The 260,659-nt window shown below is 37.2% G+C and overlaps 6 protein-coding genes and 1 long non-coding RNA gene across 17 annotated transcripts; 2 read left to right on the top strand and 5 right to left on the bottom strand.

Annotated features, from left to right (window-relative positions):
- The first annotated feature begins 29,397 nt into the window (after positions 1-29,397).
- On the top strand, positions 29,398-73,147 carry LOC132124986 (dual specificity protein phosphatase 8-like). Of its 3 annotated transcripts, none has more exons than XM_059536175.1 (7): positions 29,398-29,636; positions 41,564-41,920; positions 50,605-50,743; positions 68,868-69,034; positions 69,150-69,309; positions 69,561-69,684; positions 69,955-73,147. In XM_059536175.1, the coding sequence occupies exons 2-7, from the start codon at positions 41,690-41,692 to the stop codon at positions 71,006-71,008; spliced, it is 1,875 nt and encodes a 624-aa protein (XP_059392158.1). In that variant the 5' UTR covers positions 29,398-29,636; positions 41,564-41,689; the 3' UTR covers positions 71,009-73,147. The 3 variants fall into 3 exon arrangements, with proteins under 3 accessions (XP_059392158.1, XP_059392159.1, XP_059392160.1); XM_059536176.1 differs by lacking the exon at positions 29,398-29,636 and adding an exon at positions 37,073-37,224; XM_059536177.1 differs by lacking the exons at positions 29,398-29,636; positions 41,564-41,920; positions 50,605-50,743 and adding an exon at positions 64,721-65,181.
- Positions 52,524-117,933, top strand: LOC132124987 (MOB kinase activator 2-like). 4 transcript variants are annotated; one of them, XM_059536182.1, is made up of 6 exons: positions 52,524-52,528; positions 77,836-77,873; positions 110,314-110,477; positions 111,294-111,387; positions 114,953-115,077; positions 116,354-117,933. In XM_059536182.1, exons 2-6 carry the CDS (start codon positions 77,857-77,859, stop codon positions 116,623-116,625), a joined length of 672 nt encoding a protein of 223 aa, XP_059392165.1. In that variant the 5' UTR covers positions 52,524-52,528; positions 77,836-77,856; the 3' UTR covers positions 116,626-117,933. The 4 variants fall into 4 exon arrangements, with proteins under 4 accessions (XP_059392165.1, XP_059392162.1, XP_059392164.1 ...); XM_059536179.1 differs by lacking the exons at positions 52,524-52,528; positions 77,836-77,873 and adding an exon at positions 90,455-90,611; XM_059536181.1 differs by lacking the exons at positions 52,524-52,528; positions 77,836-77,873 and adding an exon at positions 95,750-96,112.
- On the bottom strand, positions 112,996-114,965 carry LOC132124988 (uncharacterized). Its single transcript, XR_009426825.1, has 3 exons — positions 114,617-114,965; positions 113,385-113,477; positions 112,996-113,297 (listed from the first exon to the last, which is right to left on the bottom strand). It is a non-coding gene; the product is annotated as an uncharacterized LOC132124988 (long non-coding RNA).
- Positions 117,934-119,572: 1,639 nt separating the features above from the next.
- LOC132124604 (ATP-sensitive inward rectifier potassium channel 11-like) lies at positions 119,573-122,215 on the bottom strand. The gene is made up of 2 exons (XM_059535694.1): positions 120,264-122,215; positions 119,573-120,233 (listed from the first exon to the last, which is right to left on the bottom strand). The coding sequence occupies exon 1, from the start codon at positions 122,093-122,095 to the stop codon at positions 120,956-120,958; it is 1,140 nt and encodes a 379-aa protein (XP_059391677.1). The 5' UTR covers positions 122,096-122,215; the 3' UTR covers positions 119,573-120,233; positions 120,264-120,955.
- A 1,149-nt stretch (positions 122,216-123,364) lies between these two features.
- LOC132124603 (ATP-binding cassette sub-family C member 8-like) lies at positions 123,365-215,478 on the bottom strand. 4 transcript variants are annotated; one of them, XM_059535690.1, is made up of 40 exons: positions 214,955-215,478; positions 210,965-211,127; positions 208,342-208,483; positions 206,504-206,625; positions 205,776-205,942; positions 202,433-202,675; positions 200,199-200,381; positions 198,307-198,471; positions 194,432-194,587; positions 191,890-192,024; positions 191,528-191,690; positions 183,379-183,419; positions 183,150-183,295; positions 181,395-181,503; positions 178,414-178,530; positions 178,240-178,312; positions 177,227-177,332; positions 172,796-172,828; positions 161,086-161,118; positions 160,118-160,216; positions 158,381-158,465; positions 157,870-157,950; positions 157,661-157,798; positions 143,024-143,149; positions 142,262-142,358; positions 139,396-139,643; positions 136,984-137,150; positions 136,003-136,072; positions 135,722-135,879; positions 133,507-133,599; positions 133,278-133,380; positions 133,030-133,143; positions 132,828-132,948; positions 132,504-132,634; positions 127,340-127,418; positions 127,138-127,246; positions 126,726-126,829; positions 125,052-125,185; positions 123,787-123,849; positions 123,365-123,623 (listed from the first exon to the last, which is right to left on the bottom strand). In XM_059535690.1, exons 1-40 carry the CDS (start codon positions 214,976-214,978, stop codon positions 123,486-123,488), a joined length of 4,779 nt encoding a protein of 1,592 aa, XP_059391673.1. In that variant the 5' UTR covers positions 214,979-215,478; the 3' UTR covers positions 123,365-123,485. The 4 variants fall into 4 exon arrangements, with proteins under 4 accessions (XP_059391673.1, XP_059391675.1, XP_059391674.1 ...); XM_059535692.1 differs by lacking the exon at positions 214,955-215,478 and adding an exon at positions 211,240-211,540; XM_059535691.1 differs by lacking the exon at positions 172,796-172,828.
- An 18,280-nt stretch (positions 215,479-233,758) lies between these two features.
- Positions 233,759-256,360, bottom strand: LOC132125134 (harmonin-like). 2 transcript variants are annotated; one of them, XM_059536374.1, is made up of 21 exons: positions 256,239-256,360; positions 251,117-251,184; positions 249,818-249,961; positions 249,239-249,377; positions 248,658-248,766; positions 248,413-248,437; positions 248,260-248,317; positions 248,065-248,168; positions 247,722-247,806; positions 247,493-247,552; positions 247,340-247,396; positions 246,800-246,942; positions 246,225-246,290; positions 245,046-245,194; positions 244,750-244,781; positions 238,752-238,793; positions 238,559-238,612; positions 238,371-238,470; positions 236,745-236,854; positions 235,823-235,878; positions 233,759-233,842 (listed from the first exon to the last, which is right to left on the bottom strand). In XM_059536374.1, the coding sequence occupies exons 1-21, from the start codon at positions 256,272-256,274 to the stop codon at positions 233,830-233,832; spliced, it is 1,650 nt and encodes a 549-aa protein (XP_059392357.1). In that variant the 5' UTR covers positions 256,275-256,360; the 3' UTR covers positions 233,759-233,829. The 2 variants fall into 2 exon arrangements, with proteins under 2 accessions (XP_059392357.1, XP_059392358.1); XM_059536375.1 differs by lacking the exon at positions 233,759-233,842 and adding an exon at positions 235,111-235,630.
- On the bottom strand, positions 239,127-244,742 carry LOC132125136 (harmonin-like). Of its 2 annotated transcripts, XM_059536377.1 has the most exons (4): positions 244,477-244,742; positions 244,151-244,315; positions 243,271-243,387; positions 239,127-243,176 (listed from the first exon to the last, which is right to left on the bottom strand). In XM_059536377.1, the coding sequence occupies exons 2-4, from the start codon at positions 244,283-244,285 to the stop codon at positions 242,268-242,270; spliced, it is 1,161 nt and encodes a 386-aa protein (XP_059392360.1). In that variant the 5' UTR covers positions 244,286-244,315; positions 244,477-244,742; the 3' UTR covers positions 239,127-242,267. The 2 variants fall into 2 exon arrangements, with proteins under 2 accessions (XP_059392360.1, XP_059392359.1); XM_059536376.1 differs by having other exon boundaries at positions 244,151-244,742.
- Positions 256,361-260,659: the final 4,299 nt, after the last annotated feature.

The following is a 260,659-nucleotide window of genomic DNA, read 5'->3' as shown; positions in this document are numbered from 1 at the left end:
TCTCCGCATTCAATCCCTGAAAGAAAGAACCGAGGTGCATAATTAATAGAGATGAAAACTCAAGACATGATAGTCTTTGTCTTAAAAAACAACTTAAACCTGGACTTTAATTCATTAACTGTTGACTTCAGACTTAAATCACACTTAAATCCAAACGTAATGACCAACGACAGGAGTAAGGTCATAAACAGTGTAAGCATAAATCAGTCACAACAGGTAGTTTTTTGCCTCTTACTCTGATTTCGCATGGCATGTAAACGCAACAATCTGGTTTGAGAAATTAATTTTGGGCGTCATGATGTAACCTTTTCATTTAAACGCATTTTAAGCATTGTGGCATAAAAACAAATTTAACTGTTCAGGGACATTAAGCAGTGGGGCAGAATTCAGTTTGGCAAATGTGCGCGTTAAGACTTTAAGACTTTCTCATACACTTAGAATACACATAGTTATGTGTCAAAATGCCTGTCTCCTCATCAACACAGTTATTTGTGTCTTAAATTAATGTTAATAGTTAAAGATAAAGCATATGCACTAGTTGGCTATTATGAGATTCTGGCATTATATGATGAGTTTTTAAAGGTATATATTTCACCCCAAAATTGAAATAGCTTCAATTTGTTCTGAAATTGAATTTATAGAGTGAAGACTATTCAGTCTATTTGTAGTCTATTTATTTTATACAATATAATATTTCTTATTCAGTGCTTAAAGTCTTTGTATGTCAATTGCTTTGGAATTATTGGAATTGGTAACAAGAATTATGAAAATGCATTGCATCAAAATTTTGATTGGATAAAAATCCTATTTTAAGCTATATATATCATTATTGTAGTAGCACCCTGTAGTAGTAAATCATACCCCCGGGCCCAGTGAGGTCTTAATCCTCTAAGTGCCAAAGTCACAAAATTGCGACAAGACGTTATACTTAATAAAATAGACTGTAGGTGTAATATCTCATTTGTATTCCCTTCCACTAGATGGCAGACATGTAGTACTTTGATTCTAGACCAACATTACGTCATGTTCCTATTCAAACTGTTTGAGGAAATAGCAGATCAAAGTGAGCTCTCATGTCATTGATGCGGAAGCAGTTCATTTCATAGCGTGCGAGTAAATGGTGAGATTTCTGAGAAATAAATCGCCAAATGGCTAATACAAATTTATACCGTGATGATTTGTTGCAAATGTTGTTCAAGACATCAAGAAAAATTTATGCCAGACCCCACTGGGAGTTGGCTAATACAAATTTGAGGGAAAACGTGAGGATTTACTCAGCCCAATGTTGTTTCAAACCTTTATTGTCTATATTGCGTTTGAAGAACATATTTTGAATAATGCTGATAATCAAATTGTTTTAGTCTGTAAATATATGATGATTGATATATTCACCATATGTGTCTGCATGTATAATTCAGTTTAGATAGTTTGCAAGAATGTTTAGTGTCCGTGGTATGAAAACGATCACTGTGAGACGCTGGTGGAGTGAATGAATCCTGAGGGCGCGAGCGGAGTCTGTGTTGCCAGAGAGGCATTGTTGGAATTGTCTTTTTTTTATTTTATTTTATTTTTCTGTTTTATTTTGGTTTATTAGCAATATTTGGCAACACTGCATCACCGGCACTTAAACTGACAGTTATCAAAAAAAACCCATGGACATGTTATTGCTAACAGGATAGCATATTCGGTAAGGGAAACGCAAAACATATTATGATATTGTATTACCATTTATGTGAGCCATTTGAGACAGAAAACATAACACTAAAGTAAAGAATGTATGTGTGTGTGTACAGTAAGTAATTCAAATATGTGCTCAAAAATGTTCTATTGATTCAGTTTACTTAAACGTGTCCTAGAACCTTGGGAGGCTTGAGGTAGAAATCGGGGAGCAGTAAGTTAATTTTAAGTTCAGTAAGATCTTGTTGTAAATTGACATTTTGCAAGCTTAATTTAACATCACAACTGACAAATGTATGGAATACTCTGAGTCAGATATGCAAATGATTATACAACCCGAATTCCGGAAAAGTTGGGACGTTTTTTAAATTTTAATAAAATGAAAACTAAAAGACTTTCAAATCACATGAGCCAATATTTTATTCACAATAGAACATAGATAACATAGCAAATGTTTAAACTGAGAAAGTTTAAAATTATATGCACAAAATGAGCTCATTTCAATCTTGATTTCTGCTACAGGTCTCAAAATAGTTGGGACGGGGCATGTTTACCATGGTTTAGCATCTCCTTGAACTGAACGCTGATAACATGCTGGAAGGTCTCCCTCCTCTTTAGCCCGGAAGACACGGCGTCCGTGATTTCCAACAAGAATGTCAAATTTGGACTCGTCTGACCATAAAACACTATTCCACTTTGAAATAGTCCATTTTAAATGAGCCTTGGCCCACAGGACACGACGGCGCTTCTGGACCATGTTCACATATGGCTTCCTTTTTGCATGATAGAGCTTTAGTTGGCATCTGCTGATGGCACGGCGGATTGTGTTTACCGACAGTGGTTTCTGAAAGTATTCCTGGGCCCATTTAGTAATGTCATTGACACAATCATGCCGATGAGTGATGCAGTGTCGTCTGAGAGCCCGAAGACCACGGGCATCCAATAAAGGTCTCCGGCCTTGTCCCTTACGCACAGAGATTTCTCCAGTTTCTCTAAATCTTTTGATGATGTTATGCACTGTAGATGATGAGATTTGCAAAGCCTTTGCAATTTGACGTTGAGGAACATTGTTTTTAAAGTTTTCCACAATTTTTTTTACGCAGTCTTTCACAGATTGGAGAGCCTCTGCCCATCTTTACTTCTGAGAGACTCTGCTTCTCTAAGACAAAGCTTTTATAGCTAATCATGTTACAGACCTGATATCAATTAACTTAATTAATCACAAGATGTTCTCCCAGCTGAATCTTTTCAAAACTGCTTGCTTTTTTAGCCATTTGTTGCCCCCGTGCCAACTTTTTTGAGACCTGTAGCAGGCATTAAATTTTAAATGAGCTAATTAAGTGGATAAAAGTGTAAAATTTCTCAGTTTAAACATTTGCTACGTTATCTATGTTCTATTGTGAATAAAATATTGGCTCATGTGATTTGAAATTCCTTTAGTTTTCATTTTATTAAAATTTAAAAAACGTCCCAACTTTTCCGGAATCCGGGTTGTATTTTAAAAGTCACTACAGGGAAATAACCTGATTTATTAATAAAGTCATGTAAACGCAGCTTACTTGTGTTGCCAGGTTACTGATAAGCATGTAAACGTGCTCACTTTTTGCTGCGGCTTTTCATTCATAAAATAATTTTCACCGCAAACAGCCATTAATGGGACAATATCACTTTATGGTGTCTTTTTGTGTACTGTACATAGATAACTAATTTGCCATGATAACAAATGATTAGGAAAGGATGTGTTATATTGGGATAAGTTTTTATATTCATAACAAAATCATTACTTGGCTCTTTAGATTTGTGTGTGTGCGTGTGTGTGTGTGTAAGAGGATGCATGTTATTTTTCTATGTCCAATGCACTGCTCATTAAATCTGAGATTAGAATATAGTAAAATCATAAAATAAAATAATTTTGTTCTCCTATCAATATTTAGTTAGATTTGAATTTACTTAATTTAATTGTATTGATTATTTGGTAATAAAAACTATATTTTTATTTCATAAAAAATAAAAGTTACTCCATGTCCCTTGAATGGTTGTCCACCCTGTCTTATTGTCACAAGTCAGTCAGGCTCATCACAGCGCACTCCCTCACCTGAATATTAATCACCAGCACCTGTTCACGATTCAATCACCAATTTCCCCAGCACTATATAAGCACACACCTCGGTTCATCTCATCGTCCGGTCTCGTGACTAATTAGTGGATAATTTCTCTGCAAAGTTACTAGTATTGACTCCTGTTAAAACTTACCTCTTGTGCTTACCTTCTCTCCACGCAATCATCCATCTCCTTCCCGTGGCTCCAGTTATTCTTCTGTGCTACATTGATCGATACACCTGCTACTCTCCATCTGTCAATTCTTACCAGTTTTTAATAAATTAAAGTTTTCCACTAATCCTCTGTCGCCAGTCCGTTTGTCACAGAAGATCGGACCCGAAGGCCGAGTATGAGCAAACCAGACCCATTCCAGGAATTGGTGGATTCGTTGCCATGGTTACTGACACCTCACGCCACTTCCCCAGCTTCTTCCACAACATCCCGCATCTTCTTCTCCGGCAAACATCATCTACTCTAGCCCGGTAGTCAGACCAGTGGATACTCTGGTTCGGCGGAGGACTGCAACGGGTTTCCAGTGTTCACTAGCCATTGACCTCAATTATACCCCAATGTGAGCAATCAAAAATCGCCTTTATCATTTCATCTCTCACAGGTCCCGCTCTGCGTTGGGCCAAGACAATATGGACACAAGCTGGTCCGGCTACCGGATCTCTAGAGAACTTCATCGCTCACTTCCGGGAAGTTTTTGGCACTACAGAAGGCATTTCATCAGTTGGTGAGCAATTATATAATCTAAAACAAGGCAAGATGACTATACATCAGTATTCCTTGCAAGTCAGAACCCTAGCAGCGGCCAGTGGCTGGAATGAGGCATCCCTCCTCACAGCTTTCAGTCAAGGTCTGGAACCCAAACTTCGCTTCCACCTGGCCGCTTACGATGATTCATGTGGTCTGGAAAGATTCATTCAGCTCGCTATCAGATGTTCCAATTGTCTTCAATCCTGCCTCCAAAAAATGCTCACCAGCTCAGCCACCCACACGGTATGGTAGGACCGAACCCCAGAATCATCCAGAATCTGACCCTGAACCAATGCAAACCGATAGCCATCGTCTTACACCGACTGAACGGCAGAGGCGGCTGACCCAGGGACTATGTCTTTACTGCGGCTCAGGGAACCATCACATCCTGGCTTGCCCCCTTCACCCACCACGGCCAGCGGTGAGTTACATCAAACCATCTCCTATTAAGATGAACCCACTCACCACCACTGTATAACTTAGTGCTGACAGCATCACTCTTCCAGTTACCACCCTCCTCGACTCTGGGTCAGCCGGGATCTTCATCTCATAATCTTTGCCGCCAGCTCAGGTTACCTCCCACCTCAACCGAAACCACCTATCAAGTGATCACCATAACCGGAAAACTCCTTAACCACCGGCATATTCAGTACAGCATCCGGGAGTAATAGTAATAATAATAACTTTATTTTGTATAGCGCTTTTTCAAAGTTAATTCTCAGAGCGTTTTACATAAGCAAAATTAAGATAGATAAAATTGGCATGATAAACACAATGCAAATAAAGTATTACAAACAATTTTACAAACCTAAAAACAATTTAAAAATAAATCCAAGACATAGTAAACCCATAAGATACATCACATAAACAACCACAAAAATCACCTATCACCCAAATGCTTCCTTAAAATAATACGTTTTAAGTAAAGATTTAAACATTTTCAAGGATGATGCATTTCTAATTTCGGAAGGCAGAGAATTCCATAACTTTGGGGCAACCCTATCACCCATTGTTTTTAGGTGCGTTATCAGAACAACTAAAAGACCAGCGTCGGCCGAGCGAAGATTACATGTCGGAATGTAGGGTATTAAAAGCTCAGAAAGATATTGAGGAGCAAGTCCATTTAATGCCTAGGAGGTCAACATATCTTAAAATCAACATGAAATTTGAAAGGTAGCCAATTCAAGGTCTCTAAAATAGGTTTTATATGATCTCTATGTCTTGTTCTAGTCAGAATACTTGCAGCAGAGTTTTGTACCCACTGAAGTTTGTTCAAAATAAATTTTGATGCTCCTGCTAACAAGGCATTGCAATAATACATTTTAGAGAAAACCAGAGTATTGATACATTTTTCAGCTACAGGAAAAGGCAGCATGGAGGGTAATCTGGTTATATTTCTGAGATGAAAAAAAGAAACTTTAACCGTATTACATACATGAAGATCAAATGTTAAATTAGAATCGAAAATTACACCCAGGTTTTTTAATTTAGATTGGACCTGTATAACAGAGACATCCACATGCAAGGCTACAAGTTTCACTCTGCGTAACTGGTGAGGCGAACCAATAAGCAACACTTCTGTCTTATCACTATTTAGACATAGAAAATTAACAGACATCCAATTTTTGATATCTGTGATACAGTTAGAAAGATGTGAAGCAGCCACATTTACATCAGATGTTGAGTGAATGTATATCTGGGTGTCATCAGCATAAAAATGAAAATCAAGACTAAGAGACCTCAAGAGTTGGCCAAGAGGAAAAATATAAAGACTAAAAAGTAAAGGACCTAAAATTGAACCGTTAGGTACACCATATTTTACAACGCCAACCTCAGATCTGCAGCCACCCAGCACAATTAATTGTTTGTGATCTGAGAGGTAAGACTTAAACCAACTCGGAGCAGAGTCAGATACACCAAAGACAGACTTTAGGGGGGAAAGTAAGGTACAATGATCATTAGTGTCAAAAACGGCACTGAGATAAAGCAAAATCAGTATTAATCAGCATCCAGAAGCAGAAGCCATCAATAAGTCATTTGTGACTTTAACTAATGCTGTCTCAGTGCTATGCATTTTACGGGAGCCAGATTGAAGAGGTTCAAATAGGTTATTTACAGACAGATGAGAGAGCAATTGTGATGCAACAATACATTCTAAGATTTTAACAATAAAACGGAGATTAGAGATGGGACTAAATGAGAAGGAGACGAATGGAAGACTGCGTTTGTTACCCCTACTGACCACTATGAGTATAGGGTGATGCCATATGGCCTAGTCAATGCCCCCTCAGTCTTCCAGGACTTTATGCATGAAGTACTCTGGGAGTACCTCAACCGCTTTGTTATAGTTTACATCGATGATATCCGGGTATGGAAATCTTTGTTCTCACTCCTAGGTGTGACTGTAAGCCTCTCCTCAGGTTATCATCCACAATCAAACGGTCAAACAGAACAAGAGATACAGGAAGTAGGTCGCTTCCTCCGGACCTTCTGCCATGGTCACCAGGACTCCTGGAACCAGTTCCTGGGCTGGGCCGAGTATGCCCAGAATTCCCTAAGCCAACCATCCACAGGGCTTACACCATTCCAGTGTGTACTCCGTTACCAGCCGCCTCTCTTCCCTTGGTCAGGAGACCCCTCCGATATTCCTGCAGTTGACTACTGGTTCTGGTAGAGCGAGAGAGTCTGGGACGAGGCGCACTATCACCTCCAACAGGCAGTGCGCAGACAGAAGATGGCAGCTGACCTTTGTCGAACACCTACTCCCATCTACCAACCGAGACAGAAGGTCTGGCTGTCCACCCGTGACATCCAGCGGGTGGACTGCCCTGTAAGAAACTGAGTCCCAGATTCGTCAGCCCCTTTACCATCCAGGAACAAATAAACTCACTTACAGACTCCAACTCCCTTCTCAGTACAAAATTCACCCAACCTTCCAATGCTCACTCCTAAAACCTTTTCACCCTCCTGTCTCTACAGAGCCTGGCCGGACAGAAGAACCCCCTCTCCCATTACTATTAGAAGAACAAGCCGTCTACAAAGTGAAGGAGATCCTGGATTCCCGGGGGCATGGTAGCAGATTGGTGTACCTCGTCGACTGGGAGGGTTACGGCCAAGAAGAGCGCTCCTGGGTCCCTAGAGACGACATCCTAGACCATATACTCCTAGAATTCCATACCTCTCACCCAGATTGTCCTGCTCCCTGAGGCAGATGAAGACCACCATGTCGTCGGGGTAGTCGGCCCTCAGGAGCGGACCCTGGAGGAGGGGGTACTGTAACAAGTCAGTCAGGCTCATCACAGTGCACTCCCTCGTCTGAATATTAATCACCAGCACCTTTTCACAATTCAATCACCAATTTCCACAGCACTATATTAGCACACATCTCGGTTCATCTCATCGTCCGTCTAATTAGTGGATCATTCCTCTGCAAAGTTACTAGTATTGACTCCTGTCAAAACTTACCCCTTGTGCTTACCTTCTCTCCAAGCCATCCTCCATCTCATTCCCATGGCTCCAGTTATTCTTCTGTGCTACATTGCTCGATACCTCCACTACTCACCATCGCCGAGGTGTGTGCTCCCAACCGGCTAGTCTGGTCACTCCATCCAGCAAGAATAATTCTAGTTTGCAAGTTCTCTCATCCACCTGCTACTCTCCCTCTGTCAGTTAGTGTTGGGCGATATGGTCAGATAGATGATACACGATATTATCATGCATGGGTGGAGCAAGAGAGAGACTCTTTGTTCTTGCATAACATAACTATTTGGTGTTTTAAACCGCGCAGGTGCGCGAGAGAGCCTATGGAATCACCAATAATCGAAAAAATATACTTTCAAACATACTGATAAATAACGTTAAATATAAAAATACTTTATTTAAAACAGCTGGTTCATATATAGTCGGACGTAACTGTCATATCGCGCGTCCTGTGACAAATCTGCCGCATCTGCGCACGGAAGTTATCAGTCTAAATGTTCTGCAAAATCAGTCAACAGTGAAAATCAATAGTAGATTTCATTTAAAGTCCAACAGTTGAACACTAATATTGGGCATAAACGAACACCTTAAATATAAAGTATTCAAAACAGGTAAGTTTATATATTTGGAGTAAAGTTGAATTGAACTGCTGCATCAGTCATACAACACTCCGGACCGCGCACCTCTTGATGAGACCGAAGCACCGCCAAAGAAACAAGAATGAGATTCATTCTAACACAACTGTGGCATTAAACTCAGTTAGTGAGGGGTCGGTTAAAATATTGCACATATTCAGGCCGTTTAGATTACTTGTTAAAATGCAATGAAATACCTTATATCTGCAGAAGATGTACATCTGTTTGTGGATGGAGACTTTGTAACGGCCAAAACTATGTATTTTGCATGCATCACATTAAAGTGCAGAGTGCATAAAAATAATAACAAGGCGGCAGAGCAAACTTATCATCCATAGTGGTTGTCACGTAATCCTTCTACGTCATCATCACATAGTGTGCGTTATAAATTATGTGATCAGTCATTAAGAGAAGGACAACGTGAGAACCAATATGGATGATAAGTTCGCTCTGCTGCCTTGTTATTATTTTGTCTTTACTTTATTTGTAATGCCAAGAAAGAGTTAATCTCTCATGTATGAGAAGAGCGCGTTGTCGTGTACATGCCATTAAAACTTCAGTGACAGGCTCTAATCCTCCTGGGCTCGCTCACGCGGTGTGTGTGTGTGTGTATGTGTGTGTGTGTGTGTGTGAAATGCGGTGCTGAAGTGAAATATCTGGTCAGTTTGATAGCCGAATTATAATAAGCTGCCTAATAAAGATAATAGTTATTATTATTATTACAATCTGATACATTAATAGGAAAATGACCCTAATATCGTCTTGATTATCGACAGAGAAATCTGCTTATGTCGATATCTCTGACTATCGTCGATACACGATACTATCGTCTATCTGCACAACCCTTCTGTCAATTCTTACTGGTTTCAAAAAATTCCAGTTTTCCACTAATCCTCTGTCGCCAGTCCGTTTGTTACACTTATTGGGGAATAAGTAATTAATAATTCATAAATAAGTAAAATAAATGTACCTTTAAGAAAGTTTATGAATGTAATTATATTACTTATCATTATTATCATATAATTTTTTCCAAAGTTGAATAAATGTTTCATTGTCATATTTTGTCATGCTTTGTGTTTTCTGCTTTATGTGTCCACCCCGTCATGTGCTGGTCCACCCTCTTATCTTGATATTTTAAAATAATATTTAAATAATAATGCAATATATATATATATATATATAAAATTCAGTGTGTTCAATAGCTAAGTGTGGGGGCAATAACATGCAAACAAATATCTGCATCCAAATATCACAGTTTTCTCCAAAAAATAAAATAAATGCATGTGCGTGTTGTATGAGTTTCTTTAAAAAAACTAATTTTATATAAAATCTTAAGAAAGAGACATGATACCTTTCAGAACATATAATTTGCATCTTAATATTGCAATGAAAACTTATTTAACAGGTCTTAGGGTTTATACTTTGAGTAATGGGATATATATATATATATATATATATATATATATATATATATATATATATATAATTATCTGGTTATGTTGTCAAGTTTATTAAGTTCTTATTATATTAACCATAAGCCGCTGTCATTTAGTGGCAAGAATGAGATCCAATACATGTTTTACCACTAGATGGAGACATTGACTTCTCTGTCTTTGTTTCTTTAAACCACTCATGTAAACAAGAACATGAAAAAAAGACAGATTACAAGCTGTTTTATCACAATTATAGAGAAGTTGACATGACAGTGTCAAAAGGGTGTTCAAGGGAAGTATTATACACAATGAACACCAAAACTCATTTCATAAAAAACATATGGAAATTGAGTTCTTCCTTCTCAGCTTAAAAGCACAAACCCTTACACACTCATCTGCGAATATCACAAGTAAAACATCAAATGAATAATGACGTCAACAAACCAACTTCCTTGTCACTAACAAAGAGACTGTTAAATTACTACTGAGAAGGAAGCTTTCCAAAAACTACCCACTATAGCAATCAAATATTTACTATACTGTTAAATATAAAACCGTGATGATCTATTACCATGAACCAGCTTTCCTTTAAATCAAAATGGCAAAGCAAGTCCACACAAAGAAGTAGAGCGAAACTCATTTTAAAATAAAATACGAGTTAAAGGATATTCTTAATATATAATATATACCTAGCTAGGCTTTTGTCACTTAAGGGTCAGGAAGAGCTGCACCCAAAGCACAAAGTTGCCATTTCCCATCATGCCCCTCCACTCCTCACTATTCACAAAGCAATTTCTATATATTGTCCTTCCTGACCTCCACTCAAGGTCACAGACTGCCACTTTATAATGGTGCTAATGTGTGTGTGTGTGTGTGTGTGTGTGTGTATCAGGCATAACATTATGACCACTGACAGGTTTAGTGAATAACACTGATTATCTCTTTATCACGGTATATTAGGCACCAAGCAAACCCCCCTCCAATCCCCCCATCCCCCAGTTGATGAAAAATTAGCAAGCAATAAGAAAAATGTACATAATAAAAATAAATGAATGAATAAATAGAATAAAATTAAATTTGGCTAGTAAATGCCAGCGTCGCTGGTATCAGTTTCTGGGGTATATGCTATAAAAACAGTTGGATTAAGAACATCAACTGTTACACATAAACAGGCTTGCAAACGCTGAATTTGTTTTTCCAAATGAAATTTGCATCGCTTGCCTTATCAGGGCCCATGGAAAAAAATTAGTAAGAGAAAATATTTGACTATACTTATACAGTATTTAATCATTTTATTGCTTTATTGCCAAAGTAAGAGTCAAGATTTGAACCCGTCTGGACAACACAGAGGCAAAACCTTCCTTATATTTGGTCAAGTCACATTTATTTGCATGCTGCTTTTACATTATTTGTACTTTGGTATAGATTTACCTTACTTGTCCACATACTATACTCATATCACATACTCATAGCCTATACTTGCTCTGCATTCATACAATTAATAACAGTTGAAAAGCTATAAAATAGCTACACATAATAAATGCACTGCTGGAATACAATCTGGTTTACCAGAAGTTTATACAGTGCCTTGCAAAGGTATTCTTCAGGTGCTTTTCTGCAAATTCCAAGTGTGTTTTCATGTGTCTTCACTGAAGAGAGGATTGAGTCTGGCCACAATGCCTTAAAGACTGGATCGGTGGAGTGTTGCAGTGATGTTTGTCCTTCTGTAGGTTTCTATTATTTGGATAGATGATGATGGAGCTCAACTAGAGTGACTAAATTTCAACTTTCCCAGATAAGGGTATGAATACTTATGCAATGGAAGTTTTTATCTTTAATACATTTGCTAAGATGTAAAAAAAAAAATATTATATATATATATATATATATATATATATATATGTTATTTGTCATTATGGTGTATGGAGTGTAGATCAATGTGGGAAAAAATGTAAAACATTTTAAAATAAGGTAGCAACATAACAAAACATGAAAAAAATGTATGTTTGATTGCTTTCGCAAGGCACTGTACAAACTGGAATATGATATGCTTTATGGTATAATATTGACATAATATGAATGAAACACGCATTACGTATGTTCTGTGAAAGTTAACTTATAAGCACAAGCTTTCTAGGTTTGTAAAGTTTTCATAAATTAACCATGCAAAATAGTACACATCTTTATTATCAAACCAAATGCACAATAAAGCAAATAACCCTGTATCATATTAAAATGATTTCGTGAGAAGCAAAGGGAAGTTGGCGACTTTATAGATGCAAATTGTTAAAGAGAAAACACCTGACAACATGGGCAAGAAATAAACCACTAACCTTAATAGTTGCTTTACAATTTTAGTCATTATGTTGTCATGCAAGTAACTCGTACACTTGGCATCATTTTTCATTATATTATTTGTTGTTGTTATTGTTGTTGTATTTATTTACTTATTTATTTATTTATTTAATTCTATATTTTACACACTATTTCTATTACAACATTACATATAGTATATAATTGTATATTTTTATCACATTATATTTAATTAAATTATTGCACAGTACTGTCACGTCTATATACTTGTCAGGGATCAATCAGGTTCATTCACACCCACTGCACAAAGATCAAAATCACCTGAGTATTAACCACTTGCACGTGTCGTTCAATCACACCACTGAGCACTACAAAAGAGCACACTTCGCATCCAGTCTCCGTCGAACCTTGAACTAGGAACCGACCTGCTTACATTCTCTCTGTGATTTCCAGATTCATATACTCTGCTGTTCCAGTGTTACTCTACGGAATTCCAGCATAAGAACTTACCTACTGCTTCTCTGGCCAAGACCCAGCAATTCCTCCTGAATACTCTTCGATTCTCCTGTGATCCTTTCCTGTGTATCCCGGTTTGCATATCCTTTCTACATCCAAGCATTCCTCTGCAAGATATCATCATCGCACTTATTACTGCATCTGTCTGTTTCATCTGACGATCTCCTGCCATTCTACTATTAAAGCTTTCTGAATCCTACTTACCTTGTTGTCCTCGTATATATCCTGACAGAAGGTTCGACCCAAAACCGCCATGGATTCAGAAAATCCCGCTCCAAAGAGAAATCCAGCCGAACTTCCTCTGCCTGTGTTTGACGAGAGCGGAGCAGCAGCCAGTCTCGCTTCCGCATCAACAGTTTCATCTCCGTTGTGTGCGGCAAGCCCCATGGTCAAACCAGCGCCCTTCTCAGGCAAGGAGGAGGATTGCAACGGATTTCTCCTTCAATGTTCCCTAGCGCTAGAGGTACAGCCATATCATTTCCCTACTGAACGTTCAAAAATCTCCTTTGTTATTTCATTACTCACTGGCAGAGCACTGCAGTGGGCCGAAACCATCTGGAATCAGGCTGGTCCAGTCACCAATACCCTCCAGACTTTCATATCCCATTTCAAAGAGGTGTTTGGCTGTCCTCTAAGCGATTCATCCACCTGTGAACAACTCTATCATCTACGACAAGGTACAAGTTCAATCACTGAATATTCCTTGAAATTTAGAACCTTGGCTGCGGCAAGCGGATGGAATGAGAAAGCACTCATCACTACCTACCGGCAAGGTTTAAATCCCGCTCTTCGATTGCAACTTGCAGTATATGATGATATTGTTGGTTTAGAGAAATTCATCCAGTTATCCATCCGAGTGGCCCGACGTGTTCAGAACTGTTATCCTGAGAATTGACAACCAATACATCCTGTTTCTGTTCAATCATTGGAAAATCCTGTGGCAAACGATACAGAACCCATGCAGATTGACAATACCCGGTTGACTGTTTCCGAAAGAGCCTGACGGATGTCGAATCATCTCTGCCTGTATTTTGGAGACAACACCCATTATATCAACGTCTGTCCTGTCCGACCACCGCGTCTCCTGATGAGTTTGTTGTCCACCAATACTCTAAGTGTTGCTCCATTATCTGCTACAGTGTCATTGATTACTGCTGACGCTAGTATTTCAGTCACAGCCCTCATTGACTCCGGGTCAGCGGGTAATTTCATCTCGAGCGACCTCTGCAGGCAACTTCAACTCCCGAAGATCCACTCTCCAACCCCGTTCACCGCAAAATCAGTGACTGGAAAAGCCCTGAATCCCGGGTATGTGAAATATCAAGTCAAACCCATCACATTACGAGTCGGGTGTTTACACGAAGAATCATTCACTCCTCTGATATTTGAAAACTCCACAGCAGCAATAATTCTGGGCAGACCCTGGCTCATACACCACAATCCTGTAGTTTGTTGGAGGAAGGGAGAAATTCTGCAATGGGGATCAACATGTTTCCCTAATTGTTTTCCTGAACTTCCCAAGCCGGTTTCTCTCTCTCCAGCAAATATTCCCATCGCTGTGACATCCATTGAAAGCCCTCGGGAAAAACAGTCTATAGACATTCCTTTCTGTTACTCCACGTTCGCCGATGTCTTCAGTACCGAAAAAGCTCCCATCTTCCCCCACATCGACCCTGGGATTGTGCGATTGACTTGGAACCAGGTGAATTGGTACCCCGAGGTCACATTTACTCCCTTTCCATCCCTGAACAGCAAGCCATGGAAGAGTACATACAAGAAGCCTTAAAACAGGGATACATTCGCCCATCCACCTCTCCAGCAGCCTCCAGTTTCTTCTTTGTCGCCAAGAAAGACGGAGGATTAAGACCCTGTATCGATTACCGAGCCCTGAACAAAATAACCGTCAAGTTCCAATATCCCCTTCCTCTGGTTCCCACCTCTCTTGAACAACTGAGAGGCGCACACATCTTTACCAAGTTAGATCTCAAAAGTGCGTATAACCTTATTCGAATCCGCGAAGGGGACGAATGGAAAACTGCATTCATTACCCCATCTGGCCACTATGAGTACCTCGTTATGCCATATGGATTGGTCAACGCCCCTTCCGTGTTTCAAGATTTCATGAATGAGGTACTCCGTGACTTCCTGAACAAATTCGTGATTGTCTACATTGACGACATACTCATCTTTTCTCCCAACGAAACTGTCCATCGACACCATGTCTCAAAAGTTCTCCAACGTTTACGAGATCATTCCCTTTTTCTCAAGGCAGAAAAGTGTACATTCCACCAAGAGGCTGTTCCGTTCCTCGGTTATGTCGTCAGCAAACATGGAGTGAAGATGGATGACGGGAAAGTCACAGCAGTCACCTCATGGCCAACACCTCAATCCATAAAAGAACTCCAACGATTCCTGGGCTTTGCAAATTTTTATCGACGTTTTATCAATAACTACAGTACCAGAACCTCTTCACTTACCTCTCTCTTAAAGGGAAAACCCAAGTCCTTAACCTGGACTCCAGAGGCGAACACAGCATTCAACATCTTGAAACAGGAATTCACCTCTGCACCCCTTCTGCGTCATCCTGATCCAAACCTCGCCTTCATTGTAGAAGTTGATGCCTCCACGACCGGAGTCGGTGCCATCCTATCTTAACAGCAGGTAGATACCAGCAAACCTCTCCCTTGTGCATTTTTCTCCAAGAAGTTGTCTCCAGCAGAACAAAACTATGATGTGGGAAACCGTGAGCTTCTCGCCATCAAGCTGGCTCTGGAGGAGTGGAGACATTGGCTCGAGGGTGCTCAACATCCATTCACAGTCCTTACTGACCATAAAAATCTGCAGTACCTAAAAGAAGCCAAGAGGCTGAACCCGAGACAAGCTCGTTGGGCACTTTTCTTCACCCGTTTCCATTTCCACATTACTTACCGCCCAGGATCCAAGAACATCCGCGCTGACGCCCTTTCCAGACTCCATGCTCCCCCAGATCTCATTGAAGAACCTGAATCGATCCTACCAACATCTGTATTCATCAGTCCAATCCTTTGGGATCTTGACAACCAGATCCAAAGAGGTACACGACGAGAACCACCTCCACCTGAGTGTCCAGCCAACCTTACCTATGTCCCACATGAGTTTCGTCTACCTCTTATTGAATCTGCACATTCCTCCGTGGGTACAGGACATCCCGGAGCCACTCAAACGTTTCATATCCTTCAACCACGGTACTGGTGGCGAGAGATGAGAGGAGATGTGAAACGCTTCATCCAAGGATGTCAAATCTGTGCTAAATCCAAGGTTCCACGCCACTTACCATCCGGGAAACTCTTACCACTCCCTGTCCCTCAGAGACCCTGGTCTCATCTGGGGGTGGATTTCATCACCGATCTACTATCATCTGGAGGTAACACGTGCATCATTATCATCGTGGACAGCTTCTCTAAGGCTTGTAAATTGATTCCATTACCAGGACTCCCCACGGCCTTCGAAACGCCAGAACCACCAAGAGACATGGAGCCAGTTCCTCGCATGGGCCGAATACGCCCAGAATTCTTGAAGTCAGAGCACTACTGGACTAACACCTTTTCAATGTTTCCTGGGTTTCCAGCCACCTTTGTTTCCATGGTCCGGTGAACCGTCCGAAGTTCTCTCAGTTAATTACTGGTTCCGAGAAAGTGAAAGGGTTTGGAACGAAGCACATTGTCATCTCCAACGGGCGGTCAACAGACATAAGATGTTCGCAGACGCCTGAAGAGGTGAAACACCTACATACGAGTCTGGTCAACTTGTCTGGCTTTCCACAAGGGACATTCGTCTACGCCAACCATGTCGAAAGTTAAGCCCACGATATATCGGACCTTTCAAAATTGTCCACCAAGTCAATCCAGTCACATACAAGCTTAAACTCCCTCCTCAATTCAAGATTCACCCCGTGTTCCATGTGTCATTGTTAAAACCTCACTATCCTGCTGTTCTCCCTCCTTCCACAGAACCTGATCCTGACATGCCCCCCATTGAGGAAGATCCCATCTACACTGTTCGTGACATCCTGGACTCCCGACGTCGGGGTGGTCGCCTAGAATACCTGGTCGACTGGGAAGGATATGGACCAGAGGAAAGATCTTGGATTCCACGAGACGATATCCTTGACCCAACACTTCTCACTGAGTTCCACCAGCAGCATCCACAGCGACCGGCTCCACGACCTCGAGGTAGACCACCACGACGTCGGGGTCCCCGTTCCGCTGGCGCGGACCCTGGAGGAGGGGGTAATGTCAGGGATCAATCAGGTTCATTCACACCCACTGCACAAAGATCAAAATCACCTGAGTATTAACCACTTGCACCTGTCGTTCAATCACACCACTGAGCACTACAAAAGAGCACACTTCGCATCCAGTCTCCGTCGAACCTTGAACTAGGAACTGACCTGCTTACATTCTCTCTGTGATTTCCAGATTCATATACTCTGCTGTTCCAGTGTTACTCTACGGAATTCCAGCATAAGAACTTACCTACTGCTTCTCTGCCCAAGACCCAGCAATTCCTCCTGAATACTCTTCGATTCTCCTGTGATCCTTTCCTGTGTATCCCGGTTTGCATATCCTTTCTACATCCAAGCATTCCTCTGCAAGATATCATCATCGCACTTATTACTGCATCTGTCTGTTTCATCTGACGATCTCCTGCCATTCTACTATTAAAGCTTTCTGAATCCTACTTACCTTGTTGTCCTCGTATATATCCTGACAATACTATTAAAACTCTAATATACATTTGTATTATATATTTGTTACATTATTACTATAGAGCATTGCATTAGCAAGTGCAAGGTTGTGGGTTCGATTCCCAGGCAACACATGTTAGGAGAAAACTGTTAGCCTGAATACAATGTAAGTTGCTTTGGGTAAAAGCGTCTGCTAAATGCATAAATTAAATTTATTTTATTTTATATTATTATTATTACATTATATATATATAGTATATTAATATATATTATTATTATTATGTTATACTTATTGATATTTATTAAACATTGTTCACATCTTGTCTTTAAAATATTGAAACTTTTGAAATTGAATTTTTTATTTATAATACATTATTATTATTATTATTATTTTCAGATTAAATGTATTTATCATGTATTTTGTTATATGTATATTCATATATTTATATATATATATATATATATATATATATATATATATATATATATATATATATATAGTATTTTTATTTAATTTTATAATTATTATAATTATATTATTAAACAAATTGTTCACAACTTGTCTCAACACTCTTGAAACAGTCTTTTAATGTTTTTTACAGAAAAAAGAAATAAACAAACAAAGAAAAAAAAAGAAAGAATTTTGTGGTAATCAACACTATGCCAAAAGTGCTTTCATGTGAGATTTAAAAAGATCCAAAAATAAAAAAATAATAAAAAAAAATAGTCAAACGATAGCTTTATGCGAGGAACAAATACAAATTGAAGACAATCGCTCATTATCTGTTTAGTGAATGAAAAAAAAAACTTGTTCTGACTAATCAAACGTAAGAGATACTGAATTATTGTTACTTAAAATGACAATTTAGCTACAATCAGAGCCAATTCATAATGAGAAACTATCTAAACTATCCGGCCCACTCAAAGCTGCTGCTGCATTTCTGGTGTGATTGGTAAATATATTCCTGACCTTCTAGGACACTGTTGTTGTGCTGAACTCATTGGCCAAAACAGCAGGCCTGAAAGCAGTACAACTTCCTGTGTGTCGGGAGAACGGGGCGGCCGAAGCGATCGAGTGGTGAGAATAACAGGAAAAGAATGAAGTAAACGCCTTAAGACTGGGCTTTCCAGCACCGCGACCCCAGACGTCTGGCCTGAGACTCAGGTTCACACTTTGATACGATCACAAGGCCAATTTCTGTTCTTTTCAAGACCTTATTGTTTAACTCTCAGGACAGAGGTGGACCATAACCCTTAAAATATGATCAGTAACCGGCTACATTATTTGTTATTATTGGCTATGAGCTGGCAATTATGTTGCAGCAGTCATAATAAACATTGTATGGCCTACAATTGTAATTTATCAGAAACTGGAAAACTGTCAAGTCAGTTGATACAGTGATTCAGAGAGCTCAGATCATCTGCTCTCAGCCTCTATAAACAACATGCAACAAGCACATTTGCATTTGTTCCAAGTAATTCCACCTACTTTCCATTCAGATCTGGCAAAATCATACAACGGATCATAGTCTAAGAAAAACTTTGGGAACCCTTGTGAAAAAGATGCACACTTCAGCAAAAGAGCACTTAATATGGAAATAAAATACTTTGAATGAATCTACTTAAGTGTGAACTGAATGCAATGCTTTCGGTAATGCATTTATTTAAATTTATATTCAATGCAAATAGATGAACCTAAGAGTAGGTTTTTTGACTTGCTTAAGTAGGACTTAAGTACATCTTTATGTCATTTCATAATTATTCTATTGTCTTTGAAATACGATTAAAGTTTACTGCCTGATGTATGGAAGCCTGTTTCTGACAATGAATAAAAAAATAAATCTTAAAATTCTGATGTTTTTTTTTCAGTATTGTGAAATATAAACTCACAACTGTGAGTTATAAAGACCAGTTCTGATAAAAAAAGAGAACATTTTCTTGCAACTGCAAGTATATATCTCACAATTCTGACTTGTTTCTGACAACTACAAGTTCCTCGGACTTGCGAGAGAAAAAAAAAACCCTGATGCCTTGTTTTATTTTTTATTCAGTGGCAGAAACGAGCTTCCATACGAATGTACTGACTTACATTCGAGGTAAACTGAAATATACCCATAAAGTCATTTCTATTGAAACTCGTCTGTCACGTCAATGATGAAGTTGCAATTTAGTGCATTTAAAATATATTATCTTTAAATGTAATATCAAATAGCAGTTAAAATGAATAGCAAGATCTTTACATGTGCTCTAGTAGTCAACACATCAAAATAAATGTATAATTGACAAAATATCATGAAAACTTAATGGTGTAAGTGTACTTAAATACAAATTTGAAATTAATTAAAAAAATGCATGTTTTAAAAGTGTACTTAAGTGTGTTAAGAAACATGAAAGTGAACTCTCTTTAAGTACACTTAAGTTTAATTTAGTAAGTAGTTTTTATTTTTAAATGTGAAGTAAACTACAAGTGCCCATTTAATACAATTAAGGATTATTTTTCACAGAGTAGTAGTTTTCACCAACAAACTGTCATTTACTTGTCCATGTGAGAAATACGAGGGAAACATGAGAGGATTATGTTATCAAATGCATCACTTTTTTAAGGCTTAATCTTTTTAATACATTTGTTTAAGTCATTTTGTTTAAGACTTGGAATGTTTTTCTTAACTTGCTAAACTCGACTCGATGCAAATTTGAGTCTGTTCATCAAACAAAGCTTATCGTATGGCTTTAGAAAGCTAGAAAAAAAAAAGAAAAAAACTGCACGACATATGGACCAACATTATGATGCTCCTGAGGTTGCTTCTGTGTCCTTTTTCAAGCTCTCTCGCCAGAAAGAAATAGCTTGGAGTGACAAAAATGTGATATGCAAAGCAATATACAAAACTGTATCTTTATATGTGCTTATGTGTTTGAAGAATATGCGTTGTATTTATTCTGTTCATAATTTGCTTGCATTGGCACTAATAAAAGCTTTTTGTCAATAAAGTAAAAAGAGAGAGAGAAAAAGTACTTTAGCTATTCAGACACTTAAAGCACAGTTAAAAAGTATAAATATGTGATTCATTATACTGTACAAATATATATAAACACAAAATCTGTCACTTGAGTGGTTCTTTTTTTTACTAAATTGCACACTTTATGTATTAATATGTACATACAAGATGCTTCTTTTAGGGGGAATAAGTAAACCGTGTCTCTGACAGCTTTTGCAATCTTGCTTTTTATGAAACTGACATGATCCACTAACAGCTGATAAGTGTCCAAAAACGATTCATTTCGAACACTAAATTTGCTTGTCCTTTAAAAACCTTTCGGTGACTTTTCAACTTTATAATTTATGAAATGCAATGCTATTTATACTTTTTATCGCCTGTTTCGGACCACTCTACCAAACAAATCAATCAGATTAATATATAGGCTAAATGAAATGAATTTTTCAATAACATCCAAAATATCAAACCTTTATTTATATTGCCTTGGAATAAGCAACTCTTGGAGCTGACACCAAACAAACTAATTCTGTCTGACTTCAGTATAAAGGTAGCCTTATCATAACCACTGACCAAAACAAACTTCTTCAGCTGTTGATGTGCAGTGTCATTTCTACATTCTAGTGTTTTGTTGTCTCAACCTATACAAAAATGAATCCTGGTTTGTTGTAGGAGCCTAAAAGCGCAGTAACTATGTTTAACCACAGTTTTACTAACCATGGTAAGTGTGGATAAACTAATTTGGTTACCATGGACGGAAGACGGATGGAAATATAACCGGTTAGTTAGAGGAAAAAGGAAAAATTTCAATATTTTTTAATTGAACACAACCCATGACTTTTAAACAACATCATATAAGTAACTTTAGCTAATATGTTAATATGTTAACAGTTAACAGCCGCAAGCGCTCGCGTGAACTTGTGTTTAGCTCAACGAGCAGACGGTATACTAATATATATTTAGGCTATGCAAAAAAAAAACCTTCTCTTACCTGAAGCATGACAAATATCAGAAGCGCCGTGCCTTTCCAAACGGTTTTGACAGAGACACGTCCCATCTTGACTCACGGACCGTGTATTCCCGAGATGCCGGTCTTCAGACCATCTTCAGGATGAGTTTTCTCGACTTCTGTGTAAACTCTTGAACTTGACCGAGCAGTGATGCGAGAGGTGTGAACTCTCTCTCTCGCGGGAGGTGGAGCTGACGGACTGCTGACTGCAGAGTAGTATTAGCAGTGTTAATGTTCCCCGTCTGCTGAACGGAAGCTCGTCGCTTTAAACATTGCCAGAAATAATGACTGCATACCGCCCCCAGGAAGTTATAATGTCCACTATTTTAAACAGGCCAGAGCCCAAACTTATGGGAGTGTGGGAAACAGTTGGGATAGTATCCAGTGAGACACTGCGAGATGTACAGTCAGTAGCCTACTTTAAAAAGTTTAACTTGCTTGTATTATTAGTGCAGTAATAGCCTAACAGAAATTATTTACACTGATGTTTGGACGATATGCTTTAAAATACAGGGCTTACAAAACTTTTCTGTAACTGATGTTTAATATTTGAGGGGACTGAAACTTCCTTTTATTTGCCCCGTTCTTCACTTCTGCTTTCCTCACAGCAGGCAATTCTGATGAAGATTTGCATAACTCCCACACAAAACACGCACAGCTATATATATATATATATAGACCTATGTCCAAACATGACATTAAATATAGGCTATATAAGATCCTTCAGAAATCAATTAATATGCTGATTTAATATCAGAATGTTGGAAAAATTGGTTGTCCAAAAATTGGTTGTATCATTTATTGGAAATTGTGGTAAGCTACTTTTTTTATCAGGTTTAAGTATTTATTGATATATATATATATATATATATATATATATAGTTTATAAGTTTATCATATTCTAGCTGAATAAAAGTGTTAAATTCTTTCTAAATAAATAAATAAAACTGACCCCAAAATATTGTTCCAAAAGAGTTCTATTTTGAATTTTTTTTAATCTTTTTAAACTTATTATACATCAAACAATTAAAAAAGGAAAAAAACACACAAAGTATCATTGGCTCTGAAATGACTGGAGCAATGATCTCGAAAGTCTCGAGAATGAATTACATTTTAAAGTATATTAACGGAGAAAACCATTATTTTAAACTGTAAGATCATTTGACAATATTACAGTTTTTTTTAACTGTATTTTTGATCAAATAAATGCAGTCTTGGTAACCAGAAAAGACTTCTTTAAAAACTGTACAAAATGTGACTGATCCCGAACTTTGTAATATGATATTCATTACTAAATGCATATTAAAAACAAACACTTTGACCTATGTTTTTCATAATATATTACAGGTAATTATAATAGGCTACATATAATTTCATATAATAAGTCTAAAATGAATATAAATGAAAACAAGTTACATGTCATAAATAAAAATATAATATACTCTATATATTGTTTTCCCCTTTAATTCCTTATAATGAAATTGTTATATCCTGATCCAATTATTAATATATTAATTGAGAATATGTACAATGTTATGTGGTGGTAAAATATTTACTATATTAGGCATATATTAAACTCCTCGGCCCAACCCTATACGCTCATTTCATTGTTATTCACCATTGTAATCTTTCTCTTCCTGTTGATTCCTAGAGCCCCATTCTGAACGTTTACTTAAATCTGAGATGAAAATAGTACTAATGATACTTGCGCAATGCCCAAGAGAGGAATTACCATGTTTGCACGCAATTATTTAGAAGTTCTGAAGCTTTTCTTGGTGATTCAGTGTTTACTATGATGATTGTATGATATGGCTTTCGGAGTCCTCTGTGGAGGGCTGTGGGGAGATGCCTACAGACCCTGTCACTGTCCCGTGTCTCCTGGGTCTGGGTGGTTCCTCTCAAGGAGGTCATTATCAGCTTCAATTAAAACCAGTCCCACTGCTCTCTTTTCTGAGTTGGCTTCACGTAAACAAAGAAACCTACAGCACAAACATACAGATCATATCATAAACTCAGCCTCTCTTGATTCAGTTTTTCTTGACAGAACGAGAAATGTGAAATTCTTATTTTAAATACAAACCAAGCTGTTTTCTTTTGAGCGGCATAGAAACCAGCTCGAAACCTTCATGAAATCTGCATGGCAATGTGAAATGATCAAAATACTTGGGCAGTGTAGTAACTGATTACATGTAATCTGGATTATATAATCAGATTACATAAATAGCAAAGTATTGTCATTAGATTAAATTAAATGTAAAAAATACTTGTAATCAAATTAGTTGCGTTTACTGACAATTGTGACAGCATTTGACCAATGGATTTATAGAAAACATTTTCATTTTAAGAAGTGCTCAAATTTAATGAGTTGGGTCAAAAATTGATCTAAAAGTTATAGAAAAGTAGTCTGATTATATTATCTAAAATGTGTAATGGAATGGATTACGTTACTAACTACAATTTTTGTCATGTAATTTGGAATCAGTAACAAATTACAATTTGCTAGTAATATACCCATCACTGCAGGTCAAACTAGACACCGTATTGAGTTTAAAGGGATAGTTCACCCAAAATGAAAATTTGATGTTTATCTGCTTACCCCCAGGGCATCCAACATGTAGGTGACTTTGTTTCTTCAGTAGAACACAAACAAGATATTTAACTGAAACCGTTGCAATCTGTCAGTCCTATAACGGAAGTGGATGGGAATCACGGCTAAAACATACAAAAAATACAAATAAAAAATACACAAACAAAACCAAACTAAACCCTGCAGCTCGTGACGATACACTCATGTGTAAAAACAAAGTGATTGGTCTGTGCAAGAAACTGACCAGTATTTATATGTTTTTTTTTAACTCTGATTCACGCAATGACTGTTCGAACTCTCCTGAATGCGTTCTCAAGCACCAGATGCGTCAGGTGTCTTCTTCTTCTTGCTTTATGGGGGATCGCAGACTTAGAAGTGCATTACTGCCACCTATCTCTCAAATGGACCATTGACACTCCTAATTGAGATTGTAGATAGAGTGTCAATGGTCCATTTGAGACTTGGGTGGCTGTAATGCACTTCAAAGTCTGCGATCCAACTTAAAGCAAGAAGAAGAAGAAGCCTGCTTGAGGACGTGCTCAGGAGAGTTATAACAGTTCGGACATTGCAGAGGTAAAAAACCATATAAATACTGGTCAGTTTCTTGCACAGACCGATCATTTTGTATCTGTACACATGAGTGTATCGTCACGAGCTGCAGGGTTTAGTTTGGTTTTGTTTGTGTATTTTTTATTTGTATTTTTTGTATGTTTAAGTAGTGATTCCCATTCACTTCCATTATAGGACTGACAGATTGCAACGGTTGCAGTTAAATATCTTGTTTGTGTTCTACTGAAGAAACAAAGTCACCTTCATCTTGGATTCCCTGAGGGTGAGCAGATAAACATAAAATTTAAATTTTTGGGTGAACTATCCCTTTAACGAGGATGAAATGGCACATACTGTATAAAGGTGCTACATCACTTAATTTTCACAACTTTTTTTGTTTTTGTGTTTATGTTTGATCAGCTGACCCTTGTTAAACAACAGTGCAGTCCATCAAACACACTGTACTAAATATGGCACCACCCTGACTAAGGTCTACAGACAATGGGTGCTTCTCAAACTGAAGGACACATCCTTGTAGGACTATCTTGGACTATCTGCTACGTCATCAACCCTAGCGAAGGACATCTACGTCTGAAGGATACTTTGTAGGGAGTCTTCATTTTGTGGCCTTCATTCGTCCTGTTTTGAAACATGCATCAGGTGTATCCTTCGTGTCCTTCAATTACCCACAATTCACAAAATAATATATATATATATATTGCCAATGAACTCATCAAGTTTTGTTATGCTATGAAAGACAAAAAATATTTTTGTTATGAAATTGTGCTTTTTCTTTTCTTCTGTTGTAAATTAATGCTGAACTGTGTGTAATGATGTTTATCATTACCGTTACTGCATTAATAGAAAATTTTCAATATAAAGTATGTCAAAGTATAATTTTAATAGTATTTTCGTGCTGTGACCTAAAGATCCCTTTATAATAAGTGATGCTGTCAATGCTGGATACAGCCTGATGCAACAAATTCCCGACAGTAAACTAACGCTCAGCTTTATTTCTGATGTACACCTTATTCCTAATCAGTGTCTTCCCTATACACAAAGTATGCAAGTTGCATAGGGCCCCCAAACCACCAGGGGGCCCCTTTTCTCTCAAAGATGATTCAATGACTATGCGATTAATGACTGTGTGATTAATACAATTTTAGATTTATTTTTGATCTTGGCTTCAAACAATAAAGAAAACAATAGAAAACAATAAAGAATGCCGCATGCTTTTTTTTTTTTTTTCCTTAAAGCAGTGCGCTGTCACTTTTCCTACGTAACATCCAAATCAGTTAAATCTTGTAATGTTACATATTGTACAGTCTCCTGCCGGATATGTGCGTAATACTAAAAAAGAAAGAGAAAAAGCATACTGAGTTGTGAAAGAGAGACTGTTCTCCAGGTAGCTTTTTGTGTGTGCGATTTGAGATGGCGCGAAAACAAGTATACACTACTTTTGGCTTTAGGTGTGCACTTAAATAGACAAATATACAAAAATACATCAAAAGGGGTGATTTTTTTACTTAAATGCAGCTTGCTATTTCACAAGTGAACATAAACAGTTAGTAATGAACATAAACAGAAAAATACTGGATCTGTGCATTCAGTCTTAAAGTGACAGCAGCCTAATAAACCTACATTTAAAATGATAGTTAACCCAAAAATGAAAATTCTGCCATCATTTACTCTCAACCTGTTTGAAGTTATTTCTTCTGTTCAACATAAAAGAAGATATTTTGAAAATGTTGGTCACCAAACAGATGACGGTAGCCATTGACTTCCATAGTACTTTCTTCTATACAATGGAATTCAGTGGCTACTGTGAATTGTGTGGTTACCCAAAAAAGCAAAAGAAGAAACTTTATAAAATTTCTTTATAGTAAGTCATTCTTTTTAGTGCACTAAATTGTTCATTTCTCCCTTTTTTCTGTTATATTTATCCTAACGTTTGAAATGTTCTTCTTCTTCTTCTTTTAAATTGTATTACCGACTGTTTCAACTCACTGTTGTTTGTCAACAGGATCTGGCTCAATTGGTTTTTTTTTTATGAACGTACCCAGAGGGGCCCCCAGAAGTATGGGACTAGCACAAAATAAAGACATAGTATAAATGTGACCATACACTGTGCGTGGACAGTGTCTTTCGTTTATAAATGCAACAACACTTTCTGTGTGAGCGGCTCCAAAGTTAAACAATCACCACTAATAATAATCCATTAACCACAAGAATGGATTCAGTGTGGTCCATTTTCAAGAGAAAGAGAATAACCTGGCCTTTGTAAAGAGAACAACATACTTGCTTTATTCCCTTTGTTTTAAGCGTTATTTCAATCTTTAACGGCCATCTATATTGGTAGATATGTGCAAACAATATTCCAAAACGGGGACGTGTAGATATGTTTTGATTGAATTCTTTAAATGCTTCAGCTTCGGTGTAGGAATGCGAGAAGGATCAGTTCCTGAAGGCCGCTGAATATCGGCCTTTCTTTAGATCATTAACTATATATTTACTTAGTTTTCTCTGCCTAAATACCACTGTCAGTGTCCTTGTGAGAAAAGTCAGGTTATAGAGAGCGTTTACACATTTTTGACAAATGCCAACTGCCCGACTGATTCCCACACAACTTTCCACCATTTTTAATAAGAGTCAGTCATATATTCTACTTGGTTTATTCATTATTGCTTGGTTAATTCATTATAGCCTACAGTATTACTTTCCCGAGCATACAATGCTTCTCTCTTACAACTGTGAAACACAGTAACCTTGACCTGCAGGGGACAGTGTATTTTGCATGATATGCAACTTTATGCAATACAATACTTGCTTCCATTTTGATCTACAGTAGTTCTATTTATAATGTACACTACACGTCATGTACACTGCTGTTAAAAAGTGTTCGATTGGTGGAATTTTTTACCGTTTATGTCTCTTCTGCTCACCAAGGTTGCATTTGTTTGATCCAAAATACAGCAAAAACAGTAATATAGGGAAATATTCTTTCAATTTAAAATATCAGTTTTCATTAGAAAAACTGGACACAACTGTCTCCAACACTGATGATAATCAGAAATGTTTATTGAGCACCAAATCAGCATATTAGAATGATTTCTGAAGATCATGTGACACTGAAGACTGGAGTAATGATGCTGAAAATATAGCTTTGAGTCACAGAAAAAAAGAAAAAAAAAGAAAAACCTTTTCAAAATATATTCAAATTGAAGACACTTGTTTTATATTGTAAAAAAAAAATAAGAAAATTGAAAGATTTTAAACTATTTTAATATTTATTGTGCAGACATATGATTGATATATTACTATGCACCATTTCCAATCAAGCTGTTAGTAAAATTATGTAAATCAAAAAATGTGAAAGTAACACTTTAAAGTGTGCTTAGGAAACACAAAAACATCCATGAAATGAGCTATGAGTCATTTCATTTTATGGAAATAAATAAAGTCAAATATATTTTCCTTTCTAAAGACTGCTCAGAAATCAACATTTTATATTTCTCTTTAGGTTTATACATCATTGCATTCATGGTGAAAACATTTACAGGGTCTGTAACAGAAACTATCTTTAATTAAATATTCAGCAGAAAGTGAATGAGATGCACCGCTGGATGGCAGAGCTTCACTGTCACTGCTCTGTCTCCGCCAGCAGAGAACGCTCGTGTTTATATGACAGCGAATACAATTTGAACAACACGATAAACATGTCTATAAAATGCTTGCCAATTTGACTATTGAATCTGACTAATAAAAAAAATAAAAAAAATCTTAATTTGTTCATCATATATACTATTAAAAGAAAAAGAAAAACATCATGCTGCGTCCCTACGCCCTTAAAGTATGTACTGTTTTGGTGAAAAAAGTACACACTTTTGAGTGTGTACTAGAAGAGTAGGCAAGCGTTGGGACATAATAGCGTCTTTAACGCTCGCATAATTACACGCATCCTGTCACTGCAAACCTGTCAATCATCTTCTCACAGTTAACATCCTTCACACTTCATTTCATTTAACTACCTACCGACCTGGAGAGAAATGAAGTAACGTTAGCACATTGATCTTACATTCTTGGGTTTTTGTACAGAGAACTCTGCTCATATTTTATTGTTATTTTTGCATAATTATGCATTTCATTGTGTTATGGCCAAACGGATGTTTTCACATTGTTGTTGAAGATGAAATATCCTAACAAAGATAACATTAACTATTTTATTAGCAGGTTAAATGTTGATTATAAGTAACTCAAACCCATTTATCCAAACCTCTCTACTCAACAGTCGCTCGCGCGCATCCGCCATGTTTGTAGTTTTTTAACGCTTTTTTAATTCGTGTTTGTAGTTCTGACCGTTGTGCGCAATATTGAGTGTGCACGGATCCACACTTCAAAAATCGACCTGAAATAGTAGACCATCCGGGGACGTCTGGCATACTCTTTTCAACATACTATGCATCGGGACACTATTATTCTAATCTCACATACTATTTAGGATGGATAGTATGAACACTGGGACTCAAGGTCAGTGTCCCTTTAATCTGCGGTTTAGCGCGCTGACGTCAGAGGACCCACGCGCTCCTATTGGCTGATGGTGACGTCAGCTGCATTTTTCCCCTCCAGAAGCATGACCTCATCCTTAGTTCATTTATAGTGCCTAAGTAAGTGCACCTTCTTTTTTCCCGACTGCCCAGTATCTACTGTCGCGCATCTGGCCGTTCGCTGGCGGGACTGAGGAGGTTTTGGTGGTTCTGTTCGCACGTGACCGCAGACTCAGGATTAGCACACACTAGTGACAATGGCTTCCCGTCGGAGCGCAGCTGAGACAGAGACACTCGGGACCGGGGCAAACGGAGGTGAGCGCGGCGCTGAAAGGGGCGGACTGATATTTGAGAACGTGCTTAAGGCTTCATTTGACGAGAGGCGAAGAGCGCCTGTGGTTTTGGGATGGACGCAGTGTTACTGAAGAGTGTCTCGTCTGTCTGTGTGAGTGAGCGCAACATCTTTACACTGACTGACTGGGGAATAGTGGATCATCAATCGCTTGTGATTTATTGTGTGCTCGTGCGTTATAATTACAGGGTCACTGTAACACCATTCAGTGTGTCTCTTCTGATGTGAGGCTTGTGCTGTATGTCTTCTGTACACTGCAGCATGAGTCTGTGGGCTTTGTTATTATAGTCCAGCATTAGGTTTATATAGTGAATGTGATGAACATGATGTCCCTGTAATAATGTCTTATTTATTCATTTTATTACATGAAACAACAAAAACATCAATAACCCTTATATTGATAACAATATATTGTCATTCATTACTCTCTCTCTCTTTATTTATTTATGCACGTGATATTGTTTATTTTGATCTTTAGTTATATGTTGATCAATAATATGTAGCTATTATTGGTATAAGTAATAATATAACCTTTTGATATTAATATGAATAATGAAATAACAATAGTAAACATACTTTTACATTTGTATTAATAGCAAGAAAATCGATATTGACATTATAATCTAGAAAATATACAATAACGTATATACCACATGTTATTATATATTTTGATCACTAATTATTGACAGTAGAAATAATATGTTATTGTAATTATTGTTATTAGTACTAATGTATCTTCAAATGATTATAATCAATATTAACATTTATTAACAATATTTAGTTTAAAATATATTGTAGTGTATAAAGTAATTTTTTATTTATCTTCTAATAAGTAATTTAAAATATAAAAAAATTTTCTTGTCTGATTCCGATACCGATTTTTTACAAGCAAACTGGCCAATTCCGATGCCAATTTCCGATTTTTTTTTTTCTTTTAAGCAACAAACAAGAAAGAAGGAAAGTGTGCATAAACAAGATATTTGGTATTTAATAGGCCAAACTTGCTTTTGGCTATTGAAAACAATAACTGTAACCATCTGAAATTAACAGCAGTAACTGCACAGTAAGTAGCCTACAGTACATTCAATACAAACATAGATGGTACAGACATCAGCATTTTGCTTTTGTTTTTGAATTGGGTTGAAACTACATAGAACTGGCCTTAAATTAAAAGATTAACTGTAACCATGTGAAATTAAAGGCAATAACTGCATAGTTCTACAATCAAAACGACACAATCAACACACATTCTATAAGATGTTTCTTAATCAGCATTCAGTATTTTAGTTTTTAAATTTGGTTTTAAATAAAAAAATAAAAGGTCTTTACCAGTGAGATTAAATAAAAGTAGTGTTGTCAAAAGACCCGGTACTTCGGTACCAAGTCGGTACTAAAAAAATGAAAACTTCACGGTACCAGGTTTCTTTAAGTACCGGTGGTACCGAGGTCCCGTTCAAACCCGGTTCTTGATGCATACATCGCTATGATTTCCGTGAAGCAGAAAACGCGGACGGAATCTCAAAATCCAGTCATGAAAATGAAACTTAGATTTTAAAACGGACAGTCAGTCAAGTTAGCATGAATTAATCAAATCAAATCTCCATATGGACGAGTATCTGTAAATGTTAAGCCGCAAAAGTTGGTTGAAATATGAATCCTGCATGTTCTGTGCGTCTCTGTGTGAATGAATGAATGGTTTGTTTATTACATAGACTGAAGTGCGTGCCGCTTGCAGTAATTTCTGCATCTGCCTTCTCAGTGAAGACATAAATACATCAGCAAAATCATCAGTTCTGTTCTGGGTCACTTCACAAGCATTTTACCGTTTCATTTGAGTAAAACCAGTGTCAATTTAAAGGTATTCACGGCAACCCGTCAAAACAACCCTCTACATTTCGAGTAAGTCACTCGCATATGTGACTAAATTTTACTCTGGGCGACTAAATGATGTCTGTTGTTAGCCACAGGCTAATAAATTCTTATTTTTTTACTCGCCAGTGAGTGTGTTCAAGGCTATTATAAGATTAGCACATTTTCACTCGCTGAACACTGACTTAGCGCTTCAGAGTTCTCTCTTCATCAGGTGAACTGTATTATTTCATCTCACTGGACGCACAGCACACCTGTTTATGCCGAACGGTAAACTCTGTGTGAGGGCGCACAACTCGCCGTCGCTTTACTGATACCGCTGTTTCTCACACATACACAGAGAGAGAGAGAGAGAGAGAGAGTCTTACCACGCTGAATCGACGCGCTACATGTTAACAATATTCTTTGTTGTCTTCTCCTTTCAAAATAATGGAGTTCATTTAGAATTATTCAGCTTTTTAGAACAAGCTGAAGATAAGCCGGTTTCTCCGGTAGTGGGCGGGTCTAATGCACAAATGGCAATTTCATTGGCTGGCGCCGATCTATTACCGTCTCTGTTTTGATTTCAGCAAATCAGTTCGACCGAACGCAGACAACGTAATTAATATTCATGAACCCAGCAGCTCATCAATCCATAGTGCATTGTATATTGTTAGTATGGTAGTACATTTAGTTGTAGTATTATCTTTTAATAATAATTAATATGATCTATTACTATGTTTATTTTTTTACAGAAATCCTCAATGACCAAAAATATCTTAAACATCACCACCAGTTTTAAGTTCAGTTAAAATGACAAATATGCATTCATTAAAAGTTCATTTTTTCATAAAGGCATTGTGCTAGAAATATTACTATTATTTAGTCAAATGTATGTGATACTGCTACTACTGTTGAAAAAATTAATAAAACTTTATTTTTTAAAGAAATAAATCACACAATATTTCTTCCATGTTTTAAATTTAATAGCAAATCCCCTTTATTTACCAAAAAATAAATTGTGTTTAAATTTCATAAATTAAAAGACAAATGAAACTTTGGTGAAACTTGTTTACTGTTTTTCATTATTATATTATTTGTAGAAAAACTTTATACAATTGTAAATAAGTATAAAAAATGGCATTGGTTTTATTTTTAGTGATAAAAAGTTTTTTTTTAATTAGCATATTTTTGTGTTTTGCTTTGGTACCGAAATTGGTACAGAGTACCGTGGATTTTCACTGGTATCAGTACCGAATACTGAAATTTTGGTACCGTGACAACACTTAATAAAAGTATGCTATATAAATACATTTTCCAAAATGTTAAAATCAAATAATGTTGGTACGAATAAAACAAAGATGCAAAGTGTTTCATTCATCCAATTAAAAAAAAAAAATTAGGCTAATGATTCACATCTATATTTTTTTACTTGAGCCAATGAAAAATAAATAACTTATTGTCTCAAGTAAAAAAATATAGATGTGAATCATTACCCTAAAAATGTTTTAATTGGATGAATGAAACACTTTTTTTTCAGTGGGCTACAGCAGGTGATTTTTAAATCAATTTAAGTCTATGTAATTTTAAGGTAAAATAAAAATAATCATCCTAATGCAGAACTGATGTTTATTTCTGGCTTTTTTTAAACGTGTATGCGTTTCTAAGTTCTAATAAAAAAATAAATAAAAAAAAACCTTTCAGTTTTGTCACAGTTTAGTCCGTTTCATTTCTCATCCAACACGTGAGAAGTTGAGCTGAACATCTCTTCACGGTCTACTCGAGTTCAGGGCGCGGACCGGTACAGTATACGCTCGCGCAGCTTCAGTGCGCAGGAAAGGCTCTTATTTCTGCGCCAGTATACCAACGGCTGATCGCTTCCTGCTATCTGTGCCCCAGACATGAAACTCTGCATTTCCAGTACTGATCGGCTGCCTGTGTCCTGTGCACAGATTTCAAAATACTCTTCCACACAAATGACATAGCGAACGATTACAATGTAATCTGTGCACGCAAGCGCACTTCCGAAAAAATCAGCCGAAAAAGACCAAAAACCGGCCGATTGCCGATCGCGTATTTTAAGCAAAAACCGTCCGGTTCCGATTTATGGCCGGTCAACCGGTGCATCCCTACTTACAGTAGTAGTAGTGCATCATTCTTACAGTAGTAGTGTGCATTAGTGCATCATTCTTACAGTAGTAGTGTGCATCACTCTTACAGTAGTTGTGCATCACTCTTACAGTAGTAGTGTGCATTAGTGCATCACTCTTACAGTAGTAGTGTGCATTAGTGCATCATTCTTACAGTAGTAGTGTGCATCACTCTTACAGTAGTTGTGCATCACTCTTACAGTAGTAGTGTGCATCACTCTTACAGTAGTTGTGCATCACTCTTACAGTAGTAGTGTGCATTAGTGCATCACTCTTACAGTAGTAGTAGTGCATCACTCTTACAGTAGTAGTAGAGCATCACTCTTACAGTAGTAGTATGCATAACTCTTATAGTAGTAGTAGTAGTGCATCACTCTTACAGTAGTAGTGTGCATCACTCTTACAGTAGTAGTGTGCATAACTCTTATAGTAGTAGTAGTAGTGTATCACTCTTACAGTAGTAGTGTGCATTAGTGCATCACTCTTACAGTAGTAGTAGTGTGCATTAGTGCATCACTCTTACAGTAGTAGTGCATCACTCTTACAGTAGTAGTGCATCACTCTTACAGTAGTTGTGCATCACTCTTACAGTAGTAGTGCATCACTCTTACAGTAGTTGTGCATCACTCTTACAGTAGTAGTGCATCACTCTTACAGTAGTAGTGTGTATCACTCTTACAGTAGTAGTGCATCACTCTTACAGTAGTAGTGCATCACTCTTACAGTAGTAGTGCATCACTCTTACAGTAGTTGTGCATCACTCTTACATTAGTAGTGTGCATCACTCTTACAGTAGTTGTGCATCACTCTTACATTAGTAGTGTGCATCACTCTTACATTAGTAGTGTGCCTTAGCGCATCACTCTTACAGAAGTAGTGCATCACTCTTACAGTAGTAGTGTGTCTTAGCGCATCACTCTTACAGAAGTAGTGCATCACTCTTACAGTAGTAGTGTGTATCACTCTTACAGTAGTAGTGTGTATCACTCTTACAGTAGTAGTGTGCATCACTCTTACAGTAGTAGTGTGTATCACTCTTACAGTAGTAGTGTGCATCACTCTTACAGTAGTAGTTGGTTATAGATTGTCTCAGAGAGAAAACTTGGTATATATTGATATATACTGATTTGGAATGTGATCTATTTTTGTGATTTAAAACTAAACTAAACCTTCTTCCGCCATAATGTAAAACACACATCAGCCCATGTTTAACAAATCCAGATCATCACAACAGATGATATCACTGCGACAATGATTAACAAATGCATGCAGGCTCTGACAGAACAATGCTCTGCATCAGCTTGCGTATGGCACAGAGTCCAAATAAGTGATGTCATCCATACAGTTAATGAATAACCCGGATTAAGATATTTTGCTTTCCTTTTTCCTCCATTCAGCAATGTTTGTCGGCAGCTGTTCAGGTGCAGTCTGTCATTTTAAAACAATCGCTGTCACTTTAAACAGAGACATGCTTTGCTTTCTTTGGCTGTCAAGCACAAAGGATTTTAGACCCATTCTCAACAAGAATGATAACTGTAACAATAACTATATTAGTGTCAAGTCAACACACCAATGGGCGTTAACGTTCTGTTTAATGTAAGTAAACGCTGCAGTTTTGTTGTCTGCCAATTGAAATGCTCCTAGCGGGGTGTTTACATGACACCGTTTTCAACAGAAAATGGGAAACTTTTTATGTGTTTTGGGAGATCATTTGCATGAACACAGCATTTTCGGGGCCTAAAATTTCAAACTTTTGAAAACGGTGCGTATGTGTAGGCGTGAAGTGTTTCTTTACAAAGTGACGTTGCCAACTACTGAACAAATCTGTTAAATCTGTTAAGGACTAAATTTGCCGTCGTTTGCCGCTACCTACTGGTTTGGTTTCATATTTAAAACTATATTTGCATTTTTCCCAACATTTCTTATTTGTATGTTTAAAAAAAAAAATATATATATATATATATATATATATATAAAACATCTTTGCTTAAATTCGTTGTGCATTCGAAATTTTCAATGCAAATGCATTTATGGCACCTCAGCTTCATCAAATAAGTAAATGCATCTAATGTCACTTCGGATGCAGCAGTTTCTTATGATTCTAGCTAAATTAACTGAAACAATGTAAGAATTAGATGTTAAAGATGGCGCATTTAATAAGTTGAGTGGAAAACTGACAATTTAAGAAATAGTGGGAAATTACATCTGTTTTGTAATATGCATAGACTGTATAAAAACATGGACGTAGTGTCCGTGACGTCACCTGCAGAGTCCTGAAGAGCATTTTTGAAGCTCAAAGTGGGCGAAGCTGACCGTCACCATCTTGGCAGCGCGTTACCGCGAGTCACTCCCGGATAATCGGAAAAAAGGGAAAGAGGCGGGAGCTGGTTGCTTAAGCCACGCCCACCTCGCGAGATGACCGTGTCAGCAGCAGCAATCCACCTGTCACTCAAGTGGCCACGCCCTTAATTATGGAGAAATTTAAGGCTTAAATCTAATGTAAATGGATGAATTATAAAAAAAAATCACCCACCTCACAGTTGTCATGAAGGGAAAAATTAGCTAAATAGACCAAAATAAATTTTTTGAACCAGACTGTAAACATGTTTAGGCTTCTGAGGGATCCAGATTGACGGGAATTGTAATGTTTTATATTAGGTAATTGTCATTTCTTGCAATAAATGTTAACTCAAATATAGATAGATAGATAGATAGATAGATAGATAGATAGATAGATAGATAGATAGATAGATAGATAGATAGTATGATTAGTATATATCAGTTTTTATAAATTTCAGTTAACGTTTATTGCAAGTCATAAAAATGGGATTTAATGGTTTTAGTTACAGTTTTAGTTAACGATAATGACCCGGTTTACAATTTCAAAAAAAAAAAAAATTTTTACAGTGTCAGCCAAAAAAACCCTCTTTCAAATAGATGTCTTTAGTGTAATTTCAAATCCCTGGAAATCAATAGAACAGATGTTTGGGGTGTTTCTCACTTTGGGGATGTGAGGCGACCTTTCTTCTCCTCTCCTCATGCCCAGTCAACTTTTCCTCCTTTTCCATTTTACATATAGTTGCCATGGCAACACTCCGATCGTCTCCACATCAGCACTTTACACCACTGTTTATGCCGGTGTTTTCGAGGAAATACAGTTTCCATATAGATGCATGGATGCAATGCTGATGCAACCGAAATAAAACATGCCACACCTCGTCGTCTCAGAAAATGCACGAAAGGTGTGAATACTAAATAATAATGCATAATAATGCTGGTCACGAGAGAACGCACACCTTCTCTTGATGTCAAACTGCAGTGCACACCCCCCCCTCCCCACAACTAGAGATGTCAAGCAGAAGGAACACCATTAGACTCATGCAGCGTCAGCCTCGTTATGCTCTGACGTGCCTCCACTTCACCATTTCATCCTGCGGCCCACGGGGGGGCTTTTGTCGTGTTATCGACTGGCCGATTGTAGGAGAGGGGTTTCTTTTCTCCAAGGTGTGGCTGAACATCCTTCCCATGGAGCGAATAGAGAGCGCAAAGGATGGTAAGGAGTTCGGGGTCTCTGGTGGCTTGTTGGAATCCTGCATGTGTTTGCGTTCTGGTGGGATGCAGGTAATGGTTTCTTATGGTGACTGAGAATGCGATCAAAACAAAGGCTTCCATGTTGGGATGCTGCTGGTCGCTTGAGGCTGGTCCTCTGGCAGCGTCGCTCGTACCGCGCTGGGTTTGTTTATGGACATGACATAAAAACGAGCTGATTCATTATTGAACTGAGGAATGATTATTTGACTTGCAGTTGTTTGGAGAGCAACGACTATGAGTCTCCCGTGTAATGGAGATTGCTGGTGTGCATTTGTTTATGTTCTCAAACGTGCTGCTGAAATGCTTGTTTTTCTTGTTTTATGTTGCATAAGTGCTTGATGGAGAATTAGTGTGTATTTATGTATGTGTAGATGTGTGTTTGATGTGTGCTGATTTCTGCATGGCGCTGCAGATATCTCAGCGTTGCAGCATCACCCCCCCTCAATGCAGCAGCAGAGGGAATGAGAGATAGATGCAAAGAGAAAGTGTGAAAGTTTGAAACAGTCAAGGTTATTATTCTAAACAAAAACTATTGCAAAGGCGAAAGGGCAAACATTTCCGTTATGTCAAATAAAAACAAACACGTTTGCAAGCAAGCCCATTTATTTTTCTTTTCTTTTTTTTTTTCATTTGTTTGATAATTGTTTTATTTATTTTTTAAGCAAAAATAAATAGAAGCAAAGACTAAAACTATAAATGTTTGCAAAAAAACAAACAAATAAAAACTTTAATATAAAAATGTTGTCATTTTCTGTTGTTTTTTTTTGTTTTTTTTTGCTTAAACTACGATGGAAACACATTTACTGAATAAATTCCATGATGCGCCCTGAAAAAGTAATGTGACTTTGCACTATGAGATGAGATAAACTGACTAACCAGCGGACCGATCTCGTTCACAGCATCTATATTTTTTTTGTACGGTGTCGTCAAAGTATTTCTGTATAATTACTGTCTTACATTACTGCATCCACTTCTAAAAGCAATGACCGTATTAATTGTGTTACGACTGCTCTCTGAAGCGCAAGTAATTTATTACAAATGAAAATGATTATATTCAGTGGCTTCTCCTAGTTTTCTTAGAGATATTTAGTGCCAGTTTGTCAGGAATTTACGTTTTTGTTCTCTTTGAGTCGTTGGATGGAAATTGTGCTTTATTCGCAAATGTTTTATGCGATATTTAAGTTTTGCACATACGTTAAATTCACATCTTAGGATGGAAACATAGCTAAGGAAACAAAATATCTTCAAAATATCTTATTTTGTTTTCCAAAGAAGAAAGCCATACAAAAATGTAAATAATGGTAAATAAATAACAGAATCTGAATTTGTGAGTAAACGTTTCATTATAGGTAAAGTGTTCTATTTACCTGTAGTTTACTCAGTTTTTCTGCAAGAAAGTTATGTTTGAAAGCTTTCTCTTTATAAGATTGTATGAATATTTGATCCCTCTGCAGTGCAATGGAATATTTCCCTCATGCTCGATTGGCTCTTGGTTTAGTCTTTTGCTCTTCATAATGTAATGGAGTGAGGGGTGTAGAGATTCATTGAAGTGTTCAGAAGGTCACTGCATACTCAAAACATCGCCCCACTCATCCAGTCATAAACAATCGCTCGTCCTCCTTCACACATGCCTTCCTCCAACACAGATGCACGTACACTGAATATATAAAGCTGCGTTCAGTCTGCCAAGTGGAATATTTAGACTAAATGTGCTTCTGCAGTAATGAGATTATTGAAAAGACTATATGTGATCCTTGCAGCCTAGGCTATAAATGGCACATTCTTTCCAGTCTTGTTACATAATCTGTATGGCTTCAGTTTCCTAACGTCACATCCTGTCTGGCTGTAATATAAAACAGGGTCAGTATATGGATCGCATGTTTCTGATGTAGATTTGCTGAGCTTTGCCATTCATAAAATAGATAACCATTAAATAAATATGAGCCTAGACTGAAAAATGTTGGTGTAGAGACTATTTTCACTCAGAAATTGCTTGTAAATTTGACAAACCTTGAAATGGCAAGAAACGTTGAATTAAACGTGAAATTTTGAAACTAAAACTGACATCGTTTTTTCTTGTAAAATATAGTCTTAAAATCTTTGTTTTACCGTGTACAGGTTTATTATGGCATCAATAGTTTGTTGGTTATTTACAGTACAGTACATTACAATATTTTGCTACATGAAACTATGATAACTCGTCAATTTATTAATGACCACTTAATTATTTTGCTAAGAATGTGATGGAAATGTTACATTTTAAATATCCATTTAGTAATAGCTATTTTTATTTTGTGCCAAAGTCTGATATTTCTTAAATATATTTTATTAAATTGTTCTAGATTTGAATTATATCCTGAAAATTATATATTGAAATCTTTAAGAATTTTTTAACAGAATCAACCCTGACTCTTTTTATTGGTTGAAAAATCAAGTTTTTAACTTTAAGTAACTGTTATTTATTATTTATTATTTTCATGAAAACACACACACACACACACACACACTATTAAACATTAAACACCAAGTAGCCAACTTTATCTAATTATTAGTTCTTCTGTATTAATTATCATATCAGTTTTAAGTAAATCTATCTTCGTATATTAGCATTTGGCGTCTATATTTGAAATTGACCGTTAGTTTATTTGTTTGAACAGGTAAGAGTAGCTGTCATGATCACTGGCGATATGTAAGAGGAGGCACTCAATGAATTTATTGAAGGTTTTGGTGTGACAGCAGATGCTGCTTGGGCTGCATACTCCCTAACGCCGGTTTCATTCGTGTCTTTAAGGCCATAAACACACGCAAATGCAAATTTAAATATTGGCCAGTGAATTGCAAGTGCTTTGTGCCCTGTACAATACTTAACGTGTATTCTTGCATTACTGTGGTGGTAAGAAAAAGCTTAATACTCAAGGAAACGATAAAGTTAGCTTTAAATGTTTGTGCCATGAATTTAGATTTGTTATTATTCCGACTGCTAGCTATACACACGTCATTTAATTAAATGAACTTGCTAAGCAAGCTTCTCATCCCACTGTTAATCAGCAATGACAGTAGATGGTCTGAAAGATATAAAATTGACTTTACATTAAAAGAAGGCGTTTACATTAGTTTACAATAATGAATGTTATCAGCGTAGTGCAAACTTTATGAATTGAGGTCTGACAGACTTCAGAATATAACAGGGACACACGGTCAGTGGCAAATTTTACTGTCCTCAAGAAATGCAAAGAAAATAATTTAAAAGAGCAGAGGTTAAAGAACAGTACATGTATTTGTAAACATGTTCAGAAAAAATTTGGTAGCACCTTATAATACAGTCCTATTTTTTAATATTAGTTAACAAGAGCTAAGAATGACACATACTTAAGCATTTATTAATGTTGATAATATTAATATTAATTTCAACACTTATTTATACAAAATTAAAAAGAATTTTAGCATTTTCATATTATTTAATGGACCTGAGCTAACATGAACTAACATTACGATTAATAAACACAAAATAATTGATAGTTAATATTAGTTAATACATTAACTAATAGATCATTACTGTAAAGTGTTATCAACTTTAATACCATTTACAAGAAAAGTTAAAATTTAATGACTCTAAAATGTCATGTTGTGTAACCATAAGGTAAAATGTAACAACCAATTTTTTTCTTACAACATTATCAATCTATTATTTTCAAAAAATTTAAATTACTTCTACAATCATGTATTAATTAATCAATATCATTACATTTTTGGGGAGTCACACCACATGATATTTTACAACCAACTAACCTTCACTAAACATAAAAAAGGTGAAATTAACTGATATTTTAAGAAAATTATTGACTTTCACACTGACATAATTTACTATTTTATTTAAAAAGAAAATTTTGGTTGTACCACATGACATTGATTGGGCGACCAAAATATTTTCAAATATTAATTAGCAAAGTAATTTCATTAAAATATATTTGCATAGTCAAATTAGTCATTTACCCAACAATAAATGATATCGGGTTTTCATAGCTAGAAGAATTTCATTTCATGTAGTTCTGTAGAGTGTTTCGAATCCAAAGAGGTTTAAGATAGTTTTTAGTTTTTTACATAAACTCATCAGTCTTTGCTCTGACTATTACGGTTTGCACATATGCCAAAAATAAAATAAGCAGGAAGATACTTAGTTTTTCCTTACAAGAAACAATGAATAAGGAACTACATCACAAAAATGTCCGTTTATGACTGTTTATGAAGTGCTGTCTAAAAATAAAAAATTTAAACATCTGTTGACTTTTGTTTTCCCCCAGACACCATGTGCACCTTGATGTCTCTTTGTGACCCGCGTCAGTGATTTTATCATCACTGATCCACCACCTCTGCATTGGTTGTCATTGTGCGCAACCCTCGTCCAGAGAGGAGTTCTGGGTACCTCCATGGCGGGGGAAAAGGGGCGTCGCAGTACCATGGATATCAAGCGCCTAGCGGGCCTTCTGCAGCGTGGAGCCGGACGATTGCTGGTGATCGACAGTCGGACTTTCTCGGAGTACAACGCCTCGCATGTGCATGGCGCTGTCAATATCTGCTGCTCCAAACTGGTCAAGAGGAGGCTTCAGCAGGACAAGGTGTCAGTTACCGAGCTCCTCCAGCCCAACGGGAAGGTCAAGGTATCAATTGTGTGTTTGAGAGAGTGTGTGGCTAGTTCATGTAATCGAGAAATTGGGGAACTATCGGTCGCGTTAGAAAGGAGGTTGATGTCTGAACGCGGACAGCTGTGAGCCTTTAAAGGGTTCTGTTTACAATGCTAATAGTTTTGTGTGGACTTCACCACCATGTCTGTGCAAAGTATTATAGTGAACTTGTGAACACCCATTAAAGAGACCCTGTTTTGGCTCCAATGTGCAACATACAGTCAAATTCATGTGCACGTATAGTATTTGACACTTCCGCATCTAAAATGAGTTTTTAATTATGTGTAGTAGTCAGTCTGATGTTTGAGAAAGTCAGATTAGGTCAATGGTCTCTTGCTAGCAGCTAGCATTTCTAAATTTGGAGGACCACTATAGATTTATTGGTTATCAGAGGCTAAGAAATTGGAGACTTGAGTTTTCCATGACTTCTACATCGAATACGACATCATTTTTCCAACCCGCCTGGCATGCCAAGTCTTTATATTTTTAGGCACTCTGTGAAACTGACAGAACTCTTAGGGGGAAATCCAACCACCGACAGATGTCATGTAAAAGTCCCTGCCACAGCTGATGAGGTCATTGTCAAAAACTGATCTGCCTTTATTGCGCACCTCGCTTTCTGACAAAAAAACAAATTGCACCACATTGTAGTATGATTTTTTCATTCACCACTAATGAAAACTGAAAGCCAACAATGCAAAGAAATGGTCTCATACCAACCATGAGACAATGCCCTGTTTTTGAGGCTATAGATATGGGTTATCTTTTGTGATTGCATTGAATGACCAACCTGTCATGCATGCAGTTCACCAGTCCGGTTCTGTATTTGTATTTATTTTTTAACTGCAGCTGTGAGTTAGTGTCATTCTTGTGATTTTTATAATTAAAATAGATTGGCTAGCAATTTGTAAGATGTTATCTGTTGTTGAGTTTGCAAGTAATGGACTTAAATTTAAATGTAAATTTGAAATTAAATTTATGCATTTAGCAGATGCTTTTATCCAAAGCGACTTACATTGCATTCAAGCTAACCATTTTCTCCTAACATGGGTTCCCTGGGATTCGAACCCCCAACCTTGCGCTTGCTAAGCAATGCTGTACAACTTGAGCTACAGGAACATGTTATTAAACTAATTAAACTATTCTTGATATTTTGGGTAGGGGTGCTCCGATCACGATCGTCCGATCGTTATGCGCATCTCGTCAGTTCTCTAATCAGCGGTAAATTCCATCAGGTGCGTGATTTCACATAGAGCAGCTGTTACTACACAGAGCCATTGTTAACTGAGAAGCTGCGCAAATCCACGTTCATTTTCAGCGTTTATTTGCGCATCTTCTCGGTTAACAACGGCTCTATGTGAAATCACGCACCTGATGGAATTTACCGCTGATTAGAGAACCGGCTTTACTGACGAGATGCGCATAACGATCGGCCGATCGTGATCGGAGCAGCCCTTATTTTGGGTTAATACACTGTTTCAAATTGATGTTTATATTTCATTTATATATATATATATATATATATATATATATATATATATATATATGTATACTGTATGTATATATATATATATATGTATACTGTATGTATATATTATTTTTATTATTACTATTCTTTTATATATATATATATATATATATATATATATATATATATATATATATATATATATATATATATATATAAACAGTAATATGGTGCTTGTCCTAAGAATGTCAGCCCTGGGCCTTTATGTGCTATTTGTTTCCCAAAAAAAAGGGCACTTGATTCGGATCTGCTAGCTAAAACCAGATCCATCTGAATTTAACAGAGTGGCAGTGTTTTCTTGGGTCACTCTTTCGCTGCATTCCCTATTTCATGCCATAGCTGAGCCTAGAGGCTGTGTGGCTTTTATTATCTCCCTCAGTAAAGAGGATAATGCTCGTGATTAATGCAAGTCCTGGATAAAGCTGGAGCTATCTGGGTGTAAGTGGGGGGAGGTGGGATGGGGCGAATTCTGGAAACTCTTTGTTATTGGATGAGCATGACATCATAATCTTTAGTGTGGCCACTGGCAGAGCGCTAGCAGAGCACGTGCAAATCATCTATGCGACTAGTGCAAGATCCAGACAAAACCCTACCCCTTTCACCCCCCACTGCTTGGGACAGCTGCCATTGCCAGAAGTTGTAGCATCAATGTGTTAGCTGAAAGTAACGACATCACCGCAACCAAAGGCCACCAGTGTGGTCCATTGTGAGTGTGAATAAAGGGAGGAAGTGAAAGAGGGTATTAATGGATGAGCAGCACACATCCACACTGAGATAATGCCGAGGTCCCCCATGGCTCTGTGTTCGGCCCATTTCAGATTACATCAGCGGAAGGCACCATATGCACCGATTGCCTGGCCTGCATTGTAAATGGGTCAGTGTTAAGTGCAGTAGATAGAGTGCAATGGTACAGGAGCAGGACTTCCTCTGCAGCCACGAACAGTCTTATGGTAATCTGTGCTGCTGAATGTTCCATTGAGCTGGTACTGACAGATGGCTATGAGATCGCCCAGAGCGAAGACAGCCGAATAGGCAGATCTTAAGGATGTACGGACTGAACAAAGACAGGAAGCTTATTCTCCAGACCGTTATCTCGTGCTCTTTGTAGAACATCACCTTTTATTTACAAATTTTAAATTTTGCATGTAGAAATGAATAGGGTTGTATATTTTCGCAAGAAAACATCAGTGGTCCTTGTGCGTGCAAAACCCCTTGACATAATAATAGGGTGATGCAATGTGGTTGCTAGTGTTGTCTGTGGGAGTTGCTAGTTTGTGGGTAGTGACTAAATCAAATGAGCCTACGCTTAAGTCTCTGATATTTTGATGCCATTTTTTGGCATGGTTTCCTTTTTCAATATAAGTCTTTGGGATTTTTATAGTCAAACGCTTTCCTGTTTTATTTACATTTATTTACAATTGCTGCAGGCAGCATCATGGAAAAAAAGCAAAATTATAGGAATCCAAAAAATGGTTATATATTGCATTACGATATGATTATATATTGCATGATCTGATTTCAGTGATATTATTGAATAAGAAGATGAATTAGAATTTGATAATGATGCTAACGTTGCAACATTGATATTGATAATAATAAATAATATTTAATGTTTTGAAAAAAAAAAGTTTTATCTACTAACCCTAAGTTGAGCAGCAACAGACTAAAAAGCTGTAAGTAGCTTCCCATCCTGTAGCTTTCTACATGTTTTGATGTGAAAAATGACTCCTACGTTGTTGACTATGTCCTGATGTGTCTACTGAACGTGTGAAGGGACAGAGGACATACTTGTCAACAAGTTAAATTAGCTATAACAAACGAGGCAGACGAGAAGTGAATGGCACTGGTCAAATGGTCTCAGGATATATTTGGCCACACAGGCCCGACAGGTGACATATAGAAACCGAACGTGCCATTTTTTAATCCTGCTGATGTCACAGCATGTAAACGATCTGAATGTTTCGGGTGACCTTGGGACCATCGTGTGGCTCTTGGAAAATGTAGCTATTTGACACGCTCGTCTTTGCGGGTGACAACTAACTATTACTGAACCTCTCTATGGTTTGGTTTAGTAATAAGCGTTTACCTAATTACAACCCCATAGCATTTGCTGACAGGATTTTTGAGGTGTCTCTGGCTGTGTTCAGAATAGCATATTACCGTACTATTTTTAATATTTCTTCAGTATGCAATATATACTGTATGCTATTCACATTGTGTTAACAATGTTATAGTTGCATTTTATTTAAACTGTGTTTGTTCCAATAGATATACTCTTTGTGTGAAAAGTTGTGTAAAAATAATAAATACATTTACATTTATGCATTTAGCAGATGCTTTTATCCAAAGCGACTTACGGTGCATTCAGGCCAACATCTTTACGTAACATGTGTTCCCTGGGAATCGAACCCACAACCTTGCGCTACTAACACAATGGATACTAACACAATGCATACATTCTACCACTTGAGCCACAGAAACAAATACATATGAAATAATTAACAAATATTATACTGTATACAGGCCGTTATATATTTCTTGCCTGAAATAATTATTACATAAAACCAATATACAGTACATTGTGTATTGTTTAAAAAAAATATATAAAATACATATTATACATTATAAATTACAAAATATATATTATTGTCTAAAATAATTGTTAAATATATTACGTTATTTGTATTGTTTAAAAATAACTCAAATAAATGTTATACAATACATATCTGTCTAAAATATTTAAACAAAATGGTAGATATTATACTTCTTACAGTATACTATATATTTATTGTCTAAAATTAATAAACAAAATAATCAATATTATACATTGTACAGTACATGTACATTTTTTTAAAAAATAACTGAAATATTTTACATACAGTACATCACATATTTATTGTCTAAAATAATAAAATAAAATAATATATGTCATACATTGGATAAGCCATTATATATTTTATATATTCACCACACTGCAGTGGATATCCCACAATGCAGTGCCTTTAAGATGACCTTCCATTTGTAGTGTAATTAATAAACTGTAAAATCTTTAACACTAAATTAAAAAAGAAAGAAAGAAAGGGGAAAGCATTTTTTAATTTCAAAGAAAACTGTATGCCACAGTTGGCCAGGACTTCTTGTTAAAAACCAGCTGACAGCTCAGTACTAGGTGTGTGTTTGCCCTACAGGTGACCCAGGCTTCAGCAGGCCTTCACGAGAGCCCATAATCCTCAGGTGATGATGTCACCGTCTAGATTTAGCCTTCATCCCATTAAGGCGGAACACCTTGTACAGAAGGGGCGGGGCCTGTGAGAGACGGACATGGCCTAGTTTCTCACCATCCCCTGTCAATCAGCAGCCTCAGTTTAATACCTTATCTAACAGCTAAGCTTAACTTGCGTAATCGCTCAAGGTACATGACGAGCGATAGGTGTAAACCTTCTCCAGGCCCTTTAAAACCAGGACTGAGGTGCTATTATTTAACTTTCACAGTCAGTGGAGTTGGGCTGGCAGGAAAACACGGTAATCTTCCACCGCCGCCGACTTTCGGCAGGTGACATCACCTTTTAGGCGCAATGCCAAGCTGGTGTAACACACACAGACTTTCGGTTTCTCACACGTATATCTTCTCACCTTCTTTCTTACTTGTAGATCCACCCTGCATTTGCAAGGCTGCGCGGTGCTGTTTCTAAAAGATATGATCAATATAATATGTTGTGAAGACTTTACTTGGATGAAAGGAAATATGATAACATCAAACTGGAGATACAATTGACTGAAGTCCATTGAAACCAGGTCAGTGCTGTTTAGAGTAAAGGCCAGGTTAAGTAAGATCTGACCTTCTATCTAAAGATTAATGTGTAATGGTTAGCTGATGTTTTTTAGTAGCTAAAGGCCCCTTCACACCAATGGTGATAACTATGATTACAAGTTTAACTATACAGTTTTAATAATCATTTTAATTCTGTGCGGATAGGGATGTTCACACCGCACAACTGTGATGATAACAACACACATCAGTTCAGAAAAGGAGGAATATCATCATATTCACCCAATAATTTAAATACTGTATATTATTATCCCACCCTGAATCAGTATTATTGAAGTGTAACTGATTCATTTTAAAGATCCCATTAGTTATTCAATCACAAATCCGATGATGCGCTGACATTTCTGCAAAATATTCTTTTGAAAACAGAAAAAAGTATGTGTAGCTCTTATTTTTTAACACACAGCAATGAATATTGCACAATGCAATGCACTCGAGTTGACCTTTCAGTTACAGTGGAATGTAGTTAATGCTTTAAAATCTTTTTCTTAGTTTTTTTCTTTTTACTTAGTTTAATAAAAGGAAAAAGGGCTTTTTCATTTTACCGGCCATCAATAAATGTACATTTAAAATAAGTTTCTGAGCCAAAAAACAAAACAAAAAGGAGGGCCATTGTTTTACATTTACATTTAGACTGTGTCCGTGTCAGTTTTGTGCACATAATGTGGATAAACTATGATAAGTGAACACGTGCTTCAAATGCGTGGATGCAAGATGTAAAATTTGTTCACCTGAAAAAAATTTTTCTACATGTTTTCTAGTAGTAAGTTTTCTACATTTTTCACGACTGATTCAATCACCTGAGAATACAACACACTGAATAGCATGAAGCATTCAATTACCCAAATTCAGTTACCAAAACAATATTTTTGATTTAAAATTTTAAATTTCTGATAAATAAAAACTTTCAAATCACTACTGGAGCATCACTATTCTCTTCTTTTCTCATAAATTCGCTAATGAAAACTTGAACGGATTTTTACTTAAAAGCAACCTAAATTGCCATTTGTGAATCTTGAAAACTTAATTTACTCTCCATTTCAATTGGACAGTCTTCACCATTTTTTTTTTCTTTTGTTTTCCGCAGAGGAAAACAAGTCAAACTTGGCTTATTTTGTTGCTTTTTTTTTAATACTGTAGTCATTGATAATTGCGGTGTTGCTACACTCCCATGCTCTATTATTAATCACCAATATTGTGTGTTTTCTCTCCCTGCATGACTGTCCTCTTCTCATCCCTTTTTTTCTGTCCCTCCATCTTTCTTCATCCTCTGTTACTGGCCTGGTTTCTCCTCCCCTCCTCTCCTCTCAGTGTGTTTTCTCCAGTAGTGCTCCAGTATTGTAGTGAGTCATTCTGCAGCGGCTCTGGCTGATGGTCATGTGATTAAAAACTGCCTGACAACATTGAGACAGCGGGGCTCGCGTGCAGCACGCACACACACACACACACACACGCACAGCTTCACACTCCTGCTGCATGGCAAACGCACACACACACACACACACAGCTTCACACTCCTGCTGCATGGCAAACGCACACACACACACACACACACACACATATTCAGATTCAGGTCTTACGCACTGATGCACGCGCTAAAGCCTCGCAAACACCACTTTATGTGCAAAAGACGCGTTTCTGCAAAAGATTGGCATTTGGAGCAGGAATATAAGATCCCACTTTGCTCTTGATTCTTGCATGTTTGTCAGAGAGCATTACGTAAATAAAAAAGCATATTAAAAAGGTAATGCATTTCTCAAAATACAGTATAATAATCATTATCAGAACTGTTAGTGATTGATAAAACCGGACAAATTGATTAATCGGTCAGTAATCACTCATGCGTGGCCAAAATGTTGTCTCCCTCTCCGTGTCACAATCTGTCTTATCTTTAAATGTAATATTTTAATAAATTATTATTTACATAAGCATATTAATGTTCAATTAATATTTATTATATTATTAAAATATACAGTATAGTCAATTCAACAGTTCAATAACCTTATCAATATACTATGTAAATATGTATTATTAAAATATGAATTATGTAAACATTTGAATATTCATCCCATGTAATACAGTATATTATAATAATATATTTTCACAGTTCTTAGCAATGAAGCAGTAAATAACTGCAAGTATTACACCTATTGAATATGAAGTATTGTATCTAGAAAATACTTTGTGTGTATATTTTGTAGTGCTGTCGAAGATTAAATAATCACATCCAAAATAAAAGTTTTAGTTTACATAATACATGTATGTGTACTGTGTTTATATTTTGAAAATATTTCATGTATTACATTGAAATATTTATTAGGGGTGTAAAGATACACATATTCGTATTGAACCGTTCAGTACAAGGGCTTTCGTTTCGGTACGCATTACAAACCGAACGATTCGATTCGTTGGACCAAATCTATTACATTTGGAAAATAAAACATCTTAAAGTGTGTGTAATATAATGTTCTCAGTGCAACAAGGCAGCCCAAACGACATATAAACTTATTTTATTACGCCTAATATTACTATTATTATGAAGTCACTTTTATTATTAAATAAAAAAAATTACAATTAATTTGGCCTGCAATAATTACCAAATAACTGACTTGCTGCAAAGATTAGACTATATATTTACTTATATATTTACTATTTTTATTATTTACTAATAAAAGGTATTTTAAATCTGGTCTAGTATACAATGAATTATAGGTCTATGATTAAAATATTAACACTTCAGCCATCAATAAAAATCAATTAAATAAGAAGCTTTTATTTCAAACACCACATTTTTTTCCCCGAACTATGTAATATTAGAAATATTAAGAGAATAAATTAAAACAGTTAGCTAAATACGGTTATCAGGATATGTTGAAGTAGATTCGTCTCCGTCATTACTCCATCATTGTGTTTTTACTTTCACTTTCTGCTTACTGAATTGACTCCGATTAAGACGTTCACCGACATTACTCTTGTGCAAAGTTTGCACGTTGCTCGTGTGTGATATCCATTGGCTTGCCTTCATCGTTTAAAACAGAAATATTTCCAACATTGCGACGTAACCAATTAGCCCCGTACCGAACATACTGAACTGAACCGAACCGTGACACCACTGTGTCGTATCGAACCCAACCTTGAATTTTGTGAACTGTTGCATCCCTAATATTTATATTAGTGTATTTTATATTTTATATATATATATTTATATATATATATAAAATATTTAATATATTTGCACTCAGCTTGCTGTGCCTGTATCTGTGACGTCCTGCTGATGGGTTCCTGTGTGTTTGTGCTCTGAAGGTGGACCTGGGCCGCAGGCAGGAGGTGGTGGTGTACGACCAGGGCACGAAAGATGCCGGGCAGCTTCCCAAAGACAGCTTCGTCCACATCCTCCTGAGCAAGCTGGACGGCCCCTTCCACAGGGTGTCTCTGCTGACAGGTACAGCTGGAGAGAGACTGGGACGTACGTGTTGATGCTGGTTTACACCAGCAGAGGGCGATTCTTACACCACCGTTTCCCAAACACTTCTACTGTCATTCCCTCACATTCACTTTACACATATGTCTCTCGCTCTCTGATGTCCCTCATTGCTCTGTCTTGTCTGACTGTTTTCTTTTCTGTGTAAATGAATCGGAGGCCTTGATGATTTGTGTTGTTTGCTGACAGACATTTTTGTTATGTCATCATTGGAGGAATGCACACACTGGACTGCTTCACTACTTGTTTTTGCACCATGTAGTTGTCTATTTAACGCTCCTCAAGGTTTGCGAATTGATTTTTCTTTGTGTCGCTCTTTGCTGTAGACACCAACAAAATACACCGAAACTTAGCTAAATCTCTGTTACCAAAGCGTGTGTGTGTGTGTGTGTGTGTGTGTGTGTGTGTGTGTGTGTTTTATAAAAATTTTATATATATTCTTTTATATTGGCCATAAAATTATTAGAAATAATTAATATGATTATTAATAATAATGCTTTTTAATAGGTTGTTAAAGTTAACTTTAAATAAAATCATTATTTGTGATGTAACATTAAAAAATAATAACAATAAAAAAAAAGAAGAGTCATTTTTTAACTCTATAAATGTGACTTTTTATTTTTTGTTTTACACTTTTATTATTGCATATTGGTCATTACATTAGTATAATATTAATAAAAAATAAGTGTTGTTAATGCATATTGTCTTTTACTAATGCTTTTATTAATGCATATTGGTCATTACATAAGTAGTAATTATTATTAATAATGTTAATAAAATAAATGTTGTTATAGTTTTTTTTAACTCTTTTTATGTGACTTTAATCAAAATGTAGAAAACTGAAACAAAATTGCATGTACATGTCTTCATTTTTCTTTTTAATATATTGTATATTATGTTTGAGTATGGACTAAATTATACAATAGATTATTTAATATACTATTTCAACAAAATTACTTAGCAAGGAGATAGTGCAGTAAATATTTTAAATGGTAAATATTTTCTAATATATTGTTGTCTAATAATAATAATGAACCAATTTTAAACATTATATTATGTATATATTGTAACCAACATTAATATTCACATATTCTCGCTCGCTCTGTATGTTAATAAAATATAGTATCATTTAACTATAACAATGTAGCATTATAATGTAATATATTTACATTTATGCATTTAGCAGACGCTTTTATCCAAAGTGACTTACAGTGCATTCACGCTACATTTTTTTTTTATTTAACGTGTTCCCTGGGAATCGAACCCACAACCTTTTGCACTTCTATGCGAAGCTTTACCCCTGAGCCACAGCTGTTCATTGTCTATTGTTTCTAGATAATATAACAAATTTTATATGTATTTAATATATATTATACTCAAAAAGATAATGATCAAAAATCCATCAACCTCCGTAATTGATACTGTAAATATTATAAATGAAATATAAATAAATAAAAATAAAATAATATATAAATAAAATAAAAATTAATTAAAATGCCCAGCCTTCCTACACAACTTCTTAGGAAAAGCATTAAAGATGTGTGCAGGCTGCAATGCACTGGTCCAACAGGAATCTCCTGCTGTCAATCAAATGATGGCATGTTACACAAAAGAGATGTTATTTAACCTGCATATAGAGATCAAACCCTTTAAAAAACACTTAGACTTTTTTTACATTCCAAAAATACCAACTTTTTGTCACTCCCTATAATAATGACTTCTGTCAATAGCAATCGTCACAGCAGAGTACTGCTCTCAAAGTGATGAGTCTGTAGAAATCCTCACAGTAGCTTTCAGAATTTTTCCTCTAACTTCTTACTAAGCTGCTTGATCCAAATATGTCAGTGAAAAGAAGCTTAAATTTATTTCAGTCAGGATTTGGGGAAAGTTCAGCACTTTTGCGAATCTTTGATTATGTGGCTGCTTGCGCTGAAGCGGCTGTCACCTTTAAAGCTTAAGACCTCCTTGAGGCTCATTTAGTGTTTTTCAGTAGGCTTAAATTAGAAGTGTCACTCGTTACATGGAAAGTTAACACTGAAGCTGAGACAGCACCTTTGATATAGAAAAAAACACATCTGTCATCTAAAAATAGACTGTTGTATATTAATATAAGACTCATTAAAGTATGGAATGTAATTATTAGTGGTGTTTGCTAAGATTTATCTGTTGCTCAATTGCTGCATGGATACTGCTGTTGGGTCCATGAAATATGAACTATTTTTCAATATCCATTCTTGTATTATCATTCTCAGACTCTGAAAATAGATATTTGTGTAAATAAGGCCAGAAAAGAAGACGTCATGATTTTATTAAGACCATATTCAGACAGTATTGATGACAAAAGGCTGTAGAGGAGATGATGTAATGTACTTGCAGGGATAAAAGCGTTTGCGTGTCTGCTGTTGCTCTCAAATAGAACTACAGTAATATCACTACAAATGATCTCTTCCAGTTATTCGAGTTGAGTATTTTCATTACGTGCACTTTTAGATGTGTGTATTTCATGTGAGCAAATGTTTTTTATAAAATGTGGATTGCATATATTTTATAGAAACACATTAGATTAACTCTTTCCCTGCCAAGAACTTTCCAGCTTTCTATATTTTCACTGTTATATGGTAGGAGGCGCTATTACGCCTCTTCTGAATGAGTGCTGAATCTCTGGATCAAAACATGGCGAAGAAGCAGAAACAAGAGATTACTTATGTAAGCAGATGAATGTGTAAAATAATGCATTATTAAATAAGAACTAATGTTACCACGTTAAAAGAAGACTCGGAAAGTACAGTAATTTATGACTGTAAAGTTTTGAGGATTTAGATGGACTCAGTCTAATACAGATCCAGACATAGACGTTGCCAAAAACTTGATTTTCAAAAACTTTTTTATGAAATGTACCCACTTTCAATATATTCAGTATATATATATTTGATTTATTATTCTTTTTTTAAGGATCTGTTCTTTTATTACATATTCAGATGTTCAAACAATATAACATTTCTGGGAGGCAATTAAAATTTTGTGAAAATGACAGAAAATGCTGGCGGTGACTGCCAAATTATATAAAAAAAAACAACAACAACAAAAGCTGGCAAAAGAGTTTATTTAACATTTTCTCCATATTTGTGTGTCATTTTTGTGGCATAACCATGGGTTTATTGTAGTGTAGTAACCATGTAGTAGTAACCAGGTTTTTGCCATTGATTACCATTTGAATACATTTTTACAAGTACTACAATAATTTTACCACAAGTACCATGGTTAAACTATGGTTAGTGCAGCAAATGGGTAAGTTGAGGCTACCTTGATGTCACTATAGTATCTGTGTTTTTTAAAAAAAACCATGGTTAATTTTCTTAGTGTTTTTGTAACTTTTTAGTTTATTTTTTGTGCTGTTAGCTTAGCAACACGCTAATGTCTAGTTCTACTGGAATCAACTGTGAACATTAGTCAAGTTTCTTGCGAACTTAAAAAATCTTTGGAGTGTATCCCATAAGTGGAGAAATATGATGAATGTCGAACTAGTAGGCTTACGTAAGTCGCAGAAATTCCAATAAGACTGTTTAGAAATGAGGTCGTATTGCAAAACATCTGACCTGAATCAGATTTAGGACCACGTGTAGAAGTGGCCCAAGTCAAAATTCAACATTTCAGATTCCATGTAATTTGTGCTGTTCACATTTTAATGAAAAAAAAACATAAGAAAATAAATAAATGATTTGGGCAACTTTTTTCTGCAGTCTGACTGTAACCTTAGTGTAAGTGTTCAAACAAATGCACAGTTTTTCAAAGTATACTCCATTTGATAGCGTGCACAAACACATCCACTCGACACATGCACACTTGAACGTTTCACCCTTGTCCAGTGCTATTTCTCTCCAGAAGTTATTTGTGAAAAAATGGTCTTGGCTTTAAACTTAAGTTGCAAACATCTCTAAACCCCCTCACACAAATGCTATACTCAAGCATCTATTTTTGTAGCGTCTGTAGTAGTTGCTGTTTTGTCTGTAGAAGTTTATTTTTTTCACTGCAATACAACGGTGGAGCAAGTGTCGCTACCTTGTGGACAAAAAATAAGTTGAGTAAAAAAAAATCACATACATTTATATGCGCACTATGCTGTTCACACACACTGAACACATACATTACAGTGACTAGTAATGAAGAGAGCAGAAGCAGTACACAAGGGTTTGAATCATTATGTAACAGCGTTTTTGGTTTAGCATTAGATAAGATATGGTGTTATGATCGGAATTGTGATGATTGTAAGTGCTAGTCTCTAAATGAACAGGACGTTTATGACCACTTCCTGTCTAAAAAACAGTCACTGTTTCCTCAGTATAAATGCTATCTGGATAAAAGAGTGCCGTTTATGCACAAACCAACTTTGAAAGTCCCTCAAAGCGATGCAGACTGATGTAACGGAGAGCAAGTGATGGTTTCATTGTTTGATAACCTTATTTGAGGATTTCATGAAATGTCAACACTTTACGTAAAAAGAGCTTTTTTTTTTAATGCGTGGTTCTCAAAGAAGTTTGTCTACACTCTTAAAATCAAATGTTCCAAAAGGTTTGTTTCGCAATGATGCCATAGAATCACTTTGAGCCTTTTTAAGAACCCTCCAGTGATCAGTTCTTAAAAGAACCTTTTTTTGTGTGTGTGTGTGTGTGTGTGTAAAAATTAAAAATCTAAAAAATCTTTTTCCACCATAAAGAATGAAATGCAAATGTTGCTGTGAGCATGTAGGAAATATAATATTTAAAACATGAAATAGACTCCATATATAGAATACATGAAATAACTCCTTAGCAGATCTATACAGGTGGAGCTGGGGAAGGAGGAGATTTCTGAAGCGTGCTGCAACTGCTACAGCAAGCACTAGCCAAGTATTTGGAAGTTAAGCAGCAAGCTCATTGGCTGTTGATACGATAAGAAACCAGTCAAGAAATTGATGATGTAATTATTTTAGATTGATTTAGAACCTATCGGCCTGCGCCATCTAGAGTTTCATGACAGAACTTTGTATTTACCTGTTTCCTCTGAGAATAAGATGCTTGGCACTGCATTTCTAATGTTTGGATCTTTAAAAAGGCTATGAAAATTTTTGGAGGTGCAGGGATATTGTGTCACGCTTTCCTTCCAAATTCAGATCCGGTAGAATCTAATCAGTTACATTACACACCTTTTACATTTTAGCAACTGTTGTGAAATCTTGGTCAGTAAATGGTTAGACAATATCTAAAATGGTACAATACCATAATTTGAAATGGTTTATGTTGTGTGCAAATTTGTCAGTTAGCCAGCATACTTGGCCATGTTTATGTAGTGATGAAAATGGATGATGACGTTGTTTGCTTTCAGCTCATTGAGAAGTATGTGGTGGCACAAATCACAAGTGTATCCATGAACTTTACACCAAACTTCTTCATCTGCTTCTTTTCCTGCAGGGTTTAGCTGAAACTACCACACCTGAACCAACTCTTTGGGTTGGCCCCGTTGACTGTCAGCAAGTTCGTCTTTGTTGCCTGTTGAGCTGGCATGCTGTTTCCTGTTAATGTCAGGCGATCACAGGATCTGAAATGTTTTGCAAGCTGTTGTTGAATTTGATTGTCCATCTCGCTCCACAGGCATCTCGTTCATGCCGTTCTTCTTATTGGAATGGCACACACACATTTACACACACCGCCTGAAGCATTCACACCTCACCCACAGGGAAAAGCTTCAGAACGAATGTGTGCGTCCTGCAGATGTGCAATCACTCTTAATCTCGCTAGACTGTTGCCATCTGCCTTTGTTTTTTTTATGTTTTTTTATGCATGGTAGGACATCAAGTCCACTTGGTCACCTATATGCGTTCACGTGTGTCAATTTCTCAAGGTATTATATGGGTCAATGATATAATTCCTGTTTTGTCCTATATATTAATTTAATCAAAAATACAATAATTTTTTGAGGAGATTCCAGGGTGATATACTGTCCGGATATCATAATGAAGAAAAAAATCCTAATTAAATAAATACATTTATTGAAAGAAAATTTTTATTAGTTTTTACTTGCTGGTTACACCACATGATTTTTTATTTCTTTTCTTTTTTTCATTACAAAATATATTGATCAATTAATTGAATCATTTATTTAAAAACTGTAAAAACTTTTTAAAACCATATGAAACCAACAAAAATGCAAAAAACTCGTAGATGCTTTGAAAAAGGATGAATGGAATGGAAAATGTCCTCTGTACCACCAATAGTTAACGCAGCAAAAGTGGGAGGAATTCGGCAGAAATGGCTGTTCCTTTCCCTTTTGTATTTAGCTGCTTTTGGAGCTGAATTAAGCTTTGTCTCGCTCCCGGCTTCTATTATGCAACTGGGCGTTTCTTGCTGAAATGTTTGTGTGTGTTCGCCAAAATGAGGTAATGAACAGGTGGTGACGCATTCGCTCTAAAACAATATCAATATATCCTTTCACTGTAAGCCTGCCCTCAACATTACGTTCTCTCTCAGACTCCAGACTCGCCACGGTCAGCCAAAGCTCCAATTTTACCGCCGTTTCTACGCCCAGTTGAGGTAAAGGACAGGAGGGCATTCATGATTTAAACCAGCACAGGAAAAAGTCTGACAGACTTCTCTATGAAAAATGTTTCCTATTATATTTTCTCGACTTTAACTGGTGTAAGCCCTGATTATAACAAAAAACTCAATCATCTTTTTAGCCTCAACGTTCAGCAACATTCCAAGATGCATTTTTAATCATAAATGTACACTGTTCCAACTATGAAGTTAATTGTGTCAGTGAAATCACTAACAAAAATGGCATCACATAAGATGAGAAATGTTGGAACTTAGGCTAATTCTTGCAAACCATGGGAACGGATTTGGAGAGATTTTAGCAGAACCCTTGGTGGTGGCCTGTTTTTGATTTGGGCCAATATAAAAACACCTAGCAACCATAGAGAGCACCCTAGCAACCACATTGCATTTCCCTTGATATGACCCAAAACACCTTTGCATTGTGGTATTGAGTTTTGCATGGACAAGCACCACATTTTCTTTAGATTCTAGTTTATTTAGGAGACACTTTTATCCAAAGTGTCCTATAAGTGAGGAACAGTACAACAAACTGAGCAAAGCAACGTAATGTGAACAATAGATTCTCTCTTAAACCTTTTGTCAAACACAAAAAAATGATATTATGAGGAATGTTGATAACCAAACAGCTTCTGGTCCCCTCTGACTTTTTTTTTTTCTTACTGTGGAAGTCATTGGCTACCGTCAACTCTTTGGTTACCAGCAATCTTTAAAATATGTATGAGTCACTTTAGATGGTTAACATCTAAAACTTCATGCAGCAGTTTGACTTCCTGTGTCTATGTAACCCATTTCCATTATTGTCCCAGAGCAGCATGGGGATCAATGTTTCTATTGAAAAAGAGCCACTGTTGCCATTAGGATGAGGTAAGCTCTCGAGGGACGTTCTTGGTGCTCTGTTATTTTCAACAAACACACACACACACTCAACTCTTTCTCTGGCCATATAGCTTTCTGATTAGACCATGGCTCTATTTTTAGTTCAGGCTCCTGTGGTCATCACATCTGGCGCCAGTCGCCTACTTGAACAGCACACATATACACGCTACAGATTCGCAAAGGTCGAAAAGATGACCTTTCAGTCTCCACCCTGTACCCTCGACATACACATACACCACTTTGCGGTATGAAGAAATGAGTAGCATTTGTCCTACATATGGCCCGCTGTAAACTTGGCTATAGTTTCTCTGTGCTTTCATAGACCTCAAATTATATGCGTTATATCAATTCTGAGAAACAAGCTGAAGAAACGAAGGAATGCCCGCTGGCCGACCAGTGCCAAATACTTTCAGAATGACATGATCTACCTCTCCTCTACCTCTTTTTTCACCCTTTCTTTTCCTTGAATCTACCTACCATTCAAATTCCCTTTAAAAAAATAAAAGCATTAAGTGCACTTAAATAAATTGAGGAATACATTTCCAAACTACTGTACATTATATATACTGTATATATATCCACTCATATTCAGTAAAAAAAAAAAACTCTGAAAGATTTATGCAAAAATGTTCCATTTATGAAAATTAGCTGGGAGGTGAATTGCTCTGATGGTAGGAAAATTCATTATTCTAGAATTCACATAAGATGTATGTGGTTACATTTGGTGATTTCTTTCAGGTAATGTTCCAGTTCTAAATTAACATGTTAAATTGACAGCCCTTGTTCTATTCTCTTCCAAAAGTTACAAAGGTTTTGGTGGCTCTTCAAGAATGCAATGAATTCCAGGAAAAGTTTGCAGAACACAGGACATACACATACACAAACAAGTGACGCAACCCAGCGCTCATTTCCTGATAGAGGCCCACAATCCTTCCATTCCACTTTCGGCTAAATTTGGATTTCCAGTGGAGCTTGAAGCCCCTGCGTAAAGAATGTGGGCTTTGTCATAATTCTGCTGTCTTATTGCAAGCATTAATACTCCCTCTCATTTATCTCTCTCTCTCTCAGGCTCTCTCCATTTCTCTTTCCATCTCCCCTCTTTCCTTCCCACATGAAGCACATCCTCCCAGTTGTGTAACCCTCTCTGGAGAGCTCTCTCCTGGTTTACATGTGGCCAGATGACATCATAGTTCTCCATAGGGGGTTTAGATTGCTTTCTTTTGCTGTCTTTTAAGGGGGAAGGGTTGGGGAACAGAGACCTTCGTCCATATTAATAGATCAACCCTATTTCTCAATCAGTCCTACTTGTTGTGTAAGGAAAGAATGGACAACATGGGAATAGATGATGCATGAAATGTGGTCAAATATAAATATAATACAGAAGTGTTGTTTAATGCATGTTTCCCCATATATCAGGTCCATTGGTTCAAATTAAAAATTTGAAGCAAATAGTTTTTGCAGGTCTCGGTTCAAATTCAACTAATCAATTTTATTCACAAAACATATGCTCAAATCATCAACAGCACAATGTGAAACTACATGGCTGCTCTAAATGAAATTTGCAGCTATGGTAGTGATATTTATTGAATATTTCATAACTGACTCTAACTGCAGTTTTATTACAGAGTTCTCCATTTAATTCTCTTTTCCTCCTACATTTGAACCTCTGCCATTGCGCCATTAATGTTAAGCTTAGGAAAAAGGAAGGAGTGCAACAGTTGGTCAATAATCTTCTCAGGATGCCTTGTCTTTGTCTTTTTCACAGCTCGCAGTGACAAGTGTACAAGTTTCTTGCTTAATCCCACAAATGTCATCATTCACTTGTATGAATCACATAAGATTGTTTTATGCTTTTGGCTATGAACAAGTCCTTGCAAAACATCTAAAAATTCTAATCTGATGAAACTGGCCTCCAGAAGTGTTAAAACCGGTTAGAACTGGGTCCTACTTCGGCTGTCGGTAACATAGCTGAAACATAGCAGACCTTGATTAATGAACTTGACCTTTGACCTGTACACTGGGTTTCAGCCCAGTACTGAGTGACGGCATCCTGTTGAGCCATTACATTTAGAAGCCTCGAGTCTTTTCCGAACTATGCAAGATCTAGATCATAGTCTTTTTGGCATTAATGGTGTTTAACAGGATTGGCAGTGTTAAATGAAAACTAATATAAGAGTCAAGCAAAGCTGTTTTATCACCTCATATCTCGACATGTTATAGGAGATTTGGAAGTATTGATAGAAACATTGAGTCACAGCAATATCCCCGACCAAAAGCCATATCCTCTTGTAAGAGGATTTGCAACTTTACAGTAAAACTAGTGGTGTGAAGAAGTTGGAAGAGGAAAAAGTGATTTACAGTACACTTAATTCAGAAACAAGCAATCTGGGAACTGTCTTTCTCAAGGACACAGTTCCTTTGTTGGGTTCAAATCCGCAAATGGTTTTGATCACTATTCCATTCCCTAAATTCTTAATAAAAAATGTTCTTTATTGGCATCGTTGGTTCAATGAAGAACATTTAATATCCCTGGAACCTTTCCTTTCTACAAAAGGTTCTGTACTGTGAAAGGTTCTTTAGAAAAAAAGAACAAAAGAGCTGTTTACTAAAAGGTTCGCTGGGGAACCATAATTAAAAAAAAAAATTTTCTATGGCATCATTGTGAAAAACCCCTTTTGGAACCTTTATTTTTAAGAGTGTAAATTAGCCAGATTAGTGGTATTCAAATGTGTCACCATCACGTGTGTGGAAAGTCCTACATCTGAAAATGTTGTGGGCTGCTGTCTAACAGCTGGGATGTGTCTGAGATGAAACTTAAAATAGCAAGTTTGCAGCGGCCATGTGCATCTCATTAAACCACGTCAACAGGTGGTTGCAACAGAGGATGATGATAATTTAATGATATAAAAAATAGAGCGGTACACCTGGGGCTGAATGATTTGGGCAAGAAAACTGAAATGTGAATAAAAATCTAAAATCTTAAGGTGTTTAAAAATATAATAAACAAAAAAATCCAAGTTTGCTGTGCTTACAACAATGCTATTTACTACTGTTTAGTAAGCTTTATATTTACTTATTATTTTAATATCACACAAATGTTAAACCAGCTAATATTGGAAAATTGCAGGGAGCCCTTAAAGCTTCTCATTACAACATTGGTTCCCAACCTTTTTCAACTCGCGGCCCACACAACCAAACATATATGTTTGCGCGGCCTACTGCAAAAAAATAAAATAAATAACTGACCCCGCTATTGTACGGTTAATAACTTAGTACTCAGAAGCTAGATTTTTAACTGTATTTATGGAATGAACTAGGGCTGTGCGATATGGACAAAAAAAAACAAAAAAACATATCGCGATTTCTTTGATCAATTTTGATATTTTGATTTTAATCACAATTTTGACGCACACATATATGCTTTACAATCATAAATGCATTCAGGATGAATTTGAAACATATTTCCAAAAGAAAACCAATTAGAGCTTTATCAAAAAGTTGTAATGTCTCTAGAACAGACATAAGTCAAAATAATCACTATAGTAAGTCATTACTATTACTATAAGTGTAACAACATTTATAGACTTATGTCTAAATAAAATATAAATATATACAGTATGTGTGTGCGGTGCAGAAGCAGCAGAGAGAGTGCATTAATGTAACGCGAAAGCACATTAAAATAATGCACGAGAGCGAATCTCTCCGCTCGCACGCAGATTTCCTTTTGCTCTGTCACAAAACCAGAAGAGGTTGCTCAGATACACGCTGCTCTCACCCGGAGAGAGTGTGCGCACTTAAAACGTTTCTCATCGCACTTAAACTGCGTCCTGTGCACTCACAACTCTCTCTATGCTCATGTGCTAGATATTAATTTTCGCACGTTTTTATTTCTAGCCATTTACCGCGTGCAGTGTGAATGCTCTGATCCGTTAACATGGGCTCGGAAAAAAGGCGCATCGCAGACAGTGTGTGAACCTGGAGTTAGGCATATGCCCAGTCTGTTCTGTTCTCGCGCTAGGCGCTGCATTCTGATTGGATCAGATAGCATAATGCGGGAGGTCAGGGCCACGGAAAATCTTGCTATAAAGCGAATTAGAAATCGCGCAGGCTCAAATCGTTATTTTATGACGATTTCTATTAATCGCACAGCCCTAGAATGAACTGGCAATGAACAGAAAATAACTCGGACTGGCACCGCTCAGCAAAACGGGAAAACTTGATCCAGACAGAGCTCGGCAGCGGGTAGACATGTTGACAGCATTTATGCATGTTTGAATTTGTTGTTCTGTAGCATATGCAGCAAAAATATCTAAGATAAAATGGCGGTTTATTCTTAAACCAATCAGCAAGCTCGAATAGTGGAAGCATAGTTACAGTTTAATATTTATTTTTTGTTATTTAATTATATATATGAAATATATTATTATTTATTTTATTAGTAATTGGCGGCCCACCTACAATACCATCGCAACCCACTAGGGGGCCGTGGCCCACAGGTTGAAAACCACTGCATTACAACAATAGAAGATGATTGGCACATGTTGCATTCCCAAACTCAGAGCAGATGCAGAGAGAGTGCGATTTTATAATCACACTAAGTCATATTGCAGTTTTTGTTTTATTATGATTAATTGTTCAGCCCAGGGGTAAAGACACATTTATTGCAGTATGGCATGTATCTGCTGTTTTGTTGGCGGTAAAACAATATAGCTACACATGCATAGCGTGTAATGTCTACACACACGTGTTGTGTTTCTTTCTTTCCATGACTTCATCATGACTTCACTTATGGCTTGTATACATAAGACATCTAGAAGCTTAATCATGCAGTGAGAATTCTAGCTCCCTCGCCCCATATCGTAGGTGTAAATGAGAGATGCCCCATTGGGATCCATTTATGTGATATGTATGTCAAACTCCAGTGAAATTTCACACTGTTTTATCACAGACAGGGGGATTTGGACACACTTAGACTGATGCACACATGTGAGTGTTGAGTGATTGGAGCTGGCGTTGCGCTCAACTGGAGGCTACCTCACACCTCAGGCATGACAGCTGGGGCCCCGTAAGCATGACATCATGGACTGATGTATACACGTATCGCATGTCACTGGTGCTCTGACAACAACCGCTATCAGCGCTAACCCCCTCCAACTCCACACATGCACAAAAATTCCTCTTCCATGCACACACCATCCTCTGTTAGACCCCAAAAGTGCTGTATAAAAACATTTAATATATTGGGGCAGCACTTCATATTCTGCACATATAGGGTTTTGGAGTTGTTGCCAAACTGCATGAATGATGTGGTTCCTCTACTTTACCTGATAGATGATCCTGCAGTGTAATGTGTTGTAATCCGATACAGCTTCTCTCTACTGCACCTTTACAAACATCATACTCCGCCATTAAGATGTTTACTCTTGATGTATGCAGTAAACTTTCACAAAGTAATGAATGATACAACGAGAACTAACCAGCATCGACCAGCCTGGACTTGGTCTTTTTTAGCAAGAATGCTTTATGCGCTTATAACAGTCACTGTAACTACTTCATGCAGTGCTCTCTCTGTTACTAGCAATTTTAGCATGTTTAGGCTGGTGTGCTCTTACAGCACATGGATAGATATATTAGACTTTTAGTTTATTGAACTAAACTAGATTTACACATTTCTCAGATGTGTTTGTCATGCATTTAATATTTTCATTTATTGGGAATAGAACCCATGACCTTAGTTTTGCTAGTGCAACGTTATATGGCTGGTACTAACAAGGCATTTTAGGTCATTTGCACATGGTATTGATGCGTATTTGTCGATCAGATTCACAAGTGAATGACATTAAATAGAGGTTGACAATAAATAGAGGTTTAAACAGGGTCAGAAATGCTTTCAGCTTGTCCACTTTTGATCACTTTCAGAGGTAGTCAAAAGCGCATTCGACCAGATTGCGTTCATAGTATAAACGCTTTTGGTCAAATGCATTCAAACATGCACGAAAGGCCGCCTCTTTTCTGCCTACTGACCTAATTCTTAAACATAACAGGATTTGTTGTTGAACCGCGCTAGCCAGGTGGGAATTAAACTTTCCTGGCTGAAAACTAAGTTTGGTTTGAATGTAAAAAAAAAATTTTTTTAAAGCAACATTTTTGTTGATTGATTTTAAAATTTGCAATTTAAAATGTACTGCGCTTTGTTGCAAATTGAACGCATTTAGAAGAAGTGTTAAAAGAGAAGAACAAACGCATCTGTGTACATATTTTATCTGTGTACTTGCAGTCTAAAACCGTGGAGGGTGTTAAAATATTTTCATTTTCAAAAAACATTGAGTGGGCCCCTAAGGTATCTGCATATTTGCTCGTTGAGTAAGGAATGTGGTTGCATGTCTTACTCATAAGCCAGATTCAGCTAACACACGAGAGAGAGAGAGAGAGGAAAGACAGGGGGAGACAGAGTGAAAGTAAGCGAGAAAGGAGAGAGACAGGGCAGACTATGCTCACGGCAAATGAGCTAATTCACTCTAAGGTCACACAGAGAGAGAGAGGCGGGGAAAACTTGAACGGAGGCTGTACAACAATAGCGAGCTCCACTTTCAGTTGTTGCCACACAGAATGAGATCGAGGAAGGATCCGTGGCGCTCCTGAGGAAAGACCACACATTTCTTCTGCCCTGGTTTCTGTGAGGTGGGACGCAGTTGTTGCTGCTTTCCTGTGGAGTTTCCCTCCTAAGTGATTTTTTTAGGATCTTATCTTTTCTTGGTACCCAGTACCTTTCACAAGTATAGTTCTTGGACTGTGGTTTGGACTGGTTGGTGCAGATGCCCTTGAACGTGGTCATATCCCCTCCGGAGAACTGCTTCTGGCCAGGGATCGAACGAACAGACATGAGGCTCAAAATCAGAGTCCGCAAGATGAGGAAGGAACGCAAGCTAAGAGGTGTGTAGCATCTGTTGTCACCTGGACCATTGGTGCTTTCCCATCTGTACCTGTCAAGCACATGTTGGTTTGAGTTGATGCAATATTTTTCATCATCTTTCTTTTCTGTAGTCCCTAATATTTGTCTGTTAGAATTATTTTTTTTAGTGTCTTTCTATTACCTAAATTTATGTTAAAGAGTTTAATGTTAACCTAGTATTTCTCCTGTAATTGTCTCCTAGAATAGTAGAAAATTCAGTGGACGTGCATTGGATTTATTTGATTTGAGTTTATTTTTTAATGCAGTTGCTTTGTGTGTGTTAATGGTTCACAACGTTATGCACACATGCAAGTGCATATTTGAGTTGCGTGTGCATTCTACTGATGTCACCAAATGCAAGTTAAACAGTTGGACTTTGCCAAGCAATTTACTTTTATTGCAGTGACGTCTATGTTTTCGTAATGGCTTTAGGGCAGAAATGCAATAATTGTAATGGCGCCAACAGTTAATGATTCGATGGTACAAGGTCCTGGGGTTTAACACTTCTAATCTTTCAAGCATGACACAAAGCGCAGGGAGTGATGAGGTAGCCACCAACCCCCTGCTGTTTTTTGTGTTCCTCATTGTGCAGCATGCATGTGTGCAATGATGTCATTGGGCCTTTATTCAGATGCTAATAAGTATGTGTGTGCGCACAGAGATGGGGACAGATGGGGGCTGCTCCTCAATGGCGTCATGTCTTCTGCATCTGGAGACTCGTATGTGTGTGCGTGCGTGTTGATGTGCATTAGTTTCATTCAGGGGCCCATCAATGCTGCTGGATGTAGAGCCTTGAATGGAAGCCTGTGTGAGAGTAGCTATAGAGCTCAGCTGAAAAGATGAAAACTGAGGGGCTCCTAAGGATGGAGGTCAGGTGCTGCAGGACAATGAACTGATATCAAAGGGTGGAGTTAATGAACTGTGCACTTATTAAACACAAATGCGGCTCGACAGTTCATGGCCATATCTGAAAAATGTAACCTTATTACCTTGCCTGCTTGGTTGCACAGTAGGGGAACATGGTATTGCAGCTGCAGTCGAATTTAGGTATCGCACAAGTCTGTGGTGACCTGAGCATTGTAGACTCTGTATAACTGTATATCTGTAGATCTGTATAACATTGTAGACTCTGGTTATTGCACTTTTGAGTAGAACTGAGGTCTGAGGCATGTCAGAGAAAGTTGGATGGTAAATGGAGGTTATGTAAGTTTTGTAGAGAGAGAGAGAGAGAAAAAAGCATAGAGGAAGTATGCGAGTGGCACATTGCCTTTTCGTCCAGCGTGAGATTGACCCTGGCATACTTCTCTTGCTGAAAACACACATGCACTCATATGCCTAGTGGTTTTGAGAAATATCACCACTGCCTTTTTACGTAACTGGAGTCTATAAAAGTGACTAATGTTGCCTAAGTCAGTCGTGTGTGTCTGTGCATTGTGCATGTGTATTAATTCGATTCTTAGAGTCCTACATACTCGCAACACCTAGTGAGAACATACGTTTCTTTTAAATGTGCATTTGAAACACTTCTTTAACTTGAATGCTTAAGGTGCAAATAATTGTTCATATTTCTGTGGAAGAAGTAAAAGTAAGCGTTTGTTGATTCAACATTAGCAAGATGTTTAGACAGATACGGAAGCTTATGGTTTCCTTGTAATCCTAACTGTCACCACCACCGCCCAGTTAGAAATGATAGCTGATGACCTCACTCAAGTATTTCCTCTCTTGCCTTTTCAACAATGTGTTGCTGTACGTGTTCCTGTTTGTGTTGCTGTGGTCCAGTAACACATTTTTTCCCCAAGGAAGCTATATAAAGCACCCCTGTAGATCTTTGAAGCAGGACACTATTCCAGATCCTTGAGGGAGTGAAATATCACTTCCAAAGGAGATCTTGTCCACTTGCCTTTTGAGCTGTGGTCTTGCTTTCATAGATCCCAGATGCCCTTTGAAATCCTTGACCTTTGAGTTCAAGGAAGAGGGATGGTCAGTCAGCACTGCTTCCCTGTTTTCGCAAAAGTAATGCATTTGAGAGATGTGGGAAAGGAAGCTGGTTCTAACCAGCCTTAACCAGGCAACATTTGTAGTCTTGCTTGGGCATTGCTGACAGTATTGACATAATGACCAACCCTTTTTTAGGCAGTTATGTCACTGGGCCGGTGAGGGGAGATATAGTTGGGGGATGGGGAACAGGCATCCAGGATTTGATGTTTTATCAATGTGTTTGAATGTATTTGTGTGTGTAGTTTGGGGGGAAGGGTATAATTGAACCAGTATGGGGGTTGTAGAACATTTGGTCGGCAGTCATTCATCTACCACTGGTTTCGAGAGCGTATGGAGGAAGCACCAGGGGCCCGTTGGTTCTGCTTGAGTGACATGCAAATCACCTCAGTTTTCAGTGCTGAGAGATGATGTCATCGTATTGTCATTAATAGCAGGAAACAGACAGGTTGTCATTCAAGCTCTTAAAGAGGCAGGCACCCCAAAACAAACAATAGTTGTTTAGATGGTTATTTGCACATAGACAAGAGGGACAGGTGTTCCTTGTTGTCAGTTAGGGCAAAAGCAGCTGGCTTTTAAAGTTCACGGTTAATTGATTTATGATTTGGCACCCATGTTTAGACTCTGAATGATGTCCTGCAATAACATTAAGCATGGCTGACGATTCTCTTTGTTGTAATCCCTCTTATCACCTCACTCTTTATTTGCCATGACTCATTTTATTGACTTGTTCATTTTAACTCCTGCTTCCCACCCAGATCTTTTTAACACAAGTCACTTTTGTTTGGACTATTGCACTGTTTCTTGGCCGGGATGAAATTATTTCATGGCTCCCTGGTTGACTGCTGTGTGTCCACGCTCCCAGGGTTACCATGTCCCAGATTCTCATGGAGCTCATCTGCGATTAAGGTCTAAACCCATCTGCCGGGGCTCACGCTTTCTGGCAGCATTGCACAGCTCAATGAAGACTTTACTTTCTTCCCCTGTAATTCCATTCCTCTTTTCCATCTTTCCCTGTTACACAAATGCAATCTAGTTCAGCTGTTTATAGATGCACATGAGTCCATTTGCAGATTTTTACCTTGCATCTGTACATTTGTACATTGCTGTCCAGACACCCAACACCCTTGAGCTATGAATCAAGGACTTGGTTTGCACCTGTGACCACCCTCATTCTCTGAGTCTGACGCAATTGTTCGATTGAGGATATTAGGTCATCCAGGAAAAGGAGCTCCTGCAGACAAATGCCAAAACTGGAGCCACCCACCTCTTAAAGAAACAGAATCCTTCTTTAGGCCAACTGGCCTTTGCTTACTTGACTGCTGTGTTTGTACATGCACTGACCTAGTTTGGCATAATCCTGTTCATAACATCTGAATACTCTCTTGCTTAGGTTTTGACAAATGATGTGTGACATCAGCATGTCTTTTGTTAGTATGAAAGGTTTTGACTTGAAATATGCCTCTTATTATTATAGGTTGCCCTGTAAGTTCTTTGTCCTGCATGAGAGATTTTGAGTTGCATCATTTACAATAACGACTTATGTTACAACAATGACAATGTTGACAGTAGCCAAATCCAGCATTCTTGTTGGTCTTGTCTTTCTTCTATCACATAGGTAGGGGGTTATTTTGTTTCCTAAAATGTTCTCTCTTTTTCTCTGTTTCTTTAGGTGGTTTTGCAGCATTCTCATCTTGTTTCCCAGGCCTGTGTGAAGGCAAGCCAGTGGCCACTCTGCCTATGAGTTTGTCTCAGCCATGTCTGCCTGTGGCAAACGTTGGTCCCACACGAATCCTGCCCCATCTCTACCTGGGCTCCCAAAAAGATGTGCTCAACAAGGTACAGCTGACTGTAATTGAGGTCTTGGAATGTTGGAAACTTTTCATTTGTTAAAACTTCCAAAAGTGGAGTAGTCACATTGCATAATTCATACCTTGGTTCTTTGCACTATCAGGATCTGATGGCTCAAAATGGCATCACATATGTGTTAAATGCAAGCAACACCTGCCCAAAGCCAGAGTTCATCTCCGAAAGCCATTTCATGCGCATTCCCGTCAATGACAACTACTGTGAAAAACTCCTGCCATGGCTAGACAAAACCAACGAGTTTATTGGTAAGAACCAGCTTGTGACAATAGGAAAAGTTTTAGTTTCCTTGGCTGATTTGATTTTCTTTAATTGAACTTCACATATTAGCATGTAAAGTGAGTAGCACCCCCTCTGATGGTATCAGGAAGAACAAATTTGATCCTCAAAGCATATTTGCAGAAATCATATACTTTTTTTTTCTTGCTTGTCACTAAAGAGGTATTTGGTTGTCTTGCATGTTTTGTGTTTGCTCACGTTTTCCCCTTCTCCCTTTCAGACAAAGCCAAGGTTTCCAACTGTCGAGTCATTGTGCATTGTTTAGCTGGCATCTCCAGGTCCGCTACCATCGCCATCGCTTATATTATGAAGACAATGGGCTTGTCATCAGATGACGCTTACAGGTAAACTCACTCAGACACCCTGCGGCTTGAATTGCAGTCTCAGAAAGACATTTTCTGCTATCTGTAATTTTATATCCATTTCCTGCAACATGTAAAATGGATCACATAGAAACACTTGTAAACAATACCCATCATGGCCTTTCTAAACACATTTTTTGTTCAAGGCCTTTTCAAGCTCACATGATGCGTCTTTGTGTTGAAGATGTTTTCCTTTCCATATGTGCGGATTTGTCCTTAGGGTAATCGTTCTTGCTCATCTTGTGTTTCCAGGTTTGTGAAGGACCGCAGACCTTCAATATCACCCAACTTCAACTTCCTGGGACAGCTGCTGGAGTTTGAGAAAGGACTGAGATTGCTAAAGGCTCTGTCCTCAGGTCAGGAGAAGATGGAGCAGTTGAAGGAATTGTCAGATCCTAGAGGAGAATTTTCCAGTAATCCTGAAAAGGGTCGTCTGGAGGCTGAGAAGGACAGCACAGAATTGGACACCAAGCTTCCTTCTCCAACCTCCCTCCAGCAGGGCTTTAATGGCTTGAATCTGTCAGCAGAGCGTATCCTAGACACCAACCGGCTCAAACGCTCTTTCTCACTTGACATCAAATCGGTCTACGAGCCCAACCACTGTCCTCGCCTCACACCTGCGCATACCGAAGATGTTCCCAAACTCTGCAAGCTGGATAGCCCAGAGGCCGGAGAAGCCAATGGTGTATGCCAGTACTCCCCTGTCAGCCCCAGTTTAGCCGAATCTCCAAGCCTCTTTCCAGAGAGCAGCTCCCGACCTCGTTCGCGGAGGAAAAGCAAGCACAATGGTTGTAGCACTGGAAGTTCTCCTGTGCACTCGCACTTCGGACACTCACTCGCCGCACTCAAAGGTCCCAGTCTTGACGACAATCTAAAACCCTCACTGCTGCTCAGCCTTCCCACTGTGGGCACCGGGCCCATGTGGACCAAGCATAGAGACACCGTACAGGCCACGACCCCTGTTACGCCAACAGGCGAAGCCCCTTGGTTCTACAGCTCGGAGTCAATAAACAGTAACGGAGGTGGAGGAGGGGCAGTACACTTTCCTGCACTGGGATGCAGCAGCCTTCCCGGCCCATGCGAGGCTGTGCGTCTGCGGGAGAAGGTGGGGGAGCCACGGGACTCGAGGGGCAGCTGGCACGAGGATGCTTCCACTTCCAGTGCAGCCGATAAACAGTTTAAGCGGCGCAGCTGTCAGATGGAGTTTGAAGAAGGCATATCAGAGACACGCTCAAGGGAGGAACTTGGAAAGATCAGCAAACAGTCCAGCTTCTCTGGAAGCATGGAAATAATTGAAGTATCCTGACATCAACTTCACAGCCCCTGGAGACTTTAACGCACAGATGGACGGACACCACTTATGAGTAAGGATGACTAAGAGTGAGCCTGGCAAGGCTGAGGAACATTCATAATAGTTCATAGATTTCTCAGTAATGATTAGTTCTCAGAAATTGAACTTTATTTTGGTCTTTTTAAGCCGGTGGAACCGGACGCAGATTGACTTTGCTTTGTATTTCTACTGTTTTTAAGCCATAGCCATCCCCAGATGATAATGAGCTGAGACTGCAGTGGCAGAATCCCTCATTTCCTCATTCTAGAAACAAACCACCCTATTCCTCATAAAAGCTTTACCAGCCTTTTGGTGTATTGAGTATCAAGCATGGCTGTTATGCTCACACTTGTTTCATTTATAATGCTGCCCTGGACTCAGTTAAGATACACCACACAGCACAAGGAGTCAGCACAGACTAAGCCTTGGTGGTACATGCTTTTACTGGCTGAATGAAGGCCTCTTTGTGCAGTGCTCTTGTCCACCCTGCTCCTGTATCCCAGCATTCATGGAATCCTGGAGGAGGAACCAGGCATGTCATGAAGGAAACGCATTGTGGGCGTTTTCCCATAATGATCTCTGTCGTTCTTTTGTTACCCAGATTTCAGGGTCTAGTCCTTCCCATCCTGTGCCCAAGTGGTGATGCGCGAACTGTTGTGCAACCCACGTTCCTCTCACTAAGCATGCGTCAAGGCTGCTGTTTTCCCTACAAACAAATAGTATATAAACTGTACACAGTGATTTCAATGGACTTTTTTTCTTTTCTTTTCTTTTCTTTTCTTTTCTTACAGTTTTAATTTATTCTACTGGTTCATTCTGGTAATGAGAAATAATATAAAGATTGTGGAGTTTTTATTTTTCCTCTTTTTCAGTGTTGATCTCTCTTTTTCTGTGACATTTACAAAAATACACTCGCAAAACTGATACGCAACTACAAGCAATATGTGTTTTTACTTTGTTTTTCTTTATAAGGGAGTGCAGTTATTACCAGGAATTATCTGATGTCTAAATGCACTTTCTGTTGCTTTAAGAGGGAAGTTTTACAACGTTCTCATTAAAAGGGTACCACAGCGCTTTACAAAAAAAATCATGTGTAACCATTGATGTCCTGCAGTGTGTCACAAACTAAAGCATTTGGTATGGCTTTCGTTTGTCTCTCCAACCTGCTGGCTTGAATTATTGAAGACTTTAATCCAGCATGAATATTCTAGAGAAATCTAGAAAAATATGTAGAAAAAACTCATTTTGATTTTCAAGAATTAGATTTTCGTATTTAACAAGCACACAAGACGAAATGAAGGGAAAAATGACAGGGACTCTAAAGGGGTTTGTCTGTGTCCCCCATTTGTTCTGCATATTTATGACATTATTTATTGTTTGTTTGGGTCTGATTGCGGGAGGATTTGTGGATTGATGTTGTGAATGACTGACAGAAGGACCCTTGGCAGATGCTCATATAAACTGGCGTCTTGGAGAGGAGATAAACCTCTAACCTTTTCATCAGTAAAAAAGGATACACAACTACATGCATTTGAACCTGGCCGATGGTCTGCTGATCAACAAGTTTTTATTGGATCATAAACTTTATACGAAAGACCAATAACTGATAAGAACAGAATCTGCACTACGGTGACAATACATTCTGCTTGCTTTCTTCTCAGGGGAGCTTTTAATGAGTCAATTACATGTCTGAGCTTTCTCTATTCATCCCTTTTCTTCATCTCTCTTTAGCACCAATTTCTCTTCTACACTTTCTCTCCTTCACTCCCTTTTTCCCTTCATCCTCTCTGTTTCTCTCAGAATCTCTAGAACGCTCCAAAGGTTAAATATAACACAGAAAGTGTGTGTGTGTGTGTGTGTGTGTGTGTTTGTGTGTGTGCAAATGTGAATGGGATTGCCCTCTCCAATGGGAAATAGTTCAGCAATTTATTTATGTCTGTATTTTTCAGTTAGCTTTTCTGTATGGCAAATCTTGTATTTGTGCTGCTGTAAGTTTTTTTTCTTTTTTTTTCTTGTGTGAGACATTACCTATATGTCCTCTTCCTTTCCTGTACTATAATTTTAAAGACATTGTTATCATTATTTAAAACATGTAATAAAAAGATGCAGGCTGTCCTTTTTTTGCTGAAATTGTCAAATAGTTGGCAACTTATTATTATTACTACTATTATTATATTTTGTGTGGATGGCATCGTATCAACAAAACTAATTGATATAGAGTTTTTTTAAAGAGAAAATCTTGACACCTTAGGCTGCTTGACGCAAAATACCTCAGGTTCTTTCGAAAGGCTTGTTCCTCCCCATGTACCCTTTTTGTGTCTATGAAAAAAAATACAAACATTACAAAATATGAAAGTTTTGTGATTTTTTTTCTTTAGATTTCTTTGTAGTTGCATAGTTGTGCAAGGGATAAAAAAAAGTGTTTATGAATTAATTACATTTTATTTATTTTTGCATATTGTAAATAATTCTCTAACATTCAATTAGTTGTTTCTGCCACAGGATGACATTTTTTCTTGATATTCTGAGTTTATATCTCACAATTTTGCCTTTTTTCTGAATTCTGGAAGAAGAAAATAATATTTGCCATATAAACTAAAGGCTGCGAGACAAAAAGTCGTAATTACCCATTTTATTTATTTATTTTTTATCCCGTGGCAGGAACAATCTTCAATCAATTTCAAATGAGGTAAATTACATGAAGGGCATTGCCACTTATAAGCTTTTGATGAAGCTATATGCAAATGATAAAAATATAAAGATTTATTGAATCAGAGAAGAAATTATGAAAAACGAGTTCATCAGAATGTTATGTAAGTATGTGGATATATACACTACATGCATGCACGCACGCACGACCGACACACACACACACACACACACACACACACACACACACACACACACACACACACACAGTGTTCCTGTAGCTCAAGTGGTAGAGCATTGCGTTAGCAAGCAAGCGCAAGGTTGGGGGTTAGATTTCCAGGGAACACATGATAGGTAAAAACTGATAGCCTGAATGCACTGTAAGTCGCTTTGGATAAAAGCGTCTGCTAAATGCATACATTTTAAATATATATATATATATATATATATATATATATATATATATATAATGGCTCACAAATATGGTCCAATAAGGTTAGGGATGCAGGGGAGAACAGTAAATGCAAACAAACCATATAACTGTGTTGTTAATGTAATGGTTCACCCAAAAAAGAAAATTTGCTTCTGGACAAAATAGTGACGTAATACTCCAAATCAGTTTTACATCTTGGGACGGCTCGAGGGTGGGTACATTTCCAGCTAATTTCATTTTTTGCGTGAATTATTCCATTAAATTACAGTAAAAACGTCTGCACAAGTTTAGCCGATTGAAAGAAAGCAGTTGAGAAGAACTGATCGGAGACACACAGTGGGATGTGCATACCTGACCTTTGTTTCAGTTCTGCATGTACTGCACATGCTTTGGAGCTCTCTTGTGTTGTAACTCCTCACCATTGTTCCCCTCAATAAAGACCTGTCTTTATCGTCTGCCCCTGTGAAAGAAGAGAAGGTGGTGTAAAAACCTGAGTGAACACAGCACGCTAACAAACCCAGCAGCCCACGTACAACACACACAGAGCTGCGGGGTCAAGGTGAAAGCCAGGGTAAGAAAGGCCCTCCGTATGACTAAATCCATTGGGAATAGGAGGAAAAATTCCCCACTTCCCACTGGAGAATACCATTCAGTTCTCACTCGGCCTGGGGATTTTTCTTCCATTCCTTGTCTTGTTTCTGAACGTGAGTGCAGAGAATGAGAAGCTGTGTGGGCATCTGCGGCTTTCGGTCTGTGTAATATGTGCAGACGAATGAAGGCATATGAAATGAGATGTGGGTGATTCAGAGGTTTGTTGAGTGTTTGGACGACGTGTTCTGGAGGGATAATGATTACAGAAGCCCAGCTGACGATGAGCGCATGATGACATGCAGTCGACACAAAAGACTCTCCTGTCTTCCTCCTCACATCACCATCAAACCAGATTTCATTCTCAGTGCCAAATGGGTTCAGAGAGAAACTATTAACTAATGTTTGATAAGAGTTCAGTACTTCAAGTACATTCAAATATTAAATACATAGAATTATAACTTCGAAAAATAGTTTGTGTGTGTGTCTATACAAGTTATACAAGGTAATTGATTCCACAGTAAAACCTATTAACTGGCAATAATACATTTTCCTATTATATAAAGGAAGATCTAACCTTAAATGTCATGTAATTTTACAGTAAAATACAGTTTTTGGATGAAAAAAAAACATCTTATAATTTACAGTAATTTTAAATCTTGTAATTTACACATTTTATTTCTAGAATTCCCTGTGTGGCACTTCACATTTGATTTATTGTTTATATATATGTTTCTTATTAGCTTTTTTGTTATATAAATTAAAATATATAAACCCTGATATTAATAACTATTCAAACGTTTCGGATTCAAAATAGGAAACATCCTTGTTGTTTTCAAAAATTATTAGTAACTTTGAAGTAAACAGTGTACTAAATTATGTGCGCATTTATATGTTTTTTCTTTTTTCGTTATTACATTTTATTTTTTCTAAATGTCTTATTTTATTAGAAATAATAATTAACATTTTGATGTCTTACGAGTTATTATAGTCTAGCCCGAAATATTAGTAAAATAATGGTTTTTTAATTTTATTATTATTTTGTACTAAATATTCTTTCTATTCTTCTTGCTATATTTATTGCTAATTTCACTCATCACGCTCTTATCCACCCAGTCAGATCAGATGTGGAAAATATCTATTTCCTTTCATTTGTTTTAGTTTATGTGCAGCAAGAAGATTAGAAATAAATAAAAACCTGCTTCAAATTTTACTGGTTTCTTTTCAGAGAATAATAATGCATTATGTTATAATTTAATAAACCATATTTAACTCTGCCTAATTAACACAGTGGAGGTTTTTGTCTGAGTGCAAGAAATGTGTGTTATTATAAGCTATTAGACATGAGAGTGACAAGTTCCCGAGGAGCTGATTGTTCCCAGATGCAGCCGTGTTGTGTGCCAGACTGCGCTCCCATCCCTGAGTTTATTAATGGCAACTTATAAAACTGTTACATCACAGCAACAATTCTCTTCAATGGCGTTTGCTGGGGTCGGTAGGTAACTTTCCGTGGGATTTCTTGCCCCATTGCCTGTGTCCTCAAACGACCGTAAATCAAAAGCATGTGAAAATGTTTCTACACTATAAAAGAAAAACCACAGAGACTTGCCATAATACATTTTATAAACCTTTGGTGCCACAAAATTATGTATTCATGCACTTTATAGCATTTTTATGCTATGTTAGTGTGGCTGCCTTCCAATGTCGAGTCAATTAAACAAAGGTTTTGCCATAACCTGAAAACAGCCATTACAATTTATAACAGACCTCTTTACAAAGCTGGAGTGTAATTATTTTAATAACTGTCCCTTGAGTGCAATGTAGCAGCTTTCAAGTGCTAATGATAATTGCTAATGCAATTAGAATTGGAAGTATGTCTTGCACATTTTACAAATACTGTTCTCTTTGGTGACCTGTAAAAAATTTTTTTAATAATAATAAGAATGAATAATATATATATATATATATATATATGTTGGGGGGTGGGGGGGGGGGCAGCTAATTTGTGGCAAAATATATATATATATATATATATATATATATATATATATATATATATATATATATATATATATATATATATATATACATATAATTTAGTGATTTGAAAACAGAAATTTCAAACCTGGTTAAATTAAATTAAATAAAAATTTATTTTAAATTAATTAATTAATAAAATTAACATGATTAAATAAAATCGATATGTGTTGTTGAGGCACGTGGAAGTAAATGGTTGCCGTATAATTACATTTACAGCGCCATCTTTTGGTAGGATGAGAGGGTTGTTCTTTAACCCTTGACATGAAGACAACTTTTTATAGTGAAGTTCAAAATAAAATATATGTATGAAATCAATAATAAGCAAAGAAAAAACGTTATAGAATATGTATCATTTTGCCTAAATAAGTGAACAGACCTGAATAGCAAGAATGAATCCTGAAACTTATGCTAGAAATAATAATAATAAAATCAAGACAAACGGTTAAAGAGTCCAAAAAGAAAACACATTATTATTATTTCATAATAATAATCATAACAATATATCGTCTAAATTAAATTAAATTGCTTTAAACTACATTAAATAATACATTAAAATAAAAAAGAATAGGAATAAATGTTTATTAAATGTGGATGTGTCTCTCGCAGGATATTTGTGTTTATTTCTCAGCAGCTGAGGCACGGAAGCGACGGTCAAGGGGGGAACCAGTGGATATGTCTCAAAGCCCAGTACGCTGCCTAACTAGACCGTGTGTGAAAGCATTTTGTGGTTTATTCCGCTCTTCAGTGCTGATAGTCGTCTCGCTGGGCTTTGAAACACAGTCCGTGTTGACTTCCGGATTGCTGAAGTCAAGCAGCAGCGGGACTGTCCTGAAGCATTAGACACTGAGTGTAGTCTGCTTCATGCCTGCCTTTCAGACATCAAGACACGAGCACCGGAGCACCGGAGCACCGGCATTCCACCACACGAGCCGCACAGGTCACCCCACCAGCCCTCACAACACCGGTTCAAACCGAGGCTCTTTAGAAACCAGTCAAAGTCAATTAGGAGCAGCTCCGTGTCCAAAACTGTTATAGCTACATTAGGCTCCACTCCAGAAAGACCAAATCCAGCCCAGGATATCATTTAAAACAGTCTGGACCCGCTGCGAGCAGCATGGAGTGGTTGATGGGGTGAGTCCAGCTATTACTTTACTTACTGTATGAATTATCACGTGCACTCTTAGAAATAAAGGTCCTTAATTGGCATCAGTGGTTCCGTTTAGAACCTTGAACATCCATGGAACCTTTCAAATGCAGAAAATCCTATTTTAATAAAAAAAAGGGCCTTTAGATTTTTAAATCCTTCAGAATGGTTGTTTGAGGAACTGTTCACTGAAAGGTTCTTTTGGGAACCAGAGGGGCTTCTTCTATGGCATCGCTTCAAAAACACACTTTTGGTTGTGTAAGTGTTCACGTTTTTAAGTTTTATGCCACGTTAAAGAAATTCAAGGTGTTTTTCTTAGAAGTGAATGAGCTTTGAAATGTCCAGTAGTGAATGAATGGGCTCACTGACTGTTGAACTGTACTGGAAAGGCTCGGTCATTCTGAAGGATTTAATGCTGGATGTTGTCTGACATCGTCTATGACTTTAAACCGAACATGGCACCTTGTTCTGCTCGTTTGGTTTCCTCCATGACATCCTGAGAAGCTACACCCTGACCTGCCGGGTTATTTTATGCCAAGAATCGATCACAAGCCTTAAATATTTGTCACCGATCAATTTCAGAATAATCCATGTACTTTTTGACATCTAGTTAGTTTTTTCAGATTTTCTCAGGTATTGGCAAATGGTTGGCTGGATATCTATCAGGAGGTTAGTTTTACATTAACTTGACTGCATGAGATCTACTTATTTTTTCACTTTGAGTTACATCTTACCTTAAATTGGAGTGTATGGAGTACTTTATGATTGGTATTGTAGTTGTGGTATTGTATCAATCAATAAATAAACTGCATCATGGTTTCAAACCTGTATTTCATTTTATACATCAGTAATTTTATACATTGTTTGATACCTTTCTTTTATAGCATGTCTTGTCATGTTTTAGTCCAGTTGACACATTTTCCTTCAAGCAAGTCTGTTTGTTCTCAATATCCCTGATGATAGATGTTTAATCTGACGGTTATGATTTGCAGAACAGTAGAGACGCTGTTATTTTTAAACTGTTGACTGACTGTGGTTCAAGATTAGATTTGGTTGCTTTCATCTCAGTCTGCTCAGAGCCTCACTATTATTGATTTGGTTAATATTGCAATTAAATGGCACTTATTTGTGTCTGCCGAGTAATTATACAGCGGACATTGCAACGAGCAAGCTTCCATTGCATTGGTTGACGCTGCATTAGGTCACTGCTCATTTGCATAAAGTCAAACTATCTGTTGCTCACATTAGATCAAATCAGGAACTCTCATTGCAAAGAATGACTTGCTGTCACTTCAAATAGATGTCACCCATCAGCGCCTTCTGTTGTCATGCAGACTTTTCTGACTTACTGCAGATTCCCATATGCAGAAGTAAAAGCTATAATTTACTTATATGACTTTGCACATGTAAGATGCCACAGAACGTAATTTTAAGAGCATTTCTCTGCTGTCAGTGAGAGCCGAAGTCACATGTGGTTTAAGCCTTATAGACAATGTCAGGCATTCCTATGGGTTAATGCCTTCATGCAGCTAGTTTAACAGGTCCAAAGACATTGACCATACGTTCACATTCCTATCTTATTACATAAGCATCCTCTGTTAAGCTGCTGCTGCTGTTTTTGTCTGCTCTAACCACATAAAGCATCATGCTGGCTGTTGCAGGCCAAATCCTTTCCTGTTTTGATGTCTTACATAGGTGGCACTTTGACTTCGGCCCTGGGATTCACCCTGCATTCTGGCAGAAAACGGGTTGAACTGTGTTTATTCAAACTTGCATGAAAGACATCATGAATGTCATTGAATAGAATATTATGCAAGAAATATTTCAGGTCAGGACTCATTTTTACTTGACTATTTACTAGTTTTTACACTTGTAGCATAAAAGCATTATTTAAGTTTGCCATCATCTAATAGTTTTTTTTAAAGTTAATCTTTAAAAACACTAATCGCACTGTTAAATGTAATGTTTAGATGATCGCAAAATAAATATCCATTTTTCATACTGCGCAGTGTAATGTTTTGAAAATTCATATGAAGAATCAAAAAACAACCGATTTTTATTTATAAAAATAGTACAGAATAGTACAAAATTGGCCATTTATCTGCTATAGTCCATTAACATGTCAATAATTATCATATTATCATTTATCGCAGTAGCGTCAGTAATTATCATTTATCTGCAATAATGTCAATAATTATCATCTTATCATTAATCGAAAATAGGGTTGGGCCGATAGACGATGCTGTCGTCCTGATAGACATCACGATGTTGCGCCGGCATCGTGATACCACCCCCCCCGAATGCACGATTGCTTTTTAGTTTCACTATCACTTTCGAGATTCGCGATCGCACATACTCTGTTTATACTATGGAGTGGCAGTACTTACCTCACATTTTACAAGACTATATGTTTATCAGTGGTACTGAGGATCTACTAATTATTAATCATCATCCTTAGTCATCTCTTCGTTACACTGTGTCTACACCGGACGCAATAGTAAAACAACCAATCACAGTTTGTTTCGTTCATCGTCACGTTTCGAAGTGTGGACTAAAACTCTAAAACTCTCTGACATATTTTAAAGATTCTATGCCACAAACTTTAAATATTTCACATACTTTTGAAAATCCAGTGTAAACATAGCAGCTTTCTTCTTTCGTGAGAGGGTTTGGCACCACGGTATCTTTGTTTCCAGGCGGAACGTTAAAAAACGCGACACACACGTCTCGCAGAAATCCTGTAGAATTCAACCAATCCGATGACGACTTCGACACTCCTGAAGTGTTTCCACTTTTGTGTCCCATATGCATCAGACGTTTAGCCAACGGTCTGTGGCTGAGACTACTCATCTATATATAATGAACCTCTATTATAGATCAGTGGTTCTGTAGTATTTTGTCGCGACGCTTGCATCCAGTGTAGTCACGGTGTTAGTAATAATTAGTTGTTTCTCTTATAAGGATTCATGCTTCAGGCCCACCCCCTAACCCCACCCCGCAGTGTCATCATCCATTGTGAGGTTTCACTGTAAATATCGTCCGATGCCAAATTTGTAGACGTCATCCAACCCTAATCGCAATAACATCAGTAATTATCATGTTAACGGTTATTGTCTATAACTTCAATAATTTCATCTGATCAGCAATTTTTAGCATTTTATCAGTTATCATCAATAATGTAAATAACTATCAGCTTAGGTTATTGGCAATAACATATCAGTAATTATCATCTTATCATTTATCGGCAATAACGTCAATAATTATCAGCTTATCGGTTATTGGCAATAGCTTGTCAGCTTACTGGTATCTGCCATTATTTTAACATCCAGTTATTATTATGTCTGGTTTTATTTCATGTTGTCTTTAATCTGTTTGGACAAAAGGTCTGTAAAGAAACAGTCCTGGTTCTGGCAGGGGACAGGTTAGCATTCTCATTTGAATGCTAGCAATAGTTTTCTAGACTTTAAGCTAATGGGGTCAAGAAGGGCACTTGACACACATAAGATGGAGTGCAGAACTTTTTATTGGAGCGGAGATTTCCACTATGTAGAAAAAAATAGCGATTACAGAAAGGCCGGAGGGAAGGAAGTGCTGTCCGCTGGGTGGAGGGAGCCATTGTTTTCAGAGCAGTGCTTTATAAGAACTGTGTCTGATTTTACAATAGCCATGATGTTTATTAGCCCAGGTCAAGATTTTAGGACTGGTCAACTTCAGTTATTAGTTATGTAATTTGCCATATTGTTTAAATATTTGACACAGTTTTTTTTTTTTATCTATTTGTTTCCTGTAGACCAATAGACAGCGATACATGGAATGGCAATCTGTGATTAGTTAGGGTCTGATGAATGAAACGTTATTATTTGCAGATTTTAGAAGTGTTTTTGACTTTGTTGTTTGGTGAATTATGGCAGTGTGTTTTCCTTCTGAAAGGTCCTGGTCTGTCCTTGGGGTTTGAGTTTGTTTTACTTGGCATTGCTGCTTGCTTGCTTGTTTGCTTGCAAATTCTATACTTAGTGCAGAACTGACAGCGCCAGACCTTACATTTCAAAACAAGCCCAAAGCTGAGTACATGATGCATAGAAATGCAATAGGATTTTTTTTTATAGTGCCTGCTTGTTTAAGGTTCAGGGGTGCTGTAACGTTCTCTTAAAAAGTTCTTAATTTATTCAAAATTATATTAAAAATCCAATTCATATATACAGTGACATTTCTATGATGAGCATGTTTTAATAAAATATCTAATAAAATTCACTGCTGTTTAACATTCGTTCACCAAATAAGTCATGTGGTGCAACCACTGTGCAAATAAAACAAGAAAATAATCATGAAGACCATAGCAAACCCCAATGACTCTCAAGATCAGGAAATCAAGGCAAGGGTAGTTCAGCTTGTAAAATGTCATGTGGTGCAACTGAAAAATATTTGAATTAATATGTCAAGATTTTTGTAAAGTATATCTACTACTAGATATAAAAAAAGAAAAAACTATATTAAACATTTCTAAACAAGTTTTGGTTTTCTTTATCGTCAACACTTTATTTCGCCGTTCTCAAAAAGGTGTAGAATCAGTAAATAGAATGTGTATTTTGAAGTATAAAATATTGTGGACGAATCATTTGTGTTGTGGCCGATGTGTATTTTAGCTAGTCATGCTGCAAGACTGACACTTTTGTTATAACCGATAATCTTTTCTAATTGTGTTGACCTCTTATCTTAAGTGAACGGCTAACGATTAGCTCATAAAGTGCTCATAGTCATTAGCGCTGTAAAGCAAACACCACCACACAGAATGTCAATAAACTAGCTTTCTTAAAGGGTAGCTTCTGAAGAACATCAGTCTATTAAACCAAAAACAAACGCTCGTGCCCTGACCTTTAGCCTGAGACTCTGTGTCTCTGTTATTGGCCGTCGAGGAGGAATGTCTGCTGTCAGCCAATGAGCTCTGATTAAACAGGTCATGTGATCCTGCCCTTCTTTAATTTGATTTGGTCCTGACTGAGGTACAGTATGTCTTGTCTTTTCACTCATATTAAGTATTATGCTGTTGTCGTTATTAAAACTGCATCGTGTCGTTTGGCTGACATGCCATGACAGGTTCTTTTGATGTTTTTGATATTGGTTTTGTGAAAATAGTTACCCTTTGTAGTCAAAATCTCTTTGTATCACATAAAAAGTGATTTCAAGGCCTTTCCGGTGCAATCAAGAGCAAAGATTTGCCATTGACAACGGTTTAATGATTTTCACTAGAGTCTGACAGTTACTTTACAGAAGTAAGTGTGTTTGGTAGTTTCACAGGTTTATAACGCATGCGTGGGGTCTTCAGACTCGATCCCGTTATTTCATTTCATCTGTGAAGTGTGTTTTGTATCTGTAAACGTCACGGTCTCAACAGAACAGCTGGTAGATTAAATACGTCATTTTAAACCACATATTGAGCTCATTATATGTCATGTGTTTATGTGTTTATGTGTTTAAGTGTATTGTACATTATATGTAAGGATTGTATGTGTTTATGGTCTTTTGTGTTCATTTTTTTCAGTCAACATCAAGGTTTTCACATTTTTTAGTCTTTGAAGGATTTTTTGACTTCAAATTAATTTGAACTCTTCTTTTTTTAATTTTATTTTTAATATTCTCTCAATAAACATGAGTTTCTAAAATGCATAAAATAAATAGTTATGTGTGAGTGTAATATATTTTTAAATTCACGTGCAACTAAATTTGATGGTAATACTAAAATCTGTTTTCTAAAGACTGATCAGAAATTATGAGGTTAATTGTAATTATTTTATTGTATTGTCAGTACAGTTTTTTTTGTTTTTTGTTTTTTACATAAAGGTTAAAACTAAACCATGTATTTTTGTCCACTTAATGAAAAGATAAAAATAAAAAAAGTTTACATTTTTATATCTATATAGTAATATTTGTAATTAGTTTCAGAATAAATGATTTAAAAAGAAAATTATAATATAAACTATCATATCAGTTATTGACAGTAATGTAGAAAACATGATTTGGTGTAACATTCATTGATAATGGAACAAAAACAGTTTGTTTATTGCACAATATCACCTTTAACTTCTTTGCCTTGTGTGCTGTGTAATTATTGTGTAATTATTAAAAGGAGGACAGCAATATCCAGGTCAGGTCAGGCTCATTGACACAGCCACAGTCAGGAGCAGAAGATCCCAGAGGTGCTGATATTATCCGTAACCTCATGCCATTCAGCACAAATAACAGATTTCAATCACAGTCTCAACAAAAACGGCTCTCCACAGCTGATGTATATTCAGGCATCTGGACTTAGACTAGCATAGTTTAAAGAGTTATATATGGATGGATGGCCAATCAGTAACTAATGAATTAATATTTATATTTAAATTTGTTTTATTTATATATATGTATATATAAACGTCCCTTGGTTTAGATACTACTAGGCAATTAAATGAAACGCACTCAGTTTGAATGAGAATTTGATTGTTTTTTTTATTTTCCTTTCACAACCGTTCCCACTCATTTTGAAAGTGAATGTATCGATTACTAAATGTCTGAAAGGAACCAACAGATTCAAAAGAGCGATAGGAAGCGTTGAAGAGGTGTGTAACGTTTTTCGCGTCTCACTGGGGATGTGGCCTCTGAGCTGTCACTGTTGAGAACTGATCTTGAGCTTCGCAGATAGGAAATAATCCACATAAGGCACAGCGAGCGATTCACAATATGGACCCTGAATGACTGAATAACATACTGACGTTAAATGTAACAAATTCAGTGGCGATGAGACGGACAGATCTACATCAGTGTATTTCTTACCTGACATCTCTGTATCAAAAGCAGGTTAACTGAGGGAATCACTGCAGCACAGAACAGCTGTCTTATTGGACAGTTAGTGTCTTTAGCAAGTAGACTGCCCCGAAATGACCTCAGACAGACAGAAACAATGAGGTTTATGAGCCTCAAGGTTTCTGTTCTCTATTTAATCGGCATGGTTCTTTATGGATGTTTATAATGTTACAAAAAGGTCTATGAAATGTTGTTCTTTTAAATACAGAAAACTGTCAAAATCATTCAATTCTAATGATATTTCACAATATTACTGTTTTTACTGTATTTTTGATCAAATAAATACAGCCTTAAGCAAGTTTATGGTAAAATGGTTAAAAAATGTAATCATAAAAATAATTACTAAAGATGCATCCAAAGTCAAAATTACAATAAAAGCAAAGATTAAAAAGAAAATAATATAAATAAGACACAGTACAATCATAACCTTAAAATAAAATCATACCAAACTCAAGCTTTCGAATGCAATTGTAATTGTGATGGACATAACACTGGTGGAAATGTTCAGGACTTTCAGAAAAAGGAAAGAAATACAAAAATGAAGCCAGATCGTCAGTTTACAGACAATGTGTCATTTCTTCCCAGAACATTTTCAGACACCCTGTCAAAATCTCACTCATCTGTCTCATGTCTGAACTGTGTTTGCAGAACTGTGTGAAACTAGATGTTCTTCAGCGTATGAAACGAAATGAAACCATACGCAGTATAATGACTTCAAGTGTGATGCTGTAGATTACAGGATATTACGACAAAACGTTCACACTGAATCTAGCCACGAGTCAGAAACATGAAGAAAACCACCTGATATGAAGTTTCAAAATCATTCATGCGAGGAGTATTAAAGTGATTGTTCACCCAAAGATAAATATCCTGTCATCATTTACTCATCCTCATGTCAGTTCCCCCATACGACTTACTTTCCTGCATCGAGCACAAAACGAATCGTTTAGCAGAATGTTCAGGCTGCACTTTTCCATACAATCAAAGTGGGAAATGATGAAAACACATCATAAAAGTACATAGTTTCCAGTATGTGTGTTTCCTGCCCAAAGTGCTATGTACTCATTTATACACTAGATGGCAGCACTTCATCACCTCCAAATCATAACTGCGTTCTCTCTCCATTACTATATCTTTATACTGCTACTGTAAAATATTTATACTTGTTTATGCCACCTATTTCTCTTCTTTGATGGTTCACGGTTTATCAGACTGTTTTGAAACAGAGTAAAATGTGTGAAGTAATATCTCCTTTCTGTGTGTTTAAAGCGTCGTTGGAGCGTGATGGGAAGTCACGAGTGTAATGTTCTAGAGAGGAGTGAGATGAACTCAGCCTCCCACCGAATCTCATCATAGTCCACTTGTTTGGAAACTAACAGTGCATTCTTCAGCTATAAATTGAGTTACATAGGTTTGTAAACTTTCTTCTGGTGCCTAATAGTTCACGCCATCTGAGGTTTCTTTGCCTCTTCGGGCTTAATCGGAGTTTGGAATCGGCTTCGTCATTGCATTGACTGCCACCAAAATCTTATGTTAATTAGGTTAGTGAGGCAACAAATATAAATAATGTTTGGTGTATTATTCTCCTGCTGAATTTAGGCCTCTTATGAGTCTCAGGTTCATCTGGGGCAGATGCTGATTGATTTGATTGCGTATGATGAACGTCTAGCAGGAGATTGAAACTATTTCAAACAGCAGATTGTAAGATGCCACAAAAGCCTCTTCCACTGACTAGCTCTTATATAGGAATCTTAAAGGGATAGTTCACCCCAAAATTCAAATTCTGTCATTAATTACTCATCTTAATTAATTACATCTTCGGAACACAAATTAAGGTATTTTTGACGAAATCTGAGAGCTCTTTGCGCACAAAAAGTATTCTCGTAGCGTTGTAAAATTACGGTTAAACCCCTGATGTCACATGGACTATTTTACTGATGTCCTTGCTCCGTTCTTCGTGTCAGTATCCTTGCTGTCTATGGAGCGTCAGAGAGCTGTCAGAATTCAAATATCTCAAAAATATCAAAAATATCTTTATTTGTGTTCTGAAGATAAACTAAGATCTTACGAGTCTGGAACAACATGTGGGTGAGGGTGATTAATTAATGACGACATTTTCATTTTTGGGTGTACTAGCCCTTTAATGATCAATTATACATGAATAATTAAATAAATATAAAAAATTGTAATAAAATAAAAAATATATATTTGCGTGAATCACATCCTCAAACGTTTGTTTGACATGTTTATACTTAAACAACTATAATAAATAAATAAAAAATTAGTTTTGCTCATTAAACCCTTAGCAGTGTTGCCAAGTTTGCAAATATCCCACATTACTGTAATAATTTTACACTTTTGCCATGGGTTGTTTTTTTTTGACCATGGGTTAAAGTGATTTTTGATGGAGGGGACTACCGACGGAGAGGAAACCAAAGAGACAGAAAAAAACACACATTTTTGCAAGTTTGGATTTTTTAATTTGGCTGATTTAGTTTCAAAGACCTGGCAACCCTGGCCCTCAGTTGTTCTGGAACATGACATTTACCTCATACCCTAGTGATGAATGGTGCATATGGGAGTCTTGCACTTGAGTTTTGTAAGAGTTTGGCAAACAAAATTTCCCAAATCTGTCTCTGAAATGATGCTGTGCATTAGTTCTGCCGAAAACTGTGGGCTCTTGCCCTGTTACCCAGATACAGAGTAAACAGCCTTGTATTTCATATAGTCATTTGAAATGTGATAAGAATAACCAGCTTTAAAACTCATCATATTGCCAAGGGACGAGAAAACAGCTTCCAAAGTTTTAACAGTAACCAGATGTCTTGTACTTATGAAACTGGTAAGTGTGTGTGTCCGTGTTGCTCAGTTAATAGCAGTCTGTCCCAGGATTGCACGGCTGGGTTGTCCTGGTGCACTGATGGTTCTCGCTGAGGATTGCATAACTCTGTGAAGACTGCAGCCGCAGGGATCGATCACTCAGGACACTGCCAGCTAGCTGTAATAATGATGGTCCTGCCAGCCGGCCAAGCTGTCCTCAAGTGACTCACCTACAGAGAGAGAGAAACAAACGCATTCATCATATTATGTGATCGCCGCAAGACACACACTGCAGCCGAGGTAAGATTACAAATGTATCTGGCTCCCTTTCAATTCATGAGTGTGCATCTGAATAGAGTTTCAGGATGCTGAAAAGGAATTTGAACCGGAAGAACAGGAAAAGGATTTAATTAAATGGTATTTCATTGAAATTAAACACAGCAACACATGCAAAAAAAAAGACACAATTGCACCAGTGATTTATTGTTTTATGTAAGGTAATAAATAAAATGTTGTATTTAAACACTTTTGTGTGTATATGTTTAATACAAATCTGCCAAATTTCTGTATGCATGATAAAATAAATGTATTTGGCTAATTAACAATGAAAGATGAAAAGTATTATTTCTTAGAAATAAATTCGATTTTAATTCAGTTTAGTGTTGAAACCAGAAATGAAAAAGTAATAAAAAAACACACTTAATTACAAACCCAATTCTGCGTTTTCTCTGGGCCAAGGCTCATTTAAAATGGAAAGTGGAAAACTGTTCTGTGGTCAGACGAATCAAAATTTGAAGTTGTTTTTGGAAAACTGGGTCGCCATGTCATCCAGACTAAAGAGGACAAAGACAACCCAAGTTGTTATCAGCGCTCACTTCAGAAGCATGCATCTCTGATGGTATGGGGTTGCATGAGTGCATGTGGCATGGGCAGCTTACACATCTGGAAAGGTACCATCAATGCTGAAAGGAATATCCAAGTTCTAGAATATCATATGCTCCCATCCAGACGTCATCTCTTTCAGGGAAGACCTTGCATTTTCCAACATGACAATGCCAGACCACACACTGCATCAGTTACAACATCAAGGCTAGAAGAAGGATCCGGGTACTGAAATGGCCAGCCTGCAGTCCAGATCTTTCACCCATAGAAAACATTTGGCGCATCATAAAGAGGAAGATGTGACAAAGAAGACCTAAGACAGTTGAGCAACTAGAAGCCTGTATTAGACAAGAATGGGATAACATTCCCATTCCTAAACTTGAGCAACTTGTCTCCTCAGTCCCCAGACATTTGCAGACTGTTATAAAAAGAAGAGGGGATGCCACACAGTGGTAAACATGGCCTTGTCACAACTTTTTTGAGATGTGTTGATGCCATGAAATTTAAAATCAACTTATTTTCCCCTTAAAATGATACATTTTCTCAGTTTAAACATTTGATATGTCATCTATGTTGTATTCTGAATCAAATATTGAAATCTGAAACTTCCACATCATTGCATTCTGTTTTTATTCACAATTTGTACAGTGTCCTAACTTTTTTTCTGAATCGGGCTTATAAATAAGAGAAAACGATCTAGAAAATGTAAGCCATTAAATGAATAGTTTAACAAAAAAAAAATGAAAATTTGTTTAAACTTTAATTCTAGATGTGGATGATACATAATAAAATTTTAGCACTATATCACTTGCTCATCTTTAGTGAATGGGTGCCGTCAGAATGAGAGTCCAAACAGCTGATAAAAACCCCCCAAAAACTCACATCTTTTGAAAATAAAAAGCAGCTTGTTTGTAAGAAACAAATCCATTGCTTAAAGGCAAAATATGAGTCTTAATTCTATTCTATTCTAATTCTATGAAAGTCATTAATCTGAATCAAGAGAGAAATATGCACATACCAAGCACTTTTTTACAAGCAAAAACATTCCAAAACCTATAGGTGGGTGGATTTTGATGTGAGAGGACAACAGGGTATACACTTTTTCACTAATGAATGAGTAATTATGGATTATGGATTCATATTTGGACCAGAAGTGATGGTTTAAAGTTAAAAGGCCATAATGATGGATTTTTTTCTGACAAACACAAAGCTTTTCAGTTCATAAAGACATTAATTAGTGGAATGGAGTGCTGTGGATTATTTGTTGATTATTGTGATGTTATAATCAGCTGTTTGGACTATATATATATATATATATATATATATATATATATATATATATATATATATATATATATATATATATATATATATATATATATATACATATATACATACATACACACACACTTTTTTTAATACACAAATATGTACTACAATTCTTTTGGTTGCTTTCAGAGCTGTTCTGCTCTCACTTTTGGTCTGGATCTATTTTTAGTCTGGCACTTTGAGTTAAGTGGAACCAGTCAGTGCTGTTGTATTGGGTGGGCTCTCATGGTTGAGATCAACCTAAAGTATATCATTATGGCTATTTTTAGTTCTTCCCGATATGTGTCTTGGGAAACAGCAAAAACTTATATTATTGGAGGTTCCTTTTAGCGTTCACTGTTTGAAGGAAGATAAATGATTGGAAGTCGCTGGTATGACTATGACCCCAAAATTTTGCTTTCTCACATTACACACACAAATACGTGAACGCACACGCATTTGGCAGAATGTTGAAACACGGATTATAATTTCTTTAAAAACTCGTCTGTCTGGTGAAACGTTTGCTCTTTGTTTGCCAGTTTCCTCGCGCAGTCAAACATCCTCCATGCCGCGGTTTCGCCAAAAGCAACGTAACTGAGACAAAACAAGCTGTTTTGCCATAAATAACTTAACAGGCACACAATGAAGTGTTGTTAATCTGCTTCTCATCCCCTGTCTGATTTAAGCCAGTCCTACCGAGACAAACGGACATTAGAGGCGGTCTCGAACTCAGGACTCCCCTCTCTTTGTGTTTCATCCGCTTACTGTAACATACTCCGTCAGCAGCCTCATATTTTTACAGTTCTGGATTTAATCGTCAGACTTTTATCATCGAAAATGAGGTTCAAACGGAACGGCTCGTACACCTTAAATAGGTAAGCACTTTAATGCCGAGCTGGCATAATCATGCGTTCATCGAGTCGAATGACTCGTATTCAGGGTTTTCTCACCAAACGTTGAGTTCGAGTATTTTGTTGGTTTTTAAAAGCCTGATTGTTACGTTCCATTCCACTACACGTGTTATATTACGCGCTTCTGTAAGGTCGCGCGGGGTGTTCGAATAGTCCGCGTTTCCACTGCACGACACTCTTTTAAAATCGTTTAAATTGACTATGACCCAACAAACGCTAGTGATTTATTCGGGCTCAATGTGTAACGCACACCAGCAGACACATGTGGATTGATTTTGCAGCGTTTATGTAGTTTACGAACTTATTCCGTGGTTTAAAACGTCCACGTTCTCTTAACGAACCATGAAACTCAGGCAGCGTTGGATTTGATTTCGTGGAGTAAACCTGTAATTCATGCTTTTAGGAGGGAGGGGTGTTACTTTTCTTCCATTTCCATTGAGGGAACCGAAATGAACGCATAGCATCATCCATTCCTACTGCCTCGCAATTGTTATTCATTGGATTCAACGAGTCCAACATTTAGGCTTTGAGTGACCAATCCATTCATAGTCAGATCATTAGGACACAAGACACATGCACTTTCTCAGCCATTTGTTATTTACCATGCTTTCCCGCTCTATTTAAGGAAGAAAACACTCTCGTTGTTTACTCATGCAGACTCATCGATTGCTTTATTCAGAAACGCTCAGCACTTTCAGAACATGCACTCACAAAACATTAGTTCTTCCTGAAAAGGTCTTGGACTGAGCAGTTGTCCTCTGCAGTGTTCTAATCACAAAGGGAAGGTTCCTATCACACAGTCTTCTGTTGTGGGCATAACGTCATCGAGTCTGGGAGAAGATCACGGTGGTTGCTGATTTGTTAATGCAAAGAGGGCTAAGATTTAAAACTGCTGCTGGAGGTCTAGTTCCTCTCAGTGGTTTTAGTTTGACACAATGGGTGACGTAATCAGTTTCTGTGCTTAGGTAATTGATCATCTTTGTGCATATTTACATGTATACAAAAACAAAGGAGATGCACCCTTTTACTGAGGGGTGTTTTTTGCACACGCACACACACACACACACACACACACATATATATATATATATATATATATATATATATATATATATATATATATATATATATATATATATATATATATATATATTAGTGCTGTCAAACGAGTAATCGCGATAATCACATCCGATATAAAAGTTTGTTTACGTAATATTTGTGTGTGTACTGTACATTTATTATGTATATATAAATACACACACAGTATGTATTTTGACAATTTTACTCTCTGTTATAACTTTCAAGTTAGATATGTTGTCATTTGATGTCATTTAATGATGCACACAAGAACTGCTTGGTTAATGGTTTGATTGCTTGCACTTTTGCGAGAACCAATGAGCTTTGAGTTTATTGTGATGTTTGGCCTTTTTGGAGCTTGACGGACATTATTCCTATCTCTAACTTGTGAATGGAAAAGTGCTGCATGAAGATTCTTCAGGATTTTTTCTCACATGAAGAAAAAGCAACACACATGGCTTTGAATGTGAATGTAGAAATGTAACAGATTTTTTGGGGTGAACTAATCATTAGTTCTCCTCAGAAATAACCGTCTTTGTGTCAAGTCTAGGCTCTGTAAGTGGAAAAACACAGCAAGACTGTGCATGCTAGCCAATCAGGATGTGGCTCTCTGCCAGCCTCAACCAATGCTTTGAGTTTGGGACTAATTGTTGGTCTGAAGAATGAGAGACAGGGGAAATGTTTGGGGTTAAGCTTAGAGTAAAACATTATTATATGCTAGAGGAGCAGAAACTAGTTTCTTTGATTAGTTTTATATGAATAGGATCAATATGACTGTAGGGTGCCTTTTGGTGTCCTGTACATAAATAATACATTTGCCATGATAACTTAATATAAAAATATTCAAAACAAAAGATTTTCTTGGCTCATTAGATACATTTTCTATTTTTATCTTTAGTTTTTTTTTTGTGTGTGTAAGAGGATGCTATTTTGCCATGTCCCACGTCCTGTTCATTAAATTTGAATGATAGTAGAATATTGTCAATTCATAATATATATATATATATATATACATATATATATGTATATATATACATATATGCATTTAAACAGCTGAGGTGAGTAAATTGGTGACTTTTCTTCAAATGAGTTTGCTTACTTTCTTTGCCAAACCTTAACATTTCCACTCTGTCGGCATAAAATATGCCAGAAGGGATTTGACTACTGTAAGTCTAAATATGCCAAATTATCTTCAACAACCAGACTATATCTAGCTAGTCACAGTTTGATGTAAGCTAATATGCCAATTGAAGCTCAAAATGTTCACCCTGTTGGCCACTTAGACTCGATAGAGAGGACATACACATGACAGGGTGGACATAGCATTTATATAGTTAATATTGCTAAAAACTCAAATGAATGGGGGGGGGGGGGGGGGGGGGGTTATATCAATGTGATTGATGATGTAATTATATGATTTATTATTAGTATATTACTATTTTTTTAATAAGTCTGTTTAGGAATGGGACATCATACCTTCCAGAAAATATTATTTGTATCTTAATTTTGCATTTAAAAGGCATTTAAAATTAATATACGTCCATTACAGGGTGGACATATCTTATGGTTTATGCTTTGAATAATGGCCCATAATTATCTAAAAAATGTGTGGGAGCTCAGCTAATATCTTTCTATAGCCTAGTACTTTAGTGTTTACTAGAGCCCGACCGATATGGATTTTGGGGGGCCGATGCCGATATTAACTCGAAAAGAGCCGATTTATAAGCCGATATTTTGATTTGAAAAATAATCTGGATATTAGACCCATTTCCTATAAACTGCTCTTACACAACATTCAATAGCAAAATATCTGCCTGTTCTATGTATGTGGGCTGTATAAACCATTTTCCAGAATGGACTATGTTAAAAAAAAAGCCTTAGATTACAGTCTCAATGACTAAACAATTGCACATCAAAAGTATATATTTTTTAATGATCAAAAAACAGTCTGGTTTTAAACATTTAACACTTTTACTTTCTTCCAGTTGAAGCTGGTTTTAACAGTCTGTGTGTTTACTGTAAATAAATTATAATACTAAAGTTAAAGTATTTGCAGAAGTAGTCCCATACTTTGCTGCTGCAGCATTCACCTTTTTCAGCCATCTGTAGGCAGAAAGAGAGACAGAGAAAGAATAAGCATGTGTATTAATAATATCACCATGTATCATTACTCATGTCATCATTAGAATTATAATAATAATAAACTGGGATCTCCTACATAGGCAAAAATGAGAAATATATATATATTTTTTTATTTGTCAAGCAATAGGTATTACCTACTTATATTTAACAATATTATTTCAACATTTTCCTGTTATGTCTGTAAAGCTGCTTTGAAACAATATGTAAAAAAAAAAAAAAAAGCGCTTGTTCAGCTCACATTTATTTACATGTCCCCTCTGGTTTAATCATTTCTGACGCACCTACTGTAGTTACTGTAACTACACTATATTTGCTCTCACAGACACATTCACAACAGACCCGTATATCTTCTCCTCTTCTCTTTGTACAGTCTGAATCAAAACATCGTCTTGCCTACTATTACCGGAAGATTACGGAATCAATTCGAAGTTGAATGGTTAACGTTAGTGTCATGAACACACCGCTGTCAATTTTGAGAAGAACCACCTTCAAACAAGTTAATAGCAAGCATTTAAGGGGCCTGCTAAAAAGGAAGCTATTAGCGTTAGAGTAACGTAACCAGCCTGAATTCACCAAATTGTTCTCTGGACCTGAGGGTAGCCTCTTCTTCCTTGCTTCTCTCTTAATTCTCATCAGCAGGACTAGCGCTATCGCTCGCTTCTTACAACGGGACAGATACATGTTTGCTTCTGACCGAAAGGAGGAGGAACAGACTATGAAAGAGCTCCCGCTAAACGTTTTTAAAACTCCGCCTAAGCCATAGCGCAGCGCAAATCGCGTTGTATCTGAAGGGCAACGCTGAGCCCAGCGGCAAGCGCCGTGCATACCGCGTCCTGTGTGAAAGGCCCAATTACGCGGTCATTATGTGGGAAACACACCGCAATAGAATAAGAATAAGTTAAACGCTAACGTTATAGTTTGACCTCCTATTAACGTTCGCGTTCTTCCACTGATAAACATGGTATTAGCTTTGTGGCTAATCTAATATAGCAATGCATTAGCGGCTGTAAGTGATGTTACAGAATATTTAGAAGTGATAATGATAGGACGGTTAGCTAGACCTACCACACAGTTTTTATATACAGGGTATGAACTAAATCTACAATCATTTCACATGACGAACGACAGACTCACCATCAAAACAGTTGATCGCTTTCTTCTGTAGTGGACTTCTGGCGCTGTTGTTAACTCTGGAGCTGCAGAGCTCCCTCTGGTGGGCACACTGTGCAACACTCATAACATGAGTGAAGCATGAGACTCTGTTTCTCATGTTTCATCGGCCGTTATAAATGCCGATGCCGATTTAAATGCAATTAGCTTATATCGGCCGATAATATATCGGTCGGGCTCTAGTGTTTACCATTTATGATATGACAAAGCAAACAGGAAATCAAATGTTTGAGTATGTGAGGGTTGAAAGGCACTCACTATGATGATATTGACCCAATAAGTGATTACTTCTGCTTCTGCTTCTGTTGTTTCCCTTTAACTCCTTATGCCAGAAAATTATCTATTAATTATTTTTTAATAGCTTTGTCTCTAGAGTTGTATTTTTTTTCCCTCAAATTGGTCCCTTATGTCCAGGTAGTGACCCATGGCGAGTGTGTTTTTATTGACATTTTTCTTTACAAGAGCTTGGAAAGCTTTCATGGGAAGAAAAATTCCCTAAAGGCACCATTTGCAGGGGCTGTTTGGGCCCTTAAAAATTTCCTGGCTCAGGATATTCCTGCAGTGGGCCGTCATCGGTTTGCAGCAAGTCTATTTGCCAACCCAGCGCTCCCGCCTCAAAGTCAGAGCCAACAGGAGAGTGAGACAGGGAGGAAAGGAAGAGAGAGAGAGAGAGAGGGAAGATGGGAGGGGGAACTGAGAGTATCAGCAGAGAGGAACACACAAGTGCTGAGCGACTGTACGTGTTGTGCTCGCCTGCTGCGGACGCTTGTGTTTGTTTGCTGACTGAAGTGTTGTTCTGTCTGCACCGCGCCAAGGGAAATCGCCACCTAACAAAGCCCCGACTGTGTGCGGTCCAACAACTGGAAAAAGGAGAGGGAGTCAGAAAGTGTGAAGAGGAACAGTTTGGGGCGCCACTGCAGAACTGCCAATATGCAATGCCAAGAGTTCACGCTCTAACGGATGCCGCTTACCTGTAGTACATCTTAAAGCCGGCACAACAGAGGACCGGACTATCTGATTGCTGACTTCACAAGCTGCATGGGGGTTCTTGTGTGTTGTGACTGCTTCTTTTACAGGTACCAGTTTTGGGATGTTTTATCCTCCTCTTGCGCATATTTGTTCGCAGAAGTGCCTTGGAGTTGAGGATGTTCTTGAAGCTTTGTCAAGTTATGCTGGGCGATCAGTCCTAAGATGACACCTAGAACTTTCTCGGCAAGAGAAAGAGCCAATATCTGACGTTCAAAATCAGTGCCGCTCATGATTTTTTTTTTTTTATAGTGTGGGGGTTGCAGTCCAATGTTGGTAGGGACACTGTGTTCCCAGCTTGCTTTTCCCCTACTGGTAAGGGCAGACTTTGCCCTCTCCAGTGTTAGTTACCTTGAATTGGCAAGTTAAGCAAGTGGGCTGTTCAAAAGTTAGTTAATGCTAACAGACCAATGCATGCTCTTTACATGGAAGGCTTGAGAGATGCTGTTTCCTTTTTTCCTTTACATATGGTTGTAGTTTTATTTTACTGGGGTGCTACTATATATAACAAATCGCTGAAGTTCCAGGGTTTTTCAAGGTTGCTTGCCAATGTGAAAAAGTCCCAGATGTATTTGATTAAAAGTTGGGTTTTTTGCTGATCTATCTGTCCTTTGTTCTGTCCGCTTTATCGCTGCCGTCTGCTTTTAGACTCTCGTGTTGATTCACAGTCAGTGTTTACGTTTGGCAAGTTAGAAAACCATCAAGCTCTGCTTGATCTGCCCATGTATTTTGTCTTCTGTGGCTGAGATGTTATTGTCTGGCTGGTGTGGAAGAAGTTCACATCTTTGTAGTGTAGTACTCACCGTTTTGTTTTATAACGCTGTCGTCAGGTGTTGTTGTTTAGTCGTTCAAGTTTACATTGCCAGTCGTAAGTGTCCTCAGGGATGTTGGTTTTAGACACACCTGCTTTCCGCAAAAAAAGTGTGTCTGATGTTTAGATAGCAACCAAAGCTATACTCAAGTTGCAATAACCGTACTGATAAGTTGGCTGTGTGTTGACGGAAACTGCTGTATGTAACCATGTCAGGACTTGGATGAATGGAAACTGCATCCTTGCAAAGTTCAAGCGGTATCAAATATAGTGTTGCTAAATTTGTTTAGGCGAAGTCCAACTCCCAAAATCCATAATCACATCCTGTTTGGGATCGTGTAAACAGTTTTGAGTTACTGTAGTTTTCCATTTAGCTCTTCCTCAAAGGTGGTGTAGGATTTTGCATGGAAGTGATTTGTTATGGGAGTGTAAGTAGTTTAAAAATATTCCACCAGTGTCTGGTTTTGGAGTATCCCATTATCTGCTAAGCCATCTGACTGGGTGTCTATTTAATCTGATGTGCTTTAATTGGTCTGTGTCAGACAGCGGTTCCTTACTGTCTGCATTCTTCTCTAGCTTTGTGCCAATCTCCTGGGACGTTCATGTCTTGGGGTAAAAAGGCCAGACTTTCAAAAGCTAAGGTCTGATTTCATGATCTGTGGGGTTTCCTTAAGAATAAAAGTAGCATTTTGAGGAATAATTAATGTGCTGTTAAGTAACAGCTTAAATTGCAAGGTGGATGTTTAGATTATGTTCAAATTATAAATAATGTACTGGTCATCATATTTCTGTTGTCTAGTAAGTTTAAGAAGTAGTATTTTTGATTTCTGAATGCTAATAATAAGCTTATGTCTACCAAGTTCTTGAAAGTTAGCTTGTACCAAGTTTCTAGAAAACCTCTACTAAACCCATTTTTGATTTGTGATCTCACTTAAAACACAATTCTATATGGTATATTTAGTCTAAATGCTATTTAAATGATTAAACTCTAAAGAGTTGTACTTTCAGCCATAAAAATAAAGACTTAGTAAGTAGGAGACACAAGATTGCACTTGAACGCTACTGTATGTTGTATTTACATTTGAATTGCCTTAAGGTTTTTTTTGCTGTTGTTGTTTTTTCCAATTAATATTCAGTACATTTGGACATCCACCAGCTATCTATTTCATAGTTTGTTGTCATTGTTGAGTAATGCTGTCATATTAGCCCTTCAGACCTCCAATTCTCCCGTCTTGCACTTTTCTGTCTCTCGTGTGAAAATGATGTAAGATCCTCCTCCCACTGTGATAGATCGGCTTGCAGTGTTGCCTCTCTCACTCTGCCTCAGCATCCCAGGCTGCAGCACGAGCACCTGATAATGCTTGCTCAGCGTCATCGCCCAAGGTCACTTCATTCGTTTCTACCTCAGCTGGAGACTCTGCACACATTCAGCCATTTGTCATTTAATCACATCAGCAAAGGAAAAATGAATGCTTAATCTGTACAGGGCATAATCTGTTTTGGCAGTACTCTGCAAACCATGTCCACCCCTCCCAGTACCAGTTTAATTAGATGTTGTTCATTCTTGACAGATGTGCCCCTTTCATTTCTTTTGTAATTATCTTTGATTAATTGTGTTGAAATGCAGGGAGGTTACCACTAGACCATCACCACAGAAGTCCTTACCACTCCCTTAGCTTGATAATGTTCTCATCTCATAACAGGAGTCATGGGTTTTTTGCAGCGTTAAACCGTTCTATATTTAGCAGAAAGGAACGTCTTGTTGGAGGAGAATTACAAGGAGGAACGCAGTATTGCTCATCAGAGCAGGCTCCTATTACGTAACAACCAGAGTTCGCAGCTGTGACGTCATCCACTTGGAAATGCCTCATTCAGGTACAGTTGCATTCCAACAGACACATTCAGTTGCATTTGCACATCAAGGTCAGATCATGCATACAATTTAAAGGTTAGTTCTCGACATTTAACCCAAATTTCCACATAGTGTGGGAGCAACATATTTGGAGGTATAAACTGGAGTACTGAAACTCTTTGAAGAGAAATTAGCATTGAAGAGATTGATGTTCCTTTCATTCAGGGTTGGTTGGTCAAGTAAGCCTATTGTATTTCTCTTTTGAATTATTTCTTTTTCGAAAGTAGTTTAATTTCTTTTTAATGTAGGAGGTTTTACTGGAAGTGGTTTAGCCTTCTGTTGTTAGACCTTGTGTTTAAGGAAATAGACTACCTCTTTCAGAATATTTTTTAATTTTAAAAGGCGTGCCTATGGACCATTTACAGATCGTTTCATGCGCATTAAACACAAATGCTAAGAACTGGATGAAACCACCAGTTCCAGTTTAATTGGTTTGTATAGTTTCATGAGCCAAGGTAGTTTTTATCACCCTGTCATGTTCTAATCACAAACGTTTCTAAGAGTCAAAGATAGATATTCTAGAGTTTTGTTTGAGAAACAAAGTGGCAAAAAAGCAAGATCAATTGAGCACAAGTCAACAAGTCATTTTGCTGTATGCACACACCGTCTCAGAGGTGCGCACATGTGAAGCATTGAGTGATTTTTTTTGCCACTTTTTAGACCTTTAATGGTTAAATACACACACTTGCATGTGTCAAGATGATGATATTTGCAAATATCTTTGTAAGCACAGTAATTTGGGTCTTAAGTGTAAGCAAACAACTGAGAAAGAAAGCCGGGAAGCTCTTAAAGTGACAGCAGTCTAATATTCCTGCAGTCTGTCATTCATGTTAATCAAACAACAATAGAGAAAAAAACAGTTCTTGACTAAATGACTTTTGAAAATTTAAATAATTTAACTACTTCATACAATGTATGTAGCATTTCTTATTTATTTGTTCTTCTACTGTGTTTTTGTTGTTGTTTTTTTCCCATGGCTTGTGAGTTCTTTTTTTAAATTAAGGAAAGTATTAGTGTTTTTTTTTTTTTAATTTTGAGACAAAAGTCATGTAGTGTATTCCAGCCTCAGGTTGACCAAAAGTTAGCAGTGGTTCTTTCTTTGAGATAATAATTTAATCTTTTTAATCTCTCACCAATTTGTAGTTGTGTCACCTGAACTTCTGCTGAAAAGCATGCCTGGCCAGAGTCTCAAGAAGTGCTTGAAAATGGTTATCCAGACCAGCATCAGGTTCAGGAAAGCTACTTTAATGGGACGTGAAGCTCTGAACCACAACATTCTGTTGTTGTGGATTCAGCGTCCTCAGGGATGATACCAGAGGGCTCTACTGAGGTCTGGCTGGATGGGTATCTACGAAACGGCCTCCTTCCCAGTGGCATCTAAGCTGCTTACAGGATAACAGTTTCCATGAGCCTCGCACCTGAGCTGGGCTGTTGTTTACATTTCTTCAGCCAATAAAAACACGATATATATATATATGTGTGTGTGTTTCTTTCTAGTAGACTCTCAATCCGTTGTTTGGAGGTTTTCCTTGAGTCTCTTAGCTGAGCATGTAGTACAGCGATAAGGGACTTATTAAATTAAGATTAAAAAAGATCAAGACTATAAACACTGTATCTACTGGGACTAGAATGAAACTGAACACAAAGTGATTCATGAAAGGCTAAAATAGCATGAAAAACAGCTGGAGCACTTGTCCTGAGTTCGTATTGCAGATCTGTGGTCCAATTGCTTGAACACCACTGTTATCAGAAAGTCCTTACTGTTTGGCATTTGACCCCTCAAGGTCAATACACATTACAATCGCTGTCTGAGAGACCCTTAAGGTCTTACGTTGTGCATCACAAACAATCATATGGCGCCTTTTCTCAAGGGCGTTTCCTGTACAAACATGGCATCCCACAGCTTACTTATCCCCTCTCTTACACAAAGGTCTTTTTGTATTAGACCCTAACATACGACCCTCTGTCTTGGCCCTTCTGTTATTCCGTTAACAAAATATTGGGAAATCCTGCAAGAATGATGCAAAAATGCCCAGTTTTGACAATTAATAAAGAGGTTTGTTTGCTATATGTTGCAAAGTGCTATAGGAAAGTAAAGGAACCTTTCATTATGGTCTATATACAGCGAGTTTTGGATGGTCGCCAGTGGAGAAAAAAGCTTTTTGTAGTCAGATGGTGTAGTTACTGTGTTTACCAGCAGGAGCTAAATGGACCATGCTATTGCTAACCATAAACTTTGGTTGATGTACTTCTGTATTTCTCCGGTAGGAGGCAGTGAACTCATAGTGAAAACAAGTCCAACAATCACTGTTTCTCTGTCTTTTTGTGCTTTTTAAAAAAAAAATGGAGCTTGTGGTCCAACCAGTGCAATCACATGGTCTTTTTGTATTTTCGTTTTTTCTCTCTCGCTCTCTTTTTGTTTTCTAGCCCACAGCTATTTCTACTCTTGATCTTTTAAAATCCTTACTGGAATGAATGCCATCCATTTCGGATGAATTATCCGTGTGTGTCTCTGCACGTTTGACTATTCATGTATACCTCATTATTTTACATAATGGTTGCCTACACTGATGAAGCTTGTCTCATCATCTTTCATCGTTTTGTCTTTCGAACAAAGACCTTGATTAGATTTTCCTACCTCTGAATCCAGGGATCAAAGGCTCTTTCCATAATTAACAGCATTCAGTGGCTCCTTCACAAGCTGAATGAAGCCAGTTCTTTCTACTGCTTTATCTCCTAGTCTCAATTGATGCTGCTATAGATTAACATCTGCTATGTATCCCATCTTTAAAACTATAATCCTAATCCACTTGAAATCATAATGGCTGTGTTTATTTAAATCTCTGTAAGTGAAGGTGACAAAGCACATGATTAAACCTGTTTTTAATGACTGGTATTGCTAGTGATGGACCGTTTTTAAAATTCTTGCTGATATGAGATAATTGTTTTACTACCGATAACCGATAAATGGCCAATATTAAAATTCTATATTATTTTGTCAAAAAAAACAAACAAACAAAAAACACTAAAAATTAAACTTTAGAACTCTAACCAGTTGTTTTTAATGCGACATGCTGAAGATAATTGTGGCACCACAACATTAAAACATATGAAATTTGATTGATATTTGCTAAATGAGATTTGCTAAAATTTTAACAGTGTTACTAACTTGCTAGTTAAGTAATTAACTAAATATTAAATCAAATAAGCATTAGATGATACAAAGGATGTTATTTAGTATCATCTCTCATCTAGTGAGCAATAGCACATTAACCAAAGGCTGATTTGGTGCTAATAAACAAACACTGATAAATTTAAATGATGTTTAACTGAAATGATTAGATGAGTTGTTTTGTTCATTGGTTAATTGTTTTTAAAGTATCACTCATCTGTAGAAGCTTGTTTGCGTGACAATAAAAATTTTTAAAAAAATTAAAAACTTTCTTAAAAACTTTATTCCTTACAGATAAAAACTTTTTATCTCACAATTTTGTTTTTTTATTAGAATTGCGATATATAAACTCACAACTGTGAGTTATAAAGTCAGATTTGTGTGATATAATCTTGTAATTACAAGAAATGAAGTCAGAATTGTGACGAAAACTAGCAATTCTGACTTTTTTTTCACGCAATTGTTTACAACTCGCATTTATGACTTTTTCTCATAATTGCATGTCATGATGTGAACTCACAATTCTGACTTGTTTTCTCGCAATTGCGAGTTACAAAGTCCAATTCTGAAAAAAAAAGACTTTCCTGCAAAGGTGAGTTTATATTTCACAATTCTGACTTTATTTATCAGTATTGTGCGTTTATATTACACAATTTGAATTTTTTTAACATGCAATTGTACGTTTAATCTCTCAGTTCATACTTTTTTTCACGCATTTGCAAAGCTTACACCTTGCAATTCTGAGAAAAGTGTCAGAACTGTGAGATAAAAAGTCTCAAATTGCTTTGTTTTTTATTCAGTGGCAGAAATGGTCTTCCATATTACTCTGTATTGATTCAAGGGGTTTTATTGGACAATTACTGCACGGTTGCTTTTGAAGCAAGTTAGAACTGCAACTACGAGCTATTTTGAGATTTTGATGAATCTGTTGAGACTTCAGGGTTTGTTTGTAGATTTGTTTGCCCCGTATCAAGCTTTCCAAACTGAACCTCCAACCGCTGGAATGCCGCGTGTGTGGTGAAGCCTTTTGAACATGCAACAACACGCTTCCAACTTCTTGCTTCATCTTCACTTCATTTTCTCTTTTGTTCGCTTTCTTGTTCTGCCTCTCTTTGGCCTTTTTACTTTTTTTTTTTTTACATTTGCAGGACTATTTTCTGTTTTTATAGTACCTGGAAAGCTTTAGCTATAGATCATTTTCGGTTGTAAATAGGTATAATAAAGTCACACTTGCACAATCGGTTTCAAAATCTGATTTCACACATTCCCGGAATTTGCTTATATATCACCCATAAAACCCTCCAAAAAACAGAATCTCTCAAGCGAGATTTATAACACGATTGCTGTAAAAATATATATATATATTTCGTGCTTTCACTGCTCCTGCCATGTGTTTTCTTAGCCGAGAGCAGAACATGTTGGAGCATGCAGTCGCTCCATGCCAGGAATGCGCCATAGGATGCAGGACCATGTTAATAATGGCCATCATCCAAAATCTCTTCGGGACAGCAGGAGGGATGAGTAGATAGACAACTCATGGTGTTGCAATACGTTACTTGCACTTTGCTAAATGTTCAGTTCACACCAAAAGATAATCATAATAAAAAAAAAAAAACTATTTTAAAATTATTTTAAGATTCAGATTTTTTTTTGTAGTTCTTCTTACCAGAACAAAAATAGTCCATGTTTAGAAAGCATTGCTCGTGGGAGTGATTTGATGTGTAGGTGTATCTCATGATTCTCATGAATGCTTGGAATGATTATTTTGTAATCCACCAGATCATCAACATAGATTAATGGAGGATCAGCTTCTCTATATCAGCTGCTTGAAATGATAATAGTAATCACAGTGGAAGGTTCTCGTCGAGTTTAACGTCTTTTCTCCCATTGCGACAGGGTTGTGAGTAGGTTCTTATCTTGTTCATCTCATGTCGCCCTCGGCATTTCAGCAGGGCCAGATTACTCATCTGTTGGATGCTTTAGCTCCGGGCATAATGTACTGTGTCTGAGAGGATCTTTTTTTCTTTTCTGTTTGCTTTAAGAGGAATGTTCGTTGACTTACCGAACGAGTCGAGCAAGACATGTGACCAATCATACGATCAAGCAATTGTTTTGGACACTGGCACAAACTGTAAATGCAAACTAAATTTGTATTTATTTTACTGAACTTACTATTTCAGCTTGTTGTATATTATTTTATAGTCCTGGCCTTCTCTTATTGAGTTAAATGACTTTGTTACTCCCACTGGCCTGATGTCACTGTCTTAGACATGATGTCTGGTGCTACAGTACGTGTTTTGTTCTCTAATTGGTAGTTGGACACATGACTTAATGCTTAAGACTGAAAGTAAAGTCTGAACAGGAAGCGCATTGTAAATCAGTGACTTAATTGTGTTATCAGACACGGCAGATGCAGCTGGTATGTTGTCTCAGTTGTCGTGAATCAGGTGGTGAGTAAACATCTCATGAAGTGTGTGGGATCAGACAGGGGTTTTTTTGGGCCTCAGCTGACGGAAACCATTTCACTACGCAAGTCCAGCCCCGCATGTATTTTTCCAAAAGAGTCACTTGCAAAATATGTAAAGATTGATGTAATAATGTGCTATTTTTACCTTCAGAAACTTTGTAAATGTCGTAATTTTACTTATTGTCTGTCGTCAGACTAACTCTGCTTTTTCAAGCACTTTGTGATTTTATGGTCCACTGGCTTTTTTATCAAATATTTTCATTGAAATACAAACATGATGCCCCTTACATAACGCTTTTGCAAATACTAAGTTATATAAATATCTTTAAATGAGGTAAAATTCTTTTTTTCCACTCCATAGTCACCTAGATCTTTCTGTGTTTGATCCTTTTTTTTTTACTCAGGAATTTACTTGTAGTTTGGCTTCAGGCACAATTCAACTGAGCCGTTTGTATGTTTGGCTTTAAATTTGAATTTATCATAAATAAAGATTTCTGTGGATAATTCAAGTTCACTTTTGAGTTGACTCACAACCACAACATGCCCCGCCCACGCGCGCGTATGATTGGCTGTCTCCTGGTCTTAACATATTATGCCCCGCCCATCGACTGTTCTGATTGGCTGGCCGTTTGCTAGAACGAGAACTTTGGAGCAAGAACCTTATATTCTCTTACTAGCTAGTGTTTGAAAACATCTTGGGAAGGGAAAGACCGGTCAGTTCATCACCGTGGACTCTCAGTCCATCTTCGTTGTTGCACCTCGGATATGCACTCACAGAAAACTCCCAGAAGTGGATTAAGTTGCAAGATGGTTCTTCAGGCTGTTGGTAAAGTTTTAAGGTAACGTGGCTTTGTTTTTTTATAAATAAAGAAGATTTGCATGTGTATAACAGCTGCATAAACCTAAATAGCGTCTATATAATAAACAAAGGACAAAATAATACGTTGATAAATAGGCTACTGATATGCACATTTTGAGGGCAGATATCCAGTGCATTCAAGAGAATGTATTTTTTATATATAATTTCAGGACTAATTATACATATAGACGGTGATATAAGAATATATTATTAAAACTATAATTATAAACAAAATATATGTAGTAGCGACTGATCTATATGATTAATACCATTGAACAATTTTAGAAAAATCAAAAAATGTAATTTCAACCAAATATGTGACTAACAATGAAAGTTTTTCGTAGATGACATCTAAAAATGTTCATATAATGGTATTAATTATTCGAATAATCAAACATTACGCTGAACTTTTATTATTGGAATCAATTATTAGCGTGAGCTGTTCATAGGAATTACAATACATTCAGTTAGCAGATTGGTTGAGTATTACGTGTCTCATGCATATTCATAAGCAAACGTTAAACGCTTGTGATGACTCACAGCTCATTTAAATTGTTTGAAAACTTGGAGCACTTGCACCCAAATTTAGATAGATACTATTTCTTTTCTTTTTTTTACTTGAATACAATAGAGAAAAAAATGCATTTAAAAGAAATAGAATCAAATTAATTCAAGAGGGCTCTTAATTAATTCAAGAGACTCCAAACAAGACGCAGTGATAGTGTAAATGTGATCAAGTATTGTATGCCAGTGTTTTAAGCCTTTTCTTTTTAGTCTTATGGTGTCAAATGTTGCACTTAATATTTTTGCCTATAACTGCATTAAAGCACTGTGAAAAGGGCTAAAATTCTAAAATTAATTTGGAAAGTTTCAGTTTGTGAGGGATGGTTTACCAAGACCTCTCTCTTCAGCCCCCTCTTTGTTGTGATCTGATGACCTCTCGCTGTAACGTCCCCATGGTGCTGGTGCTGTGTTTAACACACAATACTGTCATCTCAATGGCTCTTCACACACTCCTGATACCCATGAGAACTAGGAAGTCCAAACTTGGCAAGACGTACTCATCCAAAGACCAGCAAGTACTTTAGCATCAATGCTGAAGGTCACCATGTTTGTCTGAAACTGTTCTAAATGCTCCATTATAAAAGTTCCCATTTTTATTTTATCATCCTGACTGTACAACAAATTAATTGTAGTGCTAATGTTATCGCGACTAGAGAGCAGGACGGCTGATGGCCAAAATAATAGCAATGTTTATGTAATAACAGCTGAACACAAAATTGCTGAAATGTAATTAACACTTTTTTGAGTCACTTATTAATTATTAGTTAAAAACCAATGTCGATAATCTCAAACTTTTGGCCATTTAATCAGGCTTATCAATATTTCAGTTAATCACTATTCACTACCCATAAACCAACTTTACTGATGCCACTTTTGCAGTCCAAATTTTGATATTGACCAATAGAAACATGTCTGCCTAAAGAGCAATAGAGTCCCTAGGTGCTGGATTGTTTTACTGCTGTTTACTGATTTCCAGATTGTAGTTTTGGTATCCATATGGCAGCTTTGAAGTTTCCAGCCCTGTTCTGTTTGAGTCAAAGTGATTTAGAGATGTTTAGATGTTTTAGCTGCTTGCAGATGCTGGATGACAATGTGCACAGTGTGTTGCATGTCAGGCCTCATGCATAGTTCATCTTTGAGATTATAAACAGCATACTACGTTTAATAATCACTTTCGACAAGGTGTTTACCTGGCAGTGTATTAAATTGTTTAATTGCTTAAGTTCCCTAAGAGCTCATGATCTTTATCCACACCAAACCTTTGAAGAAAACCATTGAATGTTTCACAAGCTTTAAGATAAACACACACAGTATTAATGTTTTAAATTTAGTCACAAGAAGAAATAAAGTCCAGGATTCTCCTGTATGATTCAGATAAAACCAGAAAACAATGGAAAGCAAAACATGGGAGTGCATTTGAGGATCCAGAACTCAATGTTATATCAATACCCCAATATAGTTGATTTTTACATGAAGAAACAGTTTGTGCATCCAAAAAACTGAACGCACATTGTTTTATTTGAGCCTTCACAGGGTTTCGTAATCTTCCAGGAAGCACCGTTTTTGTGAATCATGTGGTGGAGGGTAAATTCTCAAGCCATTAGCTAGTTTATTTAAGGAGAAAGAAAACTTTGTAGCTGCCAGCGGCCCTCCTGTTACACACACACACACGCACACACACATATCATGCCCACTCATAGCAGTTTCCCCGCATATATCTTTGCCATAAAAGGCATTGCAGTTTTCCAGACTCTCAAGCCAAGCCAAGATTTTGACCATAGACCTGTATCAACCACTCAGCTCTAGAAACCCATCTGTTTTCGTGTATCAAACATTAAAATCACATTTTTCAACATAGCTTTACAGATTACCGATCTTGGCTCTACCTTGGTAGTGTTCACATTTGAGCTTAATCTGGTGTCACTCCACTTTTGAGGAATGTGCTTTGATTTATTCACAAATAAGCGTAAAATACAACAACAAAAAAGCTGTGAGATATTTCTGAAATGTTGACTATCAATGTTATTTGTTCAGAAGCGAATCCTTTATTTTGTAGAATGGAATTTAGGGAAGACACTCCTACATTTATTTAGATGTCACACTCCACCCTTTAGAGAGTGTATGTAGCTTTTAAGAAATTGTATCGTCTAACTATTCTGGACATTAAAATGTATCCTTTATTAGTCAGTCGAGGGATGGGTTTTGCGGGAAGCAGAGTGTTTGAGCTCAGCTGCGTGGATCCATCAAAGGATCTGGGAGATGTTCAGATCTTCCAGCTGGCTCAAGCCTCAAGTTCAGATTCCTACCAGCTGGACCTGACAGCTGCCGGCTTGCTTGCTGGCATCTTTTTCACTTGATACTGGTTGATCCTACAATGTCGATCCTTTATACTGATACTGCATCAGTTGTGCAAGTTCTTTGTTAATGCATTTCTATCATGTCAACTGTCAGAGAGTTTAGCATGATAATGTACATGGTAATGTTGATGTGTTTGGTCTTGGCAGAACAGATCTGTAAAACTGCTACTGTGGCAGAGCAAGTACCAAGACTGCCAATACATCTACGTACAGACATGCTGCTGTGAGCATGTAAGAGATACTGCTGCTGGACATATAAAAACATACATTAAGTAACTCCCATATATAGCATACATGAATCACCCTGTAGCAGATGTATACAGGTGGAGCTGGGGAAGGAGGAGGGTTTCTGAAGTGAGCTGCTACTTCTACAGCAAGCACTAACCAAGTATCTGAATGTTGAAAGGACCTTTCCCGATCCCATACCCCTCTCGCTCTCCCACTTCACTTCCTGTCAACAATGCCGTTATATATTAATAAGGCAAAAAAGATTTAGAGGAAACGTAACTATTTTACAAGATGCTGTTTTCTTACGAATGTATACAATGCAATTTGTACGAAAATGTGTGATTTTTAGAAAAGCAAGCATGCAATGTGATTTTAAAGGAGATGTTTTTTTTTTTTTTTCAAAGAAGAAAACATGCATGAGGGTCAGCTTCATAACCTAACCAGTGGGACATACACATAAAAGTAAAATGGTGAAATGGCTCTGGTTGCTTGCTTATTGGGGCAAGTCGAAAGATCCCACCCAGGCCTTTGTTATTCTGGTTTATAGATATAGTTTGGGTCTATTATTAGTGTATGTTTGTTGTATGTCATTGTATCATTTATTATGTGCTATTCTAATCATTCTGGTATCTTATATGTCCAAAGCGCAGGTGGAAGACGAGCACTGTTTCATACCTCCTATTGTTCCCATTTTAATTATGAGGTGGCTTATTGTTTAGGGACAGTGTCATTGTTGAAAGAGATTTAAAAAAAAATATTTTTTGTTCTGTCTTTGTTTCCTTCATATTTAAAATTTTTCATCATCTTTGACCACATTAGCAAAGCATTAACTTGCCTCATAGTGTGAATTTCCGTGGTGCTTTATCTCCGTCTCTTTCCTGTTTTACACGGAACACTAATTCTAAGTAGTTAAACAGAATGACGTCCAAATAAAGTTGAAGTTTACCAGACTTCCCACGCTCCAATGTTTGATTGGACCATGCTCCATGATTAACCCTTTAAGACCTTTGACACGAGTCAATTTAAGACCTCCATATGGATGATAAGATCTTTCCCGCTCGGAAGCAATCCAGAATTCCAACAATCCCACAAACCGCTCCTTTGTCTTGGCTTCAATTTGATAATGTTTATGGACTTTGGTGTCTGAGATAAGCCTCCTTCCTGGTTTGTGTGAAAAGAGGAACTGGTGAACGTGGTCAGAAACTTGAGGTTGGGAATGAGCCGTTTACAGTGCAGAGACGCTTTAACAGGAAATCATGTTTGTGGATGAGCTATAAATTTAGGGAGTTGTTTGTGTGATGAAAAACAGCACTGTTTTAAAGCTAAAAGAAATAAAAAAGTTCAAATGAATGAGCAGTGAACAGAAATTCTTCATAAAAGAGCCTTATTTGGAGTTGAAGTAGGTGCAAGGAAATGATGTAAATTCTTTATAACCTGTCTTTGCCTGTACTCTTGTTATTAGCTGTTTAATGCCCCTGTAACCTTTGTCCCATGCAGCTGCGGGATCTGCCACAGCAATGCGATTCTGACATTTACATGTTAAAACTAGCACTGGAAGTACAAGTCTGTTTTGACACCTGAGTTTGAAACAGACGAGAAATGTGGGTTACTCCAAAGAAGCAAAGCTGAGATGTAGATTTAGACTACGTCCACACAAAGCCAGAGCTTTCCCTATCCAAGGTATTTTTTTTTTTGTCATCTCAAGAAATATCTGCGCTCACGCGAAACCACAAAACCGGCACAAAACGAAGTAGTATACATGCCAGAGCAGTATGTGTATCTGATTCTGCCACAGAGATACATTAAAAACGGAGAAGACGACTTGTGTAAACGCACTTCACTTCATGCATCTCTTCTTAACGCATCCTTCTTCTCTTGCAGGAAATCCAAAACGAAGTCCAATGGAAAGAAAGCACCCGCTGAAGAGAAGAAGCACTACATGGAACCAGAGTACACAAAAGTGCGGGTCGTGGACTTCAACCTGAAAGATTTGGTGTCGCTTCCCACCAAAGAGATCGACCTCAACGAATGGCTCGCCAGCAACAGTGAGTTCCCAAGCAAACATTATAGCCCCTATGAGTGTTTGCCTTGTATTTTGAGGCTTAGAAAAAAATACCCTTCTGTCAGTCAGGAGTTTAGAAAACGGACACATTTTTGTGTGTGAGTGCAAAAGATTTATGAGCATAAAGCAGAGCATTACCTTTTTAAATCTTAAACTTGAAATGTGCAAACTGTTTTATTATAAACCGATGTTGTTTTCTGTTAACAAGGAAAGTGCTGCTTACTTCACAAATAATACTTTCAAGTTTGATGTTAACATGTTGCTAAGCTAATGACAGGATAATTAAATAAAATTGGAAAAAAGTAAACCGTAAAAACAAAGTTTGATCATGAAGCAAATAATATTTCCTGTAAAAAAAAAAATGTGGTTATTTAGTGATTTCTATCTAGTGTACATCCAGCTTGCTAATTGAAATTGCTAAAGCAATTGATTTTAATTGGTCTAATAATTAAGCAGACTGGTTTTTGAGGGGTTGTACCACTTCTTCAGCTGATCAGGCTGGGAGACCAGAGGTCCAGCTTAAACCAGCTCAGACCAGACAAGCAGCGTAGGCTGGTTTTATCAGACACTTTGCACCACGAGTGACTATGAGGTCTTAAAATGCTGAATTCATAGAGCACCTATTTGATTTTCGAACAGAGCCATAGTCTTATACTATAAGACTATGGCTCTACAACTGTATTTTCCATGTCTTAATAGTTATGAGCCTGTTATAATTAAATAGCAATATTAATTACATTTGCTTTGTCTCAACTTTTCCAATGTCACTTTTGTCAAACTTTTCTTTTGTCATTTGCAGCAACAACCTTCTTCAATCTCATTAATCTGCAGTATAGCACGGTCTCAGAGTTTTGCACTGGGGACACATGTCAAGCCATGACGGCCTGCAACACGTAAGTTTCTCTTTCTCTTTCTTTTGTCTGTCTTTCTAGCTCTGTCTCTCTCCAGACGTGTCCTGGGGCGAGTTCTGGAACCCTCCTTTTACGAGAAGTGCTTCTGGATCAGATATTTCTCATATTTACAGTGTTTTTCCATTTTAAGACCAGATTCCAGATCAGCACACCGTCTTTGTGTGAATCTGGGTTTGTGGGTCTGATTGGGGTTAATGCATGACTGGAATGAAAGCTGACCCACATTTTACTGAAGCCAGTGCTTGTTGGGCTTTCAGATGTGTTTTGAATGCGAGAATACAAGGGAACTATTCTCAGAATCGGGGATTTTGTACGTTTCTTGGAGGTGGAACCAATTAAATGACCTTAAAGGCAAATAGTAACATGTTCTCACGGGCTGTTTGGGACGATCAGGGGACCAAAACATAGGATGAAAGAGATCAGTTATATCATTTACTTTAGGAAACATTAACCTTACAACTTTAGTGTTGACCAGCTCAGTGATGGCACAAATAATGTTTTACTCATTTTAAGAGCACTGTTTAAGAGTGCATTTAAATTTCCGAAATAGTATATTCTGAAAATGTTGTATTTTACCTAAAAATAATAGATTAATAGAATATTTTATTACTATTTTTATTATTAATAATAATTTACAATGCATACATATAATGTTAATAATAATAATTACTATTACTATTATAAATATTAATACAACTGTTATTATTCTAAAAATGTCAAATTTAATTTAATTTAATTTAATTTAATTTAAAAATGCATTTAATATGGGAGTTACTGTTATAAATACTCATAAAAACAAATACATATATAAACAAATACACATATAAATGTAAAAGAAATAAATAATTACTTTTATTAATATAACTGATATATAAATAAAAATAAAATACAAAATATTTACATTCAGATAAATAGAAATATACATGTAAAAAAAACATTTATGCACTTAATTTATAATTTTCCACCACAGTGTTAATAATTATTATTTTATTTATAAAGTCATTTTGTGCTGTCATTATCACAAAGTTTTTAAGGAAACTGTCTTTCTATAAAAATTGTTTAAAGGGTTAGTTCATCCAAAAATTAAGCCATAAGTGCGTCACTTCTTTGCGCCGCTCAGAAGTGACGCACGAGGAAACGCAGCGGAGAGATCAAAACAAAACAACGGTCACTCATTAGAAGTAAAAAACGAGGATTTTTAAAGATTAATGTTGGAGGATTTCGATATAAGTCAAGAGGAGACTGGTTTTCCTTTGCTGAAGTAAGAAAACTTTGCTTCCTTTGCTCCTGTAAACAAACGTTGGTTTTCACGAGACGCACAGGTGCATTCGCCACGCTGACCTCATACACATCAGCCCGGAGCTGCTTCTCTTTATAACAGTGATCGCAAGCTTGATTAAAGTCATTATTAAGTTTTGAATATGGATATGTTTTACAAAAATGCATCGATTCGCTACAGAAGGTCTTTGTTCACCCTCCCGGAGCCGTGTGAGACACTTTTCGCTGAGTAATGTCAAACAGCTTGAAAGATCAAAGACAATTTTTAAAATAACTCTGACTGGATTCGTCTGAACGAAGAAAGTCATACACCTAGGAGGCCTTCAGGGTGTGTAATTAATAAAATAATTAATAAAATAGTCCACCCTCAAGCGTTATACAAAAATCCACTCAAAACTCGATTGCGATTTTACTATTTAAAGTGAAACAATCTGAAGAAGTTTAATTTTCAGAAATGCCTGTGATTGTAGAATCTCTCTTCTAAGTCAAACGGAAGATGTGCCTCCGTCTCTACATTCCCAAAGCCAACCGTGTTGACTTTAAAAATCGCTGCTCGACTCGTTCGCCCTGTTGGTCTGGAGTGACGCCTGGGTGTGAATCTCTAAAGACTGACCCTGTAGAACCAGATACAGGACTATTCATGGCAGACGTTAAAGGACGTTAATAACAAACACACAAAACCCTAACAATAACACGCTCACCTCAGGCATTCCTCGCAGGGCAAGGATGGGCGCGCTCATCAAAACACCAGCTGTATTTACCGTCACCACCGCTGTCCATTGCGAAATCAATTACTGTTGAAAAAGAAAGGGAGGGACGGTGACGCACAAATAGACCTGATGTCTATTTTATTGCTATTTATGTGCTCATATGTTGAGGTGTGTTATTAGTATGCTTATGTGTGTTCGTAGTAGCTGTTTCTTGAATTTCCCATGGATTGATTTTTATTAAACATGTATTTTTGTCAGTGCTGATAGCCTTGTGAACAGAGAGCCGTTGCTCTATGAGCGTCCCGAGTTCGAATCCCAACTCGAGGACCTTTCCTGATCACATCTCTCTCCCACTTCCCTTCCTGACAGCTTTGATCTGTCCTATCATAATAATTAAACTAAATAAAGAAATATATACCAAAAATAAATAGTCTACTTTTTCAAATTGTTTTATACATAAATTGTGTTGTCTCATAGACTTTCTATTTCTAAACAATGAAAACAATTAATTAAAAATGTATAAAACAAATATTCAGTACTTGTTTTGTATATATATATATATATATATATATATATATATATATATATATATATATATATATATATACACTGTGAAATGTGAATCTTATGATTTGGGGAGGGGGGGGGGTAATTTAGTAAAACCTTTGTAATGAAAAATAAAGGGGAAAACACAAGGTAAGCATCACTTGTGAACATACTGTGAAAATTAAAAATTTTCCAATTTAAAAAATACAATTTTATTTAATTTGTTTAAAAAATATTTTTCATTTTGACATTTCTGTAGTGTATGTTAAACCAGATGTTTGTAAAATAAATTAAATGTTTGTGAAACAAACAAAAAATAAACCAGATTAAATATTATATACATATATATATATATTTTTTTTCCTGAAATTTGGAAAAGTGTCAGAAAATGCCAATATTAAAAAATAAATAAAAGTTTATTAATCATTGTAGAATCACCCTAAATCACACATACATGTTCCTTATGCACATATTCTAATAAAACACACTGAAAATTCATAACAATGTTAAGATCAGTAGGCCTTTTGATCTTAATATTTCATGTTTTGTTGAAGAGTTTTATGCAGGTAGATTCAGTACTTGTGCTGTTGGGATCCGCTCTATCTGTACCTCAAGCGTGTCGTGTGCAAATATTCGAGAACATTAAGACGAGTGTCTTAATGTGGGCCTTTCCTCACCTGTCCACTCAGAGACGTGCAGCGTCTGTTCGTGTGCGGACTGCGCGTCATAGTTTACCGTGACGGTTATTTCAGTTAAACGTTCATCTGGTGTTTGAGCTGCTCGTCCGTTGAGCGCTCAGTTATGCGTTCAGTCTGCATTCCTAGAGATCTGTAATGTCTACAGCCCCTCAAACCCACGCTACCCTCCCAAACTCACTTGCCATCATGAGCAGTCCTCCTTAACATGCTGATAGGAGCTGTGTGTTTAGTACATTTAAAACCGTAAAGTGATCACTTTGTTTGTCCTTAAGTGGTCGAGTTAGTCATCTTCACTGTTCGTCTTCTCTTTTACAGGATATACTACTGGTATGACGAGCGGGGGAAGAAGACGAAGTGCACAGCGCCTCAGTACGTCGACCTCGTCATGACCTTTGTGCAGAAATTAGTGACAGACGAAGAAATCTTTCCCACAAAATACGGTGTGTGTAATCACTGCCCTCTAGAGTTCATACTAGAGAAATACAAGAGTTGAGATTTGGCAGTTTGAAGTCAAATTCATTATATCAGTGGCTCCCTCTAGTGTTCATTGAGCAGAATGAGTTTTGTGAATGTTAGTTACTTTTATTTTAACTAGGAAGGACAAAAAAATATATATAAATATATAAATATAAATAAACACACACACACACACACATACATATATATATATATATATATATATATATATATATATATATATATATATATATATATATATATATATATGGTTTAGTTAATATACCAATCAGGGTTAAGAACTGAAACCATAAAAACAAACTACCTGAAGTTAAATATTAATATTGATATTTTTACTGAAATAATACAATAAAATACAAACAAAAATGAAACTTGTTTTGTTTTACCTAGTTGCCAAGGCAACCTTTTCCTTTCTTGTGTAAAGTTTAAATAGTAAAATAAATAAATAAATAAATTCAGTTCAAGTTTATTTGTATAGCACTTTTCACAATACCAATCATTGCAAAGCAGCTTTACAGAAAATGTACGTTTTTAGTATGTATTTAGTAGTAGCTTAACTGACTGACAAGTTGATGTCTATATGGCAGAAATGTGAAGTAAAATTAAAATACAATTAAATAAAAAAAAAATAATACTGTATAGACATATAAAGATCTCAACTCAATGACTAAACCAAGACTATAAAAAAAATATTTAAAAATTATAATATAAAAAAATATATATTAATTATACTAAATAAACAATGTCAGTAAATAGTAAATAAAACATTGAACATATTTAAATAAACTGTTTTTATTCCAATAAAAAAAAAAAATCAATATTAATCATTGCAAGTAATAATAATAAAATCAGCATTTTTGTAATACTAGCCTGTTACTGATATTTAAATAGTCAATTAACATTTAAATTAATTATAAGCTGTAAATAACATGACTGACACGTTTTACTTGTACGTTATTTTAATAACATACACTTTTAGTATGTATTTAAATTTACAAGCGATAAATGCGATGAAATTGAAAACAAATAGCTCAAATGATAAATGACCAAGTTAAGTTTAAATTTCCACATTTGTTAGTGTTTGAAAAAGGGCTGCAAAAATAGCCGTGCTCATTATAAACATACCTTTAATTATTAACTCTCATTAAACCATTACTAAATAAAACAATCAAACAATAAATGAAAACAAAACTTGTTTATTATTATTAAATGATAACTGATATCTTGGTTTGCTTTCAGGCAAGGACTTCCCCAATTCGTTCGAATCTCTGGTTAAGAAGGTCTGCCGGTATCTGTTTCACGTCTTGGCTCACATCTACTGGGTTCACTTTAAAGAGACGGTGGCTCTGGAGCTGCAGGGACACTTGAACACACTGTACACACATTTCATCGTCTTTGTCAGAGAGTTCAACCTGGTGGAGCCCAAGGAGACCTGCATCATGGACGACCTGTCGGAGGTGCTGTGCGCCCCCCTGCCGCCCCATTCACACAACCACGTGACCGAGAGATGAGCCTCAAGCTGGAGGACGGCGAAACCCTCCTCGGACGGGCCCCTCCGTCACCGTTTCTCCTGAGAACTGATCAAAACATGGGGCTAAGGGCCGGCGGTCTGCAGTTCTCGTACCAGCACAGATTGATGTGAATGTTTCCTACAGGACGAAAACAATGTCTGCATTCTCGTTTATACTCGAACAATTGATATTTTACTTTGCATTTTTATTATCGTTTTTTGCGCATGCGGTCTCGGAGGTTTTCTTTTAGGGAATGGTGCTTCAGCTCGGCTCTCACCAGTGCCTTAGATTTACAGCTAAGGTATTGTCTGTTTATACGCAACAATGTTTAGAAACGTATCGTTGACCTCTGGCTCCCCCTTGTGGAGGGAGTGATGTCACGTACCGACTGATTGATTATGATCTCTGCAGCCTTATTTCACAGAGGGCAAAATCTCTCTTTTTTCATATTCTAGCCATCATTATCCGTGTGTTGTGTTTTTAAATGATTTCCGATGTACTTATTAGCCTTTTACAATGATGTATAAAGGGTTTGATGGTTTGAATGATGCTTTAGAGAAAGTCTGGACTTGCTTTGTAGGTTTCCGACAAGGATATTAGCGATATCTGCTTGTCTGCACGCTCTGAGAGACGCTGCAGACGCGGACTGATGATTGCTGCGCGGCAGTTGACTTGCTGTGTTGCATTGATGAGCACATCCTCCTGCGTCATGACCTTTATTTTTGATTTCACTTTTTTTTTTCTTTTTAAGTTGTCAGAGGTCATGGATATTGTGGCAGCCCACGTGTGTAGAAGATGCACATTAAGTCTTTGTTTCACGAGAAATAGATTGAAACTATATCAATATATATGTATAATTAAAAAATCACAGTAATTGCCTTTAGCAAGAGAGCGTCTCTCCTTCTTATTTTATTTATTTTGTACTTTTTATCTATTTGCAGAGTTCTTCATTTCTTGCTTTCTTTTTTATGATTTAATTATCTAAGTTAAAAGCCACTTAATATTTTAAGCTCTGCGAAATATAATCAAATAAAAACAAGAAATGGCACCCAACTTCGGTGTGTCGTGTTTATTTTCTTGCTGTCACAGGGAAAGATGGTCCTCAATCATTGTATCGACATCCCTTGAAACTCGTTTGTTCATTCAGACTTGGAAATTACGTAGCCTACTTAAAAGTGCATTCAGTAGTTTAGTGATCATTTAAAATGCATTGCACATTAAGAAATAGGCCTACGTTGTGTTTTGTGGAGAGTCTTTTGAATGGTGTGGAAGCTTGTTTCAGCTTTAGAAAAAAATAAAAAAGGAATTCGTGACTCTTTAGCTCACACTTCAGACTTTATTTTTACAATTCTGAGGGGGAAAAGTCGTCAGAGTTACCAGATGCAAACTTAGAATTTTGACTTATTTTCTTGCATTTCTCACTTTTTTTTCTTCTTTTTTCCAACTTTTTAAAATACTTAATTCATTTTGCAATTTAAAATTTTTCTGAGAATTGCTATTACCCTTTTTTATTATTCAATGGCAGAAACAGCTTCAGTAGAATAATGTACACTCAAATGAGGTAAAGGCTGTAATTACTCAAATTGTTTTATATAAAAGTGTTATAATTATGTATGACGCGGGTCGCCCTTTCTTGTGCATCGCCATGTTGAAGTGACGTAAACCGCGCGTTTCTCCAGCGTCATAGAGGATCCTCGCGCTCATTGGCTGCCGCCTTTATAGACAGGCTATGAGCGTAGTGTAGCCTACTACTCACATTAGACTGAACAAACTAGATACTATACTGCTTTACCAGCGGACACAACGAGAAAAAAACTGTTTCTACCTGTACAGCCGAAGAAGCAGCTTTGAAGACGGAACACAAACGAGAACAAACACTGGTAAGGCAATAACAAGGTGAAGTGATGAGTTGCTTCTTTTTGTGTTAGACATGTAAGAGAATGAATTATCATATAAACCGCCCTCTCTAGATGTCAAGAATATCAGTGTAATTAAACTGAATAAAACAGAGACAATCATGCTAATGCTAGATAGTATAGGTCAACTTCACAACCCACAAGATGGCAGCGTTTCTCAATTAAGACGCAGTTAACGCATAAACATGGCGTAAAATCTACTCATTTTAAAAGGTTCATGAATGTGCCAAGCAACATCAGGATAATTATATTCTGGTAATTCAGAGTCACCTAATTAAGAGCTATAAGATAAACCTTTAGCGGTAGTCTACTGTAGGAGCAACAACAAAACCTTTCATAGCAACAATGTACTGTGTAAGTTTTAAACAGGAACCCAACACAATTAATCAGGCTGGTTTATTAATATGACAAGACAGGCATAAACAGAGATCTTATGAAACGTCATGCGCCTCCTCAAAGCACGTGCAGTCGTTCAACACCCTGAGAGCTTCATTCAGACGTGCTTCTCTCAACAAGAGAGCTTTATATGAAGAAAACACGTATTTTCAACAGTGCATCCGCATTTCTTAGAACTGGATACCCTCAATAAAATATATAATATTCATATTTAATATTGGTCTAATGTTTTACTGTAAATACAAACGTGTTATCTTTCAGCATTAACCTTCTGAGACTCACCAATTACGTGGAAATATCTAGTTTTGTTTATAGCGATATAAAGACATTTCAGATTAAAATTTTGATTACAAATGCAATTAAAATATTAAACAAAAATGTATTATGAATAATAGTTAATTATGAATTAATATATAGAGAGCAACTTATATAAAAAATAGATATAATTAACATTACATTAAAAATGTATTTTAATTTTATTTATACATTTTATTTATTTATTTTTATTTAATTTGTATTAATACTTTAGATAGTATTAGCCTACTCCCAGATTAAATTTATATTTAAAAAAAAAATGTAAATGTTAAATATATCACACTAAAATATATTTTTGTATACTAATTGTTATGAATTATTACAATTCATTATTAAGCAGCATATAGAGAAACATCAAATATAAAAATATATTTTTTAAATAAAATGTAAATTATAAATTAACTATTAGCTGTGTGTTTATAAATTAAATGTAATATATTAGTTTTATACCATGGTGGCCAAAATGATTAGAACACTTTAATATTTAAGAGGTTTCAGTTGTTTTTGTTGATTTGGCCATTGCAGTGCCCATAAAACAAACTATTGGCAGAACTATCTGCGATGGAAGGAATCTGCTGGAACACTGAAAATGATGGACTGGTCCCCACAAAGTCTGGACCTCAATCCCATCGAGTTCCCATGGGTTGAAAATAAACTAGACGTCTATTTTTGTACATTCAAAGGAAATCCTTTGGCTTGAGTTGCAGAATGCATGAGATAACATTACTGTTGAAGTTCTCAGGAAATATATTGACACTAGGCAGAGATGTGCTGCTGTAAATGCTGCAAAAGGTGGACACCCCAAATACTACAAGTGTTAAAAGTGGATAAAAACAGTATGACTCGCTTCATCTGATATTCGTTGTGCTCAGAGCAACCATCTGCATGTTTCATGAACATTATGAAATGAAATCATGTTTAGGAGGCACAGAAGGTTAATATTTTCAGATCTGTCAGGTGTTCTAATAATTTTGTCCACCACTGTGTTTATACACAAACACACACACACACACACACACACACACACACACACACACACTATATCACCTTCTAATGAACAGGTTTGACTACTTTAGTAATTTGCATGAGTATGAGGTATAAGGTGAGGTTCAAAAAGAAATCACTGATTGAGTCAGTGTAGAAGAACTTGACCTCTGGTGTGACTTTAAACGCAGACCTTGAGCCCAAACCTCATCACCAAACACCAACGACTTGTATATATGGGTACAGTCATTTTAGACACTTCCAAAACTGTTGCAACAGAGATGAAAATACAATTTGTAAATGTTTTCATCTTTGTTGCCCCAGTTTTGGAAGTTCCTTTCGCAGTTCTAAAGAAGGGGTACCAATACTTTTGGCAGTATAGTGTATGTACAAGTCGTTGGTGTTTGGTGGTGAGTTTGGGGCTCAAGGTCTGCATTTAAAGTCCCAACAGAGCTCTTCCACGCTGACGTAATCAATCATTTCTTTTTGAACCTTGCCTTATACACAGAGGCATTGGTGTGTTAGAATAGAAAATGGTCCAAACTGTTTCTTTAAAATGAGAAGAACACAATTCCCTTGAATATCATTATATGCTTAAACATTAAGATTATACACATGGAAATTACTAAAGAAGTCAAACCTGTTCAGTAGACGTGGGTATTCCAATATACAGTACTGTGTGTGTGTGTGTGTGTCTCCGGAGGTTAATGACAGTACATTCACAGTTCTTTGATGTCTTGGTGTCTGGTTCTCCTCCTCACTGACGCGCCGCTGGACTCCTTCAGTCTGACGCTCTCCATCCCTCCCGCCTCATCCAGAGCGCGCGCGCTGCAGCTCGGCGTCGCCACTTTTACGGTGTTTCCAAACTTAGAATAGTCCACGGCGTACATCCCGTCCTCCTCAGACACCGTAGGCACGAACTTGTGACCCCACAGGATCTCCTCGGACAGGTAAGAGGTCCGCGCTTGGGTGGTGATGCCGGTGGTCTCCACCACGCCCTCCAGAACGACGATCACCTCGATGTCCTCCTGCTGCAGATCCGCCGCTGATAAATCATACAGAGGGCTGTTTTTATCAATGACGTGACTGATGATGAGGGGGGACACCAGGAAGATGCTGTTGGTGCCAACAGGGTTGTCCATCTGGATGTCTATCTGGTCCAAAGGCACGATCTCGCCTTCATTGGTGACGGTCTTGCGCACCACCTGCACGTGCACGGTGGCACTGATGATCATGCTCTTCCTCAAGTCCCCAAGACGAAACATGAAGCACAGTTTGTTGTTTCTGATGGTGATAACCGCGTGCTTGCTGAAGATGAGCGTCTCCGCGCGCCGGTTCGCTTGCGCCGTTTTCATGAAGATGCATCCCAGCATGATGGCATTGATCACCAGACCTACGATGTTTTGGAGGATCAGTATCACGATGGCCGACACGCACTCCTCCGTGATCACCCGCCCGCCAAAGCCGATAGTCACCTGGACTTCGATGGAGAACAGAAAGGCGGAGGAGAACGAGTGGATGTCCGTTACGCACGGCACAAAGTCGTCCCCCTTCACGTCCAGATCTCCGTGCGCGAACGCGATGAGCCACCAGATCATCCCGAACAAGAGCCAACTGCACAGGAACGACATGGTGAAGATCAGGAGCGTGTGAAGCCATTTTAAGTCCACTAGAGTAGTGAAGACGTCCTGGAGAAAGCGTCCTTGTTCGCGAATGTTCGTGTGCGCGACGTTGCACGTTCCGTTCTTGGCGACGAATCGTGCTTTCCGCTGTTTAGTCTTGAATTTTGGCTGCAACACATCCTCCGCCAAGCGGGTCAGCAGGTAGTCCTCGGGAATGAGACCTTTTCTGGACAACATAGCTGGTCCATGCTATAATGTCACGGCTGCGTTATTAAGTCGTAAACTCTGCGCACTCGCTCGCAGGAGGTGAGGAGGTCCCGAGGGAAGACGCCGCTTTTGGTTCTCCTGTTCCTGCTCCTGCTGCCGCTATCTGTCAACTGCAACCGGATATTTTCTCGCACATCCTCTCAGATGTGACTTTGGGACGGACAGTATGACTCGTTCTGCACAGGGCATGCGTGCTAAACGCGATCTTTAGCACAGTTAGAAACCGCTCTGCATTAACAATTAAAAGCACGCTAGGCTGAACTATACACTATTCACAGTGAGGACTCCAGATGTATAAGCTATAGTCAGCAATGCTGTACTGTTGAAGTATCTCATATTAAGAGCAGCAACTACTAATATAACTATTTATTTTTAATTTTTAGCTACTTTATTTTTTAACTTTTTATCCTAAACCTTGAAAAAAATAGCATTGTTATTTAATATAATATAGTAATATAATATATCTTTTATTATTATTATTTCTAGCTTTTTAACCTAGCCTATTAAAAAGAGAATTATATAATTATATTGTTATTATTTTGAAGTTGTATTTCCAACTTTTAACCAGTCTTTTAAAAAGAGAATTATATCAATGTGTTATATTTGTACATATATATATTTTTTTGGCTTTTGAAAATAGACGCATCTAAAAGCGTGATCTATTATATTATATCATAGCATATTAAATTACATTGTTTTGTTCATTTCTAACTTTTTACTTACTCTATTAAAAAGAGCAATGTTTATATTATATTGATTTTTTAAATAATTTCTAGCTTTTTAACAGATATTTGAAAAAAATGCATATTTATTACATTATATTATGTTGTTTTGTTAACTTCAACCTTCTTAACCTAATCTATTTACAAAAAAGTAACATTACATTATATATTCTAATTATTTTTTAACTTGATGAAAAAGAGTATTGTAAATATAACCTATTAAAAGGTGTATTTCAGCACACATACACACACACATCTATATATACATATATATATATATAGAGAGAGCGAGAGAGAGAGAGACACACACATCTATATATATACAAACACACACACACACACCTATATATACATATATATATATAGAGAGAGAGCGAGAGAGAGACACACACACATCTATATATACAAATATAGAGAGAGAGACAGACACACACACACACACACACACACATATATATATATATACTGACCATCAATATTAAAAATAAAAGGGAGAAAATCAAAATAAGCATACAAGTTGTTTATATATTTTTTATTAATAAATGATTAATATTTTATTTACAAATGTGATGATAATCGCAGTAATAAATTATTCATTATTCGTGGTTCAATTGCACTTTCAGTCGAGGGTCTCTGGTTTATTTGTCGGCTCTGACGAACGACGCAAACACACTGTCGTCTTGACTGAGGAGAACCTCTGGCTGGTCAAACTCCAGGATGACTCCTCTCTTCATCACAATCACCAGGTCTGCATTCAGGATGGTGTGCACACGATGCTGTGGAAAAACACACAATGGAGTTCAAGTGGCGAGACTTTGTTTGAGCAGGATAAATGCCTCTCAATCATTAAAAGCATTCAGTCGTCATCATGCTGTCAGATTTTAATGACGACCAGAATTTAAATATTAATATCAGAAAGCAACCTGACAGGGAACTTACAGCGATGGTGACCACAGTTCTGTCGGCGAAGGCAGTCATCACAACTTTCTGCAGAATACTCTCCTATTAAATAAATAGAACACAACATAATATAACAATGTAATGTACGTTTTTAAGATTTCATACTTTAGAACTAACCCAAGCTTTATATTTTATCATTTTTAATAATATCATAACTATTGAATCTAACCTATTAAAAAGAGCATTATTATAAATAAAATGTACTATATAACCTACTAAGATGAGCATGATATTTTATTATATATTTTTTAGAATTCCAAACTTTTTAACCTAACATTAAAAAGATCATCATATTATATTATATTTGTAAATAAATTGTAACCTTTTAACCTAGCCTATTAAAAATAACATATGTGTGTGTGTGTGTGTGTGTGTGTATGTATAATCCAAGTTAAAAAAGCATTATATCATAATTTCTTTATCTAACTTTAACTTAATATATTAAAAGGGTATATATTATTATGTTTTATTATATATATATAAATATATATATATATATACACACTATATTATATATTAATTGGTTTATATTTAAAAACAACAGTATTGATATAAATATATTATTTAAATAATTTCATACTTCTTAACATAGCATATTAAAACACCATTATAATATAATGTATTGTGTTTTAAGCATTATATATATATTAGTTATGTTAACTGATTAATCGCGAGTAATTACAACCAAAAAAAGTTTTTGTTTACAATTATGTATATATAAAAGCACACAAATACAGTATATATTTTGAAAATCATTTATATATAAATATTTAATATATTCATATTAAATATATTTTTAATTATTTAAAATAATATTTTGAATTGCATTTCTCCAATGTATGTATTTACAAATTACAATTATTTTTATTCTTAATACAATTTAAGTGAAGATTTCATTGGAAATAACATGAATTTAAGTATACAGTATGTGTATATTAGTGCTTTATTGATGGCTTACATTCATCCTGGCATGGCATTTTTATACTGAATTATTGATATTAGTCTGTAGGTGCTGTAAACACCAGCACCTTTCACATAGATGCTTTCCTTTCTGTATGAATCAGTCAAATTGACCCTCACTGTGTCCATTCCTCTACTGAACTCAACCAGTGGACAGAGTCACGCTTCATTTATTCAGAAATGAAGGCAGAGGAGAAGAGTACTTGAGAATCGAGGTCTTGGCCCCTGGGCTGTTCCCTCTACCTCTCAGACTCTCTATTGTACTTCTACACACACACACACACCGTGGCCATGTCTATGGAAGCAGTAGCCTCATCCATTATCAGAATACTGCTCTTCCGCACAAATGCGCGCGCCAGACAGAAGAGCTGACGCTGCCCCTGGCTGAAGTTCTCCCCACCTTCAGCTATTATGGCATCTGAAACACAGGGTGAGAGATCATAAATCATACTTTTAGATAGCTTTTGATTCAAAGTCTAAACAGTTTTATATGATCAGAGTGAAATATTTCTGCAGCTGGTTTGATGTCTGGAGGTGATATGATTATCAGATGACCACGCAGTCAATTTAATGTGCTTTTGTTTAGAAATATGAGATATAATTTCAGCTGGGACTGTCCAGAGTGGTACACCAGTTCAATCATTCATAAAAGCATCTATTCATAAAACCATTTTAACCTTATTTCTCTAAATTGCTCTAAATGATCAAACGTTTATGGCTTTATGTCATCTGAATGATCATTTATACTTTATCAAGTGAAAAATATATTACTTTAATTGTAAAATCATCCATCTCGAGGTTGTAGTTGGTGTCTTTTTGCTGTGAAATCTTTGTTAAACATTATATTTTTTATACTGTTAGTAATATTTGAAGATAAACACTTACTGGACTGAAGCAACTTTTTACTTGATTATCCATATTTCATTTTCTAGAAAAGGTTTCTGATTAAGCCTATTTGTTAATCTCTCAATCTTTGTTGTGTTGCATTGCATTATTTGTTTTGAAACAACAAAGCTTTGAGCATAAAACTATTTAAATATTATCTTATGATGTATTAATGGGAAATATAGTGACAACTAATATTTACATGATTTAATATAAGTATTCTGCTATAATGTCATAAAGTTCAAAATGATTTACAAGTTATCAGAATCTTTTTTTTTTATATTCTTTGGCCATAAAAATATCAGCATATTTTTTCCCTCAGTTTTGGTCTCTGAATAAAATGAGAGATGTTTTTTTTGTCACAGTGTCTGGTTTGTGTTCCCTGGGTAACCACTAGATGTCCTCCTTCCCCACGGTGTCTGTCACTTCCTGAACTACATTCCCCACGATCCCTGTCTCCTCATTGCACTCAGCTGTCCCTGGTCATTAATCATTGCACTCAACCAATTCCCCATTAGCATTGTCATTTCCCTGTGTATATATACCCTGTCTGTTTTAATATGTGTTACGGAGTCCTTGTATTTATCACGCCACTTCGGAGTTCTGTTCTTGCCCGTTTGTTTAGTGCCTATTGATTTTTGATTTGCCATTTTAGTTTTGACTCCTGCCTGGACTGGATTTGATGTAACGGTTTCCCTTATTAAAAGACTTACTGCTATTGGATCTACCTGTCCTCTGTTCTTGTGTAGCGATCGTGACTTTTTTTTTTCATCCATATTCTGACTATATCATATTATAAGAGCCATAAAAGCCTGATGTATCAAATATGATACTTAACAACAAAGGAAGCTTTTCTCTGAAGGTTTAATAAACTCTTCCATTTTGTTATTTTGTGTTATGTCAGGCTTTGCAGGGTTAAAGGGACAGAAATTATCTGCTTTTAAGTTCAACAGAAGAAGAAAAAAGTAATGTACAGTAAGTTTGGAATGACATGAAGTTGAGCAATGACAAAAAATTTTTGGTGAACAATCTATTTAACGTGATTTCAGTATATGGCATGGTTCTTGTCTTACCTAGTCCTCCAGGCAATGTTTTAACTACTGGTTTGAGTTGTGCAATTTCTAACGCCTCCCACAGCATGCTGTCTGTAGCCTTCATTTCTGGATCTAAATTAAAACTGAACCGAAGAAAATTAGGTATTATAAAACTTCATTATAAATTCAGCTTGCCCTAGAAATCCTTCAGTACTTCAGTCCCTTAGTGATGTATGACGGGGCTTTTAAAAACATTGAAACAAGACAAAAAAATGAGTTCACTCTGCTTTTGCTATAGTACATTTAGAGAACAGCAGTGATAAATAATATATAAAAAACTGATTATGTTCTTCATAAGTACATTTGTTGTAACTGTAAATGAATATAGTAATGTCTAGGATATTATGACAATATCATTGACTCATGCAGTATTCGGTTTCATGAGACGCACCGGATGGTTCCGCTGAATAAGAAGGGATCTTGCAGAATAATAGAGAATCGTGACCTCAGTGTCTGAAGAGGCAGCTTTGCTATATCAATGTCATCGATGATTATTCGCCCTGTTAAATTATAGAGTCTTAAAATCCATTTTATATATTATACATGCTTTGTAATTTAAATTACATTTAGCTTGAACTTGAAAAATTAGTCACCTTCAAATGTGTCCACCATCCGGAAAAAGGCTAATGAGAAAGACGACTTGCCACTTCCTGTTCTACCACAGATTCCAACCTAAAACAGATCAACACAACAGTCCCCCTTCAGGAACTCGAGCTGCATCAAAACACTATAGGAACACCACAATCTGAATCACGATCTGAATCACATGTGTAATCAGTCCAATGGATGGGCGAGACGTCACGGGCAGGGTGATGTAGCGAACAGGAAGGTTAAAAGCATTTGTGGTGGATACAGCGGCAGCTTTCTGTCGCTCAGCAAGCACTCTTTGTGTGTGTAAGTCTGACTGTCCATTTGTATGTCTTATTTAGTGTTGTCTGTCCCTCACCATAAGCCATGCCAAAGTCGAGTGAAAAGACTAAACACTTTTGCGAGAGCAGACAACATTTCAGGCTGTGTGTTCCTCCCTGCTCGCATATTACTGGGGATACACACAGTCTGTGCATTGTCTGCTTGGAAACGATGCACGCAGCGTCAGCTCTCTGACTGTCCGCATTGCGAGCATCTGCCACTGCCTGCTTCCACCAAAGTGGAGTGGCGGTTTCACTCGTGGGGATCGCAGATGGATCCGGTGGAGGGAATGGAGACTCGTGAGTCCCTTTCTTCTTCCTCACTTACCAGATCCAGTGCTCAATCTCTGGGATTGGTAACCTACTCTGTGGTTTCTTCCCCCTGGGGAGAGGGCTCGAAGCTCCTCCTGTCTTCCTCTGTGAAGGTTTAAGGAGGCCATCGAGGTGGTCCCACCTCTCAACAGAGAGTCCGGGTTCTACAGCTGGTACTTCATCATTTATCCGCAGGATGCTTAAATTCAAGCAAGTCATGTCTCAGATCAGGTCTGAGGACTGGTTTGACACAATCAATCTAAAAGACACATACTTCCATATCTCCATCCTTCCTCAACACAGGAAGTTCTTGAGGTTTTGGATCTTCACTGCAGTTGCAAAATTGAGAGAAGGCCAGTCACTCACTGTCAAGCATTTTAAAATACACTGCAGCTTTGTCCAACAGTATACCTTTTGGCCTGCTGTACATGAGACCCCTATGGTGGTAGCTTAAGACCAAGGGGTTCTCCCTGAGGGGAAACCCGTTCCACATGCTCAAGGTCACACGGCGATATCTTTGTGCCTTAGACATGGAAACCTTGGTTCTTGTCTCAGGGCCTAGTGCTGGGACTTCCTTGTCATTGTGTAAAGCTAGCGATGGACGCATCCCTCAACGGTTGGGGAGTGGTCATTAGTGTGGAGCGGTTGCCATCTCATGTTGCACATCAACTGTCTGGAGATGCTAGACGTGTTTCTAGCATTGAAATGCTTTTTTCCAGACCTAAGAGATCGCCTTCTGTTGGTGCGCAATGATTACACAGTGGTTGTCTTTTACACAGCAACCACCAGGGAGGTCTGCGCTTGTGCCCCTTTTACAGGCTAGTGCACCAGATCTTTGTGTGGTCCCAGGGGAAACTCCTCTTGTTGAGAGCAGTTCACATTCCTGGGCATCTCAATATGAGAGCAGACGTCTTGTTAATGCAGAGGCAGAGGCCCGGGGAATGGAGGCTTCAACAGAGGTTGTGAAGCAGATCTGGAGAGTTTTTGGCCAGGCTCAGATAAACCTGTTTGCAACTCTGGAGACATTGCACTATCCCCTCTGGTTCTCTCTGACTCATCCTCCTCCTCTTGGACTGGACGCTATGGTACAGACCTGGCTGAGGCTTTGTCTATATGCCTTTCCCCTGATTGCTCTGCTCCTGGGAGTTCTGTTACTAGTGGCCCAGTTCTGGCCAGGCTGAGTATGGTTCTTGGACCTATTGTCCCTTCTATTGGGAGATTCCCATCATGAGGGACCTCCTCTCTCAAACAGGGGGCGCCACAGTGCACCCCAGCCCGGAGCTGTGGAAGCTGTAGGTGAAGCCCCTGAGGGGGCATAACTCGTAGTTTCCGGTCTCTCAGGTTATCTAGAACATCCTCCAAGCCAGAGCACCCTCTATGAGGAAGCTGTATGCCTTGAAGTGGAAACTTTTCACTTATTGATGCGGAGACTGCCAGCTCGACCCAGTTAATTGCCCAGTTGGTACAGTGCTGGAGTTCCTGCAGGCCCAATTCTCAGCAGGGTTGACTGACTCCACCTTGAAGGTCTACGTGGTGGCCATTGCGGCCTACCACGCCCCTCTCTGTGGTCAGTCAGTGGGTAGGCATCCCCTAGTTACACATTTCCTCTGTGTGTGCTAAGGCTGAGGCCTCCAGTACAATCCCGTGTCCCACCGTGGGTCCTGGCTGTGGTGGTACAAGCTCTCTGTAAACCTCCTTTTGAGCCGATAGAGGAGATATCTGATCACCATCTCACTATTAAGACTATTAATTCCTTCTGGCGATTTCTCCTCTTTAGAGACTTGAGGATTTGCAAGCACTTTCAGTGGTACCTTCTTATCTAGATTTGTGCCCGGTCTGGCCAAAGCATTTCTCTACCTTCATGCGGATTGTGTTCCTAAAGTTCCCTCCTTTTCCCCACAGCCTTTCATACTCCAGGCCTTCTGTCCTCCTCCCTTTCTGGACCCAGACCAGCAGAAGCTTAATTGTATGTGTCCAGTGAGTGCACTGGACGCATTCGTCCACAGATATGCCCAGTGGAAAAGGGCGAACCAACTGCTAGTGTGCTTTGGTCCCCCCAAGAGAGGTCTTGCTGCTAATAAAAAGACCCTCAGCCGGTGCATAGTGGATGCCATTCGACTCTCCTATGAGTCTTCTTATTTCCCCTCACTCTACCAGAAGTGTGGTGGCCTACAAGGCCTTTCTGGCAACTGTTTCTATGCAGGACATCTGCAACGCTGCTGGTTGGTCCATGCCTCTAACGTTCGTCAGGTTCTATGGCCTGGATATATGAGCCACTCCGAGTTCCTCTGTTCTCTCACCCTAGCTGTGCTCTTCCACACTAGGCAGGGATTTGTAAGTCTGGCAGCGTGGGAATACTTGTTCCCAAAGCGTTTTGATGCAGCTCAAGTTCCTGAAGGGAAACCTTTCTAGGTTACGCATGTAAACATGGTTCTCTGAGGAAATAAGATGATTCTTGTCTTAGTTCCATTATTTTTGCATCCCTGTAAGCGCTTGGTTAATTTCCCAGAAGCTGCTGCTGTATCTAATGCACATGCTTTTAAGCTTCCTGGTTGCTATGTCACCCCGTCCGTGATGTCTCGTCCATCCATTGGACTGAATACACATGTGATTCAGAGTGTGGTCATGCTGAAGACTGTGACATGCTTCGATGTAGCGTCTCGTTCCTTCGGGGAACCAGGGTGTAACCATGTGTAATTAGTTGACTTAATAATATGTAATAATTTTTAAAGATAAAAAAAAAAAATATATATATATATATATATATATATATATATATATATATATAGTGTTTTTCACATATAGACTTTACTTGGGCGGGCTGCCCTGGTATATTAACAGCCGCCCAAGTATATTTGGAGAAACATTTTTTACTTTTATTATTTTTATCCTTTTTTTATCTGCCCAAAATAATGAAACAGTCCGCAATTGATTAACTGACAGAAGACAGAAGAACTGTTTCCTCCCGCTGACATTCCCTCATGTATTGCAGAGATGCGGTGGATATTTCACAGACAAAAACAGGGCTCGTAAACTGTAAAATGTATTTAGGAGCACGAGTGCCTTCTACAGGCTTCAGACTGCTTCAAAGTGATTCTCAATCAATGATTAGCACCCCTTTATGCCAAGATGTTGCTTTTATTAATAAACCATATAAATCATTATAATGAGCCTTTAATACCTACATAGCCTAATAAGCACTTAAGCGCATGCAAAAAAAGGATTACCACAAGTGCACCAGCAAATATAATAATTATGATCGTGTTAGGGAAACAGCAAGTACTCTGAATTAATGTTTTAATAATGTATTGATTACACTAGTGCTTCCTTTTTTTCGGTTTAAGAGATGAAGTCAGCGACACTGACTCGTCATCTTCGCAGTAGTGGAGGATTACATAATCTTATACAGATTACATAATCTGAGAATATTTGTTTTCCATTTAAATTAGTTCATTTAAAAGTTTCACTCTCTATAGATATATTGTTAATGTCTGTAATAAGGCAAGCATACACGGAGTATCAATGTGATGCGCTCAAGTTCACAGAGTCTGAGGAGGCAAGAAAACGCATATCCTGTTGCTTTAATTATTTTTCAAAAGCACAGTGTTTTGTTGTTATTATGAGTGCACATGAATAAACGTAGAGTCTTTACAGAAATGAAAGATGCATTACTCTTATCTGCATGACCATAAATAATGAAGTATTTTAAGAGCAAATGATCAGAACGGTGGCTCCATCTGTCATGCAGTATTCAAAGCACGCACTATTGTTCAGCTTCCACACTCTGCACAAACAACATGAAGTTCGCATTTTTTCTAGGCTTACATTAGATTGAGCTGCCATGTAAAGGTGCTACTACATACATATTTCAGACGATAAGCCATATTTGAGGTCGATGGAAGTTAGGAGAGTGTATGGATGTCCTGCCCGATGCACTACATTACCACATAGACCAGCTGTTAATGATTTGTCCTTCATGGACTGTGTGATTTCGTGTGGATTTTTTTTTTCTGCAACTAATAAAATTTTGGTCGACCAAGCCTCTTCTCGTCAACTAACGGTTAATTGTCTATTGGGGGCAGACCTATATATTACATAATAACTTTTCTTTCGGATGCGATTAATCATCTGACAGCACTAATTTTAATATATAATATGCTATTTATTATTCAATATTTTGATATACCTTATAATTGTTTTTAAATCATTAAAAGAGACAGTGTGGGTGTGTGTATTTCATATTTTAATACACTGTAACATTATAACTTAATTATTAAAAAATAACATTCAATATATGAATACATAGTTTTTACATATTTAAAGCAATATATGGAGCATATATTTTCTGTTCATATATATTCTTAAGTTTTTTTACACAGTTAAATAGATAATTACAAATTCTAATTAATAATTTTATTATTATTATAATACATACAGTATATTGAACAATATTTAATTCAGTTTATACAACCAAAAAAAGCTGTGATATTTGTCTCAACTGTTTTTGACTTTGTTTGCAGAGGACTGTCAATTGTACCTTTTGTCCTGGGCTGATGTGGGCATTGACGTGTTTGAGGACCGGCTTCAGGGTGCTGTCGTACCTCACACTCAGATTCTGTATCTGAATCTCACCCCGCTGAGGCCAACCCTCAGGAACATGAGACGCCGCTGAGAGAGAAACATTCAACCAAAGAGACAAGAGTTGTAAGATATACAGAGACGGACAGAAACTGAGAAAACAGGAAATTAAGGAGACAGATGCTGAGTGTACAAATCCAGTGAAAATTAGAATCGAAGTGAAGAGCCAAGCAGCTGTAGTCAGTAAACTTGGCTCGTATATCCAATGCAACATGATACTCACACAACAGACCCTCATAGTTTTCAGGCTCAGTCTTTAGAAGAGCTTTTATCTTCTTCACTGCTCCCAGCTGCACCTCCATGTCTGCCAGATTACGCACCATCCAGTTCAGATAGTTGGACACCTGAGAGATATAACATACAGAAGATATCCAACATTGCTGATGATCAAAGTGTAAAGTATTTATATGTATGTGTGTTCTTACCATGAGGGCATATGTGAGTCCCAGCCCCACCAGCCCTGTGGACAGATGATTGTACAGAGAGTTTGTGATGGACGCCACAGCTGCTATTAGGACAATACAGGCCCCAATGTACTCCTGCAGGTGATACAACAGTATCACAGTTACTGCTGAGCCTATTTTAGGCAGCATTTGATCAAACAAAGACGACATTTATTTTTAAAATCACAGAAACTGGAACAAACAATGACTTGTGTGGCTTAGAAACGCACCATTCGAACCTCAAGCCAGCGATTTGCCGCTGTGAGGAAGAGAGAGGCCAAGTTATTGGCATCTGTGAACTCTAGAAGTCTCTGTCTGAATCTAGGCTCATACCTAGATTCAAAAAAAAAGGAAAGTACCAGAAGAATATGTTTAATTGGAAGACATTTAGCAGATGCTTTTAACCAGAGCGACTGAAGAAGACTGACACCATCAACATATGAACGATATTCTGCGCACCTGAACGCTCTGATGGTTGTGAGCCCCTCTACTGTCTCAGAGAAGTGTGAGAGCAGAGGAAGCTGTGTGCTGTCTTCCAGCTGCTGGAGATCTCTGCAAATACACACACAGGTCAGTTCAACAAAACATCTCAATGCTTAAAGGGATAGTTCATGCAAAAATAAAAATTCTGTCATTAATTACTCACCCTCATGTCATTCCAAACTTGTAAGACCTTCGTTCATCATCAGGGCACAAATTAAGATATTTTTGCTGAAATCCAAGAGCTCTCTGACCCTCCATAGACAGCAACGCAACAGACATGTTCATGGCCCAGAAAGGTAGTAAGGACATCATTAAAATAGTCCATATAACATCAGTGGTTCAGCCCTAATTTATGAAGCTATGAGAATACTTTTTGTGCGCAAAGAAAACCACTATAACAATTTCTTCTCTTTCTTGTCAGATACACCTCTCTTTTCGTTCATGACACTACCATGACGCATGCGTTGCGCTGTTTTCGAGCAGAGGAATGCACACGCATGCATCATGATACTTTCATGAATGAAAAGACACGTGTGTCTGAATTGAAAGAGAAGAAATTGTTGAACAAAATCATTTTTTTCTTTGCACATAAAGTATTCTCATAGCTTCTTAACAATATAGTTGAACCAATGATGTCACACTGACTATTTTAACAATGTCCTTACTACCTTTCTTGGCTTTGATCCTGGTAGTTCCCTAGCTGTCTATGGGGGCTCAGAAAACTCTCGGAATTCTGAAAATATCTTAATTTTTGCTCTGAAGACCAAAAAAGGGCTTACAGGTTTAGAACTACATGGGGGTGAGTAATTAATGACTAATGCTAATTAATGAATTAAGTCCTTTAAATAATAGGTCAACTAAATATGAAAATTTTTTTCTCATTTACTCTCATGCCACTGCAGATGTATATGACGTTCTCTCTTCAGACACGAATGAAGATTTTTAGAAACATAATCCATCTCTGTAAGTCCATACAACTACATACAACTATCATGACAGTAATCCATACAACCCCAGTGGATAAATCAATGAATCAGTATAAAATTGACTATAAAGCATGGCTTCCTGCCAACATGCGTTCAAGAGAGGGTCAAGTGTATGCTTGAGAAGCTGTTGCATTGACGCTCGCTCGAGCTCGCTATTTCCTGCGTGAGCTTCACAAGTTTTATACACACTTCATCACATGCTTACATCATACATTACAAAGAACTGACATCAGGCATAAACCTGACCCTCTTATTTAACTTTTTAACTGTAAATTATTGTTTCCTCCTTCCATACATGCGTTCAAGAGACCTTCAAAGCTTACATGATGTATTTCACTGTGCTTCCATAACACTTCTCACATGAGTTTCACACTTGGACTCCACAACATGCTTACATTTACGCAAAATGTAAACTCAAATTTTTGTTGCATTGTAAAGTCTGTGCAAGATGGATGTTTCTCTGTGCTTCCGCACCACTTTTTGAATGAGATTCATAACATGCTTGCACTTCACTATGCACTTAAGTTTATGTCAAGTGTAAACTCAAAGAAAAAAAAAGAAGAGACAGTCATTTGTGCACCACGTTAGCTTCACAACAACTTTACACATCACACTTTACAATATGCTTGTGTTGTACATTAACATGTTAATGTTGTCAAGCATAAATTCCATTATTTTGTGGACCACCACTTTTCATGTAAACTTCACAACACCACAACTTTTCTCTTTAACATGTATGAAATTTGGATGGTTTATGGTTAAAAAAAATATATCATTCATATTTTTCTTATACACATCTGTCGGTTTGCTTCAGAAGTCATTCATTCATCCAGTATTGTCATATGGATTACTGTGTACAGTATGTGCCTTTTTGTGTGTCAACTTTTGGGCTCCCATTGCACCATATGGACTATTTAAGATGGATTTTTATTTTTTTATTTTTTCATTTATATTCATATGAAGAAAGTCACATACAGCAGGGGCGGCATGAGGGTGACTAAATAATAACAGAATTTTATTCAACTACAGTATCCCTAGTATTGAGATTAAATGTCAAATCAATATTTAAATCAATATTTTTCCTAGAATAAATACATATTAAATATTAAATCAAGCAAATCAAATCTGGACAAAGCATTGCAACTGCAATGGAGAAGTAAAAAGTTTCATATAAAAGCCTCTGATAAATGAATCGGCCTGGTTACTTTGATGCGACTCTGAAGTATTTCTGGATGAAGTAGCAGGCGATGGCCAGTGGTATGACTATGATGAGAAAAACCGGTGTGACGTATGAGATCACACCCAGAGCTGATACACACAGCAGCGTGGAGCGACTCAAACACTCCAGAGTGGCGGGAATGTGCTGAAACACAGAGACCGAAATATTCAATATGCAGTTATTTAAAAGCTATTGCTAAATGTTGTAAATGCCAAGTAAACCAAGGACAAAATATTGCCTCACACAGACGGATCAATAGCATCATACCTGATCTATTGTATTGGTATCAGAAGAGAAGCGGTTTAATATGCTTGCTAAAGGAGTTGTTTCAAAGAGCCTGGGAAAAGAAAGATGGGAAGAATTTAATCTTTTATCAAATTTAGCCAAAGGCCACTTTTTTCATACAACAAAATTGGATGGTGACCAGTGGCTGTCAAGGACAAAAAAAATAAAAAAAATAAATAATAATAATAATTTATTCATTTATTTAAAAAAAAAAAATAGAATTCCATGACTCTTGCACTATATTCCAATGACCGCTTTGTATAAGCAACAGTCCAACATTTTAAGGTCATTATTCATGCTTTCAAGTGTACACAGTACTTTTTTTTTTGTCCTAAGCTAAAAAAAAAAAAAATGTAAATACAAAATCTCTTTTTTGGCTTAAATATATCCCAAAGCAGGGACTTTTCCCATCATCCTAACCACTTTGGCTTAAATTTTACATGGAATACCGTAGAAGATATTAAGTTTATATTTTGGTCACATTGCATGCAGGTAAACAAATATAATTATAAAAAATAAAGTAAAAACAACAATACATTTAGCTTATCATTTGTATATTTAACTATTTATAATTATTATTATTAACTATTATTATTTAATTAACTAGCTTTTCACCAACTCATGAAACCCAAGTTTGGGAAGCAGTGAGTTACAGATTAGCATATCACCCTATCTGTCCAGATGTCCTTCCATGAGCACTTCGAGTGCTTCTTAGATGCGAAATCCCCCCTAACATTGTTTGCTTTGTGGCTAAATGAGCCACAGAGAGGGTAGACAGGCAGAGAGCAATAAAACAAGACACACATAAACTCTCTCTCTGCTATGCTCCTGGCCACCTACCTCATGTCCTCTCAACTAAAGCATACCCACACACACCGTGATTCAGTCATGACAAATTACACACAATATACAATAAATAACATTCCACATAAACACCTCAGGAATAAGAAGGTTTAGATGTACCTCATTGGGGCAAGGATAATATTACTGAGCAGACTGTGGTGCAGTTCTTTGGCCACCTGCAGGCCTGTCCACTCCACGGCCACTGATGTGGCCAGACAGAGTACGATACCCAGAAAGCATAGCAGACTGAACACCAGCAGGTATGACGAGTGACTGAAACCAACGTCCTGTAGGGAGAACAATGATGACACTTAAAAAACACCAACTCGCTTGGGATCCACATGAGTTGAACAGCGGAATATATCTGTGCACGGGTAAGTGATTCAATCAATCTATTAATAAGTTAACATGTTTTTCAGAACAACAGCTGCATATATTAAGCATTTATTTACCATTATTAGTGTTGCAGTGCTGCAAGAACAATAACTACAAAAATGAAGATAACTATAATATAAGCATCTCACCAATGGACGATAATATTCTGTTTATTATAAGCGCACACTGCAGTTTTTTTCGCCTCCCACTTCAAATCCTCTAACCAACCGCATTTAAATACAGGAGTGAAACCTGTAACCATAGCAATGTTGTGCTTCCTCAATGTTTAGTATCTATTATTTTTAACCAAAGTAATAATGCAGCAGTCAAAGACGTGTTATGTTCAGTGATTTTATCTAAAGCACTGTCAACAGAGCCGTCGTGTTTTGCTTTTGTTTGGAAGGCTACTTCGCAATGCGCTATCTTGTATAGTTGCCATATCCACTGATTATAAGTAATGCTTATAATCAGTGTCTTTGGGCTTGTTATTTGGTCTCAGCTGATAATTATTAAATTTAGTAAAAATATAATATAGTTGGCAGGTGCGGTTCATTTTCTGCAACAAGATCTGGCAACACTGAGTCAAAAGAAGACAACTCTGATACGCATTTAAATACGCCATTAACAACCATCTGTTCGGTTATGTTCTGTAAACACTGTGTAGAAGTATGGTTTCCACTACCAGTTTTTTCTTTTTTGGAGTCAATTCTTTGTAGAATGCGATTGATCACTGATGCCTGATGTGTACACAGAATTAAGCATTAAAACGGGATCTGACACTTGAATTTTGCTGCAGTATGTACGTACTGAATCCATTGATCATTCTTCAGCTGGAAAAAACAATCTTCTGAATCCTCTGAAGTGATTCCTACATTACTGTTTCTCTGTGTCATTATTATTATACTCACAGAATGATCATTAACAAGTTATATTAATAGTTACTGTTATTATTATTAATGTCCTGGATGTGAAAGGCCTTACGTTTATTTACCATACAAGCTGCAAAAATCCATAACACTGCTAGCAGGCAAATCAATTAAATTACATTTCAAGACGGAGGATTTTCTGACTGATGCACTGCAGACCTCCAAATGCTAATCGAACACGCTGAAGAAATAACAAACTGAAAGAAAATCAATCGAGCAATCAAGACGACTAAAAGGCTATTCATTACCGTAGAACTCCAGCAGAGAACACCTACAATGAGAATTTACTTACTTTATTAAAAACATAAGAACTAATTAGTAGAACATCTAAATCAGGTTTAAGTCTACTTTGCATTCTGCATGGTTGTTTAAAATTTCCTAAGCACTGATGGAAAATGAAGTATTGATCAGAACGAGGTTTCTGAAAATACAAAAATAGGGTTGATAAGATGTCCTGTAGTGTCTCAGCTCAAGAGAAGCATGTGAAGTGGAGAAAATTACATTTTTTGCACTTATCGCACAGAGCAGCTTTGTGCAGAGAATCCCGTGGGATGGTGAGGATATTTAAGCAAACCCATTTTGCTGGATCTTTCTGTCTGTGAGAAAGGCCTGAATGATCTGGAGAACCACTGGCTTCTAAGCAGCACAATTTTCACCATATGACTGAGTCAAGCGGAGGCTTATTAGACAAACGTCCTCTTCTCTAACCCTGAACAACTGGAGTCTAGCCTTACTGTGTTATCTGAGCTGTCAGAGCACCTGCTAGCTCCAGGCTAAGCCCACCACAACATGCTCTTCCTCAGTGACAGCGGTGGTCTATTAATAAAGTGAGAAGTCTGTTTCTGATTCTTAACACCTTCTCTTGTCTTTCTCCTGTGTGCTATTCTCAGCATATGTGCATCATGGACATATAAAATGCTAGTAGACATTACAAATTTGGATTATTTATTATGGAGAATTTTAATAACACAAGCAGCCAATGAAATCATGAATCTAAGCAGTCCATCTAAGGTTCAGGAAGTGCGCCACTTCAGCATTGTGTAAATCTTAAACACTCTGAGCCTAAATCATTCGAGAGGGCATAGACTTTTCAAAATAGAAATCGAGGCATGTGTCAGATGTTTACTTTTAAACAAATATGACCGGAATATCATAGAGACCTGTAAACAACCACGTAGCATTCTTCAGAAAGTGTAAAAATTTAGTTACATGTAAGATCTGGTATCTTTACCTGCACTAGGGAGCAGTTGTGTGCAGCTGCACTAATTTTGGCTGTGATGACTTTGGACGTCCAGTAAGCGAGCCAGTAGTCGATTGCCACCAAAAGAGAGTGTTTGAGGAGCTGGGACAGCAGGAGCAGGAGAAGCAGCAGGGGGCCTGCTGAGATCAGGTACGTCCCACAGGATCTCCATGGGATGGTGGCTCTATACCTCATCACTCGAGACAGTTTATCTTCTTCATCGCTCTCCACAGATTGTTCTATACATAGCAAAGAACAGACAGATATTGAATTGTGTATCATACAATGTGACAACTTGTCCCAGGTAGAAAGATGAAGAAACAGACATACTGACAGATCATGTGACAACCAACTTATCCCTTTTGACATTCATATAAAATATCCTTGTCCGCACAATAAAATCTTTTGAACAAGTGCAAACTTGAAGTCTATAGAGCACACTGCACTTGCAGCTCTAAATTTAAACTTCAGCATCATGCTGGCATTAAAAAAAAACAAGTGTAGGAGGATGTCAAAGAGGGGAGATATAGAAATGAATAGATATGAGAAAAAGGCTGCAAAGCCCATAGGCATGTAACACTTTGACCATGCCAGGAATACCCTTGAGTACTTACTAGCACAGCACATTAGCCATTATGAAGGAAAGAAATGTGCTACAACCCACTATGGTTTAAGAACTCAGCACAATCTCAATGCTTAGGAGACAGAACCATCTTCACATTTATAATTCATTAATTCCAGTATGGTGTGGACTGTCAGCAGATGATAAATGCTCTTGCTCTCTCTCTCCCATGCTACAGCTAAAATCAACTATGGTTAGTGAAGAAATCAAAATGACGCAATTGAGCAGTTGAGACTAACCAATCAAATCCTGAACCCTTGGATCTATCCAGAATATAGTAAAAAAAAACCAGAGAACACAGTGTGTGCAATGACACTTCTGGAAGAGTTTCCGGTCACTTTTCAAGCAAAGCATGGAGTCCACTATTTTGTAAGTCACTGCAGTGAGAAGGCCAACATTTCAGTATACATTCAAGACTGGAGTATATCAAAATTTGGCAAACTACCACATGATTGGCGCTCAGCCTATATCTGCCATCTAGAGAATGCTTAATTACTGTAAATCATTATTTCCCTGCAGCACATGAAGACAGGAACTCTTCGATGCACTGAATCTAGTGTCACTAGTATTATAATGCATTACAGCAGCGGGGGTCCAATCCTGCTCCTGGGGGGCAATTTCCTAAAGAGTTTAGCCCCACTTCACCTGCCTGCAAGTTTCTAGTTGATCCTGGTTTACAAGTTTGCCTGCACATTCAATCCTGCCAGATAATGATAATCAAACTTTCGCGAGGGAGGATTGAAACCCAGACTCAGCTCGAGCTCAGGGTAAGAACCCCACTATGATGGTAGTGTGGAGAAAATAGAGAGAAATTAGAGGAGAAGGAGAGGTGGAAGGTTCCGGAAGAATTGTCACTGGAATGAAGCAATGACTGCTGCTTATATACCGTTGTAGTGATGATTGATAGGACTGGATGATTAGGCTCCTCCCGAAGCTGCATTGGGAACTTCATTTCAAGTGTGCCCGATTAGGGTTGTAGTCAAACTCTGCTGGATAAAAGCCCTCCAGGATCAGGTCTGGACACCCCTGAATTACAGACATTATATGCAGTCTTCAAGTCCTCCCATGAAGTCCTACTTCTGATTTCTCAGATTTTCTTACTGAGAGTGTGGGTGTTTACATGGCTTTAGTTTTCATGACCGGGTCCTGCTTCAACCAGTTGTGGTACTGTTATCTTTAGGGACTAAGTTTGGTGGAGCTCGCAGTGGGGGGTGATTCCCTGTATTGTCTTTAGATGTTTTCGGGAAGTGGTCACTTCTAAGGCTGTGAGTAATGTCACCACTTTTAAGGACTGACCATTGAATGCCTATAAAATACAATGTATGCCTGCCTTAGTCTGCAGGTCCACACATGAATTTGTCAAAAAATAATAAACCTAAATATACACCAAGAGTCTCCTTGTCTTTGCTTCTGGGTTTCCTACAAGGGCCAACGCCCTGTAGAGTTTAGCTCCACCCTGCTCAAACAACATGGCTGAAAGTTTCTAGCAGAGGTTCTGAAGACCTTGACTAGTTCAGGTGTGTTTAATTAGTGTTGGAGCTAAACTCTGCAGGAAAGTGGCCCTCTAGGATTAGAGTTGGATCCCCCAGTAGTAAGGAGTTGCTTCGGGAAGGTGAACGTCCTAACTATCAAAACATCTAAACTAGCTAATTAAGGTCTGCAGGAAGGAAGCCCTCCAGAGTCAGTGTTTTCAAGCTTTGCTCTATACTAATTGCAATTTCCTCATTGCAGGAAGAGACCTCTGGATGATGCCAATATGTTGCCCTGTTCAACTCGGAAGGATCATATTTCTTAATTACAGATTCATTACAATGCTTTGTCTAGGCTTGCCACCAAGACCAGCCCCTCACCCATCTGTCATTGCATCCTGAGCTTTCTGACAGGTGGTGAGAGTGGGCATCCAAACATCTTGGCATCAGGACTTGCAGAGGGTGTTGCAATCCGCCAGTTGGCTTTTTTTAAATGCTGCAGTCATTGCTGCAAAAAGGAACAAGAAGTGTTACTACTCTCCTGTCACCCAGATCTTTAATGAAGATTTATGAGGATTCCTACCAGGGGCTTGCATAGTTAACAATGCAAATCCCATTGTCTTTTAATTGCAAGGAGCTTGCAGGAAAAATCTGTAATTGTATCAGATGAGCATGCAATACAAACTCTGCTAAAAAAATAAATAACATAAAAATAAAAATAAAAAAGCTTATATTAGTGTTTTGCTTTATGTTTATCTAATCTTACCTTCCTCTTCCTCCTCAGTCTTTAAAGCTTCTCTGGAGTACATGGCTCGCCTCAAGTTTTTTCTTTCCAGCACCGTCATATTCTCATCTACTGTCTCCTGGAACACAAAATAATGGAGAACAAGGTATTCTGTTTAGCCTATTTGTCTAGTTAAGTATGTCAATTTCATTCTTTATATTATTTGTTTCCAATTCTTTGCCTGAGTATTTAGGTTTCTGAAAAGGTCCACTGAATAATAGTGGCCTTAGATTAACTGTTCTGCAAGAAAATCCTTACATCCTCCTGCACATGTTGAAAGATCTGAGCCTATAATAACGGAGCCTATAAAGAACATCTGCAGGCAGTTTTGTTCCAAATACTGTAAGATATTCCATCTAGAAGATGAACAGGAAGGGGCCCAATACAGCTCCTTGAGGTACTGTACTTCAAAGTTCTGATGTTTAATGTTTTTTAACACAAAAGGACCGTTCAATGACCTGATTGGAAGCTGTGTTGGCCACTAGGTGGCACATTAGACACTTTTTTGGAGACCTGGGTTTATAACAGTCTCTGTATTGTCTATTTCGGTCCCATTTTGCATGCATTTTCTTCTCAGTGTATACACTGTGTCCTGTCTTTTTTATTTCCAAGCTTATTTTCTGTCAGCATAAACATAGAGATTACTTTTCCAATCTCTCAAACAATGCAAACGAATGTCAACCAAAAGGTAAAACTAATGAACTTGCCCTTCCTCTAATATCTCAGTAACTTTCTGCAGACTACCTTCTCAAATTCTTTGTCTTGTCTGTGCATCAGAGTCTTCCACTGCTCGAAGAGCTCAGGCTGAGAATTTTGGATGTCCTTTAAAGTCCCTTCTGTCTGTATGTTGCCATCCTTCATCGCAATGATCTACAAAAGAAACAACATTCAATTATAACTTCATTTGCCACATATAAGAAGGTGGACATTTTTAATGCTCCATGAGAAGCATAGCCAATATTTAACAGAAAGCCTGACCCTTTCTATCTGTCAGTCTTAAAGTGAATATGTCTTAATAACAGGGAGTTAAAAAAATAATAATCTGACCACTGGTGATTTATTTAGTACCAGAAGTAGAAGGACTTTATCAAGGCAATCCATCACCCAGAGCCAGTCGGAAAGGAGACTGGGGCTGTATTTATTTCTTATAACAAGGCTGATGATAACAATAAATCGACCTGAGAATTACAATTTTAATAACATGCTTTCTCTGGTTAGATATGTTGGGTCAAGTCATTTGGAACTATGCATATTTACTTTAAAATTAACTAAAGAAATTATTGCAATCAAACCATGTCTAAGAAACAAACATATCAAAACTTTTCCAGTAAACATATCTAAACCACATTAAAACAAAACAGATTTACTTTCAAATGTAACTTCTAAGCTAATTTCTTGTTTTATTTTAAATGAAATAATATCCTAGGTTAATTACAAAGTAATCACAACCGACCACATCTATGGTATGTTGATAAGCACAAAATATTCCAAGAATTAAGATTGTGTGTGTGTGTGTGTGTGTGTGTGTGTGTGGTAATCAGCATACCTCAAATACTGTCAGTTCAGCTTAACTTGTACTGAACATGCACTATTTTTTAAAAGTAAAATCTCTGCAAGTAAAAAGTAAAATAGTGCTTCCATTCGGGAAGAGAGAAATTGAAAGTAACATATTTATTTACTTTTATTAGAAGCAATGCAAAAATGTAATGTCTCACTTTTTTAAAAAAGTAGTGTTTCCTGCTACAGAGCTTAAAATTTAGTAGTTTAGTACATTGTAAAAATGTTTCCTGAGAGACATGTCTGAGTAAAGCATTTGTGCCTATTACATCTTATAAGATGTCTAAATGTGGAACATTTTTATTGTTGGTGAAAAACAAACTCAGGTGAGGTTGCTCTTTTTTTATTTTGATTGCTTCCATTGTCCTCATTTGTAAGTCGCTTTGGATAACAGCGTCTGCTAAATGACTAAATGTAAATGTTAGGTAAGAAGAGAATGATCACCTGCAGTGACCTTATGGTTGAATGTCTTTGGTTTGGTTTGCAGTTTGACTTCTCTTATTGCAAACAGTGGCCAAATATGGAAAGCTGTTTTGACTTTTATTCATTCTCAGAATATGAATTCTTGATATCAACAATTGAGTTTTTACTAGTTAAAATGTTAACTTTTGATATTTGGAATTAGATTTTTACTAGTAAAAATGGCTATTTTTAATATCAGCAATACATTTCCACCAGTAACAATGTTAATTGTTGATAACAGCAGTTAAATTTCTACTGGTAAAAAAAATAAAATATTATTCTTGATATAAAGAATTTATATCGTGGAAATGGCAATAGGCAAAGTGTATTGACTTTTATTTCGCAGGATATGAATTATTGATATCAACAATTAAGTTTTCACTAGTTAAAATATTCATTCTTGATATCAGGAATTTGATTTCTACTACTACATTCATGCGCAGAAACACACAGAAAAAACACAAAATAAAACTGAATAGAGACTATGTTATCTCAAAAGAGACAAATAAAATGGTGTCTTCATTTTAAATGTAGGGGCGATTCTAGGGTTTCATCCTCAGGGGGGCTTAGCCCTCAGAGAGACCATTAGATACAAAGACACAAATGTCCTAAATAAACAGTATTTTACATTGCTTATGTAAACTATTACTGTATGAAATAAACGCAATTACCTATAAAAGTTACATAAGTTAAGTTAGGTGTTAAGTTAAGTGCAGTGAGTGCTTCTCTGTTTTTCCTTTGTTGTTTTATTAACAATATTAGCGTAATATAAGAAATGCATGGATCTGTTATACTGACACACATTAATATTTTCTTAACTGTTAAAACGTAACCAACTGGGTTTACTTGGATACTTGTCAAAACAGTTATTATGACATAATAATGTGTGTATTTTAATATTGTGTGGACACCGTAACGATATCAAGCACGTCAATACTGACTCTCTATATACAATACAATCCAAGATGGCAGCATCCATGACAGCACGAGCGTTTGTTTAGAGTCATTATTGAATGTTTGAGTGAAGTTTTAGTTTTTTTTTTTTGTTTTGTTATGAATTTTGAAATATCCGTACAGATTGCAGAAGGATTGCATGGTACTTTTCTGATTGCTTTCTGTGGTAGAGTTTGTTCGGGAAGCCTACTCCTACTTTGCTTGGGCCTGGATCGGTGGACTCATTTGGGCAGTTGTGGGTCATCGACAAGTGGAATGCTTCCTTTGAACGGAGCTGTGGAATATCCTTGCTGGTGACGGGAGTGGGTTTTGGCGCTGTGTGGTCCTCTACGGATCCGCGTGGAACAATCTTGCACTGCCTTGTTGGGCTATACATTGTATTGCTTGTAGTGGTTCTCCCATCCGTGGAATTGATTGCAACATCACAGACCTTTTCGGGGGACGCGAAGAGGCGTATCGCTCCTGAATGGCGTTTTTAACAGTAGCCTTTTTTGTGCTGATCGCGGTGGACTACACCGGGAATAAAAAGACACCAGTGGTTTGCTCTCAAAAGGTATGGACAGATTTTTACATCTCATCTGGAGGAACCTCCTTGGATATCGGTTTTTCTGAGCAATTACACCACTTATTCCTTGTGACTACTGGCTCTGTTCTGTTGGATTATAAGAACTGCTTTATTGTCCTAAATCACATTTTTACTAATGCTTATAATGATTCTCGATGTATGCCTCGAAAAAGGCAGTGCTTTGTTTTTATTTTATTGTTGATCTCGGGAAATGTACATCCTAATCCTGGCCCTAATATGGCTATTAATATTAGGGCCAGGATTAGGATGTACATTTCCCGAGATCAACAATAAAATAAAAACAAGGCACTGCCTTTAGTACTCCTGAAGATTTTAAATCCAGGTCGGGTCTGGGTTTTATTCACTTAAATGCTTGTAGTTTGTTGCCAAAAATGGATTTGGTCAGGATATGGGCTACTCAAACAAATGCAGATGTTGTAGTAATTTCCGAAACCTGGCTAAAAAAATCTATTTTAGATAAGGACATTAAATTAATGGCTATAGAGTTTTCCGTTGTGATCGTTTAAATAAGGGTGGGGTTGCAATTTATGTTAAGACTAAATTTAACACTAGGATCTTATTCTCTAAATCTATTGTTAAACAATTTGAGATCTTAGCATTAAATCTTGAAACAGCCAAAGGTCAGCATATTAATGTTATTGGCTGTTACAGACCCCCTTCTGCGGTTGTTGATGCTTTGCCAAATTTAATGGAATTTTTAAATGAACTTGATTACAGTGACACTGTTTTAGTGGGAGATTTAAATTGGGACTGATTATCCTCTGTGTCTGATGCTTTTAAAAATCACTGTAATGGTTTAAATCTTAAACAGATAATAAAAAGTCCCACTAAATTTAATAAAAGAAATCCTAACAAATCCACTCTTATTGATTTGTTTTTGACAAACACACCTCACAAATTTTCGGATGTAGGTGTGTTTGCAAACGATTTGAGTGATCACTGTGTCATTGCAGCGGTAAGAAATACAAAACTGCCTAAGACTAAACCTAGAATAATTTTTTAAATAAATTTAAGGCACTTTTGTGAGCAAGCATTTTTGCATGATTTGTCTTGTTTTGACTGGGACAGAATTGTACTTATTGACAAGGTGGAGCTAGCTTGAAAATATTTTTATGAAGGTTTTATTAGTATTGTGGACAAGCATGCTCCCTTTCAGAGGTTAAGAGTAAAGGGACGTGACAATGGGTGGTTTACTGGCTAATATTCTTCGGCAGCCAGGATGTCCGGGACAGATTTAGACTGGCTCAGTTTTAGACAGTTGCGTAATCGTTGTACATTTCTTATTAAAAAGGCCGAATCAGATTTTTATTTAGCAGCTACAACGAACAACCTAAACAATCCCCGGAAATTCTGGAAAGTCCTGAAATCGGTATGTACCTCAAATTGCCATAATGAATTACCTCCATGTATATTTAAGGATAAAACAGTCATATCAGAAAAGTCTGCAATTTTAGAGGGTTTTAATAAGCACTTTGTGGAAGCAGGTTCCTTGTTTGAACGTCAACTCCTTGCAAACAAATCAACATTAACAAACTGTTTTAATTCGTCAGTTCCGCCCCAGAAATTGGTGGCAAGTAAAGAGCCCTTTTGTCTAAAGCCTTTCTCCGTCGCTGATGTGAAAACAGCTATTATTGCTTTGGACCCTAGTAAATCTCCTGGTCCTGATACTTTAGAGCCTTATTTTTTGCAAATTGCTGCTGATTTTATTGCTGTTATTTTTAATCAAACCCTAGTTAACAATGAGATACCAAGAATTTGGAAATCGGCATATGTACTCCCTCTTTTGTTTGGATAATTATAGACCAACTTCCAAATTACCAATTTTAGCTAAAGTGGTAGAAACATTGGTTGTTGATCAGTTAAAAAAACAATTTGTTTCCAATCATATTTTGTCTGATGTACAGTCTGGATTTCGAAGGCAGCATAGTACTACTTCTGCTGCAATGAAGGTCATTAATTACATTAGTGAGGCAATGGACAGCAAAAACACTTGTGTAGCTCTTTTTATAGATTTAGCCAAAGCATTTGATACAGTGGACCATTGCATTTTGCTGGAAAAGCTACGAAATATTGTTTTTTCTGACCATACTGTTGATTGGTTTACTAACTACTTGGCAGATAGAACTCAGTGTGTATATTTTGAAAATTCCAAATCAGAAACTCTGAGTGTATCTTGTGGACTACCACAGGAGTCAGTATTGGGTCCAATTTTATTTACTATTTATATTAATAACTTGGGTGACGGCATTTCTCAGGCTCATTTCCATTTTTATGCTGACAATAACGTTATTTATTGTGAGGCTGCGACTTTACACCAAGCTTTTTCTTATTCACAATCTGCTTTTAACCTTGTCCAGTTGCAACTGCATCAGCTTAAACTAGTTTTGAATGTTGAGAAAACTAAGATTATGCTTTACTCAAAATCTATGAAGTCTTTGGACAGTTTACAAAGTATTTTTACTATACATGGTGAGCAGATTGAACAAGTCAAATTGTATAAATATCGTCATGGTTACGTATGTAACCCTCGTTCCCCGAGCAACTCGCATTCAAGTCTTCGCTGAGGAGCCGAGCCAGTGACCCAGCCGTTCAGTGGAACAGTGATGTGGCAAGGGGACGTAACGTCTCCGTTCCCTCCTTCAGGGAACGAGGGTTACATACGTAACCAAGACATTCCCTTTCAGTCGTTCACGTTCGGCGTTACGAATGGGGTCCCTTACAATACGCCATATAGCTTCCAGCGACCCGTGTGAGTGATAGCACCCTGTCGTGAGGCCAGTACGAGTGAGGGCCTATAGCTTACACAGAATACACTGGGTAGCATATTCCAGCTGGACGTATGCTAGCAGGCTGCCTGCCCGTTGGAGGACTTACAGAAGGCAGGTATCTACCAAGGTGTTGATACATAAAATCTCTGAGGTACCCAGCCCGCAGGGTGGAAGTTTCAACGACAGAGCTTGCAAGGGGCTTGCCAAGGGAAAGACACATGCTGCGGAGAGACTTACTGTGGACGTAAACGTGTGGGATTACCCAGAAAAGGGGAATCACAACACATGGAGGCACCTAGTCCCGCACAGGGCTGACCAAAGGGCATGTACGCAAGTGTTGGACATCAACAGTGCTGGAGGAACCCAGGGTTCTGACTGAGGAACTCACCTGAGGGGAATAGCGCACGCATCCAGTCCGCGGAGTGGAATGGTGCAGCAAGCGGATTGACACCGAGCAGGTCCTTACTGGCCCGAAAGGGGCGAGTGCCCGGGAGGACACGGGCTCTACACGGAGATTATAAAATCTCGCGAATGTGTTAGGTGTTGCCCAGCCCGCAGCTCTACAGATGTCTGCTAGCGAGTCGCCATGCGCCAATGCCCAGGAGGAAGCTACACTCCTAGTTGAGTGAGCTCTCACCCCTAGGGGGCATGGCAGGTCTTGAGCCTGATAAGCCAGGAAAATAGCATCCACTATCCAGTGGGATAACCTCTGCTTGGAGACAGCCTTTCCCTTCTACTGGCCTCCGTAACAGACAAAGAGCTGGTCTGAGGTCCTAAGGCACCGAGTTCTGTCCACGTAGGTGAGGAGTGCACATACTGGAGAGAGCAGCGCCAGGGCTGGGTCTGCCTCCTCCAGGGGCAGCGCTTGCAAGTTCACGACCTGATCCCTAAAAGGAGTGGTGGGAACTTTGGGCACGTACCCAGGCCGGGGTCTCAAGATAACGTGAGAGTTAGCTGGCCCGAATTCCAGGCACGCTTTGTCAAATGAAAATGCCTGCAGGTCCCCGACCCTCTTCACCGAAGCCAAAGCTGTCAAGAGCGCAGTTTTCAAAGATAAAAACTTTAGCTCTACTGAGAGCAAGGGTTTGAAGGGAGCTCTCTGCAGTGCCGATAGAACCACTGTGAGGTCCCAAGGGGGGACTTGCTGAGGGCGAGGGGGATTGAGCCTCCTTGCTCCTCTCAGGAGCCCGATGATCAGATCGTGCCTCCCAAGAGACTAACCTTCAACAGGGTCATGGTGAGCCGAAATGGCGGCCACATAGACCTTGAGGGTGGAAGGAGACAGCCTTCGTTCCAACCCCTCCTGAAGAAAGCTACCTGAGGTGGCAAGGTACCTAAACCTTTTGTGACCCGTCCAGAACCCACACATGTAGGTTCCATAGATCGGGACGTGGGTGCCAGAGGGTGCCCCGTCTCTGAGAAAGAAGGTCCTTCCTCAGAGGAATTGGCCAGGGAGGGGCTGTCGCAAGGAGTACAAGTTCGGGGAACCAGGTCCGGCCTGGCCAAAAAGGCGCAACCATGAGGACCTGCTCCTCGTCCTCCCTGATCTTGCACAACGTCTGTACAAGAAGGCTCACTGGGGGAAGCGCATACTTGCGCAGGCCCAGCGGCCAGCTGTGTGCCAGAGCATCCGTGCCGAGGGTGCCCTCTGTCAAGGAGTAAAACAACTGGCAGTGGGAATTTTCTGGAGAGGCAAACAGGTCTACCTGAGCGTCTCCGAAGTGTTCCCAAATCAGCTGAACCGACTGGGGGTGGAGTCTCCATTCCCCGGGGCGAGACTGCTGCCGTGAGAGCTCGTCGGCTGCACGATTGAGCCTGCCCAGAATGTAAATGGCACGAAGCGACTTCAGATGCTTGTGACTCCACAAGAGGAGATGGCGAGCGAGTTGCGACATGCGGCGGGAGCGTAGACCACCCTGACGGTTGATGTACACTACGGTCGCAGTGTTGTCCGTACGGACCAGAACGTGCTTGTCCTTCAGCAGGGCCCTGAAGCGGTGCAGAGCAAAACGTACTGCTAGTAACTCGAGGCAATTGACATGCCAATGAAGTCGGGTTCCTGTCCAGGAGCCCGACACAGCATGCCCGTTGCACATGGCACCCCAGCCCGTGGCAGAGGCATCTGTTGACACAATAACATCTCTGGACACCAGTTCTAGGGGCACGCCCGTCCGTAGAAACAAGGGGTCCAACCACGGGGTGAAGTTTCGGCAGCAGGCCGGAGTGGTGGTCACTCGGAGCATGCCCTGTTGCCATGCCTATCTCGGGACTCGGTCGTGAAGCCAGTGCTGAAGCGGTCTCATATGGAGTAACCCGAGCGGTATGACTGTCGCCTCGGACGGCATATGCCACAGGAGCCTCTGAAACAGTTTCAGAGGAACCGCTCTCTTGCCCTCGAATTGTCTCAGGCAATTCAGCAGTGACTGCACACGCTCGTTTGTAAGCCATGTGAACATGGCGACCGAGTCTATTTCCATACTGAGAAAAGAGATCCTCTGCACAGGGGAGAGCTTGCTCTTTTCCCATTTGACCTGAAGACCCAGATGGGCGAGGTGTCTGAGCACCAGATCCCTGTGCTCGCACAACCGCTCTCGAGAGTGAGCTAGGATCAGCCAGTCGTCAAGGTAGTTGAGGATACGGACACCTTTTTCCCTGAGAGGAGCCAGGGCTCCCTCCACGACCTTTGTAAAGACGCGGGGAGACAGGGCCAACCTGAATGAACCTTGTACTGATATGCCTGCCCCTCGAGAGCAAACTGAAGAAACAGTCTTTGTTGAGGAAGAATGGAGACATGAAAGTACGCGTCCTTCAGGTCGATCGCTGCAAACCAATCCATTGGACGAATGCATCCGAAAATGCGCTTGGGCGTTAGCATCTTGAATGGGAGTCTGTGCAGAGCTCGGTTCAAAGCACGCAAGTCCAGGATTGGCTGTAACCCACCTGTCTTCTTGGGTACTATAAAGTAACGGATGTAAAAGCTGGACTTCATGTCGGCTGGAGGGACCGGCTCTATTGCGCCCTTTGCCAGCAGGGTCGCGATCTCCGCGCGCATGACAGGGGCATCTTTGCCCACGATCGTCGCGCGGACACCCCGAAACCTGGGGGGACGCCGGGTGAACTGAATCGTGTAGCCGAGACTGAGTGTCCGGATAAGCCATGAGAAGGCGAAGCGTTCTCAAGCTGGCTTTGCATGGAAACTGGCAAGGGGAGAGGAGAATGAGAGCGGCGAGGAAGCACGTCGCCAACTATCGTTCGTGGCCTCTTGGGACCCGGAGGTAGAGGAAACAGCTCTTTTAGTGAAGGTTTGGGTACCACCGGCCGGAGGGCCAGTGGTGGAAACAAAAAGAAAATGCAATGCATGAACGTCTTGGAAATAGATGCCATCAATTGTTGTCACTGTTTTTAAAATAATCAAATTGTTTTAAACCTATGGTTAGTATAAATTGTACTTTTAAGTAGTCTGATGTTGATGTTGTTTGTTTATGTATCTGAGGATATTGTTTAAATGTCTCTTGTTGTTGTGTATATGTTTGGTGATCATATTTGTAATTAAAATGCTGCCATTTTGGCCAGGTCTCTCTTGAAAAAGAGGTTTTAAATCTCAATGAGATCATCTGGTTAAATAAAGGTTAAATAAAAAAAAATACCACATTGAGAGCTCACTTGTACCATCTTGCCCTTAAAGGGATAGTTCACCCACAAATCACATTTATGCCATTAATAACTCACCCTAATGTTGTTCCAAACCCGTAAGACCTTCCGTTTATCTTCGGAACACAGTTTAAGATATTTTAGATTTAGTCCGAAAGCTCTCAGTCCCTCCATTGAAACTGTGTGCGCAGTATACTGTCCATGTCCAGAAAGGTAAGAAAAACATCATCAAAGTAGTCCATGTGACATCATAGGATCAGTTAGAACTTGACCCTTTATAAACTTTCATTAGGAAGCAGCACTGGTCTGATCATTCAGATATCTAATTATAGTTTTAGGGGTAGGGCTGTGAATCTTTGGCAAGGCAGCGATTCGATTCGATTACGATTCATAGGTTTTCGATTCGATTCAAGAACGATTTTTGCAAATTTAGAACGATTCAATTCGATTCGATTCACAATTAAATTCGATTCAATTCGATTATAACGATTCGATTCTGCATTCTTTAAGTGCATTCACGGGATTATTTAAATGCTTCTACTAAATTCTTTAAATGCTTAGTCAGGGGGCAAATTACAGTAGCATTTATGGTTCGAGAACCATAGGTTAGAAAAAAAAAACCTTTTGTCCATTGTTAAATGCTAGTTTAATGATGCGACATGGCATACGTAAAAATGTATGTAAGCCAAGTTTTTAAAAAAGAGCTTAAAGAGTATTATGTATAAACTAACATTTTTGTCATACCAGGGGCGTAGCCATAATTTCAGAAGTGACAGAAGTGTCAAATACAATCATTTTATGTATGTAGCCTATATAATAATAATAATTATTATTATTATTATTATTGTTTTTTTTTTTTTTACAAGGAATTATCCTCTTTTTTAATTACTTTTAATTAGCTGTAATAAATCAAATACACTGCTGGACAATAATCAATCATTTGTAATCGATATTTTTTTCCTAATGGCAATTTTATGATTGTTTTATATACTAGGCTACATTTAATTAGCAATTATTTACATTTTCTGAACAGAATAAGGTAGACAATATACTTTATAGTTCCTGTACTGTAATAAATGTCAATTAGCACTTCATCATTCATAAATTTTTTGTGTTTTTTTTTTAGTTTCATCAGTTCATTCTGCTTTTATTCAGTTTAGCTGCAGATATAGCCTGGCACATCTATGAGAGCGAGATCGCTTCTCTTTCAGTGTGAAAACGTCTTCATCTCTATTTAACTTTTCCTCTCCATCAGCGAATTATTCTGAGAGAAAACGTTTGCTAATGAAACAAACGCTACTTTCATGCATCTGATTATCAGATAAATCTCACGCTCTTATTTCAAGGTCGTTGTTAATGCTGTGGTTAATTTTAAAAGTTTCCTTCGTATATTCGGTTCATCCGCATTGTTAAAACACATTTATCATTCAATGGATCTGTGCGTATGATTTAGACACTTACATTTCTGCTCCGTCCTTGCAATAAATACAGCTGTCGACGGCTCCGGTAACTCCGTCGGTAAGATGCAGAGAGCCATTGACAAACTACAGAAAAGTTAGCATTACTGGCCACGAGTCCTATAGATCACACGTCAGCTGCGTCAGAGATGAACGGAGCGCGAGTGCAATCCTGTGACAGTCTCAGTCGGTAAACAGTGGAGCGCGTGAAGGACAGATAAGAGAAACGATTCACGAACACTCTTCAAGGTCTCCATTAATTCGTGCATGTAGTAATTTAATGTGTATACATTTTGAAAGCATTGAATCGCTATATCGCGATTCATTCGATTCTTAGCATTTTGAATCGATTACTGTCCAAGATCGGTGATTCACGATTCAAAAATCATGTTTCAAGATCGATGCATATGAATCGTCAGGGTTTGTAATCGATGCATCGAGAAAACGAGTGAATCGTTACACCCCTATTTAGGGGGCTTAGATGACAAATAGGGGGGCTGAAGCCCACCTGAAAGGGTTTAGAACTAACAATTTGTTTACACTTTTTTTTAAAAATACCTTTTAATAAAATATATATAAAATAAAAAAGAATAAGAAATAAAATACTGCTGCAAAGTTCTCCACTAAATAAAATACTCTCAGTCTCAAACCAATATCATATAATAAAATATAATGAAAAATATAAATAAATAACTATGATTACAGTGCAGCATTACCAATCCCAGCTTGTAGGCCTGCTCATATTTAAAAAATATATAACTTTTCCAAAGTGTAAAATGCTGCATCAACAGTTTCAGTTTTTAGACCTGCTCAAATTTCGTTATTGCGTTGGACCGATTGGAATTAAGAGCAAAGGTCTGTTTAAATGCCGACGGGAGCTGCGTTTGAATTACAATCGTTTTTTTCCTAGTTGTAGTGATGCCTTTTGAAAACATTAGGCCAGTGACACACTGGCATATTGCACCTGTCAAACATAGTTTATTTTGCCGTCAATACTGTTGACATAGAGGGAGGCCGCCAACAGACCAGGATCTTGTCTTCACGACAACAATTTGTATACTTAATGTTGAGCATAAATATAAAGCCTACTGATAAAGGCTAACGTCAACAGTATTGACGGCAAAATAGACAGGAGAGACAGAAGCAGTCGAGAGAGACGGACTGCTGACGTGAACCGGAAACGGAACCGGAACGAGTAAACCGGAAGTGTTGTGCGATCGTGTCTGTGTTGATGTCAGAGTAAAAGTCACCATTGGTGTTTGTAAAGTTTACGTTTTATTTTGAGTTAATAAATTCGTCAGCAGTCCAGCCGACCCCTTTGTCCTCTTCCTTTCCTCCCACGAACTTACTGCAATGTCAACCTAGACTTTCAAACATCACAGTGTCATGAATTAATATGTATTTGTGTACAAAATGACATAGAAACATATTTTCCTATTCTATTTTGCCTGGAAACGCTTCCAACACGCTTGCGTGTCACATGAAAAATAGGCTACGTTTCTATTTCTAGCATGCACGCATCTCACGCAGGCAGTCTGCAAGCTCTAACCTGTTAACATGGGAGCCGAATTAAAAACGGACACGCCACGCAGCTGAGACGCTTGCGCCACACATCCAGTGTGTCACCGGCCTTAGAATCAGCTGCAGGGCGGGATTTGTGCTGAACGCGAAGACTTCCGCCACTTAATATGTTCGGTTGGAAACACGAAAATGTACCTATGTTCCACATACAAAATATTGCATTCGGTCATTCGATACACACGTGCACTGTACCAAAAGCCCTGTAACGAAACGGTCTGGTACGAATACACGTACCGTTACACCCCCAACAGTTATACACATTTATTGCATTTATTTTCAATAAAACTGAAAAAGGCTTACAAGATTCCTTATCCTGTGACTCCCTCTAGTGGGCAAAATTAATATCAGAGCCTTCATCTTCCAGTTGAAATGGCTGATGGTTTAGAATTAGATTTTGGCAGTGGCTATTTGAATATAATGAATTCTATTTACACTAAGTGAATATAGCATATATTTTTTTGGCAATAGATTCTATTTAAACAATTTAATCATAGGAGTATTTACCTGCAGTAAAAGTAGTTTAATGCTGTTTGTTCTACTTATGTACAAATAGCAGCCGATATCTGCAACTTGTTATTGTTGTAGGCTACAATAATAATGCATTGAGTAAAAATTATATATTTTTTTTAAATGATTAAATGTATGCCGCCCCTACAACTAGTCTTAACCTTAACCAATACCCACACATTATTTTCCACTTTTCAATAATTTCCTTCATTTTTATTGAAAATATATGGCTCTCCAATGTGATACGGGATGTGAAAAGGGAGAAGAATGAGTTAGGCAGAAATTGGAATCGAACTCAGGTCTGTCGCGTAAAAATACAGCTGCTTTGAGCTTTACCACATGTGCCATTTAAGCTAACAATTGTAAGAAGTTTTTTTGCAGTGTTGTGTAACACTACCACACGATGGTAGGTGGAGTTAGCGTAAGTAGCCTCTGACAAAATTAAAACAAAATAATGTTTAAAAATATCCTATGGGGCATTTTATTTTCATGATAGGGCAATCAAATGTGCTGTTCTATTTTAAATTACTTATATCAGCAATTAAATTGTTGATATCAACATTTTAATTCCTGGTATCAACAATTTAATTGCTGACATCAATAATTAAATTCCTGACATCAACAATTAAATTGCTGGTATCAACAATTTAATTGTTGAAATCAACAATACATATGTTTAAATGTTAAAAGGGAAACAAAACTATTACAGATATCAACAATGCATTCCTTACTGGTTACAATTCTAAATGCACACATCAGCTTTGTATTTCTTACTAGCAGAAATATTATTTTTTATATCAATAATTAAATTTTTACTAGAAAAAAAAAGTGAATTATTGATAAAGAATTAATTGTCACTAGTTGAAATGTTAATTTTTTATATCAACTATTTAATTGTCACTAGTGACAATGTTCATTTCAAGAATTAAATAGTTGGTATTAAGAATAGACATCTGTACTAGTAACCATGTGATTACTGATACCAAAAATAAAGGATTTTACTAGTAAGACTTGTATTTCTGATATGTGAAATTGGAATTTCAACTAGTAAGAAATTAATTCTTGATATCAACAATTGATTTTAAATGGCAGCCTATGGTGACATTTTAATAGTGAAACTTCAATTACAGATATCAAGTATTATAGTTTTTGCTAGTTGAAATGTAATTCCTGATATCAGGACTTAGCATTTTAACTAGTGAAAACTGAATTGTTGATATCAAGTATTGACACTGGTACTAGTGGAAATGTAATTGCTGATGTCAAAAGTAGCAATTGTTACTAGTAGGAATCTAATTCCTGATATCAAGAATTAACATTTTGACTAGTAAAAATTAATATCCTGAGAATTAATAAAAGTCAAAACGGCTTGCCATAGCCCAAATGAGAATTTAATTAGATTTTTCTATAGACCAAATTGTCTATTTTACTATAATGAATGATCTATAATGAAACATGTTAGTAGGATTTGCAGGTGAAAACGTGACAGAAACCAAATTAATTCATTCTTTACAACAGGCTTGTATTGGGCTATAAATAAAATGCATTCCTACAGAAATAATTTCTTAGGGCTCCTCAGAAATGATTTCTGTAGGTTCTGTGGGGAGACGACAGGTGATGAATGAAGGTGAATAATTTATAAGTGTAGCTCAGCCTTTGTGAGATTTGACTTATAAATTAGACTTCTACATCTCAGAGCTCACCTTTTGCTTTTTCTCTTTCAATACAACAGAGAAGAGTCAAAAGTCCAAGTCGGCTCTTCTGCCTAATCCTGATATAGCCATCAAAATTCAGACCAGGTTTAAATCACTTTCTATAGGTAAAGAACTTTAAATAAGTGTTTTTGCATATGAAGTACCCAATCTGCATGTGGGAGATACTGGAGTTTGTGTGTCACGAGCACCACCGTCCTCTTCTCCTCCCTCAGGAGTTTAAGAATGCCCTCCTGCATCAGGTGATCACTCAGGTGAATGTCCAGTGCTGAGAATGGATCATCCTACAATAAAATAAAAAATTAATTGACGTCTCACTTCACTGGTTTGCATGTATAGCTATATCTGGACCTACCAGGAACACCACATTGGTGGTTTGATAAAGAGCTCGAGCGACACCGATTCGCTGCCTCTGGCCTCCGGAAAGAATAATGCCCTTGAAAGAGCAACGAATAGGAAAAGGAAAGTTACCAGCAAGTATATATTGATAAAACACCCTATTAGGAAGTGGGCAGGGGGTAGAAGCTGTTAGGGTAACCGTACCAAACACACTTGGCATGTATATTGATCATGTTGACTGAACTCTTTAAATGAGCTGGAAGACTGCTTTTAGGAACAACCTGAAAGCCATTTACGACATCAGGCTGCCTTAAATGTGACCTGAACTAAAAAGCTGAGAGTAAAAAAAAGAGATAGTACCTTTTTAATGGCTGCCTGGATACTAAAACATGAGGAATATGTTATGTATGTTTATCAGTGGAATTCAGTATGACCCATCATGAAACTCTACCATTTGCAGTACTAAAGCCATTCCAGATGGCTGGTAATGAAATGCATCACCAAAGTCACATGGGCGGCACACTGACCCGCTCTCCGATCTCCGTCTGGTCCCCCTGGGGCAGGATGTCAATGTCCGGCTGGAGAGAACATGCTTCAATTACCGCTCTGTACCTGGAAACAACAAAAGATATGAGACTGAAGCACAGCTGGCTAGACACTCAACACTATGTGGTAATCTAGGTTTAGTACTTTTTGAAATATTGATGTTGAAATAAAATTAGTGGTTAATAATGAATAACTCTGCATGGGCTCTATCATTGATATAATAGCGTTTTAAAGTATTACAACTTTAAATAAGTAAAAAAAAATTACAGACAAACACTAACAAAGCCACTGAAAGTAATCCATTTGAAAATGATGACATATTCCAAAGATTCTAAATTCCCTCCAAATATAATTAGTCAAAACTATCAGCGCTTTAACAAATGTGTCCGTCCACAATAATGCGAAAATATACACGATACAATCAAAGCCAATCAGAACACAAAATGTATGATCAGCAATGCTAAATGTGACCGTGGTGGGCGGGTCTATGCATTAGTGCCAACCTTTTTTTTTTCAGTGGTATTGGTTCTGGAAGTAATTTTTTTTTTTTTTTAATTTATTTATTTTTGTCTGATAGAGATTTTTAAAAATGAATCTTTGTTAAAGTGTTATGAGCCATTAACCAAGCCAAGAAGGTATGAAATGGATCATAAGATAAAAAAAATCTTTGATTTGCAGCAAAAAATATTTGAAAATCAGACAAAAATACAAAGGTAAAAGACTGTGTTCATCATAGCTTTGACGAGGGAAAGAACTACAAATCCCATGAACCATTGTGAATGAGATGAATCAAATTAATAATGGCAGAGAAATTTTTAATATATAAGTATACATATATATATACACGTACCTACACAAGTGGATGGAACTAAAAATCACTTTTAGCGCATTTTGCTTGTTGCAACTCTGATTGGTGGTATTTTCTTTACGCAAAATTATTTCCAAACACAATTATTGTAAGGTTAGGTTGAAATAATGCAGCTGACAGCTTCAATAGAAGCAAATAACAACCTCACAGCTGAGATTCTGAGAAACAGTCATGAAAAAATAAATTAGCACAAGAAACTTTGACCAAAGGTGCAGTAACACTTGCCATTGGTTAGCGAAATCAAATAATTTCCATAGGAATCTGTGTGATTTGGATTTTCACATTTCCCCACGCCGATTTTGCACAGTTTTTAAACAAAATTGTACCATTGATGAATGCTTTGAAAGTGACTTCTGTGTAATCTGTGCTTCATTTATTTTTACACTACTGACAGTAGACCATGGACTTTCTCGCCAAATAATTTTTCTATGGTGAGAGCATCTTAAAATTACAAGTGTGCTGTAAGCAAATAAATAGATCAATGTACATTGAGTACAGAAACTGCTGAAACGTATCAGCCACTGAGGCGGTGGTAAAACACAAGATTATGAGAAGCGGCGAACTTTCTGAAGGCCACATCTGTCACGGACGTTTAAAGAGGTGATAATGATTGAATGTCAGATGGGAACAAAGGACGCTTATATATTGACAAATGGACACTAAAAAGATGAATAGACACTTGAATTTTGTATATCACTAGGGCAACTAGATGCTAGACACAGGTTAATGCATACAGAAGGCCCATTAGACAAACATTGGATCTAGATGGCATATGGTGGCTTTTTTAAAAAGATAAATGTGTGGGCAACAAATCCAAGGAGTGAGCATGGAGTAAATGATGGTCAGTTACCTTTGCTTTATTAAAGGCATCTCAAAAGTGATGTTCTCCGCAACAGTGGTGTTTAGCAGCCAGGGCTTCTGGGAAGCGTATGCCACAGCACCTCTTTTCCTGTCAGAGGGGTTGCCATAACATCAGTGACCTCCTTCACAACACCAATGTTGCTCTTAAATATAAAAGAAAGGCTTGTTCAAGGTTTTTTTTTTCTGATCTGACCTACTCTAAAAATCATAATTCACTGGAACAGTGTACAAAAAAAGGGTTATTATGCTGAACCTGAATGTTGTCGCTGAACCACTGATCTTTAGAATTCAAGTCAAAATCAACTTGTGCCATATTTTTATTTGAGAGGTACAATAGAGGGGGATATATATATATATATATATATATATATATATATATATATATATATATATATATATATATATATAAAATAGCATGTTAGGTTGTTCTTACAGAAAGCTGAATCATCACTTTTATGCAGCTTTTATGAATTTTTTCATGTCGTTTGTTGTTATGAACTATTGTTACAGATTCATAAATAAGTCAAACTTGATCTTATAGTTAATATAGAGCAATACTAGTCAGAGTATCAGTAGTCAGAGACTATATTATTAATATTTTCTCCTTTTATACAGGTCTATTTTAATAATTATTTTAATTTTGCTTTAATTTAATTTCAATTGTAATTTTAGTTAATGATAAATACTTTGATAAAAAAAATATATAATATTTGGCATGTCAGATTAAAGATTTATTTTGTGATTCCTAAAAAAAAAAAATATACAGCTTGAGGGCTACACATGAATGACAAAATTATAATTTTTAGTGTACTGTTTCTTTAAAATTTATTGTGGGCTCTTGTCTTATGGTAAGAATTAACCTTTCTGATTAGTATTCAGAATCTGCTCTAAAAACAACTAAATTTGAACTAGTGAATCAAGTCTTATGTGGCATGTGTGTGTCTGTGTGATACACACCTGATATCCCCGTCTGCAGCTGCATCTGTGGGGCTGAAAGCACAAATACATAAATATCACTTTAAAAGGTTCCCCTAAAGAATCATGAAAAGACATGTATACACACACACAAGCATGACCTCTGCAGTACATCTCTCTCAGCTCCACATTAAACCTAAAGCGCTGCTGCTGATGCCATGTAGCAGGAGTCTGGAGAAGTGCTGTGTAATCATGAATGGCTGAATCGCAATGCAGTGAAGCCGAACCAGTGATGCTTTATATAGGGATGAGTACAGTTAGAACGAGCCTTAAGGAATTTGTCTTTTGAGTCAGTCAACACCATGAATCAAAGTTAAATTTTGTTTCAATTTGAATCAACATTGATATTGTTTCAAATTTTTACATGGTCTTATAAAATGTCTAACTTCTAAGTAGAGATGTAATGATTCACTCAACTCACAATTAGATTTGATTCACAATTTTTATTTATTTATTTTTACAAAATGAGATTTATTAAAGGGATACTCCACCGAAAGATGAAACTTTTGTCATTACTCACATACCCCCAATCAGTAAAAGCTTTGTTCATCTTCGGAACAAAATTTAAGATATTTTGTAGGGATGCACCGAAATGAAAATTCTTGGCCAAAACCGAAAAAGAGAAAACCAAGACCGAAAACCAAAAACCGAAACACCAAAATAAATTATGCCAATTATTAGTACAATTGCATTTATTGCTATGACTGTGTACTAACTTTACTAAAATCAAGACATTGCAATTGCATAAATTATTAAATATTAAAGTTTCAAAGAATAAATATATTACAAATTATGCAAATATTTATTGCACATTGCAACAATGCACAGTATGAAATAAAATTCAAACTAAAAATTTATCCCACTCGTTTATATTAAATAATAATGTACAGGCCTATTGGCCTGCAGAAAGGTTTAAAATTAAATGTTCTCTCATAAAAACAAAGTGCATTTAGGTCAAGTGCATTTGAAATTTTTCTCTGTAGGACTACTACAAGAGAGTGCATTACTTCTCCATAAGCAAGAGGGTTATCACTTCTGGGGATGGGGACTTCAGACAGATCTAGCTGTTGAGCTTGTCATCTGCCTGACATTTGAGAAATATTGTAGTATTGAGTGTATTTAAATAGGGCCAGGGCATAAATAATCATTTTTTATCAAATTAAAGCAGAAATCTAGCAGAAATATGGCTACAATCGGATATTATAGCCAGAAACTAAGCTTTTTTTGCACAGACCTATCTAAATATATATATATCTTTTGCGCTTTTGCACAGGCCTATATATATATATATATATATATATATATATATATATATATATATATATATATATATATATATATATATCCCATATATATATCCCATATATATATCCCATATATATATCCCTTATGCGTTGTTGGGGACGTTTTCATCCACTAGGGGGTAAAGTTGAGTCTTATTTTGGTCACAACTTTCTCTGTGTTTAAGCTAATGGAATGATTTTTGGTGACAAATCTTATTTTGACCCATATTTTGGGAAAATGCTTTGAACTTTTTCAAAAACTCAACGGTACACTCTGGGCAAATTCACTACCCTTTCGTTATGTTCGTGGATGAAAACATCCACTAAATTAAATTAAATTTTTGCATAAATCTATTAATCAACCTCAGTCCTGATCAAAACTACCAAATGTTTAAAAAAAATCCAAGATTTTAACCCTTTAATTACCAAGTTCATAAATGATGTCACTGATTCGGGAAAAAAAACACAAAATTACATATTTTCAATATAAAAAGTGATTGTGGACTGGATATTTTTTTACCTTTCATCACAGTCTTGGGCATGTCAAAGATTCGTAACAAGATTGGCTTTGATGCATTGTTAGTTTTTGTGCAGCATTAGATTTCATTTTTTTCTCTCTAATTAGTTGTTGGTGGCTGTTTTTGCCCCATTGACTTCCATTATAACGACATTTTTTGATTGCAAAGCCATGACACCATATAATCATGCACTCTTGATTGTTTGCGGTTTTTCCTTTTGGGAAGAGGTAAAAATTTTTTATTTTTACAGTTGATCACTAGGTGGGACCATTAACCCTTTAGATAGGCCTGTGCAAAAAAAGGCTTAGTTTCTGGCTTGTATATGAAGTTATATGGAGTATAACAGCAAATTATAGTGTTTGTGTGTGTGAGAGATTCTTGATTGTTGGTGGTTTTCCCTGTTGGGAAGAGGTAACATTTGTTATTTGTTATTTTTTACAGTTGATCACTAGGTGGGACCATTAACCCTTTAGATAGGCCTGGATTACGGATTATTCTGGCAATGTCTTTCATACTTTTCTGGACCTTGACCATGTAATTTACTTGGCAGTCTATGGGACAGTCTCAAGCCTCCCGGTTTTCATCCTAAATATCTTATATTGTGTTCCGAAGAAGAACAAAGTTTTACTGGTTTGGAACAACATGGGGGGACCTGATTAATGACAAAATTTTTTGGGGTGGAGTATCCTTTTTTAAGACAAATTGTAAATTAAATATGTCCTTTTATTATTGATTGGACAAAATGCTGCACGTTTCTTTGTGAAAATGAAATATAACACTATAATAATATAGCACTTGCATATTACTGCTCTTTTGTTGGTTTTGATTGCTTCTAATGCCCTCATTTGTAAATCGCTTTGAATAAAAGCATCTGCTAAATTCCAAAATTCAAATAAATGTAAATAACAAAACTAAATTTTAATTTTAAAATAAGCCGAAACAAATATAAACAAAACTTTAATAAACAAAAATATTAAAGAAGATAAAATAAATATATTTATATAAACAAAATAAGGCTTTGTGTGCTTTTAGCATTTAACATTAGAGGCAACCACTGCATTTTAATTATGATCCAAACAAAGATGCTACATACATGCAACATGAGCCGTTTTTAATCTAAATTAAAGTGTATAATTTCAAAATTTGAAGCAAAAACAAAATGGTTTGACTTAAGTTTTGCAAAACTATACATAAAAAATATCTGAATGAGACGCAGATCCACTCTCTGCCAGCAGGTGGTGCTTAAAGCATTTCCTTGGTTACCGCTGTAAACAAAGCAGCGCTGCACTTATGAACTTTAATATACATTATACAGAGACAAGATGAAAAGAAAAAAATTTAAATAGAAAAATAACAGAAATTGCAATAGTTTCGATGTCTTTTACGATGCAATGTTAAAATTTGTTAAAATTAAAAGACATTGATTTGTTAGTAGTGTTTATCTTTTTGTAAAAAAATTTAGCAATAAAGTAAAATGTAGCATTTTAATGTTTACTCACAGGTGAATCAACATCTTGAATCAAGGGTCAATCACTGTTGAATCAAATGTGTTTTACAACATCTAGTTCAAATGTCAGTGTTGATTTATTTATTGTTTTCTTTTTGCAACATTTAGCATGTAACTTTTTTTTTCAACTTCGATACAAAACTGACATTCATTTAATTCATGAAGGTCAATTTCATGCCAGCTAGTGAATGTTACTTGCTCACTTATGTCTGAGGTTATAGGACCAGACGTCCAATTTACATACATTCTAAATCATAAACATATTTTCCAAATGTCTATTTGATATCTGATATGAAATGTCTTATGGATGTACTGCAGATGAGCCAACACTTTAAAAAATACCTAATATAATGTCTTGCAGATATCAACTAGATCTTTCCATGATGTACGTGTGCTATTAGGGACAGTTTAAAATGCTTCCTATTGCATAATGCGTACGGTTTCTCATATATATTTAAACAGTTAACATATATTGAGTGTATGCTGTGCAGTACTGACTGTGCATCCTGCAAGTATTCTATTCTAAACAATACCATTTTCTATTTCACCTGTTAGAAGAATGGATTGTGATTGCTTGTCAAGGTTTATTGAAAAAATTGCCAGTTGCATAAAAATAATGCTCTAGTATTTAAATTACACTTTTTCTAGATAACAGGCAGCATTTTTGAAGTATCCAAATAGCTTTTTGAATGAAATAGTAGATGGCTTTTTGAAATGTCCAGTAATAACACACCTTGGCTTTGTAACGTTTGACATAGTGATTGCCGCCAACAGTAATAAGAGATGTCTATTCTTGGCTGCCATTCCAGCTCAAGTGCCAAAAGCAGGACAGACATCTGCACACACTCACACATTAACACATTGTGACAGCGCGTGCTGTTTTATTGATGACCGAGGGGACGGTAGTACATTTTAACACCAGCACCAACTGTCACCTAGACAGTAAAAATGTTTTTTAATAGTCCTCCAAAGAGCTAATACTTGTGCTGTTCCCTACAGAGTTTATGTATTTAACAGACAAACCAAATGAGTTCACCCATTACAGCAGATAAGAAAGCCATTAAAATAGCAGCTGTCTCTGTTAGAGCCATGGTTTAGCAGCTAGTGTAAATGCTAACGTTTTGTGCAAATACAAAGCATAGACAGTAAAAGAAATGGACACAGCGACCCCATTGGATTCAACGGAGACAAGTGAAGTCAATTAGAAGCACACACTTCCTGGGGGTCGAGTGTACTGCGCAGACTCAAACTGAGCTTGATGATGTAGATTTTTCAGAGAGTCGCAGGCAGGGCTGGACTGGGACAAAAAATCGCCCCGGGCATTTTTGCCCAGACCGGCCCACTATATGATCATAAACACCACCCATCTTTGCACGACCTTAATTATATGCATACCAACTCCTATTCATTAAAACCACTAATGCCATGTAATGAGTGAGTATAGGAACGAGTGAGAGTTAACAGATGAAATAAGTCAAAATGATATATTTATTAATACAGTTGAGCTATACTCCACAGCGGTGAATCCTAAAACAAGCTATAAGCGGTTCTGGCATAGCAATACCAGTGTTTGTTACAGGATTTTTGTTAAAACTATGGTGGTGTGTCCTCGGTCCTTCTAGGGTGGTTCGGGGGCATGCCCCCCCGTGAGAAAATTTTGTGCATTTTAATGTTAAATTCATTAATCTGGTGCACTTTGAGAGTTCAAAATTAAAAGCTCCAACCCATATTCAGTGTGCAAATTAAACAAAGAAAAATTCAAACCTCTTTTAGTTACAGTGTCTATTTACATTACACCTATACATAATAATAGTTATAATATTAATCCAATGACAGTAATAGCCATATTTTGTAAAACAAATGCACAAAAAAATAAAGGAAACTTTCTTAATTAGTTGTACCAATTTCTATACTTGAAAGAGATAAGCACATGATCTTTTATTTTGACGCAAACTGCGTCTACAAACGCCTCTTATTAAATTTCTAGTGAATTGCGGTAATCGTCAACTATGCAGATGTGGAAATAATCTACACTCATGACATGGCCTAAGTGTTTTGAAAGTAGTTATGCTTACCGCAGGCTCTACACTTTCTCATCTCTCTCCTGATCCTCCGTCCTCACTATCATCATCTGCCACAGGAGCTGATGAAGGTCAGAAAACATATATTTTGACACAGTTTACAGTGTCTGCTTTAAGGGCCTGGTTCTATTTTTTCACGCTATTTATCTGCACATTCCTTGCGTTTCTTCTCCATCTTTTTTTACAGATACACACTGACACTGCTGCCGCTCGCTCACTCGTTTAAAGTTGTGATTGGGCCAGCCCAGTGTCAATCAAGAAAAGAGCCAATGGGCTGCTGATCTACGTGTTTCATGGGCTGGTCTGTCAGAAAAAAAAACTAACACTGACTTTGACCAATGCATTACACCGGCACAAACCCAGCGCCGCCAATTAAGCAAAACAAAACGAATGGGCCGCCGATGTACAAATTTTATGGGCCGTTTAAAAAAAAAAAAAAAGTATGAGATATATCGGCCCAAAAAGCACGTCGGCCCACCGGGCAAATGCTCGGTATGCCCAATGGCCAGTCCAGCCATGGTCGCAGGTTATGATGCAATCGTTAGCCTATTATTACAAAAACTGCTTCTACGGGGCCACAACATAAGATACAAGGTAATGGGGCCTTTTATACATTTTCGTGTTTCTTTAGAAATAATGTATGGACAAATGGAGTCTTTAAACACCTCAGATGTAAAGTTATTCGCTGTCAAAATGATGCCAAAATGAATGGGAGTCAATGGAATGCTAACAGCAGGTGGGGGTTCGCTAGCCAATGGCGGCACCCAGGGGTGCTTCAATAAAATATTGAACACCGGGACACCACGGACCCTGGGTGCATCCACAGCGGAGGACGCGAGCCGGGTCCCGGGCGACGACTTCTCCCCCTCCTGCCTTCGACATCTCCATCCGGAACCACTTCGCTCCCCTCCGCGAGACAGGACGCGACGCTGTGATCATCGGAGACTCCATCGTCCGACACGTAAGTGCTACGTTAGCCGAAGGTAAAGTGCACACTCATTGTTTGCCTGGTGCTCGTGTTCTCGATGTTTCTGCGCAGATACCCGCGATCCTGAAGGCCGACGAGACCCCCAGAGCGGTCGTGCTTCACGCCGGGGTTAACGACACCACGCTGCGGCAGACGGAGATGCTGAAGAGGGACTTCAGCAGCCTGATCGAGACGGTTCGCAGCACGACGCCCGCGGCGACGATCGTCGTGTCAGGACCACTGCCCACGTATCGACGAGGACACGAAAGGTTCAGTAGACTTTTTGCTTTAAATGAATGGTTGTTGTCATGGTGTAAAGAACAGAAACTGCTATTTGTTAATAACTGGAATCTTTTCTGGGAGCGTCCTAGGCTGTTTCGCGCTGATGGATTACACCCCAGCAGAGTCGGAGCGGAGCTGCTCTCTGACAACATCTCCAGGACACTTCGCTCCATGTGACTAGTAAGACAATTCTCTAATAACTATTATGATGAGTTTTGTTCCACCCGCTTAAATGATAAAAGTACTTGCGCTGTAAAAACTATTAAGACTGTGTCTGTTCCCCAAATAGTGAGGTCAAAATATAATGTAGGATCTAGAAAAAATCTTATCGTAATTAAACCAGAAAAATGTAAAGTAAATGAACAAAAACAATTTTTAAAGTTTGGGCTCATAAATATTAGATCACTCACACCCAAAGCAGTTATTGTAAATGAAATGATCACAGAAAATAGTTTTGATGTACTCTGCTTGACTGAAACCTGGCTAAAACCAAATGATTATTTTGGTCTAAATGAGTCTACTCCACCGAACTACTGTTATAAGCATGAGCCCCGTCAGACTGGTCGTGGAGGAGGTGTTGCAACAATATATAGTGATATTCTCAATGTTACCCAGAAAACAGGATACAGGTTTAACTCTTTTGAAATACTTCTGCTAAATGTTACACTGTCAGACATGCAAAAGAAATCTAATGTATCTCTTGCTCTGGCTACTGTGTATAGACCACCAGGGCCGTATACAGAATTCCTAAAAGAATTTGCAGATTTCCTCTCAGACCTTCTAGTTACAGTTGATAAGGCGCTAATCATGGGAGATTTTAATATTCACGTTGATAATGCAAATGATACATTAGGACTTGCGTTTACTGACCTAATAAACTCCTTTGGAGTCAAGCAAAATGTCACCGGGCCCACTCATCGTTTTGATCATACACTAGATCTAATTATATCGCATGGAATCGATCTTACTGCTATAGATATTGTACCCCAAAGTGATGATATTACAGACCATTTCCTTGTATCGTGCATGCTGCGTATAACTGATATTAACTATATGTCTCAGCGTTACCGTCTGGGCAGAACTATTGTTCCAGCCACCAAAGACAGATTCACAAATAACCTGCCTGATCTATCTCAACTGCTATTTGTACCCAAAAATACACATGAATTAGACGAAATTACTGACAACATGGGCACTATTTTCTCTAATACATTAGAAACTGTTGCCCCCATCAAATTGAAAAAGGTTAGAGAAAAACGTACTGTGCCATGGTATAACAGTAATACTCACTCTCTCAAGAAAGTAACTCGTAGTCTTGAACGCAAATGGAGAAAAACTAACTTGGAAGTTTTTAAAATTGCATGGAAAAACAGTATGTCCAGCTATAGACAGGCTCTAAAAACTGCTAGGGCAGAGCATATCCACAAACTCATTGAAAATAACCAAAACAATCCAAGGTTTTTATTTAGCACAGTGGCTAAATTAACAAATTACCAGACGCCACCTGATTCAAATATTCCACCAACGTTTAGTAGTAATGACTTTATGAATTTCTTCACTGATAAAATAGATAACATTAGAAATACATAGCGAATGTAGATTCTACAGCGTCTAACACTTCAGTTTCATCCATCGCACCCAAAGATAAACTGCAGTGCTTTACAAATATTGGACAGGAAGAGCTAAATAAACTTATCACTGTATCTAAACCAACAACATGTTTATTAGATCCTTTACCCACTAATTTACTAAAAGAGCTGTTACCTGTAGCCGAAGAACCGCTTCTCAATATCATTAACTCGTCGTTATCTTTAGGTCACGTCCCAAAACCATTCAAGCTGGCGGTTATCAAGCCTCTTATTAAGAAACCAAAACTAGATCCTAGTGTACTGGCAAATTATAGGCCTATTTCAAATCTTCCATTTATGTCTAAAATTTTAGAAAAAGTTGTGTCTGCTCAATTGAGCACCTTCCTGCATAAAAATGATCTGTATGAAGAATTTCAGTCAGGTTTTAAGCCCCACCATAGCACAGAAACTGCACTTGTTAAAATTACAAATGACCTGCTTCTTGCGTCAGATCAAGGCTGCATCTCATTTCTAGTCTTACTTGATCTTAGTGCTGCGTTCGACACCATAGATCATGACATACTCATAGATCGATTACAAAACTATACAGGTATTCTAACGCATTCACATCCCAAGGCATCATATACTGACCCTCTTGACATTTCGTCAACATCCTACGCATATGGCACCCTCTAGCGTCAATATGAGACACAGATTATGGGTTAAGGTTAGGGTTAGGGTTAGACCACTAGGAGGCGCCTTCTGGCCCATTTTTATCTGCTTCTAATATTGACGCTAGAGGGTGCCATGTGCGTAGGAGGTTGACGAAATGTCAAAAGGGTCAGTACATGACGCCTTGGGATGAGAATGGTCTGGGTATTCAAGGGCAGGCTCTAAGATGGTTTAGATCCTACCTGTCCGATCGCTACCATTTTGTTTACTTAAATGGGGTGTCATCTCATTTATCATCAGTAAAATATGGAGTGCCACAAGGATCCGTCCTAGGTCCCCGTCTATTTTCAATATACATGTTGCCCCTTGGTAATATTATTAGAAAATACGGAATTAGCTTCCACTGTTATGATGATGATAGTCAGCTATATATCTCAACGAGACCAGATGAAACTTCCCAATTATCTAAGCTAAGAGAGTGTGTTAAAAATGTAAAAGATTGGATGACAAATAATTTTCTCCAATTAAATTCGGATAAGACAGAGATATTAATTATTGGACCAAAAAACACCACACAGAATCTTGTAGATTACAATCTGCAACTAGACGGATGTACTGTTACTTCCTCTACAGTCAGAAATCTGGGTGTTATATTAGACAGCAATTTGTCTTTTGAAAATCATATTTCCAATGTTACAAAAACTGCATTCTTCCATCTTAGAAACATTGCCAAGCTACGAAACATGTTATCTGTTTCTGATGCAGAAAAGCTAGTTCATGCATTTATGACCTCTAGACTGGACTATTGTAATACACTAGGTGGTTGTAAATATGATCATATTACCCCAATTTTACAGTCTCTGCACTGGCTACCTATTAAGTTCCGTATCAGTTACAAATTATCATTACTTACCTATAAGGCCCTAAATGGTTTAGCTCCTGCGTACCTAACTAGCCTTCTACCACGCTACAACCATCACGCACCCTAAGGTCACAAAACGCTGGACTTTTGGTAGTTCCTAGGATAGCAAAGTCCACTAAAGGAGGTAGAGCTTTTTCACATTTGGCTCCCAAACTCTGGAATAGCCTTCCTGATAATGTTCGGGGTTCAGACACACTCTCTCTGTTTAAATCTAGATTAAAAACGCATCTCTTTCGCCAAGCATTCGAATAATGTATCTCTTAAATTGTGAGTGTAGTTGCATCTGCATTTTTATTCTTTAGCTTGGGTTAAACTAATTTTACTTTGTTGGATCAGCAGCTATGCTAATGATGTCTCTATTTTGTTTCTATGTTTTGCCACGGGATTTACATCCGTGGTAACTAGGATTTACACAAGCTCCAGTCTGGACCCAGAACACCTGAGAAGAGATGATGCTGACCCTCAGAGGACCCCAGATGATCCTAACCTTGAATCAACAAACAGAACTAACAATTATTGCTACATGTGTGACTGCATCATATAATTACTATTAATTAATAATATTGATAGTTCATCATCTAGCTGACTACTTCTTGTATTATTATTATTATTTTTATTTTTCTAAAATCCTGTCAAACGTGCACAAACTACTAGCTACTACTAAATATTGTAGAAACATAATTTTCTGTAAAGTTGCTTTGTAACGATTTGTATTGTAAAAAGCGCTATACAAATAAACTTGAATTGAATTGAATTGAATTGAATTCAATAAAAAATGAAACCATGCCCCCCTGATACAAAGCAACACAAATCCAGCTGGTTCCATTTCCTGGTCTGGTTTTCTCATCATTTCCTGTCTTCCTTCCACTTGCCATATAATCAAGTGGCCAAAGCAAAAAATTCTGAAAACCCAGCTGCCACAATTTTTTAGCAACCTTGCCACAGTTTCTTCAAAGTAAGGTATTACAGAATGCAACATATATTTATTTTTAACAATTTGAGACAAGCTTTGTCGCGGCATGCCCAGTGTTGGGGACAGGTACTTTTGAAAGTAATGTATTACAATATTGCGTCACATTTGAAACAGTAACTCTTGGAATGTTTTACGTAACGTTACTTAACCAGATTTCTTTTTTCCAAGTAACTAGTAAAGTAACGTTACTTTTTAAATGACAAGAAACTGAGTTACTGTTTCAAAGAACTCTTCATTTACTCATTAAATTTTGGTTAAAATGTACATTTCCCAATGTTTGTTTTTGAAAAAAAATGTTTGCGATATCTTCTAAAAGTTCTGCATTCCACAGAGAAACATTGCGTTTGCTCACAAAATGGACTGAAATATATATTTTTCTCCAATCACCATGTCCTTTAAGAGCTCACTACATTTAAGCTCAATATGAAAAGCCTTCCAGTGCTTATTCTGGTGCATCCATGAAGAATACATTAAATAGTGCTTTTGGCCCAAATGAGGTCTCTTAGATGGTTGAATAATTTGCTGCCTACCATTCGAACATGTTTGCCAAACTATGACTTAAAATTTTGTCTACATGAGCAGCCTAAGCAAAAATGTCAACATTTTTTAATCAATTTCAAAAACTTGAGCAAAGCATGCAAAGCTGCAATATTATATGCAATATTATATTTATATGTGTTGTTGTAATTATAATGGCCTCATAAAAGAGCTGACAGTGCATGAGAGGAACTAAAGAGCCCTGAAGAACAAAGCTGAGGGATTATTGCCAACTAACACAGAGCAAAGCATCAGCACTGCACAGCATGACAGGACACGTCCACAAATCCTCAGCACGTACACAGTAATTAACAGACTCTCTGCAGGACATGCTAAATGTTTATGCTCGTGTTTTGCAGCTTTGCAAGACAAAAGAACCAACCTTTCATTTCCTTCATCATCCAGAGTGGGCAGGCTGCAAAAGAACACACAGAAAATGCAACTCAACAAGGAGAAATTAACATGACAAAGATATTTACGAGCATAGATTCAGATAAACTGTGCTGGGAAAAAATAATATGAATCAGAGCTAAAAATCAGTAATAAATACTTTTAATTATTTATTGTATTTTATTGCAATTTCTAAGAGATTCCACTCAAGGATAAGCATGATGCTTTAATATTGCAAGGATATTGAAAGAAAGATACAATGGCATTCAAATTAAATCCATAAAAGTGCCACTGTTTGAACTGAAATTAGCTCTGAGGCTAAACAAAACAAAATTGTCCTTGAAATGTCAACAGGAATATAAATAAGAGCTTTTCTGCTGCCTGAAGCATTAGCTGCAGTCGAAGCTCTTAAGCTCTGTCCTTTCAAACCTGGAAAAAGAAGAACCAGAATGATAGCTTTGTAGTTTTTAAATGATATCTTTGTAGTTATGCTAGTACTCAACATGTCAATTTAAGTAGGCCTTTTTTCGAGATGTTAAGTCTTACTGTAACAGCTTCAACCAGTTTTGACCTTCATTACCTCTTCTTAGTGATTGTTTTAATAGGAATGTACTGTCAATCCACATGAGGGAGAACGTAGAAAGCAAAAAACTGGTTCCAGGAAGGTGATTTTTGGATACCATACTGAGAGGTGTAATTAACCACTGTGTGCCATTATAAAATGGCTGACATTATTAAAACTGACCTAGGATTTGTAAAGAGATGCTAAGCTTGAACATATGTCATGAGCACCCAATAATACAAATAAAACGTAAAGACAAATAATTTGTAAAATACTGGTAATATAATTATTGTATACATTTTAATGATACGGAATAATATTATATTGTGGGGCCCCGGAGAACTTTAATAAAATTTTAAATTCAATCAAAATGTAAATATTATTGCATTTAAATATATTTAATGTATATTTTCATTTTACATTAAATAAAAAAACATATTACAATGTAACCAATACATGAAATACTGTTTTAATTTTACTTTTAATAATTATTCAAATTACATTTTATTATTACCAAGAACTGCTTTAAACCTAACACTTTTGTTGATTTTGATTGCTTCTATTGTCTTCATCTTTATGTCGCTTTGGATAAAAGCATCTGCAAAATTACTAAATGTAAATGTAAACGTAAATGTAAACATTTGTGATGTTGCAAAGTAGTAAATTTTTAAAGAAACAAAAACAAAACATCTATTCATTTACTAATTTATTTACTACTTCTAAAATAGCGACAGCTAACTTTGCTATGTTGCATTGTAGATTTTTGTTTAGGAAATGAAATGTTGACATTTCATGCTTTTAAAGTCATTTATCTGGGCAGATAGACAGTTGTATGATAAATGATTGAAAAAAGAAATGTTGATTCTCTCACCACCTTGTTTTTAAAAAACAAACTTAAAGAATACAGAAAATTCTGTAATTTACAAAATATTATTACTAGCATGTTACATAAACTGTGTATGATTCCTTAAAATAAAACAAAATATCAGACGAAAATAAACAGAAACAGTTCATGTTTACAAGCATCAGAGATCAAAAACTATTTAGCTTATCTATTACTTACTACAAATATCTTATTTACGATGTTTTGGACATGACATGTTGAGATCAACATCTTTGAGAGTCATTCATGTGGGCATTTCTCTGATAAATGATTCAGATAAAAGAGAGGCTTTCTTGCCACGGCGCCTGAAATACTCTCTGATCATCAGCCAGAAGCATTGTATCCAACATGAACAATCACTCGTAAAAACCATTTCCTTTCCAATCAGACAACACCCAGTTAATACAGTAAATTTTGCTACTGGTAGTATAAACATTTGCTTTTTGGAGACCCACATATACAGTAGCCTGCTTAAACCAGATGACTGTTCAAGGAGATGTTTTGTGTTGTAAGGCTTTGTAGCCTATTTTTAGACATAACGTACATTTTGCTTAACCCTCAGCTTACTGGGCACACATAACATGCTAGCAATTTGAATACTAGCTATGGTTCTCACAGAGAGAATGTGTTCATGGTGAGAAGATAAGTGCTCAAATAACTCATAGATAATTCATCTTATATCATTCTGTAGGATTCAGGTGTCCTTCGGGGGCAAATACTTTAAGTATGTATTTAAACACATAAACAATTACCTGGCCTATGCTTTGTGGTTGTAGTAACAAACTTCAATACTCAAGAGGCACTAGAACTTCTTTAAAATGTCTGTGCATTAAACTAGATACATCATTATTCAAGTTTAACTCATTTAAAGAGCATTTACTGTTTGAAAATGTAACGCTGCTTTGACATAATCTGTATTGTATAAAGTGTTATGTAAATAAAGGTGACTTGACTTGATTTGTTTCGGGTCTAATTAGATTCAGAGGGTTTAAAAGGGTAACCTTCTCATTTCAATGACTGCTTCCAAATCATGCTTCTATCTTACAGATATGAACATCTCCTTCATATTTAAATCTAAAACACTTCAAGTGGATCCGCATTGTCTGTCTAATCCCATTGTTCTTGTAAGTGGCCCCTTTTGTTTTGGGCTCATTTGTTTGGTTGTTGCCAGGAGGGACTGGCACGTGAACAAACACCCTTCTGCATTGTGCTTGACCCTGGACGCGTCTCTTAAAAGCGTGTGTGAACATCAAAACACAAGCCCCAAATCAACACTGTAATCACTAATAGCCAGTATGAGAGCATGAACTGATGAACAGGTGACTTATTTGTGAAGAGGACTTGATATGATGGTGGAAGGGAACATCACAGCCTAGGTTTGACCCCTGAAGGTCAGATGACATGTGACGTATAGAGGGTGAAGGAAGGGTTTCTAGTGCTCGTCAACAGAGGCAACAGTGCATTCCTGAAATGGCCTTGTTGCTCTTGATCTTCTGACACTTGAGCCATTATGGGATGCACTGACACATTATGACATTTTCATTGCAGTGATCTTTTTAAAGGTGATCTGTTACTGTACCATTTCGACCACATTGGTGAAAAGTGCCGTTTGAGACTTGGAGTCATGTGACAGACTTTTCAAATATTATATACCTGTATATAAAATATTTAACCTTTATATACTGTATTGTATCCCTATGTTGTGTTTTTCACAAGCCTGAAACTTAACAGCCACATTACTTCAGATATTATATATGAAATATTAAAAGAAGCTGGTAACATGGTAATCATCTTTATATTGCCTAGAGACCGAGCATAATAGAGCCTCACTTTACTGACCCTTATGACATTTTTCTTTATATAAAATGACTCTGAAAATTACCAATCCCCAAAACATCCACAGTATCATTAAAGCAATTTCAGGATCCTTATGAAAGGAATTACTCATTAGAATGTATTTTCTGCACACTTATTCAGAGAGCTCTTATGGACAAATGGGATTCAGTCCTGTCATCACATCAATCACTTCAACCAGACCTGGGTATGAAATTAGGGTGACCACTTCTGCCATCGTTTAGAGCTTTTCAGTTAACAGCAATTGCCAATCTTTCATCTTTTCCACCACAACCCAGTGTTCAACGGGGAAAGACAGGCGAGGAGGAAATAAATATTTGAAGAGTGATAATTATCTTATGACACATGCTGTCATTCAGTGCTTCAATGGGATGTGGACGCATGTATAATTTTGTCATGCAACACAACATTTACTTATGTTAAAGCACTTGTTGTGTTTAAAAAGTACAAAAAATAAAAATACAATTTTGTTGACATTTTAGCAATAATTAGCATTTTCATCAGCTAGATTGGTAAACATTTTGATGCGCTAAACTAGAAAAAGGGAATTTGTCTATTATTTATCATAGCTCATTTCCTCCACTGAATACAAAATAAAACAATGCTGCGACTTTTTATCCTACAATTCAGATTATTTTCCCCTTGGAATTGATTTTTTTTTCTTCTCAGAATTGAGAGATTATATTTAGGAACTTTGAGAAAAAAAGTTCACGAGTTTATTGAAAGAATATCAGAACTGCAATATATAAACAATTGTATCTCGCAATTCTGACTTTCTTTCTTGCAATTCTGACATTTTTTTTTTTTTTTATCAGAATTGCGAGTTTATATCCCATAATTCAGACTTCATAACATTCAGTACTGTGTGTTATTCATGGCAGAATTGTGAGATATGGTAAAAACATCATTCTGAAAGTGAATCCAAAAATATTGTTCCTCATGTCATTATTGTTGTAGTTTGGATTTCCCTATTCTCAAAGAATCAGGCTCATTATTATAATTTCCAATTAGTTATTGTCTTTGGTGTGAACAGACCCTTTAGCCTCCAACACTATCAACCATTCAAAATGTTATACTGAACTCAGTGTTTCATGACCATCAAAAAAAGCATTCTGCATTCTCACCTGTTCCATATAACAGTGCCAAAGATCTTCTGCATCTCGCCCAGCGCAGCCAACAACAGAGATGATTTCCCACAACCCACTTGGCCCACTATCATAGTTAACTGACCTGTAGAGAAAATCAAATCAAGAATCAAGATAAATGGGTTTCAAGGAGCAACAAATCATGATAAAATAATTAGGGATGCATGATATTGGATTTTGCAGATATCCGATATGCCGATATTTTTCAATAGCTAATGCCGATATATTTCCTTTTGTTTGGAAACAACACCAAATATCTCCTGTGCAGAAATTATAAACAAATGATTTGTAATTTTGGTTCGTTTTTAAAAAGTGAAATAAACAGTAATAAAGTTATTTTATGATGACAGTACATTGAAGATTTTTAAATATCTATAATAAACTATATTCAATCGCTGCATTTTTTTTTTCAAAAGATGCAGTGGTGACCTTAACATTTTATTTTAAGATATAACACTTTTAAATAGTCTCTTAACTCATAATTTGTTTAAGAAATATTACATATTAATGAATAAACCGGTCTTATAAATTTATTTAAAGTGTCATTTTTGTAATTTTTTGTTGTTGTTGTCCATGTAAGCAATAGATCTGACCTTTAAATCAAAACATACTCGTGATTTTATGGCATCAACTACTGCGCATGGTCAATTAATGCACATTGTCTAAAGCGCAAGGTGCAGGTGCACTTAGGGCGTGTCTGAATCCACTTTTGCAAATTTAACGATGGGAAAAACAGTTTGGTGAGCCTGGCGCATGGTCTATTGTAAGGAAAAGAGCAGCCTGCACATTCTTTAAAAGTCTCCTATTGTTTTCCATGTAAACAAGGAAATCATATGGGTTTGGAATGTAACTAGATTTTTTCATTTATTGGTAAACTGTATGTTTTAAGTTAGTAGATGGGATAAGGAAATACCCCAAGCCATTTTCAAAGCAACATGAGCGCCACCTTCAGTATGTTTAGATATTTCTATTATATTTTTGATAGGACTTACCAAAAGGAATCTTAATATTCACATTGGACAAGGTTGGGGTTCCATCAGTCCAGCTGAAATATCCATTTGTGATCTGGAATGGATATAAAGGAGGACGACTGTTATTCTCATTCATAATGGGTGCTCAGTTTCCTGTTTACTGCCCGATTACAAAAATAACCTGCATAGTATTACCTTGATGCAGATATCTTCATCATCCACCGCCAGCGGCTCGTCCTCTTGCTCGCTCGGAAGGGTGAAGCTGTTCCATTCGTCTCTGATGGGTCGCTTACGGTTCACCACCTTCAGAGGCTTTATCAGAGGTGAGAAAAACAACATATCTGATGAAGTTCGGCATGAACAGCCTCTTTAACAGTGCTAACCACTCCATGCTGACCAGTACTATGATATTATAAATATAAATAATGTATTGTCACAGTCATGAATAAAAATAACACAATATTGCGACTGGATTAGTGAAACTGTGGCAGCATAAGCCTTAAGGCCTATTCATTTCAAAAACTAGAATTTGACTTTTAATCAAAATAATGCATTTCTGTGGGCCTATTCATATGTGAAAATGTATCCACAGCTTTTTTCCATATAATAATAATAATAATAAAAAAAAAATTCTGATGAGATGTCAGACCATTCCATGAAAAAAGATAATTATAGAAAAAATAAATAAATAAATTACATCAAGAATGAAACAAATTTCAGATAAAAGGTCACATTTAAATTAATAAATGTATATATGTATTTACTGAATAAATAAATTAATGATTCAATACATTATTTTAATAATAAATGAATTATTTATTCATTTAATTAGTTCTTACATTAAGAAATTAAATATCAGACAACAGGCACATTTTAGTCAAATTTTAATTAAAGTATTTATTGAATTATTTAAAACAATTTATATATTATTAAAGCATTTATTTTTATGAATGTTGTCAAACAATTTATTGCAATTAATCACATTCAAAATAAAAGGTTTTGTGTGTATAATGTGTATATTTATTATGTATATATAAATACAAACAGATTCATGTAAATATTTAATAAACATTTTATGTTTACTGATGCATCTCAAAAAATTAGAATATCATGGAAAAGTTTTTTTTTTTTTTTACATTTCAAAAAAGTGAAAATTCCATATATTTTAGATTCATTACATGTAAAGTAAAACATTGCAAAAGTTTTTTTGTTTTAATTTTGATGATTTGATCGGACTGTTTCTCATCTTTCTCTTGAAAATATCCCATAGATTCAATATGGTTTTCAGGTCAGGCATGTTGGCTGTTGGCAGGTGATGAAGGTCTGCTGGAAAAGGAAATCAGCATCTCCATAAAGCTTGTCAGTGAAAGGAAGCATAAAGTTCTCCAAAATCCCCTGGTAGACAGATGCATTGACTTAAGATTTGATAAAACACAATAGACCAACAGCAGCAGATGTCACTGCTCCCCAAATCATAACTGACTTTGGAAACTTCACACTGGACTTCAAGCAGCTTGGATTCTGTGCCTCTTCACGTATCCTCCAGACTTCAGACCTTGATTTTCAAATGAAATGACAAATTTACTTTTATCTGAAAAGAGGACCACTGAGCAAATGTCCAGTTCTTTATCTCCTTAGCCCAGATAAGATGCTTCTGACATTGTTTCTGTTTCAGAAACCCTTCAGTAGCCCTTTTCCTAAAGATGTCGAAATGTGGTGACTTGATGCACTGACTCCAGCTTTGGTCCACTCCTTGTGAAGCTCTCCCAAGCAATTGAATTGGCTTTGCTTAACAGTATTCTCAAGCTTGCGGTCATCCTTATTGCTTTTGCACCAATTTTCCTTCCAGTCAACTTTGCATTGAAAATACTTTGATACAACACTCTGTAAACAGCCAGATCTTTTAGTAATGACCTTCTGACTTATCCTCTTTGTGGAGGGTGTCAATTATTGTCTTTTAGACCATTGCCAAGTCAGCAGTCATACTCATTATTGTGGTTTCAAAGAACAAGAGATACCCAGAATTGATATTGTAGGGATGTTCATTTAATCTAACACAAATGTAAATATTCCAATATTTTGAGAGACTGGATTTTTGACTATCATGAGCTGTTAAGCTCAAAACAAAACAACCTTTGAAATGTTTTACTTTACATGTAATGAATCTAGAGTATTTGAAAGTTTCATGTTTTTAATGTTACAAAAAAATAAACGTTTTCACAATATTCAATTTTTTTAGATGCACCTGATAACATATTTTCTTAAATATATACATGAATTTGTTTGTATTTATATAAATAATAAATATACACATTATACACACATATATTATGCAAACAAAACCTTTTATTTTGAATGTGATTAATTGCAATTAATTGTTTGAATATAAGATAATATAAGAATATTGGAGGTCAGGGTGCCATATTGGAGCAGGGAACTCAGGAGGCCATGGCAGAGCAAGGAGCTTGGGGAGCCATGACAGAGCAGACAGTTCAGGAGACCTGGCCATCCTGGGCTAGACTTGGGGACTGGAGCCCTCCTTGGGCCGGATATGGGGACTGGAGCCCTCTCTGGGCTAGACTTGGGGACTGGAACTCTCTCTGGGCTAGACTTGAGGATAAGAGCCCTCTCTGGGCTAAACTCAGGACACTGAAGTGACCGACGGGCTTGACATCAGCGCGGCCAGTCGGCTTGACTGCTGAGCATCCAGCAGACTTGACTCAGGAATGGTTGGTGGACTGGGGCGGGGCAGGTGGTCCAAGCCGTTGGTGCAGTATGTGGGGGTTCCGGGCGTGGGGTCTGCTGGTGAGACACAGTGTGCCTCAGAGGGGGCTGGAGTACGAGACTGAAACTTTTGGACTAGCCTGCTACATATTTTTTCACTTTGATTTTCGGGGTGACTTTGATTTCAGCCCTCTGTAGGTTGATAATTTTAATTTCCATAAATCGATGTGGCATCCTTTCATTCTATATATATATAGATCTGATGTGTTTTCAAAGTGTTCCATTAAATTTTTGAGCAATAAATTGATTATGCACATCATTTATTGAACAAAAATATTGTAATTTATTCAATAAAGGCATAAAAAAACAACTCGTCATGGTGTTACATTTTATCTGCCATTTCTTTCATTCTTGATGTGAATAAATGTTTATGGTGAACTGACTTCACTTACCAGGGCTTGATATTTGTTGTGATTGCTTGAATTGGGCAGGACAGTTGCTCTGGGCTCCTGTTCCCCTCCAATCTCATCACAGGAGAAAAACTCACTGAGCTTCTGAACACTGGCCAGAAAAAAACAATAAAAACAAAGTAATTCCATATTCAATCACTGCAACTGGACTCTACTTATATGCCAATTATTTATTTGCTCAAATATCAAGAAATAACTCCAGTTTGGTGGCATTGTGACATCCTTCCAAGAAAATAAAACAGGACTAAAGTGCATACCTCTCTGTAACCAATAATATCACACACTGAGTTATGCAATTATCAATCATAGTATAGCTTTATTCACTGAAAGAAAATCATACTGTGCGAGTAAACCTGTACTGCCTATTGCTTGACATTCAATTCCAGTCTGAAATACTACCACGGCCCAACATGCAGAAAATAAATCCAGAGAGAAGCAAGACTTTGAGATGTCAGACAGATGCATTTTACTCTCTAGTCTAGAGTGTTTTGTTGCAAATAGATTATATTGTAAAGTGACTTGAAAACAGCTGATGTTATCATGAAAAATGTTTACATCAATTTCTTTCATCAATAATCTTTTATGTCATATATTGAAATCGGTGGCGTGCTTTCCAGGCAGCATTGATCTATGACCTGCTTGTACACTATAAATACAGCCTTCCCTCTCTAAATGTGTTCCACATGGTTGGGTTGATGAGACTGAACCTGAGGCTCACAGACACACATTTCTTGTTCACAAGAGAGTGTATCAGCGATGAGAAGAGAAGAAGTGCACAGCTGATGTGACGTACATGAGAAACACATGGGGACGATTCATTATATTGCTGGGTGGTTAATTAAAACCTGTAAATCCTGAACATGCATTGTTGGCAGTAAATCACTTTCATATGCAGAACGACTGCTATCGCAAAATACCACACACAGATTGAGCATTCAATTCTACCATGTAATTGGTGCAGCAGAAGAAGTCTGGGTTGTAAAAAAAAGGAAAATAAAAGTTTAATGTTAACCCTATAAAGCCTACTGTATCATATTTGATACATCTTAATGTATTTGAAGTGAAAGTGACATTCAGCCAAGTATGGTGACCCATACTCAGAATTAATGCTGTGCATTTAACCCATCTCTCTCTCTCTCTCTCTCTCTCTCTCTCTCTCTCTCTCTCTCTCTCTCTCTCTCTCTCTCTCTCTCTCTCTCTCTCTCTCTCTCTCTCTCTCTCTCTCTCTCTCTCTCTCTCTCTCTCACACACACACACACACACACACACACGGAGCAGTGGGCAGCCATTTATGCTGCGGCACCCAGGGAGCAGTTGGGGGTTCAGTGCCTTGCTCAAGGGATTGGAAAATTAAATAGGTAATTGTGACTTTTTATTACCATTCTGATATTGGTTCTCCAAATTATGAGTCTATAGCTTGAAAGTTGCAGAATTGTGAGATAAAAAGTTGCTGTAACTTACTACATACTTACTACTATTTATACTACAAAACGTCATAGAATTGTGCATTAGTACGCGATTTGGGACGCAGCTAAAGTGCTAACAAAGTTGCAATAAGCTTTTTTGTGTGGGTGTGTTGAAACAAAAACACATTTAAAAAAGTCTTAATTTCAACTCTTATTTCATATGTCAGACCTTGCAATTTTAAAGGATCAGATTCCAAACCTATTTTGCTGCTATTAATTGTTTTAATTAAAAATTACAAATGTTATCCCACATCAGTGGTTTGTAACTGACCTAACCAGGGCTTTGACAGTGGAGCGGACGACACTGGAAAGCAGGAAGAGAGGATTGACCAGGATGTGGAAGAGCGAGAGAGAGGCGAAGGCCACAGCAGGGGACAGATCTCCATCATCTGACAGATGAACATGAGCCACGAACGTCTGAAACAAACACACGGGAGCTTTTAAACTTCAGTATGTGTTTATAGATTCAATTAAAAACAGACCTACTGTTTTATACTTACAACGAGAACTGCTGCGATGGGAATAGCTGTGTTCATGAATACTGTAAAAACAAAAAAAGATGCAAAAATGTTAAGTGAACAAATTACTTTCTTCTCCTTCATCTATCCATGTGTCCATGTGCTGTCACTTGATAAAAATATACCTAGTAATTTCCCAGTAGAATATATTGCGTTACATACTGTGTATGTCCACTATGTAGTGAAGACATATTGAGATAGAAGAGCTCCTCTAGAATTCCTGAAGTGTCCAGGTAAGCAAGCGATTTCATTACAACCTGTTTATGAACACTGACAATGATGTACCAGTGTAATAAGCCAAGGCACATGGTTAAGCAGTCACCCACAAGCGCAATATATATTGCCATTATGTCAAATCCACAGTTCAGAGGTCTTTCTACATTCAGAAAAGTGCTTGTTCAGCTCTTACAGCTCTGAGAGCAGCTTTCACTGCTAAATTAAATGTTGCTGTAGAGAACCAATTTCAAAACAGGGGCAAAGGATAACAAGTTTTAGATTATGTTGTTATGCTGCATACAAAATATTGAGAAATCATGTACCCTCAAGTTAAGAATTTACAAAGAGTTACAAGTAAATTTGAATTAAAAGTTACATTTTGAAGTAAAAAAACGTCTCAGGTTACAAATCTAACCATGGTTCCCTGACTAGGGAACGAGACACTGCGTCCTCTAGGTGTTGCTATGGGGAACACCTTGTCGTGAACCGTGTCTGAAGCATACATTGAAAAAAAACCAATGAGTTGGCCAGCGACAGACTCTGACGTCACTACCGGCGCGACTATAAACAGGCACCAGGAGAACACGTCATTCAGTTCTTCATCTGAAGCTTGCGTCCGAATCATGGCAGGGAGCTAGAGGACGCAGGAACCATGGTTACATTCGTATCCTGAGACGTTCCCTTTCAAGGGAACTTCGAACTGCATCCTCTAGGGGTCGCTATGGGGAACAGTATACCCACCCCGCCATGCTAAGGGGAGTGCAGGCCAGAATCATGGCGAACACTAAGTACCAACTATACCTTTTCCATGGGAATTGCCCCAGGGACATTAGACGGCTGTCCGTGACATTACCCCTTATGGCCAAAGGCCTAGGCTACATACCCAACTTAGTTGTTAGGGCCTCAGGGAGTAGAGCTGAAGGCTTGGAATCAAGAAATATTCATTTAAAGGGATATGACAAAGTACCTTGCCTGTCACACAGGGGTTACCGCTTGCTCTTGTATAAGCTTGCTGAAAGAGCTCAACAGATCCCTAGTAGCAACACCCTGTTTAGACAGGTATCCAAGGATACATAGGTGGAGCGGCACCTAAGATGAACAGAGCTTTTACCAACTAAAGAAAGGGCAAGAAGCAACACCCCAAAGCCCTCACCATATAGGATTTTAGAAAGAACGCAGGGCACTAGTGTGCAAACTCACCACAGTGTGGATTTCAGAAAGTGCGCAAAGACTTCACGTGCACACTTACCATAACATGGATTTTAAATAATGGTCTAAGGAGGGGGCTCTTGTGGCACTCTGATTGAACAGCTCATAGATGGAATGGTGCATCCCAAAATAATATGTTTGAGAGTAGTGTTGTCAAAAGACCCGGTACTTCGGTACCAAGTTGATACAAAAAAAATTAAAATGTCACGGTACCAGATTTCTTTAAGTACCGGTGGTACCGATTACCCGGTCAACCCCTTTCTTGACGCATACAGCGCTATGATTTCCGCGAAGCAGAAAACGGGGACGAAATCTCAAAATCCAGTCATGAAAATGAAACTTACAGTCACGGAATTTGTCAAAGTTAGCATAAATTAATCAAATCAAATCTCCATATGGACCAGTATCTGTAAATGTTAAGCCGCAAAAGTTGGTTGAAATATGAATCCTGCATGTTCTGTGCATCTCTGTGTGAATGAATGAATGGCAGAGACGTCCGGGTTTGTTTACTACATAGACTGAAGCGAGTGACGCTTGCAGTAATTTCAGCATCTTCCGTCTCAATGAGGACATAAATGCATAAACATCACCAGAACTGTTCTGAGTCACTTCATAAGCATTTAACTGTTTCGAGTAAAACCAGTGTCAATTTAAAGGTATTCACGGTAACCTGTCAAAATAAAAGTACATTTTTACATAAAGGCATTGTGCTAGAAATATTACTACTATTTAGTAGAATGCATGTGATACTGCTACTACTGTTGAAAAAATTTATTTAAAGAAATAAATCACACAATATTTCTTCCATGTTTTAATTTTAATAGCAAATCCCCTTTTTTACCAAAAAATAAAACGTGTTTAAATTTCATTAATTAAAAGACAAATTAAATTTGGGTGAAACTTGTTTACTGTTTTTCATAATTATATTACTTGTAGATAAACTTTAAACACAATTGTAAATAAGTATAAAGAATGGCATTGGTTTTATGGAATACTGAAATTTTGGTACCGTGACAACACTATTTGAGAGTCATCAACTCGATCTGTGGTAATAATGCTTGAGCACTCTGGGGGAAAAACAGAAAACTCAATCTCACGTGAGAGGAGAACTCCGAATTCAGAAAGAGAGTAGTACTCATAGGTGACCCTTTTTGGTAAAGGAGAGTGCTGATAAACTACCATGAGAACCGCCCAAATAGCCCCTCATGTTGAGGGAAGCGGTGCTTAAAGTGTATAAATAAAGATACACTGGCTGAGTGGAGACCAATAACATTCCTTAGGTCTTGCCTACCTCCCCGTGACCCACGATTCCTCTTACCTCTTCCCCGCAGGTGGGGGAGAAGTGTGAGTCACGACACTAGAATTCTGTTCAGGCTCAGACCTGGACCTTCATGGAATGAAGGATTTGAAGGCACAGAGCGTGCCTTCACCTCCCTGAACTTCTTGACTACTGTCTCAACGGAAGTACCAAAAAGTTTGCAAGGCGAATCCAGAGCATCGAGAAAAAAGCCCCTTTCTTTCTTCCCGATGTCTGCCAGGTTCACCCACAGATGTCTCTCCGCTACCACCATGGCTGCCATAGACCTTCCCATGGTGCAGGCGGCCAGCTTGGTAGCATGGAGAGAGAGATCTGTGGTGAGGTGCAGCTCGGCTACCTGATAAGGAGATAGGCCCTCGTCTTTATCCAGGTCCTTCAGCAGATCAGCCTGATATGCTTGAAGCACTGCCATTGTGTGCAATGAAGCCACAGCCTGACCTTCTACATATGTCTTGCCATTTAAGCAAGATGTATCCTGACGGGGCTTAGATGGCAAGGAGGGAGATTTAAGAGAAGATGTCTCCCCCACAGAAAGATAGCTAGCCAGCGTCTCTTCTACAGGGGCCATCCTCTCATAGCCGCTTTCGCACATCGCCACGATGTTGGCATAGCTTGTATGCTGAAACCGATGGATGAGAGAAGAAAATTGCCTTTTCCATTCCTTTTCGACCGTTGCATGGAGATCAGGCAAAAATGGAAGGCTCACCTGAGCTGGAGGGCTATGGTCAGAAAGATCATGCTCATTGAGCCGACCTCGCTGCGTCACCTTACTGGCACGTTTCCAACTTTGCTGTGGCGTGATCCATAACCTCCAAAAGCTCTACATACGCGGGGCAGCAGGATTGAGAAGGCTCAGCCTCATCTTCTTCGCCACCCTCGGACATCTCCAGCTCTTCCTGGGTAGAACCCTGCAGAGCACTAACCCTCAGTATCAGAAAGTGTTAATGATATAACATCCTCCTCCTGAGGCTCACTCTCGTCAATGAGCGTGAAAGAGAAAGTCCCTAAACTCCTCAGCCAGATCCACCTGTGATCCCCACAAGCTTACTCTCCTCTGTGCCTCAGCAGAGGTGGGTCCTGAACTGCGGGAAGCAGATGGCTGCCCCTCTTTCATAATATCTATATGTATAATTTCCTCCATTTCCAAATTATATTTTGGTAAATTATGAATTTTTGTCCAAACAAACTGTAAAGAAAACACAATTTTATATAAAAAAATGCAGGTATTTCTAGCATGTATGTACAATATATGTACATTTTAAAAGTAAACATAAATAAGAATATTGAAAAAATAAATAAAGTAAAAGAATAACAAGAACAGTAAGTAAATTATTTACTTACGATTGAGATCGGGCTGTGTGTATGTTCTGGGCCAGCAGGGAAAAATCCTTCTTTCTGAGCCCTGAAAACTCAATATAGCTTCCAAACTACAGAAGGGAAAGTGCAGTCCCATGAATGCACTTGTTTTTGTGAACAGCTTGTTGTACAGTAAGCGTTGTAAGTGCCACAGCAGATGTAATCCTACATTCAGCAGTGTAAGAAACTTCAGCACATTCACAAAGTTGCTGATAGCTGAAGGATGCTGGATCTGCAGAACTGGTTTGCCAGCTGGCTGCTGACATTACTGAACGAATAGATGCCTTAATCTTGCTAATTAAAGAATAAAGTTGGTCAATAGTAAATCAGCAAATATCTGTTTATGCTGTCAAGTAATTGATGATAAATAATTGATGTTGGCAGTTTTAAACTCATGTATAATGCTTACTTATACAAAACTTTAAAACTTACACGTGTTGATGACCCAGTTCTGTCTAGATATTACTGACAGAACTGTAGCTTTCACTTCAGCACTCTGACACACTTTTATATTTATACTGTATACTGTACACTAACATTCAAAAGGAAAAATGTTTTACGTTTTTGAAATAAGTCTCTTATGTTCAAAAGGCTGCATGCATTTGATCAAAAATACAGTAAAAACATTACATCTGTGACTACTATTTTACAACTATTTTCCATTTGCATATATTTTAAAATGTAATTTATTTATCTGATCATACATGAATTTTCAGCATCATTGATGATGTCACATGATTCTTCAGAAATCAGTCTATGATGATTTGCTGCTCAAAAAATTCTTATTCAGCGTTACTAACACTACTATAGCTTTTACTAATATCTTGAATAAAATGTTGTTTTTATAGCTTTTCTTTTCATTTACATTTTTGTTCAAATTTAGAAACTTGAGCGTGTTTTATATATATATACATATATTAATGCTGTGAAATGATTAATCATGAGTAATCACATCCAAAATAAGTTTTTGTTTACATAATATAAACGTGTATGTACTGTGTATATTTATCATGTATGTATAAATACAAACACATGCATGTTTATATTTAAGAACAAATGTTATGATTATATATTTAATATATTTAGAAACAATATAAAACTATAAATATATACATGTACAGCGATTGTACTGCTTTATATTTTTATCATGATGCATTTTTTCAGGTTTGATAAATAGAAAGGTTTAATTTTATTTGTAATTTTTTTTGTATTAATTATACATTTCTTTACTGTTACTTTAGATCAATATAAAGCATCTCTGCTGAAATAAAATAGTTTTATGATGTTACTGAATTCAAATTTATTACGAAACAAAAATTAAATATATATCATTAGTTTGCAGTAAATGTAATATATAAGTATGTAGAACATATAAAAAGTTTAGAGTCCAAGAGGAGTGTCTTTCTTTAGTCAATCAATTCACAAAGCTTCATGGGATATGGTGGTCACTGCTGGCTATTAATAACCTTGGAGCTCATGGTGTTTCTGTCTTAAAAGGTTTCAAAAGAATTGTTAAAAATCTATATTTCTATAAAGAAAACAAATGGGATTTTTGTACTATATATACTGAAGCATCTCAGACATTTAACCAGAAACTGTAGTAACTATCACCATCTCTCGTGGCTGAACAGTTTTCTCCATTGCCTTCACACACTGAGCAGAACGAATAAAAGAAATGACCTGCAGTCTGACCTGCTGACATGAGCATAACTCTGCTGTGAGCTTTATGTCAGAAACATTAACTCTGTTTCTTTTGAGCCGACAAAGGCTTTACAAGCTCAGTCCAGAGACAAGATGTTTTTTTTTAAATCTTAATACCTACAGGGATAAAAGTATAATCAAAGTGATGAGTTCTGCTGTGTCTACATCAGGCTATCAGATATTTCACTGCTATCGCTGCAGTTTACACTGCTGAGTTTGCTGTCTGACAGGCTCTTTGCCCATTTCCTACTGAAGCTGGAAGGTTTTTGATGTTCTCGTTTGACCTCCTGCTATATTTCCTGAGGTTATTTGCGATTCTTTTACCTATAGTTGTTGTTCATTAAAGAGTAAGTAGTGAAGAATTGAAACCTGTGGATCTTTTGAATGTGAAAACATTGATCAGTTTACTGTGCAGTAAACTCAGCAGGGAAGAAAGCAGCAATTCAGACTTGATGGCATGAAGCCAAAGTCTCTTTGCAGCACTGCATGCAGGATATTCTCCTGCTGAGCAACACAGTCCTTCTCCAATATTGCGAATGTTGCAAAAATACAGAAATAAGAGATGAGAGAGAGAGATGAGAACTTTGTAGTGTAACCTTGGCTTAAATCAGAGAGGCTTTAAAGAGCAGCGGTGTCAAAGACACAAAAACACTCCACAGATGCAGCCAGCAGCTCTCGATTGTAATTTTCAGTGCTTTGGGAGTTTGTTAAAGGTTGTATTTCTTACCTCCATTTATTAAAAAAATATTTAGCATCTTGTAGCATCTCCATGAGCATTTACAAGACCAGCCCATTAATATTGATGTATTTTCTCGGCATTTTTCCCCTGTTAAAGTGTGTTTGGCAAGAAACCAGTGATAAAAATATATTTATGCATGTTTTGCTTCCACTTCCCAGCAAGCATGGCTGAAGAGAGGCTGAAATATGAAAATGTTGATCTCAGAACAGCTCTCTAACACTACTTGCTGAAAATCATTTGGAAAATGAATCTATGATTTATTAAATATGTGAAAATGTTATTTATATAAAAAAGAAACAAATAAATAAATATAATTCTTAAAATTAAATACGTGTCTAACACTTTTGTTATCATTTATATGTACAGATATATTTAGAAATTAATTATATATATATATATATATATATATATTTATATATATTTAACTTAAAACAATCTTCACATAAACCCATTGTAATAAATGTCATATTTACCTGTGCCTTTCAGCAAGTAGGAAATATAAAGAAATTTTATAAGGTGTTTGAATGCTAAATTCTAAATTAAATGTATATGAATCCGTTAAGCTACAAAAATTATTGATTTCCTCTTTTTTTTGTTTTGTTCTTTAATTAACAGACATCACAGCAGCTGGGTTATTAGGCTGCTATTACTTTAAGAGCTGCCACTGCTGAACATGACATGGATCTGACATGCACACTCGTGGTTTCATTCACACTTTAATATTAAATGATACAGGCTACATCGCGTGGTGTCGTATTTGTGCGTGCAATTGAAGAGCACGCGCAATGAGCATAGTATAACGGCTGACCGGGCAGGAAGATTGTTTTTTACTGATATATGGCCAGACAACATCTCATCTGAACGCAGTCCACTGATGTTCTACTGAAGCTCCTCATCACCTGTATCGTTTCCGCGCTCGTTTGACTCGCGCCTGGAGCTGAGGTGAAGTGCAGTGCCCATCTAAAAATTCTCCAGTTTGATGTGGTCATAAAAACGTTCTGCGTCTAAATAAACGCAATTCTTGTCAAGAAAAAGACAGAAGCGGTGTTTGTGAGTAGCTTCACCCCTGCACTAAATATTTTTTATGCTGTTAAACTGGAAAAATGTATTACCCGTGTTAACTTGCTAATATTGACAGCACTAATATTTAGTTTTATATAAGCATTTAAATTATTGTTAAATATACTGTACATACATGCAAAGACACACTTTTATATTTTTATTTTAGCAAAAAAGAAAAAATGACTTAAATAATAAGTATATATTATTAATGTATATAAAACACACACACACACACACACATACAAAGCAAATAAAATTATAAACTATTAAGAACGATTTTTATATATTCTTTTACATTTTATATGTATTGCATTTTAAATATTAATTTTAATTATTATTCCAGACTTTGCAATTTTACACTTATTATTATCTAAAATAAGTCTGCTACACTGGGTCAAACACCGTTTGCAGCGATGCCTGTAGGCAGTGATAACTCATAATGCTGTGTGAATTTGGTCAGCTGACCCTAAAAAGCATGTTTGCTCTCAGTCTTAATATTATCGGAGGTAACTGTGAAAGCTGAGTCTTACTGGATATGGAGGTGTAGAGGGCAAAGGTCTGCAGACTGGTGAGCTCTTTGCCCCGGGTCTCCTCCACGCTCGAGCAGAAGATGTGCTCCCAGGCATAAAGCTTCAAGAGCTTGATACCCCGCAGCAGTTCATTGGTCTTCTTCAGCCGCTCGCTGGAATATTCCTGAGCATCAGCACATAAATTACACATTAGCAACAATGCTAGAGGCTCCTGAAATCTCCTGGCTCTTATTTGAGCTCAATATTTGACAGGTTTATTATTTGAACAATCTCTGGCTTTCCTGTACAAATGTCAACTGTATTTGAACAAAATCTATATGTGCACAGTTACTTAAGACATTAAACAAAGTAAAGAAGCTCACCAGTGTGCTTTTCTGTGCATCTGATAACTTGGTTGCCACAAAGTACTGCACCGGAGCCAGGAGGGTGATGACCGTGGCCCCTATCAAGGCACTTATTCCCAGGAGGTAGTAAAGGAGGATGATTCCCACTATGATCTGAAACCAAGAGGAAAATGTCACCTTTTTATATTCAGTAGCACTTTTGTCACAGTAAGTGCTAAAGACAAGCTTTATGGCAAACTGCCCGGTATTTTTATGATCAGGGAAGCTTAATAAGAATAATTTTTGATGCCAAAGATCTCACAGTGTGATGATCCCTCTTTGTAAAATATAGAAGAAGCTGTATATTCACAGACAGCACTTTTTTCTTTTTCTTTTTGTATGATAAATTACTTTTATATTAGCATTGCACTAAAACAAATTATTAAAATACTGCCTGGAAATGATTTACTTTATTTTACATTGACATTATGTCTTATTTATTCACAACATAACCCATATCCCACATATCAATATTTATCCACAATATATACCCCATTAAAAGAGTAATACCTGAAAAATTATTTTTATTCTCACAGAATTTTTCTTCCCACAAATGATCAAAATATCATGGCATTTTTACAGTGGGTAAAACTTTTAATATTATGAAATATTATAATTCAAATGTTGACATAACATTTAATTAATAAAGTTTAACATTTAGTTATGAAAAAATATATATATTATACTGACATTGACAATGAAACATTTCTACAAGTGACAGTCCATTTTACACAAGATGAGGGTTTTGAGGACAAAAATATTGTTATACAAAAGCTAAAAATAGATCTTGCAGATGTATCTGACATTTCATACTGTCTACTCTCAGGAGAAACACGTTCAATAGCAGGAGGAGTGTGAGGAATACTGAGCGGCTGCAACGTTTTTACATTTTCTTTTGTTCAGCTCACGATCCGTCTAACCAACTCATGTCATGCCATTCAAAGATAAACCTCAGTCTGTGGAGAAATTACATTAAAACTTTGACTGATATACTGGTAATTTATTTTACACATGTAGGATTACATCCTGTAATCCAAAGCGTAAGGGAAGTTCTCTTTAAATTATTGAATTATTGTATATTTGATTGATATTAATTAGCATTGATATTTGCATTGACAAGTTTTTTTGCATTCCCTGTGAATTTGAATGAAATTAAAGATTGGGTTTAGTAAATTATTGGATAAATTTTGCATTATGAGCGTCATTACAAATTTATAAACCCAATAATTACACAAAAGGTCTATTTTTCTTCTTCAAAACTCAATGAAACTGTATGTGTTAAAGTGTAATCTTTGAAAATAAATAAATAAATAAAATCACAAGATTATACAATAAAAATACAATAAAAGATTTTCCTTGACAGATAGCCCTAAAATTATTTTAGAAGTAGAAATGACGGGACCATTATAAAACAAAGCAAAGCAAAACAATTAAGCAAAGCAAACAAAATAAAACAAAGCAAATGAAACACAAAGCAAGGAAAGGAAACAAATAAAAAAAGACCACACAAAGCAAGACAACACAAGACAAAACAAAAAGAAATACAAGAACAGAAAAACTAACAAAGAAACAAAAGCAAAACATAAAATAGCAAAAACAAAACAAACAAACAAAAAATACAAAGCAAAGCAAAAAAAAAGCAAAACAACAAAAGACAAAGCAAAAACAAATACAAAACAAAAAAGAACTAAAAGCATTATTCAAAAAAGCAAAAAAAAAAAAAAAATTAGCAAAACAACAAAAGACAAAACAAAAACAAATACAAAACAAATCAAAACAAAAAAGAACTAAAAGCATTATACAAAAAAGCAACAACAACAAAAATTTGCAAAACAGCAAAAGACAAAACAAAAGACAACAGAGAAAAACAATATAAAGCAAATTGCAAAACAACACAAAGTGAAAAAAGTCAAAAAGGTCAAAAAGTTAAGTAAAACAAAAAATGACAAAAAAAATGTAACAAAGCAAAGCAAAAAAAAAAAAACACACAAAGAAAAAACACAATGCAAGGCAAAGCAAAGCAAACCAAAACAGACACAAAACCAAGGACAAGGGTGGAGGGGGTGTCTTTATGTCACTTAATATAGTATTAACCTACTACATTACATTCATTCATCAGTTTTACCACACTGTCGGGATGTCACTGGATACCCAGAGTAAAGTTTGGGATCTACAGATTCTCTATTATAAATTAAAACTGTACACACACTATAAGAAAACAGATTAATAAATCTAAGTCTCTAAAATAGTCAAGTTAAGATTTTAATTCAGAATTACTTTGACTCCTGTTGGGACTGGACATGTTGGACTTAAAACAACATTTCTTCTTAAGTAGGTCAAGTGCAGATAACATCCCAGATAAAACCCATGTGAGGGAATATCTATTTAAAAACTTGCTTCTCTGAGGCAAATAAGGCAAAAACGACTGAAACATTTGACTCAAAGCCCATACACAAACTCACATCAATATTCCCCAATGCATTGAACTCTATAGAGAAAGGAACCTCATGTGAGGCTTTACCTGAACTGGCATTGCAAACAGGTTGGGACACAGGAAGAAGAACCACATCAGCTGTTTGGTGTCTATAGCGACTAGGTTGCAGATCTGGCCCACTGTCATTCCCCCCATGGACATGTTGGAGGTGCAGAGACGCATTATTTTATTGAAGATTTTTGTCTGGAAGTGAAACCGGATATCATATCATATTCTACATCCAATAACATATCCAAGATGGCAGCATCCACGACAGCACGAGCGTTTGTTTAGAGTCATTATTGAATGTTTGAATGAAGTTTCAGTTTTTTTGTTTTGTTATGAATTTTGAAATATCTGTACAGATTGCAGAAGGATTGCATGGGACTTTTCTGATTGCTTTCTGTGGTAGAGTTTGTTTGGGAAGCCTACTCCTACTTTGCTTGGGCCTGGATCGGTGGACTCATCTGGGCAGTTGTGGGTCATCGACAGGTGGAATGCTTCCTTTGAACGGAGCTGTGGAATATCCTTGCTGGTGACGGGAGTGGGTTTTGGCGCTGTGTGGTCCTCTACGGATCCGCGTGGAACAATCTTGCACTGCCTTGTTGGGCTATACATTGCATTGCTTGATGTGGTTCTCCCATTCATGGAATTGATTGCAACATCACAGACTTTTTTGGGGGACGCGATGAGGCGTATCGCTCCTGAATGGCGTTTTTAACAGTAGCCTTTTTTGTGCTGATCGCGGTGGACTACACCGGGAATAAAAAGACACCAGTGGTTTGCTCTCAAAAGGTATGGACAGATTTTTACATCTCATCTGGAGGAACCTCCTTGGATATCGGTTTTTCTGAGCAATTACACCACTTATTCCTTGTGACTACTGGCTCTGTTCTGTTGGATTATAAGAACTGCTTTATTGTCCTAAATCACATTTTTACTAATGCTTATAATGATTCTCGATATATGCCTAAAAAAAAAATCTTATTAATTTGTTTTTGACAAACACACCTCACAAATTTTCGGATGTAGGTGTGTTTGCAAACGATTTGAGTGATCACTGTGTCATTGCAGCGGTAAGAAATACAAAACTGCCTAAGACTAAACCTAGAATAATGTTTAAAAGAAATTTGAGGCACTTTTGTGAGCAAGCATTTTTGCATGATTTGTCTTGTTTTGACTGGGACAGAATTGTACTTATTGACAAGGTGGAGCTAGCTTGGAGGTATTTTTATGAAGGTTTTATTAGTATTGTGGACAAGCATGCTCCCTTTCAGAGGTTAAGAGTAAAGGGACGTGACAATGGGTGGTTTACTCCGGAGCTGGCTAATCTTCTTCGGCAGAGAAACCAAGCCTGGGCTAAAGCCAGGCAGTCCGGGACAGTTTTAGACTGGCTCAGTTTTAGACAGTTGCGTAATCGTTGTACATTTCTTATTAAAAAGGCAAAATCAGATTTTTATTTAGCAGCTACAACGAAAAACCTAAACAATCCCCGGAAATTCTGGAAAGTCCTGAAATCGGTATGTACCTCAAATTGTCATAATGAATTACCTCCATGTATTTTTAAGGATAAAACAGTCATATCAGAAAAGTCTGCAATTTTAGAGGGTTTTAATAAGCACTTTGTGGAAGCAGGTTCCTTGTTTGAACGTCAACTCCTTGCAAACAAATCAACATTAACAAACTGTTTTAATTCGTCAGTTCCGCCCCAGAAATCGGTGGCAAGTAAAGAGCCCTTTTGTCTAAAGCCTTTCTCCGTCGCTGATGTGAAAACAGCTCTTATTGCTTTGGACCCTAGTAAATCTCCTGGTCCTGATACTTTAGAGCCTTATTTTTTGCAAATAGCTGCTGATTTTATTGCTGAACCAATTGCAATTATTTTTAATCAAACCCTAGTCAACAATGAGGTACCAAGAATTTGGAAATTGGCATATGTACTCCCTCTTTTAAAGGGAGGAGATTCCGAGTGTTTGGATAATTATAGACCAATTCCCAAATTACCGATTTTAGCTAAAGTGTTAGAAACATTGGTTGTTGATCAGTTAAAAGACTATTTGGTTTCCAGTCATATTTTGTCTGATGTACAGTCTGGATTTCGAAGGCAGCATAGTACTACTACTGCTGCAATGAAGGTCATTAATGACATTAGTGAGGCAATGGACAGCAAAAACACTTGTGTAACACTTGAAAATTCCAAATCAGAAACTCTGAGTGTATCTTTTGGAGTACCACAGGGATCAGTCTTGGGTCCAATTTGATTTACTATTTATATTAATAACTTGGGTGACGGCATTTCTCAGGCTCATTTCCATTTTTATGCTGACGATACCGTTATTTATTGTGAGGCTGCGACTTTACACCAAGCTTTTTCTTATTCACAATCTGCTTTTAACCTTGTCCAGTTACAACTGCATCAGCTTAAACTAGTTTTGAATGTTGAGAAAACTAAGATTATGCTTTACTCAAAATCTAAGAAGTCTTTGGACAGTTTACAAAGTATTTTTGCTATACATGGTGAGCAGATCGAACAAGTCAAATTGTATAAATATTTGGGTTTATTAATTTATGATCAGCTTTCTTTTAAGTTGCACATTGATAAACTGGTACAAAAGCTCAAATTAAAAATAGGATTTTATTTTAGAAACAAAGCCTGTTTTTCTTGAAAAACTAGAAGAAGATTAGTTGCTGCCACTTTCCTCCCTGCACTTGATTACGGTGATTTTCTCTATAGAAATGCGCCTGATAAATGTTTGTCTTTGTTGGATACTGTCTACCATAATGCATTAAGATTTGTGACTGGATGTAAGGCATCAGTATATCATTGTACTTTGTACAAAATGACAAACTGGCCCTCATTGTCAGTGAGGAGGCATATACATTGGCTTATTTTTATTTATAAGTCTATGCTGGATATGCTTCCATCTTATCTTTGCTCCTATATGTCACGTAATGTTAGTTCTTATAATTTATGCTCTGGTAATATGTACTTGTTATCTGTACCTACAGTTCGTACAGAGCTTGGTAAGAAGGCTTTTAGTTATGCAGCCCCATCCACTTGGAACACATTACAGTCTGAATTGCAATTGCGAACTCTGATTTCTATTGGTGAATTTTAGCAACGCATGAAAGTCTTGGAAATAGATGCCATCAATTGTTGTGACTGTTTTTAAAATAATCAAATTGTTTTAAACCTATGGTTAGTATAAATTGTACTTTTAAGTAGTCTGATGTTGATGTTGTATCTGAGGATATTGTTTAAATGTCTCTTGTTGTTGTGTATATGTTTGGTGATCATATTTGTAATTATGTGCTGTTAAAATGCTGCCATTTTGGCCAGGTCTCTCTTGAAAAAGAGGTTTTAAATCTCAATGAGATCATCTGGTTAAATAAAGGTTAAATATAATAAAATAAAAAATTAAATGTTAATTATAAAATAAATAAATTAAAATAAATTAAAAGGCTAACAGTTTTTAACTAACATTACCTAGCATTACAAGTTACATAATCAGGTTACTTTTTCAAGTAACTGGTAAAGTAGCGCATTACTTTCAAATTTACAACAAAAATCTCTTTCAAATCAGTAATGCAAATATTGCTTTGTCTTTTCTTATAGATCGTTTGATATGTATTGAGTTATTTATCTTTGACCTAAATGACGGCAGCATCCATCTATGAGGAATGTCGCTATCAAACATACAAAATTATTAGCCAATCAATGCACTGGGTGATTACTTCTGAGTCAACAGTCTGCCACACCTATTCAAACAGAGCGTACTAATGATGGGGGGGTTAAAAACAGGACAGAAAATAGCCTATTACTTCTAAATTATGTTTTCTATGAAAATTCTTGATAACATTACAAGGGGCTTCAGGGTTCAGTCATTTAAAGGTTATGGAGTCACTGAAGTCTCTGCTGCGCTGACCTGAATGGCTCCTCTCAGATTGATTCCAGTCTCGATAGCAACATAGTAGGAGGCCTGGAGGAAAGTCCTCTGGAGGAGCAGAGCGGAGAACAGTAGCACAGCGAGGACATAAGCATTAGCAAGAAACTCCTGGGAGGAGATGAAGTAGATTCCAAGATGCTTCACCTGAAATACACCAAACCATTTAGTGTTAGCCATGACTTCCTCAATAAAACTAGTTAGGCAGTGAGAGGTTAAAAAAATAACTGTGAATTTAACGGTAAAATATTGTAAAATGCTACAGTAAAAATCTGTTAAATGGTTTATGGTAAATTCCTCTACTACTGTATATAACGGTAAAAAAAACTGTATTGGACATCAAATTTTACTGATGTAAACCATTTTGTGAAAGTGAAAAACACTGTAAAAGTTACGGTGAATGACCGTAAATTGACATTCCCAGAATTCCCTGCAGTGCATTTCAAATTTGATATTTATTGGTTGAAATAACCACGTTTCTTCTTATCAGTTTTTTCTTATCAGTTTTGTATAGTAGGGTTTTGTGTTACATTAAATGTTGTTTAATGATTGTTTGCATTATTTCAGTTTCATGTGTGTAACCACGATGGTGTTTAGTGTCTGTGTGAATGACACTGTACACCTTCTATTAACATTATATCAGATAATGTTAAAACCGTAAAACCGTATTTTTGTGTTAAAATTCCAGCAACATCACCTGCCATTTTTTTTACTGTAAATTTTACAGATTTTTTTTTTACAGTGTATGTTTTATAAACTAAATCAGTTACTACGGCACTATCCTGTCACCAGTCAGCAATTTTCCTTTAAAGAGAAACCACAGGACACTAATTATAAGTCTAATATATAACCTATATCATGTAATTAAAGATTAGAGCAGCAACAAATGAGTCAATTAAACCAATGAAAACGATTCCCCACTGACAGAACAATAAGTCTCTTCACTGCATTTTCAACTTATGAAATAAATAAGAATAGGAATAATTAAAGGAAATTTAATCACCACTATACAAATGTGTAAGCTATAGATTCTCATTAAAAATGAATACGATTTCTGAAGAATTTCTACCCTGAACAGCACATTACAGCTATTTGTTTCCTCTATTAGAAATACCATAACCATAAATTAATCATGACACTCAGTTATTACTTTCAGCAGATGTGTGTCCCCTCAAAGTTTTATTAAAAAGTTTAGAAATCACCCAATGACCCAATCTATCTACAACAATTATAAAATATCCACAATGTTGCAAACAAATAAATTAAAGTAATTTGGAAAACATAAATAAATCATGAAAATATGAATTTATAAGACAAAAAACATAGGATGACTATTTTCTAAAGCAAGCACTACTGCTTATGCCTCTCTCTAAATAAATCAATGCAATTACATGCATGATGGCCATGGCTTTCAGTGTGGTAACCAGATAATTAATTACTTTTTAATAACATTTTATATTTAAAAAAATGAAAAGATTAATTCATATATCTAATATTGGTGTCTTGCCATCACTAACTCCATGTGGTGAAGTGGATTACATCATACAAAGACATCCAAACAGGCCGACATCCGAGAGCCAGAGAGTATGCTGTTAAACTTTTTAATAATTGATGACAGCAGCATGACGATAAAACACTTTGTAACACAAGATGAAAATGTTACAACGAAAAGAACCCTGGCCAAAAGTGAGTCCCCAATAATTTTCCCCTTAAAATACCTCAGAGAACAAAAGCACTTGTTCATGATGACAACAAAAATACTTTAAGAATTGAATTTCAGTGTCTTTTACTTTTGGACCAACCAAAATTCTGCTTTTATTCTTGGTTGTTTTATACATGGCTCAGATGTGTGCAAAAGCAGTTATTGCTCTTACCGGTGGCTGAATGGTGTGGTTTTCTTTACTGAGATGGTGCACAATGCCGGAGATGCAGAGCGGCCCAGCAAAGCCAAGCAGGTCTGCCATGAAACGGTAGGTGATGCTGAGGAGGAGGGGTTTTCCGAAAGCCTGTCGTAGAGCCGTCCAGATCCACTTGGGCCACAGAGTGCCTTGAGGCCTCTGAATAAGTAACAGAAAAGTAACAATAGATACGAATAGAACCAAGATTTCCATGAATGCATCTAAATGATTCACTGTACTACAAAGGAGGAATTCATAATATATCTGTTCTAAGCTTGCTGTGTACTATATACAGCACATAGACAGCTACAGTACCTTCTAATCCAATAACCATCATGGGACCTCATAAGTGACCTTTTGAAATGAAGAAATTTGATTCCAGCATTTGAGTTAGCATGTTGCTAGGCGAACTATGGGAATATTAAGTGTAAAAAATAGAAAGCATACTCCAACACCAGCTAAATCTGATCGCTTTATTGTTCAGGTTGTTCATGTAGGCAGCTTTCTAGCGCTTATAAAAGGGCTTTTATCTTTTCTTTACTAAACAGCTGTTTAGTGATACAGGTGCCACATGTTCTCTCTTATGTCTTATGGTTATTAAGATTAATGATTAAGAAATTATTCAAACAAACAAACAAACAAACATTTTTTTTCGAACATTTTACATCCTAAATGTCTTAGAAAAATGAATTTACACAAACATACTGAGAAATTAGGAAATGAGCTATTCCTTCCTTGTGTTTTGTTGTTAGAATGGATCCTGATGTGACACTAATCCTGAATTATTGCACTAAAGGACGGAATCAATCGTATGTAGCATTTATTACGGGTATTACTAATGGAGTTCATCCCGAGACGTGACCGATGCCACATCCTGCTTGTGCCGCACGTGAAAACTGTCACGTTATGAACTCTCACAATATCCTTTTACCTGGAAATGTGCACACAGACACGTAACTGCATACGTCATGTGCTCTCTACTCCCATGAGAACAGAGATGTAGAAGTCCCTCACCCCGCTGAGGGTCAAAAGGTCACTGCATTCACAGAGCAAAAGGAACATCCTCTGTATTCTGTCTGTTCTGATGACACGTACGCTCTAGACATGAAATTTAAGTGCTATTCTACATCTGTCTTACTGTGGTTTTGTGACGTATGTGACTTTTCACTTCATCTTCATCATCAAAGAGAAAGCTGCCCTCCCCAAATCCACAGATAACAGATGGTTTTTTTATTTCTATTTGTGTATGTGTGTGTGTGTGTGTGTGTGTGTGTGTGAGACATCATTTAAACAGCCACTACTGAGACTTCAGAATTACTATATTACCACAATACTATTAATGCAGTATTTGTACTAAATAATTCATATATACTTCTTTATTTATGTAGACCAAAACGCAGAAACAAAGTTGTTGTTTTAGCAGTTCCGGTTCCAGATATTTCCATATTTTTGTATGCCAAAACTCCAAAAATGTACTTACGGCTTCGCTTTTAGCAGTTTATTATGTATTTTTGCAGGCCAAAACCCTGAAACAAGTTAGCATGTTAGCACTTTCAATTCTGGTTTTAACAATTCCTTATTCTTGAAGACCAAAACCTGGCAGAAAGTTTCCATGTTAGCACATTTGGTTCTGGTTTTTAGCGTTTGCATTTTTTTGGCCAAAACAAGGAAATAAACTAGCATTTTTTAGCACTTTAGTAAATGTTTTTTTTTTTTTTTTTTTAATTGGGCTTTTGGTTAAATGCCTGAAATAAGATCGGTGTTTAACACAATCTTAGGATATCTTTTTCACATTTTATTCTACAACAAAGCACTTCAGTAAATCCACTTGTGATTCTTTTCAATAGCTGATAGTCTTCTTAAGTTGCTAACAAGTGGCTACATGAGACTAGAGAAGATGTCAGGGATATTAAACGCTCTCATCCACTCATTAATCTGCTTTTGCAGCATCGCTCTGTTCATAACGGTGCTTTCAGAAACTATTCTAACTCAAATACAGGGATATTTTTTTGTTGTTTTTGTTTTTTAAACAAAGACCTAAAGTGTCAGAGACAGTATAAAGTAGCATGTTTAGAGTCTATGATTAGCTTTTTACTTTTGTTGATTGTATTTAGGTCTCAAACTCCACAAATTAGGCCTCAAACATTTGCTCATTGTTTGCTGTCACATTCTAGCACTGGTAGAAAAAGTAAGGAAATTTCCGTACGTACCTTCTGGGCTTCGAAGGCCTCACGGAGCTTCAGGTAGTTAGTTAGAGCTCTCATGGAAATTGGTAGCTTGCCAATGACCTTCAGATCGATGGGGCGTCTGTGTGCTGCAGTGATGAAGGTGTTCATCCACCAGTATGTGCTTTTGGACAGCAGGTTCACGAACGGTTGCAGGAATCGAACCCCCAGGTCCTGTAAATCCTCTGGTGGCTTCACTTCAGTGGGGTGTGCAAAACACATATATCGCTGTGGAAAAATAAAGAAAATACTGTCAAAATTCTTCCAATTGTACATAAAAGGAAAAAGCAATGTTTCTAATCTCAACGTTGAAGAACATAATTTAAAAACAGTGAATTTCCTTTCATAAATCTCACAATGTCAAATAGTTTGATGACAAAACACAAAGGCAAACTATTTCTTGACTGTAAAACTTCATGGCTTCAGGCATTCTTTAAATATTCTATAAAATGTAATTCAATAAATGAAGAGTTTAATTAATGCATGTAATTAAATAGTTAAGACTAATTTTTCTAAGTTGCTTCTAGGGATGTTTATATTGGTTATTTCTCCTAACTGACAACCGACGATCGTTAACCGATTATTAACGATTTACCGACAAGATCATTTTAAATTAGAACTGAATAAAATTAGAAAGGATAAGTGTCTGTGACCCGTTAAAAATAGAAGAAGAAAAAAAAAAATCCAGGGATTGATTTTACATGCACATAAAGCAGCAAACAACAAAACTTTAGGATTCACATGGGCACAAAGATTTGTTTTTAATGTGAATGTACACAAATAAAAGCAACCCTTTTACGATTATCTTTATGACTAAAAGAAGTAGTTGCTTCCACTGTTAGAAGGAAACAATTCAAGTGATTGCACCAGTGCCGCATGCATGCACACAGTTAAGCATTGCTACTGTGACAATGCAGCCTGTTCATTATCATAATAAAATACAGTCAGTCAAACATAAAAAAACCACACTGCTCAGTTTAAATATGTAGTGAAATCTAAAACCGTTAAGCGTTATCACCGTACTGCCACGATGTTATGCCAAACACATTTTGTTTTACGCGAATATTGGAACGTGAGTGAAGTAGCCTAAAAAAACAGGTTTACATAATAAATAATATTTTGTCAATCAAATATGTTGCATATACGAAACATTTGATTTTGTGTCAAATGAGAGACCCAAAGTTGGTTTCACTACCGTTTTAACCTAAATGACTTCACTTCGGCTTGTCATTTATACTGTACAGAACCCCGCACATGGCATGCATTAAAAAATAGAAGGCTAAATCGTGTGCACGATTACTAATTCATTCTCCTGATATATAAATTGTGCACACGATTTACTAATTCATTCCCTCGAGTTGCTAAATTGTGCACACAATTTATTAAACGAGAGAACAAATTAGTAAAATGTGTGCATGACTTAGCAAATCGAGGGAATGAATTAGCAAATCAAGGGAACGAAATAGTAATCATGCGCACGTTTTAGTACATCCAGGGAACGAATTGATAAAATTGTGCGCAAAAATATTTATTTTTTCTTGCACGTCATGTGCGGGGCTCTGTAATGTAGCCTTGCTATAGCTTCTTATATTTGTAATTTTTGTTCTTTACTGCGACTTACACGATAATTATGTTTTTTTTTTTCTTTAAAAACACCCTCAATTTTATTTTATACACGTAGCATATTTTAATCATGCAGCAAAGCTTTTAAAAGTAGAAAAAATCTGTAATTTATCAAAATATAAAAAAACTGAATAAAAAAAAAAACTTTTTAAACCATTTAACGGATTGTATTAATCGATCGAAATTCTTACAGTCGGTTAACGATTAATCGGTTAAAATGAGAATCCCTAGTTGCTTCATGTCTAACTATTTAGAAATGATTGAAAATTCTAACTTGTTTGCTCAAAAATATTATATTATATTATATTATATTATATTATATTATATTATATTATATTATATTATATTATATTATATTATATTATATTATATTATATTACCAGTTACAAATATTGCAAATAAACTACATTACAAAGCAAACTTTACTACTTGAAAATATTAACATTACAACAGCTGTTCTCAATTCCAGTCCTCGCGAACTCCTGCTCTGCACATTTTGTATGTTTCTCTTATGGCTTCAGACGATTGTTCTATTTGAACGTAAGTGCCATGATTCCAGTTTGAAGCAAACGTGTATGTTCCATTCAAAGTGCACCGAAGTGTGCGAGACGTGAATTTAAATTGTACAGAGGTATAAGATGTCACACTTGTCTGTGTGTGAAAATGTTGCGCAGCGCAAATCTGTGAATTAATGTTCTGAAGTGAGGTAAACTTCAACAGATTTCCACTGCTCAGGGAGTAGGGAGCAATGAACACTGTGTAGGGATCATGTCAATTGGAACACAGTTCATGCACGGAGCTCACTTCTAACGAGCTGATTATCTGAATCAAGTGTGTTAAAAAAGAGAGACAAGGACGGGAATTAAGAACCGCTGTATTACAATAATATATTATTATTTATAATTATAATATAAGCATTATTACCACATATTAAAATGATAATGAAAAATATATACAGATTTTTATTCACATAAAGACACTAAAATGTAACAAAAAACCTTATCTTAAAGAAAAAAAAAACTGAGGTTTAAATTATAAAACCAATTGATATACTTAACACATGTATATTCAAACAGTGTAATAAATCCAAATGCAGAATTTTAATTAATCTCTCTTTTTCATTTTAAGAACTGGCATGTGATAGCTCAAAATTAATTACATTAGTAAAGAGATATTGCACTCAAACATCCTTTAGTGGAATATGTGATCCATTTTATGTCAATTCATAAAATCATAACACAGGTCCCTGCACCATAACACTGCAGTTATAATGAGATGAATAGCTATAATTAAACCAGTCATATTTACATTCATAATCACATTTTGGAGTTCAGAAGCACCTATTTCCATTTACTTTCACTGCATGGAAAAGAGCAGCTTGGACACTCTACTAAATATCTCCTTTTATGTTTTACAGAAGAGAGGGTCATCAGGGTTTGAAACAAACCAACAAACAACTGGGAAAGAAAATACTCTGTATTCAGACAGATAAAAGAATCAGAATACAGATTAAAGATCGAATTGAATTCAGAGCATCCCAAATTCCCTGCAATCTGTCAGCAGACGTGATCAGACTTTTGTATTTTCCAAAACTGCAATATATAACGATACAATCACAGCCAAAGGCTGAAGAATAAAAGAGATCAAAATGCAGAATGTAGAATTAATGTCCAGGAATATAAATCACAGACACACAATCATTTACCCTCCTCAGGATGACGTTGATCTCCGCGGCCAACAGCAGGCCATATAGCAGTGTCAGTAAGCCTGTGATCCCGAAGCGCAGCTGTCTCAGGCCGATGCCGTGCTCTGTGTACTTGGCAAACTTGATTGTTTTAGAGACAAATGCCAGAACCCAGTAAATGAGCAAAGCTGTGAAAGAAAAAATAAATACAATGATAAATGACATCACATCCTCTATCACATCAGTCTCTGCTGGTTTTGCACAGCAGGCAAAACTTTGAAATGGCTTCTCACTCCAGATGTTCAGAGACAGGATGATATAAATAAGGTTAGATTCTCTTAAAAAGCATCCTGCCGACCTCAAAAATATTGCTGCCGAGGAAAGTTATTACAGGGCTGTGACTTCACTCTCTAGTCTAGACATTGTTCAGATGATTTGAAATCATTGTAACAAACATTTTTTTATCCTGGAAATGAAACTGTAGCTGGGAAATAGCATTGCACCATCAAGGGCCATTAATCTGTAGCACTGAAATGCAGTTTTTTTTAGAAGAATGGGATCTATGTGAATGTAGCTGGAGCAGTTCAATTATTCTTTCAAAAGATGCAAAACTGTTATTATAATTGCAGTAATTCCCAAAGTAATTCCCATTTAATGAGGCTTTGCATCACTCTTTAGAAAGTGATTTGCATTATGAATTAACATCCAAGTAACAGAAAACTCAGTAAACAAAAGACAATAGCACGCACTTATCAGTAGTTTGGGGAAGTTGGAGGTCTCTATGTGGTGGTAGTAGATGATTGATGTGATGGCAGCCATGAAGGCCAAACACGATGGCATATAGAGGTGCAGGTGGACCGACTGATTAAACCTGAGAAAAGGAGAAAGAAACCGTATTAGCCATGGATCAACATTTCCAACTCCAAATAGAAAATAATTGAATTAATCAATGAATGGTGAAATGTTTTGTTTTTTTTTGGGGGGGGGTCATTTTCAATTATTGCATTCTCACGATTTTAATTTTGCATATTAATTATTATACATTATTAATTCTTAGAGATTAAGAACATTTACAATGTTACAAAAATATTTTAATTTCAAATAAATGCTGTTTTTTTAACTTTCTATTCATCAAAATATCCTGAAAACAAATGTATCACGGTTTGCACAAAAAAAAATATAAACATTGATCAAACATTGACAATAATAAGAAATGTTTCTTACAAGGATGCTGAAAATTCAGCTTTGAATAATAGAGAATGGAGAACACACACACACACACACACACACACACACACAGCATATATATTTTAAATATTTATATGTATTTACATGTATACATTTACATCATATAATTTATATTATATATAATTATATATTCATTTTATAAATTTAACATATTTTTCTTAAATATATATACATGCATGGGTGTGTATTTATGTATACATAATAAATATACACAGTACACACATATACTATGTAAACAAAAATGTTTATTTCGGATATATACATTAAAATATGTAGTGGGCCAATTAACGCGTTATTTTAGCGTTAATGCATTAATTAGTTAACGTTGACAATTATTTTATCACCCATTAATGCAGTTTATTTTTATTATTATTATTATGAAAGCCAGTTGCTCACTGGCTCTGAACTTGCTCGTAATCACGACTTCATAAGTGGGAAACAGGACGTTTTGGCACGGAGCGATCACACTAGTCAAACGAATGGGGCTCAGTTAAGATTGCCTAGTGTGAGTACACCCTTATTCTCCGTCATCCTGCACACACTAGTCTCTACCCGCCCGCACACGCACTCGCCCATCTAGTGTTGTCCCGCACTGCACTCTGCTGCATTGGGTCCCGTGAGAGTGCAGGTCTCTAATAGGAAGCTGCCTGTTATAATGTTATGATCAAGGCTCTGGACTCATAACTTGTTTTTCTATAACACACTATAAAATATTTTCTATAAGAAAAGTATTTAATTAGAAGAAATACTTTAACTGCTACTATGTAAAAGGAATACTGCTGTAATAAAAAAGCTTATTTGTTAAAAAGCACTTAAAAAGCTTAAGTGTTTGCAAACCAATTTTTTTTTTTTTTATTGCAGTTTTGTTCATATAGCAGAACTTTTAAATGATAAAGTGCACAATACTGTCACGATAAGGGATTTTGTTTTGGCTCACTCTGGACTCCATTTCCCATAAACCCCTGCCTACGAACTCATTATTGCACCACATGTTTCATATCAGGAACACTATAAAAGTTGCACACACACACACACACACACACACACACACACACACACACACACACACACACACACACACACACACATATATTATTTGTTATATATGCATTATCCTTAAAATTAATAATAATAATAATTAAAAAATTATGATAAATAATGATTTTCATGAAAAAGGAAAGAGGGTGTGATTAACTGCCATGAAAATGACACCATTAAAATAAAATAACACAAAAAATTTCCTAATAATTTATATTGAAACTGATTCTGGGGTGAAATATGCCCTAAGCAGGTTCTTGACAGGTTCTGACAGACAGATGGATCGACACATAAATCTCACCCGTCGGACACGATGCCCTCAGCTATTTCACAGACGATGATGAAGAGCAGGATGAAGGTGAGGATCCAGCGGAGGCTGTGTCCGGGGAAGTGCAGCCAAGTGCTATGATGGATGTGCACCTTGGAACTCTGACTCCCCCAACCTACAGTACAGAGGTTAAATATCTGTACATTGCTTCCAGCAACATAATTCTCTCTGACAGGAAGTGATCTAAACTATCCTTGAGGAGTACTTATTTTTGTCCATATATGATAACCCTTAAAAAATAAACATCACACATGCACACTTAACTTGAGCATATATACACTGTGTCAGTGGAAAAAATGTTTCAAAATAAATGTCCTTTCCAGGTTGTTGTAATAACACTGGGAGAGATTTTGCCCTTGATATCCTGAAGAACCGGATATTAGGGATATGAGGATGCTGATTCAAAACAAACAGCAACATGTATTGCATATTTAAACTGATGTAGGTTTTTATGCATAATATTCCCCACAATAAATAGATAATTATTATATGGAATTAGCCTTTCGCCGAGCCCCGCCCCCCTTAGTTACTGTTGCTACTTCCGACAAACAAATGGTCAAACACGACCAGCACGACAGATTGCCATGACGGGAAGAGGTATACCCGTGCAAGTCAGTGACCTTTTTTGGAGTAATACCTCCGCGATATCCTCCAGATCGAGGCAAAAGGGGTTACAGTATGCCATGGAGGGAAAAAAAGCGAAATCTGAGAAACGCCATGACCTGTAACGTTACCTCAAATGCAACCAGCACAGCCTTCTGTACCAGTCATGCTCTTGCACTGCCGGGAAAGTTCTCTTTCATATGTTATGGTCTATTATTGTCTATTGCGAGTAGCTATTTTTATTATTATCTTGGTGAGTAAAGGTTTTAAAAATGATAACTAAATACTAATTGAGTCTTAAATGCATAATGTAGACATATAGGCTAGCCTATATAGGCTAATGTTGGCATTATTCTTTTATTAAATTTCAGCTGCTATGGCGAAGCAAATAAGTCTTTATCTTAATTAATTCCGTTATTGCCAAATACCCATCTTAATTTAGAATTTATCTTAATTAAAAATTTTTAAGAAAGACTCGTTTTTATTGGTGCGTTGGCCTATTTATAGGATAAATGAGTCTATACCTAGGGCTATTTAGAGTTCTGAGATGTTACGATGTCACAGAGGACTTATTTTTATTTCTTTGTTCAAACTTCCAAGTGGCCTATTATGTTAGTCATGTATAAATTATGTAAAAACATGTATAAATGAATCGTTCTTGACAAAAGGCAAAAGAGCTGTGTGCGTGCTTACATTTGAATAATGTCGGGCTGTAAACGTGTTCAGGCTTTTAAAAAGCTGTCAATCAAAATGTACTTGTCTGGCTCGGGCCGAAATCTGTCGGGCTCGGGTCCTGTCGCGCCTAACTTTTAAGGCCCGATTACAGCTCTATTCTAGTGTCCGATTTACAAACGCCGTGGGTGCACCGCTTCACCATCTTGCTTGGAGTCAAAGTTTGTCGGAACTGCCTCACATAGTAACGGTTGCTATGATGTGTGATTGGACAATGGCCGTTTTGGGGGAGGGGCCGGCAAAGGCTAATTCAATGATTCTCATTCACTTATTCTGCCCTTAAGTGTTCTGTTGCTGAAGAAACATAACAATGTTTAAAACAGTTGTGATGCTTAATATTTTTGTAAAAACATGATAAATATATATATATATATATATAAAATTATTATTATTATTAGATCAATGGAAAGTTCAAAAGAACAACATTTATTTGAAATTCCATTATTTATTATCAAAAGAAACATGGCATCTGCAGTATGCAGACTTTTGTATATCAAATATTGGTTCACAGAAAAAAACGATTAAAAAAATGTAATTAATCAGTTATGATTCCAAATCATTTTGAAAATGAATAATAGAAAGTGTGACAGAAATACTGTTCACTGTGACATTAGTGGGATTGTTTACTGTTGTTCTGACTCTTCTGGTATGGGGAATTGAGCGCTGTTCTTCCTGTAACTCGACTCTCTGACAGTATGATGGCTTCAGCTGTACATTCAACCACTAAGGTCACATTGGTTTGTCTAAAATAAAAATGTTTCCCACAGAGGCTTGACAAACTCTGTCCTGTTCTCTCTATGTGGCTGACCAAACCTCATTTGTGGCAAATGACTACTTGAGTGCAGATCAATTATGCAGTGTTTATCTTCATAATGAATGACCCAAATGTTCAAAAATGAATTTCAAAGAGCTCATTAATCATTTCCTGTCTGTTTCTCTGATCCTTTGACAAGCAAAACACCAAACTAAATGGTGCGGTACACCTTCAAAAGTAAACCTGCATATCATGTCTTTCTGTCTGTCTGTCTGTCTGTCTGCCTGCCTGTCTGTCTGTCTGTCTGTCTGTCTGTCTGTCTATCTATCTATCTATCTATCTATCTATCTATCTATCTATCTATCTATCTATCTATCTATCTGTTTATCCACCTGTCTGTCTGTGTATCTATCTAGCCTGTCTGTCGATCTATCCGTCCTTCAATCTCTTCAAACTTAGTATTGTGACACAAGCGTGCACTAGTTCTCACCTGCCTTTGACACTCACCAATGAAGAGGATAGGAAAGGTGATGAAGAGCAGGAAGACGTGCGGCACCACCGTGAGGGCGTCCAGGAAGCAGCCGTTGTTGAGGACACCGGCATCCACGTTGTAGGCGGCCGAGTTGTTGTCGTTGCCGCAGAATGCCAAGGACATGGTGGTATCGGGTCTCTGAGGTGATGCAGTAGGAGAACCGAAACAGGAGGAAAAAGATCACAGGAGAGGGGTAAAAATCTAGAAGGGATCCTCTCAGAGCATAATCTGTCCACAGAGGAGCCGTTACATCCTTGCTGTAGGTGGAGGATATCAGCTGAAGTGAATCACTGCACAGGCAGAGCACAATAGCGGCTCCGCTTCTGTATGGGATGAGCGCATCCAAACAGCTTCACTCCAAAAGGGTGGCGCTTGGATTGGATTCCACCGACAAAGCCACGGCTCACGGGCATGCTTTTAATAACCAACACAGCTTAATGCCATCAAAAAACAAAAATCATCTCCATTCTTGCGCGATGCGTTCTGGCTGTGCTGCGGTGATCAAGAGCTCAGAGTTGACCTTGTGGGAGGATAGCTGTATAGAGGAGTGTGTGCATGAGAGTGTGATGAGGGGAGAGAGAAAGAGGGTGAGAGAGACAGCATGATGGAAAACAGAGAGAGAGGAGCTTGAGGGAGGGGGGGTTAGCAGGAGAGGAGAGAATTGCATTGGGGGCGGCACTGAAAAACCGGCATGCACGTCAAAGTGAGGTACACGCCTGGCATCAGACATCAAACATATTCATGAGTGCTGAACTGACTCACAGTAAACAGAGAGTGATCTGGTTGGACTATCATGAAATTCAAAAACCAAAGTTAACTTACAGTATGAGAAGATTTAAGGACGAAAGGCTATGTAACAAGGTCACACAGAAATAGTGGTGGACTATCTAGATCTATCTAGACAACATGACTGATAAAGTGTCAATATATAACACAGTTTAGGGTAAATAAATTAGATTTATATTACACAATATTTACAAACCCGATTCCAAAAAAATTGGGACACTGTACAAATTGTGTAAAAAAGGAATGGATTAATTTACAAATCTCATAAACTTATATTTTATTCACAATAGAATATAGATAACATTAAATGTTGAAAATTAGACATTTTGAAATGTCATGGCAAATATTGGCTCATTTTGGATTTCATGAGAGCTATACATTCCAAAAAAGTTGGGATAGGTAGCAATAAGAGGCCAGAAAAGTTAAATGTACATATAAGGAACAGCTGGAGGACCAATCTGCAGCTTATTAGGTCAATTGGGAACAAGATTGGGTATAAAAAGAGCCTCTCAGAGTGACAGTGTCTCTCAGAATTCAAGATGGGCAGAGGATCACCAAGTCCCCCAATGTTGCAGCGAAAAATAGTGGAGCAATATCAGAAAGGAGTTTCCCAAAGAAAGATTGCAAAGAGTTTGAAGTTATCATCATCTACAGTGCATAATATCACCCAAAGATTCAGAGAATCTGGAACAATCTCTGTGCGTAAGGGTCAAGGCCGGAAAACCATACTGGATGCCCATGATCTTCAGGCCCTTAGACGGCACTGCATCACATAAAGGAATGCTACTGTAATGGAAATCACAACATGGGCTAAAGAATACTTCCAGAAAACATTGTCGTGAACACAATCCACCGTGCCATTCGTCGTTGCCAGCTAAAACACTATAGGTCAAAAAAGAAGCCATATCTAAACATGATACAGAAGTGCAGGCATTTTCTCTGGGCCAAGGCTAATTTAAAATGGCCTGTGGCAAAGTGGAAAACTGTTCTGTGGTCAGACGAATCAAAATTTGAAGTTGTTTTTGGAAAACAGGGATGCCATGTCATCCGGACTAAAGAGGACAAAGACAACCCAAGTTGTTATCAGTGCTCAGTTCAGAAGCCTGCATCTCTGATGGTATGGGGTTGCATGAGTGCGTGTGGCATGGGCAGCTTACACATCTGGAAAGGTACCATCAATGCTGAAAGGTATATCCAAGTTCTAGAATATCATATGCTCCCATCCAGATGTCGTCTCTTTCAGGGAAGACCTTGCATTTTCCAACATGACAATGCCAGACCACATACTGCATCAATTACATCATGGCTGCGTAGAAGAAGGATCCGGGTACTGAAATGGCCAGCCTGCAGTCCAGATCATTCACCCATAGAAAACATTTGGCGCATCATAAAGTGGAAGATGCTAAAAAGAAGACCTAAGACAGTTGAGCAACTAGAAGCCTGTATTAGACAAGAATGGGACAACATTCCTATTCCTAAACTTGAGCAACTTGTCTCCTCAGTCTCCAGACGTTTACAGAATGTTATAAAAAGAAGAGGGGATGCCACACAGTTGTAAACATGGCCTTGTTCCAACTTTTTTGAGATGTGTTGATGCCATGAAATTTAAAATCAACTTATTTTTCCCTTAAAAGTATACATTTTCTCAGTTTAAACATTTGATATGTCATCTATGTTGTATTCTGAATAAAATATTGAAATTTGAACTTTCTATGTCAGGTTACCTGACCCATGCTGATATTAGAGCTAGAGTGTATATGCACTGCAATCTAACCTTATTGCTGTCCAAAACTAAAACAACCCCACAGGAATACTGTGATTATCTTTTGAAGTAGTGGTGAGAAGATAAGGTTGATCTATCACTCGAAGGTGTTAAGGAAGGCACAGACAGGTGTGTGCTATAGATATGCTATTTCAGAAAGGCAAAGTGTGAATTTACTCTCCTGCCTTCCAGAAGGAAACATGCATACAAGCACATGACAGTCAAGTAAGAGAATGAATAACAACCTGACTGAATGCTCTAGGAGAAGCAGATACAGCAGTACAACACTGCCACTTTATCACACTGTAATTTAATTCCCCTCAAAAACCATTTCCCGAAGATTAAATGAGTAGCATGACCCTATGATCTGCACTACACAGCGTTTCAAATCAAAAGAGGGCCTATACTGTAGGTATAGGCTAATATTTCAGCCAATTTGTAATGAATTCCGCATTGTAGCATGTATTGTAGTTCCCATTAAACATCCTTTAAAAACCACCAAGATTATAGCTTTTAGTCAAGTTTTAGAGAGACTCCTTGTAACTGTATTACACTGTACATTATTTTGTTCTACCCCAAGATAAAAATATAAATAAACAAAAGCAAAATGAAATAAAAAGGCAAAATATAAAAATCTAATTAAAATATGAAATAACTATAAATTAATACAAATATATTTATTCATTAATTTTCATGAAAACTAGGCATACTTCCCTAACTTCACTCTAACTTATGATGTAAATGGCTAGTTATTTACATCAGAGGATACGCATTGTGCCATATACTACAGGTATGTGTAACATTCTGATTTCAATAATACAAATTAATAAATAAACAGCTTTTTGAGGCCAAAATAATACTGTTCCCTGAAAAGCAAAGATTAAGGCCATTCAAATTAATAGACACTGGTACAAATAATTTATAATAATAATAAAAAAAAACAATCTCTTTGTAGTGCTTTGAGGTGCTTATTCATGCACAACAAAAGTGAAATGACTCCGGTGGAAAGCTGGCTATAGTATATCGACTATAGTATAATATAGTATAATTATAAATATATAAATATAGTATATATTTTTTTTCTCTTTGGGGCTTCACTACACTGAAACAGATGATCCATTCCAAAACCACCGCGCATGCGCAGCACATCCGTTCACTTGTCCCAAACCCAACCCCCCTCACATATGGTTTTCCCAACAACTTCCTCACGAGAAAATAGTCGACAAGGTAAAAACAGTATATAAACATTGTGTATAAACATACACAATTCAACACATAATTTTTAAACGTCATTTAAAGGCCAACATGTAGCCTATTTCAAACTCTACTATTATAACATTATATAACTATAATAAACATTTGTAATAGCAGCCGCTTTAACCATTTATTAAAAAAAAAAAGAAAGACATGAGCATACCCGTATGTAGCGCGTGGCCATCATCTTGAAATTTCAGTTGTTCCCAAAACCGCGACCTCATAAGATGATTTCCATTCCAGTCCAGAGACCTCGTTCAGAATAAGCGCCTGACTCACACGGGAATGGGTTAAGAATAAATCAGAACTGGCATTCCCCGTGTCTCTGCCATCGGGTCCGAGTCTCTCCTCAGAGGAACTGACCAAGGTGCTGAAAAGAGGCGTCACAGAATCCGACAGTTCCAAATTCCCAAACATCGATTTGAAAGTTGCTCGAGCTCAGTTCGTCCAGCTGTCACGTAGACTACACACACGCGCAATACGAGCGACCAATCACTGATGCAACAGAGCGACGCGACAACGACCGATCAATCAATCACACGTAACCGATGACACTGCAATTGATTTAAGCGTGCAAATGAAATTAATAGCATGAAATTAGAATACAGTCTCAATTAAATGTAATCACTTTGGTTGAAATATATATTCTGTCGAGGGTGGGATGAAAAGGACCTAAAATACTGCCTTTCTACATGAAAGTGACCCACTAATCATTCGCAAAGCATATATGGGCCAAATTCGACAGGTGCTGAAGATACTGCTAGTGAAAACTAGCCAATCAGGACGTCAGCAGAAGATATCGTCATCACAGCACAATACACCGCCTCCTGATGGTTCTAAACAAAGAGCAGTTATATATCAAACCATAGCAGAAATCATCCAAACATAAAACAAAAACTGTCTTTTGTTAATGGATGTGTGTTGCTTAGAAAACGAGAAAATTAATAATTTCTTCAAAAGCGAAAGACATAGACATAGGCGAAAGACATAGGCCTGTATGTTAATTACTGTAAATAAATATGTAATAAAAGTGACAGAAATCTAAAAATAAGATTAGCCTGAAAAATATTAAAACAGGGATTTTATTTCACATCCACATGAGGGGAGAAGAAAAAAGATTGCATATTTTATAAGGGAAAGGAAATTCAAAGCAAAGACCTACATGGTTGCTGTATATGAAATCCAAAAATAAACATGAAAGAGAGAATTGGTTCACAGAATGGGCATAAAGACATGGTGAAAACATACTGAAAGCTCAATTATTATCTGCTGCCACCAGGAGGATATTACTGGTAGTGCAATAACATGCACCTTAGAGCACAATTATTGTATATATATATATATATATATATATATATATATATATATATATATATATATATATATAAAATACAAGAATATGAATATATATACGTAAATATTTTCAAAATGTATACTGTATGTGTGTCTGTGTGAGTATGTATATATATACAGCCGTGGCCAAAAGTTTTGAGAATTACATAAATATTGGAAATTGGAAAAGTTGCTGCTTAAGTTTTTATAATAGCAATTTGCATATACTCCAGAATGTTATGAAGAGTGATCAGATGAATTGCATAGTCCTTCTTTGCCATGAAAATTAACTTTTAACCCAAAAAAACCTTTCCACTGCATTTCATTGCTGTCATTAAAGGACCTGCTGAGATCATTTCAGTAATCGTCTTGTTAACTCAGGTGAGAATGTTGACGAGCACAAGGCTGGAGATCATTATGTCAGGCTGATTGGGTTAGAATGGCAGACTTGACATGTTAAAAGGAGGGTGATGCTTGAAATCATTGTTCTTCCATTGTTAACCATGGTGACCTGCAAAGAAACACGTGCAGCCATCATTGCGTTGCATAAAAATAGCTTCACAGGGAAGGATATTGTGGTTACTAAGATTGCACCTAAATCAACAATTTATAGGATCATCAAGAACTTCAAGGAAAGAGGTTCAATTCTTGTAAAGAAGGCTTCAGGGCGTCCAAGAAAGTCCAGCAAGCGCCAGGATCGTCTCCTAAAGAGGATTCAGCTGCGGGATCGCAGTGCCACCAGTGCAGAGCTTGCTCAGGAATGGCAGCAGGCAGGTGTGAGCGCATCTGCACGCACAGTGAGGCCAAGACTTCTGGAAGATGGCCTGGTGTTAAGAAGGGCAGCAAAGAAGCCACTTCTCTCCAAAAAAAAACATCAGGGACAGATTGATCTTCTGCAGAAAGTATAGTGAATGGACTGCTGAGGACTGGGGCAAAGTCATATTCTCAGATGAAGCCCCTTTCCGATTGTTTTTAGGGCATCTGGAAAAAGGCTTGTCCGGAGAAGAAAAGGTGAGTGCTACCATCAGTCCTGTGTCATGCCAACAGTAAAGCATCCTGACACCATTCATGTGTGGGGTTGCTTCTCATCGAAGGGAGTGGGCTCACTCACAATTCTGCCCAAAAACACAGCCATGAATAAAGAATGGTACCAAAACACCCTCCAACAGCAACTTCTTACAACAATCCAACAACAGTTTGGTGAAGAACAATGCATTTTCCAGCACGATGGAGCACCGTGCCATAAGGCAAAAGTGATAACTAAGTGGCTCGGGGACCAGAATTTTGGGTCCATGGCCTGGAAACTCCCCAGATCTTAATCCCATTGAGAACTTGTGGTCAATCCTCAAGAGGCGGGTGGACAAACAAAAACCCACTAATTCTGACAAACTCCAAGAAGGGATTATGAAAGAATGGTTTGCTATCAGTCAGGATTTGGCCCAGAAGTTGATTGAGAGCATGCCCAGTCGAATTGCAGAGGTCCTGAAAAAGAAGGACGGACTCTTTGCATAAATGTCATGTAATTGTCGATAAAAGCCTTTGAAACGTATGAAGTACTTGTAATTATATTTCAGTACATCACAGAAACAACTGAAACAAAGATCTAAAAGCAGTTTAGCAGCAAACTTTTTGAAAACTAATATTTATGTAATTCTCAAAACTTTTGGCCACGACTGCACATAAATATACACAGAACACATACATAATGTAAACAAAGTAAAACATACACATACCTATATATGTATATATATATATATATATATATATATATATATATATATATATAGTAATTCCACACACAATACAGACAGACATTAGGTCTGTGTCCTATTGAAGAAAATGCATTTCCCAAAAAGCATTAGTTTCACAATTATCAACATAGTGTAACAGTTTTATGTACAGTATTGATATAAAATGATATATATATATATATATAAGCTACTTCATTTTGCATGTCAGGGATGCATTAAATATTCTTCGTGTTCTTCTGCGCTGTTATGTCCAAATTCCAAACAATAAATTCTATCTTATAATTTCACAAATCAATTTGACAATATGTGTAAGCTTTTTTTATTATTTATTTATGACTGGTATTACATCAGATCCCACAACATTAAGCACGTGAATGCCATACGACTGAACAATTTGAATTACATTTTTATTGGTCAAAAACAAGTCAAGTAAAGTCACCTTTATTTTTATATCACTTTATAGAAGAGAGATTGTTTCAATGCAGCTTCACAGTGTTAAAGGGGTCATATGATGCTTATCATTATTTGATGTAACAGAATATGTTGACATGCTATATATATATATTCATCTTTCACAATAAATGTAAAGACAGTCAATAATGTCATTAGTTTTAGCATCAGTTCAAGCCTGAAAGGGGAACAGAGTCGTGTGACAGACACAGTGATGAAGCTCCTATGTGTTTGAAGTACACAAGCAACTGACGTTTAAGACAGCTGACTCGTCTGTCTGTCTGTCACACATGATGCACAAAACTCCGCATTTGAACAGTCAATAGCAAATACTTAAACTAATAACAAAACATACTAACAGTAGCTGATTCAGAAGCGTCAGATTGTCGTAGCAAAGTCAGAATGACCTCCTCTCCTAGGTTCATGAAACGGTCGTCCTTAAAATGCGTTGTTGTTCTGTTCTTAAAGATTCCTAAATGCATCGACTCCAAAGAGAAAGGAAGAGTTTAAATCACACCATGACCCCTTTAAACAATAAAGATTCAGAGTATTAAACCGAATCAATGAGGCAAACTGCTAAAATTAAGAAAATCTAAATTCTGCTGTAAAATAGTGGAATTTCTTTAGTTCTAGTGAGTTTGGTGTTGGTTCAGGTCAGTTCTGTTGAACTCTGTGAAGTAGATTCATTTATGAAACAAGTTTAGTGTTGTAATTGATCTTGAGTCAGTTCAATGCTGAGTTCAATAACACTGTCGATACGGTTCTGAAAAACAATTCATTAACATGCCATCACCTTCTTGCAATGACCATTCCTCCTCTGCAAGTTCTCCTTAAACTTTTATTTGTTTAATAAAATAATAAAAACACCCACCTGGAAAGAAATCCACTGTCTGTAAAGAACATCCAATATAAATAAAGGTAAAAAACTAAGAATTCAGTATCTCCAAATTAGAATATTATATTTTGAGCTTGATTAGTTTGATTAATTTTGAGTATAAATACTGGGTACCCCTTGAGCTAGTTTATAACATGCAACCACTATTACGGGGAAGACTACTGAATTGGCAGTTGTCCAGAATATGATCATCAACACCCTCCAGCCACCACCATGCTTCACTGTAGGGATGGTTTTGGCCGGGTGAGGAGCGGTTCCTGGTTCCCTTCAGACGTGACGCTTTCAATTCAGGTCAAGAGTTCAATCTTTGTTTCTTATGATCTGAGAATCCTTTAGGTGCCTTTTGGCAAACACCTGGTGGGCTGTCATGTGCCTTTCACTGAGGAGTGGCTTCTGTCTGGCCACTCTACCATACAGGCCTGATTGGTGGAGTGCTGCAGAGATGGATGTTCTTCTGGAAGGTTTTCCTCTATCCACAAAGAAATGCTGGATCTCTGTCAGAGTGACTCTGTCCTGTTGGTTCCAAACTTCTTCCATTTACGGATGATGGAGACCACTGTGCTCATTGGGACCTTGAACGCAGCAGAAGTTTTTCTGTAACCTTCCCCAGATCTGTGTCTCCATACAATTCTGTCTCGGAGGTCTACAGACAATTCCTTGGACTTCATGGTTTGGTTTGTGCTCTGACATGCGCTGTTAACTGTGGGACCTTATATAGACAGGTGTGCCTTTCCAAATCATGTTCAATCAGCTGAGTTTACCAAAGGTGGACTCCAATCAAGTTGTAGAAACATCTCAAGGATGATCAGTGGAAACAGGATGCACCTGAGCACTAGAGTATCATGGCAAAGACTCTGAATACTTATGCACATGTGATTTTTTTATTTGTAATTAATTTGCAAAGATTTCAAACAAACTTCTTTCACATTGTCATTATGGGGGTTGCATGCATGCAATTTTCTAAGAAAAATTCTGCCGGCAATTTCCTGGCCTATTGATGACTCATATTACCAACCCAGTTCTGAGAACATACTTGGACTCAAACATCAGAATTTCACAACTGTACAAAACTGCATTTCTCTGGGCAAGTTTCAAGAGTGTATTCCCAGTTTCTGAAGAGCAATTCACATAAACATACTATTCTCTTGAAATACACACTGCGTGCTAAATTATTATGCAAGTGACAGGATTTCTGTGAAATAAATATTCAGGCTATAGTTTTTCAAAGAAAGTATTTTATTTCTAAAATCTTTTCAAGTAACTATCGGTCTCATACAGGTTTGTTAATTATATGGCAGGAGATATAAGACGTTGTTTCATATTTCTTAAGCAAGTTACACTTATCATGCAAATATGAAGAAAGAGTTTTCCTAAGAAAAGCGTGAAAAAAATGTCTTGCAAAAGGCCTGAACACAACTGATACTTGTTACTGATACATCATCAAACAGTTGAAAGATTTGTGAATAAGCACAGAATAATTTGTCTGATAGAGGCTTATCAAGCAGAGTTTACTGTCAGATATATTAACAGTATTAAAAGGGCAGCTGTAATAAACTCTGTTGAGCAGCAAACAGAAGCTGCTGGTGTCTCTGGAGTCCCAAGAACATCTCATAGTAGGATCATTAAGTGTAGGGGTTTCCAAACCCAATATGCATTTTACGTAAAATGTTGTTCTACACACTGTTTGCAAGGCACTGAAACGTACAATACTGTTGTATCGATGACACCTAAAATGTAAATTATGTACGTATGAACAACTTTACAGACAAATTAATCCTTGTGAATATTGAAATTGCTGCATTAACATTTCATTAAGTTAACTTGTTTACTTAAAATTAAATTATGACATTTTGTTCTGTGTGATTTCTGCTGCCAAATCGTTTTGAAAAATACATACGACTACATTTTAAACCCTTAAAACAAATAAGATTTCTACAGTCATTTAACCAATACTTATCTTGTAATATTTATTTTGTTTGCCATCAGACACAGAGGCATTTTCTCCAACATGCTGAGACTGACAATAGGACAATCAAATCAGAGCCGATCCTAGCATTTCGGGGGCCCCTAGTAGACTTTCAAAAAGGGCCCCCACTATCTACGGTTTCACCTAACCACCACCTCCAATCCTCTAATGTGCATATCCTACACTGACACATATTGTAAAGTTTTAGAAATAAAATCCTATATTTTATGTTATATACCGAATTCAAATGAGCCATTTTAATCTAGATTAATCTAGATTAATTCCAAGATTACAGTGAGATTAATCTAGATAAAATTTTATATATATATATATATATATATATATATATATATATATATGTCAATAAATTCATTCTTTAATCATTCTCGAGTTTTGTCTTGCCTCATTTAGTGACTGCTTATTCTGATTCCATCTTTATTTTACCTGATAACGAGCAAATTAGTTCAATTTAAGGAGGTTAATCAATATACAGTATAATTCAAGAAACTAAGACTTCACTTTTTCAGTTGTTTAAAGATTGATATACATTCGTAATTTGTTTTGTTTAAATTGTTTACATTTTACCTCTGATGTATTTTGAATAAAAAAACTCATTTTATAAAATATAATAAAAATACTCCTGAGATTAAATGTCTTTCAAACTATGTATGTACAAACTAAACCACCTGGGTCCTATAACTGCGGTCCTGAAACTGCAACCATTGCTAAATCATCCAGTTCGGTAGGTGGCGCTGTCATAAAAAAAACCTCACCTCAGCTAGCTGTGTGCACCGCTGGCTCTGATGTCTCTTTAGTGGTTAAACATAAAATATAATTCGTTTTGGGTAAATCTAACAGGTAATCTTTGGTCTGTATTCAATTTATCTATATGTTAAAATGAAAATAAAAAAGGCAAATTGATATTTGATAATATTTCGTTTCATTGTAATGGCTGTGTATTTATATACACATATCCCTGAACTAAGTACATGCCTGCAGCTGTTATTATGTTTAAATGAAAATGAAAGGAGGCAGTGGTATTTGATATCATAATTTGTTTTATTGTAAATGTACAATGGGAAAAATTCCAGTAGCCAAGGCGAACTGACTGAAGTTATGAAGTACGCTGCTGTTTGCGGAATTACCAGATTCGCGTCGCCGCGGACATCACACTCCCGAGTCGAATGCACAAAGTCTGATCTACCGAGGATGCACGTCCAAATTCAGTGAACTTTATATTGAGAAACGCGTGCAGACCTACGTCACCAGACTATTTGCCTAATCTTCCCGGTACTTTACACCGCGGGGGAAATGCAGAAAGAAAAAAACAAAAAAAAAAATTTCAAAACATTTTTAGTGAATTGTTGGCCTTCTGGAAAGTATGCTCATTTAGTGTACATGTATTCAATACTTGGTAGGGGCTCCTGTTGCTTTAATTACTGGCTCAATTTGGCGTGGCATGAAGGTGATCAGTTTGTGGCACAGCTGAGGTGGTAAGGAAGCCCAGGCTTCTTTGACAGTGGCCTTCAGCTCATCTGCATTGTTTGGTTTCTTGTTTCTGACTTTCCTCTTGACAATACCCCATAGATTCTCTCTGGGGTTCAGGTCTGGTGAGTTTGCTGGCCAGTCAAGCACACCAACACCATGGTCATTTAACCAACTTTTGGTGCTTTTGGCAGTGTGGGCAGGTGCCAAATCCTGCTGGAAAATGAAATCAGCATCTTCAAAAAGCTGGTCAGCAGAAGGAAGCATGAAGTGTTTCAAAATTTCTTGGTAAATGGGTGCAGTGACTTTTGTTTCCAAAAAACAAAAATGGATCACCGGCAGATGACATTGCACCCCAAATCATTACAGACTGTGGAAACTTAACACTGGACTTCAAGCAACTTGGGCTATGAGCTTCTCCACCCTTCCTCCAGACTCTTGGACCTTGGTTTCCAAATGAAATACAAAACTTGCTCTCATCTGAAAAGAGGACTTTGGACCACTGGGCAACAGTCCAGTTCTTCTTCTCCTTAGCCCAGGTAAGACGCCTCTGACGTTGTCTGTGGTTCAGAAGTGGCTTAAAAAGAGGAATATGACAACTTTAGCCAGATTCATTGACACATCTGTATGGCTTGACCCCAGCCTCAGTCCATTCCTTGGGGAATTCACTCAAATTCTTGAATCGGTTTTGCTTGACTTGACTTGACTTGAATTTATTTAATACATGAGTTTCACTATTTGAGTTGAATTACTGAAATAAATGAACTTTTCCATGACATTCTAATTTATTGAGATGCTCCTGTAGGTAGGACTGAGACGGAATTGTCATATAGCCTATTTGAGTAAATCCACACTGTTAGAGCAGTTCAGTGTTATGGGAAGGCAAAAATATAATGCATTAATCAAACTAAGCACAATACTGCAACCATTCACTCAATGGATTTTAAAGTGATACGATTATAGCATGAATGTTTAACACAAGAAATAATGTAATATAGAAAAATATTACCATTTTGCATATGAAATGAAAAACAGGCTTTTGGTTCAATAACACACAAGTTTTGGTATTTTGCACTAAAGATATGTTTTTCCTCATGATATGGCCCCTTTAGTTATCATCAAGTAAATAACAAAACTAGTTCAGCACAAAGATACATTTTACCAACATCCTCCAGGGAAATATTGTTAGAAATGTACACTTCACATGCAGGTATATACACTCAGACAGCTGACCCTGTACTCAAGGACCAGAGTGTTGAGAGAGAAGAGGAGTGTAAGGCAAAGTAATGATGACAGTTACTTGTTTCTTGTTGGATTTAAAGTACGTGGTGTACGTGACCATCCGTTTGAGCATCTCTGGGGGCTGAAACAGACATAATTATGACTGACTCTTAAAAACACAGCACAATAACACACACACTAAATGCTTGCACCATCTCATTACACACCATATAAGGTTTTCCTCGGCATGACAAATAGGTCTATTAACTACTATCCATACACTGACTGCTTGACTGCACTGATGTTCTATTACAGAGTGGTAAAGATTGTGAGCTGATAGAGACAGGATCATTTGAGAGAAAGGATACATGGTTCCTTAGATAAGAGTAAAAAAAAAAACAAAGACAGATCATTGGGTTTTATTTTTTATAGCTAGGACATATTTTTCAGTACAAGACATTGGTCACTTTTTCAAAACATAATCACTAGGACACATTTCTCAATACTTTTGTTGCTTTCTTAAAATTCATCTCACAGTTCTCCTTACCATCTTTCAGCTTGAGTTTTGAATAAATTACCAACATATTGAGAAATAATTTTCAGCAATTGTAAAACACAGAAATAATCTAATTTTATGTCTCCAAATATTTTAAACTTGCCATGATATTACTAAATAGCAGCTAATGATCTGGGTGCCTTCATCATTGTTAGTCTATGCAAATTTGCCAGTTTTATCATCCATTAGGCAGAACCACAAAACCAATTGCTGCATGATCTAGGGTATCAAAGTGAATCAGACAATTTAAGATTCAATCAGATTGATGTTGGAACAACTCAAAGACCCAAATTCCCCAAAGAGGCACAGGATAACAAGACAACGTCATCAATCTGTCCACGATACCCGGTGCCACGAGTCTGAAGTGAGCCTAACAAACTAGCAGCTTTCAACATTAAACAAAATAACATTTTATTGACAATTCCAACTCAGGAAGTAGATTGTCAAATTTGGAGCAAGTAACCAAGATTGATGGTCAAAGAGATGCTCAGCCTGACCATCACATGTAGATCTATGATAGAAATCACAAGCTAAAGACTTCCTCGGATTTGTTTCCCTCACCCAGGACAAAGACCAGGCTCCTTCTAGACCTTTTGTTCTTCACAAAGCACATCCTCACGTTCACAGAACAACAGGGAGACTGTCTTTTACAGATGCACCAAAATGATCTCTAAAGGACTTATAAAAGTATATCAGTCCATTGCTTAACTCCATATCATGTATGTAACCCACACATTTGACTAACATGTTTCTAATCACTCATTGTGTATGTATTTTTTAATATCTATTGAATAGTTTAGAGGATTATATTTATGTTGGGTATGTATGAGTTTGAAAATTCATGCTTTATATATTTCTATCAATCAATACAATGTATTATATTTCTGTTAAAAAAAATCATGTCCAAATTAAATTCTGCAAGAGCGGGAAAATTTGGACCATGTGACTGATAACAAGTTGATTTAAATATTGGGAGGAGGAACATAGCAACACCCCAAGATAAGACATTGTCTAACTGGTCAAGACACCGTTTGGGATGTGTCCAACAGCCCGGTTTAAGAACTCAGGACACCATCTAATTATGCTTGTAGCCATGCGTTCTGCTACGCTTATTGCCAGTGAATCCTTCAAGCACCGTTCCAGCGTGCTCTGGCTAAGTGACTGAACATATTGCTATAACTTGGGATTTTAGATTTTTTCCACTCTCTAAAACTCATACTTTCCTCGCTTTCTCTCTTTTTGCAACCTGTGTGAATGTGTGCGTTCATGTGTTATATTAGTAATTTATGTGTTTGATTATTCAATAAAGCAGGGGTGTCACACTCAATTCCTGCACCTGTTCCATAACATACCATGTAGTTTTCAAATTAACCTGAAGGACATGATTAGTTGAATCAGGTGTGTTTAATTAGGGTTGCATCTAAACTCTGCAGGGCTCCGGCCCTCCAGGAATTAAGTTTGACACTCCTGCAATAAAGCCTTATTTATATTGAAAAGATAAGTATCTTGTGTTTTGTGCTTACAAGTTAATGTATTAAACTGTCGATCTTGTTTCTGTGCTAATAAATAGTGTTTTCATTGTAATTTGGATATTAATATCCATTGCAAAGTTAATGTTGTACGGCTCATTCAATGAATCGCTGCCGACTCACTGATCTGTCCAAATTTCCTATAAAATCGTAAATGATTCCCTTTGAGCTTAATTGACCCGTTTCCCTTACAATGATTTGTGGTATCATACAATGTCTGTATCACAAACATGTGAGCTGAATTAAACCAAAGTTTAACATAATATTAAAGGGTTAGTTCACCCAAAAATTAAAATTAGCCCATGTTTTACTCAAGGCATCCTATGTGTATATGAATTTATTTTTCAGACATATCCAGTCTGAGTTATATAAAATCAGTGCAATCAGTAAAAGCAGCATCAGTTTGGTCCTTGAGTTTGAAAAACTCATTATAATCAGCGAGTCAAACAGCGATTGGTGCAACCAATTAGTTGAAGTCGTATAGATTCAGTAGCTTATGCATCATCATAATCATCACATGAAAACACATGGGTCCTTGTCGTCTTACAATGGTCTCAGATCAAAGAATGGGTCTATTTGAGGTCTGAAAGAGGCTATTTGCTATGTAAAAGTTTGCAGTAATGGTCACAAACTTAAGGTCATTAGATGTAGAGTTGGAAAGCAATCTCTTGATAGGTATAGAGTAGGGATGGGCGATACCACATATTTAGTTTTCGATACTATACCAATACTTTTAATGGCCAGAATCGTCGATACCGATACGATACTTCTAAACTGAACATTTAGATTATGAAATTTATTTAATATTATGAGTACAATGGGTAATAATACCTACTTAACTTTATATTTGAAATGCATTTTAACATTAAATATGCCTTAATTACAATATATTAGGTTATATTTTTGTTTACACATGGTTAAAATATGTTTATTGTAGGCTACTTTTGGGAAACGCAGCTTTATTTAAATGCACTGTCAGAAGTGAGTGACCACTCTCTGTAATTGATTGATTCTGCCTTGCAACATTTACGTGCGTTCAGATGAGCAGGAAAATCCCTTCCACGCAATTATTTGCAAAGATAGGTTATTTGTCTAATTTAAGGCATATTGTAGGCATTGTTTTTTGTTTAATAAACAAAATCACTTGTAAATAAAAACACCTTTTTATTGATATTTTTTATTGAGTATCGGTACTTTCGATACTTGCATCAGTATCGATATATCATGGGTCATGATACTTCAGGATCGATTCACCCATCCCTAGTATAGAGAGCTGTTGGAAGGAAAGGATATTTCCTCTGCAAAGAGATGTCAGTTTGCATTAAGCTGACCTGCATATGTTATACAAGCATGGCAAGTCTGATTTATGCTAAGATTTGAATTTTTTCTTTTGGAACCCCAGTCTTCTTCTCAAACTTTTTTTCAATTCTGAGACAGACGACACATACACTGAATGCAAAGTAATCTACCCTGACAAGCCTGCTAAATAATTATTGAGGAGATATATGTTTGGAATGAACAAAGTCAACAAAAATGATCCCTTTTGCAGTTAACAATAACTTTTTTAATTAAATTACCTTAATGCCATATTGATTATACAACAATTTGAACACATTTCCACTTATGATCAAAATATTAACACTATGTGTTGCATGTATTGTATTATTTGTGACAGAATATTGTAATTTTGTAACAACATCCTGACCAGAAACTGCAGATGCAAATTAGCTTTATAGCAAATTCTGGCACGATTATATTATACATTAGCATTCAATAGCATTATTATTTAAAAAATAATTAAGAACTAAGGTCGCCAGCCTACACACAAACTGTACCGTTGCTTTGTTTGCAATCATTTATTCAGATATAGCTGTGCTGCCCTCACTACAGGAGGGTCCCTTGAGCTCGCCGGTCCTGAGCAGACTGGGTGATTCCTCCTCTGAACTCCAGATTTAGGTCCTCTACCCTGGGCTATTGGTTACGTCGGTCCTTGGGCACCACTTAACCCTCTGGGCTTCTTCGCCCGAAAACGGGCGAAAACTTGAACGTTTTGAAATGTTTAATTTTTTTGCTTCATCGGATGGGTATGAAACTTGGTGACTTTTGCTGTATTACCTATATGAACACACAAAAAAATCAAGGAGATGATTCTGATATGTTAAAGGGTCGTAAAAAAAAAAGTCACACTTAGCTTCCTCCCGCCCGAAAACGGGCGACATAGGAAATGAATGGGAAATACGAAAAAATAGGAAAACTCAGAGAAACTTTTGGTGGTACAAGCTACAGATCAGCAACTGTGCTGAAAAAAAGTGTACAGCAATGAAGGGGTGACACTCTAGAACATCAAGAGTGCAAATAAGACCCCCCCCCCCACACACACACACACACCCACGCACACAAACACACACACAGATAAACTGGCGACTGCAACAGCAAATTTGTAGAATATTCCACATAAAATCAATAAATGAAAAAAAAAACTTGCTCAAATACACACACACACACACACACACACACACACACAGAGAGAGAGAGAGAGAGAGAGAGAGAGAGAGAGAGAGAGAAAGAGAGAGACTGGTAAGACTGCAACAGCAAATTTTGAGAATATGCAAAAATAAATAAATAAAAAATACAAAAAGAGACTCTCGCTCAAATGCAACACACACACACACACACACACACACACACACACACACACATTCACTCACACATACACACACACACACACACACACACATTGTGTTCCCTTTCTAACCAAATGCTATAGTTTGATTGTAATCATAATGCAAAACCTGATACTTATCTAAACATTTTTGTTAAGAAAATAAAGTAATCATCTTTTAGAATATCTAAATGTATATCTAAATAAAAAAACCGAATAAGATAGAGAAATCATGTCTAAAACAACAAAAGGAATCAAATAGCCTTTCTACATAGGATATATAGGAAGCTATAGACAGCCTACAGGCTGGTACAGGACATTACACAAAAGTGGCTATTTTTTAAAGCCACTAGATGAAGTTCTTCTCCTGGAACATTTTTTTTTTAGGCTGGCACTCTATTTTGATGTGAAATGCTGCATTTATTGAATTTTTAAAAAAAAAATAAATATAAAATAAAAAATGATATATTAATTCTAATGGAAAAAATAGCTCATAAAAATTATATAATTAATGCAAAGTATCATAAAAAAATCTAAAAATTCTAAATAATAATCAGAAAACATTATAGAACAAAAATATATTTGATTGGTTATCCTGGGAAAAAGTAAAGTACAATTTTAAGGCTTCGCCCGTTTTCGGGCGGGAGGAAGCTAAGTGTGACCCATTTACGAAGAAGCCCAGACTGTGTCTCTGTTGATACATTTCTGAGCAGGGTGAGCTCCCCTCATCTCAGAGGGTTGTCTTTGAGCATGCCACTCCTGATTGAGTGTCTGAGGACTTCTGGGCATCTGTGAGCAGATGCTTCGGAATCTGTTCTGTGAGCATGCCACTGTCACATACTGTAGGGTTCTGAGGATGGCATAATACAGCCTTGGTTACCCCTTAAGCAATGCCGTTTCTAAATCCATGCTATGGTAAGTGCACACGCTAAGCTCTGTGAACTTTCTAAAATCCACATAGGATATTTTAGATATATGCTTCAGACATTGGTCACGCTGAAGGCATTCCCCATAGCCACTCTAGAGGACGCAGTGTCTCATTCCCTTCTCAGGGGACCATGGTTACATACGTAACCTGAGATGTTTTATAGGAATACTAAGCGTTGAAATTTTTCAGACTAAGAGCAGTATTGCTTGGTAAGAAAGTAGGGTAAATTTTATTTATATAGCACATTTAAACACAGCGAAGCTGACCAAAGTCCTAAACAGAGAAAAACCCAAGTCTAACAGAATAAAGAAATGAGTTAAACATAAACATAAAATAATAAAAACAGTAAAACAAAAAATGTCTGGGAATAAAGATATGCTTTCAGCCTTTTTTTTAAATGGTAATGGAAAAAAAAATCTTAAATTGAAACCTAAAATGGACCAGGAACCAATGGACTGATTTTGGTGACAGGGTCATATTTCTTTGCACTGGTCAACAAGCTTACAGCAGTATTCTGAATCATCTGGAGGTGAACAAAGAATGAATGAGGAAGACCCAAATACAATGAGATACAGTAGTCTACATATGATGCAATGAAAGTGTGAATAACCTTCTCCACATTTTTAAAAGATAAAAATAATTTATGTTTTATAATTTGTAATTGATAAAAATAATTTTTAAACAAAAGCAATTATTTGCTTGCTTAGGCAAAATTCAGAATCCCAAGATGACACCAAGTTTCTTTCCTGTGAAAAATTACAGAAAAATTAATACAAAACTCCCTAATGAGATCAACTTTTAATTTTGGAGGACTGAAGATAATTTAAGTTTTTTCTTTATCAAGTTGGAGAAAAAGTTATTTGACAACCATTTCGTAATGTTTTTGAGGAAAATGTTCAATGTAAAGAAAAAGGTTGAATGAAGATGCTAGGCAAATAATGGATAACGTCTCTAGGTTTCGTATGTAACCCTAGTTCCTCGAGGGAACGAGATGCTGCGTCGAAAACACTTTGGGGAACGCGTTTAGCGTGAGCGACTCTGAATATCATATCCAATCTGTCTTATAGAAGAGCGTGACGTCACGGGTGGGGTGACGTAAGCGACCAGGAAGCTATAAAGACGCAGCGTCTTGTTCCCTCGAGCTAGGGTTACATACATACTCGAGCTGTGTCGAAAACGCTTTGGGAACGAGTATCACTGCTGCCAGACTACCAAACCCCTGCCTAGTGTGTATCCGAAAAGCACAGCTTAGGACGAGAGGACTGAAGTGCCTGGAGTGACTGGCATGTCTAAGCCATAGAATCTTGCAAAAGTGGGAGGCGTGGACCACCCCGCAGTATTGCAGATGTCCAGCATGGACACACCTTCTAGAAAGGCCTTGGAGGCCGCCATACCCCGTGTAGAGTGAGCCTTGGCTCCCGACAGCGGGGGACGACCAGAGGACACAAAGTGGCGTTGATAGTCTCAACTATCCAACGACTAATAGTCTGCTTAGAAGCAGGAAACCCCTCTTGGGGGGACCGCAGCATACAAGCAATTGGTCCGTTTTTATCCACATGGCAGCTCTGTGGACGTATGCATCCTGAGCTCGAGCTGGACACACACAATTTATCTTCTCTTGGTTGGGCTCCCGAAAGGGAGGAGGACAGAAGGCCTGCAGCACTACAGGTTGTGGTGTGATAGAGGGCACCTTAGGAACATATCCCGCTCGAGGGTATATGAACACTTTGGTCATGCCAGGTGCAAAATCAAGATAGGTCCACTGAGAGGGCCTGTAAATCTCCTACTATCCTCAGAGAGGTAATGGCCAACAGAAAGGCGGTTTTAAGAGTCAGATGTCTGCGAGATATCTTGAATCGGTTTGAATGGAGATTTGCAAAGAGCCTCTAACACCACACCCAAGTCCCATGGGGGAACACGGGACCGTACTAGAGGTCTCAGCTTCAGCGCATCGTGGAGGAAATGTGTAACTAAGGGGTGTCTTCCCAAAGACTGGCCATCGAGAAGGGCGTGGTAGGCCGCAATGGCTGCTACGTAAACCTTCAGCGTGGAGTCGGTCAACCCTGCAGGGCGTACAGTTTCCTCATTGAGGGAGCTCTGGATTGGAAGAGGGTCTCAACAACCTCGGTTGAGAGACCAGCTGCTAATAGTTGTGCCCCCTCAGGGGCCACACCCACATCCACAACTCCGGGCGAGGGTGAATTATCGTGCCCTGCGTCTGTGAGAGTAGGTCTGTCCTGATACGTATCTCCCATGGAGAGCCATCGAGGAGCGAGACCAGGTCTGCGAACCATACTCGGCCCAGCCAGAACGGGGGTACTATTAACAGACGGACCCCGTCCCGGAGTACTCTCGCCAGACCTAGCAGAGCAATAGGGGGAAAGGCGAACAGACGAAGCCTCGGCCAGGTCTGTACTACAGCATCCAGTCCCAGAGGAGCTGGATGAACTAGAGAGAACCAAAGGGGACATTGAGATGTCTCTTGAGTCGCAAAAAGGTCTACTTGAGCCCTGCCAAAATCTCTCCATATCTGCTTCACCACCTTGGGGTGAAGCCTCCATTCCCCGGGCCTCAGCCCCTGCATCGACAGTATGTCTCCTCCATTATTTAGTTTCCCAGGAATATATACTGCTCTTAATGAGAGGAGTTTGCTCTGGGACCACACAAGGATCTGGTGCGCCAGCTTGTACAAGGGGCGCGAAAGCAGACCTCCCGGGTGGTTGATGTAAGAGACGACCGATGTGTTGTCGGTGCGCACCAACACATGGTGACCCCTTAGGTCTGGGAGGAAGTGCTTCAGTGCACGATAAACTGCTAGCATTTCTAGACAATTGATATGCCATGTCAGATGGCGACCGCTCAACAGACCACGGGCAGGGTGGCCAATCATGACTGCACCCCAGCCAGTGAGGGTTGCATCCGTCGCTAGTATTACACTGGGACAATGAGCTCCCAGCACCTGGCCCCGATTCAAGAACCAAGGTTTCTTCCATGTGTCTAAGGCACGGAGGCAGCGCCGCGTGACCTTGATAGTGCAAAGTGGATTGCGCCTCGGGGAAAATCCCTTGGTCTTGAGCCACCACTGTAGGGGTCTCATGTACAGCAGGCCAAGAGGTATCACGTTGGACGCAGCTGCCATCAGACCCAACAATCTTTGAAATTGTTTGACAGTGAGTGGCTGGCCTTCTCTGACTCTCTCGACTGAGATGAGGATCGACTCGATACGAGCAGGGGACAATCGTGCCTGCATCGAGGTCGAATCCCATACTATGCCTAGTTAGGTGGTTCTCTGAACCGGAGTAAGTACACTCTTCTTGGCGTTCAGTCTCAAACCCAGCTCCCCATATGTGCGAGAACGACATCTCGATGTCGAGCCGCAACCTGCTTTGACTGAGCTAAGATCAACCAATCATCGATATAGTTGAGAACGCGGATGCCCTGCATGCACAGGGGAACCAGAGCCGCGTCTACACATTTTGTGAACGTGCGGGGTGAGAGTGCAAGGCCGAAGGGAAATAATCGATATTGGTAGGCTTCGCCCCCGAAAGCGAACCTTTAGAAACTTTCTGTGTTGTGGAAGGATGGATATGTGGAAGTACGCATCTTTGAGATCTATTGTGACAAACCAGTCCTCGGACCTGATCTGACCTGGGGCCGACTATCGTCGGAATGACCCCGTTGAATCTCGGCGGTGCAGAGCCGAACTGAATACATTAGCCTTTATCTACTGTATGCAGGACCCATTGACATACATTTGGCAGTAGTTTCCATGCTGCTAAATAATCTACTAAGGGAATCAGTCTCTCGAGACTGACCTCTGGTGTAAGAGGCCCCGAACGGGCGGCGAGCATCTCAGCTCCGCTACGCACGCGGGCAGAAAATACTGAGAACATTGCTGTGCCCTGGAACTCTGGCAGGGTTGGCAGACCAGGGAACGTGATACTACAAGGGAAAATGAGCTAATCAGGACAGATGAGGATGTCGTCATCACAGAATAAAATCTCATTTTTATGGCTTGAAATTAATAACTCATTTGATCAACCATATTAGAAGGCTCAAAAACAAAGCAAAAACACCTTTTTTTTAATTAATGCATGTTTATTATTTTGTAAATTACAACAATATATTCTAAAGACAGAATTTCTAAAACACAGATGCCTCATTTATAAATTATGTGAATAACTGCATTTGCTGCAAAATTACTACTAAGGAATGGCTATTGATTCTCCCCGTGGTCCGTTGTACTGACGCAATGGTGGGTTTTTAAAAGAATGTCCTGTAAAAAGAGACAAATATAAAAATCAGATTAATCTGACATATTTAAGAGACATTTTGTATTGCACATTCACACAAGGGTTAAAGAAAACAAGGTTGCACACATAGTAAGGAAACAGACTTAAATCAGCAGGTTGCTGTATAAAGCCTATAAATAAACAGAAGAATATGTCAGTCCATTGGTTCACAGATTTGAAAAATGCTTGAAAGTATAGTTCACCTAAAAATGAAAATTCTGTCATCATTTATTCACCCTAATGTCATTCCAAATCCATAAGACACAAATAAATACATTTATAATGGCATTATAATTTCTAAGAAGACTTGGATTAAACAGGTTGATTGATGGACTTTTAATGTAATTGACTTTCAGTGGGGAAACAGAAATCCACCTTTTTGCATTTCAAAGACGAATGAAAAACGTATGGGTCTGGAATGACATGAAGGTGAGTATTTTTGGGTGAACTATTCTTTTAAAGGCACAATTACTATCTGCTGCAATCACCACACCATTACCGGTAGCGAAGCAATTAGCCCTGTGACACTATATTGGGGCTAAGAGAAATACACAAATAGATTTTATTTTACCAATGTGAGGAAGACATTGAATCTCAGACACTGTTTAAAATATGTATAGGGATGACTTAATTGGTTTCAGGCCCTAGTTGAATTTCTCTGTCTTTTTTGTATGTGGGACTTTTATGTGTGGGGGAGAAACATCTTGGGGTGAGCAAAATGGACTTTTATTTTGATAGGAGAGCACCTAGAGGGAAGAAGGCCTTCTTTAAGAGAAATGCCCAAGCAAGTGGGAGGGGGTGATGTGAGTTGATCCTGTTTGAATGAAATGGATTGGTAGTTTTTAGCCTTCTCCTTTGAAGTTGCTTATGGATTATTTATCCATTGAGATTCAAGAGAAGACTTGTTTTTTCGGGGTGTTTTTGCTGTTTCATCACATTTGGAGGATTATTATCTTTTTCCTTGGACATTTTGATTCATTTTTTGGGGCTCAAGGACTACGGATTCACACATAAGGACAATACTTCTCAAGCATGGACTATTTGATCAAGGACTCTCGGATAAGTGTCATTTTTCTGATTTGACTATTGAATTATTAATATACCTTGTTGGATAACCTGCTTATGCCTATCTTTGTCTGATTACAAGGGTTTATTCAGTTATTCCCCTTATTCATTAATGCAGTGTGAGTACCCTGAACTTTTGAGTGACTACTGGTTTATTTAAATTATTAGACCAGTTTGTTACAGCCCTTTCAAACTCAAATGTTGTTTTCAAGAGCATCTGTATTCATCCGTCAACTGTTTTAGTTTCATAGATTGTTTCTGGGGAACCAATGGCGGTATCTTTTCATGAATCCATACACAGTAATGCTATAGACATTTCTAGTAACATGCAGTAGCAAAACCAATCAAAGCAGCAAAAATCAATGCACGAGTCATTACATGTAACAGTCCCTTTGAACAACATCAATCAGAATGACTGCATAGCCTTGTCAACAAGAGTATTGCCTAATGCATAACTGAATCATAAGCACAGGATATCCCCAACTGAAAACATCTGGGTTGGTTTTTGGATTGAAAAAGAGATTGTCACATGTACATGATGCACACTGCAGAATGGTATGGATGGGTTTGGAGGGATTTTACCACTGGGCTAGTGGCGATCAGTTTTGGGGGTCCTCATCTGAAGGACGTAGCCCTGTCTGTACACAGGGGCACTGCCTTGGAAAACATTTTTCTTTGCAGTGGGACTGACTGATGCTGCTTTAGGGCTGAAGACATACAGCAGATGACAGGTTCACTACTGAGAGCCGTTGATACCACCTGATTGCTTTTTTTTCATTAGGGGTTAGAAGACAAGCAACATAATGCATTGAAATGAATTGAATTGGGGGGAACACCTGAGCTGTCATTGTGTGCGGTTATATATCATATGTTAAAAGAAGCAATGAAACTATACGTACACTTCATCTTCATATTCCTTCGGTGGAGACACTGCGATGACCAGGTCAATCCAGTCCTGTGAGAGCATGCATGGAAAAATGTCAAGCACATGCATACAGTATGAAGGTTTTAATGTTTGATAGGCACAATGATACAATGTTCTTGTTACATTCTGCTGCATTTCTCTTTCAAGCCTTCATCTATATTTGATTATGCTTGCTGGAGAAATCATTATAGCATGTGTCACCATGTGTGCTTTCTTGTGATTCATGTTTTATGGAAAAAAAGAAAGAAAACGTATTAACACAACTAGCACAGAAATACTAAGACTCAATACTTTTTTAAGCATAAGCTTATGCTCTATTAACTTTCTTTAAGGATCGAAAATTAATGGATAACTACAGCCATGCAAATTTCTGTAACAAAGGTGTAAGAAAATTAACATAAATCTTTATAGCATTTGTCATGTTGAAATTATGGTAATTACTCTAATTGTGCAATTCGGACCTTAGAAATTCGACTTTTTGATATTCATGACATTGAATTAGAAATTAACAATTTCAGAGTAAAATTCTAATAACAGATCAGAAAAAAAATACTGTAAATCACTACATTTCAGTGTTCTGGATTCTTCTGTAAAATCTTGAAGAACAAGGAAAGAGCACATGGGCTATGATAAAATGTCATATAACAGTAGACTAATATTAGTATTTTAGCTTGTTTTTTAGCTAGAAACAACGGGGTTTTTTTTTTTGCTTTATTAGATGAACTGAAAAATATTATATCAGCTGTTTGGTCTCTCATTATGCACCCATTCACTGTAGAGAATGCAAACCATCTGGCTCCAATGAGCTGTATGGCCTTCATCACCACAGGACAATCTGTTGAGACAGATCATCTAATTTACAGTGATAAGTTGTTTTATTTTAATGACAGTCATACCCCTCCACTTTTCCAGGCCTGAGCCAATGAGGTCTGTCCTTCAGCTAAAGTCACATCCGTCAGGATCTTTCCATTCACAGCCATGATCTCATCACCTGACACGACACCACCTGAGATAACATGTACAAAAAATAACCGTAACAAATTAAACAAACAAAGCAAGGAATATTAAAACACAACTAAATGATCTTAAAGGGGTCATTCGATGCGATTTCAATTTTTCCTTCATCTTGGAAGTGTTATAAGCTCTTGGTGCATAAAGAAGATCTGTAATGTTGCAAAGACTAATGTCTCAAATCCAAAGAGATATTCTTTATCAAAGTTAAGACGCTGCCACGCCCCCACATGTCTACATCACTATGTTGAAATATTTGCGTAATGCTGCCAAAATGTTCACGCAAAGAAAGAAGGCGTGGTTTCAGTAACACAGTTAGTGTTGAAGCAGTCATGTCAGGGAGATGCTGTGTGTTTCTAGGAGAAAGTAAAAGCACTTTATTTGGCCTTCTGAAAGTAGATGCATTTCGGAATATTTAAGATTACTTACAACAGAACAGCAACGCATTTTATGGACGACTCTTTCATGAACCTAGGAGAGGAGGTCATTCTGACTTTGCTACGACAATCTGGTGCTTCTGAATCAGCTACTGTATATATGTTTTGTTATTAGTTTAAAACACATAAGAGCTTCATCACTGTGTCTGTCACACGACTCTGTTCCCCTTTCAGGATGGCACTGATGGTAAAACCAAGGACATTATAAAGTGAAAAAGTGACGTGACATTCAGCCAAGTATGGTGACCCATACTCAGAATTCATGCTCTGCATTTAACTCATCCGAAGTGCACACACACAGAGCAGTGAACACACACACACACACACACACACTGTGAACACACACCCGGAGCAGTGGGCAGCCATTTATGCTGCAGCTCCCGGGGAGAAGTTGGGGGTTCGATGCCTTGCTCAAGGGCACCTAAGTCGTGGTATTGAGGGTGGAGAGAGCACTGTACATGCACTCCCCCCACCTACAATTCCTGCCGGCCCGAGACTCGAACTCACAACCTTTCGATTACGAGTCCGACTCTCTTACCATTAGGCCACGACTTCCCCACGACTTCATTATTATGTCTTTACATTTATTGTGAAAGATGAAGCTTTGAAATTATGGAAAGGGGCATTACATTTCCAACAAGTGCTTGCAGTGTTCGGCCAATCACAATGCACTGGGTCAGTTGGCCAATGAGAGCAGACTGCGCTTGTCGGAAGGAGAGAATTTGTAGAAAACGACGTGTTTGAGAGAGGCAGAGCATAGAGGACCTACAATAACAACAGTATTTGAATAATAATGTGTTTTTTGAATATTAATGCATGTTGACATATTCTGTTTCACCAAATACACAAAATAATGATCTTTAAAAAAAGCATCATATGACCTCTTTAAGTCAATATAATCAATATCACTAATGAATGTAGAGAGCTAAACTAGATTTTTGCATGATATTCGCTTGACAGTTTTTAGAGTGTTTCTGAGCCAGTTGCTGTGGTTTTTGGGGTGTTTTATAAAACCTTCAAGTCAAAAGAACCAAGCCCCAAATCTCTATTATGTGTTATTTTTGTACAACTCACCATGTTTATCTGCTGCACCTCCCTCATAGATGGATGACACCACAATCTTTCCCAAAGGGGAGTCGATTCCTCCTTCTATGGCCAGATCAAGCTTTCCTTCCTAAAGAATGTGTACAGAATTAAACAAATCTTTAATTTTTATTGTCCAGTGTCATATGTTGCTCACATTTCTGTTCTACCTAAATTACCTTCTTAATTCTCAAAAGTCGTACATCTCTGCCAGCTAACTCCTCAGCCGTGAACTGTTAAACGTTTGAGCAAATATGATGAAACAAATACTCCACAGAAGAGCATTTGGTGAATTTGGAATATATGTGCTATACAATATAAAAATAGCAAATGGGTACAGAGTGAAATTGTTAATGTAAAGAGTTACTGTACCATGGAATATGGATCAAAATCATCCACATATTTTTGAAATCCCTGTAAAACAGAAGGCAGAAACAGACAGTGGTGTATATAGTCTGTAAAAATGTGAAGTGGCAAACTGAGCAGTGAGGACTGAGCAGAAACAAATTAGTGCTCATTGTTTTCAAAGTAAAGACAAATGAACACTATATGTGTCTGGATAATTGTCACCTCCAATCCAATCAATGGCAGGTTCTACATACTCTTGGTAAACTATTTAAGGCAAAGCCAGATCTGTGTTTAAAAACATGCCTTATTAGTTTGGTATGACCATTAAATCAATCTATAAAAAGCATCTGAACATGTTAACAATCTAATAGTATTTTTTTTAGAAATAGGTTTATATATTAAATATGTAACTTTATTTTTAAATACAAAACTGAACAATATACTGTAAATAGAATATAATGTAACATAATATTAGAAACAGTACAACACATTGCATCATTATCTACAGAACTGCACTACATATTATAAACATTATAAACTATAAACATATTAATACTGAGCAAGGATGTGTTTGCTTTGTTGGATTCATTGGTAGCTTTTCAGTTGGTTCTGGATCTGCAATGATGTTTACATACAATATAAAGGCTTTTCCCATTTCACTACACACGCACAACCACTGGCATTCCATCAAGACAAATAATCAATTAATATTTAACACCCACAGAACCAACAAAATGGAAAAACACAGACTTCTGGTCATGAACTCCCTCTTAAAAGATGAAAACGTACACCGAGATTCCATTTGGTGCAGAGGCAATCTAATATTATATAACCTTCAGCTGCAGTCTCCCATTTGTGCAGTGCATATGAGATGCACTCAAAGGCTGTTTCCACCACAAACAAGATGTATGATTGCAGCAAACTAGTATGATTGCATGAGAATATATTAGTGTGACTGAGAGAACAGTTCAGTATGATGGAAAGGTAAAAATATGATGTCTTAACCGAAATATGCACAATATTGCAATCATACACCTGATGTCCTTAAGCATTTAAAGAGATGTTTATAGCATAAAAGTTTAACACAAGAAATTAAGTAGACATTTACCAGAACAGAACAGAATAAAATCTACACTACTCGGTTACTAACGTAATCTTGGTTCCCTTTCAATACAGTTCACACGCACTGCGTCAGTTGCTGACACTTTGGGGATTGCAATCCTATAGTGCCATGCTACAAGCGCAGAATGAAGAACCCACCCTGCAAGCCCAGCCTATGGGCAGTCAGGAATAAGGGCCCTAAATAAACTGCTAAGAGCCCGTAGTAGGCAGAAGAGTCAGGTTTTAGGCTGACAAGACCAAAACCACCAAGTCATGTTGTATAGACCACATGATGAGGAGCGCGCTGGTCTTTGTTGGAAAACAGTACCAGGGAATCCTTTTGCACTGTACTCAGCTAAAACCGCAGTCAGAGACATAATCTGCTGCTGGGACTCTTCCATGATGAGCAGGAAGGCTTCTTCATATTCTTATCTGTCTTTTGATGATCTTTGCACTGAAGGAGAAAGTCTTATGAAATGGCATTCAGTATTGAAAGGGAACTAGTTTTAAATTACGTCAAGGATACATTTTACCAATATCCTCCAGGGAAATACTGTTAGAAATGTAATACTGTATACACACTCATATAGCCGAGACTTCACTCAAAGAAAAGAGAGGAAGGGTTGTAATTCTAAGTAATGATGGAAGTTACTTGTTGTTTGCTGGATTTAAAGGACGTGTTGTATGTGACCATCCGTTTGAGCATCTCTGGGGGCTGAAACACACATAATTATGACTGGCTCTTAAAAACACAGCACAATAACACACACACACACACACACACACACACACACACACACACACTAAATGCTTGCACTCATTACATGCAACAAAAAGATTTCCTCAGATTTGTGCCAAAGCAAAAAGGAAATGGTTCACAGTTTAGCCCATATAGAAGTCTGTTGTGCTCACTGTGTGAAGTGTGGTGTGGCGTGTTAACCTAAGTATTGAAAAATGAGTCCTAGTGATGTTAAAAAAAAAAAAAAAATTATTATTAATAATACTGTTATCTTGTTCTAATCTAGAACCCTGAGCACTAGTTAATAAATGCTGAAGACAACAAGGTCTTGTCCTTTCTTGCCCTTCTTGTTACCCTTCTAAAATAACAAAAAAATTGGCAAGCACCCATTTATTAATTAAGGACTTAAACATTAAATATAGGACTGACTATCTGGAGGACGAAGGAGACAGCAGGTCTGGGTCTGTCAGGCTGATGAATCAAAGACATTTAATACTGAAAGTCCCATTGTGTAAGCAGATAAAAAATAATTCCCATTTTCTCTCCCCTTCAGTTTCTGCCTTCTTAATCAGTGCAATCAGTAAAAGCAACATCTGTTTGTTCCGTTTGAGTTTAAAAAACTCATAACCAGTGAGTCAAACAGCAATCCAACCAATGAGTATATTATGCATGCATCATCATCATCGCACGTACACACACGGGTACTTGCCATCTTACCATGGTCTCAAAGTGAAGTGTGGGTTTATGTGAGGTCTGACTTGGTAGCATGATGGGTTTGGACATGACAGGGTTGATCTGTCTCCGCTGGTTCGTAGGACTGGGAGCAATTTGCTATGTAGAGGTTAGCAGTAAGCGACACAAACTTAAGGTCAGGGCACGATCTACCTTCAAGAGTTACGCAATCTAAACCACACAGCAAAAGACTTTAGGAACCTTTCATATAGCAAAAATACTGAATTGCAGCTTTCATGTTCAACAAAAGAGGATTTTTATGCAAAATGTCATTATCTTTCTAGTAATGATGACTGTCTTTTGAAATGGCTTTTAAAATGTCATTACTTTTCAAGTAAATCCTATGCATAGAGGAGGTATGCATATCTATTAAACAGTTTAAAGAGTTACAGTTTTATAAGTCCCCCTCCCCATATCTCAGAAAACAGGTAAAAAGGTACATATTTATACCTTATTTACCCCTAAATGGTACAAATTAGTCACTGAAGTGTACATATTGGTACCTAATGAAATGGTACTGCCCCAGTGACAATACCCTATTTTTTTGAAAGTGTATAAGATATGTGTCGACTGGAAACTTGAAATACACTTCCTGTAGGTTGTGCCAGAGTAATCTCCTAATATAGGCATTGCGATCTGTTGGAAGATATTTCCTCTTCTAAGATGTAATGTTTGCATTAAGCTGACATTGCATATTATGTTTCACAAGCATGGCAAGTCTGATTTGTGCTAAAAATGAAACGGAAGACCCAGAGCAGCATGTACCATTTACAAACTGAGGACTCACCAGTGGATTATTAGAGGTGGATACCCTGCTAGCATGAGATGTGTTTCTCATCACCTGTGCCAAGAATAAAGTATTCAACAGTCTAACAGTGATAGGAATCACTACAACTTCAAGATCATCAAACCAAATGACAGCATGTTTTTTTTCTTTCAAAAATGATTATCTGTTTCCTGACAAATAACTATAATAAGACACTAATCATGGTTAACCTCATCTGGCAAAACACCACACTCAGGCAAAAATGCATGTATGTACAACATAAGAGGTGGGTATATATATATAAAAAAAAAAAACAACAACGGTAGATTGCAGTGTTCACTTCAGTGAAGACAGCAATATTGATGTGAGATGGAATCAATTTTGGAATCGAATTGGATTGAAATGTTATGTGCCTACAGATTCCCACACCTATACAACATACATAATCAATTCTCAAACTGCCAAATGCTTTAACTGTGCTAACCGTCATGTTGTGGTCAGCCTGCGGGCTGGGTGGGCGTGAGAGATCACTGGGAATGGTAGAGTGGAAGCCCCCTCTCTGTCTGTAACCATTGTCCAAAAACCTGCTTCCCTGTTCGGATAAGCTTGGGGAGCGGGGATAGTTGGACAACCCTACATGGTACTTGTCCTCCATGTGCAAGGGTGGAGGAGGTGGTGGAGGAGGAGGAGGTGGTGGTGGTGGTGGGGGAGGTGGCTGAGATGAGGACAGACCCCTAGAGCAGAATAGCGAGTTGAGAGGAGGTTGTCGGCTATGACCTATTGAGGAAGGGGGCACTCTTGTGGCTGGTGGAGAAGGTGGGCGTTGAGGGGCTAGTCTAGAACTGGGTTGCATTGGGAGCTGTGGTCTTGGAGATGGAGGGCGATGGTTGGATGTGTGGTAAAGACGGGGTGAGGGTGGAGGGAGAGGTAAGGGAGGGGGAGCTTGGTTGGATGTAGGTGGGGTTGGGGTGAGTCTTTTCAAAGGTTGCCTTAGACTCAAGTACACATCATCTAAGTTGATGTCATCAAGGTCAGTAGTGGCCAAGGTCAAGCCTCCAGGGAACCTCCGATTGGTGGGACCAGTTGACGCAGGGGAACGGGTTGGAGACATCTGAAGGTACATTTTAACTGCTTAGAACTCTGAATTAACAAACTATAGACTAGAGGAGCAGCACACATAAGGATTGGAACTGGACAGATTTTACCTCTGAAGAATCATTTTCAACTGAGGAGATTTGCTCTAATCTGGTTTGACAGAGCCTCTCCACCCAATGCTGCACCTTCTCCGACTCTTCCAGATCTTCCCTCTCAGTTTCTGACACCTGATTGAATTAGCAAAGCTACATCCAAACATGGAAACCTTGATATACCAATGAGAACTTGCTAGACTGCCACTGGAAAGGGTACAACTTTTCACATGGGTACATTCAAGCAATAAAGGTCAAGTGCCAAGGAGATGGAATCAATTACACAATTTAAAAGGGATAGTTCACCCCAAAATGAGAAACTCTGTCATTAATTACTCACCCTCATGTTATTCCAACCCGTAAGACTTTCGATCATCTTTGTAATGAGATATTTGAGATATTTCTGATGGAATCTGAGAGCTCTCTGACCCTCCATAGACAGCAAAGATATTACCACGATCAACGCACAGAAATGTAGCAAGGACATCGGTAAAATAGTCCATGTGACATCAGGGTTCAACCATAATTTTACGAAGCTACAAGAATAATTTTTGTGCGCAAAGAAAACAATAATAACATAATTTATTCAACAATTCTTCTCCACAAGTTAATGGCTTCCACCATTTTAGAGAGTACCCCAGAACGTAATCAAAGTAATCAGCATTGTTTACATTCAGCATGCACGCTCTCTACTGAACATAAACAATGCAAAAAATAATGCTAAAAAATATCTTAATTTGTGATACGAAGAAGAATGAAGGTCTTATTGGTTTGGAACGACATGAGGGTGAGTAATTAATGAAAGAATTAAAATTTTTGGGTGAACTAACCCTTTAAACAAGGAGTACAATCTGATTCAAAAAACCCTCCTGTAACCTCACTGGAAAATGTCTGATACCTCTTGCAGAAGTCTGCTGATTTTCATCTGCTTCTCTCGCTCAAGTATCTCTTCTTTTTCCTTTGCAAGTTTTAGCTCAAATTCCATCTCTTTTTTGTTCTTTTTCTCAGCTGGGAAGGTGTCAGTCTTGGACATCTTCTTCTTCTTTTTGGTCTCTTTTCCTTTCTAAATATCCAAAGTGATTTGAGAACACCTGGTGGACTTTGAACCAAGGTCAATCCAACTTCCATGCAAACCATAACTTTGGGCATATCTCCAAGATGAACAACATATTCCATAGTTCTAGCACACCAAACCAGCACAACATGCTTGCACACACAGTGTACCTTTTTGAGTGTAGGCAACTTTCCTTCGTAACGGTAGAACCAACCGAATGCTAAGAGATTAAGAATGATACATTAAGTCCCATGCAAAAACTCAACAAAAACTCAATCATGATATGGTGTATTCCGCAGATTCATCCATCTGAAAGCTACCAAAGGATCCAACCAAACAAAATGACAAGGAAGATAGTCTACATGCAATAGAAGTGTCTCGAAAAAGGGTAAGTTTGTCAAAGGGAGTCTTCTTCTTTAAAGCCATATGAATTCTTTACTTACTTCTCCAATCTCTTCTTCATCGGACTCAGCAGCTGATGGAACCAAGAATTGATAAACAAGGCACAACAAAAAGGCAAAAGATCAGACAGAAAGACAAAGATCACTCAAAGAGATGATGCATTCCCAACATAAATGCACATCTTTTCATGCAGAGGAAAATGGAGTAACATTAATGCAAAGTGCATTATGGGTCAATTTTGGGAAAGGGTAACTTGTTTTTTAGAGAATAATGTAGTTCTACAGACTTCATTCAGAGTTAATGCACTGGAGAGGTTTTGTAGGTACTGTCAACTTACTGGAGGTTTTGGGTTTGGGTGAAGGTGCATTACGTGCAGGAGGTGGGGGTGAGGGAGAGGGGGAGGGGGAAGGAGATTTGGATATTTCTTTGGAACCCCCCCAATCTTCTTCCCACTCTTTGTGGTCCTTCTTTTCCGCGGCTTCAATTCTGAGACATACAAAACATACATTCAATTTTTCCTGAACTGAAGCATTTTTTTCAATCATGCAGTGAAACTGCATGGGCATTGGTTTGTGCTGTGTATAAATAAATGAACCAGTGTCCTTGGTGACAAAGCCCGCCAGAATGGGCGGGGCCATCTGGCTTTATAAGCAGGCCACATAAGTTCGCCACAGCATTCTCTGGTTACTTAGACTGAAAATGCAGTACTCGTTCCCATATCTCAGGGAACCAAGGTTACATTAGTAACAGAGTACGTTCCCTGTCGATACTACACTTGTACTACATCTGCTTAAGACACTACTGGAACACAGCACAATCATGCCGTGCTAGGGTAGAGGAACGACTATAAAAGTATTCTAACTTCCATAAGCAAGCAATGCCCATAGAGAAGTTAACAATAACCCAAGGCTACTGCGGACTGAACTCCCTGGGGTCACACCCGGCCTGGTATATCGTACCAGAATACTCAAGCAACGTTGGCAACCAGGGGATCGAGAGGTGACAAGTAAACTAATCCCAGAGAGCTTGACGGTGATGTGATCAAGGGCTCTCTGTCATACTTGTTTGCACAGCAGAAAGGACCCTGGCCTGCAAGAACGGGACTTCCAGGTCAACGGCGAGCATGCTTCGGGATCAGCATGCAGCGTAGAGTCTTCACTGAAGGTGAAGCCTATGGCTTTGTCGCCATAGGCTCATTGGTTCGTTTCTTTATACACTGCAAGAACCAATGGCCATGCAGTTTCACTGCATGATTGAAAAAAGGCTTCAGTCCAGGAGAAAAATACTTTTTGCATTTTTCAGTTCAGGAGAAAAAGTGCTTTTTGAAGTCGTACAAAAGCAGTGTAGTATTGACAGGGAACTAGACCTACAGTATAGTTCATATAGAACAATCTGTACTTCCATTCCTCACAGCTCTGCTTTCATCAACATCAAATTGCTCTACTCCGCCTTCTGAGGTCTATTTACTTTTTTACTCTAACAAAATATTTTTGCTTGGCAGCATTACACGTGTTACCTCTCCATCTCTTTGTGATAGCGTTCTTCTTCCTCTGCAGACTTCTGTGATATCTCCATCTTCCTCCTGCAAAATGTTGCACATATGAAACAATGAAATTGATGACATTTTCATGCAGATTTCATGCAGGAATTTTAATTATCTGTCACCTTTTCATCAGCTGTTTAAAAAAAAAAGCAAACAAACGTGACATACAGCCAAGTATGGTGACCCATACTCAGAATTTGTGCTATGCATTTTTTTTTTTCAAGTTTATTTGTATAGCGCTTTTTTTTTTTTTTTTTTTTTTTTTTACTTTACAGAAAAATTAACCCATCCAAAGTGCACATACACAGCAGTGAACACACAAACTGTGAACACACCCGGAGCACACATGGTTACGATTACGTTAACTAGCATCATGTAAGTACGTATAGATACATTATGTAACATAAAGATGTATTTTAATGATAATGAAAACCATTATAAAGTGGATATTTATTTTTGTTTTTACCACATAATAAAAGGTACATTTTAAGAAATCATGCATCAATGTAAAGTAAGTTTAATTGCTTATGTATGTTTTTTCCACTGACTCGCGCTCTTTCTCCTGCTGTTCTTTGATGATTTTGTTGGCCTCTAATGCCACTCTCTTCTGATGCATTAGCTCTTGTCTTTCAAGCTCACGACGAGCTTCAGCTGCCAGTCGCTCCTCATCCGTCATAAACAGCTCACTTCCCTGAAACATACAGTAGACAAATCAATACTTTTTAGAGAAATATGTACACAAATACACCCGTACAATCCATTATATCCTCTACAGATCACAGACGTAAAGCAAAAAAAGCTTATGTTGTGAAACTTCTTTATTATTACCATCTCTAAATTGCAAAAGTACCATTTAAAGACCATAGACTATAAACACACCAATAAATAATGAAGGGGTTTACAGTTAAATACAAACAACATCTCCATAACGTTTTGCCCTCATATACAGCTGTCAGTTAAAACCGCTTTATACTAAGCAAATGGCTTTCTTTTCCATACAGCCCCTCAAGGAGAGATAAAAGTACTGCAGTGGGTCTTTGAGATGTTCTGATGCCAGAAATGTATTAGTGGGCTCTCAGTAAACTTACAGCTCCAGTGAGGACAGTGATGGTTAGACTCCTGCTGCTCTTTAACACTCGCACTGCCTAAAAACACACACATTAGCCGACACAGCTACCAGTTTAAATATGCAGAGAGGTTTTTAATTAACTGTTTGACATTTTCAGCAAGATCCTGCTCACTTCATGATGACTCAGGTTGGTGAAATCCACCCCATTGACCTCCACAATCTGGTCGCCAACCTACACACACACACACACACACACACACACACACACACACACACACACACACACACACACACACACACACACACACACACACACACACACACATATTAGAGTTCCTATGCTAAGATCAAACAGTAATGATCTGTTAATGCAGTTCAAGCTGGGACTTAAATGAAATCACCTGTAAGCCCACTTCAGCTGAGACTGAACCCGGCTTCACATTGCTCACATAGATGCCTGGTTTCTGTGTTGGTCCACTAGATATACTACAATGGAAAGTCATAAGACATATTTAGGAATTAATTCTTTGTCACAAGATTAAACTAATAAAATTAGGTTTCAAAGTAGGCACCAAAGAAACAACAGCATTTCAGTACAAAGACAAATGTAGTGTACTTAATGACATTTTTTTCATATTTTGGGGCAAAATTCCAATAAATAAAGGGTTTATTATAATTTTCAATGAAGTTAATCTGTGTGCTGTAGTTGTGTATATAGTTATAATAAACCAATCACTCTCTTACCTGATTCCCATGCCTTTGGTGCCCACCAAACTCAGGAAAACTTTCTTTTCCTTGATTTCTTTCCCTCCAACCGAAGCCAAACCAGCCACACTAGTCCTTTTCTCCTGAGACAAATCAGTAAAACAGTAATAAAACAAATAAAAAAAACAACAACTTCAGCTGCTTTAAAAAACGCTGCGAGAAGGAAACTCTTACCCCTGATTCAGACACAAACTGATCCACAAACTGCCACTTTAGAGGCTCTTCAGAGGAGCTGATGATGGCAAATGTATAATTTTACAATATCGTTATGGAAAGAGAGAACATTAATAAAATCAGAGAATACTGTATAATTACTAACTAAATTACCTCTTGACAGGAATCATTCCCACGTCTGTGAAGAGAGTGTCACAATGGGAATGATTAAAAAAACATAAATAAATAATGAATAATTAATATAGTTTGCTAACGGCAATCCCAATAATTAATTCTCTGAAGGAAACCACAGTTTCCTAATGAACAGCACTCAATTGATTAACCCCAGAGGACTTAGTTTTTGCTCTAATTAATAAATTCAGCTCTGCAAATGACAATATAAAACTGTCAAATCTTACAGCGGACTTTCAGAGACACAATCTTCTTGGTCTTAATGAGATTGATGACCTCCTCGTGAATGCAGGAGGAGATGGAGTAGCCATTAATACGCACAATCTCATCGCCAACCTGAAGAAAACACAGCAAACCACATTCATATAAAAGATGTCATTTAAAAATTTGTATAAAAATGTGGTGCTAAAAATACAAGTGACAACTGAATTATAGCCAGAATAGACACAATTTGTACTCGAAACACAAGGGCTACATTTGCAGGACACACATTAATCATGAAGATTACAGTAATGAACAAGTAAAGAGTGTTTGGAATCAGAGGAAGGGAAGAATTTAAGAAGACTTATTGCGCCCCCTAGAGAAGAGAAGACGCGCTGGTCATGTTTTTTTTTTTTTTGTGCAGCCCTTGTAAATTACCTGTTGTCAGATATTAAATATAAGGCTAGATTAAGTATTTAGTAAAGTACTTTGGGTCAACATTTTCAAGGTAGCAACAAACGTGGTACACGGTACATTATTTGAAACAGTGAAAGCCATGCTTTTTATATACATATGAGTTATAACATAAACAACTTGATTTTCTTACCTGCAGGCCGACATTTCCTGCCTGTCCGTCTTTGACTATCTGGGATATGAAGAGGCCACAGCCGAACTCCAGCCCACCTCGAACACTCAAACCCAGACCCTCAGGATGTGTGCGGTCCAGACGGACTTCCTTCAACTTCCTGCTCATGACAAAAGAGGACAAAAAAGTGGCATGGTTTCACTTTCATTATTTAGTTAACTATAATAACCCAGATGTATATAATAAAATATATTGTTATTATTTTTTCCTCTTTTCTCTGAGAAAGACAAAAGACACAATGAGAGGAAACAGAATCCAGTTCACTGTGGCCCTATTAGTGCTGTGCATCAGACACGGTTGAATAGCGCTCCTGTCTCTGTGCTCATAACGCTCTGCCACGTCTGACTGAGCATGAGAGAAAACAATGCTTCTCTTTGGAGATGAGAGCGGTCCTCTCATTCCCAATGTCCTCTTTCTCCCTGTCTTTATTGCTCTGCTATTCATGCACAGTAACATTTCCATACTTCTCAGAAGCATCACGCCCTATGAACCCCTTTCTAGCAGCTCATTATCGTCTGTATTTCTGGTTTCCTCTCTCACCTGGATCTCTTGGGCGTGAGCTGGTCATACTGCACCTGGTGCTTCAGAGGAATCAGGGGTCTGATGGCATCAAACAGCGGAAGGCGTTTGGGCTCATTTATCACCAGCTTCAGGTCGCCGACCAGGACAGGAATGTCCATGGATCTAGAAGGGCAGAGCAGAGTGGTTTAAACAGGACCTGATTGAACACATGCAAACAGGACAGCAACATTAAAACCGTATAAACAGTGTGTGGATTAAAATTACTTTTCTTAGACTACACTGATTCAACATAATGTCTTGATATCGAATCTCGGATATTCAATCATTATATAATATATTCTATAAAGTTAAATGATTATGAACATAAAACATAGGATATGTTCATAGAATAAGGTTAGGTTTAATGGTGAAGTGTCTAAATTCTGAACCACCAAACAGAATTGCAAAAATAATGACTGTTGTCAAACAGGTTTCTAAAATAAATAAATAAATAATTTGGGATTTATATATATATATATATATATATATATATATATATATATATATATATATATATATATATATAACCACACATTATACACTAAATGGCATTTCTAATTATTATACATGTATATATAAGTTTTATCTGTGACTTTGTAAGATTACCTTACATTATTTCAAAAATAGTCTGATATGTTGCTTGCTGTGGGAAATGCCACATTATACCAACATAAAGTCAGCTTATGAATTTGGAGGTAGTTGCTCTATGAATCATTGATATTTCACTCCTGACTCAGATATCAGAGACAAAGGGACGCGAGAGAATGGCTGCCCTTGAATGCAGGGAGGACAGTGCAAATGACCTGATCCAAGTTACTTTTCCATTGGATTAAGCCTCTTATTGCAGTCCAGCAGAGCAATGAAGTGTTGATTTACACATAAGATCACAAATAAAGAGCTGAGGGAATATATTCAGCATTTCCTACCTATTCTTACACTTAAGTCTTTTTGAATGTGCCATGCAGTTTTTATTTGATCAACAGATTACCAGAACCACTGATGGAAAATTACATTATTCATCAGCCTCTAAAAACTCCTGTATACACTACTGCTGCAGAGACCTTGGAACACCATATATATATATTTGTGTGTGGGGGGGGGGGGGGGGTGTATATATAAATATACACACACACACGCACACATATAAAATATATATATATATATATATATATATATATATATATATATATATAATATTAACAACAACAAAAATAACTATCATTAATTTGAACCACAACACAACACAAACAAACAAACAAATAAATTATTATTACTCACTGGTGGTACATGCGGAGAACATCATACAGATAGTCCTTCTCTGCTTCATTATCAATCAGCAGCTCCACCTGAACAACACAAACACACAAACCTCTGATCAGATCATCAATAACAACCAGAAAAACAATCATATGCCCATCTTTTACCTGATGGTGGCTAATCTGCTGTAGAAATGTTTTGAGGAAGCGTTTTGGCCAGTCAATGATGTAACACATCTCTCTCTCACTGAGCGAGAGACTAAGGCGGAAGGTCAAGAGAAGGTGGAGAGAGGAGGAGAGGCTGAGACAGAGAGAGAGAGGAGGTGGAGGAACTACTGTGTGTCTGTTAGTCAAGCGTCTCTCAGATTGGCTGGGTCTGCTGTTGTTTTTTAGTTGAATAGGTCAGGTGGATCTTTTACTTTATTGTGAGTATCATTAGTTCAGATCTGCTCCACTGGACCTGCTAATGTTCCTGAGCTCAGATAAAGACGTTTATCATGCTAGCAGTGTCACCTTACATAAGAGTGTTGGTGCATTATTATCATGAGAATGTTAATGAAGTTAATGTGATGTGAGGTTAGCATGCTAAACTAAAAAACTCTGCTCAAAATAACAAATTGAATTGACTGAATGAACAAACAAATGAACTTACAAAGCAAAAACAAACAAATAAAATAGCTGGATAAAAACAAAACATAGGAATGAACAAAAATGAATAGTACATTTATTTAATGGACTGAATGAACAAACAAACAAACAATTAACAAAATAAATAAATAAATAACATGGACTGAATAAACAAACAAAAATTACAGTTTTTCTCAGTCACTTGGGTGCATTTCTCAAATCAGAAATGAAATTCTCAAAACTAACTCCACACCATCTAGTCATGTACATTCATGCTATTGATTACACACTAGGGATGGGACGGTATGAAAATTTAATATCACGATTATAGTGACTAAAATTATCATGATTATCAATATTATCACGGTTTTGTTGAAACGAGATGAAAGTGTTCAAAAATAGTTGATGCTCACACTGAAAACATTTCAGCAAGTTTTATATTTAATAATCAACAAACAACCAATAAAACAAGCAACTCTATGCACTTAATTTAAAGAAAGATTAAATTCTGTGGCATTTCCTTCCTTACAATGAAAAGTGTAGAAGCATAGAAAAGCATAGAAAAGTCACTGACTTTCGCCATTCCTTCTCGAAAAAAAACAAAAAAACATTGTGCGCTGCGCTTGCGTCAGACTGTTGCTGGCTGGACATGATTTAATAGTGAGTTATTAAAACCGCGATAATCAAACACAGTTTTAATGATAATTCATTTTTAAACGATATTACTAACCTTCAGCACATTTTATCACGGTTATCGATAAAACCGGTTATCGTCCCATCCCTATTACACACATTTATCTGGGGTTTCCTACATTATCAGTTGCTAATGTCATGTTGCTCAAAATGTATTATATAGTTTTCTGTGCAATAGTCTTACCCCCCAAAACATCTAGTCTTTAGTTCATCGTAAAAGTCATTAAATGCAAATAGGTTAATCTAGTTGTCATAAATTGCCAAACAATTTTTTTTTTTTTACACATTATTTTCTCAGTTGCTTTGGTACATTTCTCGAATCGTCCTTAAGATTTGCAAAACAGTAAGTGCATTTCTCAAAACAACTCGTACAAATAGCAAAACACCATGGATTACCTGCAAAAGCCAGTCTCTTGCTCAAAAAAGCCAGTCTCTCTCAAAAATAAATATCTGTGTCAATGAAGTCCTTGTGTCATACTGTAGTTTATGGATAAGACAGTCAAATTGCTTAGTCATGTTGTCAATATAACAGTGTCCTCTGGAGGGATGTTCTGATGTAAACCATGGCAACATTTTGGATGACAGTTACTGTATTGTACAATAAAACAAATGGATAAACAAAACAAACAAATAAAATGCCTGAATAAACAAACAAATTAACAAAATATATAAATGAATAAATAAATAGCATTGACTGACTGAATGAACAAACAAAAATGAATGGATGAACTAAGTAAACAAATAGTTTTTTTTACAATACTTTTTGCACTAATAACAGAACCTTCATGCCATTTTTCAAAACTCTAGACAAACAATTCACACCTGATGATCAAAATGCACATTTTTTTTCCCCTAAATGCTTGGATACAATACACATGAACCAAATATCTTTTGTTCACTGAACTAAAACTGAACTAAGTGTCTTACTCATTTCTTTACTATGATCTAACTGATATAACTGCTCAAAATGCTGACTGTTTACTAGCATATATTTTATGGTAAATGATGAGCAATATTAAATGTTAAGATTATGAAAGTGAAGCTATATTATATCAATGATATAATTCTATATCATTGTTATCAGCATTTGTTTTTCCTACAATAAATGTCTTTTTAGAGGGTGATAGAGCTGGAAGCTGATGAAAACCATTCATATTTTTGTATGAGGCAGGCTTTAACCTGGAGGAGAGGTTAAAGGGTTAGTTCACCCAGATAGCAAAATTATGTAATTAATAACTTACCCTCATGTTGTTCCAAACCCGTAAGACCTCTGTTTATCTTTTGGTGTTCATATTCAGTTCTCTCTTCACAGCAGTTCAGTCAGTGTACTGTTTGAGTGCATGCATTACTCCGGGATATTGGTTTGTTTGAACTCAGAGGGAGTGTCAGCCACATTAAAAAGTTAACAGTTTAAGTCATTTGTGGATTAATGCATATTAGAGATGCGAACCGTTTAAAACGATTCAGTTCGATTTGGTGAACTGAATGATTCTTTCGAGAACCGGATATCCAGCTGCTTTGTTTTGAACTCTCTCACAACAGACACGGAAGAGAAGACAAAGCTGAATAAAGTCGTCGTTTTTGCTATTTTTGGACCAAAATGTATTTTCGATGCTTCAAAATATTCTAACTGACCCTCTGATGTCACATGGACTACTTTGATGATGTTTTTCTTACCTTTCTGGACATGGAAAGTATACCATACACACAGCTTCAATGGAGGGACTGAGAGCTCTCGGACTAAATCTAAAATATCTTAAACTGTGTTCCAAAGATAAACAGAGGTCTTACAGGTTTGAAACAACATGAGGGTAAGTTATTAATTACATAATTTTGCTATCTGGGTGAACTAACCCTTTAAGAGCGGCCCAGAACAATGTTTTTTGGGGGTCCTCACCACCCCCCACTGAACTTGATTTTGAGGAGGCCCTAAAGCAAAATCAGTGCTATAGACCCAGAATTCCTAGGAACAGCACTGAGAGCAATCATGGTTTCAGGCCCATCCACAGTTTATTACTTCACCGCCCCACCGCCTGCTGTAGTTTTTTCTTATCAATTTTTTTTTTAAACCCGTTGTGAGTTGATTATTTAAACAATGCTTTTCAAATTTTGTTTAATGATTCAAGTTTCTGTACTTCTCTGCACTGTTCAGTCTGTAGTGTTCTCTCTAGTCTATTACAATGATGTATGTATGTGAACCATAATGAAAGCTGCATTGTGTTTTGAACAACTATAGTTGATGATTCTACTAAAAACTACACAGTGAAACTATGGTTATCTTATTTGTGGGTGATCTAAAGTAATGTTCCTATAATATTTCATATTAAATGAGTTTTTGAACCAATTCTTCAGCAAATGCAAGGCTTCTTTAAAGATATGAATGCAATTTGCAAAGTTTTGAACACTGGACAGCCTGTGTCACAAATAATGAGTTTTGTGTCTAGACTCTAGAGTTTTGAAAAATTACATGAAGGTTCTGTTATTAGTGCAAAAATGATTGTTAAAAAACTGTAAAATGACTTGAAAAAACAAAACAAAGAAAGAAGTAAATAAAATGGCAATTATGCATAAAAGAAAGAAATGTTTTATTTTTTAATTTTAATTTTGCGTTCACAATAATTGTATATGAGGTGAACATTTGAATTCTTAAAAAATATAAAATATTCATAATAAATGATTCATTCTGTAAACTATGTGAACATTGCGGGAAAATAAAAAGCATATCCAAATAGTTCGATATCAACACCAGTGTCAGGCAACATATATATAATAAAACTGTGACTGTGTGCTCAAAGGTCATTTAAGGTGTCATAAACATTTAATTTAGACGAGATGACAGTCCACCTTTGGACTTTAACATCATAAACTGATGCTGAAAGCAGAAATCTGTAACTTAAATCAGCTTCATATCCTCTGCAGGTTATGCTAAGTGATTTGAAAGAGACAAATGAACAGAAAGGTCGACAGCATAATGTATTCGTAATAGAGGGGAAACTAAAATTACATGCAAAGCTTTATAATTTATAGTGTGGCACAGCTTTCCCACCCTCATCTACAAGCAATAAAACAAGCTGGACAATAAATGTCGCAATCATTTCCGCCTGACCACACATCTCTGCCACTTCAGCTAATGTTGTGAAACACTGTGCATTGTGTAACTCACACAGATAGTACAATTCTACAGTTATTCACAGGGTTCACATGGTGTCTTAAAAATAAGCTTGAGCATATAAATAGGTATCGGTTATTTAAATAATTCAGTGTAATTTAAAAACATTTATCAAACATAAAGTTGCAACTTAAGTTTAGGAGATAAATTTTTTTATCAATACCTATTGTACAACAATTTCCAACACACAGTAGCCTACACCTGTCACCTGCTCAGCCAATTAGAACGCGTACATTATGTGACGTCACACATATACCGGTAAATTGAATAAAGTAATCAAATTTGGCATCGTTATGTCAAAATTATTAAGCTGTGGACTACTATTAATGTTAACTGTAATGATAAAAACGTCTTAAACACCAAGGAGCTGAAGACTGGCATGCTAGGTGTGGACACATTTTCAGAGCAAAACAAACTTCACCGATCAAATAACGACGGTTTCTATGGATACAGAAATACTTTTCGTGTCGAAAGCTTGGCGAATATTAATTTGACTTACTTCAGTAATATTTTATAGGGTAAAAAATAGGAAGGATGCGTGCTCCTTCGCCATTCCAGAGCAGCGAGATCAAAAGAACGAGACTATAACTAATAATGCGAACAAAACGATTAAGTTAACACTGTTTCATTAGAGAGTAACCGTTTAAAAGCCCACCTTATGCCGAAATTCCCTCGCTACTTTTCTCTCCATGGTGAACGGCGTCCGGGTGTGTGCTGTTGTGTGCGTCGGTCAGTCAGCTGTGAGCGCGCGCCCGGTCATAGGTCGAGTCCTGCTGCTGTAATATTGCTGTCAGCTTTATTACACGTGCTGACGTGGATGGGGGTTAATCAGAGAGCTGTCTAACACCATACCTTTTTTTTTCTTCATTTTAATTTTTTTAATTTTTAATTTTTCTGTCTGTCTGTCTGTCTGTCGTTCTATCTATCTATCTATCTATCTATCTATCTATCTATCTATCTATCTATCTATCTATCTATCTATCTATCTATCTATCTATCTATCCGTCTGTCTGTCTGTCTGTCGTTATATCTATCTATCTATCTATCTATCTATCTATCTATCTATCTATCTATCTATCTATCTATCTATCTATCTATATCTATCTGTCTGTCTGTCTGTCTGTCTGTCTGTCTGTCTGTCCGTCCGTCCGTCCATCCATCCATCCATCCATCCATCCATCCATCCATCCATCCATCTATCTATCTATCTATCTATCTATCCGTCTGTCTATCTATCTATCTATCTATCTATCTATCCATCCATCTATCTATCTATCTATCTATCTATCTATCCGTCCGTCCGTCCGTCCGTCCGTCCATCCATCCATCCATCCATCCATCCATCCATCCATCTATCTATCTATCTATCTATCTATCTATCTATCTATCTATCTATCTATCTATCCGTCTATCTATCTATCTATCTATCTATCTATCTATCTATCTATCTATCTATCTATCTATCTATCTATCTATCTATCTATCTATCTATCTATCTATCTATCTATCTATCTATCTATCGTTATTGTGACTATAAAGTTCCTCAATAATAAAGTTTATGATGTACAATTTAAAATGTGCATAAACAGTTATGTGTAGACTTGACAAAACAGGACAGCAACTGGTTACAGTTCCTATTAACTACCAATAGTGTTTTTAACCACACTGTTTGTTTTTGTACGGTAATTCACAATATTTTACCCTGTGTGTGTTCTTCAGCCCTGTTTTGGGGGTCTTTGTAATTATCATTATTTATCACCATGACAAAATATTAGGCCTAAGACCACACACGTTCACAGGATAATGTGTGTGCTTGTATGTGTCCTGAGGTTAGGACTGGCATATTCTTGTGTGTGTGTGTGGGAGACAGTGTATGTGGGAGTGTACATGTGTGTGTGTGAAGTGCTCATTTTCAGGGGAAGCAGTCAGGTTGGCCCCTGCTGGTTCAGCTGTTGGCAGTGTAGTGCTCTCGGGGGGTTCGAGGCCCTCCACTGACCCAAAGGCTTACAGAGAGGGATTACAGCCCGTAATACTATCTCATCAACACACCATCAAAACACACGGATGGACAAAACTTTAGAGGGCCAGAACCGAATAACTCTTCGGACTGAATTAAGTATAAATTAATTTTAAAACCGTTTTAAGCATGCATTTTCATTTAAAATAGCTTTAGAAATTAATATAAGATGAAAAAAGACTATGTCACTTTAGAGTTCAAAAATATGTGAAACCAAAAATATACAGTTTCTCTCATTTTCTTTTAGAGGGTTAAAACAAATGCTAAAAATTGCAGTGCTAAAATATTGAGGTTTGACACATTTCATATTTAACATCATGTATTTACAGTTTTTCTCAGTCGCTTTAGTGCATTTCTCGATTCATCCTTAATATTTGCAAAGAAGTATGTGCATTTCTCAAAACAAATCATACACACAGCACCACACAGTGGATTACCTGCAAAAGCATGTAATTTACTCAAAATCTTAAATACATCTCTCAAAAGTATTTATGTCAGTCAACATATCACGGCCATCAAAATGAAAAGTCCTTGAGTTATTGTTCACAAAGAAAAAAATGCTTGGTCATGTTGTCAATATAACAGTGTACTCTGTTGGTATTACCTGATGTGAACTGGCAACAGTGAAAGTTGCTATACTGAAATGCAGAAACCTGCACTTCTTATGTATGCCATACGAGTGCAAATTTACACATTACTGTATGTAAGATATTGTATAGGGTTCACAGTTAAAACATTTTTAGTGGTCTGATCAAAACCAGAAAGTGTGGTCGAAATGTCACAGAGCTACTGTTGATTTGCCAGGCCAACAGGGAGGAAATCAGAATTTGTAACTCTTGTGTTGTCCTCTGTCCGTATGCCTTCCAAGGTTCATGAGATGCACATTTGCACAATTTCAGAGAACTGATTTATCATTAGCTGATCTACATTATCTTCATTAGTGAAAGTCAATATTTACAGTACCTGCACAATTCATGGCAAAGTTGTAAAAACTCTAATAGAAATGTGTAGAAAATGTGCTTGACAGTTTATGACAACTAGATCAACCATTTTGCATTTCATGCAATAAAGTAAGAATAACCTTGCATTTGTTAAATGTTATTATAATCCAATAATAAAAAAACAATATATTAAAAATATGATATATACACACAGAAAATATTAAACTCAAAACTCTTCTGCAAGTCACTTTTGATAAAAGTGTCTCCTAAATGCATGCATTTAAATGTAAAACAACGTAATTTTAACAATGAGTAAGATTACGTTTTTTTATAAACAGTTTCCCCAGTTACCCCAATAAACATGTCATACAAAACAACAAATCAAACAAAACCACACTTCTTTTGACGATAAGATCAAAACAAAATTGACTTACATCTATTCATACACGCAGTAATATGATAATTGTCCTCTAGGTGGCAGTATAGGAAGGCAAGTCTTGGTGTCCCGTTGGCGACAGTCAGGCATCAGCCCACTCTTACTGTAAGTTATGACACTCATGCATCATAACGCGGTCAGGCTGAGATGCAGCAGTGGGCTTAGCGATGACTAGACGGATTTCTATATGCATACTCATATTCTACATCAAGCTTTACTTAATCTATTAAATGGATATTTCACAACAACATTAAATGTTGTCATTATTAACTCACCCTCAGGTCGTTTCAAACATATAAAAGAATGAGTTGCTGGTCAGTAATGATGATTTAGTAACTGATTTGTAGTAGGCCTAGTAGTAGTATTTCTAAGTTTTATAATTTTTTGACTTCACAGTTTTTTTTTTAGTCACACTCCTCTGTGACACACTTGTAATCATCCTCTGCCCAGCCCTTGTGTTTCAGGCTCACAGGAAGAGCCACATTGTGAAGGTGTTGAAAGGAAACAGGCAAATGTGCTAGTCTAGCACTTACGCTAAATGCTCTTGCACCTACAAAAATGTGTGTGGTTCAAGGTGTGTGACTTCAGCAACTGAACGTGTGGCCTGTGGTTGAGCATAATATGCGAATAAAGCATCCACATTTTCTTGTGTAAAAAACAATGGTTTGAATTAAGCGAATGCGCAGGTGGCGCGACTTTGTTTTATTTTTGTTGATTAATAAAGAAACCCACGAGCCTCAGAAACGCCGACCCTGGTCTCCTTCCTTCTCTGACATAAGAACATTATCACAATTATTATTTCCACTAATACTGATTATTTTCCTTATTGTGCTAATTTATATATGTTGAGTATTATTACATTTTAAAAACAATTTATTCAGGGGCCTCAACAAACAAAAATATCATCTCTATGTGAAAACAAAACTAAATAAAAAGAAACTAAAAAATAAAATAAAATAGTGTGATTATATTTTAAAAACAATTTCCTCAGAGTCATCCAACAAACAAACATATCATCTTTATGTGAAAAACAAAACAAAGCAAATAAATAAAAAAAACAGTATGATTACATTTTTTTTTAAATCCTCATGGTCCTCAACAAACAAACAAACAAATCATTTCTATGTGCAAAATAAACATGAAATAAAGCAGTATGATTACATTTTTTTTTAAATCCTCAGGTTCCTCAACAAACAAACAAATCATTTCTATGTGCAAAATAAAACAAAATAAACATCAAATAAAGCAGTATGATTACATTTTAAAAACAATTTCCTCAGAGTCCTCCAACAAACAAACATATCATCTTTATGTGCAAAACAAGCAAAAATAAATAAATAAATAAAACAGTATGATTACATTTTTTTTTTAATCCTCAGGGTCCTCCAACAAACAAACATGTTATCTCTATGTGGAGAACAAAACAAAATAAATATTTCACTTGACGATAAGATCAAAACATACTTTACATCTCTAGAATATTCAGCTGTAGGATTTTTTTATTTTTATTATCACATTTTATTGTATGCCTTTTATTTTCATGGTTAAAGCATCTAAACAGGCATTGTTTAAATATAGCTGTAATATGTTTTCATATTTATGCTTATATTTAGCTGAGTGATTCCTCATATTTTCGCTGCGTGAGGTGCTGGTAGTCTGTGAGGGACGCTGGGAGACGTGTG

Source organism: Carassius carassius, chromosome 43 (genome assembly GCF_963082965.1).
Source record: "Carassius carassius chromosome 43, fCarCar2.1, whole genome shotgun sequence".
Classification (NCBI taxonomy): domain Eukaryota; kingdom Metazoa; phylum Chordata; class Actinopteri; order Cypriniformes; family Cyprinidae; genus Carassius; species Carassius carassius.
The sequence above is the reverse complement of the archived record's forward strand: the minus strand, read 5'-3'. Positions and strand labels throughout refer to the sequence as shown.

Coding starts and splice junctions, on each gene's coding strand:
- LOC132124986 (XM_059536175.1), top strand. CDS start 41,690: ATGGCGGGGGAAAAGGGGCGTCGCAGTACCATGGATATCAAGCGCCTA. Junction 69,035..69,149: donor AAAAAGATGTGCTCAACAAG/GTACAGCTGACT, acceptor TTGCACTATCAG/GATCTGATGGCTCAAAATGG. Junction 69,685..69,954: donor TCATCAGATGACGCTTACAG/GTAAACTCACTC, acceptor TTGTGTTTCCAG/GTTTGTGAAGGACCGCAGAC.
- LOC132124987 (XM_059536178.1), top strand. CDS start 105,190: ATGCACTCACAGAAAACTCCCAGAAGTGGATTAAGTTGCAAGATGGTT. Junction 105,264..110,313: donor GCTGTTGGTAAAGTTTTAAG/GTAACGTGGCTT, acceptor CTTCTCTTGCAG/GAAATCCAAAACGAAGTCCA. Junction 110,478..111,293: donor CGAATGGCTCGCCAGCAACA/GTGAGTTCCCAA, acceptor TGTCATTTGCAG/CAACAACCTTCTTCAATCTC.
- LOC132124604 (XM_059535694.1), bottom strand. CDS start 122,095: ATGTTGTCCAGAAAAGGTCTCATTCCCGAGGACTACCTGCTGACCCGC.
- LOC132124603 (XM_059535690.1), bottom strand. CDS start 214,978: ATGATGGCCACGCGCTACATACGG. Junction 192,025..194,431: donor TGTTTGCAATGCCAGTTCAG/GTAAAGCCTCAC, acceptor TCTTGGTTTCAG/ATCATAGTGGGAATCATCCT. Junction 135,880..136,002: donor ATACCAATACAATAGATCAG/GTATGATGCTAT, acceptor TCTGTGTTTCAG/CACATTCCCGCCACTCTGGA.
- LOC132125136 (XM_059536376.1), bottom strand. CDS start 244,285: ATGTCCAAGACTGACACCTTCCCAGCTGAGAAAAAGAACAAAAAAGAG. Junction 243,388..244,150: donor TCAGCAGACTTCTGCAAGAG/GTATCAGACATT, acceptor TAATTCAATCAG/GTGTCAGAAACTGAGAGGGA. Junction 243,177..243,270: donor TTGAAAATGATTCTTCAGAG/GTAAAATCTGTC, acceptor ATGTACCTTCAG/ATGTCTCCAACCCGTTCCCC.
- LOC132125134 (XM_059536375.1), bottom strand. CDS start 256,274: ATGGAGAGAAAAGTAGCGAGGGAATTTCGGCATAAG. Junction 246,291..246,799: donor CAGCAGGAGAAAGAGCGCGA/GTCAGTGGAAAA, acceptor AACATTTTGCAG/GAGGAAGATGGAGATATCAC. Junction 236,855..238,370: donor AGGTGCAGCAGATAAACATG/GTGAGTTGTACA, acceptor ATGTTATCTCAG/GTGGTGTCGTGTCAGGTGAT.